Source organism: Psittacula echo (assembly GCF_963264785.1).
Source record: "Psittacula echo genome assembly, chromosome: 27".
NCBI lineage: Eukaryota > Metazoa > Chordata > Aves > Psittaciformes > Psittacidae > Psittacula > Psittacula echo.
Genome location: NC_137762.1, coordinates 2,442,700 through 2,717,206, shown reverse-complemented (window position 1 = coordinate 2,717,206; position 274,507 = coordinate 2,442,700). Strand labels below are relative to the sequence as shown.

Here is a 274,507-nt window from a genome sequence, read left to right as displayed (position 1 = left end):
CAAATTAGATTAAATAGTATGACGAGACTTATAAAAGAGTTATTAAAAAGATGCTTGAAATGATTGCTCTCCCTTTGAATCTCCTTGTCAGGCTGAAGGTTCAAAAGCTTTCTGTGAAGTGGTTTTTTTATCACTTCTTTTCCAACCCCCCCCCCCGTATTAAGCAGCAGTTTCCACATCATTGCTGGCTCTCCAAGATATTCTGTAAAGGGGAATTCACCCTCTTTTCTTCCAGCTCCCTCCCACTCCCTTCTTCCCTCTGCTGAGATCATTCAGGTGGAAGATTTTCCTGAAATAGCCTTTGTCTCTTGATGTTGGGCTCTTGCGTTGAACCCTCACCCAGGAGCTTCAATCCCCATGATGAGTCTGGGTCCTGCGTTAGGACGGTGTAAAGGCAGGAAAGCTGGGAACCTCCTCTCTTGTGTCCATGAAGAGCTGGACACAGGTTACAAGAGAAGATATCCCCTCCCTCCCACCTGAAATAACTTCTGCAAACTGGATTCTCCCCAGCCACATCCTTGTGACACTGGGACGGACCACCTTGGCCAAGGTACAACAATAGTGCAGGGCAGAGACATGGAACCCTGAGCAGCTGAATCAAAAAGGTTCTTGAAATTGTCTACGTGAGCAATAAGTGCAGGAGCTTGATCCAAAACGAGCGGCTTAAGGGTATCTGCTGCAGCTCATAGCTTGTTTCTGTTGACGTGTTTCCAACCGCCGTTTTCTCTGTCTGGGAACTTGAAAGAACCTGAGCAGAAGGGGGTTTTTTGTTTTGTTTTGTGCTGTGTGTGTTTTCCTCCTCACTGCAATCAGGAGAACTCACAATGATCATCTCCTGCAAGCCCTCCTATCGCTGAGCGTGAGTCACTGGCACCCGCAGGGCTTGGGGCGAGCTATCGGGAAGCTGATCCTTGGAGGTGCTTGGAGCGGGTGTTGCAAGGCAGCTTCCCACTGAAAGGGAGGTGACTGGGCGGTAGCAAGGGGGTGCTCTCACCTCGGGAGTGGAGATGTGGGAGCCTCCATGGTGCTGGAAAGGCAGTTTCACTGGGAGAATTGCACCCACACTCACGTCCAGAAGCAAGGAGCCCCTGTTTCACAAGTGATGCACAGCAGCAGGTAACCCCAATAATAACCCCCCTGGGGTTACGCTGGTATTTGAAAACAAATAAACTCTGTTGATTTGGCAGATGTGTGGAGATTTGCTTCCCTAATCCTGCAGATGTGAATTGGCACATGTGTGCCGTATCTTGTGGACGGGGGCCAGGCAGAGAGCCTGCCTTTGACTTCCAAAGAGCTATGCAAAGTCACACCTGGGAACCAGTGCACAGGCTGCAAAGGTTTTAATTAAAGCAAAGAGAAAGGCTTCGTGTTGAAGGCAGTCATTACCTCCCCAGCTCTCCTAGGAAAGCCTGTTGCTGCAGACAACGGTAATTAAGTGAAATATTACAAAGAAGTTGGAAGAGTAAAGCAAATGATGGTTTAGGCACCAAAACAAGGAAAATACTTGCAGAATCTCTCAGTCCCACACAGTTTCTTTGCTGGGCCTGTGTCGCTTATGCACTGTCCTTGTGTAGCTGCTCAGGGCTGCAGGTGGGCTGTGTTTGCTCCCTCAGACAGGAAGGCTTCCTGCAGGATGTCGTAGAATCCCAGAATGGTTTGTGTTGGAAGGGACCTTAAAGCTCCTCCAGCTCCAAACCCTGCCATGGGCAGGGACACCTTCCACTAGAGCAGCTTGCTCCAAGCCCCTCCAACGTGGTCTTGAACACTGCCAGGGATGGGGCAGCCACAGCTTCTCTGGGCACCCTGTGCCAGCGCCTCAGCACCCTCACAGGGAGGAGCTTCTTCCTTATATCCATCCTTAACCTCTCCTCTTTAAGTTTAAACCCATCACCCCTTCTCCTGATGATGTCCATCTCTACAGTCCCTGATGAAGGGTCCTTGTGTCAATCTTGGAGCCAGGATTTGCTGCACAGGGGTTGCCTGGAGGGCGAGGGCACTGCTGGGGTGGAAGTTGGGCTGGGGATGTGGAGCATGGGGAGGAGGAACGGGGCTGGCTGAGATGTTTGCAGCAGCTGTGCTGCCTGTGAGCACCACTGTTGGGTTCTGCTATATGGGCTTTTTCCAGCTCAGGCTGGAATAAAGATATTCAAAACTGTTAAGGTTAGTTGAGGTTAGGTTGTCATTAGCTGTATTAATTCCTTACAGCCCTACTGTGTCATTCAGTGCTTGCGCTGAAATCAAGGTGACTCAAAGTTTATTTTTAGCCTTCACTGGTTTTTGTCCTGTCTGCAGCATCCTCTGCAACAGCAGGGACTGACGAGCTGGGTTTTGTTCCCAGACTTGGGTTTTTCTTACTGTGGCTCTTTGATTCTCTGGGAGAAGGAAGCTTGGATGCTCCGGTGTTTTGGTGCATCCGGGTTTCAGCGAGGTTTTGCTACAGCCGTTGTGAGCGTCTCCCCTGAACCTGCTGGGGCTTGCTTGCTCTTCCCCATTTGCTGTGCTGAGTTATGTACAGCCAGGATATGAAGAGGTCAGGGAAGAGCAAGGCCTCTGACTCTTTGAAATGCAATAAGGTGTGAGTGGTTGTCTGAGCTGGGTTTCTTCCCCCCCTTTTCTCTTCTTTATTCTCCTTTTGCAATGGCAGCTGACTGAAATACCGGCATTGCTTGGTGAGTTGCTCTGCTCCACCTCACCAAAACCCATCCTCAGTCTATATCATCCTGATAAATGAGGGTTTATCATTTATGCGCTTCGGTTTGCTACATCATTGTAGGAAAGCAGATATTAAATACTTGGGGTTTGCCCGTGCTGGCAGAGGACGTGTTTGTCCTGGCAGAGAAGAACCCTCCCTTCCATGGAAGAAAAGCTCTTGGATTAACCCCAGTCCTATGTTAAGAAATGAACGGTGATTCATTTTTTTGTCACTTAATGGATAAACCCAATCTCCCCCCTTTTTCTTTGATTCTTCAATTTAATTTCAAGCTTTTCATTATTATTTTATCAATATTTTGAAACTTTTGCCCCAAAGTGAAACAAAATCCCCCTTCAGCTGAAGGTTGGGAGCATTTCATGCTACCGGTTCTGGTTCAGACTAAAAAGATGTAGGAACACATAAATTACAATCCAGTTTTATTGGACACATTCCAGAAAGAGAGAGGAAGGAAAACATAGCGTTGTATCACTATCATTGGAATATAAAAAGCTGCAATTTTCTTTTTAATGGTACTTTCACACAAATAAAAAGACGTGCTGGAAGGTGAGAGGGGTAAATGCCATCAGAAAGGGGAAATGCCATCAGTTTGAGGCACTGGTGTGCTCCTGCCCCCAGTTGCCTCATTTCCCATGTGATGGGCTGAAACCTGGCTGTACTCTTCAGTTTACCAAATGTCTTCCTTGTGGCAGAGAAACCCACACTTAGTGGAGGTGCTGAAATGCCCCTTGGAGCAGTGTGGGCATGGGCCTTTAGGTAGATTTTCAGCGTAATTTTCACTGTCTCAGGCTTTCACCTTAACTGCTGCTACCGGACAGTGGGGAACGCAGCAAGACTTTGGCTGTTGGATGATTCTGGCATTTTTTAAGCCATTCCAACAAAATCCTCCGGACAGCAACTCAATTTAACTGCAAACACACATCTGGCTTTTGGAGATCTCCCTGCCTCAGTTATTATTTAGAATGAAGAAATCCTATCATTTAGAAAACAAGCCCTTTTCCATACATTGTGGATCAGTCAGCGGTGGCTTCTCTGACTGAGATTATGTGTAAGGTGCCACTAAGGGCAAACTTTCACTTAAGAGAAAGGACAGGAATGGAAGAGTCGTTGGGGCTTCCTTTTGTACAAGCTCATTGCAAGTTAAATCCACATTCCTGTGAGTGGCACTTTTTAGATGGAGGTATCTCAGTCTGCTTTCCTAATGTTACTCTCTGAACCAGGCTCGTGTGCCTGACTTCACAGAGCTGCAATGCTCAGCACATCTGGAAGAAACGTGTTTTTCGAAGCTCATCTGGGAATGGGGAAAAGGAGGATTTTCCATCGCACTCGGCTGACTCAGAAGTGGCTCCTAAAGGGCTCTGTGCTCCCACAATAAGGGATGTTTTAAGAGGGGCCCCACGCTTGCAAGTCACTGCCTGGGATCTTTCAGTAACCTCCTGGGGTATTTCTACATAGCAGAAAAATAACCCACGTCTCTGATGAAGATGAGTTGCTTAACTTGAAGGACTGACCTTGGTTCATCCCAGCAGTGAAGGCAAAGCAGGCTGAACTGAAGCCAAGTTCCCAGCCCATCCCTGGGCTTCTGTGGGCCAGAACTGAGCTGAAACCCCAACTTACTGCATCTTCACTGCTATTTGATCTGTCTTAGCTGATGGCTGTCAGCTAGCCACAATGACAAACAAGCTGCTCAGCCTCATTAAAAACAAACAAACAAACAAGCAAAAAAGAGCCCCGATTCCCCATTCAGAAGATCACTTAGGCCCGTGGTTTCCTTTTAATCCTGTTTCAGGTGCTTTGAGACATCTGGTTCATGTGTGTGGTGCTGCTTTTCCTCAACTCTGATCCAAATGCAGAGGAACTACTGTGCAAGGAGCTGGGACAGGGTTGTGTGGAGGGGTGGCGGTGGGCAGGAGTGATACAGGAGTAATGCAGGAGCGATGTGGGAGTCATGCTTTTGGGAAAGGTCTGGAGCTGGTTTTACTCAGGCTCTGTAGCATTCTTCAGGCTTTGGCTCTTTATGCTCTTTTTGCTGGAGGAGGTTTTAGAGACGATTTTCACTCCTGGGTTGGAGCCTTTTGCACTTCCAGAACTGAAATTCCCTCCGCTGGTGCTCAGAGCGCTGCCGCCACCTCCTCCATAGCCAAGACCACTTACAATGCTGAGACCACTGCCTCCTCCGAATCCACCTCCAAGGCCACCACCACCCCCAAGTCCAAGTCCTGCTCCACTTCCAAAGCTGTAGCCTCCACCACCGCCTCCTCCAAGGCCAAAACCGCTTCCACCGCCTCCTCCAAGGCCAAAACCGCTTCCACCGCCTCCTCCACTTAGGCTCAGTCCACCAAATCCTCCTCCTAACCCAGCTCCACCAGCCATGCCAGAGCTGGAGCTGATGACGGCTGCAAGAATAAGCAATGAGAGGGTTGGACATGTGTTTGGCAGACACCCAGTTCTAGAAAACACCATCCTCAGGACCTCAACCCACAGGACTTGAACCCAACTTATCTCCTCTCTACAAGCCACTAATGCTGGTGGGAGGGCTCTGGATGTCTTAGATTGGGCAAAACCTCCCTATTCCGAAGGTTGTTCACAGTCTCTGTTCCCAAAGCAAGATAAGCACTGTGATACTTACAGTAGCTGATGGGGTTGAGTCCTTCTCCACTCAGCCTGTTGGGAGCAGATAAAGAGGAGGTAAGAGTAAAGAAGGGAGATAGGCAGGGGCAAAGCAACCATCACTATTACTCCTGCAGGAATTTTGTTCTCACCTGCTCTCCTCTCCCTCCAGCAGCTTCCTGTAGGTCGCAATCTCAATGTCCAGGGCCAGCTTGACGTTCATGAGCTCCTGGTACTCACGGAGCTGTCGGGCCATGTCAGCTTTAGCTTTCTGCAGAGCATCTTCCAGGTCAATCATCTTTGCCTTGGCATCTTTGAGGGCCAGCTCCCCACGCTCCTCGGAGTCTCCAATGGCTGTCTGCAGGGTGGCACACTGCAAGAGAAGGGATTGGGACTCCTAAATGCTGCTTTTCTTTTTGGGTAAGAGTCTCCCAAGGAAAAAAAAGCCAGTCTGGATGGGTGTTAGTGAGAAAAGTGATGACTGAGGTCATTCACCCATAGCTAACATTACTGGAGTTGAAATGCCAGCCTGGCAAGAAAGATTGAATAGATGTCATAGCATGGTACTCTTTTCAGGAGAGAATTCAACACATTTAATGAGATACATCATACTCTGTGGCTGCTAAAGTTCCCCATCAGCAAAGCAGAGCTGTGGTGCTAAGGGACCAGAGGATGGAGCTCTACAAGCTCCATTTGCCATTCCTACCTGGTTCCTTGTGTTCTCTATCTCTGACCGGATCCTCTGGATCAGCCGGTTGAGCTCAGAGATTTCCCCCTTAGTGTTGCGCAGGTCATCCCCGTGCTTCCCAGCCGTGGCCTGCAGCTCCTCGAACTGAGGTGCAGAGGGAAGAGTAAACCACTTGGACAAGATATGGCTCAAAGGGCCAAGGGACAGCAGCGATGTTCCCAAGAAATGCATCTGTGGCATCTGTGGGTCTGTTCACCTTGGTTTGGTACCAGGCCTCCGCCTCGGCACGACTCCGGTTAGCAATGTCTTCATACTGAGCTTTGACTTCAGCTATGATGCTGCTGAGGTCCAGGTCCCGGTTGTTGTCCATTGACAGGATGACAGCGGTGTCGGACACTTGTGCACTGAGCTGAGCCAGCTCCTGCAAGGAAGCACACGGGATCCCGGCCAGCTGCACTTACCTTTGCTATTGCCATGAATGGTGGCAGTCACTGTCCAAGGGTGACAAGAGGACAGAAACCAGGGGAGGAGGGTGTCTGTACCGCATCATAGAGGGCTCGGAGAAAACTGAGTTCATCATTCAGGGCATCCACCTTGGCCTCCAGCTCCACCTTATTCATATAAGCAGCATCCACATCCTGGAAAAGAGCAGCCATGGGGACATCTGCAGAACCTGGTACCTCTTCTGTAGCTCAGCCAAAAACTGGCCAAGCCAGGAGATGAGGCCTGGTCTTCCGCCGCTGCACTACTGCTGCCAGCCAAGCTCTACTTGGCACATCCCCCTGGCAAAGCATCAAGAAGACATCTCTTGGCCAAAAGAAGCTCTGTGTGTAACGTTGTGAGTGGATCAGGCAGGGGATGCGGCCCTTTGATTTTGGTACCCGCACTAGTGACTATCTTTGTTTTATGTGATCTGTTTTGCCCAGGCAGCTGTGTGTGTATGTTGTGGGACAGGAGTGGGACAAGAATTTACTTCCATCCTCCAAGCTCCTCCATTCCTTTCTCCCAAAACCACAATCCAAATGGCAGCTTTTAAAGGAAGAGGATGCAGCTCCATGAGATCTCCCATCCTTTAGGACATTCCCAGCCTGTGCAACGGTTAAGGTTAGATCAGCATCCATAACACCTCCTGTCTCACCCACCTTCTTCAGCACCACAAATTCGTTCTCTGCTGCTGTGCGTCGGTTGATTTCCTCTTCATACCTGCAGGGATAAAGGGAAAGACGTGATGGATCACACCTTGATAAGCAGAAAAGTTGTACAGGTCGGATGGAGGGTTGTCTGGGCTGGGAATGGTGTTTCTAAATCAACCTCCTGGAAACTGCCCTGCTCAAATTCACAAGAATCTGATTTCTCCAAGGGTTGGAAAGACATTTTGACATAGTGCAGATGGAACAAGGAGGGTAAAGCTGGTTTAGATGATTTTCCTTTGCAAGTGTCATCACATGTTGTGTCCTGGATGAGTTTTCCAATTGGAAAAATGTTGATGGACAGACAACCTTTCTGCTGCTGTTAAGGAAGACAACAGGGGTTCTGCAGGGAGAGAGACCTCACAGGAGTGGTATTCAGAGGGGGATTAGTTAGGTACTGTGTTATGGGCTAGAGCACAGACTGGAGATCCTTTTCTCCCCCTTTCCTATGGAAAGTTTGATGACTCTCTCAGGCTGACATTTGACCTTCAGAAAGCGAAATTTAAGTGAGATTAATCCTACTGCCTAATGCTCAGCTGAACCATTTGCATCCCATTTCACCCCAGCGTGCCTGGATGTGCTGCTAACAGGCACTCACTTGTTCTTGAAATCCTCCACAAGGTCTTGCATGTTCTTCAGCTCCCCGTCCATGCGTCCTCTCTCATTGAGCAGGGTGGCCAGCTGCCGTTTCAGGTTGTTGATGTAAGCCTCAAAGAGTGGGTCCAGGCTGCTTTTGCCTGAGCTGTTTTTTTGACCCTGATCCTGCAGGAGGGTCCACTTGGTCTCAAGCACTTTGTTCTGCTGCTCCAGGAAGCGAACCTGAGCATTGGGAAGCAGAAGAGGCTTAGCAGAAGATATCTGTGAGCATGCTGATGGCCAGGAATCAGTAACTGGGACTGATGCATGGCAACACTCAAGGAAATCCCACACTAAGAGTATTAAATCCAGCTATGAATATCCTCTAGATTATCTGGGGCTGTGTTAGCCCATCCAGTAGTTAAGCAAATCTTTGGTTAGAGTTAGGATTAGGGCTAGGGTTAAAAGTTACAGTCAAAGTTAGGGTGGGGGTTAGGGTTGGGATTCAGACTCAGTGGCCAGTTCTCTTTAGAGACAATTTAATTTGGCAAGCCAATGAGCAGTCATTAGAAAATGTGGGTTCAGCTCTTTCAGCACTTGCTTTCTTCAACATCCTTTGTTTTTTCTGTCTTTGTGAGAGATATTAATCTTCCTTCATTAAAGCTAAGATCTGAGTACTACAGGTTAAAAGACGAGTACATAATTGCCTTTTCTTTTTGCTCATATATAGTACATATTTACCCGAGTCAAAGCCAAGGAAGGACTTAAGTTGAGTCAATATAAAAAGGATTTTAGCTTGCAGGCAATAAAGCAATAAGGACTAACACATCTGCTGTGATTCCCCACAGAGGGAGCTGGGTTAAGCAGCTAGATCTGGACCTGAAACTGGCTTGTTCCTTTTGGCCAAATATATCTTATTTCTCAGGTAAAAACCCTGGATCTCATCCTCTTCTTACTAGTTTCTGGTCTAGTTTTCTGCCTTGTAACTGTTCAGAAGAACGTTCTTTTTGAGTACTTTAATGAAGACCTGCAGAATAGGAAACATGCAGCAGACTGTAGACCTATGAAGTTGTACTTTGGAAGCTCAAGACTGTCTCGCTCCCTCTCTATCACCATTCCACAGCACTTGATGAAGTCTCACCTTGTCGATGAAAGAAGCAAACTTGTTGTTGAGGGTCTTGATCTGCTCCCTCTCATCTTTTCGCACTTGATGGATGTTTGGGTCTATCTCCAGGTTCAGTGGCGCCAGGAGATTCTGGTTGACAGTCACTTCTTGGATTGTACCAATTCCAGGTGGGCCACCACCAAATCCCATTGGGTTCCTGCCACCACCCAGCCCTCCACTGAACCCCAGACCCCCTACTCCACCAAAGCCAAACCCTCCACCACCTCCGGGTCCACCACCAAAGCCAAGCCCACCAGCACCTCCACCAAAGCCATATCCACCACCTCCACCACCGAGACCAAGCCCAAGACTGCCACCAGCTCCACCACCACCAAGTGCATAGCCACCACCACCTCCCAGGCCAGAGCCACCACCAGCTCCACTCCCAAAAGCAGCTCGGAAGCTGCTTCCAACACCAATGGATATTCTCTTGCTACCACCAAGGTTGTAGAGGCTTCTGCTGCCAAAACCACCACCACCACCACCACTGCCACCTCCTCCAATGAGCCTTCCAAAACCACCTCCACCTCCTCCAGATCGTGCCACAGACATGGAGCTAAAGCCAGCCCTGTTGCTGCTTGGAATAATAGCTGAGGCAGTGCTGTAAGATCTGCCTCCACCTCCAGCTCTCATGTTGTAAGTTTGCCGGTTCATGGCAGCAGGAGATAACACTGGCACTGGTGTGAAGCAGTAGCGAATGCAGCTCTCTGATGGGAGGGATTGCAGGATGCCCTTTTTATCCCTGTGGGGATCTGGGCTTGGTTGCATGGAAGTCCAGTGATCAATTTGATGCCTTCATGGTTTTGACGTGCCAGGCAGCCAGCTGTCTCCATGAGACTTGTTAAACCCTGACTGCACTCAAACACACCTCTTGGAGCTGCTGTGAATCTGCTCAGCTAGAAGAGTTATCTAACTCCCTGAGTTCTGGCAGCGAGAGCTCCTGCTCCTTTAGTGCAAAACCTCTGTATGCTTGCGAAGATGGATTATTTCATTTCCTAACTGCAAAACAAAATAGGGAAAATAAAGAAAGGGTGAAAAAAGCAAAATAGCTACATGGATACCCCTGTGCTGCTTATAAAATGCAGTAGATCAGCTTAGTGGAAAGTCCTCTGAGTTAACTCGAGTGAAAGGCAGTGGCAATAAAATGGCTAAATCTGAACAAAAATATTTCACAGTGCTTTCACAGAGCGCAGGGGTGATGCTCGTGAAGCCTGACATCTCTTTCAGGGCTCTAATTTATCCAGTTTGCCATTCACGTCGTCATTCAGAGGCCATCGTTTTGAGCTGGCTAGTACAAAGAGCTCCTGATGCATGATTTTCTGCTGAGACACTATATTTAAATGTCACCTCAAATTTTGTCCATTTAGTATTTAGTCTATGGCAGGTTTCCTAGGCTTCCTTTCTAGAGATGTTGGCATCTCTAGAGGACGACTCCATCCCACCCAGAGGCTGCCATTGCAATGCCTCCAGCAATCTGATGATGTGGTCGATGTGTTTTCATCTTGATCTAAAAAGCATTTCCATCAAGGAGACAGATTTTCTGAGAAACACTCTGCCCAGCTTTGTGGCACACTGTTATTTGCATGTCAACACGAAGATGTAATCAGCCTTGAGTTTCTAGCTCTTTTACAGCTGTGATTTCTTTTAAAGACCTTTGAACATTTTTGTTCAAAATGTTGCCAAAAGCAAAGATTTAACCAGCATGAAAAACACTCCCACGAACTGTCCTTGTCTTACTTCCTGGAATCCTTGGGAAAAAGAACAAATTCAGTGGGGGGTGACGACATTTTCTACCATCTCAGACTTGGTGGAAATGCAATGCTTTGAGTATTTTATTAGTTGTATGTAAGAGCATAGTTTTCAGCATGTTGCTGTCCTGGTGGCATTGCCCATGCTGTCTGCATGATTGGAGCTTAAATCTATTTACAGGATAGGACTCTACATGCCCTTCAAAATACACTCATGTGCCCCAGTGCTGCAAAACCATGAAGTATGAGCTCAAATCCCGTTGGCATCTCTGGAAGAAAGATTAAGCAGGTGCTTCATGTTCTACCTAATGCAGAACACCAAATATCTGATTATCCTTGGAGAAATGCTGCCAGGCAGGCTTGAACTGGGAGAGTTGGGTCACTTCGATAGAATGTCCCATTGCAGTGTGAAATTCCCAGTTGGTACAGATTGGCTTGGTTCTCTTCTGAATCTGCCTGGGATGTCCCTTGAAATTCATGAGCATCTCTTGCCTTTATTATTTGCATGAAATTCAAAGCCCAGGTGCGATGGGAAAATGCAATTGTCTTCATGCTTTCTTGACCCCAGTAAAGGCAGATTGTCCTGAAGCTGACAAACAGGTTAGGATCAGATGTCAGAGCTGAATGAATGTAATGGGATTAAAGGTGGGGCTGCCAACAAGAAAGAGGGAATTGTCATTTTAGGCTCCCACACTCTTCTTCATTCAGCCCACTGTCCACCAGGAATGTGAGCAATGCAAAGGCTGGGTGGAAAATGCATTGCTCCTTTCCCAGGCTGGTTTATCGTGTGGAGGAGCTGAGGTTTGTGGGCTCCATATTCCAGAGGTAAATGTGGCTTCTTGCATCTGTTAGTTGGGATCGACTCTAACAGATTCTGTTCATCTATGGAGGGTCATGTCCAGAGCAACTCTGAGCAGGATTTGGCCTCCAAACTGCCCCAAAATACAAGCTGCTGACCTTTTTCTCTCCAAAAAGGCCTGATCTACATGAGCATCCTCAAGCAGGCAGCAGAAAACATGGGCTGAGAAGGGCAGGGATGATTAAAGGTTTTCTCCCAGAAATGCAAGAGCTGCTGGGCTGCTTTGGTACCCTGGGGAGCTGGCTGGTTTTGGTGTGCAGGTCTGTTCTGCAGGGATGTGATCAACATAAATTATGAGCTGTTGGGGCACTGGAAGCTTCTTGTTTGGGTGTTTCTGCTTGATATTTACATACAAATGAGATGACGTCCGAGTCACATTGAGACAGAAAAGATGAAGATAACCATTTTGAACAACATTCTCTTGAGGTGGGTGCATTTTGTCTTCTCAGCTGATTCATTTGGCTTTCACCACCACCCCCAGCCCAGACAGTGTTGCTAAGGGATGTCATTTATTAAAAAATAATTAGTGATCTACTACCTGCTCTTCCCCATCATCTCGCTTTCCATTAGAAGAGCACTGCAGACATGGGAAGCCTGAATCCACCCCGCTCAGCACAGCCTCTGTGCCGGGAGAGAAGTAGAGGCAGATGCTGAACCAGTGGTGGGCTCATCACCATCCTGTTGGCATGGACAGACCGAGCCTGGCTGCATGGTTTAAGTCATCCTCCAGCCATGGAGATGTTGAGGCAGGCAAGGCCATGAGTCAGCAGTGAAGCCCAGGAAGTGGAGTGAGATGTTGGGGAATAAATTACAACACCTGGTCCTCGGTGTAGTTTTCATGGGTTGAATTAACCTGCCCACACCCTGCGCTGGTTCCAGACTGGGTGAGGAGAGAAAGATTTCTCCAAAGGGCATTTCAGAACAAGGTTGTCTTTTCCTGTGCCCAGGCAAGCCATGGGAAGAAAGGAGCCAGCAGGGCCAGCTGGTTTTCCTGGCATCCAGCTGTGCATCCAGCTGTGCATCCAGCTGTGATGGATGTCGCAATGGCAAACCCTTCCAGCCATGTTATAGAGACCTTTCAGTGGGTCACTGTCCCTTGGAAACTGGAGACCCTCACAGAGAAAGGAGAGGGGGCAAACTGATCTCACCCAAATCCCAGTCTCCTAAAATGATGGCAGAGGGTTTTTCCCCTCCCTGCAAGGAATGTTGGAGGGGGACATCCAGGCATGTCCTACAGACTCTGCTCTTTGTCTAAGTCCTTGTGTTGCAGCGAAGATGGGGCATTTTGGACACTTCACTTTTCTCTTGCACTTGTTTTGGTGTTTCAGGGTTGGGGTGTGGGATTCTTTTCTCTTTGTTACTACCAGGGCTGGTTCTCACTGATTTCTTTTAACAAGGGCCTGTCTGCTTTTCTGTTCTGCCTCCAGAGATCCCAGACAAGTGTGAGAGATCCCAAGTGAGTTGCGCATCCCACGAGGGGTTAAACATCCTGGTTTACACTGCATTTCCAGACTTCCTTCTGGCCACACTGGTCTCTGGATGGAAGAAAGGTATGCAAAAGTGCAGGAGGAAGGAGAGCAGACAAAGTCTCAAAAAGTGACTTGGTAAAACTCCACTTCTTGCGAGCTACCAACCCCACCCGTTTGGAGAATCATGTTTGAGAACATATCCATGCTTTTGTAATATCAGGGAGGGAAAGAAAACCCACGAAGCAAAGCATGAATTATGCATGTAGTTTATTGAAGGTACAGCTGAAAGTCTGGAGTAAGCGAAGGGTAATCAACTCTGTTCACTTACACATGAAAAGCATTAAATGAGTCTATCTGGTACACACACAGGAAAAACAACGCATGCATTTTACTACAGAAACATAAGGTGCTCGTCGGTGTGTAATTAAAATCCACTCTACCAAACCTGGTGTAGCAACTTGGACCAATTTACATAAGCATTACCAACCCTCTCGTAAACAGGAAAAATTGGATTTTCTGGTGTCATTAAAGTTAAATAATAGCTGCAGCTCCATTGCAGACAATTAAAATGTGGCTTCTCTTTCTGAAGTTGGGATGACCAAAGTTGTCATCCTTTTGCAAGAGCTGCAATGCGGGGGGAAAGAAATCCCTGCTGAAAGCAGTCAAGCAGGGAAGACTGATTTAGGATGTGTGAAGACAGGCATGGACTGTCTGAAATGAAAACCTCACCTGGCTGAGACCACAGGGATGAGTTTTCCCCCAAGAAGAAGATGCAAGAGAAGGTGGGTTTTGATCATGCAAAGAGTTTTTGGCAGAGTGCTTATCCTAATGGTGTGTGCATGGGCAGCGCATGGTTGTGTGATCCCTACAGCTGTCAGGAGGAAGGGGAATACTGTTTCATTGCAGAAATGCTGACTAATTTAAAACACGATGTGTAGTTACCCTCCAGTCTCTACCGGGTTGTTCTGACCACACGCATGGCTGTGCTGTACCTGTTCCCGGCGCTGCACACCCCTGCCCCCGGAATGATGACGGCTCCCGGGCTGCACTGCTCCACGTTGGTGCACACCACGTTCCCCAGGTTGCCCATGCCGGCGGCACACTGCACCCCGTCCGCGCCAGGGATAACCTCTCGCCCCACGCAGCTGACCACGCTCCTGGCCCCAAAGCCAGCCCCTACCCTGGGCAGGCAATCCACGCTCCGGGTGCTAAAGCCGGCACCGGTGACGCCGAAGGAGGAGACCACCCCTAACCCTGGCCCGGCCCCTCCTGTCTTCACAGTGCATTTGCCTCCGATTCCAGATAGGGATCGACACTCCCCTACGGTGCCTCCACCGCTGACCACGGCTGCCGGAGAGAAACAGGCTTGGTCAATCCCTGAGCAGCTAAAACCCAGCCTATAAGGAAAGTCACAAGCTTCAAAGACTTGTAAGGGAATCAAGGGAGTGCTTCATTAGCTTACCTACGCTCACAGGGTTGCCGGTGCATATCCTGTTAAGAAAAGATATGTCTCAAAGATGTGTTTAGGGAAATATTCCTCAAATACACAAGCAAATAGAGGTGGTGCCCAGCCATTGATTCCTTAGAAACCCTGCAAGTACTTCAGGCTGGATGTGGTTCTGGACAGCCTGGTCTAGGTGATGTCCCTGCTCATCACAGTGGGGTTGGACTAGATGAGCTTGCAACCCAAACCATTCTATGGTTCTATGATTCAGCTTTTCTGTGCACCTGGGTGTGAGGTGCTGGTCCAATTGCTCACCAAATCACTGAAGGGTTGGATCCCCAAATCCTATAGAGATCTTAATATCCCATCCCCTTTTTGCACCACAAGCAGGGCATCTGACTGCAGCGTGTTTGGTGAACTGTGATAGAGCTGCCCTGGGTGTATGAAGAGGAAACAGGAGCAATGCTTTGCTCTACACCTATGGGAAGAAAGAGGGATGATGCTCCCCTCTGTGCACCCATGGGGAGCTGCTTCTACCCAGCATTTCTCATTGCCCCCCTCTCCTCCTACTGGGTTTTGCCAGCTATTGATACAGGGTGCAGACAGGGATGCTCCTACCTGCTCTCCTCTCCTTCCAGCAGTGTCCTGTAAGTGGCAATCTCAATGTCCAGGGCCAGCTTGACATTCAGCAGCTCCTGGTAGTCTCTCAGCAAGCATGCCATCTTGTCCTTGGCTTGCTGCAGTGCAGTCTGCAGGTCGATCAGCTTCTGCCGAGCATCTTTGAGGGCGCAGTCACCCCGCTGCTCAGCATCACAGATGGCCGTCTGCAGAGCTGCGATCTGTGGGCAGTAACAGGCAAGAGGATGGCCAGTGGGGATATTAAGAGGCATCTCCACAGAGCTGCTCATGTACCCCCTTTTTTTCTCAGCTAGGGACTGGCAGAGAGCCTAGGTTTAGGTTGGACACATGTTATGAACAAGCTATTTAGCAGTAGCAATGGCAGTGTTCAAGACTTGGTTGGACACATGTTATGAACAAGCTATTTAGCAGTAACAATGGCAGTGTTCAAGGCTAGGTTGGACACGTTATGAACAGCTACTAAGCAGTAGCAATGGCAGTGTTCAAAGCCAGGTTGGACAGTGCTTGGAGCAGCTTGGTTAGTGTGAGATGTCCCTGCCCATGGAACTAGATGAGCTTAAGTTCCTTTCCAACCCGAACCATTCAATGATTCTATGAAGGCGAGGGGATCTGTTGGCTGCACCTTGGTAGGAGGCATACAGCAATCACTGTTTCTGTTAGAGTCAAACCAACTGGGTTCTGCCTATTTACTAAGTGGGAAAGAAATCTACTTCTTTGTGTATCAACAGCAGAAGAGAACCTACAACCTGCAAATGCAGGCTTAAGCTGGGAGGGGGGAGCTCTTCGCAGTTCAGCAAGGTGAGGATGAAGCCCTTTGCACAGCCAGCTGCCCATGCAGCATTCAATGCTTTGTCCTACCTGTTTCTTCACGTTGTCCGACTCGCACTGCAGCTTCTGGATCATCCGGTTCAGCTCAGCTATCTCGCTCTGGTTGTTCCTCAGGTCGTCACAGAACTTGCCCCTGCTGCTGTGGAGCTCCTCCAGCTATTGCATGGGAAGAGGATGACGTTAGTGTGCCCACATCACCCCTTCCAGGGAAGGTGGCGACGCTTCGGAGCTGCGCTGACGTTGGTGTTCCTGGGAAGCACCCAGACATGACCTCAGCCCAGACGAGGCAACAGTCCCAGGTTGGTCCTGGGCATTTACCCTTGGGGAAGCAGATGTGGACATCCTGATGGGAGTGCACAGAGAAGACCTCTCTGAAGCAGCACTGCTGTGGTCTGGTTTTACAGGGAAGCCTCAAACCACAGTTTTAAGACTGGTGGGTTTTTTGGCTTGGCCTTCTTTAGCCAGCTACGGTGCATGAACACCGAGGGGTGGGTCTAAGTTGTGTCATGGAGGACAGAAATGGTCCTCAGAGTTTTCTTGGCCAAGAGATTTCATTGCCATCAGTGCTGGCAGGGTGAATACTCACTCTGGTTTGGTAGAAAGCCTCCACTTCAGCCTTGCTCTTCTGGGCAATCTCCTCATAGCAGCACTCAACGCTCTTGATGATGCCTTCCATGTCCAGGTCCCGGCTGTTGTCCATTTGCACAATGACAGAGGTGTCACACAGCTGGCAATCCAGCTGAGCTCTCTCCTGCAAGACCCACTGCATGTCAGTCCTCTTCCCTCAACCAGCCCAAGCCAGGCATGCAGGGACCCCTGGCAAAGGGGGCCTGCTGAGAAGGTGGAAGGTTGGGAAAGTTCTCCCATTAACACCCACCTGGGGTGCTGGGTTCTCTGAGTGGGTAACCGGTTTCTAGCAAGAGCTGGGACCTGTCTTGGTGGCACAATATGGGATTGCTGCATGCAATTCCCTAAGGAAGGGTGGGGAATCCTGGTGGGGCAACTCGCTTCATTACAATTTGGCATTTCTGGCTGTGTCAGCAGCTTTCTGGGGTGTGAAGCCTTCAGGGGTGGGTGCTTTGGGACCCTTTGCCTACAGGCTGCTGGGAGGTGTTTGCCTGGAAAGGGGCAAAGGCAAAGTGTCCCCTGTGTGTTTTGTTATAAACTTCCTATGTTTTAGACAAAAGTGTTAACTTTCACCAAAATGTTTTGGCTAATGTAGCTTAAAAAGTGAAGATTTGGGGTTTGAAGAGTGAGATGGTTCTGTGGTTCCCAGGGATGCTTTTGACTAGAATTTGAGGGGCTAATACAGGAGATAACCAAGGATGCTCCTTGCCTTCCAAAAGTGTGTTCAATGGTGTTGTTATCAAATATATATATATATATAAAAAAAGAGATACAGATTTGGGGGATGCAATTCCAGGATTTGCAGGAAAGGCCCCTTTCCCTGCTTTAGTTTTGGTGTGGGAGCTCAGGGGGCAGCAGGTGATGCCTCATCCTCAGGGCAGCACACAGGGAGCCAGGAGCTCTTACCTCAGCATAGATGCACTTCAGGAACTCCAGTTGCTGCCGCAGGAGGCCCACTCTCACCTCCAGCTCCTCCTTGGTCAGGTAGAGACAGTCCACGTCCTAGAAAGACACCATGTGTGCAGTGAAAAAGGGTGAAGAAACAAGGGCTTTTTGTTAGGTTTGGAGGAAATCTCACTATTCCCAGCCCTTAAACCATCTGGTTTTTGTTGCATGTGCTCACAACCTGACAGGGGTTCTCCAGGTTCACTGGGTTGCCTCTGTTGTGGGGCTACCTGATGAGGACTCAGACAGTGTCATGGTCAAGGTGTCCCCGTTTCTCCTCCTGGCCCCACACTCAGGTTTTGCCCATGCTCCTGTTGCTCTCTGATGGTCCCATTGGGGTTGTCCCTTGTGTCACTCACCTTCTTGAGGACCACAAACTCATTCTCCGCAGCCGTGCGCTTGTTGATCTCATCTTCATATCTGCAGGAGGAGGAGAAGAGAAGGATGGGATGACGAGCCCCATCCCCATCACCCAAGCAGCCAATACAGACCATGGGAAGCGTGGTTAAAACCAGAGCCTCTCCCTGTTGCTTTGTACCTCCCTTTTGATTTTCTCTTTGTTGCTGTTTCTTCCCCGCTGGGCTTTGCTCAGCAGTTTTAACCAGCCCATGCCAGCAGTGCTGGTGGCTGGAGTGACAGGGCAGTAAATCAGGCCAAACCACTACAAATGCAAAAGTCTGCACCTCAGCTGAAGGCTGGGACTGCTTCTTCTGGCCCTGCTGCTTTGTGTGATGTTTTTCTCATGCATGCTGTGAGTGTTCATGGGGAGAGTGGCCAAAATACCCCAGGGGAGGTCAGGAGCTTGAGCAACCTTTGAAACTCCCAGGTGCAATGGGGAGGAAAGTCCGTGCATAATGACCAAGTTAATTGGGACCTAGAAGAACTTTCACAACATGATTCTGGGAGTCTGACCTTCTTGGTGGTGGCTCAAAGGGAAAACACATCTGAGGTGCTTGACTGAAAGATCTCTGGAGAAAGGACTCCCCTTTCATCCTGTGCTGTGTACCACCAACCACCAAGTGTCCTGGCTTGTGGCTTAGCAGAGCACACAGGGAGCTATCAAGGAGTATCTGCAGCTTAGATTAAAAAGCCAAATCCCACATTCCCTCTGGGAAGAGAGAATGAACCCCAAAGGAGACGATGTGGATAAAGCGTGGGGTGGAGACAAATAGGCTGAGGGTTTTGTGGGAATGGGGACATGAGATCTGGGGGAGCCACAGGCCCTGATAATGAGGGAGGTTTGATATGGCAAACCACAGCGGTGTGCAGGAGCTTTAGGGAGAGCAAAAGCGGTTCCCTGTCCCTCTCCCTGAGGAAATACTGTGGTTGAAGAGCTCTCCTGTCAGTAGCATCTGAGGTGCAGCAGTGGGACCCCAGTACTGGAAAACAGCCCAGTACTGGTGAGCTCAGTCCTGCTCCCCCTTGCTGTGCCCCAGTTCTTACACCCATCCAATGCAATTGCATTGGCTCAGGAGCAGCAGCAAGCACCCGGGTCTGCAGCTTCTCCCTGTGTACTTACTTGCACTTGAACTCTTGAACCAGGTCCCTGAGGCAGCGCTCCTCGTTTTCCAGCCTCTCCCGCTCCCCCAGCACACACTCCAGCTGCTTCCTCAGGTTGCTGATGAAGTTCTCGAACACGGGCTCCAGGTTCCTCCTGGATGCTGGGAGGACATACTGCTGCAGCAGCTCCCACTTGGTGGTCAGCACCTTGTTCTGCTGCTCCAGGAGCCGGACCTGTGGAAGCGAGAGATGCAAGAGTCATGCAACAGCCTCATGTTTCAGGCAAAGTTGCTTTGGGTGTCTCCGCTTCCTAAAGGAAAAAGTAGAACTAAAATCAGCAATGCAAATGGTTAAGTGTTGGTTTCTCAGCAGCCTGAGTGAGACCAACATCTTTTGGTCCCACCCAGGACTCGTATCACAGGCTGAGCAACGCTGATCCATTTGCTCTGTGTTGAGGCCAATCATCTATTGATCAAAGCTCAGCTCAGCCAAACACCACCCTGTGACAAACGGCTGGTGGAGGATCCACTGCCTCCTCTGATGGGCTGAGTACAGTAATGATCCCTGAGCAGCACTAAAAGCTCTATCCAGGGTCTCATTTGAATGTATCTGATTTAAACTCTAATCATGGATATTTATCATGCCTTTCACTTCTAGATTAAAGAGCTCTCTAGTACCTGAGAACCTTTATGGATAATGAATTAGTCATTTTTCAAATGGGAGGAACAGCAGTTGCTCCTCTTACGTGGGTTTGGTTTTTCCAGCTGCAGAACAACTCTCAAGGAAGATCAAGATCAAGACAGAGCAAAGGTTTCTCTGCCATTTGAAAAATCATTTCCTATAACACATCTCCAAACTGCAACAAAACCCCTTGGGCCTAGCTAAGAAAACAACAATAGATTTTAGGAAACCACCAAATCATTTCGCTCACAGAGTAGAGAGACAGAGAGTTAAAATTGTTCTCATTTTAGCTAGAAGTCTTTTCATTTTAGATAAGCATCTATCCTTGTGTTCTCATTTTAGCTAGAAATCTACCCTTTTCTTCTCATTTTGGCTAGACATCCCTCCTTTTACATCTCCTTGATGAAGCACAAACTACTTTAAAAATACAAAAGTCCTTTGGAGGTTATAGAGGTGTGATAACAATGTCAGATTATACATTTGGAATGCAACTTTCTATTTTGCCTTATTACTTTTCCATGTCTCCATCCGTTCTTTCACAGGTTTTGATTTACGGTATTCCTGGAGCTGCTCCTGATTTAGCAATTTTAGCAGATTGGTGACCACCAGAAGGTAAAACACCGCTGTGGTTGCCTTGGTGCAAAGCTTAAATCCAAACCGTCTCCATGTCAGGACCACCATGGTCTATCAGGAATGTTTACAGCACCAGGAGAAGTATCTCCCGTCGTTGTCTCTCTAGAGACAATCCATCCCTCTAGAGACAAAGAGCCTGCGTAGAGGGAAGCGGGGTCTCACCTTGTCAATGAAGCAGGCGAACTGGTTGTTGAGGTTCTTGATCTGCTCTTTCTCATGGGTCCGCACTTGGCACTCCTCGGGGTCAACCCCGACGCACAGGGGCTTGAGGAGCTCCGGGTGGATGCTGACGCCCCGAATCCCTTCCGATCTCCCTCCGCCGAGGCCGACGCCAATGCCACTGCTGTAGCCTCCCATGGCCACGCCGTCCCCGAGACCTCTGTAGCTGCCCAGGCCCCCGTAGCTTCCGCAGTTACCAAACCCCACGACCGTGCCCATGCCAAAGCGGCCTCCGCCGTACGCGACGTTGCAACGTCCGACACCGGCGCCGCCGTAGACCCCGCTGCGGCAGCTCCCACCAAAGGAAATCCTTTGGCCTCTGCCCAGGTCGCAGACGCTGCGGCTGCTGAAGCCCCCGATCCCACATCGCCGTCCCACCGGCTGGCACACGGAGGCCGTGCTGCTGTTGGCCCTGCCGAGGCCGCAGACGGCGGATGCAGAGGAAAAGCCCCGTCTTCCCAGGAGAGAGCTGGAGGTGTAGCACTGTCGACTCATGGTGGCTGGGGGAGACGGGAGGTGGAACAGTAACGGCAAAGCAGAAGAGCAGGAGGAGCAGGGAGTGAAAGAAGGAGATCTCCTTTACCTCCTCTGAGGCAGAGCCCTTCTCCTTATATACATTTCAGGAGGTGCCTGAGATGCAAAAATTTAATTTATCCACTGGGTTTGGCCTGCCTGGCAGCAAGGAATGGCTTCCAACATTTTAAAGCCACAGCAAACACTTCTATCTCATACGAAATAATGTGGAAATTAAAATAAACTGCTTTGCTTGCAAGCTTCAGTTTCAGGACTTATATTTTACTTAATTAATCTGCTTCCTTATTGTGTAATTATAGTTTAGCAAAATAAGTCAAGGGGTTTTTATTCATAGCTTGTTTACGGTTCGGTTTCACCACAACGTTTAATTATGTTTCAGGACCTCCTGCAAAATGTCATGGCCATGCCGCCTCTTCCAGGGTCCCGCGCCAGCTCAGGGCTGGCTCTTGAGCAACGACTGATGGCGATAGGGGAGGAGGAAGGAGTATCTGCCCAAGCACAGGCTGTCGGGAGCGTTCTAGTAAGCATTTGTTTCTTCCTCTCACGGGTATGGCTCCGGCTCTCCTAGGTGCTGGCTTGTGTGCGGAGTGGGATGGGGACGGTGGTTTCTGTATCAATGGAGCATGAGCTAGATCTGAGATGAGCTCAGTCATGGAGGGGCTCATGAAGTTGAAGCACTGATCCAGCCGGGTCTCATGTGCCGCTTAGAACCGACAGTGTTGAGGATAAGGCATTTCTGGGAAGCGCTTTGTGGCAGACAGAGATTTATTGCTGTGTTATGTGCCCTGGGAAGGTGATAATTGTGCTCAGTGCCTGGGTGTGATGTGACCGGCGCACACGGTGCATTCACGCGAACGATAGCTGGAGATGCAACAAAGTGAAGTGTTATAGACAGGTTGAGAAATGTTAGCCGGAGTGAACCTTTTTCCTCGTATTCCTGTGACACACCTCTTTGACATGAAATGATTCTGGTAATGGCTGGTAATGAGAAGGTACTGGCCTGTCTTAATTAAAAATTCTTAAAAAGAGTTTTGAATTTGCTTGGAAACAAACAAAGTCCCTTTTTTGCCTTGAATTTGCTTGGAAACAAATAAAATCCCCTTTTTGCCGTAACAAAGGGGTCTAATGACAGAATCACAAGTGATTGCATAGCTCGCCCAAAAAAGTCTTTGCATCTTTGCTGGGGCAAAATGAACTGGTTCTGGGAGGATTCCTAGTCAATGCTATTGTAAGCTTGAAATACATTGACTTGAATTAAAAATGATGCAAAGGAATTGGGATGATTTAGAATAGTTTTGGAGTCTCTCCAGGTGAAGATCTTCCGCATTTTTTTTCTACAGGTCTCATAATAGGTTTAAATTAACTATAAGATATTTTCTGCAATTCTAATCACGTAGTAGTTCCGTTGTAGCTGCATTGGTGTGGGTATATTAGGATGCAGATCTTGCAATGAGATGTACTTTTGTTTGGGAGATTGAGATAGTTGGAGAAAGCAGACACGCTTTCGGGCACTGCATCCTTCATGTTGTTCTGCTCAAGGTAATCCAAGCAACGGGACTTCATGCTAGTAAGTGAAAGGGGGAAAACATATGGAAATGTACTTTATTTTGTGCTGAAGTGTTGGTGCAAATGTTGTGGAGGACAATTGAGTGTGCGCTCTGTAGCCAAACCTGGAGCACCGCCTGGCAGTAGGGCTAAAGCATCATTTAGCCTTTAGGTGGGTCTGTACAACGTGACGTCAACAAACTCTTTTAGGTGAGCATAACCACGAGGATGCTGTAAAGCAGGGAGGGGCCAGGCTGTCCATCACCAGCACAAGTGGCTGTGGTGCTGCTTTATGCTGGCTTGGTGCAGCTGTGGTGGGGCAGAGATGAGACACTGGCGGTGGTGACCAGGAGCAGCCACTGCTCCGAGCTCTGGTATCCAGCAGGAGCACAGGGACAGACTCAGCTCCTTCTCATGGCAAGGAAGACGCAGCCCTTCCTCCCTGAGGGTGGTGACATGCTGCGTTTTCCAGCTGTGAGAATCTGGATCTGGTTTGGGTCAGGTCCTTCCTATCCTCCATAGGAGGAGGATGACCACCAACCATAGGGTGCCTTGAGCTGCATGGGTGACGCACATTTGAGGGCTGTAGACCCTCCAAGCATCCCGTCTTGTTGGAAAGCAGGAAAAATGCCACTTGTGGGACAACAGTCCAAGTTCCTCCACCAGCTGAGAGCCCCGCGAGCCCTTCTTCTGGATGACATTCCATCAGGCTGTTTCCCTGAGCATTGAAAGCAACAAACCAGCGCTTCAACCTTTGGCTCCTCCTCACAGCCCTAAGAAGTGGCTTCTCCCAGGTGCCCAGCCTTGCACATCAGAGGGAGACAGTTCAGGGCAGCGCTTGTGGTTTCCATCTGCTGAGCTTTCACAAAGCCGGTTCACAGTCACATGGTGGAAGCCCTGAGCACTGGTTACATCAACTTCAAAGGAGGAAGCACTCTGATGTGATTTGGTCTTCTGAAGAGAAGGATTGCAATCGCTTTTATTTCATTGGCCACACACATGCACAGCACGCAAATGCCTCCTTTGCAGAGAACTTCTTCATGTCTCCATGCTTTGTCCTGCCTGATTGCAGGTCAGATAGTGCTTAAAGAGCCTAGAAAGGCTCTAACCTTCCTCTGTACAAGAAGGAGATGAAACCGCTGTTTTCAGGCTGAGGGGATTCATTAAAGCTTTAAAGGAGCAGCTTAACGCAGATTTACTGGGGAAACCCCTCAGGTCCTTGGCCCTAAATACACCTAGAACTGTGGTGGCTTTCATGAGATTCATGCCTTTGAGATTTACATGTACCCAGCTGCATTAGGCTAAATTAATTCTGCTTAAGCACCTTACCAAATTAGGACCTGTTAATCCATCCGTGCAGATAGGGAAAGCCCAGGGGGGGTTTCCAGCCTCCTGTTGTGATTCCGGCTGTAACAACCCAGCCATCTCTGTCTGCTTTCTCCCACTTGGAAAACCGCTGTTTAAGACCCTCTCCTGAGAACATGGGGTTGTGAGGGCTTGGCCGTGCTGGGCTCTCCCTCCTTCCCTCCCTGCAGGCTGGGCAGTTTCTGTGGCTCCTTGCGAAAGGGACCATGAACTCACCATTGAAATGGCTAATGAGGCCCCTGGGACATCTCCCTCTGGTTTCTTGGGTCCACCCGTCCAAGGGTGGCTGCTCCCAGTCTCTTAACTGCAGCTTGATTCTGCTCCCACATCAAAGCAGATGGTGGATTTGTGGGGATCAGGGTAGAGATGATGGTCTGGGCATTTTCTATCACCACTGGGCACACTGATTTCTTCCCAGTAACCTTTCTCCACAGTAGCTGTTCACCCTCGGTCTGACTTGTCCCTGGCCAGTGACGCTGCTTTGGGGCAAGAAGATGGACAAGATAATTCCAAAGGTTCCTTCCAGGCTGTTCCTATACCATCAGTGGTCACTACCTATATATATCATTTGCATTTGCAATGCTGCCAGGCTAAGACCTTGCCAAAGACTTTACCCTCCTTCTGCAGGCTTTCTGCTGGACCATAACAAACTGTGGGTGATCAATGTCAGTCAGGTCACAGGCACTGATGGGAAGATGTTGGAGTATCATGGCAGTAAGCTAAGCAGAAGAGAGTATCACTCCAAAGGCAATGTCTCATGCAAGGAACACGGAGAGCTACCTACTGGTCAGATCTGGGTGTCTGCCCTGCCCTGTGGTGCCTGCTCCACGCTTGGAGCCCTGACAGCAAATCCAGGTGCTTCATTCATGGCAACTTCGTCATATTCTGGTACATTCATAGTTCTGCTTTATCCTCTTACTTTGCAAGAGAGAAATACGTTTGGCACCAAATACCTCAAGTGTCCACCCCCTCCCTTTGTAAAGTTCTTCGTTTGCATAGGAATTTGTAAAGCACTTTTGCATCATCTGACCAACTTTGTGCTAATACTCGGGGCCTGATGGACTATTACGGCTCTGAGTAATGGGGTGGAATTGGTATGACAGTGCCACGATGAAAGCATAACAGCCAGGACTAAGCACTGGGAATTGCCACCCAGGGCATGAGGTTTGCACTGGAAGGGTTTTTCTAGGGAAAGGGGAGCAACCCTTGTAAAAAGCAGCCATGAGAACCGCATTGGATCTTGAGGCTGAAAGCTCTGCCGTCCTGTTTCACGGAACAGTTGTCTCTCGTCTCCTATGGTACAGACATTTTTAACCAGAGAGCAGGTTCCTTCGTGCACTAAGCCAACCAGGGACTGCAGAGATACCCTCCAGCAGCAGAGTTTGCAGAGAGAGTGTGGGAGGAGGGAAATTCAGCCACTGAATTTCAACTAGTTCCCATCGATAGATTTGTAAATCTCTGTCTGTGGGTGCATATGACTATATATAATAATGACCATAGAAAGTAGCTGTTCAGTGTCTGTGGTTAACGTAATGGAGGTAATTTTGCAAACTTGCAAACAGGTTTCTTAAAAACTAAAAGAGAGTGAAGTGGAGGCAATGCACAAACGTCGTGTGCAGTTTATTGGCAGCAGAGCAGCAAACACAGAGCTTTTATCAGCAGCACAATCTCTGGGTGCTGTGTTGAATTAAAAAGCATTGCTCCGCAGAGGGACAAGGAGAAATTTTCAGTAGAGAGCAAACCCTATCACTGGCCTTGTAAAAATGACCTAGCAGGTGAGATAACATTAAAGAGTAAGAACACTTCTAGCATGCGAGTCCTCTTACCTGAATTCAGTTACCCAAAAACTAGTCACCAAGTTGAAGCAAGGGGCACGGGCTGGATGAATAGTCAACGAGAGCTTGGTATCATCAAGCAAAAGCTTGTTTTCTGCAGTCATCAGTGCAGGAGAACCCAAAGATGAGCTTTGCAGGGCTATGGGGGCATGATCCAAGAACAGAGGTGGTATTTGTGCACAGTTACCAGCCTCAGCAAAATAGGACGAATACAACCAGGAGAGCTAACAATGCTGTGTTTATGAGCACCTATTCATTAAGCTTTCTAAATGGAAACCCAGATTAAGGAGATTACAGAAGGTTCAGCTTCTAGAGGACGTACATATTATACTAATGAATGGTTGGAGTCGATTTTGTGATTCATTTTACCACCAACACACGAAAGCCTTGCTGTGTCTCACCCCAGAGGTGGCAGCTTGGTGTATAAGCTCTGCGTTATGGCTGTCTCTACTGGGTTAACTGGAGATAAAGAGCAGTATTTGTCCTAGAGGAATTTATAACCAACTTCTACTCATCACAGCCCTAATCCTCAGAAACACCTGCCCCAAAGTTACCTAAAGCCCCAGTACTATCTGCTCTGGAGGGCAGCCAGATGAACATGGGGCACCACGGCCTTTATTTCCCCAACCCATCAAGCCCACAGGGTTGTAACTTCCATTTCCAGACATTAATTTAAATTGCTACCCAACCACATATTCAGGGAGATAAAGTCAAGCAATGGTAATGGTGTGTCTGGACAGGTAATCCCTTCTCCAAAGTTAAATGCCTTTCTGCCACAGCCATGTCCTTCAGCATGCGAGATTAATATGCCTTCAGAGATGCAAAGTCACACTTTCCTTTCATTGTGTTTCTGAGGTGGATTCCTTCACTTCTTGACCTAAATCTCCTGGTTTAGGGAACTCTCCCATACCCACAGATGTGGCCACATGGAGTTTGAAATCCAACTGAACCACTACCACCATCCATCGCACTGGTCTTGCGAACCTGCGCTACAAGAAAGCCCAGCACTGAGTAACTGGGAAAGAAATCCAGGAACAACATGGAGAAATGGAAAAGAGAAAACCTTCCAGTGAATCAGACACTCCTCATAGCTGTCCAACAGGACTCCCTGGCCATGCTCCATTGGAGGATAAAAGGAAATGTGTTATTAGGGAAATCTGCGACTTTCAGAAGAAAATGGGATCTTCAACACTCACAACTTCATTTGACAGCTACTCTTAACTCCACACCCGGGTGATCCCGAGTGAATCAGGCACCTGTCTTCCTCCTCTGCTCAGTGGGGATGCACACGCTGAGGAGATTCATCTGGGGAACTCCAATGTAATTTCTTGAAGCAACATCCAAGCATCAGTGTTTTGCCTTGTTATTCTCTTTGTTCTTGTTATTATGTGGTTGCTTTTTCTCCTTCAATATCCTATGGGGTAATCCACCTGCTGGGTGCTGCATATGATACCAGGGAGTGTTAAGCACCTGCCTCTCCTGTTCTCCATCCACAAATGGCTTGCATGTGGAAATCTCAGTGACCAAAAGCCAGCTTGGTGTTCAAGACATCCCAATAATTGCATGCTCAGCCTTCCAGCTCCTCCTTGGCTTCTCATAGGGAGCATTTCGTGGTTTTCCTCCCAGGTGTTTTTGCGAACGCCATCACCACGCTGCTCAGCATCACAAATACCCGTCTGCAGACAGGCTACCTGTCAAAGGTGGCTTTACTTTCCCTTTAATTACTGAGCATGACAACTGTGGCTTCATTGTCCTCATTTCAATCAAGGGCTGACAAACACCCTAGGCGCACTGTCCCCAAAACGTCATCCCCCTTTGAGTGACTTCTTTCAAGTTACTCCAAGAGGAGATGATAAAGAGAATCACTTGCTTGTGAGATTGCTACTGGGTTTGGCATAATTGCCTGTTGCTCTGCAGAGGTTTAGCACCTCCTTCCCAACCAAACCCTTCATCACTGTCACAAGCAGAGCACTGTAGGGCAAGCTCATGGTCTCCCCTCCAAAGGCAGAGGTCTCAGATGCTGAGTGTTCAGACCCTGTTTCTCAGCTATACTGAATCCTCTTTCCTTGACCCCAGAACCTTAAAGGTTAAAGGTTTTTTATGCTTTACCATTCCACTTTCCTGCTTCCATCACATAATAATTTATGTTGTTCAAAATAGCCCATTTTTAGACAGCTGGTAGAGGTCCTGTTTAATACACTGTCCTAGGTCAGCATCTGTGCTCATGCAGGGCTGGCACTTGCTCTTGTGCAATGGAATTCAGTAGCTGAGGGTCCTTCATTTGTGGTACAAAGCCTTGATGTCTGCTCTACCCTGAGCTTTGTTCCATGACAGGGTTTCTGGTGGTGTCCCATATCCCACCAGTTGCCCACATTCACCATGATGGAGGTGTTGCAATGCTTGTCCTAAAGGTTGCAAAAAGCTGTGGTCTGGAGCGATTCCCCCTCATTTGCATCACTTCTGGGGAAATGCAGAACTAATTGTATAATGTGAGTTTTCATCCTGCAGCTACAACCTGACCTGGAGTGATTCATCCCTGAAGAATACACCCAGACTCTTTTAATCCTGAAAAAGGATAAATCCACCTACTGAGCTGGACTGTGGCCAGAGAGCATTGGCTACAGAGAGAGGATTCCCTATATAGGTAGCACCTGAACCATGAAGAATACTAAAGGGTTTTTGTTCCAGTATGCCACTAGCACATAAGAGCTATCAGTCAATATGCTGGATAAGTAGCTCCAAAATCCAGCTCTCTACACTGAACTGAGCTGTGCTAATGATGAGTTAAAGATGCTAAAGATGAGGGTGTTTCCAGGAAAAAACCCATAACCTGCATTTCCCTATGGACAGAAAGGGAAGAATTTCTACCTCTTCAAACACACAGCTCAGCAATTCCAGCTCCTGCCTCAACAAATCCACCCTGCCCCATGGCTCTGTCGTGGCACCGTCCAGCTCCTCGGGACAGGACCAGCCTCATGCAGACACAGAGCAGTTCACACTCAACTAGCCAGTTGGTTTGCGTGGCTGGTGTAGGGCTGGGTTCCCTTCATTTCTTCTTAGCAGACTCACAGGTCCTGTTGTCCGTGGTTAGGAGTTTCCTTGAGCCACTTTGATGGCACAAGCCTAGAAAAAGTGAAGAAAGAGAGTTCAATCTGTTCTGGAGAGAGCAGACCTCCTGAAAAGGTTTTATTGGTTTGGAAGAGAAACCTTGAATCCCCAGAAGTGCTTAGGAAAAAACAGGTCAGAATCTACCCAGATGTTTGGTTTGGCCATCAAACAGAAAGATCCAACATTCACTTTGTTCTAGTGCCCCCGAATTGAAGCATCCAAAGAAAACCCAGGTTTCTATTAAAATCACCTTAAAAGGAAAGAAGTTGTACTAAGCAGGTGAGAAAAGTCCGTCATGATGTTGCTTGTACCCAAGAAGGTAAGGAATCCTTCATCCACACACTGAGCCTGGACCATAAGCCCGGAGTATCTTGCTCCTACCGTGATCCATCCTTTTTCAGGTGAGATCCCTGACTAAAACCTTTTCCCTCCCTCCTATTAATAATATTGACCACATCATAGGAAACAACTTGCTTTTGAATATGATGTGGATTGTGGAGCTGTCTGGCTGCAAGGAATGAGCGTCCACAGGAGGAACTAATTACTGGCTAATTTCTTACCTGTATTTATCCACAATCTGTTTTGTGGCAGCTCTTTGGGTATCGCTTCTTCCCACCTGCCCTGCAAAGTGTCTCCCTGCTTCCTCAGGCTGCAGATGCAGGGCTGAAAATACAGCATCACATGAAAATACATGTTTTCCCACCCGTGTAGTTACAAGACATCCCATTTGGTAGCATTCTCTGTGTGATAGAAGTAGTAATAATTAGTAACAAATATAGTAAACGGTGTGTTCATTAAAGAGCAGAAAGCAAAGTATCAGGAGGAGAGCAAGACCATCTCATTTGGTTCAGGGGGACAGGAGAAATAAACCCACTGTGCTTTCAGGGGTGCATAGCTTGAAAATTAGATAGCTGAAGGAAAATGGTGGGAGGAAGAGCAAATGATCCCTGATAATGATTCCCTAAGTAATGATTCCACTTCATAAGGCCACAAAAATGCAACTATCATCCTCCAGGGAATTCTGAGCTATTGGAACTTTCTTGTGAACACCTAGCATAAAAAGCAGAAATGACCCAAGTTGATATTCCCAACCACGTCTTCCTGATGTGGCTGGGGACTTCCCAGTTTGGCTCTGGAAGGAATTCACCTCAGAACAAGGCAAAATTCCTGCTCCTACCTTATCAGCAAAGCAGGCAGATTTCCTCCTGGGATTTTCTTATCTACATGTTTCGTAGTCCCAGATGATTCAGTCCCAGAACTGTCCCATTGCTGGGAGCGTTTATCTCTGTTGACGCTTTGGCTCTTTTCATCTTGCAGAAGGAGTGGGACCAGGATCACCATCACTGTGATCCACCCCTCTGCTGCTGTAAGCTCCAAACCTTCTGCACTCACCCAGGTCCCTGCAATCTCCAAGGTCTTTAAAGCCAAAACTATGGCAGGTGCTTCCATCTTGTCCTGTGTGTGGTCCACCACCAAGGTCTCCATAGTCCTGCACAGAGACCAAAGAGGGCTCTTGTTCCAGCAAAGCTGTTCAGATTTCTTGCTGTTGCTACTGATTCAAAGGCTGATGAGTTTGCTTTTGACTTTCCTGCTGCTTCTGAGCTAAAAAGGCATCAGACACCCATCGTCCAATGCTAGACGGCAGAGGTCCAGCATCTTTTGCTCATGCCAGGTAGAATCATAGAATAGTTTGCTTTGGAAAGGACCTTAAGATCATTTAGTTCCAGCCCCCTGCATGGGCAGGGATGCCTCAAACTAGAAAGAAAGGGGTAGAGCAAGAAGGCAAAGAGCCCGTCTAGTGGCAGACTTTGAAAATACCCCTTATATTGGGCATGGTGGATGAACTAAATGTCTTTGGAGCCTGCATAGTTTTGTTTGACTGGTAGTAAATGGCATCTGCTTTTGACATGAATAACCATTATAGTAACTATCACACACACAGAGGCAATAATGAGCAAGTGAAAAAGCCTAAATGACAATCTTGGCTCAGAGAACATTCCCTTGTTTAATGTGTTCCACTCTGGGTAATTACCAGCTCAGATATTTACGGTGAAGTGTGTTCTTTCAGCTGATTGCTGCAGTTGTGCCGATTGTTCTGCCTTGTACTGCAGGGACATGCTGTGGAGATGACTGACTTGGTGGTTATTTTCTCTTCCTGTAAGAATCCCACCTCTTCCTCCTCTTCCCACTTTCTTGTCCTGGTGTATTTAGTGCAGAGAGATCCTTTAGGAGAAGGTGAGTCACCCTTTCTACTCTTCAAATTAAGTTCAGGGTGAGTAGGTTAGTGGGATAAGGCTTTTGGGTTTTGAAGGTGAATTTATGGCAGCAGCATTCCACGCTGGACAGGATGCTTGAAATGGAAAGTGCTGGCTATAAAGGGTGGTGACATATTTGCAGGAGGTTGTAGAGCCACCCTGTCTTCATACTGCTGTTTTAGCAACACACCCAACACATGCTTGGTTTTTGGAGGGGGCACCCCTCTGATTTGCCCATCTGTCCCCATGGATGATGGAGGAGGCCTAGACCATGCACTTAGTCTAGATGGCTTTGCTTCTTCCCACTTCCATCTTCATCTCCTCAACCATGGCAGGCTTTGGCTTGGATTGTTGTGTTCAAATCATAGAATCAGCTAGGTTGGAAAAGACTTTTAACATTATGAAGTCCAGCTGCTGCCCCAGTATTGGTCAGCCAAAACATCAAAACAAAATCATTTCATGGGATAAATCTTCAAGATTTATTGGAAGGAAAGGAGGAAAAGGAAGGAAAGATAGCAGTCACTTCCAAGGAAATGTTCCTGAGCTTGTGACACAAGTTTGAAAACTCTTTGGGATGAACCTTTTCCGTTTGCGACAAGAGTCCTGTGATAAAAGCTATTGCCATAGAGAAAAAATAAATGCAGCCTTCATTTTCCAATTTGGTTTGCTAAAATTGTAGCTAAGAACATTCAGGTGTTGGCTCAAAATAAGGAGGAAAGGAGTTGCCCTTGGTTTGGAAGAGGTAATATCTTCCTTTCTTCCCTCTGTTATTCAGTCCAGTAAAAGGTAATCATTCTCCCACTGAAATTAGGCAGCCACTTCCTGCTTACTTGGCTGGGATGGGAGAAGTCACCCATACTAATATTAGGAAGCTATTTTAGACTCCAGCCTGCAGTTCACCCCTGGAGCAAGGGAATGAGGCACTGCAACCGACAGCCCAAGCTTGTGTCTTCTCTTATCTGGGGACAGCTGGGTGTCCCGACTTTAATGGTCAGGAGGGGAAAGCTCTGGAAAACCTGAGGCTTTCTGTGCTGTCACCCCTTTGAGGCTTAAAATGCCATGCAAAGCCAGTTCCTGTTTCACCGGGCCATGGAAGGAAAGCAAGCAAGGGCAAGACCAACTGGTTGAGTCAACCAGCAGTGGCTGGTGAGGACTAACCCCAGGTCCCAAAGCTGTGGCTTTCTCCACCTCCTGTCTTTCTTGGCAACAGCAAAACCCAATGAAAAATGGCCTCTGAAACAAAGCCGAGCCAAGTTCTGGCTATGGATTACAAAGGGGCTGCCATGCCTCCTCCTAGCCACGAGGAAGACCCAAACTTGGAGCCACAGTGGTTCCTGGGCTCACTACCTGGCTGTGGCATGAGTGACATCCTGAAACCACACAGGGAATTAGTGACGTTGAGGAAATTCACTGGAGCTGCCAAATGTCTCAGCAGGGACTTTAAGCATTGGGCCTCCCTTCTTTCCAAATCACATTTGCAAGTGGTGAATGTATTAAGCTCAGATGCAAAGTTACCCACCAAGGTGGGCTCCATCTCATCTAATTGCAGCCACTTGGAAGTTGTACAAACTGCAGAACTGGGTTTCCTCATTTGAGAGAGGGGCTCAGGTGGAGCACTAGCCACATCCCATAACCAGAGTGTGACACGCAGATGGTCAAAGTTAGATGAAACAGCTCCTACTCTTAGCATAGGAATGACATTCCGTGCCCTTCCCCAAAGGTGCTTATCTTCTTTCCTGCCTCAGTCTTTAATATTCACCTTTTTTAGGTTGCAATTAGACTTTTGCCCTGTGAGAGCAGGCAGATTAGTAGTGCCATGTGGCCTGTAATTCTTCATGTGCTGGAGACAGGAGGAAATTCCCTGTGATAATAGTGTCTGTGAATCCAGTGGATGATGGGCAGGGTGTATTCGTCTGAGTACATGCAGGCGTCTTGCATGGTGATGTCTCCATTTGCACTAATGCCCCTGCCCCAGGCTGCCTGCAGAGCCAGGAGAGACCTAATTGCTGCCGTCAGTGGAGTCTAGAGCTTGATGTGTTTCATGCTAAATTAGGCACCTGCATTTGGTCAGATGAATCAGCCCACGGAAATGTTGGTTTCTTTCCATGAAATGAGCCCCCAGCCAGCAGTTCACATGTGGAGCACTCCATGGGAGACTTCAAAACTGAGACAAAGTCAATGCCACCCTGGTATGGCCTATAGGTCTCATAACTTATCCCTTTGCCTTTTAAGTCATACAGGGTAAATGTCACACTTTGTCAGCCTTAATGCCACTGAAGCAAAGGGTTTATGTCTGAAGTACGTATGACTCTTGCAGAGTACAGCCGTGTTTAGCCCAGAAGGTCAGCATTGGCATCTTTATCCGTGTATATATATATATATATATTTTCAACTGCTGTGACATGGAAGGATCAGCGGTGAATGGAACTACAGGCTGGTAAACCTATGGTAGAGGACATCTTACAGTGCTCAGAATGATTTTGGAAGTTTCTGTCACTCTTTGGCATCAGTTGTTCCTTGGGCTATAAAATAGCTCATAGGTGATGTGACAAAAGGAGGTAACTAAAACAAAATGACATCACAGGGCATTCCTGAGTCCCACCATGCTCCAAACTGGCTAAAGGAATCAAAGGTCTGTTTGGTTCTTTCTTCCCATCCTTCTTTTTCACCTGTTTAGTGATTCCTTTAAATTCCATGTAGCGAAAAATTCCAAGACAAAACATACTTTCAATGCAGTTTATTGAAGGTGCAATGAAAAGCTGGGAAGTCTGAGCAGTCAGTGAAAGAAACCCTGTTGGTGTGAGTACAAGATATCAGCTCGGAAGATGTATGCACCAGTAACTTCCCTTGGAATTCTGGGGGTAGGGATGGGGGTTGAGCTCTTCTAAACATCAGCACACTTTGAACTAGCCACCCTGAGCATGCAGAAGCACATGAAGGTACTACGGATTCATCTGTAAGCAGATTCCACACAAAGCCTATGGCTGCAGCGTAAGGAGCGGGTGCTTTGAAAGCTGAAATTACTTTGATTAAAATTTAAGCTCAAATTTGCAGCTCAGGGTTTTCTTCTTTGACAGAAATCAAAAAGGAAGTGTGCTCTTTGCAGCGCATCCTGGTAAAGCTAAATCATCACTCTTCTCTGAAATGCTTTGGCAGAAGCTCGAACGAAAAGAGGTGTCTTGGAAGGAAGAAAATCATTAGTGAATCTGCTCATTATGGGGAAAGCCAGAGAGAAAAGGCAGTGCAAGAAGCAAACCCTTAAAGCTGTGATCCTCTAGACAGTATAAAGTCAGAGCAATAACACTGTTGAGTGCCTGCTGGAGAAGCTTTCTAGGGGGTATATAGTGCTGGGGACTCTGAACACATCACTTGGTGGGGTATATATCTAATATTAATAAATGTGGGAAAGGACTGGGTGATAAACATCACTGCTATCGGGCAGAGAAACTACCCTGCATCATCTCAGCACCTTTGAGTGCTGCTCTCCACCGTGACTCTGCCACTTCCCAGCCGATGGCCCTATGGCACAACACAGGGGTCTCTGACAACCGCGTAGTTCCCCACCACGCCATTGTTGCACCCCACAACCTCAGGGCTGTTTGCAACGACAACGGGAGAGCCCCCCAGCTGCCTGACAACGCAGCCCTGGTTTCCAAAGCCGATCACCCCACCAGCTTGGCATGGCCCCATGCGAGCATTCAAGCCCCCGTTTCCTGTGCTGATGACGGTGCGGGCTGGGTAACCCCCGCTCCGGGAGCTGAATCCCCCATTCTTGCAGTTGACAGCTCCAGCTTGGCAATACACCTCTGGGACACACTGCTTGGCCACCGAGCTAATGACTCTCTTGGGGTGGATCCCAGCGCTCCGGGAGCTGAATCCTCCATTCTGGGAGCTGTGTCGTCCAGATCGTCTTCCCAAGGAGCTGTAGCCGCATGCAGCCGCGTTTGCAGCCAGCATTCCACAGTCATCAGGGATGTTGTAGCCGCTGCTGACCACAGCTGCAAGATAGCCCATGGGAGGCGTTATTTAGGGACGAAAACTGGAAGACTCTCACAAGGCATGCTGTTTCAGGAGTGACAGAACCAACCAAACCTGATCTCCTCTACATTTGTCCAACATACCTGAGCCCTGCTCCTTCCAGCTCCTTCCCTGTGTCCCAACACATCCCCTCACACATCCTCCCAGTTCCCACGTTGCTCATCTGGCTGGTGGCATGCTCCTTCCCAGGTTCAATGCACATCAGTGCCTGGTGAATGCACCAGAACAGCTTGCTGTTGCCTCCAAGAGTAGAAAAAGGGTCGTGGATTCCACCTTCCCCCCCTCCTTCCAAAGGCTGATTTTTTGTAAATTCAGAGGTATTTGAGATTTCTGCAACTAAACTTTCAACATCAGCCTGGGCTGGGATGGAAAAGGGAGGTAGAGGGATTTGGGGCAGACGGGTAGTGCTACTCCATAAACTAACATGAGAAGCCCTCATGGCTGAAAACCTCCAGGTTACTTACACACGCTCACTGGGTTCCCCACACATATCCTGTTAGGGGAGAGAAGAGAAATACACGTTATCCTATTAACCAGTTGCATGTACATCTGGAAACCTTACGTTACTCATAACTTCCAGCCATAGACCCAGCCCACTTCATCCCATGTTGTAACACGTTTGACTATCCCTAGGACAGGCACTGCTTTTCCTGGCACAAAGGTGTCCTGCATGGCCTCCAGCCATTTCTCCAGCCCCATTTGCTGTGAGCCTGGGAGGATCCTGGAGCTGCAAAATTCACTTGGGAGGTGGAATCGTTCTGGCCTCTGGAATATAGGAGAAAAAGGACAAGGTCTCTGTCACTCACCTGCTCTCTTCACCCTCCAGTAGAGTCTTATACGTTGCAATCTCAATATCCAAGGCCAGCTTGACATTCAGCAGCTCCTGGTAATCCCGCAGCATGCAAGCCAGCTCATCCTTGGCCTTCTGGAGGGCATTCTGCAGCTCAACGTGCTTCTCCCGGGCATCTTTGAGGGCACAATCCCCACGCTGCTCAACATCACAAATGGAGGTTTGCAGGCAGGAGACCTGTCAGAAGGGAAGATAACAGTCTTCAAGGCTTTGTTTCCTAATTCTTGGACATTCTAGTTTTTAATCCACTTTTCTGATTGCAAACAGAGGGAAAACCCACCAGTGTCCCTTCTCACTATCCACTTTTCAACTATACACTTTCCAACTACAGCCTAGAGCAAGTCTTGTCTACTAAAGGCCAATCTTCCCCCATAATTTAATTGTCCTCTGAGACATTTCCCTTTCTGGAATCATCATTCCGGACCTCTCCTACCTGCTTCTTCACGTTCTCCAGTTCACACTGCAGCTTCTGTATCATGCGGGTTAGCTCTGAAATCTCACACTTATTGCTCTGCAGGTCGTCGCAATACTTGCCTCTCTTATCCTGCAGCTCCTGAAACTGGAACCAAGAAACAAGACAATCACCAGTTCTGACCTCTTAAGTTGCTAGGGAGACCCCAGGTTACTTCTTGCTCACCCTGGTTTGGTAGAAAGCATCAACTTCTTCTTTGCTCTTCTGAGCTATTTCTTGGTACCAGCATTCAACGTTTTTGATGATGCTTTCCATGTCCAGGTCTCGGTTGTTGTCCATTTTCACGATGACCGAAGTGTCGCATAGCTGTCGATCTACCTGAGCTCGTTCCTACAGGTTGGGGAATGGCTTAGGCATTAGCAATGCTCAGACTTTGTAGTGAAGGAAGGGCTGGGAGAAAGAGGCACACTGATGGATGGAACAAGTCAAGAAATGGCCCTCAGGTTGTCTCAGCAGAAAATCCTCCCTGCTGGATGAGTTGCCACATGTCAACGGCTGACCTGCATGCTGACCTGCAGCAATTCTGTCCACATAAAGGGCAAGGAATTTGAGTGACTTAACCCTTGGTATCCTGTCATCTTCAGCTTCTTTACTGATGTTAATGACAGGATTAAGCTGGGAGTTTCTTTAGCTCTAATCAGACAACTGCAATCCAGAGTAACTAGACAGACTCATCTCTGTTCTCAAGGGTAGAGTTAGGACAGGGACAATTCATACCCAGAGAAAGGGGGAACCACCCTATTTTCAGCATCATAATGTTAATGTTATATCAACCTTGTACTTCCTTGCTTTCAAGTATTCAGGGCTTGGAATGAGACATGTCCAGGAAGGGTTTCAAGCCGTGTAAATTTGGAGTACCTGAAGCATGAGACAGCACCACCAAACTTCTGGGGAGGACCAGAGAAAACTCACCTCCTCAAACACGCATTTCAACAACTCCAGCTGCCTTCTTAATAGATCCACCTTCACCTCCAGCTCTTCCTTGTTCAAAAAAATACAGTCTGCATCCTGAAAGACAGGAAACACGGTCCAGCCCTATCTCACTGCAAACGGTGGGGAAACACACAGAAAACAGACAGCACCAATAAAACAGAAACATGTTTCAACAAGGTTTCAAGAGCAGAAAGGTGTGAGAGGGTGAGTCAGGATGCTCTGGTGTCTCCTCAAGGAAAACAGACCCATTCCAACACGACTTACGGGGATTTGTTTATTTATTAGTGAGGACATGGCTACAAGCTCAGAATTGACTAATGAGAGTTTAAACATAATTTCTTCATATTGTCCAAATGATTTCTGCTATTCTGATGTCCGAGTATAAAGGAAATGAAGAGACAGTCAGAAAATAACCAGCGTCTTAGACACCAGGTATTCCAGTGTGACCTCTTCCACAAATGCACCTTCCCATTGTGCTTGGGAGAACAAAACTATTGCTGAAGTGCTGATGATGTAAGCTTTGAGGATACAGTGGTTTTGCTTTCTAGCTGCATTTGCCTCTTTTTTTGACCTTGTACTTCTTTACAGGCCTTCTCCTTCTGCTCATTATAAACACTTTTGCCAGGCATTTGCTAATAATGCACCATTTTGGCCAAGATTTACACCAAATAAACTAATTTCAGATATAACGATTCATGCATTTTGAGCTTCTCACCTTTTTGAGTGCCACAAACTCATTCTCCACAGTCGTGCGCCTGTTGATTTCCTCTTCATATCTGTTGAAAAAGGAGAAGAAAGGGGCTGAGGCAAACAGTATTATCAGACACACTGACATTAACCATCAGGTATCAATAATGACCTCCACTTGCTCAAAGGCTGCTATCAAGCACTATAAGATCAGTGTCTGGAGACCAAACATTAGACCATTCCAAGATCAGAAGCTCCTTCATGAACAACCACATTAACAATGCAAAGAGTCTGCAAGTGAGACAGAAGAATGTGACATTCCCAAAGGGGATGTGCCACATGTCTGGGAGATGTTGCCTGAGATGAACCAGAGGAGAAGTGAATGCCAACAGCTAGAGGAGACCTGAAGGTCCTTACTTGCACTTGAACTCCTCCACCAGCTGGCTCGTGGCACATTCTTCACTGCCCAGTTTTTGCTTCTCACAGAGCAAGCAGTCCAGGCGCTTCCTTAGGTCGCAGATGTAATTCTCAAAGTAGAGCTCCAGGTTTTTCCCTTTCTTTGGCAGGACGTATTGCTGCAGGAGGCCCCACTTTGTCTCCAGCACTTTGTTTTGCTGCTCCAGGAATCGGACCTGCAGGCCAAAACCAAGCAATTCTTCAAATCAAGAGATTAATGCAGCAACTTGGCACCTATAGTTTAACTGTCTGCTCTCACTCGGGGTGTAAGAATAGGATTTTGAGAAAGTGAGAGGTGAGATGCCAAGGTAATGATTAAATTATCTGCCTTTATTTAGAAATCTGAAAATCCCATGTCTACATTATCTAGCAATCTAAAAGCCAAATGTCTAAATCTGCCTTTCTCACTAATGAACAGATATAAAGCTCCTCTAAGTGGTGCCCCTTGTATTTTAGGATGAAATTGAGTCCTCAGTGAGTGGGACCTGGTTGTTTTTTCTACAAAGGGACCCTAAGGTGACAGCTCAGTCTTAGATATCTAATTTTTAGGTGCCTGAAACAAGATTAACCTCCTTTGCCTTCAGGAATGTTTTGGGAACAGTCACTCTATTTAAAGACAAAGGGAGAAAAAAGGCTGATACAGGGCAGAAAGATGAGCCCATCAGGGCTGTAACTTCTTGCTGAGCTAGAACTAGGCTGCAATGGGGAAATTCAGCCTTGTACTGAGGCTGTCCAGAGAGGAAACACCTGCAAGAAAGTTCAGTGCTCCCGTGGCTACAATACGAACACCATCAAATACTAGGACCGGTGTGTGGCTGAAATGAGCCCTTCCCCGGTACTGAGGATCTCAGTTTGAACCAACAAAACTATGGGAATCTGGACCCTTGCATGGACCTTGCTCAGTGGTTCATGGCATGAGCAGGTTTGCACTCACCTTGTCTATGAAGCAGGCAAATTGAGTGTTGAGGGTCTTGATCTGTTCCTTCTCCTGGCAGCGTATTTCATGTTCCAGTGGGTCGACACCAACACAGAGTGGCTTCAGAAGCCGCTCATCGATGCAGATACCTTGGATACCCTCAGCCTTGCGATCGGGGTACCCTCTCACAATGCTATATCCCCTGGGGCCACAAAGACCAACCCTGCCTCCAGCACTACCGTAGCCTACACCTCCGAAGCCGAACTCTCCAAAACATCCATTTCCGCAGCCCCCATTCACGTAGGAAATTCTCCTGTTTCCACCAAGGTTGCAGACACTCCTGCTGCTGTAGGCACCAGCTCCGCAGCGCACAGGCTGGCAGGCAGAGGCAGCATAGGTGCGACCACAGATCTCCGAAGCCGAACTAAAGCCTCTTCGTCCCAGGACAGATCTCACTGTAGGCGCCTGTCTGCTCATCGTGGCTTACTTGGAGGTGGAATATGGAAGTTTAGGGGAAGCTCTTCTTCAGGAGAGGAACAGAGATCCCGCTGGAGTGACACAGTGATGCTAACCCCTTATATATATTTGGGAAGCTGGCCTTGATAGGATCAGGACGTTAATTTAAAGCGCTTAAGGGTTTGGTTTGCCTGGCAGCAATAAATGCTCCTCAGAATGCAAAACAGCCCAGCAAATACTAACTACTGAGGAAATAAAAAGGAATCTGAAAGTGCTCTGTTTGCAAGTTGGCTTAGAATATATTATGGTTTGAAGTGTTCCCCTAACTTACTCTAATTATAGTTTAGCAGACATTTTTGAAGAAACTCTTTGTGATTTGTTTGCAGTGTGTCGTTTGGGGTTTTGCGTCTCATGGAGTTCTCTGTGTGATGGCAGGTTTTGCAGACTTGCACTTTGTGGGGGTAATTTTACAATCTTTGGGTGCGGAAGAATAACCAGAGACAAAAAAATCAAGCATGGAAAAAACACGGTGGAAGTTGTGTTGTGATGGATGGATTGTTTCTGTACGTGAAACACCATCACATTCACTGAGTTATGGGTCTAGATAGGACTCAAAACGCCCTCCCCAAAATCATTTCCCATGTAGTATTTCACACTGACCTTCTCCTAACTACCATGACACACCTCCAAAACATAGCAGGAACTGTGGCATATTTCAGTTTGCTTACCAGATCTATGTTCTGTCAGCGACATTTGCACTTGAGCAATGCTGCAGATTCTTAACCTGAAGTCCTGTTGACACAGTTCAATCTTTGGTCCTCACTATACTGGAGCTTCCACCAAGCTGGATGTTAGAGACCTTTTTGATCCATCTTCTAGTAGTGAACTACCAGGGAACTAAAAAGGAACAGTAGCACGTTCCAGCCTGGTGAGATGCACCTCGTTCAAGAAGTGACAGCTAAAAGCTGGATGGCTTTGCTAGACACGTCCTTGACACTCCATGGAGAGACATATCCAAGAGAAACAGCCCCTGGGTCCATGCTCAGGGGAACTGAGGTGATTCACTCTCCACAGGCATTGGTCTTCCTGCATCAACAGAGGAAGTCTTAATGAGTGGATTAGACTGGACACAGCTATGGCTTTGACTCACATTGGCAAGGTGAATCTCTCTCTCTTCTAATCACCAGCCCAAAGACACAAGACAGCAAACCTATCTGCGAACCATCTCGGGGCCTTCTCCAAACTGACAATAGGGCTCTTTCAGCTCTTTGAGAGTAAATTGTTTGGGAGAAAAAGAAACATTATAGTGAAAAAAACTAAATGCCCTCAGCCTTTCCTGACCAAAGGGAAGCGATGCTTGCAGAAGTCTCCACATTACATACAACAGGATAGTATCTGGGGACACCCAGTAGCTGTGTTCCCTCATCTGCATTAACCCCCTTCGAGTACATTTTCCAAGAGTTAGGATCAGGCAGTGCAAGCCCTAAAAACAATGCTAAACCTCCTGAAAACATTAACCCTTCTAACGTCAAGTTCTGAAAAAGAAGTCATGCACAGCGCAACCATAGGACGTGACTGCCGCAGAGATTCCCAAGGTTATTAATTGAAGTCTAATTGCAACTTATGTGAGTTTGAGGGGCTGGTGGTATGAATTAGTTGTGTAAACTAATACTTTTGCCCTATACAAATGGAGTAATTCAACATATTTACAGCATGACTTTCACATTACACCTTTGTTTATAGTATTTTAGGCTCATGGTTCGTACTGGGGGGCCAGCGCAACTGGCAATATCAGTTAAAACAAATATTAGAGGCTTCAAGCTAAAACTTGTAACTTCCCAGATCCTTTAAGCTCTAAACAAAGATTTATCACAAGTGAAATGCATGTTGGAATCCAAACAAGAAGATGAAAGGCAATTGTTATGGGCTGTATATAGGAAAACTGCGTCCTGGACCAGGAGTGAGACGGAAGGCTGGTGTGCCACCGCTCCCTTTCTGTACCCCATTAGACGTGTTGACTGTGTAGGAGACACCTGGAATACAACATAGACTGCAATTAAATGTCTGTGAACCAACCGTGCTGCTGCAGCCCCAGTCCTAAAATGCCTCACCAGAGCTCCTGAATTCCTATCAGGAAAGCGATTTTGGGCATACGTTGCCTGGTATCAGGTAAAATTTCTGTGTTAGCCAATTCCCTGTTGTTGCTCCTGAATCCCAGTGAGAAGGCAGCAAGGCAGAAGGTTCACTTAATGTCTTTTTGGTCTTTCCAAGGAACAACAAGTGTTTCACCTGTTGGTGCATAAGTGTCTCCAATATCAAGACAGTTTGTCATTGTGAGTATGGACATGAGAAATGGGAGAGCACCTGAAGCAAAAATTGACTCTTTTTGACACAAAAGAAAAAAGGAGGGGAAGGACTGAGGAAGCAAAAAAAAAAGGACAATATTTTTATGAGGGTTTGATGAGTCATTTTGACAACTTGCAATCTCTCCCTTTGTCAGCATTCTTCTCCCTCAATGTGCTGCTGAAAATGAAATTCATTACAAGAACATGTGAAGTTCACTAATTTGCGTGTTGCCTCTGGAAATGAATCTGAACTAGCTCTTAAAATAAGTTTTATGCGATAGTCTCAAAGAGCTGTGCTCCATCTCTGTAATTATCTGCAGCCAGAGAAAACTCATTGCATTCAGACAGGACAATGGCAATAACCTACCTGTGCTAAAACCATTCCATGGGCGGAAGATTGGGTCATAACATGTGTTTTTATGCACGTAGTTTCTTGAGCTGTGCAGACTCTTTTCCATGTCATTCATGAGATGTTAAAGAGTTGATTTGATTAGTGCAGCCTCGTTCCCTAGTAGCCTAAAGGCAAAGTTGTCCAAGTGAATTCAATCTGGTAATATATTTTTTCCTCTCATTAGCCTACATCTGCTCTACATTAGAAGTCAAGTTTGGGATTTTCAAAGGACGTTCCTCATAAAATTCATCAAACACCAGGCCTGGGTGCACCTTCCTGCCTCCTTCAGCCATCAAACTAGCCATGGATTCTAATTTCATCTTTGAGACTCCATCTATGGCTAATGGAAAGAGATAGGCATCTCCAGACGGTGATTCATTGCATCCTAAAATAGGCAGCTAAAGCGGGTGGGAGGAATCCACCTCTGGAGGTACCTGCCTCTCTTCTTATTGACTACCAGAGGCAGTCTAGACAACCAGACAACTAGACCAGGCGCCCCACTTCTCGATGGTTAAAGTTGGGTGAAATTAGTCCCACCCTTTGGGTGCCAAATTTCTTTTGCACCTTTGAAGTCTAAATGAGAGCACACAACATCACACGGCTCCGTCCCTGGTGTACACGTATGTCATATCTGCATGCGGTGATGAGCGCCTGTAGAGCCGAGGCTTGCAACAAAGCAAAGGGTTGGTTTGATCTTTCTCATGTTGATGTCTTCCTCCACCAGAACTGCACAGTGGAAATGACTGTGGGATGTATGGAAATCTGTGTCCCTGAATGGGATGGCACCACACTGCCTGCCCAAGCAAAAAGGTAGAAAAGGGGAAAAAAAATACTTCACTGTTATTAGGTTACAGCAACTTCCCTATAAATCCACAGGAGCTCTTATCCCTTCTGGCTGAAGCTGTTTTCTTGAGTGGAAGAGGCTGTCTCAGCCACACAGAAGGAAGGAATTGCCCCTGGAAGGCGGGTCAGGTCCTCCTGGGAAGCGTATTCAGCCAGCAGGAGATAAGCTTTTCCTTTTGCTATGCTAAAGCCCTAGTGCCCAAGCTCATGTTTGTGCAGCTTTGTGATGAGCTACTGCATTGCCGGTGTTCAGAGGGACTGGTCTCAGGTTTAAAGTAAAGCACTTGCTGGGTTAACTTATCAGATCTTGAAATGGTGGCAGGGGGAGTTTGGAGGTGAGAAAGCACCCCTAATTCTGTATCATTTCATGACTTATTCTTCTCTTGCATAAAAAGTGATAGGATTGTCTATTTTCAATGGGAACACCATAACCTTGATGAGATGCATAAACCCCTTTTTATTAATATTTATGGCTGCTCAACTGTTCCTTTCTTGTCAAATCTTTCTTGTGGCTTTCTTAATTAAAGATGAGGCCTGTTTTCTTCTGTGCTGCCCATATCTGATCAGGAAATAACTTCCTATCACAAGGGAATTAGGGAGTGGGAGAGAAAACTCTTTCAGGTCTGAATCAAGATAAGTGCTTCAGATAGGAATGACCTTCTCTTTGAATCTCCCCTTCTGTAGAACACATACCCGTCCAACGTGCATCTGTATAGTGCACTTCTTTGTTCTGCTTATTGGCTTTCATCAGTTTAATCACAAAACACTTTAGTCCTTTTTGGTTGATTTATGTAACTGATTTTTTGGCTTCTTCTTTTAATCTGCTCAAATATACAATAAAATATCCCCTTTGATCTGTTTTGACTAAACCAGTAGTTATAGGATTTCTAAAATGGTGCTGAGAAGCCACAGAGCACATTCCTGAGGTTTTTCCCTATAAATGGCCCCATTGCAGCAGATTTTGAAGAGGGATAAAATGTGTTTTGTCATCACACCTCTGTGGTAGACACGCTATGAACATGCAAAGAGACTGAGATAACTTCTCTATGAATCTTAAAGCACCCATTGACTAGCATTACGTAGGAGACAAAGTTGGTGCAAGTCAGCATGAATAAGCTGACTTTAAAAGACTTCATAATTGACATCAACCAAAGGCTAGATCTGTGTGACACTCTCTGGGCAGCCCTGTCACCTCTGCTTAGTTGTTAAGACTTCTAATCAGCAGATATGTCTTGTCCAGTTTAGGAATAAGGCATTTCTGCGTTCTTGGCAAACACTGAAAACCAAGTGGCAACACATTTGTTCCCTGTGCAATCCATTGGGAAAAAGGGGAAAAGAGGGAAAACGTTTAAAGCTCTTGAGTCACTGAGATAGAAGCGAGGGTGCTGCCACTGATGTGTAAGTCAGGACTCTAAGCAAGGACACTAATAGGAGTACAAGCGACATAATTACTCTATGCTGAGTACAAAAGGTGAAAGGTGGTTTTAGGAATTGAGATTTCCTTTATGACCTCCCTGCCTGCATATGGGTGACCAAACTGTTCCAAGACAGTGAACAAAGAGTCCTGCCCCTCCTCGCGTGTCTCACCACAACAGCTCCACTGACTTGCCTAAAGTTACGTCAGATAGACTTTGATGGAATGGTGAGTCCTAGAGAGCTCATTTCCAGACACACTTCCCAGAGCACTCTAGGGAAAGGATTCTGAATTACACACACCACTTGTTCCAGAGATAGCAAAGGCTTAATCAGGAGAAATAAAGAAGGCTGGTGGGAAGCAGGAATCGAGTCATAATAAGAAGTGCCCCAACACAACCACCAGCTCTTTAAAGGAATGTCATAAACCAAAAGGAATATGTTTTAAGTGTCCCTTTTTTGATGTGATCCCAGCCAAGTTTCTCTGATGTGGTTTCATGATGCTACAAGGTTCTTGTAACTTGTAGGCCTCTCCCTTGTGTGTAAGGTAGAACTCGGGAGTTTTCTACCACTAAAAGTGGAACAGGGCTTTCATTTTTCCTCTTTAGATCTTATATCATGGTTGTCCTGCCTGGCACAGCTGAAGTCTAGATCCAGGTGTTCTGGAGCAAGGAGATGAGGTTGAAATCCTCACCCTTGGCCAACACAACCCCTGTGGGTGGGCTGAGTTTACCCTGCTCTTTGCAGCTCTCACCACAGCTCCCTACAGTCCTATTGCAGAGTCCACTAGTGCCTGAAAGGGCTGAGCTCTGGCCCCTACCTCTGGTCCTAAATTCTTCACTCCTAGGGATGCAGCTGGGAGCACCAGGACTACAGTGCCTGTTACAGAGCTGGAAATGCTTCTGGAAGTGAGTCCTTTGTGGCAGGCACCAGCACCTTCAGGTAGGGATGCTTTACCAGTGCTACAGGTAAAGCATTGCATCTTCTGGGCTGTCTCTACCAGACCCACATCCCAGATGGGGTTGGCAGCCAGAGATGGTGGTGCAGGGGATGGTGATCACTGTCATGGGAAAACACAAGCTGGATCACTCCTGGGGATGATGCAGCCTTCCTCCTCCTTCTACAGACCAGAACTAGGCTATCTAATGCAGTAAGGGAAATAGAAAACCTCTGAGCTTACCTACACATTCTCACAGGGCTCCCAAAGCGTATGCTGCAGGGGAAGAAGGTCACAAGGTTATCCATCACATCACTTGCATTCCTAGTGTTTTCCAGCCTTCTTTGCTGAAGAGTCCCAGGGGCTGAACACTGCCCACACATGGTTGTACCCTCCAGTAGAGTCTTATACGTTGCAATCTCAATATCCAAGGCCAGCTTGACATTCAGCAGCTCCTGGTAATCCCGCAGCATGCAAGCCAGCTCATCCTTGGCCTTCTGGAGGGCATTCTGCAGCTCAGTGTGCTTCTCCTGGGTATCTTTAAGGGCACAATCCCCACACTGCTTAGCATCACAAATGGAGGTTTGCAGGCAGAAGGCCTGCCAGGGCCTTTTTTCCCCTTTCCCTCTTTCTTGCCATTCTTGCCTTTGAAAAAGGAATTCTCACTTCTTTTGAGAGTCCCAAATTGGGAAATATTCAGGTTGGTTTTAGGAAAGCCAAAATCATAGAATCGTAGAATGTATGTAAAAAAAAATGTAAAATCAAATGTAAATTCTGAAATACTGCAGAAAAGTTCCACATGTCCTTGTGTGGCCAGACTGGGTTTAAGTCTTGTTTTGAGGATACCAATACTTTGTTCTAATTGGAACTAATAATTAAGGTTTCCCATTACTTCCCGTTATAAACTATATAATGAATTAGATGGTCTGAAAATTATACCAGTTTCTATAGGTGCTGAATTACTGGTGAGTCATAATTCTATCCTACTTATTGGATGCTTTGAACATGTGTCAGAAGCACTGTGTCCTGCCAGAATTCATGCTGGAGCAATTTTAACCACTTTCCAAGCTAATCCAATGATCTAATTTGGTGCAATTAGTTTCTTGCAATAATCAAAACGACCCAACAGAAAACAGGCCAACAGATAACCCCCTCTTCCTTGCTCAGCACTGGTAACATCTTCTGTAGACCAATGGAACCAGTGTGAGCCAATGCTCCTTGATAAAGACGAAAGAAATGAATGCCATAGGGAGGTAGCAAACATGACTTGGGATCTCACATCTGGGACCGAATGAGTAAATCTGATCCATATTGCCTGCTTCTTCACATTTCTAGGTTAACCTGCCTTCTCTGGACCACAAAACTCAGCTCTTCAATCTCTTTCTGGTGAGACAGACATGAGATACTGCTCTCTAGAGAGCCTTTCCTCTCTTCTTGAGTCCAAGAAAGTCTGAAATGACCAGCTCAGACGTGGATGCTCAACTTTTAGGGTGAAAAAACCCAATGTGTCTGTATCTTCTTATTAAGTTTTTGGCTTTGACTGCATAGAACACATTGAAAAATGAGACTTCTGTGGAGAAGATGGTAAATAGCTTAGAAAAGAAGCAGCTCAGCCACAAACCTGTGAACTGTCAGCTTATGAATCATTTAGTTGGAAACTGTGGTGGGCTTGGCCTTGATGTGCAGACCGTGAATGCACCAGCAACCAGCATCCAAAAATACCTTCTTAACACAGCTGCTCTATGGCTACTCTCTGTTGCTCTCCTTTGTGTTTGAACTTGTAATTAAAACCCTTGGGATACCTCAAGGCAAATAAAAGAGATTTATTGGAATTGCTTGACAGACAGGGAAGAAAAGGCTGATAAGTTTAATAGAGCTGCTGAGAGCCTCACAATGCCTCAGAGGCGGAGCTGAGATTCCATCTCTGTCCTTGTGGCTTCTCTCCAACTTGTCTTTCAGAGCAGAAAGGGGAAGGGTTTTCATTTCAGATAATCTGAAAGGAATGGTTTTCCCCTGCTGTTGCGCTGAACCAATCCTTAACTCTGTCAGTAGGCTCAAAGCTTGGTCGATGTTTTCTTGGCAGTTAAACGTCTGGGTGTTTCAGATTCCGAAGAAATGGATCAATTTCTCAAGTGCCCATTTCTTTTATTGGTTTTGCAGGGATTTTTTCATCACCTTTTTATCTCTCCCTGGGCTCATTGGAGGGCTTTTCCCATCACCTTTCACAAGAAGGCTGATGAAAACCAAAACTGGTTACCAGAAACCTCACTGGCATCTTGCCTCCAAGAGCAGCTGATGCCAAAGGTTTTCTTGTACCTCATTATTTGCAAATGTTCTGCACTGGAACAGCTTGCCCTTAGCCCAGCAAGAGAGATAATTGATAGTATGAAGTAGCTGGAAAGACAACCAACTTAATTGCAGGTTCTTGACAGCACTATCAATTACACCTACACACAGAAGAGCAGGAATGATTGAAGTCCTGGGTGTCTCACTTGGCTGCTTAAATAAAGGCAGAGTCCATGACAATCCCAGCTGGAAGAGCAGGATTGGAACCCAGGAGGAGGGCACTTGGCCTGGAGCTGCTCTGACTCTGTCTTCGCTTTATGCTTCCTGTTTGTCTCTCCTTGGTCTCCCACCACATCCCCCTGATGCATCTGCACAGCCCCATGAGGAGGTTCCATGCTGCTTCTGAAGTGGGTGACCTCAGGGCACCCTGCATGGTCCTGCAGTTGGGCTCCTTTCCAGCAAACAAACTGAGCTCAGAGTTTTGGTTTCCTCGCTGTGGATGGAGCCCACAGCATCATGGATGGTTTCAAAAGTTTTCCTCCCATAGATACACTCTGATAAGCAAAACTTCTGCACTTGGGTTTTCACACCCCTGGACATGGAGGGAGGTTCATCCGTCCAGATCCACCTCACCTCTGAGTCTAGATGTCCCCTGGTGACCATGAGTCCCCAAAAGGCAGATGATGCCACCAGATGCAGCCCTTGAGCTGTTCTCAACTGCTCAGCTCAGGCTGTAGCTTGGAGGACCATGAGGTCAGCTCTGCCTTCCTCTCTCAGCTTCTTCTCATCTCTAACTTGCTACAGGAGATACAGCTTCTGTGTGTTGTTTGACAGTGCAGAGTGTCCAGGTTTAAAATACACCAGATCTTCTCCACACACTTCCATCTGATGGAACTCAGAGCATTCAAGTCTGAGTAATTGTGTTTGCTGCCTCTCCCTATCATAAGAAGAAGCGTTGTACGTGCATGTGGGCACCAGGGGAGTAGCTCCCGGGGTAATCACAGCTCATTAATTCACTTCTAATCACCAGGAATTTTGGAAGGAGGCCTAAAAATTGGAGGCTCCCAAGTTTTTATGGTACTACAATGCAGACCTGACTGATTTCACAGCTTCGTGCCAAAGTAAATCAGGAGAACTTCTTGTTCAGGCCACATCTGTACAGCAAAGAGGGCTCAAGCCCAGAACTCCACCAGTCAGATTGAAACTGGGAGCACTGGCGCAAAGACCAGCTCACCACCACTCGCTATGGCACGCCTGTTTTCACCCACTAGGTGGTGGTATCTAACGCATCTTGGGTTCTTGCTTGGGTTCTTGATGGTGACATGAGCCTGTTCACACCCAGTTCAACACCCAGAAACCTCTCTGGATGCCACCAGCAAGAGCTGGCTCACAGCTATAGAGGGCAATATTTAGAAGCCTTGACAGCATGTAACCAACAAGGCCCTCAGGCCTTGCAGGAAGGTGGGATTTCATATGGATTTGTGCTCTTGAGGTTGACTATGAGCCTGGGATGTTTTATAAAACATGTGTGCATCCAATAATGCAGCTCTGCCAGAAAAACAACACTGAGATAGAGAGTTACTCCCAGCTTTAAGGACAACTGGTCTACTTCATCTTCTTCACCATTTTGGTGTCCTCACCTCCCACCTGAAATCTTACTCATCATGTCAATACTCTAGGAGGCTCAAGCTGTGCCTAGGCACAGGGGGTCAGTAGACACCTTTCAGCGTTACATCCTGAGCATGTTTACAGTGTTGTGATAACTGATAAAACGTGCCCCAAGACATTAATCTGAAGGCCCCATCTTATGATCTTCTTCTTCTCAGCCCTTGAACCTCAGTCCACCAGGGAGGTACCGGCAGCGGCGGAGCCGGGACGGGGCAAGGGGAGCTTCTCCCCAGTGCAGAAGAATCGCTTGCTGACACTTTGGGAGCTGGAGAGCTGCTTTTGGGAACGCCTGAGTTGAACTAGAAAAATACATTCAGAATGATAACTACTGCTTGTTGAACCAAACTGCAAAGATCTCATGTTTTGGAGGTGAAGATGATAAACCCAAGGAGATAATCCAGCTGCTGCCATTGTATGACTGAAAAGATCCTTTGTGTCAAAATGAACAGTCTTTGAGAAAAATCTGGAAAGCCATTAAATCTGAGAAATGGGAGAAAGACTAAGGAGCCCAGATTCTGAACATGACAGAAAATCAGATGGAGATAAAAATAGTGACTCCTATTATTCAGATGAAGGTAGTGCATCTCATTCATCTGGTCAGTCACCAACACTAACATCTACAAGCCAAGAAAAAAAAGATCCCAAAACACAAACTTCAAACAGCCTTGTGCACTACCAAGCCACAAAGAAATTAGATTCCAAATATGCACCAAGCAAAAGAGGGACACGGTGGGGTTTTAAAACAGGAACAACCCCAGGTTCCAGTATAGGTTGGGGAACGACCTGTTAGAGAGCAGTGTAGGGAAGAGGGACCTGGGGGTCCTAGTGGAGGGCAGGATGACCATGAGCCAGCACTGTGCCCTTGTGGCCAAGAAGGCCAATGGCATCCTGGGGTGTATTAGAAGGGGGGTGGTCAGTAGGTCGAGAGAGGTCCTCCTTCCCCTCTACTCTGCCCTGGTGAGACCGCACCTGGAATATTGTGTCCAGTTCTGGGCCCCTCAGTTCAAGAAGGACAGGGACCTGCTGGAGAGAGTCCAGCGCAGGGCAACTAAGATGATTAAGGGAGTGGAGCATCTCCCTTACGAGGAAAGGCTGAGGGAGCTGGGTCTCTATAGTTTGGAGAAGAGGAGACTGAGGGGTGACCTTATTAGTGTATATAAATATATAAAGGGGGAGTGTCACGAAGATGGAGCCAGGCTCTTCTCGGTGGCAAACAATGATAGGACAAGGGGTAATGGGTATAAACTGGAACACAAGAGGTTCCACTTAAACTTGAGAAGAAACTTCTTCTCAGTGAGGGTGACGGAACACTGGAACAGGCTGCCCAGGGGGGTTGTGGAGTCTCCTTCTCTGGAGACATTCAAAACCCGCCTGGACACCTTCCTGTGTAACCTTATCTAGGTGTTCCTGCTCTGGCAGGGGGATTGGACTAGATGATCTTTTGAGGTCCCTTCCAATCTCTAGCATACTGTGATACTGTGAAATCAAAGTGTCCCCTCACACAGTCATTTTTGTGGCATTTTCCATCAGAAATGCAGATCTAACTGATATATGCAACTTTACATTGAGTCAGCGAGAAATCAGCAGTGAAGGTTTCACACAAACACTGCACCTCTTGTAGCCACTTTCCACAGTTTGCATGTGCTGTTGTGGAGGAAAGAAAGTCATCTGCTTGATCATCCCAGCTCAGATCTGGATGGTCCAAAGATCTGCAGCTTGGTTTTGGTCTTAACAGAGCCAAATACACAAGCTCTTTGCAGATGCTAGCAGGAGTTGGATCACAGAGCTGCCGAAGGAAATGAACCACAATAACTGAAGTATTTCCAGGCAACTGAAATCCTGGATGAGATTTTTTTCACTGCTGCTAAAACAGAAGATGGAAGGTGCCAGAACACTCATCTCGAGAAACTGGAGGTATCATTATAGCTTAGCTGACAAGCAGAACAGGTTTTGATATACCCATCCAAACCATTCCTTCACTAAATTAGCCCAGTGCTTCAGGCTATGTACTACCAGTGTGTAAACAGTACTTAAAACAACTCGGTGGAAATGCTGATCAAGCCCCTGTATGAGTTGGGGGTTTGCAATCTCTTTGTTAAGCTGGTCTCCCAGGCTCCTGTTGTAGTCAACCAAAACAATTGGTTTGTCTGATCTCCGTTGGGTGTTTCATCCCATATGAAGGTAGAGACACAAATCAGGTCTTTTGAGTCGCCTCCACAAGTGCCCATTTCTCTCAGTTGACTCTACCTCCATCCTTTCCAACCCTTTACTCTACAAAGTAGAGCAGTAAAAAACTCACAGACCTGATCACAGTGTTCATATTAATTCTTTACTTCTTCTAGAGATGAGACACTCTAGGCACCTTGTCTACAGAATTAATCAGTGCAGCTAAGGCCCAACACTACTTGGTAGTGTGCAGAATTCTACAGCTTCCACTTCTTACTGTGAGAGGAGAGGCTTTGTCTTGACGGAAAAGCCTTACCCAATGTCTCAGATAAGAAGTGGTGTGGTGACGATGCAGCTGATTTATCCCTTGGATCCTGAGGAACAGGGCTGGTTCAGTGAGTGAGGGTGAACCACTGGCCTCAGCTGCTGGAGGGCAGCTCTAACACGGCGTTTCACAAGCCCAGGTAGACTCACAGCACCCACACACTGAACCTGTGGGACATGAGCCAGAGCAGATGCAAACACAGGCTCATCTCAGCAGGGTTTGCTAACACCACATTTCACTGCTGCAGCTGACTGCTCCACAGCCTCCGTTTGATGGTAGTGATAACCTAGTTTGGGCTGAAACACAGTGTCTAGACCTCCTCACATGCAGGGCACTCACAACTGCTCCCAGACTATGCTCTGAAGGTTTGATTTAGACCCTTCTGCTCCTCATCAACCTTCTCCAGTTGTTTTCATGGCTCTACAGCCATTTGCAGACAGGTCTCCCCAGAGGATTTCCCACCAACCCGAGGATCTCCCTCCCCACTGGCTGTCACCCCCAGGACTCTTCATGGTTGGATTCCTTACCAATGCCTGTCAGATTTTCAACACCAGACATCAGATCAGTTCCTTCTTTTCTGTCTATATCAGAAGAAATGGGGTAGCCCTAAACCTCAGTGAGGATGCCACATCCCTGACAGTGTTCAAGGCCAGGTTGGATGAGGCTTGGAGCAACCTGCTCTAGCGGAAGGTGTCCCTGCCCATGGCAGGGGGTTGGGGCTGGATGAGCTTTAAGGTCCCTCCCAACCCAAACCATTCCATGATTCTATGACTTTAAGGAGGTTCTGTGAGAAATGTAGAAAACATCTTCCTTCCTCTGCACAGAAGTGATAATTGAATGAGTTGTTGCCCAAAAAAGGCTCACATGGGTACACACCACCCAAGTGTGATTGGGGATCACCTCGGGGAAAGATGGGACTAGAAGGAAGATAAGGAGACGTTGTTCATGGACTTTCTGCTCCTTTCTTTCTCTGCAAGTGCAATGAGAGCAAAATCTACATGGACAATTCTGCCCCCCGGTTATTTAATGAGTGACTCCTGGAGACAATGGTGGACCCAAGGTGTAGCCATGTGTCCTGGTTCAGTAGATGGAGCCCCCAAAATACATTCATTTGTAAGCAGCTTCTTCCACTGTATCACTGATATTTTCTTAATGTTGGGTCAGATCTCCATAAGCTGTTTTATCCAGTCAGACTTCTCCAATCATAGTCAACCAATGAGTTCTCCTCATCATAGACATCGGGGTCGCACCCTCCCATAGACCAATACACACACCACAAACAGGGTTTCAAGCTTTTAGTTGCCAAAGACAATGGTTCCAAAGAGATGAGCTCAAGGGCTCAGTTAGGACACTTGAGGAAACAAGAGCAACCATCACAATCATGCCACAGTGCATGGTTGGAGAATGGCTGTGGAAGGAGAGGAGAGCTTGGGATTATGTGTGACCCGTTCAGAGAAGCAGTGACTCAGTGGTGGAGAAGAAACCCTTGCCTCAAAGATGAGGTCAATGTCTTCTTCCATTCCACTTCTGGCAGATTTGGCACGCAAATATCAGTTGTGGGATGTATCTCCAGAAGAACCTGAGCCACTTCCAAAGACAGACCAATAAACCCGCCTTCGGGAAGGCCACCCTCCTTCGGGAGTGTGTTCCCCAGTCCCATCTCCACAGCTGCCCTCACAATAACCCCCTTCCCCTCCAGAGGTAGCACCATATGAAGAGCCATAACCTTCACTGTCAGAACCATAAACACCCCCCGAGCTGGATTCCCAACCTCCAGAGCCATACCCTCCACTGCCAGAACCACAGATACCTCCACAGCTCGACACCCCACCTCCTGATACAGAGCTTCCACCGCCGCCTGAGATGGAGCAATCACTGCCTGAGCTTCCACTTCCTCCATACACTGAGCCACCTCCTCCACAACAGATGGAACCACCACTGCTTGAGCTTCTTCCGATTCCATAACCTGAGCCTTCTTCTCCTCCACCAATGCAACCACCACTGCCAGAGCTGGATCCCCAACCTCCTCCAGAGCTTCCACCTCCTCCATAACCTGAGCCTCCTCCAGAGCTTCCTCCTCCTCCAGAGATGGAGCCTCTCCTGCCAGAGCTTCCCCCACTGCCAGAGCTCAGCCCCCCACCGTGGGGACTGCATCTGCCACTGCCAGAGCTGGATCCAAAACCTCCTGAGCTGGAGCTGCCAACACCTGAGCTTCCTCCTCCTCCATAACTTGGGCTTCCTCCTGAGATACCTCCTGATCCTGAGCTTCCTCCTGATTCAGAGATGGAGCCTCTTCTGCCTGAGCTTCCTCCTCCTCCATAACCAGAGCCACCTCCTGAGATACCTCCTGATCCAGAGCTACCGCCAGAGATGGAGCCTCCACTGCCAGAGCTGGATCCCCAACCTCCTCCAGAGCTTCCTCCTCCTCCAGAGATGGAGCCTCTCCTGCCAGAGCTTCCCCCACTGCCAGAGCTCAGCCCCCCACCGTGGGGACTGCATCTGCCACTGCCAGAGCTGGATCCAAAACCTCCTGAGCTGGAGCTGCCAACACCTGAGCTTCCTCCTCCTCCATAACTTGGGCTTCCTCCTGAGATACCTCCTGATCCAGAGCTTCCTCCTGATTCAGAGATGGAGCCTCTTCTGCCAGAGCTTCCTCCTCCTCCATAACCTGAGCCACCTCCTGAGATACCTCCTGATCCAGAGCTACCTCCAGAGATGGAGCCTCCAGTGCCAGAGCTGGATCCCCAACCTTCTCCAGAGCTCCCACCTCCTCCATACCCTGAGCCTCCTCCTGAGCTTCCTCCTCCTCCAGAGATGGATCCTCTCCTGCCAGAGCTTCCTCCTCCTCCATATCCAGAGCCACCTCCTGAGATACCTCCTGATCCAGAGCTACCGCCAGAGATGGAGCCTCCACTGCCAGAGCTGGATCCCCAACCTCCTCCAGAGCTTCCACCTCCTCCATACCCGGAGCCTCCTCCTGAGCTTCCTCCTCCTCCAGAGATGGATCCTCTCCTGCCAGAGCTTCCCCCACTGCCAGAGCTCAACCCTCCACCGTGGGGACTGCATCTGCCACTGCCAGAGCTGGATCCAAAACCTCCTGAGCTGGAGCTGCCAACACCTGAGCTTCCTCCTCCTCCATAACTTGGGCTTCCTCCTGAGATACCTCCTGATCCTGAGCTTCCTCCTGATTCAGAGATGGAGCCTCTTCTGCCAGAGCTTCCTCCTCCTCCATATCCTGAGCCACCTCCTGAGATACCTCCTGATCCAGAGCTACCTCCAGAGATGGAGCCACCACTGCCAGAACTGGATCCCCAACCTCCAGAGCTTCCTCCTCCTCCAGAGATGGATCCTCTCCTGCTGGAGCTGCTGCCACCACCAGAGCTCAGCCCCCCACCGTGGGGACTGCATCTGCCACTGCCAGAGCTGGATCCAAAACCTCCTGAGCTGGAGCTGCCAACACCTGAGCTTCCTCCTCCTCCATAACTTGGGCTTCCTTCTGAGATACCTCCTGATCCAGAGCTTCCTCCTGATTCAGAGATGGAGCCTCTTCTGCCTGAGCTTCCTCCTCCTCCATATCCTGAGCCACCTCCTGAGATACCTCCTGATCCAGAGCTACCTCCAGAGATGGAGCCTCCAGTGCCAGAGCTGGATCCCCAACCTCCTCCAGAGCTTCCACCTCCTCCATATCCTGAGCCTCCTCCTGAGCTTCCTCCTCCTCCAGAGATGGAGCCTCTCCTGCCAGAGCTTCCCCCACTGCCTGAGCTCAGCCCCCCACCGTGGGGACTGCATCTGCCACTGCCAGAGCTGGATCCCCAACCTCCAGAGCTTCCTCCTCCTCCAGAGATGGATCCTCTCCTGCCGGAGCTGCTGCCACCACCAGAGCTCAGCCCCCCCCCGTGGGGACTGCATCTGCCACTGCCAGAGCTGGATCCCCAACCTCCTGAGATGTCAGAGATGCCACCTCCATGACCTGAGCCTCCTCCTCCATGTCCGGAGCCTCCTCCACAGCTTCCTCCAACTCCATATCCTGAGTTTCCTCCTGAAACACTCCCAGATCCAGAGCTTCCTCCTCCACCATAAATGGAGCTTCCACTGCCATGGCTGGAGTCTCCATGAGCTGAGCTTCCTCCCCCTCCGGAGATTGAGCCTCTTCTGCCAGAGCTTCCTCCTCCTCCATAACTTGAGCTTACTCCAGAGCTTCCCTCTTCTCCACAGATGGAACCACCAGTTCCAGAGCTGGATCCTCCATACCCTGAGCCTCCTCCAGAGCTTCCTCCCCCTCCAGAGATGGATCCTCTCCTGCCAGAGCTGCTGCCACCACCAGAGCTCAGCCCCCCACCATGGGGACTACATCTGCCACTGCCAGAACTGGATCCCCAATCTCCAGAGCTGCCACCTCCAGAGGTGGAGCCTCTTCTGCTGGAGCTTTCTCCTCCTCCATAACTTGAGCCACCTCCACCAATGCAACCGCCACTGCCAGAGCTGGATCCAAAACCTCCTGAGCTGGAGCCTCCATGACCTGAGCTTCCTCCTCCTCCAGAGATGGATCCTCTCCTGCCAGAGCTTCCTCCTCCTCCATATCCAGAGCCACCTCCTGAGATAACTCCTGATCCAGAGCTACCTCCAGAGATGGAGCCTCCAGTGCCAGAGCTGGATCCCCAACCTCTTCCAGAGCTTCCTCCTCCTCCATATCCTGAGCCACCTCCTGAGATACCTCCTGATCCAGAGCTTCCTCCTGATTCAGAGATGGAGCCTCTTCTGCCAGAGCTTCCTCCTCCTCCATAACCTGAGCCACCTCCTGAGATACCTCCTGATCCAGAGCTTCCTCCTGATTCAGAGATGGAGCCTCTTCTGCCAGAGCTTCCTCCTCCTCCATAACCTGAGCCACCTCCTGAGATACCTCCTGATCCAGAGCTACCTCCAGAGATGGAGCCTCCACTGCCAGAGCTGGATCCCCAACCTCTTCCAGAGCTTCCACCTCCTCCATACCCGGAGCCTCCTCCTGAGCTTCCTCCTCCTCCAGAGATGGATCCTCTCCTGCCAGAGCTTCCCCCACTGCCTGAGCTCAGCCCCCCACCGTGGGGACTGCATCTGCCACTGCCAGAGCTGGATCCAAAACCTCCTGAGCTGGAGCTGCCAACACCTGAGCTTCCTCCTCCTCCATATCCTGAGCCACCTCCTGAGATACCTCCTGATCCAGAGCTTCCTCCTGATTCAGAGATGGAGCCTCTTCTGCCAGAGCTTCCTCCTCCTCCATAACCTGAGCCACCTCCTGAGATACCTCCTGATCCAGAGCTACCTCCACAGATGGAGCCTCCACTGCCAGAGCTGGATCCCCAACCTCCAGAGCTTCCTCCTCCTCCAGAGATGGATCCTCTCCTGCCGGAGCTGCTGCCACCACCAGAGCTCAGCCCCCCACCATGGGGACTGCATCTGCCACTGCCAGAGCTGGATCCCCAATCTCCAGAGCTGCCACCTCCAGAGGTGGAGCCTCTTCTGCCGGAGCTTTCTCCTCCTCCATAACTTGAGCCACCTCCACCAATGCAACCGCCACTGCCAGAGCTGGATCCAAAACCTCCTGAGCTGGAGCCTCCATGACCTGAGCTTCCTCCTCCTCCAGAGATGGATCCTCTCCTGCCAGAGCTTCCTCCTCCTCCATATCCTGAGCCACCTCCTGAGATACCTCCAGATCCAGAGCTACCTCCAGAGATGGAGCCTCCAGTGTCAGAGCTGGATCCCCAACCTCCTCCAGAGCTTCCACCTCCTCCATACCCGGAGCCTCCTCCTGAGCTTCCTCCTCCTCCAGAGATGGAGCCTCTCCTGCCAGAGCTTCCCCCACTGCCAGAGCTCAGCCCCCCACCGTGGGGACTGCATCTGCCACTGCCAGAGCTGGATCCAAAACCTCCTGAGCTGGAGCCTCCATGACCTGAGCTTCCTCCCCCTCCAGAGATGGATCCTCTCCTGCCAGAGCTTCCTCCTCCTCCATATCCAGAGCCACCTCCTGAGATACCTCCAGATCCAGAGCTACGTCCAGAGATGGAGCCTCCAGTGCCAGAGCTGGATCCCCAACCTCCTCCAGAGTTTCCTCCTCCTCCATATCCTGAGCCACCTCCTGAGATACCTCCAGATCCAGAGCTACCTCCAGAGATGGAGCCACCACTGCCAGAACTGGATCCCCAACCTCCAGAGCTTCCTCCTCCTCCAGAGATGGATCCTCTCCTGCCGGAGCTGCTGCCACCACCAGAGCTCAGCCCCCCACCATGGGGACTGCATCTGCCACTGCCAGAGCTGGATCCCCAACCTCCTGAGATGTCAGAGATGCCACCTCCATGACCTGAGTCTCCTCCTCCATGTCCGGAGCCTCCTCCACAGCTTCCTCCAACTCCATATCCTGAGTTTCCTCCTGAAACACTCCCAGATCCAGAGCTTCCTCCTCCACCATAAATGGAGCTTCCACTGCCATGGCTGGAGTCTCCATGAGCTGAGCTTCCTCCCCCTCCGGAGATTGAGCCTCTTCTGCCAGAGCTTCCTCCTCCTCCATAACTTGAGCTTACTCCAGAGCTTCCCTCTTCTCCACAGATGGAACCACCAGTTCCAGAGCTGGATCCTCCATACTCTGAGGCTCCTCCAGAGCTTCCTCCCCCTCCAGAGGTGGATCCTCTCCTGCCAGAGCTGCTGCCACCACCAGAGCTCAGCCCCCCACCATGGGGACTGCATCTGCCACTGCCAGAGCTGGATCCAAAACCTCCTGAGCTGGAGCCTCCATGACCTGAGCTTCCTCCTCCTCCAGAGATGGATCCTCTCCTGCCAGAGCTTCCTCCTCCTCCATATCCAGAGCCACCTCCTGAGATACCTCCTGATCCAGAGCTACCTCCAGAGATGGAGCCTCCAGTGCCAGAGCTGGATCCCCAACCTCCAGAGCTGCCACCTCCAGAGGTGGAGCCTCTTCTGCCAGAGCTTCCTCCTCCTCCATATCCTGAGCCACCTCCTGAGATACCTCCTGATCCAGAGCTACCTCCACAGATGGAGCCACCAGTGCCAGAGCTGGATCCCCAACCTCCAGAGCTTCCTCCTCCTCCAGAGATGGATCCTCTCCTGCCGGAGCTGCTGCCACCACCAGAGCTCAGCCCCCCACCATGGGGACTGCATCTGCCACTGCCAGAGCTGGATCCCCAATCTCCAGAGCTGCCACCTCCAGAGGTGGAGCCTCTTCTGCTGGAGCTTTCTCCTCCTCCATAACTTGAGCCACCTCCACCAATGCAACCGCCACTGCCAGAGCTGGATCCAAAACCTCCTGAGCTGGAGCCTCCATGACCTGAGCTTCCTCCTCCTCCAGAGATGGATCCTCTCCTGCCAGAGCTTCCTCCTCCTCCATATCCAGAGCCACCTCCTGAGATAACTCCTGATCCAGAGCTACCTCCAGAGATGGAGCCTCCACTGCCAGAGCTGGATCCCCAACCTCCTCCAGAGCTTCCACCTCCTCCATACCCTGAGCCTCCTCCAGAGCTTCCTCCTCCTCCAGAGATGGAGCCTCTCCTGCCAGAGCTTCCCCCACTGCCTGAGCTCAGCCCCCCACCGTGGGGACTGCATCTGCCACTGCCAGAGCTGGATCCAAAACCTCCTGAGCTGGAGCTGCCAACACCTGAGCTTCCTCCTCCTCCATAACTTGGGCTTCCTCCTGAGATACCTCCTGATCCAGAGCTTCCTCCTGATTCAGAGATGGAGCCTCTTCTGCCAGAGCTTCCTCCTCCTCCATATCCAGAGCCACCTCCTGAGATACCTCCTGATCCAGAGCTACCTCCAGAGATGGAGCCTCCAGTGCCAGAGCTGGATCCCCAACCTTCTCCAGAGCTCCCACCTCCTCCATAACCTGAGCCTCCTCCTGAGCTTCCTCCTCCTCCAGAGATGGATCCTCTCCTGCCAGAGCTTCCTCCTCCTCCATATCCAGAGCCACCTCCTGAGATACCTCCTGATCCAGAGCTACCGCCAGAGATGGAGCCTCCACTGCCAGAGCTGGATCCCCAACCTCTTCCAGAGCTCCCACCTCCTCCATACCCGGAGCCTCCTCCTGAGCTTCCTCCTCCTCCAGAGATGGAGCCTCTCCTGCCAGAGCTTCCCCCACTGCCAGAGCTCAGCCCCCCACCGTGGGGACTGCATCTGCCACTGCCAGAGCTGGATCCAAAACCTCCTGAGCTGGAGCTGCCAACACCTGAGCTTCCTCCTCCTCCATAACTTGGGCTTCCTCCTGAGATACCTCCTGATCCTGAGCTTCCTCCTGATTCAGAGATGGAGCCTCTTCTGCCAGAGCTTCCTCCTCCTCCATATCCTGAGCCACCTCCTGAGATACCTCCTGATCCAGAGCTACCTCCACAGATGGAGCCTCCAGTGCCAGAGCTGGATCCCCAACCTCCAGAGCTTCCTCCTCCTCCAGAGATGGAGCCTCTCCTGCCGGAGCTGCTGCCACCACCAGAGCTCAGCCCCCCACCGTGGGGACTGCATCTGCCACTGCCAGAGCTGGATCCCCAATCTCCAGAGCTGCCACCTCCAGAGGTGGAGCCTCTTCTGCCAGAGCTTCCTCCTCCTCCATAACTTGAGCCACCTCCTGAGATACCTCCTGATCCAGAGCTACCTCCACAGATGGAGCCACCACTGCCAGAGCTGGATCCCCAACCTCCAGAGCTTCCTCCTCCTCCAGAGATGGATCCTCTCCTGCCGGAGCTGCTGCCACCACCAGAGCTCAGCCCCCCACCATGGGGACTGCATCTGCCACTGCCAGAGCTGGATCCCCAATCTCCAGAGCTGCCACCTCCAGAGGTGGAGCCTCTTCTGCTGGAGCTTTCTCCTCCTCCATAACTTGAGCCACCTCCACCAATGCAACCGCCACTGCCAGAGCTGGATCCAAAACCTCCTGAGCTGGAGCCTCCATGACCTGAGCTTCCTCCTCCTCCAGAGATGGATCCTCTCCTGCCGGAGCTGCTGCCACCACCAGAGCTCAGCCCCCCACCATGGGGACTGCATCTGCCACTGCCAGAACTGGATCCCCAACCTCCAGAGCTGCTACCTCCAGATATGGAGCCTCCATGACCTGAGCTTCCTCCTCCGTAACTTGAGCCTCCTCCTGAGATACCTCCTCCTCTACAGATGGAGCCTCCACTGACAGAGCTTCCTCCTCCATATCCTGAGCCACCTCCTGAGCTTCCACCTCTAGAGATGCATCCTCCATGACCTGAGCTTCCTCCTGAAATACCTTCTGATCCAGAGCTTCCTCCTCCTCCACAGATGGAGCCTCCTTTTGAGCATCCTCCTCCACTTATGGACCCACCACTTCCAGAGCTTCCTCCTCCTCCACAGATGGAGCCCCCTTTTGAGCCTCCTCCTCCACTTATGGACCCACCACTTCCAGAGCTTCCTCCTCCTCCACAGATGGAGCCCCCTTTTGAGCCTCCTCCTCCACTTATAGACCCACCACTTCCAGAGCTTCCTCCTCCATATCCTGAACCTCCTTTTGAGCCTCCTCCTCCACATATGGACCCACCACTTCCAGAGCTTCCTCCTCCTCCACAGATGGAGCCCCCTTTTGAGCCTCCTCCTCCTCCGTATATGGATCCACCACTTCCAGAGCTTCCTCCTCCTCCTCCATACCCTGAACCTCCTTTTGAGCCTCCTCCTCCTCCATATATGGACCCACCACTTCCAGAGCTTCCTCCTCCTCCACAGATGGAGCCCCCTTTTGAGCCTCCTCCTCCCCCCTGTATGGATCCACCACTTCCAGAGCTTCCTCCTCCATACCCTGAACCTCCTTTTGAGCCTCCTCCTCCACTTATGGACCCACCACTTCCAGAGCTTCCTCCTTCTCCACAGATGGAGCCTCCTTTTGAGCCTCCTCCTCCTCCATATATGGACCCACCACTTCCAGAGCTTCCTCCTCCATACCCTGAACCTCCTTTTGAGCCTCCTCCTCCTCCATATATGGACCCACCACTTCCAGAGCTTCCTCCTCCTCCTCCATACCCTGAACCTCCTTTTGAGCCTCCTCCTCCTCCATATATGGACCCACCACTTCCAGAGCTTCCTCCTCCTCCACAGATGGAGCCCCCTTTTGAGCCTCCTCCTCCACTTATAGACCCACCACTTCCAGAGCTTCCTCCTCCTCCACAGATGGAGCCCCCTTTTGAGCCTCCTCCGTGTATGGATCCACCACTTCCAGAGCTTCCTCCTCCTCCTCCATACCCTGAACCTCCTTTTGAGCATCCTCCTCCTCCATATATGGACCCACCACTTCCAGAGCTTCCTTCTCCTCCTCCATACCCTGAACCTCCTTTTGAGCCTCCTCCTCCACATATGGACCCACCACTTCCAGAGCTTCCTCCTCCTCCACAGATGGAGCCCCCTTTTGAGCCTCCTCCTCCACTTATAGACCCACCACTTCCAGAGCTTCCTCCTCCTCCACAGATGGAGCCTCCTTTTGAGCCTCCTCCGTATATGGATCCACCACTTCCAGAGCTTCCTCCTCCATACCCTGAACCTCCTTTTGAGCCTCCTCCTCCACTTATAGACCCACCACTTCCAGAGCTTCCTCCTCCTCCACAGATGGAGCCTCCTTTTGAGCCTCCTCCTCCTCCGTATATGGATCCACCACTTCCAGAGCTTCCTCCTCCATACCCTGAACCTCCTTTTGAGCCTCCTCCTCCACTTATAGACCCACCACTTCCAGAGCTTCCTCCTCCTCCACAGATGGAGCCTCCTTTTGAGCCTCCTCCTCCACTTATAGACCCACCACTTCCAGAGCTGGGTCCCCATACTCCGGAACTTCCCCCTTTTTGTCCTCCAGGGATCGACCCCTTACTCGTGCTCGTGGTGGCACCTCCAGAGCTCACTCCCCCTTTCCCTCTTTTCAAGCCTGCAAATTTGACTCCATAGACTTCAGCAGCACTCGGGCTGTGGTCAATGACACCTGCAAGAAATGGAAATGAAGTTCTGCTTACTCTTCTTACTCACAACAGCCATAAGCACTGCTCATGTAAGTCGTTATGTATGGTCCATCCCTGGCAGTGTTCAAGGCCAGGTTGGATGGGGCTTGGAGCAAGTTGCTCCAGTGGAAGGTGTCTCTGTCTGTGACAGGGGTTGGAACTGGATGAGCTTTAAGATCTCTTCCAACCCAAACCATTCCATGAGTCTAAGAACACTCAGTGCAGCCCTTCCTTTAGGGAGGTTGAGGTACGGGTTCCCCTCTCGTTTAGCTGGCCTCTGTCTTCCACAAACTAGTGGGCTTTTTCCTTCACTTCTGACATGCAGTGAGCACATAGACCTATAGAATAACGACCTCTAGGATAACAGACCCATAGAATAATGAGGAGTTTCTCAGTTCCTACAAATCTGGTTGAAATTAGCCATTATGTTCCAAAGTCACTAGCTCAGGGTTGACATATTCATGCATATACACACGTATTCACACATACAAGAGGATCACACAAGAGCACCATTTGTTTCATTTCCCTAGAGAGCTAAAATAAGAACTAAACTAGGAACTGCAATAGGTTGTTCTGGTGGTAGGTGCTATATACCACAGACACCAAACAGGTAAAGGTGATCTTAAAAAGCAAGCAAAGCCTTGAGGTACTTACAGATGGTGGCAGGAGACCCTTCCTGTATCCTGTGAAGGAAAAGTGACATTGAGACAATGCACCCAATAAAGGACCAAGTCAGGGTAGTCTCTATCAGTGAGCCAATAAATGATAGAGCAATTCATCCTGGAGATCCAAGTGATAGGTCAAAGAATGGGACCCGCTGCTTAGTGTTGATGCTTCTCTCCAGGATGGATAGCTCCTACCTACCTGGTCTCCTCCTCCTCAAGGAGTGATCTGTACATGGCAATTTCAATATCCAAGGCCAGTTTTGCGTTCAGCAGCTCCTGATAATCATGAAGAAGACGAGCGAGGTCATAGCTGGCCTGCTGCAAGGCGTTTTCAAGCTCCTGGAGCTTCTCCTGGCCATCCCTGACGGCATTGCTCCCGCGCTGCTCAGCGTCTTTGATGCTCTCTTGGAGGCTGGCGTTCTGCAGGGGGCACAAACAGAATGTTCCCATTTCTCTCCCATGGGGTTTTCCAACCCTTCTGGCAGGACTTGGGAATCGAAAGACCTGCCTCAATGACAGAACCCAGGATAAATTAACCCAAATTGAATGCCAATGTAGGCAGCCAAAACCTGTGTCTGCTTCATTTAGAGGAGAAATCACCCTCTGTAGGTTTGCCTTCAAGGGACAGGCTGCGTTATCCTGCACTCAGTCCCCAGGTAGAAGTGATTTAGATAGTTAAGTCATGCTGGAAAACGTCAGCTTTACCCTTTTCCTTGCAATTTCAATTTCTGGTTGAAGCCTTTGGATCTGCCTGATGAGTTCCTGGATTTCCTTATAACTGGTGCTCAGTTGCTCACGTTGATTTATCCACATGTTCTGCAGGTCCTGGTACTGGTGTGCAGAGAAGAAAACAGACATTTTTGGTTTCTTTTCCATTGAGCAAGCTTGCCCCCATCTCTTGTTGATGTCCACTCACCCTGCCCCGGTACATGGCATCTACTTCAGCTTTGCTCCTCTGAGCAATTGTCTCATACTCCTGCCTGACTTCTTCAATGATGTCGTCCATGTTCAGTTCTCTGCTGTTGTCCATGGACAGAACGACATTGGTGTTGCCAACTACTGTTTGCAGCTGGGACAGCTCCTGAAAGGAAAACAAGATTTGGGATTTTAACAGTGTATGTGAGCCTTCCAGGTCATGTCATGAGGAAAGAAATAGCACCTTCCAGAAGAAACCCACTGGAACTTCCCTACCTGCATCTTCCAGGTCCTTTTGTCCCACCACCATTTTCATTTTCAAGTATCTCCTCACCCTTTGTGACACACCAGACCCCATCTCACTCACAGATTGAAAAGGACTTTATCAGGTCAAAGACACAGGTTGTGGTCAAAGAGAAGCTGTGGCTGCCCCATCCCTGGCAGTGTTCAAGGACAGGTTGGACACAGGGCCTTGGAGCAAGCTGCTCCAGTGAAAGGGGTCCCTGCCCATGGCAGGGGTTGGAACTGGATGGGCTTTAACATCCCTTCCAACACAAACCATTCCATGATGATCCACTCTCCACAAGAAAAAGTTCAGGTAAAATTTCTGGGAACCCTACAGAAGATCTGTGTCCTTCAAGACCTGAGGGTAGTTTTTTAACCCGAGAACCTTAATACTCACAGCTTCATGTAAGCATCTGAGGAACTCAAGCTCCTGCTTCAGGATTTCCACCCGAATGTCAAATTCCATTTTTCCCATGTAAGCACTGTCCAGTTCCTGTAAAAAAAGCCATTGGCATGTTTGTGTTTCTTTGGTCCAAAGTCTCCCCTGAAGTGCAGTTCTTGCAAGGTTTGGTACATTTCTATAAAGCCTTAATTCCTGGAGCCAAATAATGTTCCATTAACCTCAGGTCTCATTTGAAAAGTAAGTGGAACAAAAGGAAAGGGAGTGAATAGAGAAAGACCTGCACTCATCCTAAAAAGGACTGGTTCAGTCTCTAGTGGAGATGATTCCTCTCCAGTTTGGCAGTAAAAATCTCCAGTTTCAATGCCTTACCCTGAGTTAAAGGTTGGACTTGATGATCTTGAAGGTTTTTTCCAACCTAATTGACTCTGTGAATCTATGCCTTCAGTTAGAGGATAGTTAAAGTTAAGCAAAGACCTCGCTTTGGAAAACCAGAGCAATCATCGAGTTACTGCTTTATTTCTGAGGCTTTGATTCAGCTCCTTCACCTTTTTAAGCTCCACGAACTCCTCTTCTTTGGAGGCACGCTTGTTGATCTCATCCTCGAATCTGAATGGAAAAGGAAAAGACTGATCGTTGACTATCTCACTTTTTCCATTACGGGGATCAGAAACCAAAGGGAATCATCCATCAAGGAAATGTGTCAGCTCTTCATCTAACTGCAATTCCTGGCACCTGCAAAACTCTGTGCTGAATTAGCCAGAAAGCTGGGGTAGAGCCAGATTGGTTCTAACCCCCCTGTAATTCTGAACTCAGCATCCCATTTCTCAGAGCTGTGGACACATATTATCTTTGGATGATAATTTGATGACCCTTCTCAACTTGACTCAATTGACCCCACTTCTCAGCTCTGTCCCTCCCCACTGTCCAGGTTGACCGCAACCCAACAACTATCAGCAAGAGTAAGAGTCCTGGGTTACCCGTTGCTTAGGGGAGGAAGGACATGAAGGAGGTGGGAAGAGTAGGACAGATCTACAGGGTCGTTGATTTTCCTCTTGCTGGTCTGGGTTCTACCCTCACCAAGTCTGCTCTAGTCCTCCAGTGCCACAGTCCCTTAATGGGCCCACTGCAGAGCAGCGCTATAACCTCTTGGAGGTGCAAAGCCAAGCTGTGCCATCCCAGGGCATTGCCATGGTGAATTCCAGCCTGCTTTTTCCCACAGTTGTGATTATTCACCTCTTTTTATAATCCTCCACAAGCTGAAGCATATTGTAAGCTTCCGGATCCAGCTGCTCCCGCTGGCTCTGGAGCGTTTCCAGCTGCCTCTGCAGGTTGCTGATGTAAGACTGGAAGAAGGAGGTGATGTTTCTGCTCTCTTCTGGTCGGACACTTTGCTGCTGCAGCAGTTCCCATTTGGCTATCAGAGCCTGGTTCTGCCGCTCGAGACACTGGACCTGAGAGGTAAAGGAGAAGAACCTCTCAGGCACTGCAGGGCACTGGGGGAAACTCCAGCATCAGTGTTGGTCCCGATAGAAAACAAATCCCAATTAGAATTTCCAATGCAGTAACATCCAGAGGTTGACTCTACCAACACTGGTACCAACACAGCTTACAATGAAGGAGGGACACCTTTTATCCCAGTCTGTTGCATAAGAAGGGTTTGATTTTGCTGCTGCTTCTCAAAGCTGATACTGAAATCTTTGCAGTATTTTTCATCTCTTAAATGGACAATATTTAGGGGGATGCTTGGGGTGGAGGAAGACTTTGGCTGTTCCTGAAGACACCTCAGACACCGAATATATAAGAAGAATTAGCCTTCTCTCAGCAGATCACATAAAACCACACTCTTGCCTAAGAGAAAAAGAAAGACCTATAGCATGCAGAGCTGACATGTTTAGAGACCAGAGGGATGGCATCTCTTCAGTTGAGGCACTGAACAGGTTTTACCCTAGAAGCTGATTTCCCTTTCAATATGAAAAGAGTCAAAAGTGCTCCTATTTTCCAGGACTTAAAACTTCTGAGTGCAACCAACACCTTTTCTCTACGTAATACAAGAAGCCCTTAAGTCTTCACATGTAACACACAACACAAGCTTCCACCCTATGCAGAGACACATGTCATCACCTGACTAAAGGCACAGGTCAGTTTTGGAAGGGTGGAAGTGGTTTTGTGGCTGTTTTGTTCCTGTACCTATGAATAGCAATGAAGGAGAAGACCAGACTGTAGAAAGAGGTGAAAGCATTGTAGCAGATAAAGAAGAAAGATGTGGGGGTCACTGGCCTCCTGAAAGAGGCTGAACCTCCAAGCAAAGAGCCCATTTGGGTTGTGATTTGGAGAAATGCAACTTTTCTTTGCTTGAGGAAAATCAAAACCAGAACACATCAAGGATGTTCAAGTCCATCCCTCACCAACAATTCCCAGGCCCCAGAAGATTCCCAGCCTTGCAGAACACTTCTCCAGTGAGTCAATGAATGAGTTCATGTGTTGGTGACATCCTGGTACTTTGCTGTTGTTCTGCCACCAAAGACAACTCAGAGATACTTATCCCAGGGCTAAATGCGATCCATGTTTATAGCAAGCTATTAAAAACCTCACACCAGCACGAGGGAATCAAGCCAATGCTGGGGCTTTGAGGGGAGAAGATGCCATTAAACGTGTCCTATGACTCACATGGGCAGAGCAGGACCCGTTACAGTTCTCCCTTCCCAATTAATGATGCAAAAGAGAACAGTGACTCACCTTATCAATGAATGATGCAAACTTGTTGTTGAGATCCTTAATCTGCTCTTTCTCATCCGATCTCACTCTCTGGAACTCAGGGTCAACTTGTACTTCTATTGGCCTCAGCAGGTTGGTGTTGACACGGACCTCCTCAATGCCTCTGCTAACACCAGCCTGCCCCAAGCCCTGTCCAGCCCCTTCTTCACCAAAGGTGCTTCCACCAAGCACCTCCCTGCCTGCAACTCTTCCACACGTGCTACCAAGCTGTGCTTCACCCCCTTGAGAAGCTCCCACAAAATACCTTGTTCTACCAAAGCCCCTATCCAGATGTCCCCTACCACCAAACCCCAGGCACATCCCATCTCCTCTTCCTTCTCCTCCGTAGCCTCCGCTGGTAAAAACATTCCTAAAGCCACCAAGGTTGTGGAGACTCCTGCTGCTGTAACCATACCCGTAACCACGGTATCTTCCTTGTCCTCTATTGTCTTCGCAATGGCTCACGGTCCATGAGCTTCTCCCACCACCAAGCGTGCCACAGTGAGCAGAAGAAGAACTGAAATTGCCATCCCCAAACTGGGAGAAGCGCCAGCTCATCGTGTTGCCTGCAGGGTGTTAGGACGAGAGAGCAGCGGGGAAGGTGGTAAAACAGGAGGAGAAACAAGAGCAAAGGATCCTCAGCTCCTCTGCTGGAGGTGATGGAAGTTCTCCTTTATATGTTGTGGAGGAGTTCCTCTCCATTCCGTGGTAATTAGCAGGTCTGTTAATGCTATTGGGTTTGGTTCATCAGGCAGCAATTAATGGCTGCCTGAGGAGAGGTCAGAGTAAACAGCACACACCAACGGAGATGTTGTGAAATTCCCCAAATCCTGCTTGACTCATGAGCTTTGCTGGGATGAGATTTCCTTATCTCCTTCGCCTGCCCTCCATATTAATTACAGCTCGCACAGTTATCCATGCACATCACCGTGCCTTGTTCTCCTTCACACCTCCCCACCTCTTTTGGCCTCTCATTTCATGAGAACAAGGCCTTGATACTGTCCTCACATTGATGTGGGGGTGGCTGACCTTGCTTCACCGTGCCACCAGAACCTACTACCAGGAGGGAAGATCCCTTAGCTTCCCATTCCCACTTTTCTCTCATTCCCAGTATTTCCATCCAGGAGTAAGTATTGCTCCTGCAGGGAGAGGCAGGTGCTGTGATCTGCTCTTCTTGCTCATGGCATTGCCTTTGGTTCATAAAGCTGAAATAGTGCTTAGAAAACAGATAAAATGGGATCTCTCTATCTGGAGTTTTAAATGGAAAAGAGAAAGCTCTGAGAGAAACTTTAATCAATTGAATGAATCTTTGAAGTATGAAAGATGAGGTTGCTTTAGGGAACAAATGACCCATCACTTCCACAGACTAGGACTCTTCTGCTGTGGTTGCTCCTACTCTTCCATGTGGGAATAGACCATGAACTAAGCCTGCCTGTTTGTGGAGAGTTTTTTAAAGGCCGTACTACTGGAGAGCTGAGATGTTAAATCCAGAGCTGGGCTCCAAGCTTTTCTACCCAGGTTGTCCCTCTGAGCCTTATCCATCCCTCTTCATCTCTGTGCAAGACTCCGGCTTCCCAGTCTGAGCACACTCCGGTTCAAGACTCAATGGCCACGGACTCAATAGAAACCCTTTGTGAGCCAAATCCTGCTGCTGGCAGCACCACTGAGAGCCTTCAGCCTTGACTAACAGCTCAAGAAGACAACTGAGATCTGGTGCACTGTCTCCAGAACCACTGGTTTGACATGGCAAGTGCCTCCCCTTTGTCCTCTGCACCACATCAGGAAGAGCTGGAGATGCTCTTCCTGCCAAAGCTGCTGGATAAAGCCACACTGTGAATCCTTCAGTTACATAGAGGTTATGTGGTCAGGGCTTTGTAACCCTTGCTCTGGCTCCATTTGGGAAGTGCCTCATAAATCCCTTGGATGAAAGGTTTGTGGGGACCTCTATTAGACTGGTTGTTACTGGTCCAGCTGAAATATCTTGAGATGGGAAAGAGTTTGGATGCTCAGTGACCACAGGAAGGGCTTTTCCCAGAAGTAGGCACAGTGTTTTCCAGACAACCAGATGAGAAGTGCTGCTTTTCCCTCCCAAACTTGGTCTCTTCTAGCCTTACATCAAGAATGGCCACCTGGTACTCCAGATCATCCACTGGTGCTGCTTTCTTGTAATTAAACTTCATTTGTTACCTGTATTTTACTGAGAATTTCAACCAGATTTCCCACTGAATTCCCCCTTTTTATAGACCTATTGAAAAATCTGACTTGGATTGAGAATTCTGTGTCCTGCTGGAGAGTAGTTATGGTGAACATCAAAAATGTAATGTCCATCATAAGAGTGGGGGCAAATCTGGGAACAAACCCATTCCAACACATCTGGGTAAGGTTTGCCAAAGCATTAGGATATCACACAAAAACCCTTCCTGTTCTGTTTCAATTGGGCTCAGTAGTGTCTAGATGATGGTGCATATTAAGACAAAGCAACATAAATTGTCCTCCTTAGCTCCCATATTTCGGGTGAGCTGAAAGATTCCTTCAAGAGCTGCATCCACTCTCTGCAATGCTCTGTGTAGGACAAACTGTGTCTGAACAACACTGAGAGTCAATCTCCTGTGTGGCCTTGAAGCCATTATTAGGCTCAGGTAAAGTTTAGGAGGACAATATATGACTTCATGTCAGGAGGAGGTGAGACTTACTGGACGTGAGCCATGATTGTCCTTGATGTCTGAGCTAAATCATCTGTTTTCCTTGCCTTAGCTATCAACTCCCCAGCACAAGAGTTTCTCAAGGGCCACTGTTGGTCACCTCTGTGTTGAGTTTGTGTATAACTGCTTTGGGGGCAATTCATCCTCATCCTTCCTCTTCTTTTGAGAGGTTCATTCCAATGCATGCTGCATCAGGGCAATAGTTTAGATCATCTACATGGATCTTGGAAGGAAGTGTTATGACCTACGGGAGGGAACATCCACAGATCAAACAAGCTAGCCCCATGTGGAACAAGGTTAGATAGATGTCTATCCAAAATCATTGCCCTACATACATACATCAGCTCCCTGCACGAAGCAAACCAGGTGGCAATTCATGCAGGACCACTGCACTGTGGTCTGAAGAAGCTTGAGAAGGAGCCTGCAAACCCTGCGAGAGAAGAGCAGCCATCCCACCCCACGTGCCACATAATCTAGTGCATGACGTGTAGGCTGCTGTTGTGATGGTCGCTGGCACCAGCTCAGCCTTGGCACAACAAGAGCCACACCTGAACCTGCTGATCTGGCTCCAGAAACAGCAATGCACCCAGCGAGATGTTCACACGTCCTGTGGATGCAGCTGGAGCTTCCTGTGGTACCTTCCTCTTCCCTGCAATGAGCTGGCATTGCTTCTGGATGTGCCTGGGTATCTTCTGCCCTGATCCTTTAAAAGGAACAGCGAAACAGTCCCCAACATAGAATAAAAACTAAAAATATACAAAATAAAAGTCATGGAATTGTGGAATGATTTGAGTTGGAAGGGACCTTAAAGTTCACCCAGCTCCAATCCCTTCCACTGGAGCAGCTTGCTCCAAGCCCCTGTGTCCAACCTGGCCTTGAACACTGCCAGGGATGGGGCAGCCACAGCTTCTCTTCTCCAGGCTGAACCAGCCTAGCTCTCTCAGCCTGCCTCCATTAAATGTACCCCAGTCCTCTCCATCATCTTCGTGACCCTCTTCTGGAGACAATCCAACAGGTCCATGTCCTTCTTATGCTGGGGGTTCCAAATGACCTTAATGCCCTTCTTGTCTACATCACTGCTATCTGGGGGCTCTTCGTCAGTACCAAACATTTGTCATTCTCTAACAAAATCATACACTGAGCTTGATCTGTCTGCTTCCCCCAGAAACGCCTCAAAGGAACAAGATTAGTTGTATACACCTCATAATGAATGTGAGTACTGGAAGAACTAACATTCTTGTCATGGAGATGGGTCATCATGGAATATACCAGTTCATGGAGCAATTCCAGGACTGTTCAAGCACCCACATGGTCAACCTGGCTTTTTGTTGATGTGGGTTTTTAAGATGAATTTAAATAGCATCCCAACTTAGTCATGTAGATTTGACTGCCTGGGCTCCCTGTGTAGCTGTTGGAGCCAGCACTGAACATCCATGTGTTATTCCACCCATCCAGGACAGTCCATGAGGAAGGCAATGATGTTCCTCCCATCTGTAGAAGCCTCTGAGAGAGGTGAGATGAGTGTGCCTTTTGGGATGGTCTCATTTCTCTCTATGGACCATAAGTGAACCTGGAGCTCACTCAGCTCCTGCCTGTTGGGTGGTGAGGATAACATGAATTGATCACCCTCCATCAGACCCACGTGAATGTGCCAAGAATGAACATTTTCAAATCACAAAGACAATTCACAAACAGGCCCAAGCTGTTCTGGAGCACAACTGAAGCCAGAACACAACCCACATCTGTCTGTCAACCCATGTCATAAATGAGAATAACAAATCCTAGTGCTTAGGCTGATGCTCAAGGAAATGATTCCAGATTCCTGTAGGACCATTTTAATCCGATAAGCAGATAAATAAGTGCACTAATGCACTTACTACTCTTAAACAACTACTGCACACAGTGGACACAGAGCAGTGTAGTACAGTAGCACATTAATAAAGACAGTACTTCAATTTAATAGCTGTCCAGATTAACGAGATAGACTCGACTGTAGTAGCACACACAGGGTTGAAATGGCAGCTCTTGATCACCGGTTGCCTAAACACCTGAGTAAGTAGGGCCCTAAGTCACTTAGAAAATGGGATTGAGATCACACAGAGCACTAATAAAAATGCCTTTCATCCCACAGACTTTCATTTTCTCCCACCTTCCATCCCAGCGACTAACAACCACCTTTGTCTGTGGCCAGTGAAGGCAGCCACAGGTTCTGCTCCTACAACTCTGAGGTTCCCCAGCCTGGAGAGCACCTTGTCTGCAAGAGCACATTGTACTTATTACAGAGACACCTCAAACTGGGAGCTGGAATATGATCCCCTGGATGTGATCTGTGGTACACAGATATCAGATGGAGTTTCCCTCACCTATATCTGGAAGAGACTGAAGGTTGCAATTAGAGTACAGAAATTAAGCCCTATGAGGGCACGTTGAGAGTTACATGAGTTGTCAACTCTTTATGGTAAAACACTGAGTCTTCATAGCAAGGAATCTGTAATTAGAGGAGGTCTGGGAAGCCCCTGACATCATAGGATCATGGAATGATGGAATGGTTTGGGTTGGAAGGGACCTTAACGCTTCTCCAGCTCCAAACCAGCCCCAGGGACCCATTCCACTGGAGCAGCTTGCTCCAAGCCCCTGTGTCCAACCTGGCCTTGAACACTGCCAGGGATGGGGCAGCCACAGCTTCTCTGGGCACCCTGTGCCAGTGCCTCAGCACCCTCACAGGGAAGAGCTTCTGCCTAAGAGCTCATCTCAGTCTCTCCTCTGGCAGGTTAAAGCCGTTCCCCTTGGCCTGTCCCTTCAGGCCTCTGTCCAAAGCCCCTCTCCAGGTTTCCTGCAGCCCCTTTAGGCACTGGAGCTGCTCTAAGGTCTCCCTTTAAGGAGCCTTCTCTTCTTCAGGCTGACCCAGCCCAGGCTCTCTCAGCCTGGCTCCACATGTCTTTGAGGAAGCCAGGCTTAGACAGGATGAATTCTACCTGCTGTGGGGCAGGTCCCTACTTCTAGTGGTAGGTCACTTCCGACCTTTGCTTTGCCTGCCGGAAACACTTTGAATGGGGAGAGGGGTGAGCTGTGGTAAGGCTTGATTGTAGTCTCAGGTCTGGATCAGCAAGGATTCTTCTAATACGAAACAAAACATCACTTGACTTTGCCATCCCGTTAACAAATGACTAATGGCTATTTTAACAAATGGCTAATTATTCTGGGTTAACAGGAAGGTAAACAAGAGCATAACTTACTTGTAGCCACCTAGAGCATTAAATTATCTCCTCAGAAAGTACTAATCATGATACCTGTCAGTCTCTTATTTCCCCTGCAAGAATGTGAAAGTACCAATTTAACGCAATGTGTGAAAATAATGAAGTCATTTTTCTGTTGCTGTCATTGTTAACCACTGCAGTGAGTTGATGAAACAGAAGTCTATTGCTTTTCTTCCCTTTATTGGCTTAACCTAACACCTCTATCACACTCTGGTATCCCTGAGATTTCTTCAAGGCTGAGCAAGTCTTGGTTCCTCCACACACAGCAAAGCTGCAGCTGCAGCTTTGCCCTCGAGCTGGGGTGTGTGGGGCTGGATCGAGGCAGAGATGAAATCTCCAAAGGGTTTTAGGTGGAGAAGAGATAGGGCCTGCAGAGAAAACAAGGAGAGAAATGAGGATGAGGAGGAAACGGGGTTGAGCTCCAGGTTACGCGCACCAGGTGTCATAGAATCATAGAAAAGTTGGGGTTGGAAAGGTGTCATGAGAAAACGTGGCTGGTTTTCAATGTGCAGCTGCTTCCCAGCTGGAAAACAGTCAATGTATGCAGGATCCGTGGTAAAAAGGGAGGAAAAACATGAAGGCAGCTTCTTGCTGTACAGTGGGAATAAGTAAAGGGAGTTGTTGGAACTTCAGGTGACACCGCAATCAGTGCTCGCAGGATCCTCTCTATGGGTTTGGGACCATGGGGACTGCTTCCCTTGGTCAGAGAGCAGAGGCAGAGGACATCAGAGGGGTTTGGGAAACACCAAAGATGCCTTTAATTACTGAGAGCAATTTTAATAACATCCCTTGCTACGGGAAGCTGAAACAGCTGGAAATCATCTGGCAGATGCTCAGGATCTGGTAAACAAGGTGATTACCTGCAAAAGTGGGTCCAGCGCTGCCTCCTCAGTGTCATCACATCTGGCAGGTCCACCACACCCCGTCACGCTGCCTTATCACCTGAGCTGGCCTCTCAATTGACTTGGAGCCGATAATTAGCCCAATCAAGGTCAGATTTGGTGATCAATTGAGTAAATCACTCTTTTGAGCTATTGGAAGCTCGATTGCTGTCATTAGCTCTGCAGCAGGAATAACAGCATCCACGGGACAACAAAGCAAGCAGAGAAAAGGTAAAGCAACACAGAAAGCACCAGAACTTGGACTGTTCTCAGACCAGACCTGCCCAGCAAGGGGTCCTCACTACAAGAGGGACATTGAGGTGCTGGAGCAGGGCCAGAGAAGGGCAGCGGAGCTGGTGCAGGGCCTGGAGCACAGTGTGATGGGGAAGGGCTGAGGGACCTGGGGGGTTCAGTCTGGAGAAGAGAAGGCTCAGGGGGGACCTGATGGCTCCCTACAAGTGCCTGAGAGGAGGATGGAGCCAGGAGGGGCTGGGCTCTGCTCCCAAGGAACAAGGGATGGGACAAGAGGAACCGGCCTCAAGCTGCACCAGGGCAGGTTTAGATGGAGCTGAGGAACAATTCCTGCCCCAGAGGGTGCTCAGGCATTGGAACAGGCTGCCTAGGGCAGGGCTGCAGTCACCGTCCCTGCAAGTGTTCACACATTGTGGAGACGAGGCCTCAGTGCCATGGGTTAGTGGTGGCCTTGGCAGTGCTAGGAATGGTTGGACTGGATGAACTTATAGGTCTTTCCCACCATGAGTCCATGATTCAGGTGATGCCCAACTTTAAAGGCATTTCAGCAAATCCAGCCAGTTGGGTTCTTCACAAACCTGATGAAGAAAGACCTCCCCCTCTGGAGAATCCATCCCTGATGAAGAAAGACCACCACCTTCCCCCTCTGGAGAATCCATCCTGGAAGGAATCTTTCTTTCCCCACATAATGGAGAAGTTAATCTAAATTTCCTTTAACCCAACCTTACCACCCAGCAATGGGTTTAAGGACAGCATCTCTTACCCAAGAGGACTCTTCCATCAGAGGAGTTCTGCCACGGAGTATTGTTGGGTCTGGGCCAGCAGGTTTTGCATGGTAGGTTGGGCACAACTTGCTGACATGCAGCTTTGAGCTGGTGGTGCAACGTGCCTGGGGGGAGCAGCGTGCCATTGCCTCCCACCAGCACTCCCCACACCATGCACAGCACTGGCCGGGCTGGGGTTCAGGCTGTGGCATCAATAAGATATGGAAGAGTTGCCTGGGTAGGATGTGGCACTTGGATGCCTGTCTGATGGGCCAGGGATCTGTTAACGCTCTGGGTTACACCTCAGGGAAGAGCTGGGGATGGAAATAGAATCACAGAATCATGGAATGGTTTGGGTTGGGAGGGACCTTAAAGCTCATCCAGCTCCAACCCCTGCAATGGGCAGGGACACCTTCCACTGGAGCAGCTTGCTCCAAGCCCCTGTGTCCAACCTGGCCTTGAACACTGCCAGGGATGGGGCAGCCACAGCTTCTCCATGCAACCCATCCCAGTGTCCCAGCACCCTCACAGGGAAGAGCTTCTCCCTTATCTCCAACCTGAACTTCCCCTGTTCCAGTCTGAACCCATCACCCCTTGTCCCATCGCTCCAGTCCCTGATGAAGGTCCCTCTCCAGCATCCTTGTACCCCCTTCAGACACTGGAAGCTGCTCTGAGGTCTCCACACAGCTTCTCTGCTCCAGGTTGAACAGCCCCACATAGCTCGCTCAGAGGCTGCCCCATGCAGCTGCACAACATGGGGTTTGCTATAGCCACATGCAATAGGAGGCTGTGGGGTTCAGGTCAAGCTTCACAGAGCAACATTTGGTAGAATTTGCCTTAGGTGGGAGAGTGTCATTGAATCTCTTAAGGCTGGTTTGATCCCTCAAAACCTCTGGGTACCGTGGCTCATCTTGTGGTACAGGGATGAGGCATTTCTACCAGTGAACATGGGCAATGCTGACACCTTAGAGGAATTGTGATGAGCTGCCACTCACCAACGTTGTCCTTGAGCAAGGAAACTCTCCCAGGTCCACATTCAATATGCAGTTTGGGGAAGAAAAGTAACCTGCTGAGCACGCAGCTCTGTTGCACCCAGCGCTGCATCTCCGGCCCAGGTTAGCAGGAAGTGATCAGTGCTGCTGCATGGCCCAGGAGGGCTGTAACTGAAGCATTATCATCTTGGGGATTATCTCATCCATCAGCCACTTCCACCCTGGCCTGCAGCTGCACTTGGCTCACCAAGGCAGAGGGTGCCAGTCACAGCAGCAGGTTTGTACGCTGCAATGACTGGCACCGCTGGGAAGAGCCACACAAGCTGCAAGGAACCCTATGGCTCAGAAGGTCACAGGCTTCCTTCAGAGCAGCTTCCAGTGTCTGAAGGGGGCTACAAGGATGCTGGAGAGGGACCTGCATCAGGGACTGGAGCGATGGGACAAGGGGTGATGGGTTCAGACTGGAACAGGGGAAGTTCAGGTTGGAGATAAGGAAGAAGAGGGTGCTGGGACACTGGGATGGGCTGAATGGAGAAGATTTGGATGCCCCATCCCTGGCAGTGCTCAAGACCAGGTTGGACAGAGGGGCTTGGAGCAACCTGGGCTAGTAGAATGGGTCCCTGCCCATTGCAGAGGTTGGAACTGGATGAGCTTTAAGGTCCCTTCCAACTCAAACCAATCCATGATTCTGTGATCAGATGCTGCTTTCAATCCTTCCTATGCCAGCAGCAGCCAACAAGACACCCAAGTTTTAAATACAGTTATTTATTGTCACTGGGGACCTCAGCGATCTCTGCTGGGAGCTGTGCAGACAAAACCACTCTCACCCCATCACCAAAAGCCCTTTGGAGCACAGGCAGGTAACTTGCAGGGAGATCAGCTGCAAACACCTTGCATTAACAAGTAATTAACATCAATCTTTATACATCTAAAACCTTTCCTGAGCCCTCTCGTGGTGCTTGGGCTTTAAACCCATCCAGAGCAGCAGTCTGCTGGACACCTGGGTGTGAAAACAGCCACAGAGCCCTTGGCGTGACCAAAGGATGCCTTGAGCATGAAGCATCCCCTTGTATTTACCAGCGTTTTGGTGGCCTGGTGTGAGTAACCCTGATCAGCACAGCACCAGAGCCAAGCATGAGGTCATGGAATCATGGACTGGTTTGGGCTGGGAGGGACCTGAAAGCTCCTCCAGCTCCAATCCAGCTCCAGGGACACCTTCCACTGGAGCAGCTTGCTCCAAGCCCCATCCAACCTGCCCTTGAACACTGCCAGGGATGGGGCAGCCACAGCTTCTCTGGGCACCCTGTGCCAGCGCCTCAGCACCCTCAGGGTGAAGCAGGTCTCAAGCAGGCAGGTACGGCAGTACCAGAACTTCCCTTGCCCTTGTTTGGCTGCTTCACTTCAGACACGGCAGCAGCACAAAAAAGACTCTAAGGGGGGATCAGTGCTTCCTCTTTGCACATCCCAGGGAGCTGGGCTTGGTCAGAGAGGTGAAACGAAAGCCCTGCAAGGGTTTGGTTCCTGGCTGCCAGCCCAACCTCTGCTCCAGCAGGTTTCAAACACCTCTGGAGGCACAACAGGAAGAGAGAGAACTCATTCCAGGGCTTTCCAAGAGGGGTTTGTGTGGGAGGAGGGAGGGAGGCTGAGGTCTGAGCACCCCCAGGACCATGAAGCCTGAGACAAGCACCAGTTCCTGTTTCGATTGATTCTGGCCCCATCTCAAGCCCTTTAAAGATGAAGCAAGGCAGAGGAGCTGCAGCTCAGGCAGACCTGCCACAGACACGGTCATCGGCCAACACAACCCAGCACTTTTCCTTTCATCTCTCATGGGGCTGTGACTGCCCTGAGGAAGATTCTTCCTTTAGGTGCTGTTTCAATGCATGACCTGAAATCCCCATCTCAGCCTCATGGATAATACAAGGGGAAGTCAATTTGTCATTGAGGACAACAGCAGTTGTGGGTGACAATGGGGCAGTGTCTCTGGCCCAGGCTGTAACCCCTCCAGTGGCTCTTTGTGGCCGTGTCTACCTGATCTTCATCAGGGCTGTGCATCAAGCCCTGCTCCCCGGGCTACAGGAGATGGAGACTTGCTTCCACCCATAGTTCTAGTTAAAAGTGGATGTTTCCATGTCACATAGACTTTCATCCAGGCCTGATGGTCACCAGTAATAGAGCTGGTCAGGAAATGTGGATTGTGGGGCCGTGAGTGTAAACCTAAAGGAATTCCAGCCCACTCTTACGGTAAAACTCATGAGGTTGAGAGCAAGATGAAGAGCAGAGAAGCCCCAGTTGGAGTGGGGGGGAGGAAGAAGAGGAGGAAGGTTTGCTGTCAGCACAGACACGATGTGGTTGCTGCAAATCCTGCTCTACCTGTCCCAGCTTTAGCTGAGAAAGCCCTGGTTGAAACGTGGCCGAGAGGGAGCTGGAGGTGCACTCATCCCTAGTGCTCCCATCCATCCAGGTCACTGCCATGTGGGAGTAGATGCTCTGTTCAGAGACACGTAACACGGGAGCAGCGTGGGGTTTGAGCACTCACAGAGGAGCAGGGCTGGCACCAAAGAAGGAGAAGGCTGGGTTGAAAGGCCCTTGACTTGGCACATTCTTGAATCAAGGCTGAGGTGAATATTAGCTTGGATGAAGGGCCCAAAATCTAGCCCTAGATGATGTAAAGGTGATGTAAAGCCCTAAATGATGCTCTAGGACACAGACTTCTTTGGCTCCCAGGAAGATTCACCTTTGCTGGCACAAGGCATCCATGGAGACTGACAGCAGAACCTCCCATGATGAATCCAAGGGAAGAGCAGCCAGGATGTGAACAGGCAAGAAAAGAAGGACTTCAGCATCCAGAACAGCAGCACAGCTTGCAAAGCACATGGAGGAGCTCTACTTCGCTCCTTCACTAAGTTTCTTAGGTAGATTTAGGCATGGTTGTCAATGTGTTTGCTTAAAGCTCTTAGGTCTTTAATTGTTGAGTTTTAAAACTCCTTCCAAGCCCAGATGGTTGTGGTTGTGGCTGCTACCAGGAGATGCTAATTTCAGTCTCTCTCTTGAGGTCAGTGGGTTTTCTTGTGAGCTTTGAACTTAGACAAGTCAAGCTGGAGACGAATGAGCTGGGGGTGTTGCTGTTGCTGTTTGAAGTGTAAATAAGGGACTGAAGGATGCTGATTTCCACATTTAACCTCCTATAACTCCTCTGCACCTCAGTTCCATTGCCCTGAACATTTCCTTCAGGACCACGAAGGCTCCGGCTGCTCAGGAGATGTGTGCCATGTAAAGAGCAGTGTCCAGAATGCAGACAACCTCTCGGGAGACAACGTTCCATCCTCTCAGCAGAGTCTTACCACTGGTAACAGCAAATGTTTCCTACTCACCAGCTGCTCGACACAGCTACAGAGTGGGTGAGTCTGCTCCATATTTGCACAGTGATCAGCTAAAGGGAAGCAATCTTGGTAGCTCCCGAGGCCCTCCCATAAATAAACATGATTAGTAACAATTAAAACCCCATTACAGTTCTAATTACAGCCAATAGAATGCCACCCGGATTCATTCCCCAATAAGCTCATAAAATATTGCACCTATTATGTTGCTTTCTGTGTTCTAATGCAAAGAATATTGCACCACTCACACCCTGAACCAGGTTATGTGATAGACACCTACCTGCAGCTTCCAGCAGCATCCTGCACATGCAACCTCAATGTCCAGGGCTATCTTCACACTCAATGAGTCCTGCTATTCCTTCAGTGCACGGCCAAGCCCTTCTTTGGCTCCCAAAGGGCTCTGCAGAATTCACACAGTTTTGCTTTTGGCTTGGTGGAACTCAGAGTGTCTCATCAGTGAAACCCAACCGCCCTCCAAGCCATAGGGCATGTGGGGCTTGCACTGGACCCACACTTGGTGGCTGGGCAGATTCACCACCCCAACCTGCACCTTACAACCCCACGATGCCCAGACTCAGTGATGGAGACTCAGTGGTAAAACCAGGAGTAAGACATCTGCCACCTCACTGTGAACTCCAATCTCAGCAAGCCAAAACTGATGCGAGGACACAGGCAGGTTCCTCGAGCACCTAACCCTAGCCCAGGGAGGCTCCTGAGGCAGGTTTTCTATCAGCACAGATTGTGCTTTTGCTGTAGAAAACCAGAACTTACAAACCAACAAAACCCACAATAATTCAGTATTTTTTATCCTTTATGTCCAAAATGGCAACAGCTCTACCTAGAAACACTGAGGAAGTGTCATCACTTGGTCACACTGAGGCTGTTCCACAAAGAAATTCACTCATCTGAAGCCAAACAGGCCCCTTGCTGCAAATATGGATCTACTGGTCTGCAGGAGCAAGCAGCCACCCCAGTGCCACATGAAGCAGATGAAGGGCAGCCTGGCCATGGGCTGTTGTGATCCTCCATTCAAGCATGAGGCACTTGGGCTATTAATGTTACTGCCTTTTTCATGAGCGCAGCAGATGGGAGAGATAAACTCTGTGTTAGAGCCTGGAAAAACTCCAGGAAGAACTCAGGGAACTTCTAAAAAGCCTGTGGTTTCCTGCAGGATGCAGCCTGCATCTGTGGCCTCCCGGGGTTCAGCACACTGGAGATCTTCCACCTCTCTGCCATCCTCCCAAGGAAGTCATCTAGGGCTTTGCACCACCTTGGTCTGTCCTTGGAGTCCTTGCTTTGATGAGGAAGGAGGAGATGCCTTCTTGGTCTCTTCCATCCCAATCTATAAACTTGAGAACGAGAAGTGTCATTGTTTAGGCAAGCAAGAGCATGAGGCACATCACAGCCTGTTACCGACAGCGTATGAGGAAGCCAACCGAAATAATATGTGGGGGAAAAGAAGATCAGCATGAAAGCAACATTGGAATCATAGAATCCCAGACTAGTTTGGATTGGAAGGGGCCTTAAAGGTCATCCAGTTCCAAACCCCTGCCACAGACCTTCCACTAGACCCAGTTGCTCTAAGCCCTGTCCAACCTGGCCTTGAACACTGCCTGGGATGGGGCAATAGCTCAAGTAAGAACCACCATTTCTTCCTCGTTTCACTTTGATGGGCAGGCCTCTGTGAGATGGATCTTCTCCACTTCCATCCCTCCATCTGACCAGCACTGGGACTACACCAAGACAATGTGCAGGGCTCAGTGCAGCTGGGGTTGATTCACCCACCGGCCTGGCTCTCGCTCCTCCCAGCGCTGCAGGAGAGCCCAGCCAAGCGTTAATCAAATTAATCTGGTTGCAATGGGGTGTTATTTATGAGGTCTAATGACTAACCTGGAGCTGTAATAGCAGGTTCCAGGTTGTCTCATACTTTCACGCTGTTTTTCTTAATGAGTAATTTGTGTCCACGCAGCGTCTTCAGGTGCTGGTGTCCATGTAAGAGCCCGGCTTGTCAGGTAGATGGTGCTGCTTGCCCTTGTGCCAGCCAAAGCTGGAGGACAACCACTCTTCCCGCTGCAGACCTCTAGTTGGTGTCCTCCAACCATCACATCCCAGTGGCCACATTCAAACTGCCACCATCCAACTGCCACATCCCAACAGCCATGTTCAAACCAGTCCCAGTTCAGCTACCACATCCCAATGGCCACATCCTAATGGCCATGTCTAAACTACCCCAGTCTAACCACCACATCCCAAAGCCATGTTCAAACTGCCACATCCCAATGCCCGTGTTCAAACCACCACATCCCAAAAGCCACATTCAAACCACCACATCCCAATGGCCATGTTCAAACCACCCCAATCCAACCACCACATCTCAATGGCCATGTTCAAACCACCCCAGTCCAACCACCACATCCCAACAACCATGTTCAAACCACCACATCCCAACAGCCATGTTCAAACCATCACGTCTCAACAGCCCTGTTCAAACCAATACCAGTCCAGCTGTCACATCCTAATGGCCGTGTTGAAACCACATCACAACAGCCATGTTCAGACTACCCCAGTCCAGCTGCCACAAGTACTTTGTTCAGACCACCATGTTCAAACCATCATGTTCAGACCATCATGAACAAACTGCTCTCATTCATTGCCACTTCCCAACCACAATGGCATAGAACCATGGAATGATTTGGGTTGGAAGGGACCTTAAGCTCATCCAGTCCCAACCTGCTGCCATGGGCAGGGACACCTTCCACTGGAGCAGCTTGCTCCAAGCCCCTGTGTCCAACCTGGCCTTGAACACTGCCAAGGATGTGGCAGCCATAGCTTCTCTGGGCACCCTGTGCCAGCGCCTCAGCACCGTCACAAGGAAGAGCTTCTGCCTTATCTGCAACCTGAACTTCCCCTGTTCCAGTATGAGCCCATCACCCTTTGTCCTGATACAGTCCCTGATGAAGGTCCCTCTCCAGCATCCTTGTAGCCCCCTTCAGATACTGGAGTGTCCCCACTAGTGGCCCTGCCTGCCTTGCTCCTGTGGCACCCATCAGCTGAGGGCTGGACACTTCATCCTGCTCTGTGTGGAATGAGCACAGTCTGCCCACCTAATGGCCACCAGGTTGACATCACATGTCCCCTTCCAGTGCCACACTCCTCAGAGCCATGGCTTTCCCACCCCACAGAGTGATAGGGAGTATACTGTGGAGGAGCAGGAGGAGGGAGAAGAACCATCTTCCTCCTCCTCACTTCAGCTGGGCAGTTCATGGTGCTCAGTGATTTGAACCATGGGACAGAGCACCATTGCCATTCCTTATGGTGAAGGCACCACTGCCATCCCTTACAGAGAAGAGCAAAGGGTGTTTTCCCTCTCCTGGGACCATTAAGTGATGAGACAACACAAAGAGATCTTTTCATCTGTCTGCAGTTTATTGGTAATGAAGAACTCGAAGGAGAGGGGTGTTGGTAGGAAGCAGCCATGCAGCAGGGTTCACGCAACAGAAGGGCTGCAATAAGGCCATGCATACGTCAGGTGTGAAGAAGAAGGAAAGGGATCTATAAAACATTAAAGCTGCCAAATTACTCCACCAAGGCAAGGTGGACATCTCAGAGACCTGTTTCTCACTCCCAACTCTGACTATGAGGCATTATCACGTTTCTTCTGCTTACATGAGTGCCTGATAGAGCTGAAACAAGCATGTGGGTGACATGCAGGACACGCGGAGGCGCAAGGGACACGCGGTCATTGAAAAAGAGACCTTGAAAAGTGACAGGAAAGAGCCATTTTCGACATGCTCCTCCTCAGCCACAGCAGCAGCCGGGGGGCAGCAGCAAGAAGCGCAGCGAGGGATGCTCAGATGGGCGCTGGAACGCACAGGGGAGATCTTCCACCCCTGGAGCTGGTGGGGCTCCAAGAGGAGCTGGGTTCCACTGCAGACCCCCCCTTTTGGGCAGGGTGACTTCAGGAGGCTCTGAGCTACAGGGGGGACAGTTCATTTTGTTGCTGGACACCGGCGAGGGTGGCAGGGGCTGTGCTGCGGGCTGGAGGGAGGGGATGATGCTGCTTTCCTTGGTGGGACTGAGGGCAGGGCTCAGTATTTTACACCCGAGGATTTGACTGTTGTGGTGGTGACGCATCTCCGCACCGAGGAGGAGCCACCCCCAGGCATGAAGTTGCCACCTACAGGGTTGCAAATCCTCCCGCTTCCAGAAGAGAAGCCGCTGGTGAGGATCGCTCCTCCCAAGCCACAGTTGCCTCCGATGATGTTTGGTGCTCCGACCACACACACTCCTCCTCCCAAGCCATTGCTGGGGCCAAAGCCACAGGGTCTGCCTCCAACCACGGAGCCTTTGCCTACCACAGCTGCAAGACAAGGACAAGGCTCAGTGAACATCAAGTAACCCCTCATGAAACCCAGGTAAAAGCCATTCTGCAGAAGAGAAGATGGGCAGATACTTACAGACATTGACGTTGGATGGGTTATCGAAACAGAGCCTGTGTAGGAAAAGGAACACAAGTTGTAAATCTGGTCTAATAGACAGCAGCTCAGCTCCATACAACCTCTAAGTGCTCCTCTTATCTCATGTTGCATTTAATGTAACCAAAACCACTGAGGAACATTCCCTGTGGAGACCTCCTTGCTATTTTAGGCTTAAAAGCTTGAGGGAAAACTGGAAGATTCCAAGATTAAATGGGCTATGAGAGATGATGAAACCTCAACCTGTCCCAAAGAGTACCTCAGCCGGGACACCATGACAGGAGTTATTACCTGTTCTCCTCTCCCTCCAGCAGCTTCCTGTACATGGCAATCTCAACATCCAGGGCAATCTTGATGTTGAGAAGCTCCTGGTATTCCTTCAGCAAGCGAGCCAGCTCCTCCTTGTCTTTGCTCAGGGCACATTCCAGCTCTTCCAGTTTCCTCCTGGCATCCTTCAGGGCCATCTCACCCCGCTCCTCGGCCTCAGCTATTGCTGATTGCAGCTGATGGTTCTGAGAGAAAGAAGAGCAGTTTCCCAGTGCCCTTCTGCACAGCCTCCACTGGAGAAGCCTCAGGGCACAAACAGGATGAAAACAGGCAGGAACCATCAATCTGCTGCAAAGGACCTGAATTCCAATGAATTCCACATTTCCCTCACGCTGTCCCTGGTTCACCACGACGCTGAGGAGCCCCTACCTGCTTCTTGACGTTCTCAATCTCAGCCCGCAGCCTCTGCACGTTCCTGGTCAGCTCCTGGATCTCAATCTTGGTGTTGCGGAGGCTGTCCCCGTGCCTTCCAGCAGTGTTCTGCAGCTCTTCATACTGATGGCACAGAGATAAAGCAACCCATCAGTGACACTAAGAACTCAGCTGGTTCCTCTGCTCTGCATTCAACAGCAGAAACTCTTCCAGGTGCCTTTACTACATCCCAACTCACCCTGCTCTGGTACCAAGCCTCAGCTTCAGCTCTGCTGTTCTGGGCGATCTGCTCATACTGGCGCCTGACCTCCTCGATGATGCTGTCCAGGTCCAGGTGCCGGTTGTTGTCCATGGACACCACCACGGACAGGTCTCGGCTGATGGTCTGCATCTGAGCCAGCTCCTACAACCAAGATAGGAGTCAGCCTGAGCATCTGAGGAGGGCAGAGAGGAGCAGCAGCTCCAAGCAGCCTCTGCAGACCAAATCCAATGGACACCCAGTCCCACCCCAGTGTCTTTGGCCACCACATTCCAACTGCAACCAGCCAAGGGAGGGGAAAGCTATTACCTCCTCATAGATGCACCTCAGGAAGCTGATTTCATCAGTTAGAGCTCCCACCTTGGCTTCCAACTCTACTTTAGTCATGTATGCACAGTCCACATCCTAAAGGAAAGATCATGGAGATAGACATCAGATTCATTCTGCCCCACGACCATCCTGTTGCTTTCCCCCTCCAACATCTTTGCAGCCTCCTCTACTGTGTCTCTGTAACTCACCTTTTTGAGCACCACGAACTCATTCTCAGCAGCAGTACGCCTATTGATTTCTTCTTCATACCTATTGAAGAGGACAAGACCACATGAGCAACCTGCTCTAGTGGAAATTGCCCCTGCCCGTGGCAGAGGCTTGAAACTAGATGAGCTTTAAGGTCCCTTCCAACCCAAACCAGTCTATAAGTCTCTTGGACTCATCAGACAACCAGCAGAGCCCCTCTTCCCTCAGCCCCATTTCTCCAGAGCTCCTCAGCAATGGGAAGCCTGTGGGAATGCCCAAGCTCTGCTCTCCAGGGCACTTACTTGGTCTTGTACTCCTCCACATATTGACGCATGTTCTGCAGCTCCGACTCCAGCTGCCCCCTCTGTCCCAGGAGAGACTCCAGCCTCCTCCTCAGGTTCTGGATGTAGTTCTCAAAGATGACATCGAGGTTTTTCCTTGGGCCCATTGGTCCTTGCTGCTGGAGCAGCTCCCATTTGGTGGCCAGGACCTTGTTCTGTTGCTCCAGGAAGCGGACCTGAAAGCCCACCAAGGGATGTGTGAGATTCACATGGGGAGCATCACACAGCTCAAGCCTCCTCTTGCTGATGTGGGAAACCAAGGGAATCACTTCCCAAATCCCCACTATGACTATGGCTGGTTAAAAGCCATTTTCCAAGAGGAAGATTGCTCCATTCTTTCTGCTTTTTTTCAACTATCCTTGAATTTCTCCTCTTTTCTCCTTCATTTCTACTCTACTTTGGTTCTCCATGGGAACATCACATTCCAGTTTTACAGTTTTGCCATTGCCAATTGCAAATTCTGATCTGAAATTCATTTCCAGAAGCATCAGATCATCATTTTTACCTTCCAGTGAATGAAATCCCACATTAGGATCTCAATACTGGAAAACATTCCTCTTAGCAGGCAAGAGAGGAATTCAGTATTCATGTCATGCATTTAAACAACTCTGAAGCATGTTTGCAACCAATGTTCTCCCAATGCAGGAACTCTAAAGAGTACTCAACTGTACTTGAAGTGAAGTAAAGAACAGCCAGGAATGAACTCAAAGCTCTTCCTGACATTCAAAGTCCCTCAAGAAGAACAAATCCTTGAAAAGGATGGACTTAAAGGATAACTGAGTGTAGCACAACCGCTTTTGGCCTCAAAGAACACAAGAGAAAAGCAAAGCAAGAAGTTGGATCAACCAAACCCAGAGAAAGTCCTTTGCTTTCTCTGTGGATGGAAAGCTATTACATTGCCTTAGGAGGACTCAGTACAAACACCACCCGCCCTCCAGAGCTGCCCACACGGAGCTGTGAAGGACAGTATTCCCCTCTCCACAGCACAGGAAAGCTCCTCAGAGTCCCCATTCTCAAGCAAACACTGTTCCAGCCTCTCACCTTGTCAATGAAAGAGGCAAACTGATTGTTAAGAGTCTTGATCTGCTCCTTCTCCTGGCACTTCACTTGTTGGATCTGAGGGTCAATATCAACATGGACCGGCCGCAGGAGGGTTGGGTCAACCTGCACCGGTTGGATGCCTCCGGGGAACCCAGGACCACCTCTCACCGGACCACCAAAGCCACCTATTCCTCCACCAATGATACCTCCTCCAATGCCGCCAAATCCTCCTCCAAAGCCTCCACCAAAGCCACCAATTCTACATCCATATCCACCGCCAAAAGAGCCACCCATGGAAATCCTTCCGTTGCCACCCATGTTATGGAGGCTCCTGCTGCTAAAACCTGCACAACGTCCATTGCCTCCAAATCCCCTGGATGTGGAGAACGAGCTATAGCTGATCCTGCTTCTGCCCCCACATCCTCCAAAGCCACCACCGACGGCAGAGCAAGAGCTGAATCCCCTTTTGCTTCCGCCTCCAAAGCTTCTGCAGGTTGACTGCCGAGACATGGCCGGTTCTTCCAAGCGGAGTCGAGGAGAGCAGAAGGACCAAGGGAGCTGTGCTGCTGCGGGATGAGTGCGGAGAGAAGTGAGCACAGTCTTCTCTGGTTCCACAGCTCCAGGCATTCCCTTTTATCTGCTCCTGGAGGTGGGCTGGGTCTGCAAGGGCGTGAAGAGGAAACAAATTTACTGTCTTCATCAGCTTGGTGCGGTTAACAGATTTTTGCCAAATTGTTGACTCCACCCAGAAATACGCTTTGCAATGCAGAAGAGAATAAAAGAGCAAGAGCATTGGAACAGGTCTCAGTGAGTAAGTGGACTCTTATATCTTTATGGCATCAGGAAAACTCTGTTTTACGGGGATGTAGTCATGTTCTTCCCTCCTCCCACCTTTCTACCTGCTCTTAATGATTTTGCAGTTTGTCTGGAGCTGCATCTTTTGCCCTGACGCTTAGTGTCAGACCAGCTTTTTGGTGCAAACCAACCGGGATGAGGCTTTCACAACTCCCCCAAGCACACAAATCTCCTGCTTAAGTGGAAAATTGCCGATGGCTTTCCAAGAGGCAGTTTTCCTGCGCGGAGCAAAACCACCACACATTAACATTTAACAATGGTCAGCATTTCTATTTTATCCAGAAAGGAGGTGCTTGGTTCCTTTTCTAAGAGCATCACTTGGGATGGGAGTGCCTGCTTCCAGGGCACGTTCCTGCAAAATGTGTCTCCCAGAGTCTGAGCTACCCAAGTACCGAGACTCGGAGCACCAGAGTGGAATGAGCAGGAGAACCAGGATGTCCAAGCTCCTTCCTTGTGCGTTTCTGATGGCCACAGGGATTGCTGAACCTGCAGAGGACGGAAAGGACGCTTCGGGCGCTACACGTGGTAATGATGACTGAAGGCAAATAGCAGAGAACTGCAGGCAGAGGTGACAGGGGCTTCTTAAAATGATGTCTTTTTACTTGCTTTGGTAGGCAAACGATGCGGCTGAGTTCATCATATTGATCAGTTAGAAATAAGGTAGAACTCTTTAACACTTTCATGAGCAGTAACTGAGTTATCTCCTTAAGAGTAGAACTACTCTTTCTTATGTAGTAACGTTCAGGTATTGCTGTTTAATATTGCTTTGGGAGGAATGGCATCTTTGCCCCCAGCTTTGACCACAGCAAATTTAGGTGGGGCTGGAAGGGTGGTTCCCATATTCACTTCAGAAACCTGGGGGGTTAAGACAACAGCGGTGGCTTCAAATTAGAGAAGAACAATGTTGAATCTCCAGCACAAACGCTGTGGCTCTGAAGTGGGAGGTTTACCTGCAGGGCGTCTTGCAGAAATCTTCTGGGTCTCATTAATCAAATAGACGTGATAGATGCACTCATGAAACTTAACAAAAAAACCCAATATATACCTAGTGCTTCATTCCATAAATCACAAACAAAAGTCAAAGGAAAGAGATTTTAAAGCCTTCCACCCATTTCAGCTCCCCACTCTTACACTGCCTGTTGGCTTCCAAAGCACAATACTCATCCGAGGATGAATTTTAATCATCACTCATTAGACTTTGTGCACCTAAACGCTGTTTGCAAGTATCCCAAGGGGCCACACAGCAGCCTCAGACACTTCAGAGACTTTCAACACCAGCCCAGAGAACCACTTCCAAAAGCCACAAGAGGAACCAGAACCGAAATGCCGTCGGCTTTCACTTAGACCAAGGCTGCTGAACACCATAGCTCATGCACAGCATTGGGGTGGGGTAGGGTAGGAGAGAATGTGATCATTGAGGGGGACTCAGGTCATGGTTGGCCAAGGGTGAACCTACACCTAAGGGGGATATAAGCCAAGGGTTATCCAGATGTGTGCAGTGACAGTCTGCAGCTTGAACATGGGCAGTGATTTCTACAGCAGGGAACTGGGGAACCTTCCTTTCCTAAAGCAGCTGGAATTAGAACAGGGTGCCCAGAAAAGCCATTCCTGCCCCATCCCTGGCAGTGCTCAAGGCCAGGTTGGACGCAGGGGCTTGGAGCAACCTGCTCCAGTGGAAGGGGTCCCTGCCCATGGCAGGGGTTGGAGCTGGATGAGCTTTAAGGTCTCTCCCAACCCAACCCAACCCATTCCATGATTCTATGGTTCTATGGAATGAAGAGGGTCTTACATCCCCGTTGTTCTCCTCAAGACACAGAGTCAAGTTCTCCAGACCCTTCTGCAGCCCAGTGCACTTGCTCATGACGAGCACTCCCGGGGAGCTGCAGGGTGTAGAGTAGCTCCATTTTTGCTCACAGTAAACCAGGTCATCTCTTCCCATGGCTTCCCTTCAGATTGCCACACACACGGTAACTGCTTTTCTCAGCAGGCAACACGGCTTGGTTGGAACATCCCACATGGAGGCTCCACCGCGAGGGGAAAGATCTGTTAAGTCAGCCAAATGCCTGGCTGCTGACCACAGTGAGCACGTACAGATAAGACGCCCAGATTGAGTCACTCTGACGTCTTCAGACAAGATGGGAAGATTGCTCCAAACCTGGAGTCACTTCAGCCTGCTCCAGGTAAAACTCGACAGACGGCCTGGGCTCCCGCCGTGCCTTCAGATCTCTTTCGCAAGGAGCTGTGCACAGCACAATCATCTGCACCACGCAAAGTGTGAGCACTGCAGAAAGCATGGAGGGAGCCCAAGCCAGGCTGCAGCTTTGGCTCTCACACTGCAAAGAGCTGCAGGCAGCAGAGACGAGGGTGTTGCAACGATTCCTCACAACAATACCTACAACGCCGTGTTTCAGATTATAAAGCAGAGAAGAAACAGAGTCTTAAACTTAAGAACAAAAATAGGTGACTCTTGCCCCAAGCCAAACCCTAAAGTGCTCCTGGCTCAGCCCCAGCTTCTCAGAGGCATCGCCTTCTGTTTCGGCCAAACCCAGGCACGTTCCCAGCTCCAGCCACTTCTGGTGGGCTTCCAAGAGAGGAGAAGTGCCTCTTCCAAGAGTCCTCACACTGTTCCCCACTGCCTTGCCTGCACCTCTGCTGGGTCTGCAGCTTCCTGACCCACTGTGGGGGCCCCAGCAGCTCCCAGCGGGTGGTTGTGGGACTCCTGAAGCACCACTGAAAGCGGTGTCTGCCTCTTTGATCTCTTCTTGTGGTGGAGGAGCGGGAGCCCAGCGCAGATCAAACACACCGGCTCTCTTCTCCCGTTCCCCCTCCTCGAGCTACACCAGATCCCTCCCACTTGTCAAGAAGAGACACTGGGGGATGAATGGGCTATTGAGGGAGCTGATGGGAACCTGAGCTCACGTTGTTGGGTGAGTCACGTCTTTGGAGCTCTTCCTCCCCCTGCTGCTGGTCAGTGAAGTGGAGGGTGAGGTTGTGGTTCCCAAGCCCATGGAACCAGAGCTGTGCAGCAACCACAGCCCCTTGTTCACCAGCAGTAGGTGCTTGGCCAACGCTCCTACCCCTGCTCCCAGGCAGCTCCAAAACTGCTCCACCACTGCTGACCACAAGACTCCTTCCATTGCCACCTTCCCCTACCACAAAACAAAGTCCACTCGGAGGCAGGAAACTCAGATGAGCTGACAACAGTGTATTATTGATCTGATTCCTGTTCCCACCCTGCTGCTAATCTCCATCATCAATCAACATATTTGGGTTTCTATTGGTTTTGCCACCCTGCACTGGCTGCATTCCTGCACTGGTCCCATAACTTTGCAGTGGTGATTCCAGCACTGGTTCTTCCTGTGCTAGAGGTCTGGAATCCAAGAGGGAGATGGATGAAGCACCTTTCCCACAGCAGCAGCAGGGTTTGAACACACTGCTCTGGTAAGACACGACATGAGGAAAAGAGCCTTGAGGGGATTAGTCTGGATAAAGGCTGATCCCTAAATATTGGCTCATTGCTCCAGTGGGTGTTGGACCCCTCAGTGCTGGAGGTTTCCAGACAATACAGATGGGATATTCACTGTGGAAATGACTATATGGGATTCCAAGGATGCGGCTCTATCAGGACCTGCTCAAACCTTTAACAGCCTCTTTAATTCCTCCAGTTTGGGCTTCCATTGCCCCAGCCTGCTCACATTTACTGACATTCTGTGACCTGAGCACCCAGAACCTAGGTAAGGACTTGTGCTCCCAGGCACTGCAATGACTGACCAGAGTCAAGAGGCATCACACATGCTTAGACACTTGCCTGGCTCCATTCCCACACCCATTCCCTTCCCTCAATGCACAGACACAACACGTTGAGCAGAACAACCCAAACCTTCACAATGCAAGGACACAAAGGCATAGTGAATGTTCTTTGCAATTTATTGGGAATGGCAACATCCCGAGGAAGTAGGGTTGACCAGACAAGAGAGGAAGGGAGGTGGGCACAGCACATCTCGCTTCATGTCACAAGGCATTGAGGACAAGCTTTGTTCTCCTGAGAAAAAGTCCACATGTGACCAGGTGTGTCATGGACAGCAAGGACAAGGGGAATGGAAGCCACAGCTTGCCCCAAAGGCTGGTGAATGGAAGCGGTGGATGCACCACATGCAGAAGCACCCGGGGGACACGGCCATGGAGGAAGAGGAGCAGAGAGGAGCTTTATACACGCTTGCCCGCGGCAGCCAGCGCTGTGCAGCCCAGCAGCACAGGCAGAGGCCTCCGTCCTCCGGGCCGGGTGCCCAGCGGGGACCTTCCTTTGCCCGGGGGTCGCTCCAGCACGGGGCTCCCCGCAGGGCCCGGGCCGGGTGGAGGAGCCGGATGGCGCTGGCACACGCGAGGGACGCAGTCCGTGTGGCTGCCGGCCCCCGGGGCTGGCTGCGGGGAGGCTGGGCTGCTGCCGGGGGAGCGGGGGAGACGCCGCTTTCCTTTGCGAGCGCGGCGCGGGGCTCAGAACCTCACTCCTGACGACTTGACCGAGGTGGTGGTGACACATCTCCGCACGGAGGACGAGCCCCCCCCGGAGCTGAAGCTGCCCCCGCCGGTGCCGCACATCCTCCCGCTGCCGGAGGAGAAGCCGCCGCCGAGCATCCCTCCTCCCAGCCCGCAGCTGCCGCCGCCGAAGCTGCTTCCGGCTCCGCAGGCGCCGCCTCCTATTCCCATCCCTCCTCCCATTCCAATTCCCCCTCCCACGCCACAGCTGCCTCCTCCGAAGCCTCCTCCCATGCCGCTGCCTCCTCCGAAGCCGCCTCCCATTCCTCCTCTGCCGCCGGTGATGGTGGTCCTGCCTACCACCGCTGCAAGAGAAGCACAGGTTACACACACACGTCCATGGTATCTCCAAAGGACACGGGCAGGGAAACAGAGGCAAATACTTACAGACATTGACGTTGGACATGCCATCGTTGCACAGCCTGGGAGGGAGAACAGGACCAGTTATTCCTCTGGGAAATGCACGTTTCTTTAGCTGAGCGTTTCCCACTTTCTACCAGGTCGATATTCCCAATTTGTCTAAATTTCCCAGTTATTCTTTAAAGCAAATGAGCAAGTTTGAACTAAACATTCCCATGAGCAATACGTAGAACATACTTCAGACTAAGGATTAGAGCACCAGCGATACAGAATTCACCTTCAGATAAAGGTTTTAACACAGCCAAGAGTTTAGTCAGACACAAGTGAGAGATACCTGTTCTCCTCTCCCTCCAGCAGCTTCCTGTACATGGCAATCTCAACATCCAGGGCAATCTTGATGTTGAGAAGCTCCTGGTATTCCTTCAGCAAGCGAGCCAGCTCCTCCTTGTCTTTGCTCAGGGCACTTTCCAGCTCTTCCAGTTTCCTCCTGGCATCCTTCAGGGCCATCTCACCCCGCTCCTCAGCCTCAGCAATTGCTGCCTGAAGCTGCTGGTTCTGATTAAGCAAAGAGAGGAGCAGATTCTCAGTGCCCTTCTGCACAGCCTCCACTGGAGAAGCCTCAGGGCACAAACAGGATGAAAACAGGCAGGAACCATCAATCTGCTGCAAAGGACCTGAATTCCAATGAATTCCACATTTCCCTCACGCTGTCCCTGGTTCACCACGACGCTGAGGAGCCCCTACCTGCTTCTTGACGTTCTCAATCTCAGCCCGCAGCCTCTGCACGTTCCTGGTCAGCTCCTGGATCTCAATCTTGGTGTTGCGGAGGCTGTCCCCGTGCCTTCCAGCAGTGTTCTGCAGCTCTTCATACTGATGGCACAGAGATAAAGCAACCCATCAGTGACACCAAGAACTCAGCTGGTTCCTCTGCTCTGCATCCCACAGCAGAAACTCTTCCAGGAGCCTTTACTACATCCCAACTCACCCTGCTCTGGTACCAAGCCTCAGCTTCAGCTCTGCTACTCTGGGCGATCTGCTCATACTGGCGCCTGACCTCCTCAATGATGCTGTCCATATCCAAGTTCCTGCTGTTGTCCATGGACACCACCACGGACAGGTCCCGGCTGATGGTCTGCATCTGAGACAGTTCCTGCAACCATGACAGGCAGCCCAAGTGACTCTCAAGACCACATCCCCATGGACACCCAGTCCTACCTCAGTGTCTTTGGCCACCACACACCTTATTGCATCTCCAGCCAGCCCAGGGGAAGAGAGAGCTCTTACCTCCTCAAAGATGTATCTCAGGAAGTTCAGTTCATCGGTCAGAGCTCCCACCTTGGCTTCCAACTCTACTTTAGTCATGTAGGCATTGTCCACATCCTAAAGGAAAGACCACACAGGTAGACATCAGCTTCATCCCACCCCAGAAGAGCTGTTGACACCAATGCTTCTGTTGGGAGCTGTCTATCTTGTTGCTTCCCCCTTCCAACATCTTTGCAGCCTCCTCTCCTGTTGCCTCTGTAACTCACCTTCTTGAGCACCACGAACTCGTTCTCAGCAGCTGTACGCCTATTGATTTCTTCTTCATACCTGTAGAAGGGGACAGGGCCAGATGAATCTCTTGGCCTTGTTCATGGGTCAACCACAGAACCCCCCCTTCCCTCAGCCCCATTTCTCCAGAGCTCCTCAGCAATGGGAAGCCTGTGGGAATGCCCAAGCTCTGCTCTCCAGGGCACTTACTTGGTCTTGTACTCCTCCACATATTGCCGCATGTTCTGCAGCTCCGACTCCAGCTGCCCCCTCTGTCCCAGGAGAGACTCCAGCCTCCTCCTCAGGTTCTGGATGTAGTTCTCAAAGATGGCATCGAGGTTCTTCCTCGGCCCTGATGGTCCTTGCTGCTGGAGCAGCTCCCATTTGGTGGCCAGGACCTTGTTCTGTTGCTCCAGGAAGCGGACCTGAAAGCCCACCAAGGGATGTGTAAGGAACACTGCACAACTCCAAACTCCTGCTGATGCTGGAGGCTGAGGGAATCACTTCCCAAATCCCCAATTATGACTTATTTACACATTCAGCTCCTAAGGCCATGACAAACATCATTAAACTCTGAGTCATTTTGAACTCTGGGACAAAATGTTGTTGCCAATGGAAGCATCCCTATTTCCCATAGCATCCATTTGGACATTGCTGTCATCTCTGAGTTGTCAAGAAAACCAGTACATCTTTTATCTAACTATTCATCTACAGGGAATATTGCATTTCTTTGGCTCCTTTTTGGAATGAAAACAATCCAGGAGTGTTGGAAATCTGTTTGGGACTCTGAAGTTCATCGAATCAGATCCCCGAAAAGAAAGCTTCATCAGGAGAAGCCCAATAATGAGAACTCTTTGAACAGCTGAATGTGTGAGGATGACTTTACCCTGAATCACTAGAAATTAGGCTGAAGAGATGACAAGGCAAGAGAATCACACAATGTCCTACAGATGCTCCCTTTCATCCTCTATGAACGTGCAAACCTTGCCCATTGCTCCCTACTCCTTAGTAAGATGTTACCAACAACTTGCTGCTAAGGGAAACTCCAACAAGCCCTTGCTGGGAAGAAACAGAAGATCCATTTCCACACCTGAAGTCATTCAGAATTCCCACCTCTGACCAAGCCCCATCCTACGCTCTCACCTTGTCAATGAAGGAGGCAAACTGATTGTTAAGAGTCTTGATCTGCTCCTTCTCCTGGTTTTTCACTTGCTGGATTTGAGGGTCAATCTCAACATGGACCGGCCGCAGGAGGCTTGAGTCAACTTGCACCGGTTGGATGCCTCCAGGAAAGCCAGGGCCACCAAAGCCACCAATTCCTCCACCACCCATTCCTCCACCAAAACCACCCATTCCTCCACCACCAAAGCCACCCATTCCTCCACCACCTATTCCACCACCAAAGCCACCCATTCCTCCACCAAAGCCACCCATTCCTCCTCCACAAGGTCCACCAAAGCCGCCTATTCTGCCTCCGTATCCTCCACCACCGTAGCATCCACCCATAGCAATTCTTCTGCTGCCACCTATGTTGTGGAGGCTCCTGCTGCTATACCCTCCACATTGTCCACCTCCTCCACCTCCCCGGGATGAGGAGTATGAGCTGTAGCTGATCCTGCTTCTGCCGCCACCTCCTCCAAAGCCACCACCGATGGCAGAGCAAGAGCTGTAGCCCCTTCTGCTCCCGCCTCCAAAGCTTCTGCAGACAGACTGCCGAGACATGGCCAGTTCTTCCAAGTGGATTCAAAACCAAGAGGAGCAGAAGATCCAATGGAGCTGTGCTGCTGCGGGATGAGTGCGAAGAGAAGTGTGCCCAGTCTTCTCTAGCTCCACAGCTCCAGGCATTCCCTTTTATCCGCTCCTGGAGGTGGGCTGGGGCCGCATGGGCGTGAAGGTGGAACCCGATTTATTATGTTCATCAGCACGGGGCTGTTGACAGATTCCCTGTTGAGCTTTGCCATATTTGGGCCTGCCTAGAAACACACCCTGCAATAGAGAAGGGAATCAAAGAACAAGAACATTGGAACCGGTCGCAGTGACTAAGTGGACTCGCGTATCTTTATAACATCTTGACAATCACCCTGTACAATAACGCGCTTCTCTGCAGCCCCTTCTTGGGCTTCCAGCCTTTATTAGTCGTTCCCAATCCTTCCAGATACAGATCTTCCCAATCAAAGCTCCATGGAAAGCAGCAGTTTTGATGACATCCCAGCTATACTATTAGCTTTCACAATTCCTCACACACACCCTAAATCCCCTTTTTATATGTCAAGTTGCCTTTGGCATTTTAGAGGTTTCCCAATCGTGAATGGGAACTCATGACACCAAATTTTGAAGAGACTCAGCAGATTCTCCTGCTGCAAAAGGAAAACATCGCCTTGGTCGCACTCAGAATGGGAGTGTCTTCAACCCAGGGATTAAATTCCCTCCAAAGGTATCTCCCCAGGTCTGTGGCAACTCACCAGGACCTCGGATGATGCTGGGGTAAAGCGAACACAACAGCTTGGATCATTGTGTTCCTTCTCTAAGCTCTTCTGAGGGTGACAGGGCGTAATGACCTGTGCAGGAACAAGGGACATGGGGCAGCTGCTTCAGTGACTGGGGACGGACAGACAAGTCCTTTAGAAGTGGAGTGATGATGGTGAACACTTGATGATGAACACTTGGAGGTGGTGAGGGGATCCTGCAGCTCGGATCAGTGTTGTGACCTCTTCTTTACCTGGTTATCTACAAAGATGAGACAACAGAAGTGGGAAAACCTGGTGAGAAGCGGAGCTGTTACAACTTCTAAGGCACAGTATATCCTCTTGATTGCAAATATGGATGTGGGAAAGGAATGTATTGTGGAAACGGGTTTGTGGGATGCCTCTAAAATAAAGAATCCTGGTTTCTGATTGCATGTAATTGGTATTTTAAGTAATTGCCCATAAGGGTCCAGATTATGAGAGCAAATAAAAGCTGACAGTGATGGGCATGTTCTGAAGAACTGAGATTATAGGTGCTCGTTACAAGGAAACTGGGATTTGCAAATGTTACTTAAAAGGCACCTACAAGGTCTTACCTCTCTGGATACTGTCAATCAAGTATATGTATAGGTTTTCTCTAGATAATACCCAGCACATGTAATAAAAAGTGACAGAGAAAACAGACACTAGAGCCCTTTCAAAGACTTAAAACAGCAATGAACATGGATTTAGAATTATGAAAGCACAGCTAGATTTGGGTTGGAAGGGACCTTAAAGCTCATCCAGCTCCAACCGCCTGCCACAGGCAGGGACACCTTCCACTGGAGCAGCTTGCTCCAAGCCCCTGTGTCCAACCTGGCCTTGAACACTGCCAGGGATGGGGCAGCCACAGCTTCTCTGGGCACCCTGGGCCAGCGCCTCAGCACCCTCACAGGGAAGAGCTTCTGCCCAAGAGCTCATCTCAGTCTCCCCTCTGGAAGGTTATAAATGAAACACGTAAGTGCATTCCAAAGACCTGCGGACAGACGGATGAATACGTGCATCCATACACAATGTTCACAATCACACATGAGACTTTGCGCACCTAAACACTGTTTGCAAGTACCACGAGGGGCCACCCGGAAGCCTCAGACACTTCAGAGCCTTTCAACACCAGCCCAGAGAATCACTTCCAAAAGCCACAAGAGGAAGAGAAATGTTGTTGAATGCTGCTGAGACCAAGGCTGCACCACAGCTCATGCACAGCATTGGGGTAGGGTAGGGGAGAACATGACCCTTGAGGGGGACTCAAGTCATGGTTGGCCAAGGGTCCCCTTGAGGGGGACACAGGATAAGGATTATCCAGATGTGTGGCTGCAGCTGGAGCATGGGCAGTGATTTCTACAGCAGGGAGACACCTTCCTTTCCTAAAGCAGCTGGAATTAGAACAGGGTGCCCAGGGAAGCTGTGGCTGCCCCATCCCTGGCAGTGTTCAAGGCCAGGTTGGATGCAGGGGCTTGGAGCAACCTGCTCCAGTGGAAGGGGTCCCTGCCCATGGCAGGGGTTGGAGCTGGATGAGCTTTAAGGTCTCTCCCAACCCAACCCAACCCATTCCATGATTCTATGGTTCTATGGAATGAAGAGGGTCTTACATCCCCGTTGTTCTCCCCAGGACACAGAGTCAAGTTCTCCAGACCCTTCTGCAGCCCAGTGCACTTGCTCATGACGAGCACTCCCGGGGAGCTGCAGGGTGTAGAGTAGCTCCATTTTTGCTCACAGTAAACCAGGTCATCTCTTCCCATGGCTTCCCTTCAGATTGCCACACACACGGTAACTGCTTTTCTCAGCAGGCAACACGGCTTGGTTGGAACATCCCACATGGAGGCTCCACCGCGAGGGGAAAGATCTGTTAAGTCAGCCAAATGCCTGGCTGCTGACCACAGTGAGCACGTACAGATAAGACGCCCAGATTGAGTCACTCTGACGTCTTCAGACAAGATGGGAAGATTGCGCCAAACCTGGAGTCACTTCAGCCTGCTCCAGTAGACTGAACACCCAGTCGGGCTCCAGCCATGCCTTCACATCTCTTCACATCTTCACATCTCACAAGGGGTTGTACAGAGTAAAATCATCAACACAGACAAAGTGTGAGCACTGCAGAAAGCATGGAGGGAGCCCAAGCCAGGCTGCAGCTTTGGCTCTCACACTGCAAAGAGCTGCAGACAGCAGAGACGAGGGTGTTGCAATGATTCCTCACAACAATACCTACAACGCCGTGTTTCAGAGAAGGAACATATTCATAGAATCATAGAACCGGGGACTGGTTTGGGTTGAAGGGACCTTAAAGCTCATCCAGCTCCAACCCCTGCCATGAGCAGGGACCCCTTCCACTGGAGCAGGTTGCTCCAAGCCCCTGTGTCCAACCTGGTCTTGAGCACTGCCAGGGATGGGGCAGCCACAGCTTCTCTGGGCACCCTGTGCCAGCGCCTCAGCACCCTCACAGGGAAGAGCTTCTCCCTTATCTCCAACCTGAACTTCCCCTGTTCCAATCTGAACTCATCACCCCTTGTCCCATTGCTCCTGTCCGTGCTTCAGGTCCCTCTCCAGCATCCCTGTAGCCCCCTTCAGACACTGGAAGGCTGCTATGAGCTCTCCACACAGTTTCTTTTCTCCAGGCTGAACAGCCCTGATGTTCTCAGCCTGGCTTCATACTGAGGTGCTCCAGCCCCTGAGCATCCTCGTGGCCTCCTCTGGACCAGCAGCTCCCAGCGGGTGGTTGTGGGACTCCTGAAGCACCACTGAAAGCGGTTTCTGCCTCTTTGATCTCTTCTTGTGGTGGAGGAGCGGGAGCCCAGCGCAGATCAAACACACCGGCTCTCTTCTCCCGTTCCCCCTCCTCGAGCTACACCAGATCCCTCCCACTTGTCAAGAAGAGACACTGGGGGATGAATGGGCTATTGAGGGAGCTGATGGGAACCTGAGCTCACGTTGTTGGGTGAGTCACGTCTTTGGAGCTCTTCCTCCCCCTACTGCTGGTCAGTGAAGGGGAGGGTGAGGTTGTGGTTCCCAAGCCCATGGAACCAGAGCTGTGCAGCAACCACAGCCCCTTGTTCACCAGCGGTGGATGACCATGACCATCTCCTTTCCATAACACGCATCAGAATCTAACCATCCTGGAGACAATCAGAAGGGATGTCATGAGGATGCTTAATTGAGTGGGTTGCGACAATGAATTCCAGGACCTCACCTCTTGCCTCAGCTGAATTGCCACACATTGTGTGACCTGAGTGCCCAGAAACCATCATTCCAGGTATGGGCACTATAATGACCAACAAGAGTCAAGAGGCATCCATGCTTGGACACTTGCCCAGCTCCGTTCTCACACCCATCCCTTCCCTCAATGCACAGTCACAACACATCAACCCAACCCTCCCCAATATCAAGCACCACCTTGCCTAGAAGAGGCTTCCAATGCAACAAAACAAAGACATCATGAATGTTCTATGCAATTTATTGGGAACTAGGGCTGACCACAGACAGGAGAGGAAGGGAGGTGGGCACAGCACATCTTGCTCCATGTCACAAGGCATTGAGAACAAGCTTTGTTCTCCTGAGAAAAAGTCCATGTGTGTGTGAGAGCTGTGACAGGGTCAGCAAGGACAAGGGGAATGGAAGCCACAGCTTGCCTCAAAGGCTGGTGAATGGAAGCGGTGGATGCACCACATGCAGAAGCACCCGGGGGACACGGCCATGGAGGAAGAGGAGCAGAGAGGAGCTTTATACACGCTTGCCCGCGGCAGCCAGCGCTGTGCAGCCCAGCAGCACAGGCAGAGGCCTCCGTCCTCCGGGCCGGGTGCCCAGCGGGGACCTTCCTTTGCCCGGGGGTCGCTCCAGCACGGGGCTCCCCGCAGGGCCCGGGCCGGGTGGAGGAGCCGGATGGCGCTGGCACACGCGAGGGACGCAGTCCGTGTGGCTGCCGACCCCCGGGGCTGGCTGCGGGGAGGCTGGGCTGCTGCCGGGGGAGCGGGGGAGACGCCGCTTTCCTTTGCGAGCGCGGCGCGGGGCTCAGAACCTCACTCCTGACGACTTGACCGAGGTGGTGGTGACACATCTCCGCACGGAGGACGAGCCCCCCCCGGAGCTGAAGCTGCCCCCGCCGGTGCCGCACATCCTCCCGCTGCCGGAGGAGAAGCCGCCGCCGAGCATCCCTCCTCCCAGCCCGCAGCTGCCGCCGCCGAAGCTGCCTCCGGCTCCGCAGGCGCCGCCTCCTATTCCCATCCCTCCTCCCATTCCAATTCCCCCTCCCATGCCGCTGCCTCCTCCGAAGCCTCCTCCCATTCCTCCTCTGCCGCTGGTGATGGTGGTCCTGCCTATCACCGCTGCAAGAGAAGCACAGGTTACACACATGTTGTTCATGGGCAGGCTCTATCCCCAGAAGGAAAGGAGGGCAGGTACTTACAGACATTGACGTTGGACATGCCGTCGTTGCACAGCCTGGGAGGGAAAGAGGTAAAAGAGGCATTGTTAAAGGGAGAACTCTCTTTTCATCTTCGAACTGTTTTCCTGTTTCATCCTTAGCAGTAACGTTGGTGTCACTGCAGTGTTTAGAGAGGGAATGATTGGAAGCTTCCTCTTTACAATGAGGTTCTTCCAGATTTGAGGTTCATTTAACAGCGATGAAGTGGCAGCTCCATCCCCTGTGGTGAGCAGGATGTGGCTATGATTGGTGCTGACCACCAAAAGTGTTAACCAGTGCCACTGCCCCATCTACCCATTCTCACCCAAAGAGCTGGTCTGGTCTGACACCGTTAAAGTCAAAGCTCAAGGTGTCCAGCACAGACCCTAACTACAGATCCTAGGCACTGTCCTAACACCTTGGAGGCCATGGGTTTACCTGTTCTCCTCTCCCTCCAGCAGCTTCCTGTACATGGCAATCTCAACGTCCAGCGCGATCTTGATGTTGAGCAGCTCCTGGTACTCCTTCAGCAAGCGAGCCAGCTCTTCCTTGTCCTTCTGCAGAGCAGATTCCAGCTCCTCCAGTTTTATCCTGGCGTCCTTCAGGGCCATCTCACCCCTCTCCTCGGCCTCAGCAATTGCTGCCTGAAGCTGCTGGTTCTGAGGAAGGAAACAGGCACTTCCTCAGTTGGTTGTGATCAACCCTCAAATCCAAGTGGAGAAATCAAGGGAAAACAAAGAAAGGAAACATCTACATGAAGTGAACAAGGGGTGCCTGAAGAAGCCGTTTCTACCCCATGCATGGTCATTTGTGGTCCAACCTGATGCCGTCACCCACTATGATGCTGAGGAGCCCCTACCTGCTTCTTGACGTTCTCAATCTCAGCCCGCAGCCTCTGCACGTTCCTGGTCAGCTCCTGGATCTCAATCTTGGTGTTGCGGAGGCTGTCCCCGTGCCTTCCAGCAGTGCTCTGCAGCTGCTCGTACTGGTGGCACAGAAACAAAGCAACCCATCAGTGACACATGAATGATGCCTACACAAGGTTTGTCAGCAGTTTCACAGCTCTTGTGCTGCTACAAGGACCTATCACATTGGTCATGGATGCCCAGATTGATGTACAAGATGCTTCTGAGACTCAGTTCTGGGGTTTGAACTATGAAGTAGATCTTAGTGACACTAAGAAGCATCCCTTGGCTTACGAAGAGCTGCTTTGGACACACATTTTCTAGTTAAGGTACCTTTTTGGCCATCTTTATTGAGAGGCTTGTACTGTGCACCAAAGTGGGGTTGAAAACAGTAAGTCACATCCCTCAAGAGCAACACGGTTTCTCTTGAGGCTTCTTTGCATGAGCTCCAGCACCATGAGCTTGAGGAGATGTCTCCCATTGTCATCAATTACCTGCCAGCCCTCACCATCACCCAGGCTCCTGACCTGCTCCCATCTCACCTGGCTCTGGTACCAAGCCTCAGCTTCAGCTCTGCTGCTCTGGGCGATCTGCTCATACTGGCGCCTGACCTCCTCGATGATGCTGTCCAGGTCCAGGTGCCGGTTGTTGTCCATGGACACCACCACGGACAGGTCTCGGCTGATGGTCTGCATCTGAGCCAGCTCCTACAACCAAGATAGGAGTCAGCCTGAGCATCTGAGGAGGGCAGAGAGGAGCAGCAGCTCCAAGCAGCCTCTGCAGACCAAATCCAATGGACACCCAGTCCCACCCCAGTGTCTTTGGCCACCACATTCCAACTGCAGCCAGCTCATGGGTAGGGAAAGCTCTTACCTCCTCATAGATGCACCTCAGGAAGTTGATTTCATCGGTTAGAGCTCCCACCTTGGCTTCCAACTCTACTTTAGTCATGTAGGCACTGTCCACATCCTAAAGGAAAGATCATAGACAATAGTTTCATTTCCTCTTGGAAATCCTTTGGGATCATGGAAATTACAGCCTGTGCTGAGGATGAGAGCTGTGATGGTGTTACTCAGCCATGCAAATTCAAAACAAAGACTTCAAACATCAGCCCACGGATCCTACAGCTCCACAGGCTCAGGATGGAGCCCATCCAAGCACCACGAAACCCCATGTCCAAACCATCACTTTGTAGTGTGTGATTCACCTTCTTAAGCACCACAAACTCGTTCTCAGCACTGGTGCGCCGGTTGATCTCTTCCTCGTACCTACAGAGGGTAAAAACACAAGTTGAGTTTCCTGAATTCTCCTGCCCGAGGCCACACTAAACAAGGTGCAGGAAGAAACAGCAGAACAGACTGAACGCACCGTGCCCACAAGAGCCATAAGGAGGATCTGAGTGAAGAAAAGGGGCTGCCAAGCTGCTTGAGCTGCTCTCTGCCCCGGCACTTACTTGGTCTTGTACTCCTCCACGTACTGCTGCATGTTCTGCAGCTCTGACTCCAGCTGCCCCCTCTGTGCCAGGATGGAATCCAGCTGCCTCCTCAGGTTCTGGATGTAGTTCTCAAAGATGGCATCGAGGTTCTTCCTCGGCCCTGATGGTCCTTGCTGCTGGAGCAGCTCCCATTTGGTGGCCAGGACCTTGTTCTGTTGCTCCAGGAAGCGGACCTGAAAGCCAAGACATGGAGTATCCACCATCACATGGGGAGCAGCAGCTGAGGCACCTCTTTCACCACTTAAAATGATTCTCTTTCATGTGGTGATGGGACAACATGGACTAGGTTATACTCTGAATGTCTGTTATTGCCTAAACCACCACATTGGGGAAAGGAGGGAATTCACAAGTCATGTGCAAGTCAAAGGAGCTGGGTCAAAACGTTGGATTTCAAGTCTAGATAGAAAAGCCTGGATATTTGAAAACAAGGAGGGGAAACGTGGTATCACTGGAGGCTTCCATGGGAGGGTGTTTGGAAAGAGAATGTTACAGGAGGGAGAAGTTGTGCCTGAAACCTGCAGATGTTTGGAGGCTTTGAGCCTGCTTGCAAGAGCAGCCTATTAATGGAGCCTGGTGCAACAGGCTAGATTAAAGCCCTGAAGACACAGCTTTGATCTCCTATGGGAGAGAGATCCAGAGATTCTCATCTCTTCCCCAGCAGAGCTTCATAAAAAGCCTCTGCTCAAGCCTCTGAGCCCACTGGGATTCAGTTCTGCAGGATTCAGGGATCCTCCCAGCTTTAGTCCTTCATTAGACACGATCCCACCCTCTCACCTTGTCAATGAAGGAGGCAAACTGATTGTTAAGGGTCTTGATCTGCTCCTTCTCCTGGTTTTTCACTTGCTGGATTTGGGGATCGATCTCAACATGGACCGGCTGCAGGAGGCTTGAGTCAACCTGCACTGGCTGGATCCCAGGACCACCTCTACCAGGGCCACCATAGCCTGGCATGCCGAAGCCTGGGCCACCAAAGCCACCCATTCCTCCACCGCCCATTCCTCCACCATAACCACCCATTCCTCCACCATAGCCACCCATTCCTCCGCCACCACACATTCCTCCAAAGCCACCCATTCCTCCACCAAAGCTGCCCAGACTTCCTCCATAGCCTCCACCAAAGCCACCCATTCTGCCTCCATATCCTCCACCACCGTAGCATCCACCCATGGAGATCCTTCCACTGCCACCTATGTTGTGGAGGCTTCTGCTGCTAAACCCTCCACAACGGCCACCACCTCCATATCCCCTGGACATAGAGAATGAGCTGTAGCTGCTCCTGCTTCTACCGCCACCTCCTCCAAAGCCACCACCGATGGCAGAGCAAGAGCTGTAGCCCCTTCTGCTCCCTCCTCCAAAGCTTCTGCAGACAGACTGCCGAGACATGGCCGGTTCTTCCAAGCGGATTCAAAACCAAGAAGATGAGAAGATGAACGGAGTCACGCTGCAAGGAGGTGAGGGCAAGGAGAAAGGAAGTAGGTCCCTCTGACTGGAGGGCAGTGGGTGCTCTCTTTTATCTGTTCCTGGAGGTGGGCTGGGTTTGCATGGGCGTGAAGGAGGAGACAGGTCCTGTCTTCATCAGCGTGGCGTGGTTTACAGATTTCCATCTTCAATTTGCCCAACATTGACCCTACCCAGAAACACGCCCTGTAGTGCAGGGCAGAATTAGAGGAGATACAACTGTGTCTCCTGGATGGGAGCTCTCCATGACTAACGAGTCCTCCTCTCCTGCGGTGCCATAACAGTCTCCATAGGACACACCGGTCTCTCGCTTCACCTCTCATCCATTGTGGTTGTCTCTCTACTTGTGTTTATCTCCCCCCCAAGCCCCATGGCATCGCGCGCTGCAGCTCCATGCCAAGTTGGAGCCTGGCTTTCACAATTCCCAAAACACGCCTGTGTCACACCCTTCGTCTTCTCTTTACATGGAAAATTGCCTTTGGCTTCGAGAAGCAGTTTCTCAATCCAGAGCAGGGGGTTAGCAAATTGCATTTTGATGAGGCTCCGCGTCTTCCCGATAAATAAAACCTGACCAGAAAGGAGGAACTGGGAGCAATGGTTGGCACTGGGAGCAATGGTTGGCACTGGGAATTCATTCACTCTTGGACCAAACTTTTATTGAGAGTCCTGGAGTCCTCCTGCCAAGCCATTCCCAGCACCATGGGAAATCCCTTTAGGACTTTGCAAAGGCTTCAATGCCACGAGAAGAGCCAGAGAAGACAGCGGGAATCCCGCTGCTCCAGTGGGAAGCGTGGACGGACGCACGGCTCTGAGAGCAGACATTGAGGAGGAGGCATGCCAAAGCCAGAAGGAAGCCTTTAGCTATTTGAATGCAATTATGTAGGCAGAGGGTGGAGGAGAGCTCAACCCGTCTGTAGACACATGGAGATGAGGAGAACGGAGGGCACAAGCCCTTGCACTGGAGGACACGGGTGCTTTGGGGCTCCTGGCTCTCTTTGGGGGTGATATGCAGATGTCTCCTTGGCAAACACACACGTGTCTGTGCTGAGCCCTCAGGAGCATAGGCAGGTTTCCCTTTGTGAGCACAGTTGAAAGCAGGCACCAGGCTTTAGGACTTAGAGCACTTCAGGTTTGCTGCCATCCTGGGATAGCTCCTGAGCTGAACTGAACCAAGCCTTGGAGCCCTCCTGCACCCACCTGCTTGGCTGGGAAAGGCTGTTTATCAAAGGGAACTTTGTGTCCTGCTCTAAAACTGAGGAATTCCTTTCATTTATGAGTTTTCAACCATTTAAAGGCCTTCAGACAGGCTTCCAGTGCCTAAAGGGGATGCAGGAAACCTGGAGAGGGGCTTGGGACAAGGGCCTGTAGGGACAGGCCAAGGGGAATGGCTTTAACCTGCCAGAGGGGAGACTGAGATGAGCTCTTAGGCAGAAGCTCTTCCCTGTGAGGGTGCTGAGGCGCTGGCACAGGGTGCCCGGAGAAGCTGTGGCTGCCCCATCCCTGGCAGTGTTCAAGGCCAGGTTGGACACAGGGGCTTGGAGCAAGCTGCTCCAGTGGAAGGGGTCCCTGGGGCTGGTTTGGAGCTGGAGGAGCTTTAAGCTCCCTTCCAACCCAAAGCATTCCATGGTTCCATGGTCTTTATGTCTGTTGAGGCACCCAACTGCGCTGGCAGCTCTCTAGCAACATTCTCAGGAGTTCCCATCCGGCACCAGCAATTAAACACAGCTTGAAAATCCACACCAGCAACTCTGGTATCTTCTGATGTTTAAATACCTCTAAAAATACCACCCAGGCACCCAACTCCAGCAGTGCTGAGGGACCCGGAGCGTGTGGATAAACCGGCATCTCCATTGGAAAACAACCATCCCCACACCCCTGCTCATCCCATCAGCTTCCTCAGCACCACTGTGGGTCCATGAGCACACGGGGAAGCGGATCGGGGGATAAATAGGGATAAATACATATATATATAATAAGATGTCAGTGTGGGACCAAAGGGATGGGGTGGGCATGGGTTTGGTGGCTGCGCATCATGGTTTGTAGACAATAAATACACGCATGGACAATGGTCATGGTGGCTGAGGAGGTCCCATAGAGCTCACTGGTGTCCAACAAGACCCTTAAATGCTGCAGTTGCCTGCCCAGCCTGGGAGGTTCTGAAGCACAACCTCAAACAACACCCAACAAACGTCTGGTCCCCCCTTGGGGTGAAGGCCAGAGGGATCCATCCAGCTCCTCTCTCATCCAGAGGAGAGGCAAATCACTGGCAAGACCTCAGGGTGCAGGAGGGTGCTGTGGGGTTGTAGCTGCTGTAGGTACGACCATGGATGCGGACACACACATTGGACAACTCTTCTTGATTCCTTCAGTGTTACAAAGCATGAAGTTGTGTTTTTCAGGGGGAGATATTGGTGGTTTTTAACTCTTCTGGTGTTTTTTTAAGTGGGTTTTTTTGTAGGTTTTAACTTTTTTGGATGTTTTTTGTTGGTTTTTATCTTTCCCAGGGGTGGGAAGAGCTGATGAGGACGGTTCCATGGCCCTGGTTGGGAGGAGCAGGGTGAAGCCATTGCGACGCCGGAGTCCCGCGTGGTGAGATAACGTGCCTGTGTTCGTTGAGTCACGGCCGCATCTCCAGCCAAGTTTGGGAAATCAAAGTGGGATTTGGCTATCGACAGCATCACCCGGTGCAAACGCAAGAGGCAGCTTCAGGCTGCAGGGATCTCACACGGCGTCGTTGTACCCAGAGCCCCGTTGAAGGAAAATGACCTTTAAAGGACTTTTGTAACTCAAATTATTCTGTGATGCTATGAAAAGGGGCTGCAGGAAACCTGGAGAGGGGCTTGGGACAAGGGTCTACAGGGACAGGACAAGGGGAATGGCTTTAACCTGCCAGAGGGGAGACTGAGATGAGCTCTTAGGCAGAAGCTCTTCCCTGTGAGGGTGCTGAGGCGCTGGCACAGGGTGCCCAGAGAAGCTGTGGCTGCCCCATCCCTGGCAGTGTTCAAGGCCAGGTCAGACACAGGGGCTTGGAGCACCCTGCTCCAGTGGAATGGGTCCCTGGGGCTGGTTTGGAGCTGGAGGAGCTTTAAGGTCCCTTCAACTCAACCCAATCCATAGTTCTATGCAAATAAACAGGCAGGAACACAGGAAAAGCTGCTCAAGCCTTGGAAATGAGGTGGAAAAGGCTCATTTTGGCAGCCTTGATATTGATCAACGTGCACTGAACTTGAACCGTGGAAGGGAGAATTTGGGGGGGGGGGAAAGAGCAAAGCCAAGCATTAATTCCCACACTTCCCATAAGCTGCTTGCCATCCAAGTGCTTCCATTGTGCTTTAGAAGAAGCCTTTAAAACATGAGCAGATGAAACCAAACATTCCAGGTCACATTCTCCCTCTTCCAACACAAGGCAGAATCCTGGCCCATTCCCATCCAGCCCAGTAGGATTCCTCCACGTTGCGGGTGCAGCCATAGGACCAGGAAGCAAAGAGGGGATCGGTGTCTGGATTCGTTTGCAGCCATCCAGAAGCCTTTGGCCTCCTCCTCTCGCTGCCCTGCTCTCAGGAGCCCTTTGCTGGAGGTGAGTTTACACAGCGGCAGCAGCATTGGGGTGGCTCTGCAGGAAGGAGAAGTCTCTTCAGTCAACGCCATCTCAGGTCCCTTTACAACTCACTGGAACACTCAGCCATTGCCCAAACTCCATCCAAGTAGGGACTCGCCTTTGCTGGCAGCGTTGTGACATTCCGCAGTCTCCAGCGCTTACCGGCAGGGAACGGAGCTTGGGATAAATGGAGTGAGTCACCCGGATCGCGGAGCGAGTCTGCGGTTGACCAGGGATGTGACTCAAGGTCTCCTGAGCAAGAGGTCAAACCACACCAAGAGGTTTTGGGCTCTAAATGTGCAGATCATCACCTATATTCTATGCTTGTGCAGAGGCGGGTTGAGGTCTTGCTCTTCCCATGGTCTCAGTTACCTTTGGAGATGCTTTAATAGCACCCCATGGATCACTGGCCTGTCCAGACAGCAGCAAAAGCTGCAGGGCTGGCTCCAGCATCATGGACACTGAGGAATTAGCTTGGAATTGGCTGGAGAGGTGAGGATCACCCTTCCCTCTCCCACACCATCCCTTATAGGACACTCCAAAAGCATTTCAGGCTGTGCAAGCTCCATGGGCACCAGCCATGGGCACCATATGGGACCGCCCTGTAGGATAGGGAAGTCAGTGGTGTGCTTGGAGGCTGGGTTAAACTGGCTTGGGAATACCCAGAGGTGGCCAACATGAACCAGAAAAGGGCTTAAGGAGGGAAAGGGGAAGGGAACCATCTCCTGACACCAACTGAGTCCCAAAGTCTGCTCTGAGGGCAACAGCCTCTGTCCTGCAGGAGACCCAGCAGGAGGATGGAGAGGAGCATCCGGGTTCAACCAGGACATAGAATCAAAGAACCACTGGCAGGGACACCTTCCACTGGAGCAGCCTGCTCCAAGCCCCGTTCAATCTGGCCTTGATGGGATGGAGCATCCAAACCTTCTCCATTCAACCCATCCCAGTGTCCCAGCACCCTCATAGGGAAGAACTTCCTTAGATCCAACCTGAACGTCCCCTGTTCCAGTCTGAACCCACCACCCCTTGTCCCGTCTCTCCAGCCCCTGATGCAGGTCCCTCTCCAGCATCCTTGTAGCCCCCTTCTGACACTGGAAGCTGCTCTGAGGTCTCCACACAGCTTCTCTTCTCCAGCTACCCCAACCACCTTCACCCCTGCGAGACCCCCTTTGCCCTCCTGCCCGTGGTACAAGCTACCCATGGGTTTGGGGCTACACGCTCGCGTTGGCTCCTTTAAATGCACACCTCAAAGGGCAAGAGAAAAGCAGGTTTCACTGTCAGGGCTGAGCAGAAAAGGAGTCTTGTTGCAACACGAAACTCCTTGGTCAGAGAGAAAACCACACAGGGTGACTGCCTCTGGTGTTTATTGGGGTGGGCCACATGCCAGAGGAGAAAGGCTGAAACAAACAAGCACGATGGTTCCCATGAGCACAGAGAGAAGGCAAAATCCTGCTCAAAACCCAGCGTTTTCCAACAGCTCCTGAAGAACACGGAGGGAAAGCACCAGAATCTTGCTGAGGAAAAGCCAACCCCCAGTGTTCAGGTGGGAGCAATCCCTATGAGGAGTTCAAGCCCTGGGTGATGAGCAGCACCAGTTCCTATTGCACCACGTCTGGATCCAAAGCAAGATCTTGACACGAGTCAAGTCCGAGCAGCTCACGGGCCGGTTCCTCCACCCATCGCTGGCTGATGCCTCCTGACGCTTCACAGCCTTATCCCAATGGGGCTGGCGAACGGGTTCTGCCCCTCAGCACCCCAGGAGCAGCAGCTTCACGGTGTCTTGAGGGGAGCAATGAGATGCTTCCAAACCCCCCAAGAACCTGGTCATCAGCTGGATGTGTCCCACCGCCCCGTGCAGCTCCTGAGGGGAGTCGTGGTGGTGCTGTGCAGTGAAGGAGGTGGCCACCACCTTGGCAATGAAGGGAGGAGGGTGATGGTCATCGTGCAAGTTGCTTCCTTTCTCCTTTGGGTGCTGGGGATGGGGGTTTGGGGTAAGCTGCTTTCCTAGAGCTTCCGGTTGACGGACATGGAGCTGGTGCTCTTCTTCAGGATGGTGGTCCCAGGCCCCACCACCACTGAGTTAGCTCCTCCTCCCATAGAGCAGAATCCTGCCCCCCCTCCGCATCCGAATCCACCCCCAGCACTGAATCCCCCCCCGAAGCCAATGTTGCAGCTGCCTCTCCCACTTCCAGCGCCGAATCCCATTCCTCCTCCTCCTCCTAGGCACATTCCACTGCTGCCGAATCCACCTCCCACAGAGCTGCTGCCGCCTCCCACCACAGCTGCGGAGAGGAACAGAAGGCACGAGGTTACCTCTGATGCCACCAGGAGGGCTTGGAGCATCGATCCCAGCCCATTGCGCTCCCATGGGAATGCTACTTACAGATGCTCACGTTGCTCTGGCACTCTCCAGACATCCTGCAAGGAAAAGAGATGGAGCATCAGCTGCAGTGCAGCTCCATGGACCAGGCTCAGCACATCTGCCCATGGCTGATGGTTTCCTGCAGGAGATGGGGTGTGCCGTGCTCTTCCCATTGATTCAGTAGAATACAACCAAGCTCTGGCTGTGCCCCACTCACCTGCACTCTTCTCCCTCCAGCAGCTTTCTGTAGGTCGCGATCTCCACATCCAGGGCCAGCTTGACGTTCATGAGCTCCTGGTAATCCCGGAGCTGCCGGGCCAGGTCTGACTTGGCCTTCTGCAGGGCTGTCTCCAGGTCAGTCATCTTGGTCCTGGCATCCTTGAGGGCTACATCCCCGCGCTGCTCAGCATCCACGATGGAGCTCTGCAGGGTCTCACACTGCAGGGAGAGACGTGGATGTGAGAGAGGGACAGGGACATGGATGTGAGGATGAGAGGGGCAAGGACATGGATGTGAGGGTGAGAGGAGCAAGGACATGGATGTGAGGATGAGAGGGGCAAGGACATGGATGTGAGGATGAGAGGGGCAGGATATGGATGTGAGGGTGAGAGGGACAGGACATGGATGTGAGGATGAGAGGGGCAGGACATGGATGTGAGGATGAGAGGGGCAGGGACATGGATGTGAGGATGAGAGGGACAGGACATGGATGTGAGAGTGAGAGGGGCAAGGACATGGATGTGAGGATGAGAGGGGCAGGGACATGAATGTGAGGATGAGAGGGACAGGACACGGATGTGAGGATGAGAGGGGCAGGGACATGAATGTGAGGATGAGAGGGACAGGACATGGATGTGAGGATGAGAGGGGCAGGACATGGATGTGAGGGTGAGAGGGGCAGGGACATGGATGTGAGGATGAGAGGGGCAGGGACATGAATGTGAGGATGAGAGGGACAGGACACGGATGTGAGGGTGAGAGGGGCAGGGACATGGATGTGAGGACATGAGGAGCCTGGGAACTGGTTGGAGATGAAGGCCCAGATGCCTTGTGCTCAGCTGGGCACAGGCTCAGCAGGTTCCTCCCTGCTTGTGATGACTCTTTCAGCCTGTTTGCTTTCACGGCAGCTCTGCAGGGCAGGACCAGGAGCTCACACCCACTCAACCGAGTGCAACCCTGACCTGTTTCTTCACGCTCTCGATCTCGGCGCGGATCCTCTGGATGACACGGTTGAGCTCAGAGATCTCAGCCTTGGAGTCCTTCAGGCTGTCCCCGTGTTTGCCTGCGGTGGCCTGAAGCTCTTCGTACTGGGGGGGACATTGAGAAGAGCACATGAGGTCCACCATGAGGTCTACGATGTGAGCCCCAGGCTGGCCAAAGCAGCACCATTAAACCCCCATGGCCTGAGCAACCACCTCCTGGGACATGGGGATCGCAAGCAACGTGTGGCACATTCACCTTGGTCTGGTACCAGGACTCAGCCTCCATTCGGCTCCTGTTAGCAATCTCCTCGTACTGTGCTTTGACCTCTGCAATGATGCTGTCCAGGTCCAGGTTTCGGTTGTTGTCCATGGTGAGAACCACAGAGGTGTCGGAAACGGTCTTCTGCATCTCAGACAGCTCCTGCCATTCACACCAGACCTGGCTTTAGCCCGTCAATCCCTTATGGTGCCACAGCCCTGCTCCTCCCCAGCATCCCGCTCCAGTGCATCTGCACCACGTACCACGTCGTAGAGGTACTTCAAGAAGTTCATCTCATCTGCCAGAGAATCCAGCTTCGCCTGGAGTTCCACCTTGGTCATGTAGACTGTGTCCACGTCCTGCAGCGGAGATGGGAAGTGAAAACCTGCCCGATGCACAGAGGGAGCCCTTTGGTGCTGCTTTCCCTATGGCACACACGTCTCATGGTCCTGGGGGAAGCAAGACACCTCGTGGCCCAGGCTGTGTCTGGATGTGCAGAACTAAAGGACTTCACCTTTTTGAGGACCACGAAGTCGTTCTCGACTGCTGTCCTCTTGTTTATTTCCTCCTCGTACCTGTTGGTTGGGAGGAAGCAGATGGGATCTCGGGTGCTTTGGCCCTGCCCACTGCTGGCACCTGGATGCTCTTGACCTCAGACTTAAGGAACGCAGCAGGAATAGACCTGCCACGAGGAGATTGATGGCCTTCGCCTTCCTCCCAGCTCCTGTCACCTCCAATGCTTGCAAAGAGGAGCCCTACCCCTGCCCACACTGAGTCACTGCAGCTCCTTCCACAAGACCCAAGGACCTTCAGGTCCTCAGCATGGGCCGTTCCCAACTGCTCATTGCTGCAGGGTGTTGAGTGGTGGAGATGCTCCAAACCAGGCAAAGGTCAATCTGTAACCTCAATAGAGCAAAGGATCTGATTGATCATGGTGGGTCGCAGACCTGCTTCCACACCCTGCTCTGTAACCCTTTTGGTGGGGGGCATCTCCCCAGGCTTTGTTCTTGCTTTTCCAATACAGAAATAAAAGCAGGAAAATCTTCTTTGTCTTTCTTTGAACCCCGCAGCGTCCTCCCAAGGAAAGCTCTAAGCTTCCAACCATGAGGGATATTATGGAAGGAATCCCTGAGGAAATCCGGGAGGAAATTACAGCCGGATTTAGCAACTGATCTCATTAATTCATTAAACCATAATAGCGTGGATTCTGCAGTGAGGAGGACAAAGAGCAGAGGTCTCTGCTCGAGCGAGAAGCAGCAACAGACATTGAGAAATACCTGGAGAAACCTCCACCCATTGTCAAAACTGGGGTGGTGAAGGCTCCCCCAACCCTTTGATGTTTTCCAGCCATTGAAACCAGGGAGAAGTTGCCAATTCTGATTCTGACTGTTCCAAGCCAGGTTTTAGCTCTACCTCATCCCCACCAGACAGCCCAACCATGACCCTTGGGGACGTACTTGGTCTTGTAGTCTTCCACCATGTCCTGGAAGCTCTTCAGCTCTATCGTTAGCTGGCTCTTCTCACTGGACAGGGTGTCCAGCTGCCTCCTCAGCCCATTGATGTAGGTCTCAAAGTAGGGATCAAGGTTCCTGCTCCCTGTTCCTGGGCTGCCCTGCTCCTGCAGGAGCTTCCACTTCGTGTCCAGGACCCGGTTCTGCTGCTCAAGGAAGCGGACCTAAATGATTGCGGGATGGAAAAAAGGGTCAGACTGTTCCCAAAAGCATCTTTTTATCACCTTTTTCCCCCATGTTTTCCGTATTTTCTTCCCATTTAATGACTTTGACCCAGTGGGAGATGTCCCTGCCCATGGCCATGAACTAGATGATCCTAAGGTCCTTTCCAACACAAACCAAGCTATGATTCTATTCCCACTCAGCTCCACGCTCCCCCCCAAAGGTAGGACCACAGCTCCAGCCCATGGCTGAAGGTGGGTCACCTTCCCTCCCCTATCTCATAGTGTCTAAACACTATGAACGTCATCATTTTGGCATCTTCTCCTTCAAAACAGGTCAAAACACTCGAAGTCCTTCAGCCCACAATGGACAGAGTCCATCAGCAGAGACTCTTCTGAGGATGCTCTGCATGGTCCCAGCGCTTAGCACCAAGGATCCTATTCCTGGGGTCCTCCATATCTTGGGAAAGCCGCTTCTCCAGCCCCCAGCTCTGCCTGCAGGGGGTCTTTGGGGTGGTTGGAGCAAGGCCTGGCTGTTGCTGGTGCGGTTGGATGGGCACATCCCCATGGTGGGCCCCCAGCTCTCACCTTGTCGATGAAGGAAGCGAATTTGTTGTTGAGCTGCTTGATCTGCTCCCGCTCCTGCGCCCGCACTTTCTGGATCTCGGGGTCGATCTCGAGGTTGAGCGGGGCCAGCAGGCTCTGGTTGATGGTCACCTCCTTGATGCCGCCCGGCGGGCAGGTGGGGAAGCCTTGGGCCCCCATCCCGCTGTCGAACCCTCCAACGAAGCCACCAAAGCCACCACCAAAGCCTCCACCGAAGCCTCCTCCAGCCCCACCACCAAACACAGGCCCTGCCCCATAGCCGTAACCAAAGCCTCCTTGGCCACCAGCCCCGAACCCTCTGCAGACACCACCAAACCCTCCTACAGAGGCGCTCCTATTGCCCCCTAAGGCAAAGAGGCTCCTGCTGCTGAAGCCGCCGGCATTGCTGGGCCCCCGGCATCCTCCTCGCGATGCGGAGCTGAACGTGACCTTGTTCCTGCCTCCGAAGCAAGCGGAGCTGGAGCTGAACCCTTTGCCCAGGCCACAGGACTGGCGAGACATGGCGAGGGGTCCCCGAGGGCCAACCCGTGTGGAGCCAAGAGCACAGAGAGGAGGCGAAAGGAGGTGAGTTCTGCGGGTGCAGAGCCCGATCCCCCCTTTATATGTGCTGAGGGAGTTGGCCGCATGTCAGGGGAGTGGAGACGTGTCCTTGGGCTCTAATTCCAGCCATTGTTCTAGGGCTTGGAAAGGTTCCCTCCTCCCTTTGCCACCACTGTGACCTGCCTCAAAACACTCCCTCGAGAGCTAAGAAAACAACGCTCTTGTTGGTGTTGGAGCCTCCGAGCCACGCTCCCACGACAAAGCTGTCAACCCGTCACCAGCCTTCCTTGAGCCTCTCGAGGCAGTGACAAAGCACCTCAAACACCTTGACACGTCCCAGCCCGGAGGAGACCCTTGTTCCAGCAGGTCCCTTTGGGCTGAGCTGGTGGCAGGGGCTTGGTTCACCCAACCCTGACCCAAAAGGTGGTTTCCCAATCGTGCTGCTCGGGTTGGGGCACAACCAGGAAGCATTCGCCCCTGGCTGGGCTCTAAAATCGGGTTTGTGCCCCATAAAAAGGGCTTGGAAAGGCTTCAAAGAAGGTTTTAAATCACTGCAGAGCCCTCTGAGCCGGCAGGGACCTTCACTGCAGGGTCCAGAGGCCATCAGCAGCCTGAGCTCAGCCCCATGTCCCTGGGGGCAGATCCCGGTGCCTGGAAGCGTTCCCGGCATTGCTGGGATCATCCCTGAAGGGGCTCCAGCCACAAGCTCTCTCCCCAGCATCGGAGGAGCCACTTGGCAAGAGCACAGTGCTCCATTGCTCCCTTTAACTCCTATGTTAGCGATGGAGGTGTCTGGAGCATCCCCCTTCTCCCATCCTTGAAACCCCAAAGCACAAGCTGAGTCTGCAGCCATTAACCAGCACCATCGTTATCCCTATTGGAGATGCTCCAGGGAGAGGTTGGAGGAACCAGCCCTGTTTCCACGGGATTTGCCTTCTGCAGACATACAAATATGGGCCTGGTGCCTCTCTCCTCCTCCTGAACCTCAGGGGCATCCCTTGAGCTGCAGCATTCCCACTGCAGGGAAGCGGGAATCTCGAGGGAATTCCCGCCTGGAAACGCGTCTCCCACCCTGGGGGCTCGGGGATTCCCGGCTCATGGTGGGGACGTGGAAGCAGCTGGATCCCATCTGAGCTGGGAGGCGGAGGCTGCATTGCCCCAGCCTTACACAACCGGCGGGAGAACCGACGGAACCTGTCGGAGCAGAGCGCGGAGCTCCGGGAGTTCCCATCGGCTCCTGGCGCCCATCCCGGCTCCCTGGATCAGCTGCGGGGCCGGCAAAGGGCCCTGCTGCACCCAATGGGGTCCTGCTGCACCCAATGGGACCCTGTTGCACCCAATGGGGTCGTGCTGCACCCAGTGGGGCCCTGTTGCACCCAATGGGGTCCTGCTGCATCCAATGGGGTTTTGCTGCATCCAATGGTGTTCTGCTGCACCCAATGGGACCCTGTTGCACCCAATGGGGTCATGCTGCACCCAGTGGGGCCCTGTTGCACCCAATGGGGTCCTGCTGCACCCAATGGTGTCCTGTTGCACCCAATGGGGTCCTGCTGCACCCAATGGGGTCCTGCCTCACCGTGTGCAGTGGGAAAACCTCGCTGGGACACGGGGTCTCCTTCCCAAACCCTGTCCCATGGGATGAGCATCTCGGATGCTCCAGCACTCTCCAGGGTGGTTGGTGTACCAGGGGTAAAGCACCGGTGGTAGAGATGATCCCTGGGGATCCAGTGTTGGCCACCATCACCCATCAGCACTGGGATGGAATGCCATGGCCATGGCAAAGCCTTGGGAAGAGCATCCCAGAGCGGGATGCACACCATGGAGACAACCTCCCTCCCAGAGCCATGGGGTGGGGACTGGAGGCAGATCCCATGGGATGACCTGGCCCCACTTCAATGCCAGCCCCTTCTCTCCCGCCTCCCCCATGAGGAGAGGTGAAATCCCAGCGGCTCCTCTCTCCTGACGTGGATCAGGTGTTTCCCAATGTCCTCCTCTTGGAGAGCAGCTCATGGCTTGGGAATGCGGGCAACATCTCCCATTGGTTCACTCCCAGCTTTCAGGCTCCATCACTGAGGACATGGACACCCTGAGAAGATCCAGGAGCTCCCTACACACATCCCATGGGGAATCTCTTCTCCCTACGGATGAGCTTTAAGGTGCCTTCAACCCATTCCATGATTCCATGGGCCGCATGTGACCATCTCCACCATGCCTGGAGACTGGGATTTATCCTACTGGCAGCTGATGGTGCTCAGCACCTCTCACTGGAGTCACAGGGAAGCAGCCCCTTGCCTGCAGCCCCAGTTTGTACTGGGAGTAGTCCAGAGCCTGGGAAGCTTCTAGAAGCCATTGATGGGCACCATGGGCTGGCCCTGGGCTCCTGGTCCCACAGGCAAAGAAGGAGAGGAAGGAGTCTGAGAGCTCTTGGATGGGACAAAGAGGGGTGGGAAGAGGGAATGCGGACCCGGGATGTTCACAGCCCCCGGCATTCCCTGTGCCCATGGGAGAGGGGACCACTGGGATAGGCTGGGCCCGTGCCCAAGCACAGAACCCGGCACGGAGGCGGGAGGTGGCGCACTGAGAATTCCTGGGCAGGGAATTGCAGGGCTGGGAACCGGGGAGCAGAGGGAACGAGGAGGATCCCGGCGGGATCAAAGCGGGCGTTGCAGGAGCCGGGCGGCTCCCACGGCTGCCGCAGCCCCGGGCACCAGAGGGAGCAGCCCGGGAACCGGGATCAGGGTGACACGGGACATCCAGCTCTGGATCAGGGTGACACGGGACATCCAGCTCTGGATCAGGGTGACAAAGGACATCCAGCTGTGGATCAGGGTGACAAAGGACATCCAGCTGTGGATCAGGGTGACATGGAGGAGGAGGACTTCGGGTGTTGGGTGAGAAGCTCACACAAGGCGCTGCAGTCAGTGTTTGTCTGTCCATCCATCCATCATCCATCCATCCATTAATCATCCATCCATCATCCATCCATCATCTATCCATCCATCATCCATCCATCATCCATCCATCCATCATCCATCCATCATCCATCCATCCATCCATCCATCCATCATCCATCTCTCCATCATCCATCCATCCATTAGTGATCCATCTGTCCATCATCCATCCGTCCATTCATCCATTAATCATCCATCAATCCATCCATTAATCATCGATCCATTCATCATCCATCCATTCACCATCCATCAATCCATCCATCAATCCATCCATCCATCATCCCTCCATCCATCCATCAATTCATCATCCATCCATCCATCCATCCATCCATCCCTCCCTCCCTCCCTCCCTCCCTCCCTCCCTCCCTCCATCCATCCATGCATCCATCCCTCATCCATCCATCCATTAATCATCCATCCATCCGTCCATCCCTCCCTCCTCCATCCCTCCACCCCGTGGTCCCTCGGCTCCATAACTGCACAGCACCCTCTATAGGGCACCAAAGAGCCACGAGCTGAACCAGCCCCCCCAGCCCCATAGAACACCCCCAGCCCCTCCCCACCGGGGTCACCCACCCGGAGCCCCCCAGCACTGGGGGGACCCCCCGACACCCCCTTTGGGGGTTCCCCATGAGCAATGGACCCCCTCCCGGATGCCCTCGGTGCGGGGATGCTTCACCCCGGGCAGGGTCTTGGGGGTTCCCGTTGGGGTTTTGGGGTTCGGGAGGTCCCAGTCGGGGTTCGGGGGGGTTCGGAGGGGTTCGGGGGGGGTTCGGGTTTCGGCCCCCCCCCCCGCGCTGGGTGTGATGTGAAACTCCGAGGACGCTGCGCTTGGGGCGGCTCCGGCCCCGCCGCTAATGACGGGCGTTGGACGGGGCAGGTCCGGGCCTGCGGGACCCGCCCGGGGTGGGGCCAACCCCGCTATGGGGCAGGACCCCCGTAACAACCCCTTATGGGGCAGGGACCCCCATAACAACCCCGCTATGGGGCAGGGACCCTCTGAAAAAACCCCTATGGGGCAGGACCCCCGTGACACCCCCTACCCGACCCCCCGGGTTTTGGGGTTCCGCCCCCCTATTCACTATAAAGGTGACCCCGAAACTTGAGGGGCTGCGGGGAGCAATGGGGGGGTGTGGGCCAGGAGCCCCTCATGGTGCTGGATGTGGGGGGGTCTCACAGAGGCTGAAACGCGGCTTCAGGTCCCATCGCTTGGGAGGGGGGGGCACAAAGAAGCTCCCACCCTCCCCGATCCCCCGATATGGGTCAGAACCCCCAGACCCCATCACCCCACAAGGAACCGGGTGTCCGGATCCCTCACCCCTTCCCATCCAACCCCGGGACACCCCAAAAGGAGCCGGGACCCCCTCAAACGCTCGCATGGGGCCGGGTGAGTCCATGTGGGCTGAGCTGCGTCAGGTCTCAGCCTGCCCCGGCTCCCCCCACACCCCATAGCCCTGGGGGGGGGGACGGGGACACGAGGTTTGAACCTCCCCTCCCAGCCCATGGGACCCTCTTGGGGGGGGATCGCACAGAGCGGGGGGGTGATGGCAGAGACCCCCATGATCCCCCCCCCGGGTTCCTATGGGGAGGGTGACAGCGAACCCATGGGTGCCCCCCATAGACCCGCACCCGTTGGTGCGCGGATTTGGGGTGCCCCCTGCTGGGAGTACGCGGAACAGCACCAAATGGGGGGATGCATTAAAGGGAGGGGGCCCTCCAGCCCCCCCAACCCCTCCCCTTGTTCCGGCTCCACCCCCCCCCGGGCTCCTGACCCCCCCCACTTCTGCCTAAGACCCCCCCCAGCACCCCCTGTGCCTCAGTTTCCCCTTAGGGGGGTCCCGGGAGCCCCAATACCCCGATCTCCCCCCCTCCATCTCCGCTCCCATTCCTGCTCCTCTGCTGCCCCCCTGAGGCCCGCGAGCCCCAACACCGGGGGGGGGGCGGACACGGGACCCCCCCCCCAAAGCCGAACCCCGGGGCGGAGGAGGGGGGGGCTTGGGAATACGGAAGGGGTGAGGAAAGGGGGCGCAGGGCTGGGAATGGGGGCCGGGGACAGGGACCCCCATCTCGGAGCGCGTTAATGGGAGCGAAAGGCAGCAGACGCCAGAGGGCGCCCCCGGACCGGGAACGGAGACGGGAAGCGGGTCGGGAAGTGTTGGAGCGGCTGGAACTGAAGGGGGAAAGCCAGGAACCCATGGACACCGCTATGGGAACAGCGGGGGTGTCCATCATCCGTCATCCATTTATCACCCATCATCCATCATCCACCCATCATCCATCCATCCTTCCATCCATCCATTTGTCTATCCATCTGTCCATCCATCCATCATCCATCCATCGTCCATCCATCCATCATCCATCCATCCATCCATCCATCCATTATCCATCCATCATCCATCATCCGTCATCCATCATCCGTCATCCACCATCCATCCATCCTTACATACATCCATCCATTCATTATCCATCCATCCATCCATCCATCCTTCCATTCCATCCATCCATCCATCCATCCATCCATCCATCCATCCATCCATCCATCAATCATCCATCCTCCATCATGCATCCATCATCCATTCAGCCCCCCCAAGCCCCCAAATCCCCCCACCCCATCCCATGGGAGCAGGATCCAGCCTCTCTGCTGATAGGCATGTGTAACCCAGGGGCAAAGTCCCTGTTGGCTTTATCCCTCTTTCCAAATGGGATCCCATCCATGGAGCCCCCCAAGAAGAACACCTCAGGGACCCCCCATAGACCTTCCCCAACAGGAATCCCTCCTTCTCCCCACCAAGGGGGTGGAAAATCCCATTGAACACCCCCTCCATACAGCATTCCCAAGGCTGGATCCCAATGGAGGGGCTAGGACACCCAAGCTGGGCTGCTTCACTCCTCCCTGTGCCTCTGGATGAAGGGGGTACCGGGGGGGGGGGTTCCCCTCCTCTTGCTGTAACTCGAGGTCTCTGTGGCCCCACTTTTGACACACAGCCCCATGGATGGGACGCTCCCACGGCATTCCCAGAACATGGAAGTCAAAGGTTCCCACAGTTTTCCTCCCTGTGTTCAACCCTTGTACGAGACACCAGAGAATCTCCCATGGCTGAGCCTCGGGCGCCAGGTGGAGGAGGGATGGGCGGGAACACAGTCTGCATCCCGAAGGGAATCTGAGCTTGAAGGGACGCTGCCGGGTTTGGCCCGTAGACACCCCATAGGCACCCCACAGGAATCCCATAGACACCCCATAGACATCACACAGACATCCCATAGACACCCCATAAACATCACACAGACATCCCATAGACACCCCATAAACATCACACAGACATCCCATAGACACCCCATAAACATCACTCAGACATCCCATAGACACCCCATAGACATCCCATAAACATCACATAGACACCCCATAGACATCCCATAGACACTCCATAGACATCACACAAACACCCTATAGAAACCCCATAGAAACCCCATAGACTCCCCATGGCAGGGTGGGACAGGTCCTGGTACCCCAGGGTGGATCCTGGCACCTTGGGATGGATGGATGGATCCAGGATGGACACTGGCACCACAAGAGAGGTGCTGGCACCCAGGAACTGAACCTGGCACCCAGGGGTGGATGGATGGATGGATGGATGATGGATGGATGGATGCATCCAGGATGGATGGATGGATGGATGGATGGATGGATGCATGGATGCATGGATGCATGGACGATGGATGGATCCAGGATGGATCCAAGATGGGTCCTGGCACCTCAGGATAGATCCCAGCACTCCAGGATGGGTCCTGGCAGCCAGGTGGGAACCCTGGTATGTGGGACATCAGAAGGGGCCTGGTACCTTTAGATGGTCCCTGGCACCCTGGGGTGGATCCCAGCATCCAGGGTGGACCTTGGTCCCCAAGGGGGCTCCTGGCACCCTAGGATGGGTCCTGGCACCCCAGGAGAGACCCAACTACCCCTGGATGGATCCTCACACCCCAATAGAGATCCCAGCACCATGGATGGACCCCAGCATCCCAAAACAGACCCAGCCCCCAGCAGTGCCCCAGCACCAACCCAGCTCCCTCTTCACCTCCAAGGCTTTATTGCAGCATTCAAGGCCCTTGTTCCCACCCCACAGCTCCCATGGGGGCACCGGGGGGGGCAGGACGGATTTGGGGGGGTCCATGGGGAGGGGTCCATAGGCAGGGGTCCATGGGCAGGGGTCCATGGGGGTCCATGGTGTGTCCATGGGGGGGTCCTTGGGGGGGGGGAGTTCCATGATGTCCTTGGGGGGACTCCAGGGGGGGTCCATGGGAGAGGTCCATAGGGGTTTATGGGGGGTCCATGGGGATCCACAGGAGGGGTCCGTAGGGGTCTATGAGGGTCCATTGGGAGCGGTCCATGGGGTGGTCCATAGGGGTCTAGGGGGGTCCAAGGTGGTCCATAGAGAGGGTCCATAGGGATCTATGGTGGTCCATTTGGGGGTTCATGGGGTGATCCACAGGGGTCTATGGGGAGTCCATGGGGGTCCATGGGGGGGTCCATGAGGGGGTGTATGGGGGGGCTATGGGGGGCCCATGAGGGGTCCATGGGGGTTTATGGGGGGGTCCATAGGAGTCTATGAGGGGGTCCATATGAGTCCAAGGGGGGGTCCATGGGGGGGGTCCAGGGGGAGTCCGGGGGGTGTCCATGGGGGGGTCCATGGGGGGTCCGGGGGGGGTCAATAAGAGGGTCCATAGGGGTCCATAGGAGGGTCCATGGGGGGGTCCATAGGGGTCCATGGGAGGGTCCATGGGGGGGTCCATAGGGGTCCATGGGGGGGTCCTCATGCACTGAGCACATCCGAGCTCTCGGACACCAGTTTCCCATCGCGGGTCTCGATCTTCTTGATGACGATGGCGCGGGCGCGGGGGGGGGGGGGGTGGCACTGCGGGCATGGGGGGGGGCAGCGCCAGGGACAAGCCCGGGCCCCCCCCTGAGGAGCCCCCGAAGCCCCCCCCGAGGCTGCCTGCGGGGAGAGGGACCCCGTGAGCGAGGGAGGGATATGGGGGGGACATGGGGGGGGCACCGGAACATGGACCTTACCTGAGTATCCCAAGGGCTTGGTGTGGATGCTGAGGTTCTGCACCCCCACCTCCAGCCTGCGGACATGAGACACATGGAGGGGACATGGGACAAGTGGGGGGGGGACATGGGATACACGTGTGATGGGACATGACACCCTTATGTGATGGGGGGGATATGACAGCTACATGTGATGGACATGGGATGCTCATGGGATGCCCATAGGATGCAGGGTGTGGGATGTGGACTGGGGATGACCATGGGACATGGGATGCCCATGGGATGTGGGATATGGGATGCCCATGGACCCGGGATGCCCGCAGGATGCCCATGGGATGTAGGATACAGGCTGCCCATGAGACAGAAGATGCTCATAGAATGACCACAGGATGCAGGGTGTGGGATGAGGGATGCCCATGGGATGCAGATGCCAATGGGAAATTGGATGCCTGCAGGCTGCTTATGGGATGTAGGATATAGGCTGCCCATGGGACATGGGATGCGCATGGCATGCCCGTAAGATGCAGGATGCAGGGTGTGGGAGGTGGGATGCCCACAAGATGTGGATGCCAATGGGACATGGGATACCCATGGGATACTAATGGCATGTGGGATACCCACAGGATGCAGGGTGTGGGATGTGGATGCCCATGGGACACAGAACACCCATGGGATGTGGGATGCAGAGTGTTCAATGGGGGATACCCATGGTACATGAGATGTGCATGGGATGCCCATGGGATGCGGGATGCTCGTAGGATGCCCCTGGGATGCAGGATGCAGGTCCCTGGTGCCCTCACCTGCTCTCCTCTCCCTCCAGCAGCTTCCTGTAGGTTGCGATCTCAATGTCCAGGGCCAGTTTGACGTTCATGAGCTCCTGGTACTCGCGGAGCTGTCGGGCCATGTCCTGCTTGGCCTTCTGCAGAGCTGCCTCCAGCTCCTCCAGCTTCCCGCGTGCATCCTTCAGCGCCAGCTCCCCGCACTCCTCAGCCTCCGCGATGGCCGAGTCCAGGCTGGATCGCTGCGACACCGGCACTGGCTGGGACCCCTGCGCCCCACAGCCCCCTGCCCCACATCACCCTGTGCCCCACAGCCCCATGTCCCATAGCCCCATGCCCCAGCATTCCCCTGCTCCAGCATCCCCATGTCCCAGTGTCCACTGCACCCCACATCCCCCTGTCCCAGTATCCCCATGTCCCAGCATCTCCATGTCGCAGGGTCCCCCATGTCCAGCCTCTCCCTGACCCAGTATCCCTGTGTCCAAGTATCCCCCTGTCCCAGCATCCCAGATCCCCCATGGCCCCCAGCACACCCTTGCCCCCTATAATCCTCCATGTCCCAGTATCCCCCTGTCCCAGCATCCCAGATCCCCCATGGCCCCCAGCACACCCTTGCCCCCTATAATCCTCCATGTCCCAGTATCCCATACATCCCATGCCTCCCCATATCCTCTGTATTCCCCAGTATCCATATACCCCCTGTACTCCCAGTACCCCCCATACCACCCCAGTATCCCCATGTCCCCAGTATCCATATACCCCCAGTATCTCCATACCCCCCAGCATCCCCATACCCCCCAGCATCCCCCTGTATTCCCCATTCCCCCACTATCCATGTACCCCCCAGTATCTCCTGTATCCCCCATTCCCTGTGGCATCCCTAATGTCCATCAGCATCCCCTGTACCCCCCATATCCCCCATTCCCCCCAGCATCCCCCATGTCCCCAGCCTGAGCTCAGGGCTCCCATTGGATACTGGGGGGGGGCTGGTGTCTCCCTGCTCCGTGTCCCACGGCATTCCCAGACCTGGCTCCGCAGCGCCTCGAGCTCGGCCTGGCTGCGCTGGATGAGCCGGGTCAGCTCCTGGATGTGGCCACGGGTGCTGAGCAGGTCGGCCCCGCGCTGCCCGGCCGCCGTCCGCAGCTCCTCGTACTGCACCGGGGACACGGGAGCAGGGAGGCACCGAGTTGGGATCGTGGGAGCATGGAGGTGGGATGGGAGCATGGATTTTATGGGATCATGGGAGCATGGAAGCATGGAGTTATGGGATCATGGAGTTATGGGAGCATGGAATCATGAAGGCATGGAGTTGTGATGGGAGCACAGAGTTATGGGATCATGGGAGCATGAAGGCATGGGATCATGGGATTATGGGAGCATGGGATCATGGGGTTATGGTAGCACGGGGTTATGGTAGCACAGGGTTATGGAGGCATGGAGTTGTGATGGGAGCATGGAGTTATGGGGTCATGCGGCTATGGGAGCATGGGAGACATTGAGTCATGGGAGCATGGAGTTATGGGGTCATGGGAGACACGGGAGCATGGGACTGTGGAGGCATGGAGTTGTTATAGGATCATGGAGTTACGCGATCATGGGAGCATGGAGGTATGGGATCATGGGAGACATGGAGTTACGGGAGCATGGGATCACAGAGTCATGGAGTTGTGATGGGCTCACAGGATCAGGGGCTCACGGAACCATGGGACCACTCACACCTGGGCTCCCGGAGCCTTGCACCCATTGGACCCCAGCTGGGCCCCTCCGGGTCGGCCCCGGCTGTGCCCAGGGCTCACCTTGCCCTGGTACCGGGCCTCGGCCTCGGCGCGGCTGCGCGTGGCGATGTCCTCGTACTGCGCCTTCACCTCGGCGATGACCCCGGCCAGGTCCAGGCTGCGGCTGTTGTCCATGGACACCACCACGGCCGTGTCCGACACCTGGCGCTGCAGCTCCCGCAGCTCCTGTGGGGTGGGGGTGGGGGGTCAGGCAGGGACATTTGGGGGGGGGTGGGTTTCAGGGGGTCCCCCCCAGCTCTGGGTGAGCCCCAACCTCCTCATAGAGCTGCCTCAGGAAGTTGATCTCGTCGGTCAGGCTCTCCAGCCGCGCCTCCAGCTCCACCTTGCTCATGTAGGCTTCGTCCACGTCCTGCGGCCAGGGGCACCGTCACCCCATCCCTGTCACCCCTATCCCATCACCCTGGTCCCATCACCCCCATCCTGTCCCCCCCATCCTGTCCCCAGTGTCACCTTCTTGAGCAGGACAAACTCATTTTCCTTCTCGGTGCGGTGGTTGATCTCTTCTTCATACCTTGGGGAGGAGAAGAGGGCTTGGAGGTGGGGACATGGAGATATGGGATATGGAGATATAGGTTATGGGATATGGTGACATGGGATAATGGGGATATAGGGGCATGGGGATATGGGATACAGGGTCATGGGACCATGGGGATATGGGAACATGGGACCATGGGAATATGGGGATATGCGGTCATGGGACCATGGGGATATGGGGCCGTGGGGATATGGATATGGGACATGGGGATACGGGGATACAGGAACATATAGGTATGGAGATATGGAAAAGTGGGAACATGGGGACATAGGGATATATGGATAAGGGAGCTCAGGCACACCAGCCTATGTGGCCATGAGGCTCGTGTGTTTATGTCAACATGAGGAGCACACCTGGATTCAGGGACACAGCAGGGAGGGGGGAACGGGGGAGGAGGACGGGACGGAAGGCACCAGGATCACAGGGATGCGGGGACCTGGCCCCTATGAGCCCAGCGGGGCGCAGGATCCCGGAGCCACAGGAACCCCCCGTGGGGGCTCAGTGATGGGGATGCTCCATCCCCGCGGCTGGGTCAATGAGGACCATGGCCCCTATGGCCCGCAGGGCACTGACCGGCTCTTGCAGTCCCGCAGCAGCCCCTGCGCGCTGCCCAGCTCCGCCTCCAGGCGCTGCCGCTCCTGCCCCAGCGCCTCGAGCTGCCGGCGGAGGCTATCGCTGTAGCGCTGGAGCAGCGCGGCCGGGCCCGGCCCGCGGGGCCCCTGCGCCTGCCCCTGCAGCAGCGCCCACTTGGTCTCCAGGAGCTTGTTCTGCTGCTCCAGGAACCGCACCTGCGGGGGGGGCGGCGACAGGAACAGAGCGAAACGGGGGGGGGAAGAGGGGGAAAAGGAGGGTCAGAAACTGGGGTCCTGGGGGTGAATCTGGGGTCCTGGATGTGAATTCGGGGTCTGGGAGCAGAAACTGGGGTCTTGGGGGTGAATCTGGGGTCCTGGGTGAAGTTCTGGGCTCTTGGATGTGAATTCGGGGTCTGGGAACAGAAACTGGGGGTCTTGGGGGTGAGTCTGGGGTCCTGGGTGAAGTTCTGGGCTCTTGGATGTGGATCTGGGGTCCTGGATGTGAATTCAGGGTCTGGGAGGAAACTGGGGGTCTTGGGAGCAGAATCTGGGGTCCTGGGTGAAGCTCTGGGTTCTTGGATGTGAATTTGGGGTCCTGGGGGCAGAATCGGGGTCCTGGGTATGAATCTGGGGCTCTGGGGTCTGAAACTGGGGTCCTGGATGTGAATTTGGGTTTCTGGATAAATTCTGGGTTTCTGGGTGAAATTCTGGGTTCTTGGATGTGAATTTGGAGTCCTGGGGTCAGAATCTCGGGTCCCGAATGTGAAGTTGTGGCCCTGGGGGCAACTTCGGGGTCCTGGGTGCAGTTCTGGGGTGCTGGGTGCAGCCTGAGGGTGCCCCTAGGGGATCCCCCATCCCTCCATGGACACGGAGCTGATGGGTCCCAGCAGAGCAGCGGGCGCTGGGTGCTGGGGGTCCCCATTGCACCCCGGGGGAGGGGGGGGCAGGACCATGTCCTCAGCGGTGGGAGGGGATGAGGGTGTCCCCATAGATGGTGCCGGGAGGGGCAAGAGATCTCTGAGGGGTTCAGGAGGTCCCCAAGGGGGTCCCAATGTCCCTAAGGGGCTCAGGATGGATCTAAAGGGCTCAGGAGGTCCCCAAGGAGCTCAGGAGGTTCCCGAGGGTGTCTCAATGTCCCCAATGGGCTCAGGATGGATGCGAAGGGCTCAGGAAGTCCCTGAAGGGCTCAGGAGGTCCCAGAGGGATTCAGGAAGCTCCCGAGGGGCTCTGGACCCCCCCCCCCCCCCCGATGTCACCGGGGCGGGAGTGGATCCCGTCCCGTTCCCACCTTGTCAATGAAGGAGGCGAATTTGTTGTTGAGGTCCTTGATCTGCTCCTGCTCCTGGCGCCGAACCCGCTGGAGCCCCGGGTCCAGCTCCAGCTCCAGCGGCCGCAGGAGGCTGCGGTTCACCGTGACCGAGCCGATGCCGCCCCCGGCGCCCGGCGCCCCCCCCGGCAGGGCCCGGCCCGGTGCGGCCCCGGAGCGCAGCAGCAGCCCCGAGCAGGAGCGGGAGCTGAAGGAGCGGCCGGGAGCGGCCGAGCTGCTCCGCAGCGGCTTCCTGGGGATGGAGATGGACATGGAGAGAGGTGGGGATGGGGAACGGGCTGGGAATGGGCTTGGGAATGGGCAAAGAGGCTGGGAGGGAGATGGGAAAGGAGCTTGGGAGACAGGAAAGGAGGTTGGAAGAAGTTTGGAAGATGGGAAAGAGGCTACGGGGAGGCTGGAATGAGGTCGGGATACAGGAGAAGAGTTTGGGAAAAGGCTGGAATGAAGTCAGGAGCCGGCAAAAGTGCTACGGGGAGGCTGGAATGAGGTCGGGAAGCAGGAAAGGAGCTGCGAAGAGGTTGGAATGAGGTCGGGAGCCGGCAAAGAGGCTGGAATGAGGCAGGAATGGGGGCGGGGGCCGGGCCGCGGCCCCGGTTGCCCGGTCGGGCGGTGCTGGCAGGACAGGCAGGACGGGACGGGCAGGACCGGGTGCGGAGGTTGGTGGGGCCGGGGGGAGGAGGCTCCCGGTCTGCATCCAGGAGCGGGAGGAGGAGAATGGGATGAGGTGGGAGGGACTCGGGCCGGGAAAGCGGCACCTGCCTCGGGTTAACCCCTTCGGAGCGGCCGGGAGGCACCGAGACCCAGCCAGGAGCCACTGAACCCATCCAGGAGCAACCAGAACCCGACCAGAACCCATTGAACCCAACCAGAACCCATCCAGGAGTCATTGAACCCATCCAGGAGCAACCAGAACCCAACCAGAATCCACTGAACCCATCCAGAGCTCATCCAGGAGTCATTGAACCCATCCAGGAGCAACCAGAACCCGACCAGAGCCCATTGAACCCAACCAGAATCCATCCAGGAGTCATTGAACCCATCCAGGAGCAGCCAGGAGCACTGGAACCCATTGAACCCAACCAGAACCCAGTCAGAGCCCAACCAGGACCCACCCACAACCCAACCAGGACTCATTAAATCCATCCACAACCCAACCAGAACCCATTCAGGATCCATTCAACCCAACCAGGACCCAACTAGAACTCCATCAGGAGCCAAAGAGGACTCATTGAACCCAATGGGAACACAACCGGAACCCATCCACAACCCAGCCAGGACCCAGCAAACCCATCCAGAACCCATCCACAACCCAACCAAGACCCAACTAGAACTCAACCAGGACCCATTGAATCCAACCAGAACCCACCCAGGTCTGCTTGCAACGCTGCAGGCTTGGGGCAGAGTGTCTGGAAGCTGCTTATGGGAAAGGAGCTGGATGGATGGAGCTGAACATGAGCAGCTTGTGCCCAGGCAGCCAGGAAGCCCCCAGCATCCTGGCCTGGCTCAGCACCAGTGCGGCAGCAGGGCCAGGGCAGGGATTGTGCCCCTGCACTGGGCACTGGGGAGGCTGCACCTTGAATCCTGGGTTCAGCTCTGGGCCCCTCACTCCAAGAGAGACCTTGAGGGGCTGGAGCGGGGCCAGAGAAGGGCAATGGAGCTGGTGCAGAGCCTGGAGCCCAAGGGTGATGGGGAAGGGCTGAGGGACCTGGGGGGTTTAAGCTGGAGAAGAGAAGGCTCAGGGGGGACCTGATCGCATCCCCCCCCCTCCATCGCGGCTCCATCCCAGATCCCTTCTCAATCCCGCCCAGTTCCTGTTATCAAGGGGAATTCCCAGCCCGGCACATTCCAACCCCCCCAGGGCCAGGCTGGGGCAGGGCTGGGACCTGCAGGAACTCCCCCGGGCACCCCCCCCAAAGTGCTGGGACCTCCTGAATGCATCCCAAAGTCACCCCCACAGCTCCCCATTGCATCCCATTGCCTCCCACTGTCCCCCATTGCCACCCCACTGCCACCCATTGCTCACTGCTGCCCCCTATTGCCTCCCATTGGCTCCATCTCCCTCTCCATTTACCCCCATTGCCACCAGTTGCCCCCCCCCCCATGATACTGCCTCCCATTGCTCCCATGGTAGGAGGATGGGGGGTCCATAGGAGGATGGAGATGGATCCAGGGGAAGATGAGGATGAATCCGGGGGGTGCCGGGGGGTCCATAGGAGGATGAGGATGGATCCAGTGGAGATGGGGGGATCCATAGGAGGATGAGGATGGATCCGGGGCAGAATGAGAATGGATCCAGGGGAAGATGAGAATGGATCCAGGGGGTGCCGGGGGTCCGTAGGAGGATGAAGATTGATCCAGGGGGATGGGGGGAGGCATAAGAGAATGAAGATGGATCCAGTGGGGATGGGGGTCTATAGGAGGATGAGGATGGATCCGGAGCAGGATGAGGATGGATCCGGGGGGGATGGGGATGGATCCGGAGCAAGTTCGAGGCTCGTCCTGGCCCCTCCCGTGCTTATGGCCCCGCGGCACGATTGGAACGTGCGATAACGGAGGAGAGGCGCCGGGACTCCCCCGCGGCATTGGAGGGGGGTGAAAGGGGGGGGGGGCGCGTCTGCGGGCGGGGGCAAAGAGGAGCCGGGGGGGACACCCTGTGGGGTGTTGGGGGGGACCCCAAAGTGCTGCACCCCCCATGGAGACACCGCAGTGGGGATGGAGAGGGATGGGGCAGGGATGTCCAGCAGGAATGAGCTCGGGTGCTGGGATGTCCCAGCTCCATCCTTGAGGATGGGCTTGGGATGGGGAGGGGACAGTGGTGGCAGCAGTGGGGATGAGCCCCAGGTAATGGGATGTCCCCGGTCCTGTCCTTCAGGAGGAGCTTGGGATGGGAACGGGACAATGGTGGCACCCAGCAGGGATGAGTCCCAGGGGCTGGCACGTCCCAGCTCCATCCTCCAGGATGCTCCAGCTCCATCACCAGGGGTTCCCTGGGGTACCCTGGGAAAGGGGGACACATTCAATGGGATCCAGGGTGCCTCCAGCCTCTTCAGTCCCCTCCTGCAGCATCTGCTGGGCAAGGAGACCACGACCACTATGACCGCTGTGACCAGAAACCAGGGGAGATCCAGGCGGTGGGTCACCCCAAAGAAGTGACAATTCCATCCCCTGAGGGAGATGTTTCGTTGGTGGGACCTGTGGGAACATGGGATGGGGAAACTGAGGCATGGGGGGAGGATGGATGAAGAGTTCTGATCCATCACATGGGGTTCTGATCCATCACACAGGGTTCGGATCCATCACTCCCGGTTTGAATCCTTCACACCCGGTTCGGATCCATCACTCCCGGTTCGGATCCGTCGCATCCGGTTCTGGTCCCTCCGGTTCCCCCTCTCCCGATCCCGGCGCGGGCGGCGCCGCCAACCTCATAATCAGCCCCTCCTCTGCCAGCGGTGGGCGGGGCCCGCGCTCTCACGTGACCGCCTCATCCGGGTCCTTTGCCTTCTCTGCCTCTTCCCAACATGGCGGCCTCAGGTGAGCGCAGCGCGGCCGCGCCGGTTCCGCTCGCTCCCGCAGCCCCCCCCGCCCGGCTCCCGGAGGGGGGGGGCACCGGGGAGGGTCTCCGGTAACGGCGGAGGAAGGGGTGGGGGCAGCGGAGAACCGGGGACCCCCCTCACCCCCCCGCGGTGCCCTCGGGCCCGCCCGCTCCCATTGGCGGTGATTGACAGTGCGGGGGGGCGGGGTAAGGGGGGGGGGGAAAACCTGGGCATGCGGCACTGCGCAGGCGCGGCGGGGGGGGTGTGTGTGTGTGTGTGTGTGTGTGTGTGTGTGTGTGTGTGTGTGCCGGGAGACACGTGTGTGCGGGGCGCGCACGTGGTCGGTACCGGGTGGGGGTGTCCGGTACCGGGGGGGTCGGGTCTATTGTGTTAGGGGGGGGACATTGTATAGGGAGGGTTCCATTATATAGGGGGGGTGTCTATTATATGGGGGGGCTACTATATAGTGGGGGGTCGGTTATATATGGGAGTGTCTGATATATAGGGGGGGCTCGGTACCATGGAGCAGTTCCGGTACCGGAGGGGAGCGTTTCCGGTACCGATGTTGTGCTTCCGGTACCGGGGGGGGTGGATCGGCTCCAGGCCCCCCCCTCCCGTCCCCTTCAGTCTCCTTGTCCCCGGGGGGGGGGGCAGCTCTGCCCGTTCCAAAGCCATTTTCCACCTTTTTTATCCCAAATTCCCTTCCCGTCGCGCCTGCAGCTGCCCCTTGTCAGCGCCTGGCACCATTTGGAGCCTGCGGGAGCGGGGGAGTGCCCAAATTCCCCCTTTTCCAGCCCAAATCGCTGCGGTTCCTGAGTGTAATCATGGAATCGTGGAGTCATCCGGGCTGGGAAAGAGCTGATCAGGGAATCATGGAATGGGTTGGGATGAAGGGAGCTTAAAGCTCCTCCAGCTCCAACCCCTGCCATGGGCAGGAACCCCTTCCACTGGAGCAGGGTGCTCCAAGCCCCTGTGTCCAACCTGGCCTGGATGGGATGGAGCATCCAGACTTTCTCCATTGAACCCATCCCAGTGTCCCAACAGGGAAGAACTTCCCTAGATCCAAGCTGAACTTCCCCGTTCCAGTCTGAACCCATCACTCCAGTCCCTGATGCAGATCCTTCTCCAGCATCCTTGGAGCCCCCTTCAGCTGCTCCAGCCCCTGAGCATCCTCGTGGCCTCTGCATCCCCAGGGCCATCGTGAACCCCTGGATGCTTGCACAATTCCAGGGATGCAGATCCCATCTCTTCCCCCGGAGCCTGTTCCAATGCCTGAGCACCCTCTGGGGCAGGAATTGTTCCTCAGCTCCATCTAAAACCTGCCCTGGTGCAGCTTGAGGCTGCTTCCTCCTGGCCCATCCCTTGTTCCTTGGGAGCAGGGACCAGCCTCTTCCTGCCTCCATTCTCCTTCAAAGGTCCATGAGGTCCATTCCAACCTGGATCCTGGGATTCCTTTCCGGGAGCTGTGGAGCAATAAGGTCCCCCTTGAGCCCATTCCTCATGGGATTTGTGCTCCAGGCCCTTCTCCAGCTCCATTGTCCCTCAGTGTCCTGAGGGCCCTGGAGCTGAGCCCAGGATTCCCTCACCAGTGGGATTATCCCACCCTCATCCTGCTGGCCGCACTATTCCCAGTCCAGACCAGGATGCCCTTGGATACTGGGCACAAGCTGCATCATGTTGTCCCAGCCCCATTCCACATTCCCAGCTCTTTCCCAAAGCCTGGAGCGTTGCCTGGAATCCCAGAGCAGGAAATGGGGGCCTCTGAGCTCCAGGAGGGATTTGGGCACAGATCAGGATTGGATCCAGTGTCCTTTGGGAAGCGCAGAGGGGGAGCAGGACACACACACACTGCCCCCCAGCAAGGCCTCATCTCCAGTGGGAAAGCTTTTCCCAGTGGTTCTATCCAGGATCAGTGTTGTCTTTCCATGAGTTTCCCATTGGGAAGCACAGCTTGGGCCATGCCAAAGGGCTGATGGGATTTATGGATTCCACCTATGGATAGATTGGGAAGACTGGGTGGGAGCTGTTGGGGGCAGCTCCAGGGGCTGCAGTTCCCATGGGAAGTGGATGGAGATGGGAAAAGCCAACCAGAGCCGGCGATGGTCAGCTCCAGTGGCTTCAGTGGAGCAGGGTGACAGCTCCAAGGAGATCCCATTGGGATCAGCAGTGGGAAGGGGGAATGGGGCTGGGAACACATTGGGATTGGGGTCAGCCCTTGTCTCCATCCCTCCCAGAGGATATCAGGATGGAGATGTGGGAATTGTCAGGGATGGGGGTGGAATGGCTTCAAGTTATCTCAGCCAAGGGAGGTGGGAAGCGGGATGAGGACCTGGTGCTGTGCTCAATCCCACCTGGATCCATTGTGTCCCCATGATTCACCTGGAAAAGGGGTTGGTGATGAGTGCAGCAGTTCTTTCCATAGGGAATGCTGTGGGATTTGGGATGGCTTCAGCCTCCTCCTCCCCCCTGGATCATGGGGGTGCTGTTGACCCCCCCAACCAGGAGCAGGGCCAGGGGCTGGATCCGGCTCTTATCCCATTGGGAACGGGTGATAAACCGGGATAAGGGGTTGGTGCTGGTGGCTTGGGCCTTCCTCACATCCCGAGGGCAGGATGGCCTCCAGGGATGCTCAGTGCACTTCCTCCCCTTCCTTCCTTCCTCTTCCTTCCTCCCTCCTCTTCCTCCCCTTCCTTCTTTCCTCTTCCTCTTCCTTCCTCTTTGTCCTCCTTTTTCCTTCCTCTTCCTCCTCCTTCCTCCTTCTTCCTCCTTCCTCTTCCTCCCCTTCCTTCTTTCCTGTTCCTCCTCCATCCTCTTCCTCCTCCTTTTTCCTTCCTCTTCCTCCTCCTTCCTCCTTCTTCTTCTTCCTCCTTCCTTTTCCTCCCCTTCTTTCCTTTCTCCTTCCTCCTTCCTCTTCCTCCCCCTTCCTCTCTCCTCTTCTTCCTTTCCCCCCTCCTGCAGCCAAGAAGAAGAACAAGAAGGGGAAGACGCTGACGCTGACGGATTTCCTGGCTGAGGACGGGGGGGGCGGCGGCCCCACCTACATCCCCAAACCCGTCAGCTGGGCCGACGAGACCGACGACCTCGAGGGCGATGGTACCAGCCGGATAGCGGGATCACGGGATAGCGGGATCACGGGATAGCGGGATCACGGGATGCCCAGATACCGGGATAATGGGATAGAGGGATCATGGGATGCCCAGATAACCGGGATAATGGGACGGCGGGATGCCCAGATAGTGGGATACCTAGATGCCAGAATACCCAAATACTGGGATATCTGGATACCAGAATACCCAGATACTAGGATACCGGGATACCCATATACTGGAATACCCAGATACCATAATACCCAAATACCGGGATATCTGGAGACCAGAATACCCAGATATTGGGATACCTGGATACTGGGATACCCAGATACTGGAATACCTAGATACTGGAATAGCCAGACACCAGAATAACCAAATACCAGGATACCTGGATACCAGAATACCCAGATACTGGAATGGATAGATAACAGGATACCCAGACACTGGAATACCCAGATACCAGGATATCCAGATATTGGAATGTCCAGATACTGGGATAGCTAGATACCGGGATACCCAAATACCAGGATAACGGGATACCTGGATACTGGGATACCAAGATACCAGGGTAACGGGGTACCCAGATACCAGGATACTGGGATACCCAGATATGGGGATACCAGGATAAGCAGATACCCCATGGCACTGGGATACCCAGACCCTCTGGGCTTGAAGGGGGCAGGGGCAGGTCCAGGGTGGGCAGCATCAGTACCACAACCACCGGGATCACCTCCTGGGCAGCCCCTTTCCCTTGGGCCCCAGCGGCTCATCCCGGGAATGCCGGGGCTCCCGGCGTGCCGGGTGCTGAGCCCTCCATCCCCCCCTTGTATCCCAGTGTCCACCACTTGGCACAGCAACGACGACGACGTGTACCGGGCGCCGCCGATCGACCGCTCCATCCTGCCCACGGCGCCGCGGGCCGCGCGCGAGCCCAACATCGACCGCAGCCGCCTGCCCAAATCCCCCCCGTACACGGCATTCCTGGGAAACCTGCCCTACGACGTCACCGAGGAATCCATCAAGGACTTCTTCCGGGGGCTCAACGTGAGTCACGGGTCCCTCAAGGGGTCAGTGATGCTCCCCCGTCACCGTGCAGGGAGGTGATGGAGGGGGTCCTTCCCCTCTGCTGTGCCCCCTGGCAGTCCTGGTCCAGCAGCACCGGAGGGACCTGGAGCTGTTGGACCCTGGAGAAGAGGAGGCTCCTTAAGGAGCTCCAGTGCCTAAAGAGGCTCCAGGAAACCTGGAGAGGGGCTTTGGAGAAGGGATGCAGGGATGGGATGAGGAGTTTGGGTTTCCAGCTGGAAGAGGGAAGAGTTAGATGGGGTATGGGGAAGCTCCTCCTCATGACAGTGGTGGGATGCTGGGATGGAGAAGGTTTGGATGCTCCATCCCATCAAGGCCAGGTTGGACAGAGGGGCTTGGAGCAGGCTGCTCCAGTGGAAGGGGTCCCTGGAGCTGGATGAGCTTTAAGGTCCCTCCAACCCCTCCCATTCCCTGGTTCCATGAAGCAGGCAGGATTCGGGAACTATCCCGTTATCCCGTTACAGATCAGCGCCGTGCGCCTGCCCCGGGAACCCACCAACCCCGAGCGATTGAAGGGCTTCGGCTACGCGGAGTTCGAGGACATCGATTCCCTGTTCCAGGCTCTGAGCCTCAACGAGGAGGTGAGGCCCCGCTCCAGAGGGAATTCCGTGGGGATAAAAAGGCCATCAGGGCCCCGGTGTCACCCAATTCCCGGTCTCTCCTCACTCCTCTCCCATGGATCTGCCCTGTCCTTTGCAGTCCCTCGGGAACAGAAGGATACGAGTGGATGTTGCCGATCAAGCTCAGGATAAAGGTGAGGACCTGGTGCCTTTTCCCGGCAAGTCCCTGTTCCCGGCTCCGGGCTCGGCTCTGGGCGCTGGAGCTGGAATTCCCTTTGCCCGGCAGACCGGGATGATCGCTGCTTCGGCAGAGACCGGGATCGCTTCCGGGACTCGGAGAGGTTCGAGAGCGATTGGAGAGCACGGCCGGCAGCCACCGAGAGCTTCGAGGACTTCCCGCCCCGGCGTGGCGATGACAGCTTCGGAGACAGTGAGTGGGAAACCGGGATCTGCCCCGGCCGGAGACCAGGATCTGGCCTGGTTGGAGACCGGGATCTGGCCTGGTTGGAGACTGGGATCTGGCCTGGTCAGAGACCGGAATCTGGCCCGGTTGGAGACGGGGCCATCCGGGCTTCACTGTGGATCTGTGACCCCCCGGGCTGCTCCGTGTGGATCCATGCGAGTGCCCATCCCAGTCGATCCCACCAGAACCCCCTTCTCCCACCGCAGGGTATCGGGATCGCTACGACGACCGGTACCGCGATGGTCCCCGCCGGGACATGGACCGGGGCTTCGGGAGCAGGGATCGCTACGATGACCGCAGCAGGGACTACGACCGAGGTGGGGCTATTCCCAAGGGATCCCCGGGGCGGGGGTGGGGGCTGGCGTGGTGCTTCCCACCAGGATGAAGCCTCAGGACCCGCTCCCGGCACAGGCTACGACTCGCGGCTGGGCAGCAGGAGAGCCTTCGGCAGCGGCTACCGCCGGGATGAGGAATTCCGCAGCGAGCGCTATGAGGAGCGCGGGGAGCGCTGGGGAGCGCGGGATGACTACGGCCGGGATGACTTCCGGCGCGACGACAGAGGTGATGCCGGGAGCTGGGAGCGCTCAGGGTGGATTCGGGCTCATTTGGGATGGGATCTGGGCTTGCGTGGAGCAGGATCCAGGCTCACTTGGAGCAGGATCCAGGAGCGCTCAGGGCAGGATCTGAGCTCACTTAGAGCAGGATCCAGGAGCACTCTGGGCAGGATCTGGGCTCACTCAGGGTGGATACAGGCTCTTTTGGAGCAGGATTCGGGCTCACTTGTGATGGGATCTGGGCTCGCTCAGGGTGAATCCAGGCTCATTTGGGATGGGATCTGGGCTCCGTTGGAGTGGGATCTGGGCAAACTTGGAGCAGGATCCAGGAGCGCTCAGGGCAGGATCTGGGCTTGTGCAGGGTGGGATCGAGGTTCTTTTGGAGCAGGATCTGGGCTCTCCTGGAGTGGGATCCAGGCTCATTTGGGATGAGATCTGAGCTCCCTTGGGGCAGGATCCAGGCTCACTCATCTGGGATCACTCAGGACAGGATCTGGGATTGCTTAGGACGAGATCTGGGATCACTCAGGGTTGGATCTGGGATTGCTCAGGGCAGGATCTGGGATTGCTTAGGATGGGATCCACACTCACTTGGGTGGGATCTAGGCTCACTCAGGATAGGATCTAGGCTCCCTTGAAGAAGATCTGGGATCGCTCAGGGTCGGATGTGGGATCACTCAGGACAGGATCTGGGATTGCTTAGGACGGATCCATACTCACTTGAGGCAGGATCCGGGCTCCCTTGGGACAGGATCTGAGCCCCCCCCTCCCCTGTCTCCCCGCTCCCATCCCGGCTCCTTCGCAGGCCCCACGCAGCGGCCGAAGCTGAACCTGAAGCCTCGGAGCGCTCCGAAGGAGGAGGAGGCGCCGGGGGGGGCCCCTGCGGCCCAGTCCAGCCGCGCCGCCTTCATCTTCGGGGGGGCCAAGCCCGTGGACACGGCGGCGCGGGAGCGGGAGGTGGAGGAGCGCCTGCAGAAGGAGCAGGAGAAGCTCCAGCGCCAGCTCGAGGACGAGAAGAGGCTCGAGAGGCGCCCGCGGGAGAGGTGGGACCCCCCCACCATGGACACCAATGGGGGCTCACAGAGCCCCCCCCCCCCATTGGACACCAATGGGTGGTGCTCAACCTCCCCCATGGACACCAATGGGTGCTCCTCAACCCCCCCATGGACACCAATGGGTGCCCCCAAGACCCCCCATCATGGGAACAGCACAGGTGACCCCAGACCCCTCTATAGGGATATTATGGGTGTCTGCAGAACCTCCCCCCCCATGCAGACACCATGGGTGGTGCTTGATCGCCCTGCATGGGGACACCAATGGGTGCTCCAGGGCCCCCCCCACGGAGACACCACAGGTGGTGCTGGACCTGCCCCATGAGGGCATCATGGGCACCAATGGGTGCTCCTGGCCCCCCGTATGGACACCAATGGGTGCTCCTTGACCCCCCCATGGACACCAGTGGGTGCTTACGGACCCCCCCTGCCATGGACGCCAATGGGGACTCCTGGACCCCCCCCACGGACACCAGTGGGTGGTGCTTGACCTCCCCCATGGACACCAATGGGTGCTTGCAGACCCCCCCTGCCATGGACACCAATGGGTGCTCCCAGAACCCCCCTTCATGGGAACACCAATGGGTGCTCCTAGACACCCCCCCCCCCCCGGGGACACCCATGGGTGCCGCTGATGCCCTGACCCCCCCATTCGCTGCACAGGCACCCCAGCTGGCGCAGCGAGGACAACCAGGAGCGCTCGAGGACAGGCAGTGAATCCTCCCAGACCGGCCCCCCCGGCACCGCCGCGGGCACCGGCCCCACCGGCAGGAGTGAGTGCATGGGGAGGGCGGGGGGGGCGGTCCCACCACGTCACCGTCACCCATGACCCACGTGTGGGCCCCCCCACAGCCACGCGGAGGAGGGAGAGTGAGAAGTCCCTGGAGAACGAAGCATTGGCCAAAGAGGAGGAGGCGCCGTCGCCCCCCGGCCCCAAGGCCAAGGAGGAGAAGCAGCCGCTGAAGGTGATGCCCGCGCCCCCCCCCAAGGAGAACGCGTGGGTCAAGCGGAGCAGCCACCCCCCGGCACGGTCTCAGAGCTCCGACTCGGAGCAGCATTCCCCAACCAGGTGGGTGCCGCGGCCCCGGCTCCGGTTCAGCCCCAGGAGCAAGGTCTTGATGTTCTCCATCATCCCCCATTGATGTTCTCCATCATCCCCCACTGATGTTCTCATTTATCTCCCACTGATGTTCTCCATCATCCCCCACTGAGGTTCTCATTTATCTCCCACTGATGTTCTCCATCATCCCCCATTGATGTTCTCCATCATCCCCCACTGATGTTCTCATTTATCTCCCACTGATGTTCTCCATCATCCCCCATTGAGGTTCTCATTTATCTCCCACTGATGTTCTCCATCATCCCCCATTGATGGTCTCCATCATCCCCCATTGATGGTCTCCATCATCCCCCACTGATGTTCTCCATAATCCCCCATTGATGTTCTCCATCACCCCCCACTGACGCTCTCCATCGCTCCCCCAGCAGCACCCAGACAGCCCCAGGCCTGCCCAGGGAGGACGGACCCCCCCCGAGGAACCCCCATAGGAAAGGTGGGTGTGTCCCCCCCCCCCATTCCCTTGCACCCCTCATGGGGGGGTCGTGGCCTCACTGCAGCCCCCCCATGGCCTCTGTCCCCCCGCCAGGAGATGAGAACAAGCCCGATGGAGGCTCCAAGGCCCGAAGCGGCAGCTCTGGGCGCAGCACCGGCGATGCCGAGAGGTGGGGGACACCGGGAGGGCTGGATTGGGAATGGGGGCGGGGGCCTGGTCAGCCTGAACCCCCCCCCCCCCCAGCACTGGGGGTGCTGACCCTGCCCTTGGGGGGGGCCGGGTGTGCAGGAAGGAGAGCAGAAGGGAGCACGACCCGCGACCTGAGCCAAAGAAACTGGAGGAGAGCCCCCCCTCGGTGAGCTCCGGACGACGGGATAACACAGCATGGGAGACCGGGATACTGGGATAACGCAGCATGGGAGACCGGGATACTGGGATAACACAGCATGGGAGACCGGGATAACGCAGCATGGGAGACCGGGATACTGGGATAACGCAGCATGGGAGACCGGGATACTGGGATAACACAGCATGGGAGACCGGGATAACGCAGCATGGGAGACCGGGATACTGGGATAACGCAGCATGGGAGACCGGGATACTGGGATAACACAGCATGGGAGACTGGGATAACGCAGCATGGGAGACCAGGATACGGGAAAACACAGCATGGGATACTGGGATAACCCAGCATGGGAGACTGGGATACCGGGATAACACAGCATGGGAGACTGGGATACTGGGATAACCCAGCATGGGAGACCAGGTTACTGGGATAATGTGGCATGGGAGACTGGAATAACCCAGCATGGGAGACCAGGATACTGGGATAACCCAGCATGGGAGACCCTGACACCAGGATAACCCAGCATGGGAGACTGGGACATTGGGATACCCTCATATGGGATACTTTGATACCTCTGCATGGGATACAGGGATACCCCTACATGGGACACTGGGATACCTCAACATGGAATACTGGGATACCCCAACATGGGACACTGGGATACCCCTGTGTGGGATACTGGGATATCCCCTCATGGGATACCAGGATTCCCCCACATGGGACACTGGGATACTGCAACAGGGCATATTGGGACACCCTAACACTGGGACCCTGGGATACCCCAACACTGGCTCCCACTGCCATGGGATACCCCAAAGCTGGGACACCAGGATCCTGGGACACTCCAACACCCTGACATGGGATGCCCTGACCTGGGACACCCTGACATGGGCCATTGGGATGCCCTGATACTGGGATACCCCAACACTGGGACACCCGGACAGCGGGGGGGGGGGGGGGAGTTGGTTTTTGCCTCTTTTGGGTGCTTTTTCCTCCCCTCAGTAATGGATCTGAGGCTTTAGGGGGTTGTGACACTGACACCACCTCCTCTTCCTCTCCTCCATCCTCTTCCTCCCTCCCTACTTCCTTCTCCTCTTCCTCTTTCCCTCCCTCCTCCCCTCCAATTCCTTCCCCCCCCTTCTCCCTCCTCTTCCTTTTCCCCTCCCTCCTCTTCCCTCCCCTCCTCCCCTCCCTTTCCCCCCCCTTCTCCCTCCTCTTCCTCCCCCCCCCACAGTTCAGCCACGCCACCAAGTTCTCAGCTCTCTCAGTGGATGGGGAGGACGATGGCGATGACGAAGGCACCGATTGAAGCCCCCCCTTGGCCTGGAGCAGCAGCACCCACCAACACCTCCCACCCCCCCCCCAGAACCCCCCCCACCCCGGACCCCCCCAGAGCCACCAAACACCCCCCCCCCCGGGGCCGCGGGACGGAGCCGGGAGGAAGAGCAGGGCTGTGGCCTTCCTCCCCCCCCAGCAGCACCTGCAGGTAGGGCCGGGGCCTCCAGCATCCTCATCCTCCTGCCCCCCCCCGCACCAGGAATGACCCGGAATGATCCCAGATTCCTCTCACTGGCCCCTGGAGGGGGGGGGGGCTGAGTGGGGGCTCCCCCAAACTCCCCCTCTCCGTGTCCATGGAAAACTTGTTGGGATTGGGATAGTGATCCCTGGAACAGCTCCGGGGGGGGGGGGGGAGGGGGGTGTTGCTGGAGCAGGGAGGGGGATCCGGGAGCTGGGGGGGGGTGATCCTGGGGTGCTCCTGGCCACCCCCCCACCCCCATCCCACTCCAGACTGGGTGGTTTTGGTGTTTCCTCCAATAAAAGTGGTCTCTGAACACACGGAAAAGGCCAAATCCTTCGTGTTCCCATTGGGAATGATGGGAATGGGCCCCCAGCTGGGGGATATGGGGGGACTGGGCTGGGGAGGGGGGAAACACCCACCCAGAGCGCTCTTCCTCCTCCATCCATCCCCGTGTGTTGGTCCTCTTCATCTTCTTCCTCTTTTCAGCATCACCCTCTTCATCCTTCCTCCTCTGTCCTCTTCCATCTGCTTCCTCTTCCTCCATCTCCATCTTCCACCCATCCCCTCCATCCTCCTCCTCTTCCCGCTCCTTTTCCTCGTTCACCTCTGCTCTTCCTCCCCCATCCATCCCCTCCTATTGGTCCTCTTCCTCCATCTTCCTCTACCCAGCATCATCCTCTTCATCCTTCCTCCTCCATCCATCCTCTTCCTCTTCCCCTTCCTCCTTCACAGATCCTCTTCTTCCTCTCCATCCACTTCCTCCATCCCTCTTCCCGTATCCAACCTCCTCTTCATCCTCTTCCATCTCCATCCATCCTCCTCCTCCTCCTCCCTTTAATGTCCCCCCGGGATCCCATGTCCCTCCCCACCACCACATCAGAGCCTCCATTGTCCCCCCCCAGCGCCTGTCCCATTGGGAATCCCGGCTCCACAGGACCCCCCGGGGGGGGGCACCCCAAACCCTCCCCTTTAACCGTGTCCCCCCCCCCCGCGCTGTCCCGGGGGGGGAACCGGTTTCTTCACTTATTTTATTAAAGGAAAAACCCCAAATCCCGAGGGGGGGGGGGGGGGGGCGGGGCCAATGGGGGCGTCCCAGAGCCCCCTTTACGCCCGCCGGGGGGGGTGGGGGGGTGGTTCCATCATCACCCCCCCCCCCCCCAATTGGGGGATCCGGTAACCGGGGCCGTGACCCCGGTTGGGGAGGGGGGGGCCGATTTTAGGGCTGTTTCCACTGTTTTCCCACCCGGGATAAAGGGGAACTGAGGACACGGCCCCCCCCCCTCGGGTGCCCCCCCCGTGGCCCCCCTTTGGTGCCGCCCCCCCCTCCCCCCGCACGGAAGCGGCTCCGTGTCCCCCTTTTCCCGATCTGTCCCCCTTTTCCCACGCTGACCCCCCCATTCCCGCTCTGTTTTCCCAACGCTGTCCCTCTTTTTCCCACGTTGTTCCCCACTTTTCCCACACCAACCCCTCCATTTCCCCCCCGTGTCCCCTTTTCCCACACTGACCCCCACTTTTCCCACACTGGTTCCCCCTTTTCCTACCCTGCACCCCCATTCCCACACTGATCCCCATTTCCCACACTAAACCCCCTTTCCCCACGTTGTTCCCCCTCTTCCCAAACTGTTTCCGCTCACGTCCCCACTTCCCACAATATCCCCCCTTTTCCCACACTGTCCCCCATTTTCCCACTCTGAACCCCCCTTTCCCCCCCAAACCCTCCTATTCCCACGCTGTTCCCCCATTCCCGCTCCGGTTTCCCTTTTCCCACGCTGTCCCCCTCTTTTTCCCACCTTGTTCCCCCCTTTTCCCACGCTGACCCCCCCATTCCCATGCTCTCCCCCGCCCCCCCCCCCCAAATGGGTCCGTCCCGGGGGGGGTTCGGGCCGTTCCCCGCCCCCCGCCCGGGGCCCCATTTCCTGGGTTGGTCCCGGCCCCACTTCCTGCGGTGGGAACATGGGGGGGGGCATGGGGGGGACACGGACATGGGGGTCAAGGGGGTCAAGGCCCCGCTGGGGCCGCAGAGGCTGAGCTGCAGAGGTGGGACCCTGGGACCCCCCCCCGGGACCTCGCAATGGGACCTTCCCATGGGAGCCCGTAATGGAACCTCCCAAGGGAGCACCCCCCGCAGGGGGCGATGAGGGGCTGGGGGGGGTCTGAGGAGGGTCCTGGGGGTGCTATGGGATGCTATGGGGTGCTATAGAGTGCTCTGGACTGTGCTATGGGGTGCATTGGGGGGGGTGCTTTGGGAGTTCCAGTTGAGGAACCCATACTGCAGGTGGAGGTCATCCATGGCGAGGGCAGAGCTGCGGGGGGAGCCGGTCAGAGCTCCAAGGGCACCAACAGACCCCAATGAGCACAACAGACCCCAATGGGCACAGAGACCCCCCATGGGCACAACAGACCCCAGTGAGCACGGAGACCCCATGGACACACAGGGACCCCCTATGGGCACCAATAGATCCCATGGGCACAAAGACCCCCCACCATGGGCACACACAGAGATGCCCCCATGGGCACAACAGACGCCCCATGGGCACAAGAGACCCCATGGACACACAGAGACCCCCCCATGGGCACCAATAGAACCCTTGGGCACAACAGACCCCAATGGGCACAGAGATCCCTCCATGGGCACCAACAGACCCCAATGTGCACAGAGACCCCCGTGGGCACCCGCACCCCCACAGCACCCATTCCATCAGTGCTGCACCCCGGCCCCCCAGCCCGGCTCCGCATAGCAGGGACCCCCACATCCACCCCCCCCAACACCCCCATCCCCACAACCGCCCCCCCATGCCCAGTGCCCCCCATAGCGGGGTCTCCCCGTTCCCAGGCCCTCACCGGCTCCGCTCCCGCCATGGGGCTCCCCGCTCCGGCCTCTCTGCTCACATCCGGGCCCCCGCGCTTCCGCCTCCGCTTCCTCCCGCCCCCCCTTGCTCAGCTCGACCAATCGCTGCCCGGCAAGCTCTGACTGACGGCTCGCTGAGCCAATCGAAAGCCGAAAGAGAGGTGGGGCGGGGAGAGGAGCGAGCCGGAGCGTGAGCGCGCCCCCTGGGGCACGGGCGGGGAACAGCGCCCCGGCAACCCCAAGCCACGCCCTTCCCCAAGCCACGCCCTTATCGGTGAAGCCACGCCCCCTCCTCCCGGTGCCGCCACTCCGCGGCGGGAGAGCGCGCGCAGCGCGGGAACAGGGAGAGGTACCGGGGAGGCGGGAATCGGTCTGATGGGGGCACCGGAACGGGGGGAGATGGCGGGGACCGGGGGGGGGCGGATCCGGAAAGTGGGGAGATGGGGAGCACCGGGGGGGGGATCCGGGCTGAGGGACAATGGGGGGGCACCAAGCACGATGGTGGCTTGGGAGTGACCGGGTCATCATGGGGGGGGAACGACACCCTAGTGAGACCCCTATGGTGTGGGGTGATGCCCCCCCATCCCCAGGTCCCCGTTGGGTGCTGATGCCCCCCCCCCATCTCGAGGTCCCCATTGGGTGCTGATGCCCCCCCCCATCCCCAGGTCCCCATTGGGTGCTGATGCCCCCCCCATCCCAATGTCTGGATGCGAGCGGGCGATGCTGCTGGCGCTGCAGGAGGAGCTGCAGAGATTCAAGTTCCTGCTGGGGGGGTCTTGCCTTCGTTGGCCTGGCGACCTGGTTCAGGAACAGCACGGCGGCCAACCCCAGGCCGCTTGGGCCATCAGCTCACGGACACCAGTGTGGTGGACGGCAAACGGTGTTTATTGGTAACACGGCATTATATAGCTTAGATTTACAACGTCACTTCCATCTGCTTACATCATAGGCTAAACGCTATTGGCTATCTGGAGAGGGGTCCTGTCTTTCCGTACAGCGCGACATCTTCCGACCGCCAAGCCCTAACTACCCACAGGGGGCACATTCCCGCCGGGATGCTCGCTCCCGCCTCCCGCCCCGAGCTCTGCTCCATCCTGCTCCAGCGCTTCCCATCCCGGGCCTTGGGCATCACCGTGGGGCTCCTGCACCAACTGGGCCGCCATGACCTGCTCCAGCGCTTCCAGCTCCCGCAGGATGAGGACGGCACCGCTGGGATGCAGGAGGATGCTCCAGCTCCATCGCCTCCTCGTCGCTTGACGGAGCGGGATCTGATGCGGATAGCGCAGAAGCTGGGCCGGGAATGGCAGGAGGTCGGGATCGTGTGCCTGGGGCTGCAGAAGAGCCGCCTGGAGCAGATCCACAAGGATCATCCCCACAGCCTCGTGCTCCAGAGCTTCGAGATCCTGCGGGAATGGAGCCGGCGCCACAAGGCTGAGGCCACGGCGCAGCAGCTCCGCGCCAGCCTGCGCTGCGCCAACATGGACCCTGATGTGTTCGACCTGCTCCAGGACTGAGGAATGAGGAATGCATCCCTCTGTTGTATCCTGGAGCACACATCCAATGATGCCAGCACCATGGCAGTCCTTCATCCGGCTCCATCACTCCATCTGGATGCATCCCTCTGTTGTATCCTGGAGCACACATCCAATGATGCCAGCACCATGGCAGTCCTTCATCTGGCTCCATCACTCCATCTGGATGCATCCCTCTGTTGTATCCTGGAGCACACATCCAATGATGCCAGCACCATGGCAGTCCTTCATCCGGCTCCATCACTCCATCTGGATGCATCCCTCTGTTGTATCCTGGAGCACACCTCCAATGGTGCCAGCACCATGGCAGTCCTTCATCCGGCTCCATCACTCCATCTGGATGCATCCCTCCGTTGTATCCTGGAGCACACCTCCAATGGTGCCAGCACCATGGCAGTCCTTCATCCGGCTCCATCACTCCATCTGGATGCATCCCTCCGTTTTATCCTGGAGCACACCTCCAATGGTGCCAGCACCATGGCAGTCCTTCATCCGGCTCCATCACTCCATCTGGATGCATCCCTCCGTTTTATCCTGGAGCACACCTCCAATGGTGCCAGCGCCACTGGGATGCTTGGAGCAGCTTTATCAGGAGGGAAGCGTTTTGCTCAGCAGCACCGGCGCCAAAGCGATCGCGGGTCCCATCTTGATCTTTGCCTCCCCACTGGAGCCCTCAGTATGAGCAAGTTCTGATGCGCCAGGGACTGGACAACGGGGTTGCTGTCATCCAGCATCATCTCAAGGGCTGCATCCAAAGGGAACAGAGCTGGGATGAGCCCCCTGGACCTGCACCCTGGCATCCCCCCAAAGGACCATGCTTGCTCCTCACCTCCACAGATCCACAGCAGCATCACAGGGTTGATGCCCCTGTAGGGCCGCGCAGCCACCCCTGGGGACAGAGCATCCTTAGCCCCTCTGCCCCCATCAGGGCATGGGGCTGAGCACAGCGCCCATCAGTATGGGCAGGGGTAGGAGAGGGAGGCAAGGCCATGGGGCAGGCCGGGAGGCAGCAGCGGGGACTGGGGCCAGGCGATGGGGACCCTGCTCACCGATGAACCTGACGGCCGCCTCTCGCACCAGGGCCTGAGCATCGTCCAGGTACTCCAGGCTCTGGTACAGGCACTCCTTAGCCCTGCTCCTGCTCTGCAGCGCCTGGAGGGAGCCATGGGTAGAAGGGATCAAGAGGGATGCAGGGAAGGGAGAGGCATCTGGGGACAAGATGGAGCCGCAGAGCCCACAGCCCAGAGCCGGGTGATGGACCCAACCCTCAACCAGCCGGGGCGCTGGGCCCTGGGGTTGTCCTCACCAAGCACTCTCCAATCCTCCAGAGCTGCTCTGTCTCCAGGAGGTGCTGGAGCTCCCTCCAGCCCAGGAGCTCTGCTGCAGCAAAGAGGGCTTCCTTGGAGGCCTGCAGGAAGGCAGAAGCTGAGAGAGGGACCCGGACCTCGCATCCCCCTCCTGGCTTCACTCCAGCCCTTTGGAAGCTGGGATGCAGCCTCCATCCATCCAAGGCACAGCCCTGGGGGGCACAGATCAAGGCTCAATCCCTGGCTTTCAACACATGCAGGGGCAGCTGAGAAGCCCAAAGGGATGCACGCGTTCAGGCTTTCGTTGCCATGGTGCTGAGCCCTGCTGGACCAGCCAGGGCAAGGGATGGGGACATCCATGTCCATGCATCCACGGCCCTGCTGGCTCTGCAGGGCCCCTTCCCATGGGCTGCGCTGGCGCAGGGCTGATGCCCTATGAGGTGCCAGCATCCCCTTCCGAGCCCTGTACCTCAGCCACACCGTGCACCTGGTCCCTCGTGTGGAGGAAGAGCGGGAGCAGGAAGAGGCGGGCGCTGCTCCTCATCCTCTGTTTGTCCCTGCTCACCACTGACTCCAGCAGGCTCCGGAAGAGGCGGATGCTGAGCTCCCGCAGCTCGGGGCACTCCTGATGGGAAGCAGCAGGGAGTGACAATGGAGCAGGGCATCCCCATGGGAAGCTCCGGGATCAAATGGGCTGGGATGCAAGGGCCAGAAAGCATCGCAGAGAGTGCAGCCCCTGCATTGCAGGGTGCCCATCACAGGGCTCAGCCTCTCCCAGCAGCCTTACTTCATGCAAGATGGGCAGGAGGTGCTGAGGCAGTTGCATGGCCATGGGGCTGGCCTCCCTCCTCAGCAGCTGACACAGCACGTTCCTGACCACCTGCAGCGCCTTCAGCTTGAGCTCCTTGTTGCCATGCTGGATCACGAAGAGGATGCACGGAAGCAAGGCCTTCATCTTCTGTGCCTGCAGGAGGATGCAGGATCCTTGTGCCAATGGGAATGTGGCAGCTCCGGGCACATTGATGGGGATGAGGGGAGAGCAGGAAAGCGAAGCCCTTGGTGCCCTGCTCAGCCACCATGGCTTGGTGAGGCCTCATCCTGCCCTTGGACCCACTGCAAGCGGTGCTCCCCATGGCAATGCCCTGCTCACCATGGCGGGTGTCTCGGACAGCATGATGAGGGTGCTGAGCAGCAGGGAGACCATCGGCAGGCTTGGGTGGCTCTGGTGCCTCTCAGCTTGGGACTCATCCTGCTTTGGCTGGAACCCGCTGGAGGCCATGGGCTGAAGCAGACACAGCAATGACATGCAGTCAGGGCCTGCGGGGCTCGGTGAAGGTGACCACGGTCCTGCTTGGGAACTCACATCTGCAAGGATGGAGAAGTCCTCTGCGTCCTGAGGCTTCAGGAGCAGCTCCATGAAGATCTTGTCCAGGCTCAAGGAGAGCATCAGGTCCCACATGGCCATGCCAGCGCTGCAGACCAGGGTGCTGAGTCAGGATGCGTAGTCCTGCGCATCCGTGCCCCTCGCTTGGGATGCCCTGGGCAGGAGGGAGAGGATGGGGATGCTCCCCATGGGGTAGGGAGGAGCCTGGTGATGGAGCTCAGGGCAGCTTGAGGTGGGGATCCCTGATCCTCATGGGAATCCTGCAGCATTCCTTGCTCCGGGTCCTGGTCCCCATGGAGCACAAACCTGTCTTGTGGTGCAGAGAACTTCAACAGGCTGACGGCCACGAGCAGGGGGCGATAGGCGCTCAGCACCACAAGCAGCGACACCACACTCTGCTGGGCTGACTCCGTCTCGATGGCTTCCAGGTTTTCGTGGATGGAGCTCATGATCCTCGACACCTGCAGGAGACCCTGGATGCTCCAGACATGTCCTGGCTTTGGGAGGCAGGGACAAGGCCTGGCAGGGATGCAGGGCAAAGCATCCCTGGACCACTCACATCCACCAGCCAGAAGCCGGGATCTTTCATGACCACATCCAGAACATCTTTTGCCCCCTGGTTCTCGCAGGCGTTGGAGCCCCTCAGCCCCTTGATGGCCATGTCGACAAGGTCTGTCCTCTCCGCAGGATGGAGGTAGTTTGCAAACAGCTTTGGACGGGAGGAAGGAAAGGAGCGAAGAGGTCACTGAGCGCACTGGAGCGCAGCCCTCGCATCGCCTGTGCTGGGGAAGAGCAGGATCCGGCCCAACCAGGGCCACCCCAGCCCTGCTGCTTGTGGGTGCCTTCCTACCAGGAGGAAGTCCTTGGTGCTGGGTGAGTGCAGCAGGGAGCTGCTGTCGGGTCTGCAGCTGAGCTTCACTTTCTCACCCTCTGTGCGGAACCTGCCTGGATAGGAGCGGAGGGGTCAGGAAAACGCAGGAGCTTCCAAACCCACCCCAAAACCTGCCCAGAGAGGGCAGGACTTGGGAGCTGAGGAGACTTCTGCAGGCGTCAGGAGCAGCTTCTTGCTATGGGCACTGGAGGGACAAGCCTGGGGTGATGTTCGCAGAGATCTGCTCCTCACTGACAAGGGAAAGCAGGGCTCGGGGGTAGCTGTGGCGCTGGGTACCACAGAGCAGCAGCATTTGAGATGGTGAAAGGAGGAGGATGCACAGCAGAGGATGGGTCCTGGGTGTGAGCAGAGCCCATGGCTAGGGGCTACAGGGAAGAAGCTGAAGGGGCAAAGGGGGCCAGGAAGAGAAGTGACCCCATCCAGGGGGATGAAGCCCACAGAACTTCTCTTACTTGTCTGATTGTGGACAAACTCGTACAAGCAGATGAGTGTATCCAAGGCGTGGCAGCCTATCACTGCATTGGAGGCCTGCAGCACCATGACCCGGCCCAGCAGCTGCCCCAAGATGGGGATGGGGAAGTCTCCATAGCAGATAGGGCCATAGGTGCTCCTTCCACAGTGGTGCCAGTCCTGGATGGGGAAGGAAAGGCAGCAGAGGGGTGACCGGTGCCCAAGCCCTGGAGCCAAGGACGTGCTCAGGGCTTTGGGGGATGCAGAGCAGAGGCCGGGGTGCGGGGATGGGGGGGATGCTCTGCCTGCTCCCTACCTCCAGGGTGGTGGTTTTGGACAGGCGACTGGTGAGGGTCAAGATCCTGCCCATAGCCCTCTCCCGCACATCGTTGTTGTCTGAGTAGGTGAAGTCCAGCAGCATCTGGGGGCAGAGACCCAGCCTTGAGCCAAGCAATGGGCACCCAAGGTGGGCACCCTCCCTGCAGGAGTGGGACCACACGCTCCTGGTGAGGACCAGCCCCTGCTGCGCCCATGGAGCTCAGGCCAGACCTGCAGGATGCTCTGCAGCTCCTCACTGAGCCTCAAGGTCTGGAAGCAGAGCACAATGCTCAGCAGCATCTTGTCCATGGACCACAGCGTCTGCAAGGACACAGGGTCATAGACTCAGGCTTGGAACTGCATGAGCTTAAGGTCCTTTCAACCCAACCTGTTCCATGATCCTATGATAATCACAGCACAGGGCAGCCAAGGAGCAGCCCAGGGGAGCTGTGGCCTCCTGTGGCTCTCCTGGCCCTTACACAGATATAGAGCAGAGGGCAGGAGTGCATCAGTTCGGCATCCGGAGGGAGGAAGAACACGCTTCTGAAGCAGGCTTCCAGGAGGCTTTTCTCTTGGCCCGCCAGAACCGCCTCCGCTGAACTGCGAGGACAGAGGGGGCAGGATGGGTGCTGGTGCTGGGAGCAGCACCTCAAGGCGGTCCCCAGGAGGGATGCGCAGGTACCTGAGCTCGGTGATGGCCTCCATGGCAAGGTGCCGCACCGCCGTGCTCAGCTGCGTCATGGGCTCCTGCTCCAGCAGCATCTGCAGAGCACAATGGGGATGAGGGACCCAGTGCCACCAGCACCCTCCCTGGGGGGTGCTGCACCTCACCCTGATGTTCTCTATCAGCTGGTAGCTCTGGCAGAAGGCATCCAGTCTGTGCTGCAGGCCGTGGAGCCGGGCGGTTTTGAACACGCTGCAGATGCTGGCAAGGAAATCGGTCTTGAGGTACGGGCCCTGGCAATGAGGGGGAAACAGAGACACAAATGGGAAGCATGAGAGGGGACCGGAGCGTGGGGATGCAGCACCCGACAGCGGGTCCCTCGCAGGGGATGCTGTTACCTTTCCGCGGCTGTTGACAAAGGCTTTGATGCAGTCGATGCTTTTCCGCTCGAGCTGGTACACGGGTAACCAGTGGGGAGCTGAGGCAGGAGGAGAAGGAGAGCAGGGCAGGATGCTGAGAGGCTCTGGTCCTTTTGGTCAATGAGAAAATGAACATGAGGCATCAGTGTGAGCTCGCAGCCCAGAAAGCCAACCGTATCCTGGGCTGCATCAAGAGGAGCATGGCCAGCAGATCATTGAAGGAGGTGATCCTGCCCCTCTACTCTGCTCTCGTGAGACCTCACTTGGAGCATTGTGTGCAGTTCTGGTGTCCTCAACATAAAAAGGACATGGAGCTGTTGGAACAAGTCCAGAGGAGGCCACGAGGATGAGCAGGGACTGGAGCACCTCCTGTATGGAGACAGGCTGAGAAAGTTGGGGCTGTTCAGCCTGGAGAAGAGAAGCTGCGTGGAGACCTCAGAGCAGCTTCCAGTGTCTGAAGGGGGCTATAGGGATGCTGGGGATGGACTCTTCATCAGGGACTGTAGTGACAGGACAAGGGGTAACGGGTTCAAACTGAAACAGGGGAAGTTTAGATTGGATCTAAGGAAGAAATTCTTTACTGTGAGGGTGCTGAGGCACTGGAATGGGTTGCCCAGGGAAGCTGTGAATGCTCCATCCCTGGCAGTGTTCAAGGCCAGGTTGAGCAGAGCCTTGGGTGCCATGGTTTAGTGGGAGGTGTCCCTGCCCATGGCAGGGGAGTTGGAACTGGATGAGCTTAAGGTTCTTTCCAATGCAAACCATTCCATGATTCCATAGGGGAGCGCTGCCCCCTTCCCTGCTGCCCTGGCACATCCCTCCCTGCGTGCATCACTGCTGCCCCAGCCCCACAGGGCCCCTCACTCACCTGCTTGCACCGGCTGGACCATGGGCATCCCATGGGATCTGTTCTGGGGACTCTCATCCTGCTGCCAGGCCAGCCTGGGGTTGTGGGGGGAGGTCTCTGCCATCCTATGGGCAAGGCAAAAGGGGCGAGAGCAGGGAAGGGAGAAGGCGCTGTGGTGCCTGCTCCTGCCCTGTCCCAACACTGTTGTGCCGGGCACATGCGACGTGCTTTGAGGTAGGGATGTCACAAAGGGCTGGAAACGGCTGCCGCGTAGCCGAGCGTCTTCCGCTGGTTGCTTAGCAGCCGTTTCCACGAGGAGATTCCGGGCTTTCCAAGAGGAAAGCGATGCGTCTGCGTCTGGATCTGGTTACTTGCCACCAGAGGGGGGAGGCAGCGCATCGGGCAGCAGCGCATCCTCTCACTGCCAGAGAACGGACTCCAGCATTGGCACAGCACTGCAGCCTTTAGTAGGGACTTAAAGCCCTCCTTTCCCTATATTAGGGTGGGACAGAGCAATTAAACACTATTAAATGCAATTAAACGCTAGTAGCTGATCTCCATTGCAACCAAGCCCCCTGACAAAGCTGCCCAAGCTTTATGGAACGCCTTTAGCACAGTTGGTGGCTTCAGCTCATGGAGCTGGTCCCTGCATCCCGTGATTCCTGAGTTACCTAATTGCTCTCTCTCTGTTCCATGATTCCCATCAAAGGTCTGAGAGAGAACTGAGGGAAGCAACTTCCTTCACTGCGAAGGAGCCCACAGGAAAGCAAGGCTGAAAACTGCCTTTGGGAGAGCAAGGAGCTCACGGGGCTCATCCGGCTGCTTACAAGGGGGCCTTAAATTAACTCTTAACCAAAGTTTAACAGATTTAACCATTTAAAGCCTCCAATCATTCACCCAAATGAGCAGATTTACGTTTTCCCTGAAGCAAACCCCATGCGGTTGCTTTAAGAGATAGGACTTGTAACCTGAAACGGCTCCGCACCCACCCAGGGCTTCTTAACCCAGTTTGGCATGGGTTGTGGACAAACATTCCCTCCCTTACACAACAGCCTGGCAGCTCCTCCTCCATGCGCACTATGGGAATGGTTTGAGCAGGCTTCAAGATCAGCTCCAGAGGTACGGGTACTGCACGGATTCATGGAACTGAACGCTTCCAAGAGAAACCCATTGAGTGCAGAGCGCAGCTTCGGTGCTCCTAAACCCCGGAAGAGTGAGGGGTTGCTCCGTGCGGATGTTCTGCCCTGCACTGGCAATGAGGGAGGCCTCCATCCTCTTCCTCCGCGCCTGCCTTGTGCTGCTGATTTTGCCCATCTACATCCTGGACTTTGTGGGCCTGTGGCAGCCGTTCTGCAAGGGGGTTTTCTTCCCTTTCTTCTTAGACAAGTTCAGTGCAGCTTACGAGAAGAAAGCAAAGGGGCAGAAGCAGGAGCTGTTCCGCAGCCTCCCTGACTTCAAGAGCCCCTCTGGAGACCTGAACCTGCTGGAGATTGGGACCGGCTGCGGCACCAACTTCCAGTTCTATCTGCCGGGATGCAAGATCACCTGCACCGACATCAACCCCAGCTTCCAGCAGAGCCTCCTGAGGAACATGGGCAAGAACCAACACCTCTGCTACGAGCGGTTCCTCGTAGCTGCAGGGGAAGACCTGCACCAGGTACCCAGTGGCTCCATGGATGCCGTCGTCTGCACCCTGGTCCTCTGCTCCGTGCAGAACGCGAGCAGCATCCTGAAGGAAGCGCTGCGGGTGCTCCGGCCGGTGGGTAGCTCCATAGGGAGCATTGTTACTTCCTTCAGCATCTGTCCCAGAGGCACCGTGCTAAGAGAAAAGGGGGAAAAATCAGGGAAAAAGGAGGTTTTGAGCTGGTTGGCCTGTGCTTAAAAGCAAAATCCTAAAAAGCGAGGTCTAGTGATGAGAGCCACTGCTAATTTTGCACGTAATGACAGTGATTACAGGATGTGAGTTAAAGCAGAACCGGTTCCTGCAATGGCGTCCCATCCACACCACGTTCTGGGGTAGGGAAGCTCCCCGAACAAGACTGAAGGCCTGCATTGTGAATAAGCTGCTTTAGCCATGATTGAGTATTATTGAGTGAATAAGTCTATTATTGATTTAGTTTTAGTTATTTTATTTTTTATTTATTCTATTTATTTTATTTAATTATGCATCTTTTTAGTGCATTATTTATTATTCATTTATTTAGTGAATAAGTGTATTATTTACTGAATAAGTGTATTATTTATTTAGTGCATTTTTTATTTATTTTTTTAAATTATTTTATTTTATTATGCATCTTTTTAGTGTATTACTTCCTTATGATTCGTTTATTTAGTGAATAAGTGTGCTCTTTAGTGAATAAGCTGCTTGAGAAGCGGGCGGCGCCACCCGCATGTCCACTGAAACTCCTTTATTTCCCTGTAGCATAACCCAGCTGAAGCCCTTGGATAAGCTGGGTTTTGGGGTCTATTTCAGCCTTTAAACAGGCATTTTCAAGGCATTCCTTTGTGTTGTCAAAACTTGGAGGGTTTGAGTGGGATTCCTGTGTTTCCCTTAGTTTCCTTGTGAAAAACAGACTGGAACCGAACTGAACTGGAAGTGAGCCAGAGAGACAAGAAACCACTGCGATAGCAGAGATCAAACGGGCGCGTTTTGAATCTCTGGGGTTTCCCTGCTTACAGGGATCCCCATGAACACTGCACAGGCACAAAACAGGCAGGGAAGGGGTGGGAGAAGAGGGAATGAGATGAAGAGGAGGTGACATCTTCCTCTTAAGGTGACTTTGTTTTCCCTAGGGAGGCGCTTTCTACTTCCTAGAGCACGTGGCCGCCGACCGTTCCACCTGGCAGCTCTTCTGGCAGCAGGTCCTGTATCCTACTTGGAAACTCATCTTTGGTGGATGCTGCCTAACGAAGGAGACGTGGAAGGCTCTTGAAGAGGCCAGCTTCTCAGAGCTGCACCTCCAGCACACCACCGTCATGATGCCCTGGACTCCCATTCATCCTCACATTATCGGCTATGCTGTCAAGTAGCTCAGCACCCTGCCAGACCTCTGCACCCACAGGAAGCCCTATAATCAACACAGCATCGGCTAATCCCAGCATTGTAGGCAACATGTAGGCAACACATAGGCAACACAGTGAAAGTCCTGGTTTCGATAATTTAGGAGCTCGAGAGGTTTAAAGCCTTATTCCAATAAAGGGAGATCCTTACTGTGTTCACAGCTCTCACTTTGCCTCAAGTATCCACCTCTTTTATACCTTCCCCCTCCCAAAGGCCTCCTCCTCCTTTCTCCTTTGGCTTGGGTACTCTGAGGATCCCAGCAGGAAGGCGCCAGGGCAGAATAAACCGGTGTTAACTGCACCCTGGGGCTGCTCAACTCCCGGTAACTGATTCCTTCAGTTGGGAAGCATCCAAGCGCCACCAGGATCAGCCGCTTTCCGTCTCCCCCTGCTCCCTGCAGCCAATCCAGACCCAAGCACTGATTGAGCGCAGGCAGGTGCTGGAGGGGAATGGGAGCGGCGGCAGCGCTCGCTGCTTGCCCTAAGAAGGTACCGGAGCCGTTTGGGTGCGTGCCCCGGGACCGGCTCCGGCACCTCCCAGCATCAAACGCGTTCCATGATGTGCGTTCATGACTGAGCGGCACCGTCGCCATAGTGACCGTTGTTAGTACCCCCGCCTCCATGGGGTGCATCCCCAGTAGAGGATGCGGTGGGAGCTGCGTGCGGTCGCGCTGGTCCTGGTCCTTGTGCTGCTGCCGCCGGGGATGGTCGGTGCCGTGCCCGTGGTGATGGCCCCCGGGGATGCACCAGATGGTACCGCATTTGCAGTGGAACAGCGGGTGTAGGGAGCAGGGTGGCAGGGCCTCAGAGGGAGGGGAAGAGGGAGGGGTTGTGGTGGCTCCCTATGGACACAAGGGGAAAACCTCGTTTGTGCCTAAATAGGTGAATTCATGCAGCAGGGGTGACTGGAAGCTGCTTACCCTCAGTGCACACAGTACTTACATACACAAGAAATCACAGTCATAGGAGGGTTTAGGTGGGAGGGGACCTTCAGAGCTCATCCAGTTCCAACTCCCTGCAATGGGCAGGGACATCTCCATGTAGACCAGGCTGCCATGAGCAGGAGCATCTTCATCTAGATCAGGTTGCCATGAGCAGGAACATCATCTAGACCAGGTTGCCATGAGCAGGAACATCTTCATCTAGACCAGGCTGCCATGAGCAGGGACATCTTCATCTAGACCAGGTTACCATAAGCAGGAACATCTTCATCTAGACCAGGTTGCCATGAGCAGGAACATCTTCATCTAGACCAGGTTGCCACGAGCAGGAGCATCTTCATCTAGACCAGGTTGCCGTGAGCAGGAACATCTTCATCTAGACCAGGCTGCCCATACATGAATAACCATGGAAATACAAGTGTTCAATACAACCTAAGGAAACAGCCCCAACATCTCCAGCAGCTGGGCTCCAGCTGCAAACATCTGCAGTCCTGCAGCAGTAACTGTAGATTAAACACCAGCCACAATGAACTGAATAAACCCACAAAAACCACCCCAAAGCATCACCAAACCCAAGCCCTGAGGATGCAGTGAGTGCGCTGAAGGCTGGTTTTCAGCTTGACCAATGTAACTGCCTCCATTCTGCTTTGCAGCCTGCGGACAACGGCCGCTCCTGGAAGGCAGCTCGGGATCCCGGATCGTAGGTGGACACGATGCTCCAGTCGGAGCATGGCCATGGCTCGTGAGCCTCCAGCTTTACCGCGGTGGCGGCCGATACTCACATGTTTGTGGAGGAGTTTTAGTCAATAGGAATTCGGTGCTGACCGCCGGGCACTGCGTTACAGGGAGGAGGTAGGAGTGCTGTTGGCACCTCTTCTTAGTGACTGGGAGGAGGGCATCATAGCAGAGCAGCAAAGCATCACCTGAACAAAAGGCAAACCAAAGATGTTCTGAGTCCTCAGCGCAGAGCCAATGTGCGAAGCCCTATCTGAAGGGGGGCTATAGGGATGCTGGGGATGGACTCTTCATCAGGGACTGTAGGGACAGGACAAGGGGTAACGGGTTCAAACTGAAACAGGGGAAGTTTAGACTGGATCTAAGGAAGAAATTCTTTACTGTGAGGGTGCTGAGGCACTGGAATGGGTTGCCCAGGGAGGTTGTGAATGCTCCATCCCTGGTGGTGTTCAAGGCCAGGTTGGATGAGGCCTTGGGTGACCTGGTTTAGTGTGAGGTGTCCCTGCCCATGGCAGGGGGTTGGAACTGGACGAGCTTAAGGTCCTTTCCAACCCAAACCATTCCATGAGTCTATGATGCAGCGCTATACAGGGGACTGGTTGTGGCTCCAAGGACTAAAGACTGTTCCTTTGCCATCTCTGCTGCGGTGATGGCTGCAGCCCAGCACAGGATGCAGAGTTACATCTCTATAAGTCAAGACCAAGAAGTCTTGGATACTCACCTCTGGCTGGGTCCAGGCCAACCTTTGGTGTTTCCAATGAAGGGCTGTTTACTTTAGATGGGGCAGTTTTGTTAGGCTGGGGGCTTTTTTTGTCATGGAGCTCTCATGTTTCTGCTTAATAGATTTTGATAAACTAGTAAAACAAAAAGAAAATTATTAAATAGTTAATCATTTAATTAAATAGTTAATAATGAAATTAGTTGATTTAATTAAAGAGATAATAATTTAATTATTTATTTAATTAGATAGTTAATCTAATGACTATGATTAAAATTTGTTTTAAACAAATTTTTTAAACAAAACACAAATATTTAAAGAAAGGGACGCAATATTTAGATTGGAAACTCCACAATTCCTTGGTTTTCGCTCTATTTCCCCATTTCCTGTTAACCAACATTTTGGCACCCTCAGAACAGGCTTTTTGACTGTACTTGGAGCAGCTTTGCTGCACTTCAGCCCTCACCCCCTTATCTTTGCCGTAACCCTTAACACAGTCGCACAACCCACACGCTCGTTCGGGCAGCTCCATTCTGTGTTGACTTAACCATGACCTGAAGGAAGCTGAGCTGTAACAAAACGCCTGAACTTTGGAAATGTCATCATTTATCCGGACTTGGCTGGATCAATTCCTTGGTTCTTGCATTAAAGCACTTCCATAATCATTAACCGAGAGAGGGGCTATAATTCCATTCGCTCTCTTGCACTTTAGAGCATGCTGGAAGTTAAGCTGAGTTCTGGAGCCTGCACTTTGCTTGTCACAGATTCAATTCCCACTTGATATCAGTAGATTCTTTCCAACGTACTTGAATAGGAACCCAGTGTGAAGGACTCTGGCCCTATGCCTAAGTTTAATATGAATATTCATACAGTCACATGAATAATATATTCACATATTTAAAATATTCATATAATTAATCTATATTAAATATTCATATGTTCACATATATATATTTAATACAAATATTCATTATTTGTAACTTCTAGTGAATGAGTTTGCCCAATCTGAGTGCAAGCACGGTCTTTGTAAGCATCGTGGCTCCAAACCTACCTCCTTTCTGCCACATAAATCCCTGGTTTTACCTTTTCCAAAGGAAAAGCTCCCAGGTGGCCTCTGCTGAGATGGGGTGGGAAGTAAAATCTGAGCATCTGCTTAAACCATTGAGCTGAATTTGCCTTAAGAGCCGTAACCAGCAATAGGAAACTGAGTGTCTGAGGTACACAGAAGGGTGCTCAGCCAAATTCGTTGCAGGTCATAGTTACTGCAGGGTTTTCAGTGTATATTCCTAAAGGTGCATGAGCCAACAGTAAATTAATCAAAGTGACACCAAGGAATGGATTTACTGGACCTTAATTGCCAAAACTACATTAATTCCCCCTTTAGGGACCCATATAGCTGGCGGGCTGTTTTGGGGGTGCACAACCTTCAGCAGCCCAGTGCGCACACCACCAGGAGACCCATCAGAAGCATCGTTGTGCACCCAGGCTTCAAGAGAGACACGTTTGAAAACGACATCGCCTTGCTGGAACTCAGCTCCGCCGTGCGCTACGGCAGCGCCATTCAGCCCATCTGCCTCCCGCCCGCACACCGGTACCCACAGAGCCACAGCGGAACCCAATGCTTCATCAGCGGCTGGGGGCGCAAGAAAGAGCAAGGTAACGAGGTGCTTTGGGGTGCTGAGTGAGTCCTGAGCTACGCAGCTCATAGCAGGGGCCAGGCCCTCAAGCTTGACCTCAGGCTTGGTCAGGTTCTGGGCTTATCGCACATCACCAAGGGTTGGTTTCCATTTTGAGCAGATTCGATCCACCAAAGGCACACATTCCTTCACCCTTCTTCCAAGTGTAACAGAGAATCATGGAATGGTTTGGGTTGGAAAGAACCTTAAGGTCATCCAGTTCCAACCCCCCTGCCATGGGCAGGGACACCTCACACTAAACCAGGTCACCCAAGGCTCTGTCCAACCTGGCCTTGAACACCACCAGGGATGGAGCATTCACAACCTCCCTGGGCAACCCATTCCAGTGCCTCAGCACCCTCACAGTAAAGAATTTCTTCCTTAGATCCAATCTAAACTTCCCGTTTCAGTTTGAACCCGTTACCCCTTGTCCTGTCACTGCAGTCCCTGATGAAGAGTCCATCCCCAGCATCCCTATAGCCCCCTTCAGACACTGGAAGCTGCTCTGAGGTCTCCACGCAGCCTTCTCTTCTCCAGGCTGAACAGCCCCAACTTTCCCAGCCTATCTTCATACGGGAGGTGCTCCAGTCCCTGCTCATCCTCGTGGCCTCCTCCGGACTTGTTCCAACAGTTCCATGTCCTTTTTATGTTGAGGACACCAGAACTGCACACAATGCTCCAAGTGAGGTCTCACAAGAGCAGAGTAGAGGGGCAGGATCACCTCCTTCGACCTGCTGAAACACACCTGAATACAGAAAAGGGAACTCGCCTGACTTCAGATTCAGATCCACAGATTCTCAGTGCTGTCTGCTAGAAAGAGCTTTCTTATTGCACACCAACAACCCTGAAGCATCTGAGCAAGGCGAGGGAGCAGAGGGGTCAGCACAAACACTGCATCACCTCTGAAGCCTGCACATCTTTAACCCACTGAAGTCTGTCTCTGTTAGAAGCAGGCACAATCTCTGTTACACATCTAAGCACACACTGAAATGAGCTTAAGCCTGAACAGGGCAGGGGAAGCACAGTAGGAATTGCCATAGCATGAATATTTCACCTTTTTATGTGTTCTTTTCCATTGAAGGTAAAACTTCAGCTGTGTTACAAGAAGCACAAGTGGAAATCATTCCTTCTAATGTCTGTAACAGTTCTGATGCCTATGGAGGGCTGGTTAATGACAACATGATCTGTGCTGGCTCTCTATGGGGAGGCACCGATACCTGCCAGGTAAGAAGGACCATTACACCCAAGCTGCCACTATGGAAACCACCAAGCCAGAGCGTCAGGGGCATGGTGATGACCAGCCTTTGTAGCATCATTCATTAAAATGGCACAAATACAAAGCAGGAAACATGTCAAAGTGCAAAAGAAGCATCAGGAATGAAAGCAGGAGATGGTGATTCCTAAGCTGACACACATCTCAAACCCACATTCAGTGACAGATAACAAAGTGAAAAGATAAAGGACACAAGCAGATTTATACAACTTGTTTAGGGAAAAAAGCCTTAGAAGGAAAAGGTGCTGAAAGAAAACCAACCAAACTCTAGTTAAGGACATTGAAACTAATGCAGGAGTGGTGTTCTGGTCATGGTGGTGTCACCCAGCATCACCAAATCTGGTCTGCATTGTGCTATCCATGTACTAGCATTGTTATTACTCTCCAGTTAACTTAGCTGATGTATTACTGACCTTATTCTGCATTGTTTCCTGGAAGGGAGTATCTTTACTAGTGGGGTTTCTGTTTATTTTTAGGGAGACAGCGGAGGACCTTTGGCTTGCTATCACCCCCCTACCAACAGATACTACCTCATGGGGATCGCCAGCTTTGGAGCTGGCTGTGGCCGACCACGATTCCCTGGGATCTACGTCCGTTTGTCTCAGTACAGGAGATGGCTACAAGTTGAACTTGAGCTGAATAACAAGGCTGTGAGCCCCACGAGCGTTCCACTCCCCGTCCTTCTGAGCCTGACACCCACAGTACTTGCATGGAGTCTCTGAAGGGACAAACCACTGGGTCGTAGCTGTAGAGGTTTGGTCTGCCTGGTAAACCCTTGAGAAGAGAACTAGCCCCTGCTTCAGAATAAACCTGAGAGCCAAGGGACATACACTGGGCTTTTCAAGCCACGTCTGCGCTTGTATTAGTGCTTTCCTTTCTGCTTTTGATGTCCCTACTACCAGTAGAGGGATAGGTCAGCCTTAACACTGATAATGAAGCTGAATATACCAGTAGAGGGATCGCCTTAACCTGATAATGAAACTGAATATAGAAATGTTACCAACTGATAATACTTCTTACCCTTTTTCTACACTTTTCCAGCCATCAAAACTTAAGTATTAGTGATGACCACCATGCGTTTTGTAGATGGCAGCTGCCCCCTCTGCTGGGTGAATGCTGGCAGAGCAGAACCGTGCCTAACAGCGGCTCAGCTGAAAAACAGAACAGGGGAGAAAGAACATGCAGAAAGAGAAAAGGTTTCTCCACGCGTTAGTTTTAGTGATCACTAACACTTATGCACAAGTAACTTCGTTCTCCAAGTGCTGAGTGCCACAGCTCTGGGTGCTGGTGCTGCTTGGCCACTGAAGGACCCGACGGCACCCAATGCATGCATGCTTGCTCAGTGCTGCGCTCATGAAGAATCAATCGGGATCATCAGGGATTAGGTTTTGGCGACTTTATTTACCAAGGTCAAAATCTGCAACCATCTAATTGCTTCAACAAATATGTACAATTCATAGAAAGCATGTAATGGACTTCTGCTTGGAAATAACCAGCACGGTAGTAGGTACTATAGCTCTTCCTCTCAGGATACAGATTCTACTCTCTTACAATCTAGACTGTGAAGTAAATCCAAACTAAGTACTTCATAAGTGATGACTCGAAGAGCAAACTCACGTCACTGTTTAATACTTCCATGATGAAAAATAAGCTGCTCTTTCCAAAAACCACTTATTTTGAGAGGATAAAAAGGTACTAACATGATGTCTGGCAGCACGACATGTTTTTACTTGCTGAATACAGAAAGAATGGACCACCATTCTGTTACAGTCTTAACACTTGATAGCTTTAATTATTCTTGTTATCCTGTATTACAAAAGAAGGTAAAGGAACAACAGCACACGGTGAGGATCACAAACCATACACAGGAGTTCCCAAATTGGTTGCAGTACTGCAGGTCAAACCCTCTTCAACATACGCCAAGCAGCGCACACAGACCTGATGGGGGACAGAGCGAGAGGGTCCAGTTCCCAGAGGTGCCAAGCACATCCCATGGCTTCCTTCTTCCTGAAATCCCACTAACGGAACCAGGAGGCACCGAACAGCTTCTTTTGGAGCAGTTCCCTACAAACACCTCCACCCTGGCTCACTCTTTCTGCTGTGCAATGAAAGCACCCCCTTTTTGACATGATCATGAACAGAAATGGGTTCTCCAGTTTGGCCTAAAGCAAGCATCCGTAACAATCCCCCAGTTACAAACTGCAGAGAAAAAGGTGTTGTTACAGCTCACTAACGCCACGATTGTGGAATGCTGCCTTCCTCATCCCCCTTGCAAAGAGCTCTGCTTGCCAAGAAGTCCATTGATTCAAAGATGAGGCAAATAAAACATACTGACTGACCGTATGAGAAGCAGTACACAGCTGAGGAGCGAGCAGACCTCTGGACTGCATTCAGCTCGGCGCTAGCACAACACACACACACGGAGCTCTAACACCTTTTGAATAGCATAGTCCATAGTGCAACTCCCGCTGACATAACTGGAAGCAGGATTCGATCCTAACTATGGAAAACAGTGTAGTTATTATTCATGCAATAAGCACTGCATACACATCTCACAGGATCACAGGAGAGGGAGGTGGGACGGCACCTCGGGAGGTCACTGGCTCCCACCCCCTGCTCGAGCCGGCGGCCCAGGACCTCGTCCAGGCACCTTTTGGGTATCTCCAAGAATGGAGATTCCACACCCAAAAGAGTCCTGATCATGTCAAGCATTTCGTTGCCACCTGAAAGCGATGAAAATCCAACTGGAATCTCCGACAGCGACCAGATCGAATGTGCAGATATCAGCGACTGTGGGGAATCAAAAGCCCTGATCTCTTGGGATTTTTTTCCTCTTTTTTTTCCCAATATTCCCTAGGATCCCTTTTTTTCTTTTTTGTTTTTTTTTGCAATTGGCCTACAGACATACAAAATTAATTCTAATATCTCCTACACCAAAGAGGATCGCCTTTGACTTTGTACTATCCATAAAAATATATGCTCGAAAATCTGCTTCTTCACAAAATATTTCATTTGCTTACTAAAATGAAATATAGAAACTGTCAAAATACGTATATAAACTCAATTTCAGCATCTGTAAAGATCACAATTTAGCTACAAAATATACCACCCATCTACCTGTTTGCAATAGAGTATTTGCTTACAAAGATACCGTTACTTTGCAAAATATCACCTACCTTACAAAATCAGCCCAGCAATGTTGCACTGCTTTCAGCCTAGAAACCCTATATTAGAACCTCAGTAACCCTTTGGTATATATACCTTCTACTTTTGTGTTTTACCATTTGGTTTCAATGTTCCAAAGCACTGTAGAGCCTCCAGACAGAAGCAGCAACGCAGGTTTCATTGTGTTTATAGGCAGCACATGGTTGTTTCTCAATTCTAGGTGTTTCCCGTGCCCAGCAACTAAGAGCAACCTATTGTGGAATCATTCTTCAGAAGCAATTCTTCACCAGTACTTGTTCTTCCACGCTGCACTAGGGAATAACTGGATGTGTTGAGTTCTCTTAAGGAAAGCCAACACCTTTCACGTGCCTTGGACACCGTCGGGCCTCGGCCTCTGGCCGCTTTCTGCAGCTCCTGCCCAAATTGATCAACACAGCAAACGTTGAAAAGAAAAACCCCAACTTTTGTAACTCAGCTGAGAAAGAGGAAACGTGATTTATACCTCGAGCAAAGCAGGAGCTCCTGGTTAGCATCTGTGCCTGTAACGAACAACTGCCAGGTTAAACCAAACCTATTTACATACAAAGAACTGAAAGCAAAAGAACTGGGAAAGAATAAAAGAGTAAGAAATCAAAACATAAACTGGTTATAAATGTTCCTACTAATGTCCACTATGGCAAGGACTCCACATCATCTGCGTTTTAACTGTAACCAACTGTTGCCTCTGTTACAAGAGGTATGGGAAGAAACTCTAACCACCTGCCCTGTAAAACGGGACCGTCCTTTACTGTCGGTGCAATCGTGACTTTACAACGTTTCCAGTTGTGCCAGCAGGAATTTTGGGTGAGGTTTTCCTGTTTCCTTTCTTGCGCTTTGTCACCAAATAAAATCTCGAGAGTCTTTAAGTTGTGAAATCTAGGTAGAAAAGTTTCAATTTTTGACCTTTCGTCTAGAGTTTAAAAAAATCCTGTATAAAAAAAGAATTTCTCCTCTGAAATGTAAAGAGTCCAAAGTTTTACCTCCTTTTCTTACACGCTTTTATGACAGTAAAGATCTTTCAAAGTTTTTAACTCTTCAATGAGAGTTTTGTTCTGGTTTTCCAGGACCGCAACTCGATTTTCCAGGCATTTAACGTACTCCTTCTTCTTTCTACGGCATTCGCGAGCAGCTTCTCTGGAACACACAAGCAGAAGGGATTGCTGAGTTTAGAGTTGAGATGTTTCTGCTTCCTGCATGTGATGATGCTGAGCACTATGAGAGGAGGGAGCTGGCAGTGCCACTGTGAACAGCATGAGCTGGATAGAGGATGATGTATCCTGGGCTGCATCAGAAGGGACGTGATCAGCAGGTTCAAGGAGGTGATCCTGCCCCTCTACTCTGCTCTCGTGAGACCTCACTTGGAGCATTGTGTGCAGTTCTGGTGTCCTCAACATAAAAAGGACATGGAACTGTTGGAACAAGTCCAGAGGAGGCCAGGAGGATGAGCAGGGGCTGAAGCACCTCCTGTGTGAAGATAGGCTGAGAAAATTGGGGCTGTTGAGCCTGGAGAAGAGAAGACTGCGTGGAGACCTCAGAGCAGCTTCCAGTGTCTGAAGGGGGCTATAGGGATGCTGGGGATGGACTCTTCATCAGGGACTGCAGTGACAGGACAAGGGGTAACGGGTTCAAACTGAAACAGGGGAAGTTTAGATTGGATCTAAGGAAGAAATTCTTTACTGTGAGGGTGGTGAGGCACTGGAATGGGTTGCCCAGGGAAGCTGTGAATGCTCCATCCCTCGCAGTGTTCAAGGCCAGGCTGGACAGAGCCTTGGGTGACCTGGTTTAGTGTGAGGTGTCCCTGCCCATGGCAGGGGGGTTGGACCTGGATAATCTTAAGGTCCTTTCCAACCCAAACTATTCTATGATTCTATCTATAGGTAGACAGCATAAAATCGGTACCACATGTGGCAGCCAACCTCCAGGGAAAACCCAATTTGTTTTCTCCAAGCTGTGTAGGTCAGAACATGGGGCATGTTTTGGCCTGAATTCCCTACTTTTCAGTGGAAAATTCCCTCTTCAGTGGTGGCCCAATCAGTAACATTAGTATGCAAGGTGCAGTTTGTTCTTTGAGGATGCATTGCAGCACATGAAACATCCAACCACAGCAGCCCACGTGCAGTTCCATACCTGTTCTTCATCAGCCGTATCTCTCGTTTCAGCTGTGGATCATCCGTCTTACTTGTCTGCGACGTCAGGGTGACAGGAGATGTCATAACCACGGTCTGGGGAAGGGACGTGGTGGTCGGGGTGGTGCGGATCTGGTAGGTCTGCATGTCCCCTGAGGCAGCTGTTGTGAGAACAGCACAAGACATCAGAACGTGGCAGGGCCAGACTTGCGTTAGTGCTAATGTCACGCCACTTCCAGAAGCTGTACTCACTCTGCACTACCACCTGGTTGCTGGGGACAAGGATCTGTTGACCATCTGATGTCTGTGCGTACTGCAGTATCGTCGTCCCAGGCTGAGCACCACCAGCGTTGGCCATCGTCAGTGTCTGCAGGCCCTGCACGCCATCAGCGCCTGGGCTTGCCAGCTGCAAGCCATTGGCAGCAATGGCAACTTAAAGGAAAAGGAACACGCTCAACAATCTTTGTACAGTGTGAAATAGAAAGGCAGGTCAGCCTGGAGAAGAGAGGGCTCCATAAGGGGAGACATTAGAGCAGCTCCAGTGCCTTAAGGGGCTACAAGAAACCTGGAAAGGGGCTTTGGACAAGGGCCTGTAGGGACAGGACAAGGGGAATGGCTTTAACCTGCCAGAGGAGAGACTGAGATGAGCTCTTAGGCAGAAGCTCTTCCCTGTGAGGGTGCTGAGGCGCTGGCCCAGGGTGCCCAGAGAAGCTGTGGCTGCCCCATCCCTAGCAGTGTTCAAGGCCAGGTTGGATGGGGCCTGGGGGAACCTGCTCTATTGGAAGGTGTCCCTGCCTGTGGCAGGGGTTGGAACTGGCTGAGCATCCAGCTCAGAGAACAGGGATGGAGAGGACGTGCTCCAGTTGCCAGAGCAGGCTGCTGCTTGGTGATAAAATCAAAGGAACAAATTGCTACCTTACTGATAGCACAGGAACAGCGTTTGGTGTGGCCTTATGATATATACAATGGTATCGTCCTTTATCTTAGGGTCTGGACTAGCTCTAACACTAGAACACTGCCATGTATTTCATAACAACATCCTCTGAACGTCTTAATGTGCAAAAACGAAGATAAAGCCCTGAGTTTATCTGGAGCCTTGAGATACCAGTCTGTTTCCATTCACAGGACTGTTACTAACTGTTAAACAAATAACCAAACCTTTGAGTTTCATCTTGCTCAAATATATACCAAAAAGAGAATCTGTATTTTGAAGCAAGCTGAATAAAATGTGTCCAGTTAGGCACATATTTCGTGTAACTTACTGTACTGTCCAGTGCTTGTCTGGTAGATGGGTGTGGGAATGGACATAGACGTAACAGTAGAGACACCAGGACTCTCCTCATCTCCTTTTCTGTCCCGTGTATCTTCAGAAGAAAGATCCTTCAGAATTTTCCTATGAAAGAGAAGTTTCTCAGTTCTAAACCTAGGAAAAAAAAAAATCACTGCACAGTCACAAACCTGCCCCATTTACAGCAGATTTCAGTCACCTCCAGAAAGCTGGGTGCTGAAAACCAGCACTGCTGCTGCATCATGGCACTGGAGGGAAAGCTGCACCAGAGTTTCCACCATAAACCTTTTCCACGGATACATAAGTGGGCTGTGGAGAGGTATTTTCTGATTTACAACTTGGTCTTTATTTCTCTCAAGAATAAGCTTTGTGTATCCAGTTAAACCCAGTTTGCTCTGTCTGGTGTCAGAATAAGCTAAAAAGGATAGATTACTATAGACAAGTTTAATCTCCTGCTCTTTCAGTACACAGTAACTTTACTTTTTCCTGCATTTAATGCAGCTCTTGCAGAGCTCCTCACACAACCTGTGTCCCGTGTACCAAGACCCTATGAAAACAGACGCATCTCTCTTTAAAAGAGCCACCAAGGGAAGTGTGAATTTTACGTGTTTTACCCCAGGCCAAATCATGATCTAGTGGCAGTTCCATGAAGAGAAAAGCAGAACTGAGAACTCCTGATCCCAAACCTGCAGAGTAACCAGCTCTCCTTCAGAAGCTCTGCTTACAGCTCCTGGTTTCCTATCCTGAGGAGCCACAATTGCTCTCTTCCCCACTGTTTTTGACTGCAGGCAAAATAATCAGATCCCTCTGAAATCATTTGTCTTGATGCAGAGTTCAACAGGAGACCAAACCATCAGAAAGCACTAAGAAGAGCAAACAAAACATTCAAGAACTGAAAAGCAGTGGCAGAAGCAGGATTGGGGAGCATCTCCCAAATGTCTACTGCATGCAACAGGTCCAGTGCCTGTTGCAAGAGAAAGAAAACAACTCTGGCATTGAGAGAATATAGGAAGGTATCGAAAGAAGTTGCTATTTTGGTCTCAAAGTACAGAAGCTACTCCTTGTAGTACTTACCGGTACGAGGGACGACGAGCTAAGATGCCTCGAGCTTTCTGTGATGAGCCTATGCTATCTGATGAATCCTGAGAATCTTCACTCTCAGACAAAGAAGAGACCTAAAAAATACATGAAATGGGGTTATCTGGTACACTGCAACTGAAACCCTCGCATGAGGTTACACACTGTACTTGTGTATGAGCTAAAGCTGCTTGAAAACTACACAACTGCAGCTGATTACAAAAAGAGAAACCAAAAAAGGGGATTGCTAGTTTCAGTGTTTTCAACTATTTGTAGCAATTATCACAGACTGTTAGTGAGGCCCTAATGAAACAAATCCCCTCACTTCCCCCAAAAAAAGAAAGCTCCCAAACTCTTTTATCCCATTAAAAGCTGGAAAATGCCCACTATTTGAAGGCAGCAGTTTTAGCTGGATCAAACTGTGGGATTAATCAGTCCACAACGCTGCAAAGACCAGAGTGAAGAAACAGGAATGGTTTCTTTCCATACACATCAAACAAGCCAAACTATCTTATCAGCTGATGAATAGGTGAGCAGCTCCCACACATCAGTTTGGCTGAGGCGCTGGTGGGAAAGGAAAGAACAGCATTTATGTACGGAGACAAACATATAAAGTACCTGAAACCTTTGTGTAGACAGAAAAGCAGTGTATTTTGCTGCTCGGAATGGAAGAGTCAACTGAAAAGACTATTTAAGGCAGCAGGGAGTAGAAGTGCAAAGTGTTATCTATGGTTTTCTCTTTATTCCACTGTGTCCTCAGCCAGCTGGCAAGAGCTCTCTTTTCTCTGATGCTTCTTATTAAATACAAGCCAACAAAACATTTACTTGTACTTCTGTGTGTGTCAGCAACAAGTCAGAAAGAATGCAAACAGCTCTGGGAAAAGCAACCCTCAGCTGCTGCTACAGAGGCAAGAGCAAGCTCCCATCAGCGTTTCAGTAAAGCTCCTCCTGTGCTATTTTTCCTCCCCACCTTTGAGCAACAAGGTCAAAGTGTTCATAAACTACAGGGAAAGACAGGAAAGAGCTCAGTCAGTGGGGACCCTGCCACTAGAATACAATGACAGGAGAGGGGTGAATGGAGACACAAGGAACCACAGCCTACTACAGCGGACATTTGGCTGTTCTCAGCAAAGTGGAAGGTGTTTTCCATGCTCTGACGTTACGGGAACAATGATGGGTGAAAATGCATTACAGGTTGACTTTCCATGGGTTATCACTTTAATGTTGTACGAAGAGATAAGCACAGTACAAAAGGATCAGGGACGAATTAATGCCTTTTAGCCCAGTTCTTGCAGGCATTTGGCTGAGCAGTGCAGTTACTGCACAGTTTAACTCCAATGCTGGGCTGTCCTGAGGGCTCTCTGCAGCCAAGAACTGAATGAAGCAGTAACAGGCTCGACTGTGAACTCCTCAAGGCACACGAGCAAGAGAAACAAGCAGAATCTTCAGTACCACAGAAAGGGAGTTAAAGTGTACAGGAGGTGAGCAAGCACTAGCTCATGCACCACCATTCAGGTCCCCCTTTTCCTAACCCACCGTTTAATTCACTGGGTTATTCCACACTCTCCTCGCTTGGGTATTATAACACACGGGTTGCATGTGTGTTAAGAGCACCAAGTACGGCATTGTGGGTTTGTTTTGGGGTTTTTTTACGAAGGGAGGCAATGTCAAATAGCTTCATTTCCACTCCAAAGGCAATTTTAGCATCACAAGTCATTTCAGGCCTAAATAAATCATTAAGAACAACATAACCCCTAAATTCTGTCACTTGCCTACTCACTGTCTCTTACAGTAGAGCCAGCCAGGCTGCACTGTGGCAGAGCCAGCCAGGGCAGACAAGCCTTTACAAGTCCTCCCACCTCAGAAAACAGGATTCTTGGTTATTTAACAGACATTCTGTACCTACCTGCACTGTTTGCACCTGAGGTGAGTGGATTACAGAAGAGGACTGAGCTGTCTGAATGACTCCCTGGACCTGGACTTGCTCTCCAGGAAGCTGAACGACTGTCAGGGGTGCAGGACCTCTTAGAGACATCTACAACAAAGCAAAGAATCATTAACACAAGCATTTGTGCCACAGGACTCACAAAGTGCATCTACATGTAGGAAAACCAGGGGAGAACATGCATTAGCAGAAGCTTCTTTCAAGGCTAATTAAGTCATAAAGATATGCTTTAAAGATGTACATTTCTGAGATAGGTATCTGCGTACAAAAAAGGCTGTTTCATTAGTTACATGTTTGCCTTAGGGGGGAATCAAATACACAGCATTATGTGCAGATGATTCAAATGCTGCAACTTTTAATATGTGCAGTTGTAAATGAACCACAGCTTAGACAAGCAGGAACAAAAGTGCCTAATAAGTAGCCTTCATTCTCATGAAAGTTAATGGGAATTCCGGGCACTAAAACCTAAATGGAGGTGAAATGACCCACAGGACTGAGGGTTTAGGACAGGCCAGACTTAAAACACTCCAGTGATGCAGAAGGCAGCCTGAATAATGCACAGATTTGGTGTTCTTGGAGTTACTGTTTTTCAGGCAAGCAGTACGAGGCCATGGTTCAAAGATTTCACACTGAAGAAATCACAAGAGTGGAGCATAGTAAAAGCTCACCCGGCTACTTAGAAAGTTCAAGGCACAAGGGCTGTAACTAAAGGAAGATAAAAGGCAACTGGAGGAGATAAGGTGTGCAGGCTCTGGACAAGGAAGAACAAAGAGCAGAGCTTTGCAAATCACAACAACAGCATCTGCTCTTTCATGGTTTAAAACTATCCATTTCAATAAATGCTGCGGCTGAGATCTAGGTTTAACTGGCAAAAAAGCTGAGCCTTACTGCTACCCCCTATAGAAAATGCTTCTTCCATTCCAGATTTGCATTTCTCATGTTGAACTTTGCACCTAAAAACTGATTCAAGTTCATACACGTAGATGCATAAATGAACAACCCTTTTCCTCACCAACTGTCTTCTCTACTTTTATCAATCTGAAATAGAGGACAAGATGAAGGGATCACTACAATTCACACTGCAAACTATCCATTTAGTATTACTTTTTGTACCATACATTGTCACACATTGGCACCTTTATATAGAAGCAGAGCAGAAAACCAGCCTTGGAGCAAAGAACAGGATGCTTGCTGATATTCTACCCTGTCTTTGCCTCAGGAAGTACGTAAATTCTGCATCAAAATCCAAACTGCCTCCGCAAGGTGACCAGGGGATGAGCTGAAAAGTGTTCTTCAGGGCTGGGAGCAGAGTGCCTGTACAGAGATGCTCTTTCCAATGCAGAAAGTGGAATCAGGAGGAATTCAGGTTAAAGCTTTGAAAGGGATGTTACTTTTAAGTCACATTTCCGACTTCGTAAGATTCATTGCATTAAATGTATTCATGTTGGGATAAAATCCAAGTGTTTCCATGGTGCTGAGCACCCCGGTCTGCCATTACTACAAAAGGAGCTATAAATACTTCTTCAGAAAGAACTGAAAATCAGATCCTTGATTCATCACTGAGCAGCTCCCTTATGTGGGGTCAACAACACTTTCAAGGGATGCACAATTCATTTTGTACAAGCACGCTTCATTCTGGCCTTTTGAATACAAGCCATTTTATTCATTTGGGGTCATCCACCAACAGCCACATCCATTTATCTCAACTTTCTTTTGTTCTTTCTTCTCTGCGCGTTTCTAGAAGTCAAGAATCACTACATAAAAAATGGCTCTTAGCTACCTCAAATGTTTGCTGAGATTTGGCCCAGGCTTTACCTGTTGAGCAATATGAGAGAGCTGAGCTGCCTGTAGTGTTGTACCTTGTACAGCTGACGTTTGTGAGGGCGACACTGAACTGTTACTGCTGCTCTTGTGCACCTCTTCCATAATCAACTGCAAGAAAAGCAAGGGGTTAAATTCAGTTCATGAGAAATGTGAACACCAGATTGGTGCCCAGCTCCCAGGGTTACTTTATAGACTCTCTGTGCATAAAGCTTTGAGTCATATTGGGGCATTTTTTGTCACTTCCCCTGTGGCACCCAGAGCATCTCATGTTCTCCTGGAGCATGAGGGGAAGGAAGCAGTGGGTCCTTTCCATACACTCGCCCTGAGGCCTCAGAGCAGCACAAATCCCTCCTTGGAACAGGGAACTGTGTTCCCCTGACCACCACCTGCATCCAAGCCTCTGTCAGCACCAGGGCAGCCATCTGCTGTCACATGTATTGACTGAATTTCCTGTTTTCTTCCTAAAAATAAAGTCAAGTCATGAGGTTTAGGAAGCCAACAAAGACAAAGCATTGCTACTAAAGACTCCCTTGCTCTAGGAAAAAGAGTTCTCCAAAATATGTTATCTAAGCTACCAGCCAAACCTATCTGAAACCATCTGAAGGTCTGCAAAGCCAGACCAGGCATTCCAATCAAAGCAGAGAGCACACAGGTTTGAGTTTTAAACCCTGCAGAAGTCAATGGGTCTCCATGCAATCCAGTCACACTTCTGTCATTTCAATGACTCTATATTTACCTGTTCAACATCTTGGCATCATCCCCCCTCTGATATTGGGGGATTCAGGGATGTTGAATGCATGCTTTGGGCTGGTGGAGGGGGTGGACCAACCTAGAGCATTACGAGACGATGGGTGAGTGTTCAGTGTTTGTCACAGGAGGTTTGAAGCTGTTGAAGGGACAGTTGCTATGAGACTGGAAATTACAGCTCTTTCTGTGGAAATGTGAGTCATTGCTTTTTCCTTACTGAGATCAACCATAGCTCTCGCAGCCTGACGTTGACTCGGGAGGTAAAAAGTCAATGGACACCAAGACCAGAACCTTGTTCTTGCAATCCTCACCCATCTCCCACTCCAGGAAGTTACTAAACCAGAACTCTGCGGAGGGAAAACTGATGGTTGGGTGACACATGAAGCCGTATCCCTTATAGCATGGAACAAACATCCTCCAGCACGATACAGCTTCCCAACATACTTATGTCCATGCACATCGACCAGTTTGTCCATAGCAAAAATGAAGGCTTCACTCTGCAATAAGAGCTCACAGGAGCCAGGCAGTGCTTCAGCTGTTCCCAGCTTCCGGAATCCCTCAGCTTACTCAAAACTATCCCGACTGCCTTGGCTAAGATTATCAGGTTGCTGCTGGTGCTAATGCAACAGCATGTTCCCCTCTGCACGGTCAGGAGCATGAATCAGAGCCCAGGATCCCGCCTGACACCCAGCTCCACGGGGAGTGGAGCAATGTGATTCCAACAGTTGCTTTTTCCAGCTGCTGCTGCTGCAGAGCTCACCTGAACATCAGGAAATCTGACTGGGGCTTTTAATTTGTTCATTCGTTTGTTAAGGAAAGAGAATTGAGACCTAAAGTAATTCCACACAATCCCAGGCTGGTTTGGGTTGAAGGGAGCTTAAAGCTCCTCCAGCTCCAACCCCTGCCACGGGCAGGGACCCCTTCCACTAGAGCAGCTTGCTCCAAGCCCCTGTGTCCAACCTGGCCTTGAACACTGCCAGGGATGGGGCAGCCACAGCTTCTCCCGGCACCCTGTGGCAGCGCCTCAGCACCCTCACAGGGAAGAGCTTCTGCCTAAGAGCTCATCTCAGTCTCCCCTCTGGCAGGTTCAAGCCATTCCCCTTGTCCTGTCCCTACAGACCCTTGTCCAAAGCCCCTCTCCAGGTTTCCTGCAGCCCCTTAAGGCACTGGAGCTGCTCTAAGGTCTCCCTTTAAGGAGCCTTCTCTTCTCCAGGCTGACCCAGTCCAGCTCTCTCCGTCTGTCATTTAAATATACTGAAGCTATAAAGGATAAAGAAGAGAATCAACAACAAGCATGAAGAATGGACACGACTCCACATCCCCTCTAAGCTGCTTTAGCTTCTTATAAAGGACAATCTACCTTTTGTATGCCTGCAAAGGGAGGCCTGGCAAGTGTCACAAGTAAACAGGGCACTGTCAAAGTGAAATCCAGTCAACAGCAGAAATGAACATACATTTCCAGTGCGACAGAAACACCCCATTCATTTCTGTAGTGCTAAACCACAAGCTGCCTTCCCCTCTCTCTTCCACTGGTTTGCTCTGCCTTCTTGTCCCAGGAATGACTCAAAACAGCAGCAAATCAACCGCAAGAAACAATGAAACCAACAGATATGAAACCACCCAAAGGAAACAAAGCAGGGGCAAAGCACAAAGGGTTTTGCTGCTCTGTCTCTCCGAGGTGTGAAGTCCTGCTTACAGGAATCAAAGGTAAAGCATCTCCCATGGTAAATTTGACGCTCAAGTTTCCTTCATCTTTGCTTCCTCTGCAATGTGTGGCTAAACATTAACCCAACATCTATTTGATTCAGTCAAAGGGTATTAATAAGGTATTAAGGGTTAGCAAGTGATTGTAACAAGGTGTCAATGACAACTGCATCTCATCCTCCAGCGAGTAAAGGAGGTGCAATGCACGCTCTGGCCTTGTGTGTCTGCCACACAAGAAGATTCAACACGCCTCTACCCTGTTAAAATAACCCCTTTACCTGGAAAACCATGGATTTCCCATTGGAATGGCTGCCTGTGAACACCCTCCACCAGACAGTGCCAGTGGAGAACTTCAACCTGCAAGTTCTCAGCACCAAAGATGGGAACTGCAGTGAGGTTTCATCATTTTACGCAGTTACAACCACTTTCAACACCAGCACATGTTTAGCTGAAACCAGCTGCATAGTTTTGGGGTGAAGGAAGAGTTTTCCATGTCACAGAGCACAGGCAAGGGGGAATTCATAAAAGCAGTACCCGATGATTTATTAGCCAGGGAATAACTGCGGTTCCAACCTGCAGGAAAAACACTGCATGAGCAGATAGGTACGGATGGTGCTTTTCAGAATAAAATCAGTGTTCCAAAGTACCTCAACTGAAATGAAAGGGGCTACAGGGATGCTGGGGAGGGACTCTTCATTAGGAACTGTAGTGATAGGACAAGGGGTAACGGATTCAAACTGAAACAGGGGAAGTTTAGATTGGATCTAAGGAAGAAATTCTTCACTGGGAGGGTGCTGAGGCACTGGAATGGGTTGCTCAGGGAGGTTGTGAATGCTCCATCCCTGGCAGTGTTCAAGGCCAGGCTGGACAGAGCCTTGGGTGACCTGGTTTAGCAGGAGGTGTCCCTGCCCATGGCAGGGGGGCTGGAACTTGAGGTCCTTTCCAATCCAAACCATTCCATGAGTCTATGAAAGGATTCTGCAAGAGCAGCATTAGGAAGTGTGGTCTGAAGGACTCTGAATCACCTCTCTCCAGCCAAAGAAACACTGGAGCTTCAAATACATCTTCCCTTTAAGCAGGAATAGGCACGTTGCATTTCATTGTGGGCAAGCTGAAGTTCACATGCACCCTCCTAATGCAATGCTCCTCCGGTTGAACCACCCCTCAAGGACCACAAAGCCAAAGCTAAAGGGCTGAGGAAGCTCCATTTAAAGAGAAGAAACCAAAGAAGCCCCTGCCCTCCTGCCCTGCCTGGTGCGCTCCTGTCACAGGAGGCAAAGAACAAGCGAATGGGATCTAAAAGGAAGGCAAAGAGAAGCGAGCTGCGGTGCGAGAGCACCAAAGGAAGGCACCAAGTCCTCTTCTGCCCTTTCAACCTAGCAGAGGAAAGGCCTCAATGGTGTTTGAGTGCTGAAACACAGCAAGAGGCAACTGAGGTTTGGGGTTTCTTTTTAGGACTTTATAAAGTCTTAAAGTATTATAAATATTATAGCTATTATTTTTTCATATAATTAATATATTTTATAATTTATATCATCATATATTATATATTATTAAATATTATAGGATATATATTTATAAAGTCTTAAAGTTTTATAAATATTATATTTATTACTCTTCATATAATTTTTCTATTTTATAATTTATGTTATTAATATATTAAATACTGTTAAATATTATAGAATATATTTATAAACGCTTAAATTATTATAAATATTTATTATACTTTATATAATTTCTATGTTTTATAATCTATATTATATATTATTAAATATTATCAAATGTAGATATTTATAAAGTCTTAAAGTATTATAACTATTATCTTTATGATATTTTATATAATTTCTATGTTTTATAATTTATATTATATATTATTATAAAACATAGATATTTATAAAGTCTTAAAGTATTATCAAAGACTACCGGACACAGAATTTTATCCTTAAATACAGTCAAATTCTGACACGCACAAATCGAGCGCGATTTAGAGCATTCAGGGGAAATCTGGGCACCTAAAAGCCCATTTGCTTCATTTTGCAATGCAGGCAGTTGGGGAAAGTTTCTCCCATGTGGGAACCTGCCGGAATTCCCGTTTTCTTCCAGGAATCGGTGCCAGACCAAGGCAAAAACCAGCGCATCCTCCCCGCGCACGGCAGACAGCAGGCGCGCAGACCTGGCTCAATGCACCCGGTGACTGCTCTGGGTCTCGTTCACTCCTTAAGACCTCAGGAGCGCTCTCCATGGGTTCCCTTCTACTCCCCCTCACGCCAGCCTTCCACAGGGCAATGAAGCTTGGCGAGTGCTCCCATCACACGCAGCCTCAGCAATAAAAGCCCGCAGGGTGTAATGCATGCACATAAGGGATCTTGGTGTCTGTCAAAGGGAGACAGCAGCACAGTTTACATCTAACAGCCTTCCATCGACCCGATATCCATCGCTTTGAGTGCCGGAAGAGAGGCACGGTCCCCGGTTAGAATTAACGATAAGGGACACCCATTATCCCTTACGGGACCGAGAAGGAGCCGCTCCGCTCCCTACCGGTCGCTCTCGGTCTCTGACCAGGAGCCCCCCGGTGCCCCTCACTGACAGCTCCGCGCCAGGCCCTGCCCGCTGACCCCCTCCGGAACCCCCGCGGGCCCGGAGGCTCCTCCGCGCCGCCGACCCAGCCCCGAGGGCCAAGGGAAGCGGCAGCCGGGACGGAGGCCGCAGAGGAGCCTCGGGTCCGGGCCTGTGGCGGGGCTCGGCCCGGCCTGAGGAGAGCGGTGCGGCCTGGCCGGGCCTGCCCGAGGCCCGGGGCGGAGGGGGGGGAAAGGGGCGGGCGGGCCGAGGGGAAGGGGGCGGCCTCCCCCGCCCGCCCGCGCCCCGGCGGAGCCCGCTCTTACCTCAGAGCCCCGCCGGGCCCCGCCGGTGGCCGCGCGTCGGGAGAGGAGGAACCGGAGCCGCCGCCGCGCCCGTCCCCGCCTCAGGAAAGCGGCGCCGGCGGCATCGTAAACACGGCGGGGCCGCGCGGGACGCTCGCGGTGGGCGGGCTGCGACCATAGAGTCCCCGCGGAGGCCTCGCCTAGAAATCCCCACCATAGAGTTCCCCCAGCATAGAGCCCCGCAGGCGGAGGCTAGAGCGTCTACTCGCGGCACCGCCTCCGCACGGCGCTTTCCAGCCACGGGTATCATAGAGAGGCGGCGATAGAGCGTAGCTACCGGCCCCAGGAGCGCGAGGACGCCCCTGGCGGGCCGCGCAGGCCTGGGCCCATCCCGGGGAAAGCGGAGCTTTTCCTGGCTCCGCGGCCGGGAAAACCGCATCATTCCCCCTCTATCCGGTCTCTCGGTCCCCTCCAGGAGCTGTATTCCTAGGGAGGAATTTCCGGCATCGCACAGCGGCCGCTTCGGCCTCCATAAGGGACCGGTAACGAGGCGTGAAGGCCCGCCCGGCCTCAGTGTGGCCTGGGAGCACTCAAGGTAGAGCCGTAGGGACCGGTTTGGATCGGGAATGAGCACAGGATCATCCAGTTCCAACCCCAGCATGAGGGGAAACCGGCCCCAGGCTATAAAGCATCTCCTGTCCTCACCCAAGATTGCATTAGAAAGAGTTTGGTTAAAGCTTTACCGCACTTCTCTGTGTTCTTTGCAGGTACCAACATTTGTTTCCTTGTTTTACTGAGGCCAGGGTTTACCAAGCATTTAAACATGAACGGAGGGATGATGGATTTTAACACAACTCAATGATGGTTTCTGCTTCCACAGGCTCCAGGTTCTTATGCACAGCTTCCCCTACACAAAGTGTCTTAAACTCGCTCTATCTAACACTGTGATACCAGAGAAGGTGCCTGGGCCGGAGCCGTGACAACTGGAACAAGAATCTGCTGCCATATGTGATCACTCCTAAATGTGTTTATGTAAGGATGTATTGGCTGGTTTAAGTGGCTGGGTTGATCATAGAATCATGGAATGGTTTGGGTTGGAAAGGACCTTAAGCTCATCCAGTTCCAACCCCCTGCCATGGGCAGGGACACCTCACACTAAACCAGGTCACCCAAGGCTCTGCTCAACCTGGCCTTGAACACTGCCAGGGATGGAGCATTCACAAACTCCCTGGGCAACCCATTCCAGTGCCTCAGCACCCTCATAGTAAAGAATTTCTTCCTTAGATCCAATCTAAACTTCCCCTGTTTCAGTTTGAACCCGTTACCCCTTGTCCTGTCACTACAGTCCCTGATGAAGAGTCCATCCCCAGCATCCCTATAGACCCCCTTCAGATACATCTCACAATCTCCCTTCATACAAGTGCCATAAAGCACTTCCCACAATACTTAGAGCTTGTCCCCTTCCTTAACCCATGGTTGCCTCCTTACAGTAACAATCCTCAAAGAGAAAGAGCAGATGAAGCACTAAGCAAGCAGATCAGGCATCAATATTTATTAACACAAGACAAAGGAAACACAATCAATGCGTTAATGGAACACTGTCCAGCCAGGTGTTAAAAACATAGAGCTAATCTAATCTGAAATAAATAAAACCTTTATACATAATTACATAACGCTGCAGCCTGAATCTGACAATGGCAGAGAGCTTGACAGAAATGAAAGCAAAACTCCATCTAGGGCTAAAATGCATCTCATTTTTAGAACCTTATCTGTAGGACAGTTAGCGTGACACATCGGAATTACATTGATTTAGAGCAGAAATGCAGTGCAAATTCTAACAAGACAGGGCTTGCAGTTACTTGTACCCACATCTTTTGCTTAGGGAACATTCGTGAACAGCAAGACATACAAAATCCTTTAGTTCAAAGCATTAGGAATTCCTAGGTTTAGAAGTTTCACTGCAGCTGTTAGCACGGAATCGGATGGGCCATGGCAGGGAATACTTTTGCCTTCTGCACAAGCTGCAAAGTCAAACTGGTGTGGAGAGTCTGCTGCTTGGGATTCCAGGCTTGAGTCAGCACTTAGGGGAAAGCATCCAGCTCTGAACCCAGTGGCCCTGCCAAGTGACTGAGTTTGTTCTCTAAAGCACCACGGCTGCATCTTGTGACAGCTTTGCCCTGACAACCAAATGATCACTTACCAGTTTGGAAGAACAAACTGAGCCCAGCCTCAAAGAGGCTTGCAATGAGAAATAGTTAGCACTTAGTGCTGTACAGTTGGTTACCTCACAGGGATGTTGTAAGGATTAGATAAGATCCTCCTTTACAGAGGAAGAAACGGAAGGAGTGAGTGAAATGACCTGTGGAAGGCCTTGTGGTAAGTCATTAGCAGAGCTGGAGCTGGAATGCGTGGTTTCCAGAATCGCAGCTCTGTACTTCCTCCTCTCCAGGACATTGCTCTTCACTGGGCCAAACATGGACAGAAGCAAAGTCCAAGCTGGCCAGCTGCTGTGTATCACTTACTGGAGATCAGGGATGGAATGTGCTCTCCTTCAAGGGGCAGGACTGTAAACTTGCAGTTCTCCAAGGCAGAGAAACGGAACATGCCAGAAGAAAAGGTTAAGAGCACCCAGTTAACTTGCAAGAGAAATCCCCAAACCAAGAGAAGCCATTAATACCTATGCCAATGAAAACAAGTTAAAAAAACCCCAAAATAATCCAGCATGTCTTTAAAAAGCCATTTTGGAAAGTCAGTCTGCCCCATCCCAGGGAACTTTGACTGAATTAATACATGCATTTTTCTTACAGCTGAAATATCATGAGGAAAAATAAAAGACAATCCTAAAACTGCACTTAAAATCCACTTCAGTGGACAACGGATTCATGGAAACAAGTCACCAAATGCTTCAGGTTGAGGAAGACAAAGGTCAAGGCCATCAGAAACGGGCAACGAGGAAATGAAGCTGCACTGCAAAACACAGACAAAGAGTGATGGTCATGGAACAACAAGACTTCGCTGGCTAAAAAGGGAGAACCACTTTTGTGCACTTCACACCCTAAACTGCAGCACCAACTGCACTGGTCCCAGGGCCACCTCCCTCCCCATGAAAACAGCATCTCCCACGTTGCCTGACCGCTGTGGTGGATACAGACATGGTTCAAGGAGGTAAAGTGAAGTGTCTGCAAGCAACTCAAGTCTACACCTGCCATAATAACTTCCAGTGTCTGAGCCTATTCTCCCACCAAAGAGGTTTCAGGAATAGCATTTGGAACACTCCTGCCTTCAGCGAAGAACTAACAGCGCATCAGGAGGTCTGTTTTGCTTACAGATACACTGACTTCTGCTCCAGCTGCCACAGGGTCTTCAGAGTTCAGCCTATAAACTGATGACAAACTGCCTCCAAACTTCAAATGAGGTCATTTGGAACATCTTCACAAGTTCACTTACACGGGAGACCACTTCTGACTCAAAAAACCCTTGTTGCAGTATCCACTATCAGCTCCCATTGCTTCCAGAACGTGATTTCCTTAACATACGCAGGAATTTAATTGTTCTTAGAAGATGATGAAGTATTAAATACAAAAAAGGTGATTTTTGAGTCAAAGCTTAAACACCTCAGCCCACTGTGCAATTGCTTCCTCACTGGAAGAGCTCACACGCACTACTCTAAGGCTTCTGTTTCTTGACATTTAGGAATGTGGAAAGTGTTTGAAGGCTGGGATATTAACTTGCACTACAGTTATTTAACAATGTCTTTACCAGAATTCCTCTGTCTCATTTCTGGGGCCTCCTCCTGGAAGAGATAAAAATGAATTCAACTTCAGCCCCAGCATCATCTCATTCTTTCTAGTGACTGCCTTGAGGAAACCCAGGTTGTTGCCCCCACATTAAAGCCTATTTACAGTATTTCTTGCTCTTTCCAGAGGGAACTACATGGAGTAGTGGCTGAACTGCACAAACACCCAGTTTAACTGTGTCAGTCTAATGGACTTTTTCTTCCTTTCTAACACATGGTGATGCAGGATGAGGCAGAGGTGGTCCCTCGGGTGCATCCTTTCTGTTAAGCATTTAAGACTTGCACTGCGATTTCAACCCAATTCCACATTACTGTTTCAATTCAGCCTCTTTTAGGAAGATGTGTCTTGGAATCAAAGGTTTCTGCATGCTATGACATGCGTCTGGCCAGCAATAAAAGACTACACGCTGAAATAAGGAAGCTTGTGAAAGGGGTGTTTAGCTCACATTAGTTGTCTAACCAAATGGAATTCTAAGGACCACAAAAGTTACTCGTCCTTAAAAATGTCTACCTTCAGCCGTCATCATTATCCAAGTTAATTTTCTAAGTGAATTATGTATAATAATATTTACATATTTAAAATATAGGCAAAAATCCTCTTTAAATTCAAGAAATATCTATAGGAATAAGTAACTCTTCGATTCCGGACATTATTGGTTTGGTCATGGCACAATTTTAAGCAGGTTGTGTGATCCCATGGGATGAACAGCTCCAGTCCAGATGCAAAGGACATTATAGAGCAGGGAACTGCAGAACTCTGATGACCCTTTTCTTAATAGTTTATTATCTTAACTAAATAAACCCTCCCCTTATAGAATCCTAAACCAGTATTAGATAAAAATACAAATATGTACAACAGATGAAAAAAGTAACACTACTGTAAAGGCCTTAAGGGATTTTGTAGCTCACACACTTTGCATTTGCTATAAAGCTAATATTGCAGTAAACTGTTATAGAAGTTCTCCATTGTCTACCACATCTCCTTCTGCCCCTTGGTAGTTAAATGGGGTCTCAACAGCACAGGATGAGATGAAGGGAATGTGGCAGCAATCTCAAACTTGATATCAAGTATTAGTAATTTTCACCAGCTTCAGTTCTCAAGCCACCTCCTGTCATTTAGTGGTCCCACAAAGTCGCTGAACATCACTTCCCCCCCCATACACATCACATGTTATATGCTACATATATGGGGTCTAACTGATCAGCTAGGAAGCTGTCGCGGAGATGCATTCGTTGTTTCTCTCCTCTGGAATTGATAGGGATAACTCCAGGATCCACCACCACCACCACTCCCACAATCAGGTAATGTTCTTCCAGGACCACGTTTGTAACCAGAGGGACTAAATCCAGGGCTTCCTGTTCACAGCCACACAGCTCCACGACAACCACGAGCAAGTTGGTCCATGTGAATACAGCACTGAAAGTCAGAGAGAAGAACAAACAGACAGAAAACCCAGTTACACTCACAAAGATTCAACATTCTGTATCCTCAGATGGAGTTTAGCATCTGCTTTGGGCTGCATTTCCAAGCCATCTAACTCCAAGACGATCTAGCCCTGACGTGTGGAAGCTCAGTTAAATCTATCTCAGTACTGCTTAGTGCGACATAAGAACTAAATGCTGCTTTCCTTAACTCAAATATAAATGGGTTTTTACAGCACAAAGCAGGAAATGATCATTTCTATTTTGAATTAAGGCCTGTGAGGAAACACTGAGTCAGTCATTCCCAGTATTACTCTGGCCTGCAGAAAGGAAGCGAGGTTCATGATTGCTGATGACAGAAAATACCTCAATTTGCCTGTTGTTTTTCTATTAAACCCTGTGTCTTTGCTTGACCATTGCTACATTTCAGCTAGCTCAGGATGAATCCAGTTTTCATGGCTGTTTTACCATTCAGCAATGCTTCTGTGTGTCCGAGATACCGAAGTCTCAATGTCAATCGGATGGTAGCGCAGCCCCCTCAGCTCCAAAGTCTCATCCAGTGCTCCAACAACATACAGTGCATCGTGGCGCTCTAGAGAGGAGAGGTGGGACATGGAGTGTGTTGTACTATGGAAACAGGGAACGGCAGATAATACATGGCATCATCAAAGATAAATCAAGTGTCCCTTGGATCCAGATCATGCAGATCAAGGCCTGGCTGGATGGGGCTTGGAGCAACCTGGTCTAGTGGAAAGTGGAACTAGATCTCTAAGGTCCCTTCCAAGCCAAACCATTCCATCTACACAGTGTGAATGGAAACTCATCATCTGCATTTCAAAGCTGCAGCTGAATCTGTGCCATACCTCCACTGGCAGCTGTGAGCTCTGTGCGACGAACAAACCCAAGGTAACCGGTCCGAGCCCAAAGTGTCTGAGCAGCATCACCAAAACTCAGCCGAGTGTTGAAATGATCAGCTTGAAGGGTTTCATTGTCGTAGATAGTGTAGTAGCCACTGGCTGTGTGTGGACTATTGACCCAAATCTGTGCAGGAAGTGGAAAACCAGTCAGACCTTACTCACTGCAAAGCTAGCGCATCACTGGGTATTGCAATGAGGCAGGCAGTAAACTGTAACAAGAAGATTCTCTTTTTATCTGAGGTCTTCCAGATCCAAAAATGGTTTGTATTTAGCTCAAGCCCCCAAATACCCTGGAGAATCTTAAAAATGCATCTTGCAGATTGAGTCTCGTAAGCTGAGGATTGAGCAAATAAACTGTGGGGTTTTGTAACACACGAAGGCCAAAAATGGATAATAAGCTACTAAGATCAAATATACTGGTGTGTAATCAAGGTAAAGACAGCAAAATGTAAATGAGATTATTTGGAAGCCAGTTATTCAAGGTGTAGAGTGGAATCAGCCTGCCTTTCTAGTAAGCTTTCTTGCCTTGACACCCGACAGTAAAATCACTCCCCCAAACTCTGCACAGCACTAATTCAGCTCACAAAGACCTGCACGAAGGATCACTGTCAGCAGCAGCCTGCGTAACTGCAAAGGGAGAATGCAGCTCAAGAAGCAGGGGACAGCAGAAGCCGCCCAAATGATGATAACCTGCACTTACCTCCCCAAGGTGAGAATCTCCAAGGGGCCCTTTTGTCTCGGGATTGACAATGACCACTTTGACTCCAGGTAAGATCTAAAGAGCACCAGAAGGAATATGTGATCCGTGTGGGAATCACCTTCATGCACAACTGAAACACAAAGGCTGTTCCTTTACCTCCGGAAAGGTGTGATCTCACCCACAGCACTGACAACCAGGTATCAAACATGCGAGGACATGCACGCTGAGGATGGGGTGGAAGCTAATGGCATGAATGGATTTTGTGACTCAATAGCCCCAAAAGGTAAGGCATTCTAGGCTTGCAAATCTTGCTAGACCTCGATTTTGTAGAATTCAGTGTTAAAACCTACTGGAAATATCTTTTTATTAATCCATTCAAAGAAGGGAGTAAGAGCTACAGTAACTCAATACAGGAAGTCTCTGAAATGCTCATTTCAAGGACAGGACAGCAGTCACTTTGGTGGGGTTCCTTTTACCAACTCTTTGATTTGTTTCACCAAAGCATGCTCCTGAATCAATGGATGCTTCATCATAAACCAAACTAACTTTCCCAAGGAACGCTGTAACCAGTTATCACCTCTTCTCATGCCATGCCACCTTTCCTAGCCACACATCCACATCAGAGTGGGGGTACAAGAAACGTGTGGTCAGCAGATGCTGCGTGCCAGGCCTCTAGGTACTATCGTATCTAGGTAGTATATTCTATAGTCTATGATCATGAAATTACCTTCCCAGATTCTGAAAGCAGCAGGCTTTGAGGAGCTCCCCTTTCCACCAGACGTACTCTGAAGGTAAAAAAGACATTGTCAGGGGGGTGGAAAAAGAGCTGCAGTGTCCTGAGAAGTGATCGCTCGGGACCACCACATCGCTTTCCATAGCATTATTAAGTAAATCACTGTACCTGTCATGTCTCAAGGACTTCAGATCGACGTAAACCGTGGTGGGATCAGGTCCAGATGTTCCCTGAAGAGTGAACATTGAAGCATTAATGCACCTACAGAGGCAGGGGAACTCCTGCCTGGGCTCATGAACGTTTCCAGGGGGTTCTTACTGGCAGCAAACCCCATATTCCCAATTTCCCCACCTCTGCAGCTGCACTAAAGGAAACCCTCCACCAAACAGGCTGTTTGCTCTGGGAGTGGAACACCAGCGTGAGATGCACCTCTGGGGAGGGGGGAGCTGCTATGGATACAGCCCAAGTGCTCTCAGCTCTCAGCCCTGGGGCTGAGTCATTGTTTCAGTGGAAATACACAGTTCTGCAATGTCACCTTCAGTTGCTTTGAGCATCTGTGATATAACCTGGCAGCTGAAAAGAAGCTGTTTAAATCTTGTGCCAGCTGCTCTCTACCAAGCAGATGTTGGGCTCCATAAGGCACGTGCAGCTTGAGAAGCTGGCTGATATGGGATACAACCGGATCTGGGAATACGACAGCAGACACAACACATGCACTTGTGTTACCTGTAAGCAGATGGCAACGTTGACTCTTGACCCGAAGGTGGTGCTTACAGCACGTGAGGACAGGCCAATGTCTTTGAAGAGTTTGGAGAAGGACTGAGTGAGGGAAATGCGTGGCCGTTCCTCTGCTACCACCACACAGGTCCGGACACAGGACAGGTTAATGCCACGTGCCTGGAACAGACATGAAGGAGTGCACAGGTCTGTGCGTGCTACACTGCACCAGGCCTGTCCCCTCACATAAAATCATAGAACCATAGAATAGTTAGGGTTGGAAAGGACCTTAAGCTCATCCAGTTCCAATCCCCTGCCATGGGCAGGGACACCTCACACTAAACCAGGTCACCCAAGGCTCTGTCCAACCTGGCCTTGATCACCACCAGGGATGGAGCATTCACAACCTCCCTGGGCAACCCATTCCAGTGCCTCAGCACCCTCACAGTAAAGAATTTCTTCCTTAGATCCAATCTAAACTTCCCGTTTCAGTTTGAACCCGTTACCCCTTGTCCTGTCACTACAGTCCCTGATGAAGAGTCCATCCCCAGCATCCCTATAGCCCCCTTCAGACACTGGAAGCTGCTCTGAGGTCTCCACGCAGCCTTCTCTTCTCCAGGCTGAACAGCCCCAACTTTCTCAGCCTGGCTCCATACAGGAGGTGCTCCAGCCCCTGCTCATCCTCGTGGCCTCCTCTGGACTTGTTCCAACAGTTCCATGTCCTTTTTATGTTGAGGACACCAGAACTGCACACAATGCTCCAAGTGAGGTCTCACGAGAGCAGAGTAGAGGGGCAGGATCACCTCCTTCGACCTGCTGGTCACGCTCCTCTTGATGCAGCCCAGGATACGGTTGGTTTCTGGGCTGCGAGCGCACACTGCAGCTGGCTCATGTTCATTTTCTCATCAACCAACACCCCCAAGTCCTTCTCCACAGGGCTGCTCTGGATCTCTTCTCTAAATGATTCGCATTTGCTTTCTGTCCCTGGAGATGACTTGAGGAAATGCAGGAAAACCCTGTCCTTGTGTTCGAGTTCTTTCCTCTTTTCAGCTTCTACTTGTAACTATGAGATATGTGTCTGAACAGAGCCTAGAAATACTGCTACAACAAAAGATGCATTATAACAGCACTTCTTCCTCTGTTAGAGAGCATAGCATCATGTGCTGCTGCAGTGCTTGTCAGCTAAGATTATATCTCTTCACTATTTATATAGATGGAAACCAAACCAAGTGAGAAGAAAGTCATTTACTGGGATTACATTGAACCTTCAACAAAACTGGGGCCAGAATCCATTCTTATTCTGGACACGATCACAAATGCACTAAACAGTGTTCACCCATGGATCAAACACGTCCCTTGTGCTGTTTAACTGGTGATACACCCCACAGCAGACACCTTCCTGCCCTCAACAGAACAAGACTGATCCTCAGTCTCATAGATGCAGTGCGCTATTTCAGTAAACCTCATGCAAAAAAGGCACCTCAAGTGTTTTATGGAGCTATTTTGTTTTCCCTTCCTCTCATCTCCAAGGAGCAAACACCTCTATTTAGCAAGTCCCCTGACATGTGTGCTTTGCATCATGTGCTGCTCTGAGCCTTCACTGCAGACTCTTACATAAGCAGCTCTTCCGCATAGCATCCTGCTGCTGGCATCCTCTCTTAAGGTTTGCCCAGCAGTCTCTGACACTCATTGGCAACGTGCTACCTGCACTGCAATACATACCCTGATCCATCCCGATCCTTTTCCTTTCCTGAGGCTGCAAAAGCAAAATGCTTTTGGTTTTTGAGCAAGCTGTGGGCTGGAGACTCAAAGACAACAGTTTTCCTCTTGCACAACAATCACTTCGCTTTGCTTGATTTCTGTAACAGCATTCAAGGAACAGTTCTTACCTTTAACATTTCAACTTGGTTTCCAAGTCCCTTTGTGCACAGTTCCATGACTGAATAGGAACAGAAAGTGTCCCTTATTTTATACTGGCTGACAGTAGATAACCAGAGGAAAAGATTGGATTCCAGCTCCATAGGAGGAATTAGAATTGACTGGTGTCCAGAGTACACACTGTGAGGAACATTAAGGAAGAAAACACTTTTGATGCCATTTCCCATTTATAACCAGCCAGGAGTCAACCCTTCCCTTTTCCCCTCCAAAGTTGTACCTGCAAAGGCACCAGAGCACAAACCCCAGTCCACAATAGGGGTCAAGACAAATTGCAATCTGCCGGGAGGAGTAGAGCTCACACTGCAGCTTGATGGCCCTGCAAAGGCCACTCACTGCTGCGTGGGACATCTGCAACACAGAGACAGAGAAACCATGCTCAAATTGAAGGGCATCAACCCAGGACTTCATCAAGACAGGCAGGCAAGAATAGAGATGGGTTTGACTTCCTAACACTGCCCCATGAATGATGGGTTCCACATCTTTATCTTCAATAGCAGGTGCAGAAACCTCTGAGCCCCAGTAAACCAGGACCAGCCATAACAGCAGCCATTGCTTAAAAAGCTTTAGGCATCTCAGACTCCAGTCACAGCCAGTCACTAATGACAGTTTAAGGCTTTAATGGTTTAGGTTCTTATCCTCCTTTCTATCAACTGCGTTCCTGTTCTGCTCCTGGCAGGGGAAAGCAGAAGCTCACACCCCTCTCCTCACCTTGCTCACTGCTCTCCTAGTGGGAGGCAGCAGCAGAACTGATGCCCACTATAGAGACCTCCCTTCCTACGTTGCCAAAGTGATTTTTGAGCGCAAAGTCCCACTGCGTTGCCTGCACTGAATCCATAGCTTTACTGCAAGAAAAGCTTTACTGGGCTTCAAGCTACAAGAGCCAGCTCTGGTGGAGGTCAGAGGGGGAGGTGGTTCAAAAGATCAGCCAAAGACAAGACACCAAACCCCCCATCTCCTAAACCCCTTTTACTGTACCTTTACTCCTGTAAGCATCCCTGTTGTGGAAACACTAAAATCGAGGTATGCTAACATTTCAGGCGTAGGTGGCTTATAGAGCTGAGACAGCCGCTTCCTGGGCAAGTCATCTGTAAAGGCAAGGCACAGACGTGGTTCATTTTGGTTACTGAGCTGGTATGTGAAAGGAGAACACAGCTTTCAAACAGCCAGGGATGGATGAGAAAGCTTTCTATTAATTCCTTTTAGACTGAACGCATGACGAGACTCGTGCCACGGCTCCCATGTAGGAAATGATTGTCAGGAAAAGGGAGAAAAGACTCACTCTCGTCTCCAGTACAGTTATTTCCCATGCATAGCTCAACAAATGCAGCAGAGATGTCAGTAAATAAGGGCAGACCTAGCCTAGATCTCGGGCAGGTTTCCTAAACATCCAAATCCTTAAGAGCCATCCTGTTTGTACCTGAAATAGGGGAGAGTCCCCACGGTGGTCAACCCCCTATGCAACGTTAAAGAAGCCTTTTAGCCCACGAGCCCACCTGTGTCAATGATGGTTGGCCAGGTTTTCACGTCCACAGCAGCAGCTGCCTCCCTGGATTTCAGGAGCCTCATTAAGGTCTGGGTTGTGAGGATACAGGCGGCTTTGCTGACCTGAAACCAGAAACACTCACTAGGAAACAAAGGAAGGAGAAACCACACATCCCAGCGGCACTGCCCGTGGGAGATTTTATGTTCAGAGGCCCTTTTGCCACCTGTAGCCAGTTTCCCTCTGCAAACCTCCATTGATTCCCTTCACTGAAACCCCTAAACGCAGCCTAAAATGCAAACAGCCACGTCAGGAGCTTTAGGGCAAGGGAGAACATCTGCCTTCCTCTCCCATGGTCCTTTCCTGGTTACTGGGCTTGGGAAGTAACTAACAGCAGGATTTGCACTTGCCCAGCAGTAAGGAGCATCAATGGGACATTTTCAGTGGCAGCATCACGTTAGGATCCCTCAGAAAGCACTCGTTGTACAGCAATTCAACTTGCCACAAAGGGAGAGGTGGGTCTCTTGCGCTTTACCAAGGGGAACACTGGCCTTCAGCTAGAAGATGCGCTTCAATCACTGCTGTCGTGTCAAGAGCATGGGAGCCCGGGGGGCTGTGTTAACCACCAGAGGCCGAGGCAGCGGTGCTGCAGCCCCGCTCTCAGCTCCCACCCCGTTACTCACTTCCACGATCATTCGCACAGTGGGCAGCGTAGCAGTGAGGCTCTGAGCATGAGGTGGTCTCACGGTCACGGGGATGCAGCCAGCGTACAAACAGCCATAGAAGGCGGTGATTAGCTCAATGCCTGCAAGGACACAATAGGCTGTAGTGGGGGACACTGAGGGGTGCACGCCCTGGGGGCACCAGGTGAGTACTTTTACTGCAAGCACCCGCTGCTATCTCTCCTTAGAAGGTGGCACAAGCACCAGTCACTTCCACAGCATGGATGTGCAACGTAAGCAGTCCAAACACTAAGGGCAGCACAACAGGGAAGCTAAGAAAGCTTGGGAGAGGGGACTGGGAAAGGAGAGACCACACAGAAAACCACATCTGCCTTACAGGAGAGCAACATCCCAAGTGTCAAATGACTCAAGAGTCAGAACACAAAGAACCGTGTGGCAGGGCAAGGAGTACACACACCAGAGAGCACCTCTCACCAGCAGTGAGCATCTTGCACACCCCAAGTGCTGAAGCTGCGTGCTGCTGGCCAGACTGCACTTCCATCGTTCCCAACCTGCTGCTGTCGAAAGCCCCAGAGGAAGCACTCAGTTCCTGGAGCTGGAGGCAATGGCACCAGATGCCACCCGGCCATTCCTCATAGCAAAGTACATGGTTTCTGGATGAAACGCTGCTAAAAGGGGCCATGTGCCTTCAGGAAACCAAGATCTGAGCAGACCAGGAGCTGAGGAGTCCCTGGTAGCACAGCTTCCCAGCCCATGCAGCACGGTCACAAGTGTCTATGAACCTCGTGGTGAACGTATTGTACCAGAGGGTCTTTGATAACCCCAGAAGCCTTTGATGACACAGCAAGTTCTAGCCAGGCACAAACTGGCTTTTCCAAAGACAGCCCAAACCAGACCAGGGAGTTCATGCAGTCCCTACGGTATTGCTGTTCCAGTGACCTCTCCTGTAATTCCAGTTCTCAGTGCGATCTCAAGTAAAGGCCACGCTGCAGCCATCAGTAAACCTCGCTTACCAGGAGGATACAGAAGCACGACATTGTCTCCTGCATTGAGGTGTCCTTTGTCGCACAGAACCGATGCGATTCTCTCCGCCTTTTTGTGCAGCTGGAGGCACGTGGCTGTGCACACAGTGGTTCCCTTGAAAGGAGACAAAAGTGCTCTAAACAGGGCCTGGCACAACACAAGTGTCAGTGCAGGAAAACCCCTCCAAACCTGCTTGCTAGTGTCAGTCTATAGCTCCAAGTTATCCCTACCTACAGGCTGCTGGCATCCAATGAGCCATTTATTCACTACCATGGAAAAAAGAGATGGAGTTAGAGCTGCTCTAGAAAATTCTACCTCCCAGGCAGTCAGTTCAGGTCTTCCTGCACCAGAACCTTGTCAGAACGTGTTCAAGAAGGATACACCATTAAAGGATACAGGAACCAGTGGGACCTACAAACAGGCTCAGTTTTAAAAGCAAGCACTGAACCAGGACAGTCACTGAGCTGACGTGACCTGGAGGTTCAAAGGTTATAAATCTATGGGCAAAATCTGGTCCAGAGACTAAGCAGAAGACACTGGATGGGCAAAAGGGTTTGAACCAGTCTTGAGCTTGTGCTGAACCCCAACAGCTCAGCACCGACTGTACCTTGGCATTTAACAAAAGGAAGAGTGGGTGGTCAGGAGTTGCTTGAGCTCTCCACTGCAACACCTCTGTCAGGAACTGGTGCTGAAACAAAGAGGCAGCAATTTAACATCAGTGCTTCTGTTTCAGAGGTGGTGTTTAAGTGCTTCCCATTGAGCTGCAGGGTAAATTCCCTCCCATTCTCTAGCTGTAAGAAAGCCTGATTTACCTTTTTAACTAAGTCGTTGTCTTCCAGTTGACCAAGATCTCTTCCAGAGGCTTGAGCAATGCGCTTCCCAGCAACCAGGTTCCCCACCATCACAGAGGCAGGGCCAACGCCTGTTGGTAAAGAACAGCCACCTGAAATGGGGACTTGCCATGCAAATGGGAATGAACTGGCCTAGAACTGCAATCTGCAGGGACAAAGGTACCAAGATGCCCTGCAGGATCCCACTGCTCCTGGACACGGATGCCAGCAGCATCCCTGAGGTAATCCAACCTCACTGATAGAGTTCAGAAGGCTCCTATTCACCGGCAGAGAGAATCCCAAGGCGTTCAAAGGTAGGAACCAGAATTCCTAGACTGACACATGCGAAGAGGCCTCAAGCAGACACCAACCACAGGCCCCAAGCTCTGGTCCTCAGCATGGAGGATGCTCAGAGGCATCACCCAGCTCTGCAGGTAAACTTCAGTTTACAGCATCAACGTTACCTGGTTGTTTCTGCCTGGGCTTCGGCAAGTTGGTCACGCACGTGTGCGGGCACATGAGGATGTTGCAGGGATGCAGGGAGCCCTCCAGAAAGTGCTGTTTAGTTTGTGAGATGTGGATCCCTCCCAAGGGAGTTTTTGGCAACGTGTTGGCTGGCACAAGAGCAAGGCAATACACACCCACTTGGTGAATGCTGTCAATTGCCTAGAGGAAGGAAAGGTGGTCACTGGGATTCCTGGTACTACACTGGCTGCCCTGACATCTGCAAGACAAATCCCTGCATTTATAAGGTGCTGGAGGAGTGAGTCAGTCACTAGCATTTCAGTTCCCCTCTGTAACATCAGCGAGCCCTATGGTTAGAGTTAAGTGCTTGCAGCATCCCTGCCTTTCGTCATTTCATAGACAAGAAATCCAGTTTTAAGCTTTTCATGGCCCAAATCCCCAAATACACACAGTTGCTTGATGAATCTCACGATTTGGAGCTCAGGGCTTTACCCATCTATCTCCTCTGAGCCATCACACTGCTGCTTTCTGGCTGCTTCAGCATTCAGGCATCTAATGCATTATTCAGCCCACCAGGTACTCCCCTGATTTCTCTCCCAGTGTGCATACTTCACAACCTGAACCATCATTCTCAACACTGACACACACGCAATGCAGGCAGCTCTCACTGTGTGTATTTGCTACTCATTCTCCTTATGACTCCCCTTGTTCAGCTGCTTTCCTGTCTCCCTGCTGAAAATGCATCTCCAAAGATAAGGATGGCTTTAAAGCCTAACTTTGAGCATCACCATGACCAATGCTAAAGCAGAACTCCTAAGCTCAAACACTGGCTCTGCTTTGCAGTGCTGAGAGGCAAATGTGCTGCTCTACGCTCATTGTGGCAGCCTAATGCTGACCACTTTGTGGTCAGACCTTCAGGACTGACCAGAACAGCTTGTGTGGAGCAGATGTACCCAAGCTTGTGCCAACAAGGAGCAATGAGCCTGTGCTCCTTCCATCTGGGGCCTGCTGATGGCCCCGGATCTGCTCACACACTGCAAGGCTGCACAAACCCTGCCCATCCACCCGTGTACATGGATCAACCTGCAGCACTCGACTCATCCACTGAAAACTGTCCTCTTCAGATGCATCCGGCCTCTGCTCTGCAACCACCACGATCCTCTCATCGTAGAAGACAGATACGGAGAAGACAGCAATCCTGGGGGATAAGGGAGAGCTGCACTGGCACAAGTTCCAGTTGTGCTCCTCAGGAATATGAAGCCAAATACAAAACTCATTGAGAAAAACCCCATGGGGCAAATACAGAGGAAAAACCCCCAAAACTAACATTAAACAACTAAAACTGAGTAAAAAAGGAAAGACTTTGTGAATTAAGGGATTCATTCCACCTTCTGCTGATATTTCTACATAGCACAGTTCCATGTCCTCCCAACCTGCTCTCACATCGCTGTTCCAACATGGGAGGAATCCCCAGTGCCATTAAAGCTTTAAAAGCATCTACACGATACAGGGGCTTAAAACCTCCCAAGACACAAGCTCCAACCCTGCCTGAGGATCTGGGGAATTATACCCTAAACTGCTCCACAAAATGAAGTGTCTTTGGACTGATGAAACCCTTCCTTCCTGCAGAGCATCAGCCAGCAGCTGACGACTACAGAGGCTAAGGGGTAAGTTCTACAGAGCACTGAATTCTCTATGTGCCTGACTCGATCTTGTTACCTGATTCCTTCCCCATATGTCCAAAGACCTGATGAAAAGCCAGACAAGAGTGGGGAAACCAGACCCGTGTTGGGCAGGACCAGGCCAAGTAAAGCAAATCTTCCCTGGTTTAGACAGTAACTGAGCTACCCAAAGCCACCACTTACTTGAAGAGACATCAAAGATCACCCTAAAGACCCTGCTTCATGCAGAAGCTTACGGGGAGGGGCAAGGTTTGCTGTGCTGACCTTCCTCTGTAAACCGTCTTTATTGACTCGACTGCCAATCCCGTTGCGACGATGTCGTCGGCGTTGTGCCTGCGGCCACTGACTGTCAGCAACCCATCCATCTTCCCAACCACAAACACCAAACTGCCCTGCAAGACCAGAAGGTATCTGTGAGGAACTTAAACAAGTGGATATTCTAATGTCTTTGCTGACTTCCATATTTCGTAACTACAGCTGGATGTGATTTGGATGTACAAAACATGCTTTCTTTCTCTTTAAATTGCATCATGTAGGACCAAACCAGAAGCATTGCAGCCATAGACCTCTGCACACAAATGCTTTTCCTTCAAACACTGAAGGCTACCAACGTGAACAAGAGTACAGCAATGTGAGCTCACAAAGTGTATTACATACAGGTCCAACAAATCCCAGCAAGCCGGAGCGGACAAATGGCACATCACCCACTGGAGAGCCGGCTGAGTTCACAGGGATAACCTGCAACAGAAGGGAGGACACTGGAGACAAAGGATAGGAGAGCACTCTGCACATCAAGAACTGCGCTGTATGAGCGTGAAGTGATGAGGGAATCCCTGGTACAGGCATTGTTTTAGCACTGCTGGAGACCTTTCTGAAAGGGAAACACTGAATGTACCGGACTGTGAGGAGATTTGCAGTATCTTGCTAAAGAGCAACATTAACACCTAAGGTACAAACCCAAGAGATTATACAAGGCTTTGGAACAAATCCAGAGGAGGTCACGAGGATGAGCAGGGACTGGAGCACCTCCTGTATGGAGACAGGCTGAGAAAGTTGGGGCTGTTCAGCCTGGAGAAGAGAAGGCTGCGTGGAGACCTCAGAGCAGCTTTCAGTATCTGAAGGGGGCTATAGGGATGCTGGGGATGGACTCTTCATCAGGGACTGCAGTGACAGGACAAGGGGTAACGGGTTCAAACTGAAACACGGGAAGTTTAGACTGGATATAAGGAAGAAATTCTTTACTGTGAGGGTGCTGAGGCACTGGAATGGGTTGCCCAGGGAAGCTGTGAATGCTCCATCCCTGGCAGTGTTCAAGGCCAGGCTGAGCAGAGCCTTGGGTGACCTGGTTTAGTGTGAGGTGTCCCTGCCCATGGCAGGGGATTGGAACTGGATGAGCTTAAGGTCCTTTCCAACCCTATTCTATGATTCTATGAATTCTACACAGAAAACAGGGAAAGAAAGATGCATTCTGCTATACACACCTCAAATGTATTCTTTGTCACCCCTGCCAGCCCGTAATACATCATTCCTCCTGCTCTGGAGCTAACACAGATTTCACCAATCTCATCTGTTTTGCAGAGCTGAGGTGGTCCATCAGGTTTCACGATACACATCATTCCTAGGACGAATCACACAAGGTTACTTAGGCCCCAAGGTCTGACACATTTGACTGTGACAGACGCCACAGCCCAACCTCCCTGAACGTGGGACTTCAAAACCATTGCAGCCCATCCACTCTGAAAGGTCTTAGAGGAGATCCCTGCACGTTTTTACCTCCTGGCATCACGTGGCCAACATCCTGGACAGTGAGAGCAGAGTTTTTGTCTTCGGTGTTGACACGAATCACACCAAAGCTCAGCCCGTTCATGGACAGGATGGCCCTGCCAGGCAGAGGTGCCCCGGGGACGCCAGGCCTTTGAAGGACACAAAACCAATGCACTCCGTCAGGCACAGAGGCTGTGATTAGGCTCAGAGGAAGCTTTCACAGCAACACAAACACACAGATTTCAGTGTGCACTTCTCTGCATAACGAATTTAAACCTGTGAGATGGCAGCAGAGGAAGAGCCACATTCACCAACACATAAGGAACCCCATTCTTGGGCAAGTGCAATTCTTCTTCGGGCTCTTCAGCTGACCCCATGTTAAACACCAGTGCCCAGGCCAGATGACGGCGGGGCTCTTTATCACAGAAGGCAGCAATGGACAGAAACAGGCTATGAAAATGAGTGTCCAAAGCGGCATCAAATTGAATCTCAGGTCCAGGAATACCACCCCAGCTTCGTAAATGGAGAGCAGGAAAATGCATGCACACTCCTTGCAGGCATTGCTGAGCTGTCACACATCTCAGAGGGGAAAAAAAACACTTGTACCTTAGAAGATAATGTTTAACATCTTAGCTACTGGAACACCTCAGCATAAACAGTGGCAGTGGGTCTTAGTACACGCTAACTGTGACCAACTGTGACTGAACTCCAGCCTGCAGTGCTGTGCACCCATTACCTCCGTATCGCAATGGTCATCGCTTCTGGAGACGTGGCGCACGGGCAAATTGCCTCTGGCTTAAGCCCATGGCTCTGAAACAAGCTCAGGAAGGCATCACATGAGGAAACAGACCCTGGAAAGACAGAAACCACGCTGCTATGACTTCGCATGGTTTGAGTTGATGCCCATCTACAAGGAGGAGGATGTGGGGAGCTACAGGCCTGTCAGCCCGACCTCAGTGCTGGGGAAGGTTATGGAGCTGATCACGCTGAGTGCCATCACTGGGCACATACAGGACAACCACAGGATCAGGCCCTTCAGAAGGGGTTGATGAAAGGCAGGTCCTGCTTGACTGATCTGATCTCCTTCTAGGACAAGGTGACCCACTCAATGGATGAGGGGAAGGCTGTGGATGTTGGCTACCCAGACTTCAGTAAAGCCTTTAACACCATCACCCATGGCATTCTGCTGCAAAAACCGGCTTGGATGGGGACACCCTTTACTTACAGGAGTTAAGCTTGAGCCTGTGAGACAAGGAGCTGGGAAATCCCTCCTGGGAAGAGCAGGATGTGGATACTCACAAGGATTTGCACCATCGGTTACAATCAGCATGCGCAGAGAACTCAAAGTGACGTCTCTTTGGTCTCGATGGGCCATCATGGCCCAGTGCAAGTCTCGACACTTGACTAAAGCAACTTTTGCTGCGAATCAAGACAAAAAACCCATGTAAGGACAAAGCAAAGCTTTCCATGAGTCACTGTCATATGAATATGCACTCCAGCACTCCCAAATGAGCCTGCAGTGACAGCAAGTCCCAACCTACAACAGCATCTGCTGTGGCATTTTGCCCATTTGCCCACCACCTGAGCCAGGGTCTGTCACTATCAGAGCCCCTCCTCCAGAGTGCATAAATCACCGTCACCATCTGAATGTCCTCAGTGAGGCCTGGGCACCAACAGATCTTGCTGTGCTCAACTATTTTCTTGGTGTTATAAAAGCACTGGCTTCAAGGACACAGGTTACAAGGTCCCCCTCAAGTCTGCTGACGTTCACATGGCATTAGGACTTTGTGCATGTTTAGAAAGGAATTAAGAGGTTTGGTCCTTGAGATTTGCCATGGAAGAACAAGACAACAGCATCTAAAGCACGCGAGGTGTTAAATGTTCCTTGCCCACTTATCCTGAGAGCTTCAAGCTGGAGCTGTGTTAACACACAGTTACCTTTGTGAGCATGAACTCTCTGCACCCACGAGAGCGGGCAGGTTTTCATCACAGAATAGGGCACACTGATCGTGTGCAGCTTGTTCATTACATTCTGCAAAGTAGAAAGAAAGACTTTCAGGAAGGGGCTCGTAAACCCTGTTCTCAAGCAGAAACAGGGGTCACCTTCCATCTACATCAACCCCTACCCCACCACGAACTGATGTAACTGAGGATGTTCCTACTCTTCCTCCAGAGAATTGCAGGGTTAAATGGTTGACTCAATAGGTGAAGGGTCCTCAACCATCCCCTCAGACGTTGCCATCATTAAGAGCTATGAAATGCTTCAGAAAGTGCTTCCAGGCTCAACTCACCGTGAGAATCCCGTGCCACAAGCCTGCATCCTTCTTAAAATCCAGAACATTCACTATGGTTTCACCTGAAAAAACAAAGTTGAGGCTTTGAAGTGAAATCTGAATCTGTCATTTGAACCTGTCCAGAGCCTTGTTTGTCTGATTATACATATTCCAAGTCAGAGCTCCTTCTTATGCAAAGGAACACAAGCGAGCATCAATGCAAGAGGACACATCCCAGAACGTTGCAAGAAAATCAAACGCCAGCGTGTACTGTACGTCAGTAGAACAGAGAGGATCTTAACCTCATCATGCATGAGCAACAGCAGGGGAAGAGAGTGGAGAGCATCATTCAAGCACTGACTCCCAGAAGCAATTGAAACTGAAGTGATGGCTTCCAAAAGGCAAACTCTGCTTTTAATACAATGACACAGCTCTAACAATAAAGTTTCACTCATGGATCTATAAATAAGCTTAATTTACAAGGCAGACCTGACTAAACCCATATCCTGCAGCAGAACTCTCTGTAATCCCACCAGCAAGTTCCATTCCCCATTTCTGGTTTAGCCAAAAAGCCTCACGTAACCTGTACAGAATGCACAAGAGGTGCTTTGGTATTTACACACACTATCAAGAACAAAAGGTTGGAAAGAGCCTTTAATGGGTGTGCAGTGCAGCGAGAGGGGAACTCAAGGAAGAATGCTCCATTTTTGAGTCATTTGCTTCCCTTTTGAGGCATCAGAAGGGACTTGTTCACTTTCGAGATGGGATGCAAATGCCGCTTTTTATTCCTTTTCACTATGGCAGTTTGCATAAGGGGAAAAGCTTATAAATAGGCTTTTCTTTTGAGGGAGAAATAATCTGCACTTGTGCCTTTTATAACCTCCCTTTACTAAAGCAGATGCTGTTGTGCACAGCCAGGTGTTAAAATACAGAGGCAAACACTTCATGCTACTGAACATTCCTGTGACGCTCCTGCGGCATCACCCACCTTCAGAGTAGTTGCAGGCCTGAGACAGGGCTTGACAGTGAGACAGCATGGCAATGCGGGACACTGTAACACCCATAACACTGCCCTCTTTGCTGGTCTTGTACTGCAGAAGAGACAAAACAGCCACGTTTGTCATTTCAGAATAGGCACATTCTGTTACTCCTCAAATCACTGCAATTCCTCGAAGGTGCCTTATTGAGGTGTGCGAAGGAAAACAAGCGTTGATAGGAAGAAGAGGGAACTCAAGATGCTGCAGAAATCTGTGTTAGGAAGTGCTCAGAGAGCTCAGTTGTCTCAATTAGAGCTTTCTGGAGCAAGACCAGCGCTCTCCAACTCATTCTGAGCAGTGCTCAAGGCCCCAGAGGTATCTGAACCTCAAATAAGCTTCACAGTGCCCACTGAAAGACTTGATTCAGTGGCTCGAAACTGGGAAGTTTAAGGTAGTGAGGGGAAAGGATTCTCTCCCTGGTGATCAGAGCATTAAATCCCGCTCACGGGAACTACTTTCTATTCCCCATTCAACACTCACCTCAATATATGCTGGCTCAGTTCCTGCGGCAGAGATGTTGGGCTGCCAGTCCTTAGGAGATTTGGAGAGATACTTTGAATCTGTCACAACCCATTTGAGTCTGGGCCAACCTAGGAGCCAAAATCAAGTGGCACATCAATATCAGTGTATTTACTGAGGGCTTTCTATGCTGCAAAACACACTGGGCCCCCATCATTTGTGCAAGTTCAGTTACACAAGCAGAATACCAAGCCAGAAGGTTCATTTCGTCTCTCATCAGGGAGTCCAGTGGGCAGCAAGGTACGTCCTCAGCTGAGGGAAGATCCCTGCCGTATTGCTAAACATAGCTTGTTGTATTGCTAATAAAACTGCTTCTGAACCTGCCAAATGCCACTGAAGGGATCTGAGGACAACCCTGCCTTGTAAAGGTGGATTCATTGTGAGCTCCAGAGCGACAAAGCAATTCTGTCAAACGCACGGATCAATCTGGGTCGATCCATATGCATAAACCCACAATAGTTCAGTGATGCTGTCAGGAAAGCTGCTCCCTTTGACTCCCAGGAATGCATTCAAGACTTCTGACCGCTGCCTTCAGACAGCTCAGAAGTTCAATCCGAAGCAAGGACACAACTGATCTCACCTTTAAACTGCACAATTTCTCCATTCTGGGTTTTTGGAAGCCCTTTCAGACAAACTTCGGTGGTGAGGGCCAAGGCAATGCCACAGCTTCCCAGCAGAAAACCGATCTGCTGACCACCAGCATCCTGAGGGAAGAGAGGGAAGAAGTCATTGCTGTTTCCAGATGAGCAAAGTCAACTTTCCCCTCACCAAACGCCAAGGTTTGGTAATGCCCTGCTCACTGGATGGAACATTATGGATCCCATGAGGAGCTAAAAGAAGAACAAACCCACGTCCACAAAACCTCTTTCCTTTGGTTTGCCCTTCTCTGCCTACGTCCAATGGCTGGCAATGGTTTGAAACGGAAATGACGACCGCTGCGTGGCAGTGATGAATACAGCTGCTGCTGAGCTTAGATAAGAACCCATTGGAACACGATAAACACCCAGCACAAAGGCCTGCTGGGTGAAAACAGAGACATACCCACCAGGCAGGAAAAGCCCATAGCGAAATGCTAACCCACCACTAAAATGCAGAAGAGCTCCTGCATCTTCCGCACACCAAATGCGCTCTTCTGAGCTTCTTTTACTCAGCGCTGAAATGATTATGTAACTGGGGACAGACTGCAGAGAGATTTGGTGTTTCTCACATGGAGCTCTTTACACAGCAAATATTGCATTGGCAACACTAAAATGCATTGGATGCGAAACCCACCAAACCCAAGTGCTCATGCCCAGCATTCAGGCATCAAGCACACCCCACTCCTTTTCAGTAATGGAAGCCCAGATGCTCCAAAGAGGAATCATGAGACAAAAAATAGCAAACCCTATCATTACACTGAAATAAAGAGACCTCTCTTTACCCAGGAACTCATTTCTAATGCACAGGGATAACACCGCTGATGAGGCTGCTCACGAAGATGCTAATACTGGGAGAAGCTTTAACTTTGTGTTGGTTGCTATAGCAGTTGTCACAGCGCAGACAAATGAAAGCAAAGCTCCCACGGTATCACCAGACTAGGGACCATTTCATTAACACCTCTTTTGCCATGTGTTTGCCATTATCCTGTAGCCTTTGTGTTCTCTTATGAAATTCTATAGTTTAAGGCAGTAATATGGCAATATTGATAGAATTCTGGTTAAGGGTAAAGAAAACACTTTGTTGAGCAAAGAATTTGCCTTATGTCTTCAGAAACAGCACCTTCAGTCTCCAGCAGAGTCAAAAGACTGGCAGATGCCAAGTATGGGTGGAAATGAGACCCCCTTCATATGGATCAGAGGGTATGTTCACAATATTATCTGTACATTATATACACATGACAATATACATCTGCACATCAGGTACATCATGACAATATACATCTGTGCATCATGTACATCATGATGATATACATCTGTGCATCATGTACATCATGATGATATACATCTGTGCATCATGTACATCATGACAATATACATCTGTGCATCATGTACATCATGACAATATACATCTGCACATCATGTACATCATGATGATATACATCTGTGCATCATGTACATCATGACAATATAAATCTGTGCATCATGTACATCATGGCAACATACATCTGCACATCATGTACATCATGATAATATACATCTGTATATTATCACAGTATTATCTGTACCATATAAATTATGTGCAATAACAGAACGGAGACAACAGCATTGAGCTGGATCGACCCTTTCCAGCTGCCCAGCACAGCTCTCTGGTCAATATGCTTTTCCATTCCTAAACAGCTATTCCAGGTTCCCAAAGGTCTTGCTCATTGTGTTGGTACCGAGCTGCTAAGGCAGCAGCTTGGGGCTGTGAAACACTTTCAGAGGCTGATGGTCTGACTTGGCCTTCACCCCACATCAGCCCATCACTGCTCTAAGGTCCATCAACGTTACCTTTCTGGTAAGAGGTACCTCTATAGGCACGGGTATGACTTCTGCTAGGAGACAGCCGTAAAACGCCACCATGAACATGACGGGGTCGTTGTTGGGATAAACCAGAGCTACCTGCAACGCACAAAACGACGGCGTTAGCTGAAACACAGGGGGAAACGTTCACCTCTGCAGTGCCCGAAGTCACAAAACCTCGTGTTCTTTCACATCCTACCCCAGCATTTCCCACGGGGCACCTTCAACCACTCTTTGCTCCACAGAAAGCATGGTACGTGCAGGACCTCCTCCTGCAGTGATGGCAGCACTCCCCGTGTGCCCATGCAGTGAGGATGCACACAGAGCAAACTCACAGGGATCTAAACCTCGGTATTTCTCCCAGAGGGGCAACGCTCTTCCTTAGGTCTATTTCAAGGTCCAGAGCCAAGAAGTTGCTTACAGAGGAACCAGCAGGGCTGAACACTCACAAACGTTTCCTTCCCAAATAGCCTGTCCCTGGGGTAAGTCTTGCTATTAAAAGAACACGATTACAGTGCCCGGGGTAAGTTACAGCCCCCCCAAACCCTCTTGTTGCTCCAGAGGGGGAACCAGACAGTCCCACACCCCTTACCCTGTCTCCAGGTTTTAACACGGGCTCGTTCTTGGTCCCCAGTTTATTAAGCAGGGTGTAGGCCAGCTTGAGGCTCCTGCTCCACAGTTTGCCTGGAACACAAAGAGGGGAGAGACTTGCACAAGCCTAAATCAACTCAGCACACAAGAGCATGCACATCAATGCTTGACTGCTATGACCATCGACAGCCACATCCCAAAGTTAAACTGCTTTGTCTCCAAAGCTCCCAACAACCAGCAAAGGATTTGCAACCACTCTTAGCCCATCAGCCCTGGGTTCCATCCCCTCTTTTGGAGCAGGTCAGCAACGGAAGGCAGGGCTCAACTCACCGTACGTGAGGGTATAAACGGGTTTCCCGGTAACATCCAGGGCTGTCAGGCAGGGACATTTGGCTTGGGTGGTCCCCCAGCGCTGCAGGGCTGCTTCTAAGGCAGGAGGCCAGTTACAAACAACTCCCAGGGGTTCTCCCTTCACCGGTGTCATCTGGCGGCCCTCCGGCTTGGGCTGGTTTGGGTCAGGCTGGGGAACTGCAGGAGATGCAAGAACGGTCGCAGTTTATCTCCGTCCCTTTGTTAGCAGGCAGGGAAGCTGGAAAGATGCACTGAAACCAGGCGCTTTCCTTCCTGATCTTTAGGTTTAACCACCCCATCTCAGTTCATTTCCTCGCTCAAAACACCATGACCATGGCCTTCTGATGTGCCACTACAGGTGTTCAACACAACAGTGAGGAATGTAACCCAAAAGAATGCTACAACCTTAAGGTTGTAATGAAGGCACCAGTAAAGACCATGGGGAATTCATTGCTGAAGCAAACGAACCAGTTTTAAAAGCAGATTTAAGGGTTTCTCTATGAAGTTTTATTGTATGAAGCTGAGCATTGAGCAGCCCCCCGGATGCAATGCTCAGCAGTGCATTACATAGCTTCAGGCATTGCTCTTGTCTCAGACCTCATGAAGGCTGCAAGCACAGAACCAGAGGCGACCTCAGAACCAATGGCATTAATAACTCCAGCACTGGGATAACAAAAGCTGAATAAAGCCATTATTTGGGGCTGTTACCTTCCACGATTTCTTCAAAATCATCCACGAAGAATTCCTTCAGGGGGGGTCTTTTGGGTCTTTTCAAGGTGTTGAGCAACTGCTGGATTTTTGTGGAGACCCTGCTGCTCACAGGAACACCTGGAGGGAAAGAGCCTGACTGCTAAAGGTGCTCATCACATCTGGTGACATAGACTCATGGAATGGTTTGGGTTGGAAAGGACCTTAAGCTCATCCAGTTCCAACCCCCTGCCATGGGCAGGGACACCTCACACTAAACCAGGCCACCCAAGGCTCTGCTCAACCTGGCCTTGAACACTGCCAGGGATGGAGCATTCACAACCTCCCTGGGCAACCCATTCCAGTGCCTCAGCACCCTCACAGTAAAGAATTTCTTCCTTAGATCCAATCTAAACTTCCCCTGTTTCAGTTTGAACCCGTTACCCCTTGTCCTGTCACTGCAGTCCCTGATGAACAGTCCCTCCTCAGCATCCCTATAGCCCCCTTCAGACACTGGAAGCTGCTCTGAGGTCTCCACGCAGCTTCTCTTCTCCAGGCTGAACAGCCCCAACTTTCTCAGCCTGGCTCCATATGGGAGGTGCTCCAGTCCCTCCTCTGGGCTTGTTCCAACAGTTCCATGTCCTTTTTATGCTTATCCTCCTTCCTTCCACCACAGGATACTTCTCTAGGTGCACCCACCCATTCAACCACTGGCTTCCATTAGTAAAGGTTGTACCAGTGCAGGATGGCATCAGGAAGCGTTACATTGGTTCTGTACGAACTCGGTGCTCATAAATGCCAGTAACAGAAATGCATTTTAAAGCATTTTCTCCCTTGCAAAGCCGATTTCCATCTGTGCCTGGCCCAGCACCCTTGCTGCAAGCCCTGCCTGTGGTGTGGATCAGCTGCATTGCAAGGCTGCCAGCAGAGGGGGGACATAGCAAGAGCAGAAGCATTAATGCCACCCCTCACAGCACAAAGGTTTATGGCAACCAGCTCACAGTGAGTATAATCAGCTCTGTGGGAGCTAAGAACTGCATTATTTCACTCATCTTACCTTGATTTTGGGGGCTGCAGGGATAAAAGCTTTTAAAACCAAGGAGCCTACCTATGGATTTGTCATTTTTACCTTTAAACATGGTAGACTGTTCCCTCTCCCATGGTTTTCCCCACTTCATCACAGCAGGTGATGGGTGTGTGCTGCATCACGGGAATGGGTTAATGCCAGTGTCATAACTGCAGCACAGGAATGTGTGCATGCAATGGCACAACCACTTCAAACCTGTGAAGTGCTTCAATGAGATAAACTTGAGTTGGGACAATAAATCCTGTGACTTAGGATAACAGAATGGGCTGGGCTGCAAAGGACCTTGAGATCATCCAGTTCCAACCCCCTGCCATGGGCAGGGACACCTCACACTAAACCAGGTCACCCAACCTGGCTTTGAACACTGCCAGGGATGGGGCAGCCACAGCTTCTCGGGGCACCCTGGGCCAGCGCCTCAGCACCCTCACAGGGAAGAGCTTCCTTATCTCCAACCTGAACTTCCCTGTTCCAGTCTGACCCCTTCACTCCTTGTTCCATCGCTCCAGCCCCTGATGCAGGTCCCTCTGCAGCATCCTTGTAGCCCCTTTCAGACACTGGAAGCTTCCTTAAGAGCATTCTCACTCCTGGGTGCCCTGCAAGCCTCCGTACCATCAGCAGTATCCATGAGACTAGAGCGGTTGGATCCCTTGTGCATGCCTTTCACGATTCCTGCAGGAGGAAGGTCGATGGCTGCTGGGCGTGCTGAGGAAGAGGAGGTAGTTGCTGTGACGTCTGGGGGAACTGAGAGGTTTTCTATAGGAAGGGAGGAAATTGAGATGCCAGTTAACAAACACCTTCATTCCCAGATGGAACAGGCAAAGCGTTAGTTACCTGTTACCAACAACCTGAACAGGTTGAATGGGAGCTCTTATTAAAACTAAACACCCTGCTCCCTATGTCAGATAGCTCTTGGAGGTGCACATTATCTGTTCTGGCAAACAAAGGCACAAGGTGAGTGGCTTTGTGTCAGGAACACGGCTCAGCAAAGGAGAATTCCCGTTCTTGCTGTCTACCCTTCAAACCAAGCTCCGTCTCTTGCCATTCAGTGCCATGAAACCAAGCCGGGGCTCTGAAACACCCAAAGCCCCAGAACAAAACCCTGCATCACCTTACGCAGGCATCCCTCTTGCTCGAATGAGGCTATTGAACTCCATCGGTCAGTAAGGGCTTTGTAAAGCAGAGCACGCGGCGGGCTACTGCCCAAAGCACATCAGCAAAACATCATGTGGGGCTCAAACCCCTTCCAGTTCGGTGCCTAAAGAGCACGAGCCAGCAGTTAAATCAGAGTGAGTGAACACAGAGAGCTGGGCCTTACTTCTGCTTTAAGCTGCAAGACACTGCTCTGCTCTTCAGATGTGTTTGTAGCTTTGGAATTGCAACTGCATCCTTCAGTAATTCCTCATGGATTTGCTCTTAAATAAGTGATTTTTGCTTACATGGGATTGCTTTCTACAACACAGGAGGTTCAATCACCTGATAGGGCAAGAATGGTCTGTTCTAGCTCAGTGGAACCAGCAATTGTTGCTTATAAAGGATAAAACCCAACAACTTGGAAACTATGCTCAGACCCAGGGAGTCTGAAGGAGTCAGATCCCAAATCATTCCCACTTAAAGGTTTTGGATGCTGATTCTCTGTGGGTCTTTCTAAGGAGAACATAAAGCCCTGTTTCTGCACGCCTTTGGAGATGTGGTGCTCAGGGATGTGCCTCACACGCTGAGCTTCTCAGATCGCTATGAATGACCTGGATTTCACACAAGCTCAAACATCTGCAGGGCTTTTTAGAGATGCATAAAACTGCATAGGAGAGCTCCTGTTCATTTAAATTAGGTGTTAACACAGGATGAACGTGGCATCCATCTGGCAAATGTAACTCCAGCATGGGTTTAAAGCTTCTCTTTTGCATCAAGTATTCATTGGAGCAGTTATTCTGGAGGGAAAAGCTGCATTACCTCAACTCATTACAAGAGGGAACGTGGCTTTCTGGATGCTCCAATTAAAAGCAGCCTTCCTGCTTCAAAGACACATCCATGACATTGACTGCGTTTTATGGGCAATTTCCCCCCTTTCAGAAGACAAACTGCACCCCAGCAAACAAAGAGACAACAATAACAGCAGTAAAACATAACTGAAGTGAGTTATAAACCACCAGCACTTCTATGCACTGCTTGCCCCAACCCAGTCAAGCAAAAGCAGAGAGCACACAACATAGAGACATGTCCTCAGATGCAGTAATACCCTCATCAGCAGGTAAAAAATGAGAGGAGACAAACGGACACAGAACAAAACCAAACTCTGCCATTTCATACAGAAGCATCAGCAGCAAGGAGCACCTCAGAGCCTCAAAAGACTGAGCCTGGGGTATCCAGATCTGTCGCTTTTGCTCCGGCGTCTCAATACCTGGATGCTCTGATTCCTTCTTGGACTACTCATGAGAGATCTGAGCTACATCTTGGCTCTGCTAAAACCATTTCTTCATGGTACGCTCACTGCATGGCTGGCTTTGGTTCTTTTCTCTTTTCTACCCCAAACAATAAACCTTACAGCAAAATGAGAACGTTAAAACACAGCATTTCCCCCACTCGGTACGGGATTCATCAGGACACAGATGCCGAATGCTACTTGCATACAGCAGCTCTGTACACACAGTAGCTTCCAACAGCTGTAGACATAAGCAACACAGCATACAGAGATAAAGTTGTGCCTCCTGATTCTCCCAGTGCTGTCAGCGCAGCCTGGAGTCTTTTCTACTTCCACAAGCTCCTGCTCCCAACTTCCCCATTTGCAACCAACTCAGCATCCTGAAATTCCTAAGGACAAAAACCATTGTGAAGGTACGACTCCAATAATCCTGGCAAGCGCCATCAAATCTGACTGAGCTCTGGATCCGAATTCCCCTTATGCAATGGACAACTCCAGCTTTACAAATACAATCTGAACTCGAAGCAGTTGTTCTGTTGGTACCCATCTCCTACCTATTCGAGTATTGGCAAATACATCAGCTAGTGACCCACTGGTCCCTTTGCCTTCTCCATGGGAAAGTGTAGAAGATGCTGATGAAGATGTGGATGACCCCTGAATAGATCGGTTGATCCAAGACTCAGCATTCTGTAAGCTCTGATGCAATGCAGCAGAAAGAGCAGCTTGGCGCCTTAGCGAGCCCTCATCCTCGGATGCGGAAGACGTGTCTGTGTGGAAGCAGAAAAGAAAATCTAGCTGCTTAGGGAAAAGCACATCACATGGAACATGCTCTCTGTCCAATCCACAGAGCAATGGCTTCTTGGAACACGAAGACCCCCCTTGCCACAGGCTGTGTCAAACAAGGTTACAGTGGCCAAACGAGAAGTTAAAGCAGCAGACATCTCCCGGGTGAACACATTTACCCCTAGTGTTTGCCCCCTGTTTAAAGCACACAACAGATTCACCTCCTCAAAGCATCCTTCCCCTGGGTTCCCTTTGCCCTTCATTCATTTCCCATTATTCTATAACATCAGACACTGCCTTGCCTGACTTTGGTGACTCCGAAAGCAAAGTGAGGGGTCAGGATCGGTCCAAACTGGAAGTTCACAGGAACAAAGCCGAACGCAGGCACTGGGAACCCAGCGTGCCAGGGCCACGTTCAGCAAACGCTTTTGTCTGATGTTCTAAATGGGTCCCTTTCAATAGCAGAAAACAAGCCCCAAAAACCCAACCCCAAACCAAACCGGAGCAAACTCCACTGAGGAACTGCATCCTGTGCTTCCCGGAGAACAGATGCCTCCTCTGTCCTAAAGCTGTGAGCTCCTTATTCATTTATCATGAGGAAAGCACTCACTGCTTGGGGTCTGAACCTGTTACATGCAAACATTCAGTCGGGCTTTGGCCTGACTCTTGCGTGTGCTTCAAAGGCACTGCCTGTCTATACTCTTACATTGTTAAACTATGTTCCACCTCCTTGTAGAATGCAGACAGGAGCTGAAGGAAAGGCTGATTCCAGACACACTCTAAACGCTAATCTTTACAGGTGGAGGGACCAGAGCTCAATGTGCTGTTGTCCTGGACAAATGAGTACAAAGCACACCAGGAACATGCATCAGCCCCCAGGAGAAAGGAAAACCAAAGCATGAGGAGAAGGAGGAGGTACAGGAGTGAGTGAAGGGGCGGGCCCAGCAGAGCAGTTTCAGCGAGGTATGAATTCACAATGGGATATGAATTCATCCTGTGAGATGACTTTGTCAATCCAAATGGCTGCGATGCTTCTGCACAATGAGACACAACATAGAAGTCACTGCTGAGGATTACACATACTCATGTTTAAGCCAGTGCATACAGCTGCTTGAAAACAGAGAGTTATTAACATCCCATGCACCATTCCAACACCACGTTATCTGAGGAATTCTGCTGCAGCCATTACATGGGACGGGTTAGGAAGGAAAAGTCCTGCAAGGCGTGGAATCCCACAGGACCCCCTCCAAGGTCCTTGCCCCGAGATGCCCATCGCTGCCAATCCTTTACCTGTAGGTTAAATATCCAACCTCAACAGCATCAAAACGGGAATTAAGCAATGGAAATAGGTGTGAGGGAAGCAAAAGAAGCAGCCTCAGTCCAGGAATCCCGCTTCAGCTCCTGCCAATTGATTCTCTGGATGCTCCCAGAAGAGGAGGCATTTTCACAGCCCCAACAAACAGCAAGCAGCTGCTCAGATGTAGTAAAGGAACTACACAGATGGGCTGAAGGGGTTGGGTGATTTGCTTTGGAAACTGCTCCCGGTGCACAGCTCACCCTCCACACTGCAAGAGCCTAACCTGGAGGGGTGCAGGCATCAGCTGGAGACTGCACAAAGGTGGAGCGCCTCTTCGTCGGCATGGGCAGGGCCATCTTCTGCTCTTTGTGCTTTGCCAGCGCTGCCTGGACCGCTTCCGTGTGGATATCTGCGAAACAGGAGGTCACACACTCAGCTTTGCAAGAGCAGAGGAGGCAGAAAACCACACCAGGCTCACACGCGTGCACCCACTGCTGCCTGCTCATGCAATCCCCCCTTTCACCGTACCTGAGCACACAACTGCATTTCGCCATCTCAGGAGTAACATTTCCCCTTCAAAAGAGGGAAACTGAGGTTTCTGACGTTAGCAAGCTGGCAGCAAGGCCCGCGGTTTTAGTCTGGAATCCTCTGGATTAGGCAATGTATTCTTGTGTCTCTAGCATCTTTCATAGAAACCTCAACCCAACCAACTGGTACCCTAAAATAAGCTTTAAAGACGTATATAAGCTACCAGTGTACACAGCCCCAGGTGCAACCCTGCTCTATAAACGGACAGGTTCTGAGCCAGTTGTGTGATACAGGAAACCCCTTATGTTCAAAACCCTGCATGGAGGCAGATTTCATAGAATCATGGAATGGTTTGGGTTGGAAAGGACCTTAAGCTCATCCAGTTCCAACCCCCTGCCATGGGCAGGGACACCTCACACTAAACCAGGGCACCCAAGGCTCTGTCCAACCTGGCCTTGAACACTGCCAGGGATGAAGCATTCACAACCTCCCTGGGCAACCCATTCCAGTGCCTCAGCACCCTCTCAGTAAAGAATTTCTTCCTTAGATCCAATCTAAACTTCCCCCGTTTCAGTTTGAACCCGTTACCCCTTGTCCTGTCACTGCAGTCCCTGATGAAGAGTCCATCCCCAGCATCCCTATAGCCCCCCTTCAGACACTGGAAGCTGCTCTGAGGTCTCCACGCAGCTTCTCTTCTCCAGGCTGAACAGCCCCAACTTTCTCAGCCTGGCTCCATACAGGAGGTGCTCCAGTCCCCTGATCATCCTCGTGGCCTCCTCTGGACTTGTTCCAACAGCTCCATGTCCTTTTTATGTTGAGGACATGGTGATTTCCTGTAAATCTTAAAAGGTACCAAATGCACCTGTAAATACGAACTGACTGCAAACTGCAACAGGCTAGGGCATGAGGCTTCCATCCCTCTGTGCACATCCAGAAGGAAGACACTTTACACGTGATGGGAAGACTATTTATTAAAAGAATACTACAACAAAGGAGAGCCCATCTTTATTAATTTCTCATATTAATGTATTTTAATTATGCTTTTCCAAACCCCAGGAAATTGGGCTCTTCTAATGCCTTCTGCAACGATAGCAGTGGAGAAGGTGGAGCTGAGATACTGCACTTGCCCCCACTGAGCAGAAAACTTCCATCTCGTTAAAGCAAAAGGAAAAGCAAAGCCAGATGGAACCAACAAACAGGTGCTGCCACCTTCTCCTTTCCTGAAGTGGAGCAGGGACCTGCAGGGTGCTAGACAGGCACTGCTGCTGCTCTTTGGAAGCTAACGTGTTCTCACCCATGAAGAAAGCCAGCTCCCATCCTCCGAGCTCCCAGAGCAGATATGCACAGCAATCACCAGCTCCAGGAACAGAGGATTACCTCTCACTTCCCTGTATCTGGTTACCTACAGCCATGGTTCAAATAAGCTTTCCATTCTGTCAAGGACCTGCATTGAAGAGCTGCATTCAAGGCAGAAAATCACGGTGGCAAAGAGTTACCTGCTGCTTCTATTCACGTGCTGCTTGATTCAGCAGCTGCAGGTGCACAAGTCTGATGTTTCTTCACACACAGCCACCATCAGTGGACAAATAACAGGCTCGATTCCTTGGGAGGACACAGCACGTTCGTCCCCATGAACAGGGATCCCAGGGGATCCTTTGCCCTTACCCGATCGATAACGTTCATCTCTGGCTCCCCCCGAGCGAGCTCGGTGAAACTTGGATGCTGAGGATGCGGATGGTGCTGAGGCTGGTGCGGCAGACGGAACAGGCATCTGAGGTTTGGGTTCTTTCTGTAACGCTGGCTCAGCACCTGGAAAACAGTCACAGCTCTCCGAGAGCAGGGAACAGAAGCAGCTTTCGGTGACCAAACTTTCCTCTTATCATAGAATTACAGGATTTCCCCCGTTTTTGGTAGTAAAGTGGATCTAATTAGTACATTAATACATTTGCCCAATTATACCCTTATCAGTTGATAAACCTGCCCCTTCTTTAACCTTAGTCTTCAGCTTTTTCCCAGCTTTCTTCTTTTTAAGGCGTGATAAGGCACTTGAAGGAAGAGACATCCTACAGCAAACCTGAAGCAGGTCACATAACCCAGCTATCAATGAGAAAGGAGGTGAAGTCACCCCTAAAGAACCCATCACAAAATACAAAAGCAAAGGTGATGTGATTCAGATAGATCCTGATAAATTAAACAGGGGGTAAAGGCAGGCGGGTCCTACACTTCCACACATCCAACAGAGCCGTTTGCAGTGGTTTGTGATTTGGGATCTGTATGGTTTCCTCTCTGTTTTGCCACGTTTCCAATGGGAATAGGTCTTCACTACACCCCCATCACTGCATGAAGACAGAAGAGAATGAGCAAGGTATGAAAACTGCTTTTGGAGATGACAGTCATTTACATCAGTCCCCTTGCAGGCACCTTTGCTGCGGGCACAGTGAGTAAAGAGGTCTTAATATCCCATTATCCCAAATGAAGTTTGAGTTGAGAAGAGCCCTCAGAAAAAGATGGTGAGCAGCTGGGTTCATTCCTCAACGTTCCAGTGACCACTGATGAGAAAACCCTGGCTACATGGAGCTAAATAGATGATCTGATGAGAAATTCCCACTTTCCATCGTTCAGGGACACTGGGAATCGTTGCCTCTGCACTTCCAATCCTAAAATGAATCTGTGCAGCAGTGGGAACTCCTTCAAAACTCAACCCAAGAGCTCATTGAGCTGTAGTTACCTGCAGGCTGCCACCTCCAGCCATGCGAAAAGAAGAGCACTTGGTTCATCTAAATACGCGCCGCTTCCGCATCCGCACAAACTCCCATAGGATTGGAGAACTGAAGAGGAAGCCACAAATCCCGGGCTCCAATTCCAGCTACGCCACTTTCGTAGTGTGTGGTTTTAGGTAAACAGCTTAAGGCAAGTGCCTCGAGCTCGGGGAACTCACAGGACCAGCAAATCAAACCCAACCAGTTGCAGGCATCTTCAACCATCGTCCTGCAGCTCCCAACATCCAGAAGAGCAGAGCATTAATGGAATGTTACAGCAAAGTAACCCAGCAATAAATGCTTTGGAAAAAACCAGGAATACAGGGGAACGTGCTCATGGAAGAAGCTCTCCTAACCCCCGGCTTCACTATTTGGCCTGGGAGCATCTCTTCCTCCAATCTGCAGTGGTTCCATTTGCAATACCAACGCTCAATGGAGGCAAGGTACCAAACTGATGTATGAGCTCTTCTTTAAGCTATCGTGCCAAAACAGGAGAACCTTTATTTCTAGTGAAAAAGAAGATATCCTGCTAGCCAGGAACACAAAGCACGTTATTGCCCATTTTCACTGGTATTTTTTGGATATCACGCCACAGAGCTCTGTAGTCACACATCGAAACACAACCATCACCTGTACAGAGATGCCAGCAACATAAAAGGTAGAACAGCAAAGGATAAGAGACTTCATAGAATCCCAGACTGGTTTGGGTTGGAAGGGACCTTAAAGATCCTCCAGTCCCAACCCCTGCACGGGCAGGGACCCCTTCCACTGGAGCCGCTTGTTCCAAGCCCCTGTGTCCAACCTGGCCTTGAACACTGCCAGGGATGGGGCAGCCACATCCTGTGGTGTAGGTGCAGGATGCGGTAATCAGAAGACCTGGACTTCAGAGCAAGGCTTTCAATTCAGAATCTCTTTACCCTCATGCAAAAGAACCAGTGTCTGTGTCTCCTTCCTGTTATGCTGGAACGGGTTTCATTGATAACCAGTTGAACATCTCTGTAGCACGTATCTGCCTTCATCAAAACCAAGGGAGCTTCACTTGAATGCAAAGACAACCTCGCAGACTGAGCTTGATGCCTTCTGATCAGGAATATTTACAAATTCAAGTACCCACTAGATGTCAGCAGCAGATTTACCACTATTTGAAATGAATTATTCCATTCCTGTTCAGTTCTCCTGTAAGTCTTGCAACAGCATCTCGTCTGCTCCGCAGCGCAACGCAAGGCAAACATGACATCTCATTTAGAAAGGGATCAAACGTGTCTGTAAGTGACATGACACACCAAGAACGAGGTCTTTGTTGGAACAGTTTGCTCTGACACAATAACATGCTCCAGAAGCCTAACAAAGCACGCACAGATGAAGGGAGAAGCGTACAGCTACACTACATCACCAACGGTTAGACAACAAAGCAACACAAGTCAGCTCAACCTGGCAGGTGATAGGTGACTTATTTGGCATTCTCTTTATAATAACCCTGCTGTAACTGCAGTTTCTCTGCTGGCAGGATCTGGATCTAGAGAGACACGAAAACCCTCAGATTCCCTTTGGAAGGATGCTATGGATCTTGGAATAGTTTAGCTGTTAAGCGGAACTGACTGCTCCAGGATCTTGTGCTTTGTTGAAGAGGTTCAGTGATTCAGAGATTCAGATTGATTCCTTAATACAAAGAGGTTTAGATTAAAGGAATCACCACAAGCATCACGTATGAGCGACAGGGATAGCCGCTGACGTTAATAACAGGCACAGGAGGTGCTGGATTCATCTGAGGGAAGCAGAGCAGCAGGCAAACCTGTTATTCTGCTGGTTTGCATACAGGCCTGAACAGAAGTGCTGCTGTTGGACCAGCTGCTCCTCGTACCAGGATGGGTTTCTTCAAGCCACAGGTAAAGAGCATGTAAATAACAAACTGGAGGATCTCAGGTTCACAGGTCAGCCTGAACAGCACCTCCAGAGCACAGGACACAGCCTTGCTCAGCAGCAAGTGGCTGCTGCTGCCTTCTCGCACTGGGAAAGCTGGAAACTCACCAGATTCAGGACATTCAGAGACCTCTGCAGGAGTTACCTGGATCTTAGCTCTGCCTTGTACAGGGCATGAAGTGGGAATTCAGGCGCTCCATTGATTCAGTCCTGGGTGTATCTCAAAGATGGAAGAATTCCTTCTCTAGAGCCAAGCGATTGGCTTTATCCGCACTTGGGATACCCCTCCCAATGAATAAGGAAGACAGTAATCCCCCACCTGTGGTAGCTGAGTCCGACCTTGTAAAGGGGTGAAACTCCCTACCCCACACAGCTGGAGCACGAGTGGTTAATTCACAGGCTCAGACAAAGCTGGTTTACCCCTGCCTCACAGCCCACATCCACTCCCAGCTGAAAGAGCAGGATGCTGAAAGCCAGACTGGACAGCAGAGCTCTTGCTGCTCCTCGCTGGCATCCCACATCTCACCACCATGAGAACAGGGACCAGGAGCGAGCGCACCCCAGCAGCCACGCTGAAGGTTCTCGCAGTGATTCCGTGCTCCATGGACCTTATTCCCTTTGCAAGCAGCACAGGAAGCGAACGCAGCATCTTCAACAGCACCAAAACGTTCTCTGTCACAGGCTCTGTGCAAGGGCTGCTCCTTTGGCAAAGGTGTTCCTGCATCTGCATGGCTGGAGGTACAAAGCTGTAAATGCTTTTCCAGATGTGGAGCAGGAGCTGCTTCCCTAGGCAGAGGCTTGCCTGCAACCTGCAGCACAAACCAGCTCCAAGAGGTGGTTTCAAACAGCACTTTTCAAACCAGGCACAAAATCCCATTGTGCTGCCTTTTTCCATAGGGAAAGAAAACGTTTGGTCCTCACAGATGTCAGTGATGCTCCAACAGAAACAACACCCCGAAGCAGCCAGCCCCAGTCTGTTCCAGAAGGCTTTAGGGTTAAACCTCTTGCAGTTACACGTACCAGGAAGACATTGGGGATGGGATGCCAGCAGTTTGCTCTCACAGGCACTTAGTGGTGTAACATGGGTTGAGCCTGCCTGCTTTGGTTCAGCAGCAGTGAAACCAGCAGCATTCCTTAACATCCCAGCCTGGGAAGCTGCTTGAAACACTTCCTTCCAAGGCAGCAATGCCGGTATCACAGCTCATCACCTGAGCTCCATGTGCAGAAATGGATGCTGCACCAGGAAAACTTGTATCTTTAGGTAATTAACATTGCTGCCTTCACTCCCCAATAATGAGGCAAGCTCCCAGAGGCAATGTGAATGGAGCCTGCACTCAGCAATCAGCATCTCCCCAATTACAACGCTGACATGCCCTGACACGTCCCCGCAGCTGCCTTCGCCTCATTTCACATCTGAAATGGAGACAGGCCATTAACGAACATCAGGAAGGTGCTTGGAGAACTGGAACGCACCAAATGCCAGCAGTGGATTTACTTTCCCCCTGTTGCGGGCTAAATTAATTGTCTTCTCGTTAACCAAGTGACCTGATGCCGAATTCCTCGCGCATGACTGACACATGGTTTACAACGGGAGATTCCCAGATCTAGGGGCAATGGGATGCAAGACACATAACTAAAGCCGGAGGGCTGAGCCAGCACAGCGGTCCAAATCCTGCCTTAATTGGTGCCCCCCGAGCAGGCTGTGGCTCTTCCTGAGCTCCTGCTCATGCTGCAGCTTTCAGAGGCACCACAATTCGAACAGCAGGGCCACAGACAGTCCCAGTGCTTGCCTTCCTCCTACTTAAACACCATTTCCTGCAGCAAAGCCAACGTGTGCGCAGGGACAGGCACGAGGGGCACCAGATCCCATTGTCAGATGAGAAGCAACTCACAGAGGTCCTGTCTCCACCACAAAAGCAAGTCTGGAGCCCAGGCAGCGCTTGGCTATATGGAAGGAGCCCACATTCCCTCCTAAGGCTCAGGATCTCCATTGGTGCACACTCACACGCTGGACTGACAGTAAAACCTGCTTAACAAATCCTTACTTCTAAAGGCCATAAGAAGGGGTTATTCACGGGCCTTGCTTTTTGGTGCCCTCAAATAACAGAAACTGCTGCAATACAAAGGCAGCGACCGAGCCTTCACAGGCTCCTACCACATCCTGCTTCAGGGGGAAGTCCTCAGAGAGCTGTTCTTAACAAAACTTCACATTTGAAGGCTAAAAACCAGTTTCTGCTGCCTTGCTACCTTCAGGGTGTTAAACAGAATACACCACTCTTGGGTGTGCAAGGCACCCACTATAGGGATAAGCCTTGGACAAGAGAACAGGCACCAGCTTCAGTTGACTACCCAAGCAAAACGAAGCTGAGCACCAACTGGGATGAAGGAGAGCAGGAATGCAGCCATCAAGTGCTTTGGAGTGGCAGAATCCTTTTATGTTCCTCAAGCAACTGGAATAAGAGGTGCTGTCCTTTCAGCAGGACCTTCCCCAGGGATGCAGTGCTGACGGTCAAGAGATGCACTTTCAGCCTTCACTCTTTCAAACCTCTTTGGCAGTCGCTCAGTCTCAGTAAAGTACAGTAAATCCAGTCACGACTGCCTTTCATCCCCATTCATCCCCAAACGAAGAGCCAGGCACCTTAGTTTTTAATGGGTAAGCATCTCAGCATATCAGTAGTGCAGTTGTTTCGGGTAAGCATCCCCATAGTAATTACTGGGTCTACTTTCAGCATGTCCTTCCATTTACAATTATCCTGCAAACAACATCTTTGTTTCCATCAGTTGCTTTTGGTTCAAAGTGGATGAATTCAGTTACCCTGGTCAAATAATCCCCCAAATAAGGAAAATCCTTATGGTCCTCCATCAAGGAATTAAGAGGCTGGAAGCAGGATGTGCTCCAGCCCAGCTCTGCAGCTTAAAGAAGCTTCAAGAATGATTCTCCAGGACCTCACACTTTAGGAATGATTCAAAGCCCCCGAGCTCTCAGCTGACAAGGGAGTAGGATGTGATTTATATACGTGGGAGATAAAGGGAGGGCACACAAGGGCTTGAAACACACCGCGCTCTGCAGAGACCCCCCAAACAGCTCTGCAACTGCCACGAACCCCTGACGTCCAATCTAAACACGGGAAGTAGAGGCAAAATGCTGCCCATGACTTCACAGCATCCATGCAACCTCCACAGTGGGATGAGCAGACAGCAAAGGAAACAGAATAGTTCACAGATCCTGCTAATGCCAAGGCTACACAGACTTCTTATGCCAGCTGGAACAAGCACCTACCTTGGCTTTGCGGCACATATGGAGCCAGAAGCTTTGCTCTCTTCTTCTCATACCCCTTTTGTGTGATGTCCCCTAAAACCAAGGAAAGAAAACGCCATTAAGCCATGTCCTCATTTTTCAGGTTGAGGTTTGTCTGCTTTTCCTTTCAGTTCCACCTAAATACAGCAATGCAGCTGCTGAAGAAAACCTGAAACCAAAGAAATGCGAGTGCATTACGATTTCCAAGCCTCCGTGCTACAGAACACCGTGCTTTCCCTTGGGATCAGGGACAGACACTATTTAAATGCAGTAATTTGAATCAGAGCAGCTATCTAAACGGAATATCAAAGCAATGAAATCCTAAAAAGGGAGTGCATGAAAATACTCTGGAACCACAAAGCCAGTTTATGCTAACAAAAGGGAGTCATTCCCAAACCAGAAAGCAAAGGGGAAGCGCAGATCCAGAGCCTGGTCCTAAACCAACCAAACTGAGATCAGCTTTCAGCAAATAAAGGCAGCCCACTGCCTGTTGAAGGCACCTCTGAATACCAAGGCAAGGACGAACAGAGGCAGCTTCTAGACTGCTGCCCAGCAGCACAACCTATGATCCAGAGCATCACACTTTGAATCATGTCTGCTTGATACGCAGTGAATACTGAAGGGGTTGTGGGTTTATTAACCTGGCAGGAGCTGTAATCCTGCTCTTTGCCTGCTGGGAGAAGCATGTGGCAGATGCTCCATAGAAGCAAAAACTCCAGAAGAGGAAAAGAGGCGTTAGGAAACTCTTCCCTTCCTTACAAACCTGATGCGATCCTGGAGATAGACCATCTGCCTCCTGCCTTTCCTCACTTTACATCAGACCCACAACAAAGACTGAAACCTGAAGGGATGACATTCAAAAGCCCTGCAGTGATTTCTGCAGCCTTACCTGCACTTGCAACCCTTAGATCGGAAGCGATCAAATACACGTACCACACATGAACTAGTTGGTATTGCTTACCAATGAAGCCCACATCTGTGTTACAAGAAACTAGTGATCACAAACAGCATGCATGCTTTGCTATGAGCCTGATCACTGCAAGGCAAAGGGGCGTTAGACACTGAGCAGCACAGGCCACTGTACCTGCTGCAGCCGTACAGCATCCTTCTGCCAGGCACATCCAGCCTGATCCAGAGGGCCACATCAGGAACGGTGATTAAAGGGTTTAGGCTCTAAGGCTCTGAATAAACCCAGTTTCTCTGCTAAAACACTGCACCTCACCAGCCCCTTTGGTTATAGAGGTGATTCTGCAGCACTGAAATGCTTGGAAAGGGAATGGAGCTCACTCCCTCATGCTGGACAGGCAGATGTGAGCATCACTTGAACTGCCAGGCTGAGCTTCCAAGCTGAAACAGACGGGTACCTGCGCTGCTCAGCGGAGGGAGGACACCTGCACACAACGTTTTATCTCACTCCTTTAACACCAAGCTTGAGTCAGGCCCCAGCAAGCCCAAACAAATCCAGCAGCTGAAAATGAGACTGTCCACGAAGCACTGAAATGCCAAGCGAAGCACGAACGTTAATGCTTGATTGCAATACACAGCTCAGGAGAAAGGTATGCTGCCCGTGGAAGGAAAGCACTCCTACAGAAAGAGAGCTCCACGAGGGCCCAGCGCCAGCAGGGTAACATCCTGAGCTACCAAATCCATCCGCTTCCCTTAGCTTTGCCTCTCCATCCTCAGAGGCAGCTTCAATGCCCCCCATGTGTTCCTTTGGGTGGCAGGAGGGCAAATGCCACTGCAAGGAAAACCCAACCTGCACAAGCACGGGCAGGGATTGTGCCTCGTGAGCCGGCCACAGGTTTGTTTGCAGCTTGTTATTTGGTGATTAATTTCTCCCCCACCCTCAGTGGGACTCCTGACATCGGTGGTTACACACCACACACAATAAAACACTTGCCACAAAGCTGCTGGAATTACTAAGGAACACCAGGACGTTATGAACAAACCCCAGCACTTTCAATTGAAGTGCTATGGCATCCTATTGCTCTACACACTGGGAAGCAAGGAATTGTCTCTGATCACTCATTCTACTAAAGCAAACCCATCCTCATGGGAGTGCAGGCATCCTGGTCCACAGGCTTACAACTGAGAGCTTAAAGCTTAAGGGAGATAGGACTGAGAACCAAAAAGGTAACAGAAGGCTCTCACTAAGAAAGTGTGTGTGTAGGTATGGGTGACTCTACAATTAGGATCTGATTACTACAACCACAAGAGTTACACCCAAAAATGACACCTCCAGTCCTGGAAGTGAGTGTCCCTTTAATACACTGCATGAGTGGGGTGAATTTAGTGGGTAAAGCCTCTTCTCTCTGGTCAGGTATAGTCCAAATCAAAGCAAAGAATCACCATGGGAGAGGTTTTCTCACCTCCTATCCCTTCCCTGCTAATCTCCAGGAAATGGAAAAGCCTAGATCCGAACATAAATGCCGACTTCCTCACCACGTACCATAAATCACAGCAACAGGAAGAGCACCAAGACAATGGGACTGGCAACCTCCAGAACCATTCACTCCTACTACATAAACCCGGTAAATCCTCAACCCCACTTCCATAACTGGATGCCTTGTGACACTGGGTGTGCTGAGTTGTTCCAGGTACCTGAAAAACCAACCCCAGAACCACAACCCCTCTGCGCACAGACACGAGATGCAGCATTGCAATGAAAGCATCTGCAAAGCAAATGAGAGCTGCAAACGCAGCTTGAAAATGGTGCTTTCGTTTGCTCATCCCTAGGAAAGAAATGATAAACGCCAAGCACTGCTGAGTTCTTCTGGCCCTCTCCCAGCTACAACTGTTTCTGTTCCCTTATAGTCTATATTTATCTATACTGTAGTGATGGTTGTGCCCTGCTAAGGAAGTGGGATCCACCTCAGAAGAAAGCAAAGCTTCAGCATCACTTCAGTCAAGAGCCTTTTGCCACAATGACTCTTGTCTGTCACGAGTTTTCCTCCTATCTCCCAATGTGTTCTCAGGCATCTTCAGGGGGTTGGGTTTGTGTTTTTAAAGCCAAGCTGCTGAGGACCAGGCTCCCCTTCCTTCCTGCCAGCTCCATGGCAATGACAGCAACCAGCAGCTCAGGTGCAGCAGCATCTTCAGCTTCCACAGACCCCCGGTGCATCAGAGCAGACTGTGTGTTAACAGAGCTCATCATCACCACTGCCACCCTGCTCATCAGCTCCCTACCATTTGCTCACTGTTACCCACTCATAGTTCTTCCATCCCAAACGCAAAGCTCCGCTGCCAACAGAGCTTAACTCACCTCAACGTATGAGAAACACTCCCTTGCAGAGCCACCAGCTCTGTTTTCCTCCCCATTTGATGGACCAGGCTCCCAGAACATGCTCCTGGCACCAGCGCTGCACTGCTTCAGGCATTCCTCACCTTGCTGTGCATCACCCATACCATTCCCCTCCGCTTTCAACCCTCTTCCCCCTATTTCATCTGTTCTCTCAGTAGAACCATAGAACAGTTTGGGTTGGAAAGGACCTTAAGCTCATCCAGTTCCAACCCCCTGCCATGAGCAGGGACACCTCCCACTAAACCAGGTCACCCAAGGCTCTGTCCAGCCTGGCCTTGAACACTGCGAGGGATGGAGCATTCACAGCTTCCCTGGGCAACCCATTCCAGTGCCTCAGCACCCTCACAGTAAAGAATTTCTTCCTTAGATCCAATCTAAACTTCCCCTGTTTCAGTTTGAACCCGTTACCCCTTGTCCTGTCACTGCAGTCCCTGATGAAGAGTCCATCCCCAGCATCCCTATAGCCCCCTTCAGACACTGGAAGCTGCTCTGAGGTCTCCACGCAGCCTTCTCTTCTCCAGGCTGAACAGCCCCATCTTTCCCAGCCTGTCTCCATACAGGAGGTGCTCCAGACCCTGCTCATCCTCGTGGCCTCCTCTGGACTTGTTCCAACAGCTCTGTGTCCTTTTTATGTACAGCCTGAAAAGAAGCATTTCAAGACATCCCCAAGACACAGCCGGTCTTGCGAACAGACAAGTGTGGATTCAGCGTAGGAAACAACTCCAGATTGATGGTTTGCAGAGACAAGTTCAACTGGGGAGCGACTTTTCCTCCCTTGGAATGCCCTGACCCCAACCCTGACTGCAGACACCTCTGAGATGAAATCCAGGAGCTCTGCATACATTTGAGAACCAGAATTCCCTAGGGAAAAAGCCCAAAGTGGATTCTGAGATTGCTTTCTCATAGGATTCCTTGAGAGGAAATGAGAACCGATCCTCACCACGCAAATCCCATCCGGATGTTCTGACCATGGGGAGTGCAAGCGATGACAACAACCAGAGGGGTACGGGCTTACCCTGAGCAGGAGGAAGCCTGGGGAGCTGCAGCCCTCAGCCTGGAGGTCCCACCTACATCCACATCAGGGTAGGGAGAAACTGGAGGCTCCAGGCTCACCGCCCTGTGACGCCAGGCTGCTTTTCAGCAATTAGAAATGATGATCTCCTTCCAAGCCGTGGTGCTCAATCAGTGCAAGGTGGTAACACCAGCTAATCCTGCTACGCTCAGACAATGCTCCTCTTTCAACATCCCTGCTCCCCTTCCCTCCCGCTGGAAGGAGAACACTGAATCATTTACTGTCTAACAAAACCATCATTACTACAGAGGAGAAATTCAGGGAAACGATCACGTAGCGCACAGCATCTCCCCAGCAAAGCCTCCGAACACTTGACTGGATCAGGCAAAAAGGGTCAAATTTGGAAGCTTTGGCTTGCGTTTGGGAAACAAAGGTTTGGATGCTTAAAAGAAGAAACACAAAGTGGGTGTTTCTAGGAGTCTATCCTGATAGAGAATGGTGGAATTGGTTCTGGGACATCCACACACAGCTTCTCTATTTAACAGGAATAGGATTATAACAAAGAGAAGGAAATCAACTCTGTTGTCCCCACTGCATCTGTTTTTCAGGTCTCACCCCTATAATAGAATCATGGAATGGTTTGGGTTGGAAAGGACCTTAAGCTCATCCAGTTCCAACCCCCTGCCATGGGCAGGGACACCTCACACTAAACCAGGTCACCCAAGGCTCTGTCCAACCTGGCCTTGATCACCACCAGGGATGGAGCATTCACAACCTCCCTGGGCAACCCATTCCAGTGCCTCAGCACCCTCACAGTAAAGAATTTCTTCCTTAGATCCAATCTAAACTTCCCCTGTTTCAGTTTGAACCCGTTACCCCTTGTCCTGTCACTACAGTCCCTGATGAACAGTCCATCCCCAGCATCCCTATAGCCCCCTTCAGACACTGGAAGCTGCTCTGAGGTCTCCATGCAGCCTTCTCTTCTCCAGGCTGAACAGCCCCAACTTTCTCAGCCTGGCTCCATACAGGAGGTGCTCCAGCCCCTGCTCATCCTCATGGCATCCTCTGGACTTGTTCCAACAGCTCCATGTCCTTTTTTATGTTGAGGACACCAGAACTGCACACAATGCTCCAAGTGAGGGCTCCCGAGAGCAGAGTAGAGGGGCAGGATCACCTCCTTCAATGACTTATAATGACCAATGACAATAATGACTTGGCCTTTCTCACTCACTCCCCTATTTCACCTCAAGGCACATGGCAGGCATCATCTCCCCCTACTTTTATCACCTCGAACTGCGGAAGGAATACAGCAGAAAGCCTCGTTTTACAGGGGTTGGTTTTGGCTTTCCTGCCCTTGCCCAGAAGCAGGCACCAAACTGTTGATAAGGAAACGCAACTGGAAGTCCCCGAAGTTCTTTTGTCGCATGCCACTTCCAGATAGGGTCTGTGAGTGGGCCTGAAGTGTTCGGTGGCACGTTTGAGAGGTCCAAAATGGGGAAGGAATGCACTTTAACACTTAGGACTGGCTCAGCTATGGCCTAGGCAGGAAATAGGCATCAAACCAATCAGCGCAGCACAGCACATAGCTAAGAACTGTTTTTGCCACTCATTTATGTACCTGCAGGTCAATGCCACCTTTCTTCTATTTCCTGCATGGTTGACAACTTCCAGGCATCCTGCACTCCCCCCTGATGGTTTTAGGGAGGCTTAAAGCTTCAGCAACCCCAAAGATAACACTGGAATCCTTTAGCAAAGGCTGGGTGCTCAAACAGACTCTACCGGTTAAATGGTCTCGCGCTCCTCACACTCCTTGCCTGTAACATAGCACAAAAGCTATGTTTGAAACAAGTTTAGACAATTGCCTCTTTCTGTCTGAGGCCAAACGATGATGCAGCTTCAAAGATTCCCTCCTCCTTCCTTCTGCTGAAGCTGTCTGTCAGGTTTCCTCCTTGAAGACAACACCAAAGCCTGCCCCGTGGTGTCCTCCAGAACCAAGTCACTGATTCCTTGAAACAAAGCCTTCCTCGCTCTGTACATAGAACAGAACAGGTCTGCACTTTGCAGTTTCCCTTTGACAGCACCCTTCCGTTCCCATGAAGAACATGAAAAAGCACCCAGCAAGTCTCACAAAGCTGTGTTTGTTAAGCACCAGCATTATCCTGCTCCAGTTTCAGGACTAAAAGCTTCGCAGACAGATCAGCTCCAGATTAATTCCTGTACACACAACAAGCCTGCTTGGCCCCAGCACTGCGGGGACTCTGTTCCACACTTCCAAACCCCTTTTCGAAAGGCTTATAAATGTTGCCTGACCAACCTAAAACTGTTGTAATCTCAACGTGAATTGTTTCAGAAGAACACGAGTCAAAGCTGGGTTTTGCTCTGTGTCATTTAAGGTCACAGCATCACAAATCACTGCGTGCCTTAAACCTCGGGACATATTTTGTTGTTTCGCCTTTAAACGATCAACCCAACTCTTGAAACCATACTGAAAACCCCTTTACACCAGTACTTGAGAGCTGCAGATGATCCACTGTCCCCCAGTCACCTGTGTGGGCCCATGCATTACGAGTTAATAACCTTAGGTGCCAACCGGGTGAGCTAAGGACAGATTCAGTCTTCTTCGTGTGCGCGGGCAAGGGGTGACCAATGACAAGGAGATGTCACCAGATCAATTGTAGCTGAAGACCCCCCCTTCCCCACAAGACAAGGGACACACACGGGAGCACTGTAAAGAAAAGAGCCTCTTGTCCATGGACCATGGTTGGTTCTTCTCTTTATAGCAGAGAGGACGTTCTCACACGTGACTGTGCGTGGTTCACACCCCATCAATGTGACCCCGGTGTTCTCAGCTTCTTCAAAGCACTTCCCCAGCTGAGCTGCTCAAATGAGCATGGAGCCACGCTTCAAGCCATAGCTGGGGTTCATCCGCATGGAAGAGCTGAAAGGCCAGAAGCACTTTGCCTTTCAGATGCTCACCCAGGATAACAGGATGCGTGACACACTTGTGCGTCAGCAGCTCAACTCATGCTGTCGGTGAGTAACATCCACCTTTACAACAGGTAGAATGTCCAAACCCCCTTCAAACCTTGAAATACATCACTAAATTCTGCTGATAACCCTGCTAAACACAGGCTCTGCTTGCTGCTTCTAATACCTGCAAAATACAACCACTGAACACCAACTTTATATGTGATATTGCTAAGTGCAAGCGTATAAATTTTACATGTTGTCCAGAAAACCAGCACATGCACATAAATAGCTTAATCCCTTACAAAAATAATAAATCTTGCATGAAACCCCATTGGGGGGGGGGGGAATCTTTTAAATAGCAACAGCTTGTCATAGGGAAAAAAAAAGGCATTTTCCATCCTGAATGCTCCAAAGGGCACAATCCCAAGGCTTTGTCACCAACAGGGTTTTACAAAATCTATGCAAGAGAAGCATTTGCATCTATTTTTAATAAGGAGTCAATGAGAAGAATGTGAATGTAGACGTACGAGCACTGATCAGCGTTTATGCTAGTCCTGCATCAGAGCAATGCATTGGAATAATACATACACATAATACCCACAGTCTGTGCTGAGTAAAGCAGGACACCTCACAACGCATTTACAGCCTCCAGATGAAGTGATTCTGCCCTGAATAACAGCAGAAAATCACAGTTCTTCACTCCTCAGACCAAGCACACAAACCTACCGCTCTCCCACTGGACTGAACACAGAAGTTTCCCAGGATATGACTAAACTCCGTGCAAGAGAAACAGCCCCGTGACTCAGCACTTGCTCGGTAGGCAGGTAAATCACCGCCTTCCTTAAGGTAGAGACTGATTTATCAGTGCGGTGAGTGCTGATAAGCTTCCATCCAGCCCAGCTCCGAGACCCTGCACACAGCGAGCCCGTCCTCTATGAGACAGGCTAGCCCAGGCAGATAGTTTCCCAAATCCAGGCTGGTTTTAGTGCAGGGATCAAAACAAAACCAGAGCCATGCAGGCACCCAAAGAGAACCCCATTTCCTGCTGCAGAGGGCTTCAGCACACGGAGACAGCCACCCACAACTCCAAAGGCAAACAGTGTTTTCCCTTGGGATTCGTATCACTTATCCCTTCCTGGCTCTCGGATGCCAAAACTTGGTAATTCTCTTGAAACTTTGATTTTCCTAACCTAAGGCTTTGATTTTCCTAACCTAAGCCAACTGCTCCTTGCTGGTAACTCCTCCAAACCTGACACCACGGCAATACCTTTGGCAAACCATCCAGAAGAGCAGTTTGGATGCGCAGCCCGTTCCAGTCCAACTGTACCTGAAGTCACTTTGTGCAATTAAATCCTAGGTTCTTGAATTAGATGCAAGAATGGGAGAAGAAAGAGTTAAGAGCAATTATTCCCTTATCTATTGATCAAGCAAACTGCTCACACAAAGGATTCAGGCATGGAAATGCAACCCTGACCTTCCCTTAAACGGAGTGTTAACAGCACTAACCTAGTTGGCACCTCACACAGCACAGTAGCACAGTAATTATGTATTTCCAGATGGGAAAATGCTATTCCAAATCATAGTGGCATGAGCGCAACAATTATCCATGATGAAACAAAGGAAGGGATCTTGCTGAAAGCGCTGGCGCTTCAAAGATTGCTCCTCAAATGAAAGTAAAAGAGAAATAAAACCAATTGCAAGAATGAGACATCGATCGTGCCGTGCTTTCCCTCATGCCTCCTACCCTGCTTTTCCCAAAGAGGTAACACCAAGTGTGTCTTCATATGGATGTCACTCCTATTCCAGAGCCAAAAACAGAACACAAAGTGATGCCTGCTCAAAATGCACTGTTTTTCCCAAAGCCCTGAAATCCGAAGCACAAATCACAGTCATCTGAGAGCAGTACCCAGCACTTCCTCTAGGGCAGTTACTATTAAACAGTCACCATAACAGGATTCCATTACTCCAATTAAAGCAATACAATTGTTAATCTCTTACCCAGCCTCAAATCAGTGCGCACCACTTCTGGTTTCACCAGCGGGAGCTCCCACCAAACGCCACAAGGTCCTGACAAAGGGACCGCAGGCAGCCTCCATGAGCAGCTACATGAGCTTCGCTACTCATTTCTTTCAGCCTGGCCAGTGGGAACCAAAGCACTTTGCTAAATAACCTTAAACCTACACATGTGCATTCCCAACACAGTTCCACAACCCCAGACTGTGTCCAGGGCGAAGGGATGATGCCCCATGGAGCAATCGTTGCTGTGTAGAGGAGCACAGGCTCCTCTATGCAGAGCCCAGGCTATCTTTTCTGCACTGAGAGTACAACCCATTCAAGTTGGTTACAAGCTTGGCAAACCAGGTTTAAATAGAACGGGCAGAAGAAGAAAGCACTGTGCAGCATGGCACAAGCAGCAGGCTTCAGTACAGGCTGTGTTAAGCTCTCAGTTATGTTTACATCAGCAACCACGGCTTCTTGAGGAATTCCAGTGCTAAGGAAACCACGTTGGCACGTCACCAGCAAGCCTAAGAAACCCCACTATTGTGTCAGCTGCAATGCTCTTTACAGGCAAGATCATGCGAGGAATGACTTCTGAGCAGGGCTCTTTCAGCATGTGAAAGGAGAGGCAGCATCTGCTTCAGAAGCGCTTTGTTCCGAGGCTGGAGAGCAGGATGTGGCCAAGATCCTGATGGGAAAGCCTTTAAGCTGCGTGGCAGACCAAAATAATGGGCAAAACGTCCTGCTAGCAGCAAACACGAGACCCTCCCAGCACTGCTCAGCTGCGTGCTGGGAATCCACCCTAGTTACTGAATGCAGCCACTCAAGGGAAAGCAGGCACCTCTCCCAGCAAATCAGTGCCTCCCAATCGTGCCCACTAATAGCTCTTTGAAGAGGATGACATCCAGCTCGTGGTACCAAGCAGGCCTTGCACTCTCTGCCTTCAAGCAGAAACTCCGTGCTATCCTCAGTAAGAGAAGGAATGGTCAATCTGTTTGCTGGCTTCGTTATGCAGGATATTACAATACCAGACAGCCCCTTCTGATCCTTCCAAACCACATGGATTCTTCTTGCCTTGTATCAGTCCATCCCCAGGACAAAAATCCTTCCAACACTGACACCAGTGGACCTTGTAAACAAACAGGCTCAAGAGAAAGAAAGGTTTTATTCAAGAAGCTGCCTCCAAACCCACAATTACAACTTGTAGCGCATTCTCCTACTGCGGCCTCTCCAAGGGTGCAGTCTCTCCCCTTTCCAACTCAAATAAACTGAGTTCTCAAATGTCTTCGTGTGCAGAAATCAGCATTACTTAAGAGCACCCAGTCAGCAACTTGACCAAACAACTGCAAACAAAAGGAACAAAAGAGCTTGCAGAAAAGATATTGCAGGTACAGATGTGATTTAGTTTGAGAACTTCAGTCTCTGACAGCAAATTGAGACCGGGATGCTTTACAATACGCTTCCAAAGCACTGTGTGCTTATTACAGACCTTGTCACTGCATCCTTGGTAAAAAGCTGCTCCTGAGATCATGTTTTCTCTTCCAGCATCCACATAAGCAAGCTTTACAGGAGGAAATGCCTCTTTTTAATTTTCCATTAGTGCAAAATAAAGCAGAAGGGACCAGCGGAGCAATCACAACAAATGACTCCAAACTACCTCGCTGGAGAGCCTCAGTGAGTGGGGAACTGAGGCTCCCAGCAACACACAAACAGGATGCCACAAAGCTTTGGGCAATCACTGCTCCGTCTGCACAGTAACTGCAATCTCTGCAGTGGTTTAGAGGGGCTGAGCAAACATCAGCATCATCTGAATTCCTCCCTGGTCCTGGTCTACCTGGGCCTGTAAAGCTGCTGTAGGACTCAGCACCCTGCTGCTCTCCCTCCCAAAGGCAGCAGACTCCTGTCACCAGGGCAATGGCCACTTCTGGCATGGGCTGATGGACACACAGAAGCAATTCCTCTTGGAAAAGCAAAGCTACCACCAGGAGACAGATTAAAGCCCAATAATCTCAGTGACAGCAGCCTCGGGAAGAACAGATGGGACAGCTTCCAGCAGCACTGTCTCCACTGTAGAGGACTGCGAAATAGGGACTGGCCCTACCACAATGCATCTGACATTTGCAATATTAATGAGTCAGGCTTCTAACTACACACAGGGGCTGAATAGCAATGGAAGAGGAAATGGGTTTTTCAGCTGCCACCTGGAACACAGGCACAGCAAGCAAATACTGCTCCGCTGGCTAAGCAAACACCTCCACAGCATCACTGCGCACATGGGTCTATGGGATTCTGACACTTCTGCACTGTTCCCAGGTCGGGCTGGGACATTTGATGCAGTGGAAATAAACTCACTGTGGTTTATCTATAATAAAAAAGGCAGAAAAATACACACGTTCCTCTTTCAGCAGGTGAATTCAGCACTAAAGCAGCAGCGGCCAGACCTAGCGGCAATTCCGTTGAACAGCAAAGAACTGCCCAAGCAAACACCAGCCAAATGGAAAGAGACATTAACTGGTGAATACAAGCGGCCCCTGCCAGAGGCCAGGATGCCACCTGCCCTTTCCCTTTGTTGTTCCCATCTTGAATCACCAACACCAGATTTCAGGAGGCTCAAAGTCCCTGCTCACGGGGCTGCCGGCCGAACAGCACCAACTCCAGCACCAGCCTGATGCTAGGGCACACAGCAGAACAACCATGAGCTTGGGTACCGAAGGCAGCTGCAGAGAGTGAGAAAACAGCAACCAACCTCGAAGCTGGTTCCAAACGTTCTTCAGACCAAATGATCTCATGCACTGAAAGGCAACGTACCTGCACCACATCTGCCCTTGTGTCCTGCGCTCTGCACTTGAACAAGAGAAGCAGCTTGATGCCTACAGGTAAAACTTGCTGGTGTATTTGCACTACCAAGCTGAAATCTCTCCAAGATCAAATCTACCCTGATAATGGGTCCAAAATGATAAAGTATCATTTAAATAGACTTCTAAACACCTAACAGCAGTGCATTAAACCTGTTTCAGCCCTAACCAAGTGAACATTGAACGCTTCCTTGTCCCCAAAACACCCACATTGGCTCTGTGAAAGCAACGCAGGGCTAGAGCCGAGAGCAGTGATTTCTGTCACAGCACAAACACTTCGAGCTTCACAAGTCCAGCATCAGAGCCTGGGTATGGGTGAAGCAGAGAGAGAACAAGCAGTGGTGGAGGCTTTCTGAAACCTGTGACTGCTCACAGCACAGCTGAGCACATCCATGTCCTTCGCTCTAGAGTGATAATACAGACCGGTCTTTACAGGCAAGTAGAAGTATTCCTTGGATTTGGTACAGTATTTGCTTGACTCTAGCTGGGAAACAAGGAGGAACTGCTGGATGCATTTCATGGTTGACGGTAAAGTTACTCACTGAACAGCGTGAGCTCCTTCGAAGTATTCCAGCCATAAATCAGAATACAGAAAACCATTTCCCGCATGGTAAGTGAATCAGAATGCTCTCAAGTTGTCCTCACACACACCACCAGAGGGAAGAAAGCCTGACAAATCTGCTAAAAGCTTCAAGAAGCCTAAATGAAATATTAATGCTCCGAAAATGATGAGACCAGCACAAGTCCCTTTTGCCACTCCAGTTCTGCACAGCCCAGAGCAAGAGATGAAAGATTCCTTTCAAACACTGATGCCCAGACAGAACTATGAATAAAGCAGAAAAACCCCAAGGTTGGGAAGTGCAAACTGGCCAGAAGAGCAACAACCATCAAAATGCATTCCCAGTAAAGCAGTAACAGGAGTTAATGGTTATAATGCCAGCGAATGAAAGCAGAGACGCAACGTTATCACCGCTGCACCGCACTGGGCAAGAAAACCTGTGCTGAAGATAAAGTTGGAATCACCCCCTCCAAAGTCCCACTTTTGATGTGTTCAGGAGGCTCAGCTCCAAGTGAGGTCCCTGGAGAGACAGGACAGGCTCTTCCTCAAGGAGGGATGCACCCATAATGCTGCCTTCCAGTCGTTTAGGGATGGTTGGGTTGGTGCTTTGCCGAGATGCTCCCTTACCTTTCAGTCACCTCACGGAGAACTCTCCCCATCACCTCCAATGTGAGGATGTTTGGTTGGTCAGGCCTTAATAGCAACCTGGAATGACTTGCCAGGAGCTCCCCAAACCCTTTTAATTGACCGATGACATCCCTTCATTTCAATGAGAGTGAGATCATATTTTCATGCTTCATTCTGCAACACAGTGAAAGCAAAGGTGACTGCAGCTGCTCTCAGCAACAGCCACTCTCCCTCCAAGGTGCAAGCAGAATGACTTCAAATAACAAGCTAATCTTTATTGCTTTATTTCTCATTAGCACTTAACTCTAACATTAGTAGCCTGTGTTTATGGCTATGTAAAAACCCAGGTAAACCCTCCAGCTTACTCACTGCAAAGAAGCCTGAAGTGCTCATTTCTCTGCAGGCACCATCTCAGATCATCCAACACTAAAACACCCAGAAAGACAAAACTTCACCCCAGCATCACCCGGAAAAGCAAGCTGGAAATTGCAGAGGGGGTTACCTTGGACTCCTTGGGGTCATTTGTGGGGACACAGAGGTCTCTGATTCCACATCACGCCTGCTGTAATAAACCATGAGGAAGCCACAAACAATTGCAGGCGCACGGGGCAACTGCAGATGCTTGCAAAGCTGCTGCTTCAGCCCCACACCATGACCTTGACAAAGTGATTCCATAGCCATGGCCTAATTCCACCTCTGTTTCGGCTGGTAAGGAGAAGGCAGGCACTTTCCAACCCTCTCCCTTTAGCTCAGTAAGCGCAGGAGCCCCATCTCTTCCAAAACCTGGAAATCCTACAGCATACTGTGGTCTGCCCATCCAAAGAGCATCCAAACTGCAGTCTCGCTCCTCTGGCTTACAATCCACTGCAGTACCTGTGCTCTCTACTGTCTGGCTCCAGCATGATTCATTATCCTTCTCCAGTCTAGTCTGCATCATTCCAGGTACTAGTTTATATCCTCCTTGGTCACACAGTGTTAACAGGAGATCCTCCACCCCAGCACGTGCCAACTTGCCCAGCTTACCACTGAAGAGGGGAGAACTTCACATTCCCTTTCGCTTCTGCTGTAGATGACAAGATAAAAAGCAGTTGTACGTGAACCATCTGTTACTGTGCCTAATGGAGCCAAAATCACCAGGTATCAACCATTTCAGAGAACACTCCAATATTTATAAACCCAGCATCAATGTCATTATGAACACGGAGATGCCTGGGTCTGCTTGGTAAAATATCGTGTTCACAGCCCGCTTTGCTTTCAACTCCAGCAATAATGGCCCTTCTATAGCAATGTGAAGCACCCCAGCCAGGGCTACACAATTTAAGGGGATGGAGCGGAGTAGGACCTGTTGACAGCACTGATTTCAGCCAATCTAGTGCGCCAAGAAAGAGGAACTAAAGGGTTATAGAGAGCTTGCAGTCAGCAAAAGCTCTGGAAAAGGAGGAGTGCCGACAACAGGCGCTGGTTTGGACTGTGGCCCTGTGATTTGTAAGGGGAGACTGGCCTGCTGACTCCCTATGGTTCATTGCCATGCAATGTAAGTCTCCTAAGAGAAATGATGATGTTTGGGAAATAAAGCAACCGCTTCTCCTCATTACCCCTTGTACAATGGGATCGTTTCAGCCCTCCTCAGCGCGATACCTGCAGCAAATCTGCTGTGCAGAGGCAGGACTGACTATTTAAAAGCTCTAAAAGAGGGGAAAACCCCAACCTAGTGCAGAAATGCAGCCTGCCAGGGTCAAGCACTCTACACAGACAGCACTGTGTCTGTAGCTTAGGAGCTATAAATCACTCCAAGATCGTTTCCTGCAGACAGAAGGGACCTGGCAGAGCAGCTCGGATCTGACAGTGCCCATTTCTAACCTGCTGCATTTAAAATTGAGGTTTATTTTGCTCCTGGAGTTTGTGCCTCCCTTTTATTCCAGCACAGGGCAAGCTGAGGAGGAGGAATTCATCCCATGGAGAAACCAGTCATCCCAGAGGCACGGCAGCAGAGCCGGACCGCCGGAGACATCTCCTTCCTGGTGATCAGCACGGAGTCGCACACGGGCTCGGGGCACGTCCATCAGAGACCGGTTTGGCGAGTGTGCTCGCACAGAAGATCCTTTGCTCGTGGTTTGGTTTCAACAGATGGGTTAAGCGCTGTAGTGACGGACCCAAGGAAGCCAGCACAAGATCTCAGCGTTCAAACACAAGCACCAGGGCCCCGCGAGCTAATGCAGACTGACATGCAAAAGTGTGCGATCATTTCCATGCGGCTGCCTTCATCTTCTTTACATATGAGGCCAAGGAAGCCCCTGGGGCTGTACTAGTGCCTAAATGGGCGCAGGTTTCCTTTAGTCTCTAACAAAGGCTTGAAGCACTTGGCGAGCTGCCCGAGCCTTTCAGATGTGCCTCCATCCCCAGATAAGGCAGCGCAGCTTGGAACGCGCACCCTGCACAATGAGAGCTGAAGGACAGCACAGGAAACCCAAGTCAGCTTTTCCCCTCCATGAGGTAACTCCCTGGAACAACCAGCAGAGTCTTTCCCATTTAGGTAGCTATCAGTAGGTACCACTCAAAGCTCACACATTAACTGGTTTAGGGAGTTAGGAGGAGAGATGCTGCCTGCAGTTGCTTGGGGCAGAATGGGCTGAAGGAGCAGAAATCCACCTATGAGCCAGCTTCAAACAATCCCTTTGAGAGGTGGAAACCATCCAACAACTGCCAGCTTGCTCCAATGGGGAGGCCTTTTGTCACACTGCACCCACAGCAAAGCCAAGGTGCTCTTGATAGCAGAAGGACAGAGGAGAACCAGCTCTTCCGTCTCCCGCATCTCTCCACTTCCATTCTCCCTTTCCTGGACCGTTCGCAGGGCACCCTCTCGTGATGTCAAGTATTCCCCCACAATCTGCTCAGTGTATTAAGCCTGTCAGCTCCTCGATCTACATCCCTGAACCAGCACAACCCAGAGGTGGTCTCTTTGCATGGCAGAGCACCAGAAAACAGCCCACACGCTCCAGGCTGTATCGTTGCCAGATCTTCCCTAAACTGAAGCCAGATTCGACCCTAACAGAAGACTATTTACTCCTTCCCCAGTTCTCCACGCCAAGTCTTCCCTTTTAGCCTTCTGTCCAGCTCAGCTGTGTCTGTGCTGGAAGAGGAGCGTGCCTGCAGGGCTGCACAACACCTCCATGCCCTTCGCACCGCTTTATGGCTCACGGGAGGGTGTTCTGTCATCTCAAACACGAGGACATCAACAGTCATTCTTTTCCTAAGAGAAGGGGCCAGGTTACAGCATCCTGTGTGACATGGAGAACCCAGGCACCATCATTCACCTTACCCCACATCCTCCCGCTCTTGTTGCTTCGCTGAATCCACTTACATCTCTAGAAGGTGAACAAGGAAAAGCATCACCTTTGCTGCAGACTCCATGTGGATGGATGAGAGGGAACCTCTCATCAGCGCCTGAAGAGCTGCCCGCACATGAACCTTTGTTTCTATTTGCCTTTCTCCATCAGGTTCAACACAAGATATTGCCTCCCCATCCCACACTGCAACCCTTTCAGACCACGAAGGATGACTGCAGGTAAGCTGCGCCAGACAAATCTCTACAGCTCTTTTTAAGCCAGAGGAGCGCATTTCCTAGGCCACAGTCAAAGCCCGGAGGAGAGCAGTCAGTACAAAAGAACAATGCAGAGCAAATGGGACGTGCTTGGATGAGAACCAAGAAACAAGCCCTAACCTCTTAAAAAGCCCTTGGAATTAGTGACAGCCGCACTCAGCAGAGCAGGCTTCAGTCCCCCTTTACAGGAGCTGCAAGAGAAGAGTTGGAATCAGAGGGAGGAAGGAGAAAGGTCCAGATTCTCTTAAGTCCCATCTGAAAAAGAGCTTCATTCAGGTTAAATATCAGCTTATCCACCACGAAAGAGGGAGGAAACAGGCACACGCTGATAGGCAAGTAATTACCTAGCGAGACACATGCCAGTAATCTTAATGCATCAAGTGTGATTTTAATAGCTCCAAATGCTTTTCTCTCTGGCTTCCACGCTAGAAGCAGCCACTACTAAGAGCGTTTTCCCAAAGCTCTGTCTGATGAGCAAGGCTCTGACACACAAAAGCCCAAGGGTCACCGCATCTTCCTGTTTGCTGCTCCAGCCAGGCACTTCTGAAAGGTCCCTTGCAAAAGGAATTGCCTTGAAAACCTTCCAAGGAAACATTAACTCCAGGGCTTTGGATTTCTGTGGGATTTGGGGGAAAGATGAGAGCAAATCAACCATGTTTCAGCACTGGCATCCGTGCCTCTGGTCAAACTACAGCAACAGCCCCACGTCTCCCATACCAATGATGAGGGGCCCCCACATGGTTTTTACAGGCTGCAGTTTGAAAACAGGACTTAACAAGTAATGAGTATCAAAGAGAGGAAGAACTGCACAGGAGAGCAATGTTTGCTCAAGGTTTCTAGGTGTGGCTGAAGCCATAATGGGATTATTTAGACCTGAGTCATTTGCTTTGTCTTCATCCAGGATTCTCTGTCTTTGGGGCTCAATCATGGATCTTCTGAATTAGAATCATAGAACCATAGAATAGTTTGGGTTGGAAAGGACCTTAAGCTCATCCAGTTCCAACCCCCCTGCCATGGGCAGGGACACCTCACACTAAACCAGGGCACCCAAGGCTCTGTCCAACCTGGCCTTGATCACCACCAGGGATGGAGCATTCACAGCCTCCCTGGGCAACCCATTCCAGTGCCTCAGCACCCTCACAGTAAAGAATTTCTGCCTTAGATCCAATCTAAACTTCCCCTGTTTCAGTTTGAACCCGTTACCCCTTGTCCTGTCACTGCAGTCCCTGATGAAGAGTCCCTCCCCAGCATCCCTATAGCCCCCTTCAGACACTGGAAGCTGCTATGAGGTCTCCACGCAGCCTTCTCTTCTCCAGGCTGAACAGCCCCAACTTTCTCAGCCTGGCTCCATACAGGAGGTGCTCCAGCCCCTGATCATCCTCCTGGCCTCCTCTGGACTTGTTCCAACAGTTCCATGTCCTTTTTATGTTGAGGACACCAGAACTGCACACAATGCTCCAAGTGAGGTCTCACGAGAGCAGAGTAGAGGGGCAGGATCACCTCCTTCGACCTGCTGGTCACGCTCCTCTTGATGCAGCCCAGGATACGGTTGCTTTCTGGGCTGCGAGCGCACACTGCAGCCGGCTCATGTTCATTCTCCCATCGACCAGCACCCCCAAGTCCTTCTCCACAGGGCTGCTCTGAATCTCTTCTCTGCCCAACCTGTAGCTGTGCCTGGGATTGCTCTGACCCAGGTATAGGACCTTGCACTTGGATTTCAGGATATTTCACAAAACACTTGGGAATTGCGAGCAGATAGGAGGAATTCCACAAATCCACGTGGTTCAGACTGCGTTCAACCGAAGCTTCCCATCACCATCGCAGCTACACGGGAGATTACCTTCACATGTGGAAGAACACACAAACTCCCTGCATGCTGCACAGGCTCCAGGTGGGAGCCATCAAAGCCCCTCCTTTTAAGTGATAATGGACCCTCCTCTATGGAGCAGATCTGATGTGCACCAGCTCAGCTCGCCCCGTGGCTTCCTGCCTGGGAGCTGGCAATCACAGTACTTCCCCCTTTGCGCTGCAGCAGCTTCCATCAGTATGGAGCTACAATGAGAATTGTTCTTTCTTTTAATCCCTAAGGGATCATTTCCAGTTTCTGCCCTAAGAATAACCCAGGTCTTGGTCTCAAAAGAGCATTTACGTGAGGGCTTTACTATTACGAGATCTCCTTTTGGCTGGGACAAGCTTCAGCCTTGCGGTGTTCAGGCCTTTTTTCAGGACTGCCACCAAGCTTAGAGCTGTATCAAAATCATGTCTAATTTGATGACCTACAAACGCCTTCACTGCTCATGAGCTGAAGGAAATGGGTCAGTATTTAAGAAACAAGCTTATATTCCTACCGGCGCAATCAATATCCCAATGCTTCCTCATCCATCTCCTGATGGTTCAATCAAGCCCTCTCCACCTTGCCAAAGCTCACCCCTTTACACAGAGCCAAGGTGCCTGCGCTCTCCAAGATGGGAAGAAGAAGGTGCTGAGAGGTGAGAGCACCAAAGGCTTTGCTATGAAACCAGGGCTGCAGCTCTCCAGGACACACCACAGGCACATAAATGCTTCCCTCCACCTCAGAGTCAAGCTGAAGCCAGCTCTTCAGCAGCACCCTTCTCCTTTGCCAGACACAAAGAGCCCTGCAAGAAGCCCTGCGTTTGGCCAGCCAAATACCATCAGCACTCTGCTAGAACCACCCCTATGGGACATGGAACCATCTTCTATGGAATGCCACAAACGGAGCACTTTTAATAGGGGTTTTCTGTTTACAGTCAGTCAAGGGGGAAAAGAATCAAAGGAAAAAGCCTGGTTTAATAAGCTGCAGCTCTGTTTATTCCTCTCCCAAAGCCACAGAGGATCAAGGACCTTTTATCTCCAGCTCGGATCACCTGACTCTGCTTCTCCTCTCCATCATAATCCCAGCCTGGAATGTGCCCTGTCACCTCCCAGCTCCTCGCAGCACCTCTCCTATTCACCACAGTGACAATGCACATGGGGAGCAGGAACATCAGCACAAACCCACACCAGGCTCACAGCTTGTCCTCCTGACAGCAAGGCAGAGGTGGGACCCTTCCCAACTCACTTGGCTCATACCTCTTTATAGGCAGGAATTCCAAAGCCTCCTTCCCCTCCTTCGGGTTTCTTTTGCTGGTCAGCTTATCCACAATCACTGCTTCCAGAGAGGCACCCAAAGCTTCCACAGGGGGTAATTACAGTGATGGTGATGATGGAGAGCCAACCACTAAGCAAAGCAAGCAGCCTTTATCAGGCCATCCCCACTGCCATACACGCTTTGCTGCTGGTGTCAGTGAGCAAATTACAGCCTTTCCAGAGGAGGTGCTTCAGATTAGGATGCTTCTCCATGTCAGAGATTAATCAGCACTCCAAATGAAGACTTGGTGCATTACAGGTGGGACAGGAGGCAACACAAACCCTTCTCTAACACATCCTCACCTGACTGCCCTTTCTGGAAGGGTGGGAAGGAAATCACACTCTGGGACAGGACCTGAAGCCACCCACACCTTCCAGCTCTCAATCTGGTGCTTTATCTGCTGCATCATTCCCACTTTAGGTCACATCCTGCCAATTTAGAGCCAAGGAAATGCCCCATCGTAAGCTGGCCTGGATGCTCCACACAGCACTTCTCAAGTCGCGGTGGCCCTCATGGTCACCCCTTCCCACTCCCAGCAGCACAGCTCCGCAGCAACGGCTCATATGGAAAATCATGAGTGGGAAAAGGCTTATTCTTAGCTTCCTGTAATGGAATTCAGCAGCTCGGAAGGAGGAGCTGGAAGTATCACATGATGCTCAACTCCCAAGAGAACAGAAGGCTTTGTCTGCACTAGGGAGATGCGTGTGGCTGCAGTGCCAGGAGAGGCAGGGATAAAGCTGGACATCCTCCAGCAAATTACCTGTGCTCCCAGAGAAATCCATCACAAACTCGTTTTGGAGGAACACCAATGTTGCTGTTCCCAAGGAAGTTTTCTTCATGCAGAGTAAGCTAAAATCTACCAAGACGCCAACACCTCTTCTTTGCCAATAAAAAGAGGGTTTAGTTTCCCAACTCCTTTAGGACGAAGGTGACAGGAACAATACCCCTTCTTCAGAAGGAAAGACAGGAAAAACATCCCAAACAATCCTTTTCCACTGCTGCACTTTAGACCTGATGTTTGACATTAGTCCTGATCCCAGAGGCAAAATGGGAGTGCTTTATTCACTAAGTCAACGAGCTCCCACGGCTACAGCCATCCTAAATGGAATGCATTATTCCTGCATTAAAACATATGTTTTTCAAGGCAGCTAGCCATGAGAGAGATTACAGAAGACCTAATTTTATCAGGCAGGGATACAATCCTCCTGGTTGTTTTTGCTCCCTAGGGACATGGAGCTGGGCAATGCAGGTTGCCTGACTGCTGCAGAACAACTCCGAGAGGCTCAGATGCTGATCACTGAGGCAGTAACTCACATCCTGGGTCCACAAGATGCACTGATGTATGCGCTGTGGGCTTCATCCCCATGGAATTCAAAGTCCAGAAGACCTGGTCTGGATCAGCAGTTCTCAAGTCAACATAAACTCGAAAAGGTTTCTGTTGGCAGAGCAAGCTCTTTGTTTTCACCATTCTTTCAATCTTTAAGGTATTTAAAGTTACTGAAAAGTTCAGTTTTAAGCTCAAGTTACACTAAATAAACCAAGGTGCTTGCTCACATGAGCAGCAAGGAAAGTTGAGTCCCTATCCACTGCCTGTCTCTGGTATAAAGATAAGCTCTGCTGCCTGTGCTTATCCTAAGCAGCGTTTGAGAAACAATCAGCTTTGAAGCTGGAAACAAAATGCAAGTTGATAGAAATAAGCTTTTACTGCAAAAAGCATCCAAGGTGGGAGGAACAACCCGGCCCTGGCAAACGTACTCCGGAATGAGAATTCCAGGTGTGAGGCTTTTCCCAAGACTTCGCATCAAAATGCAATGGGAATATTGGTGGAGCAGATGGAATGCTGCTGCCTGCAGAGCATCCGTTAGCTATAAATCCCTGCTTCCTCACACATGGTGCAAATGGAAGAGTCTTCCATTGTAATTAATCGAACGAGACATCCTGGCCTGGAGACTCTGCCCTGATTCCATAAGCTCCAAGGAAGATTTTGGATTGGGTCGCCCTCAGCAGAGAAACGCTTCAGTTCTTCTATTAAGCCACATCCAAAAAGCAACCGAGCAACTCAGTGAGAGATGCAGGAAATGCCTTTATAAAAGAGACACAGTTTAATGAAAGCCATTGGAAGCAGTTATCTGAACACTGCATTTGAAACAACTGAAAACAGGATCTGCCTGCACCTCTGGGACTTGTCATCATGAGTTCACTCCCTGCTTTCTGAAACTTGCCACTGAATAAACATGATAAATGCAATGAATAGAAAACTTCGTGACCAACACTACTCAGATAGAGGCAACCAGGAAGGAACCCATCACCCTTTCCACCACAGTCCCCATGAACCAGAAACATGAGGGTGCACACTTTCCTATGGAGCTCTAGTTGGATGCGTGATTGAAAGAGCAGCAAGCTGGCTCCACACAGCTACGGCTCCATCCATCACATTTACTACTGAATATTTCATGCTAGAGAATTTAAAATAGAAACCTGAAGATCAGTTATGTAGGACACCACAAAGAGCAGCTTCAGCACAGATGTGCCAGGCTAACCGGTCTGATTAACGTTTCCAGCCCAAGTATCCAGCTGAAACTGCAAACAGCACCCAGAGAAGCACTAGAAATCATAAAGGACAAACCTGGCATCACTGCTACCATGTCCCCTCCACCCAGCTGAGGAGAACTGGTTCCAACTCCAGCAAAGCTTCAGAGAAGCGATCAGGGAGGAGGTGAAGGACTCTCTTTAAAGCCTCTCATTCTCTCCTCTCCCCAAGGCAAAGGGGCAGAGCTGCAGCTTTTAATAATGGCCCCAAACTTGTCCCTTATATACTTAGGAAATGAGGAGCAACACAGAACATGCCCATTCTTTAACCCTCCTCGTTGTTCCTTATTATACCAGCCTGGATGCTCCAAAACCTCTCCTTTCCTTCATGTTTACAGGTTTCAGCCTTGCACCAACAGCAAAATCCACTCCCCTCTACTCCTCTACAGTCCCTACTCCCTCTCTCTGAACCATTAATGCCTTAAATCCCCCTGCTATGACTATCTGCATAGTAGAAACCTGTGACCACCTTACGGCCCTTGTCCGATGCACTGGTGACAGATCTGGTCCTCTTGATCACCGCTCGAGCTGTGCTTCCTTTTCCTGTTGCACAGCACCCATGTGCTACCACGCCTGCAGCACAGGTTGTAAGGCTGTAGAAAACACGATATCCTCCAAAGTGAAAGCTCTCATCAGAGCCTTTGTAAAGCCAAACAAGGCAGGAAGGATCACCTCCGAATGCGCGTACGCAGCTCCCTGTGACAGGCTCCAAAAGGGGGTTTATGCATTTCAAAGCACGGCCTCAGAACTGCACCTTTGTTGGGTGCATAGAGAAGGAGCGTGCGGAAGCCACACAGAGTTCTCAGCAGATGTATCCTGGGCTGCATCAAGAGGAGCGTGACCAGCAGGTCGAAGGAGGTGATCCTGCCCCTCTACTCTGCTCTCGGGAGACCTCACTTGGAGCATTGTGTGCAGTTCTGGTGTCCTCAACATAAAAAGGACATGGAACTGTTGGAACAAGTCCAGAGGAGGCCACGAGGATGATCAGGGGCTGGAGCACCTCCTGTATGGAGACAGGCTGAGAAAGTTGGGGCTGTTCAGCCTGGAGAAGAGAAGCTGCGTGGAGACCTCAGAGCAGCTTCCAGTATCTGAAGAGGGCTATAGGGATGCTGGGGATGGACTCTTCATCAGGGACTGCAGTGACAGGACAAGGGGTAACGGGTTCAAACTGAAACAGGGGAAGTTTAGACTGGATCTAAGGAAGAAATTCTTTACTGTGAGGGTGGTGAGGCACTGGAATGGGTTGCCCAGGGAGGCTGTGAATGCTCCATCCCTGGTGGTGATCAAGGCTGGGTTGAATGAGGCCTTGGGTGCCATGGTTTAGTGTGAGGTGTCCCTGCCCATGGCAGGGGGTTGGAACTGGATGAGCTTAAGGTCCTTTCCAACCCAAACCATTCCCTGAGTCTATGATTCTATGTGGTATCCATCAGCTGCCTGCAAATTAAGGAAGCAGCGTAAAAGCTTCCCCATTATTCGTTTTGCCTAAGCAAGACTTGTGGCTGAGATGCTGCCTAAACGCACAGAAGCCACCTGTAAGTCCTGCCGGCTATAAGATGATCAGATCCAACTGGCTTCTGTTTATGAGCTCTCCTTCAGCCTTTTCCTTGCTGGAGCCTCAGCTCCCCTCTGAGCAGTGGGGAAGAAACTGAAGTGAAACCTTTCTGCTCACTCAGCAAAACCCAGAGCCGGGCCTTAGGTGGGCAATCACTTCCTTTGACTCTAATCTATTGACATTCTGTGCTGCAGCTCCTTAACCCATAGGGAAGATCCTCACCTACATCGACAAGCGCCTGGCAAGGAAAGAATGAGAACTGAAACACGCAGCTGCTGAGAGAACACAGAAACACCACGATTCCATAGGAGATTCTCAAGCCAAACAACATCAAGGCTCTACCCACTTGCTCGAGTCAACGCGTTCCCTTCCAGTCAGGTTCTAGCCTATCTGGCTGCCCCTCAGGCCTGGGTTTCAGCTGTTTTGCTGATCCTACGCTTTCCACATGCACCACCATCCTTGCTCTTCCTTCAGCCTCTGAAAATCCTTTCCAGAGCCTCGGGAGGAGGCAAGGAGCTTTAAAAGGAACACACACAGGGCCATGCAGCCACTGACAGAAACACCCCCTGAAATCCCAAAGCAGCCAGCCCAATGTGTTTAACTAGAGGAGTGAACAGACACCAGCTCCTTCTGCACACACTGATGGGATAACCCTGCCACATCACCCAGGAGCCACTGAAACAATACTCCAGGCCTCAACTATGAGGCAAATTCCTCTTTGTGACTAGGCAGGGCTTTCCCCACCCCTTACCTCGTACTTCCATAGACGTCCCAGCCTGAAGTTCGCTCCACAGACATCCCTGCGCCCGCTAAAAGCATCAGGCAAAGCAAACTGTAGTCAACCAAGAACCAGCAGCTAAATAAGCTCTTTCTGAGCGTGCTTCACCCTCTCAGAGACAAGATGGCTTGGGATACGCATCCTGCTTCCACAGCAAAGCTCTCAGCACCCCACCATCGATGCTGTACCAAGAGAACAAACTCTGCCACACCAGCAGCAGAGCAGTCTCATAACGTGCACTAAAACAGATGCAGTGAAGGTGCTTAATGAGGTTCAAAATAGCCTTTGAACCCGGCTATTCCAGAGTTTCTCAGCTCCATTAATGTCACTGTGATGAGGTTAAGAAAGGAGCTGCCTGAGAAAACCCTAAGAGCACGCAGAGATCAACAAGCTGGGTGCTGGGGTGCTTTAACACCAGTATCTACAGGTGAATATGGGACAAAGAGAGACATTTACCTTGTTCTGCAAGCTCCTCGGCATCACATTGTGGGTGCAGAGTCACCTGGACACACGGCTGCAGCTCAACCCCAAAGGCACGGAGCTGAGCTCCCATACACAAAGAAATGTAAAACGGGGGGGGAAGTCTTCTTTAAAGTTAATATCCCTGGCAGTCGTGCTCATGAGCAAGAAGCAGATGCAAATACAACCCCAGCCCTTCCCATCATTAGGGATGCAGGATGTGGGTGGTACTGACTGATGAAGAAAAGCATCAGAAAGAAAGAAAACACAAGTGAGAAAAGAGGGAGAACCTGAGTAATGACGAGCAGGTTCCAGATTCTCAGCTCCATGATCCAATTCACTGCTCAGCTTCAGCCCTTGTTCTTTTAACACCTTCACTTAGAGGCTTCCAACAACACGGGTCCCTTCCGCAAGGGAATGGGACGTCTCCATAACGTGCAATGGGTAAGATTTGGTTATGACACACTTCCCACTGATAGAAGGCAATGGGAATTCTTATCTACACTTAGAAATAACAGAGTTAGGCTCAAACCAGTCACTGAGGCCAAATAAAGACACACAACAGAAGACTGAAATAATGCAGTTTCTGTTCACTAATAAATAGTTACCAGCTCTTGAAACACATCCCACTGCTCCGCTCAGACACTTTACACGCACCCAGGAGCAGGACTACTGTTCCTTCCACGCTGACCACAGGGCTCCGTAAGGAATAACCCAGGAATGGCAGAGGTATAATTTGTCCTGCTGCTCTGTTTGCACAGACTGCTCCCGAAGGAAGTCTCACCACTGCAAACTCCAGTTCCTATTTTAAGCAGACATTAAACTAATCCCGCTCCATTCTGCATCCTACTTGCTGACACAGCACCTTTCCCAAGCAGAACGCCAGATAACATTTGAATACTGGATTTCCCCCATATTGTTAGGAATTCTCTACACCGCGGTGGGGAATGGTAACAGAGCCCTGCACAGCAGAACTCACTGCTGGGATCAGCACCCAAGTTGTCTGTGCCCTCAGTCTGCAGCCTTCTGCATCTGAAGGCATCTTCCAAACCCTATCCCGACCATGGGATCATGCATTGAGGTCTGAGCACTGTCCCTGCTACCTGCATGAGCTCCCTGCAGCTGCAGCTCCTCTCCTGTTCCAAAAGCAAGGCGTTTGCACCCAGAAACCCTGACAGAAGCATTTACACAGTAAACAGTTAAGCCTAGAGACAAATAAAGCTGCAATGAAAGGGCAGGGAATAAAGGATCAAGTGTTGTTATCGGAGCAACAACGAAGCAGTTCAGTGTGAGGCATTGCTGCTGGTCCTAATGAAATGCTCCTATTCAGTGTTGTTTACTACGAACAGGCCCTGGTTCCAGCCAGTGGCACAATGCACACACACGCCTTCAAATCTGGAAGCTTAAGCCTCAAACTAGGGCGTATGTTTCAAGACCTATACAATGACGTTCCCTCGCTGACTCATTCGGCTCCTTTACAGGTCAGACCTCAGTTATCTCAGCACCAAGATACCATGAAATACTTTTCCAAGCGGCTGGGGCCACAGCCACGCAAAGTTCTATGGGATCATGGTGGGGGTTGATAGAAAAAGTGATCTGAAGTTCAGCAGCCATCCAGTGTCTGAAGAGGGCTATAGGGATGCTGGGGATGGACTCTTCATCAGGGACTGTAGTGACAGGACAAGGGGTAACGGGTTCAAACTGAAACAGGGGAAGTTTAGATTGGATCTAAGGAAGAAATTCTTTACTGAGAGGGTGCTGAGGCACTGGAATGGGTTGCCCAGGGAGGCTGTGAATGCTCCATCCCTGGTGGTGTTCAAGGCCAGGTTGGACAGAGCCTTGGGTGACCTGGTTTAGTGTGAGGTGTCCCTGCCCATGGCAGGGGGTTGGAACTGGATGAGCTTAAGGTCCTTTCCAACCCAAACCATTCCATGATTTGCACAAACGAACCTATAATATGCATATTAAGAAACCCGAGGATTAAATCCACAAAGGTGGCAGTGGATTAAATGTGCAGAGAATTCCTTACAGAACACAGAACACTTCACTCTTTAGCACTGAAGTTGAAGCTATTTGAGCAGCTTGTGAAAGATCAGCACCATATCACAGTTATTTTAGCAAAAAGATCTATTTTTGGTATGGAGTTTACAGGGTCAAACTCTAACGGGCTTTCAATATCACCATAAATTCCAAGCAAACGCTTAAAACCATCAGCAAATAGTAAAGAGCACCCAAAAAAAATCACTTTACATTGCATTCCGAGCAACGGGAATGTTCTTCAGCTCTTTGTTATCCTGGAGTACTCAGAACAGAACAGCAGATAACGTTATCCCTTCGGTTAAATGCTTACAGAAAACACATCTGAAAACGCCTGACAAAGGGAAATAGAAGAGGAAATAAAAGCTAATGCTAAAAGTTTGACTACAAACGAGTTAAGAAAGCACCACCAAGGCCTTCTCATAAACCACATCCAAGCATCAATGTGCACAGCGGGGGGCTGCCAGCACCCAGCTCGGAATGAATCCCCACTATTGGCTTCAAAACAGTCAACAGCCTCTGTACCCGCTGCAAGTGCTGGGGCAAAGAGAGGATAAAGACGGATGTGACCACGGCTTGATTCTCCTTCAGTTTTATTACTCAATGGGAGATCACTGCGAGCCCTCCCATGATGATGGCACCAAGCCCCATGCCCTGACTGAGGGTAAATCAAAGCGATGCAAAACAGCGCTACCTGCTCTGCAACCTTCCCCCTCTGCCTCGGATTCCTCCCTGCGGCTCCGCAGGGGGAGTTTATAACAACGCGATACCGAGAGCCGCAGTTTGAGCACGGAGAAACAAAGCCGGACCCATGCGAAAGAGGAAACAACACAAAACCCCCACCGGAACACGCATGCTCCGTCCCGGTGATGGCCCCGCAACAGAACTTAGGCACAAAGTGGAAACGGCACCGGCTACGTCTTCATTACGTGCCCCAAGTTCCTTCGGTCCCCCCCAGCCCAGCACCACCGCCTGCCCCCACAGTCCCGTCCCCCCCGCTCCGCACCCTTAAGCTCAGAAACTACAGGAAAGGGGCCACAAGAAGCAAAGCCCCACCGAGGGGGTCCCCCCCCGCCGAGCACAGGGTCCCAGCACTCGATTCCCCCCCCAGCCACAGCCCAGGCCCGCTGGCAGGGTCCTTCCGGCCCCGCACCGCCGGCCCCCGAGCCCCATTCCCGGCCTCCTCACACGGAGCCTCCCCACCCCGAGCCCCTCACACACCCCAGGCCTCCTCTCCCTCAAGCCCACCTCAACCCTCACCCCCTCCCGCTGCCTCTCGGCCTCCACACACGGAGGCTCCCCCCGCCCGTGCCGAGGGACACCGTGGCGGCCGGGCCGGCGCCCCGAGGCCAGGGCAGGAACGGGCGCGCTCCCGGCGCTCCTCACCTTCGGAGAGCTCCAGCTCCAGCTCCGCCAGCTGCTCGCGGACCTCGCGGGGCAGCGACGAGACCCCCGCGGCCGCCGGCTCGGCCATGGCGGGCGGAGGGGACGCGGGGCAAAGGCAAGGCCCAGGCGCCGGCTCGGCTCCGGCTCAGCGCCGGGGGCTCCGGACCGCGGGCACAGCGGGAGCCGCCGCCACCTCCGCCATGCTGAGCCCCAGCGTCACGTGACGGGGCGGCGCGCCCGCCGCGCCTCAACCTCGCCTCACCGCCGAGCGCCCCCCCGCGGCCCGGCCCCCTCGCCGCAGCTCCCGGCCCGACCGGAGCCGCGACCGGAGGCCGCGGTTCGCCTCCCCGGGCCTTAACGAGCGCGCCCGGGCGGGCCCAGGGCAGCGGGGCCGCGGTCCCCCCCACGCTCCCCTCAGCGGAGGCCGCCGCTTCCCGCGCTCCGCTCGGTAACAGCCGCATCCCCTCAGGTGCCTCCGAGGGCCGGGCCGCGGGGCCCGCGGTCCTCTCCGGCCCTCCCGCTCCTTCGGCAGCGACCCCGCGCAGGCCTCGGCAACGAACGTGGAGCAACGACCGCGACAGCGCCTTGTGTCTGCTGTCTGAGGGGGAAGTTTACCTCAGACTCGGCTTCGCAGAGGCAAATCCCGGCGCACAGCAGGGGCTTGGTATCATCACCCTCATTTATGGCTTCCCCACACATACAACATGCCCAGGCCCCCCCATGGCCTTTAGAATGGGCAATATGGGGATAAAGCCCCAAAGTTCGGTCCCCACTGTGCTAAAGTGCCTACACCCTGGATAAAGCCAAGCTGAGGTAACCAAAGGAAAACCCATTTCAACCTGAGCACAGCAAAACACATGGAATTAACAAGAGTTAGGTGGGATTTTGGTTTTTTTTTGGTGTGGTTTTTTTGGGTTTTTTTTTTTCCTTTTAAATCAGCTTTATTTTTCTAACTGTTATTTCAATTTCCCATAGCACCTTGGCAATGTCAAAAACAAATACAAATACATGTAGTATCATTGGAACATTTAAAGCATGAACCTACTTCACACACGTTCTGGTTCGGACAGGTTTGACAACAGGAAGATGCCGGAACGGACAAAGTAGAGAAGCCAGATCCGTTGCTTTGCTTTTCTCCTTTCACTGAAGCCCTACCACTTTGAAGAGAGGGATCATAAATGCCAAGGGGCAGCTGGATTCATCCGGGAGGAAGGAGAAGGCTGCGGTAACATGAGCTCAATATATTATCTGAATATCTTGTATTCTATAAAAATTAGAACAAAAACCACCATTTCTGCACAGTCTTTACATTTGAAATTGCTTTTTTTTGTTGTTGTTTTTTATCTTTTTTTTTTTTTTTTTTTTTTTGAAACTGTATCCATAACTGAAGCTCCATAAAAATAAACCTCTGGTTCTTAAATATAAAACTTTAAAGTTGTTACAGGTTAGGTTGCAGATGGATTTTCTCTTTTTCAGCAAGAAGCTGCTTTAACTCCATTTCAAGTCCTCCCAACTGTACATTAAAACAGACTCAATTCACTTCTTGAAGTGCCCCTGCTAAAGGCACTTAAAGAGCCAACTAAAACGCTACAAGAAACCCAGGTTAGGTACCATCCTAAAGGAAGCTCAGACTAGATGTAGTATATACACACACAAAGAAGAGAGTGAGAAATCACTTGGATTAATGGCAACAATCTTAATGTTTCAAGAAGGAAATATCAAAATTAGAAACAAACAAACAAACAAACTTCTATTGCATATCTGTAGTAATCAAGGATTTACAAAAAAAGCAAGTTTTCCCCCCGAAGTGCATTTCTGTTGCATCGTCTGTAATACAATGGCGCATTTTACAAGTTTAAAATATCATCATCTGTACATAGCAGATATTCTACCCCAGGTGAACATTCACTCGGGTTAACAGTAAAAATAGCAGACATTTTCAAGACAATTAAGCTGATATTGACAAAGTAGTAAGGCCATAGCTATTTAACTACAGTAAAGCATCGATTAAGTCACTCATTTGCTACTGATCTGCCACAGTATCATCTTTCTCTTCTGGTTAATAGAGTGGGTTACTTTTTTTTTGCCTTTTTTTTATTCTTTTTTCTCTTTTTAACCTACTGCTAAAACTGCACCATCATACTGTGCCAGGCTAACTCTTTTTTTATGGTTTTTAAAAGACAAAACAAAGATAGCAGGAATGTAAGATACTAGAAACCTAACTTAATTTTAGAAACCAAAGGAAATAAACCCCAAACTTTTTTGCACTTGCAATTTTCCTACCACATGCAAACAATTAAACTTCTCTTTTCACTCCCCAGCAGAAGGACAAGAGTGGCCCAATCCCTTCCATGCACAACAATCTGGAAAAGAACGTAACTTGGGGAAGTGTACTTCTCTAGCTAACAAAAGCCAACAATGCTGAAACCAAGCCACAGCTCCTAACCTGAAACTTAGGTGGGATTTGCACCTTCTGGTACTTTTACACCCAAGAAGGAACCACAGAGAGCTGTCACTTGTCACACCAAGCGCACACCGAACGTGGCTGTTGACCAAGGGACCTCTGCTGAGGATATGATCCAGCTCTAAGGACACGAGGAGCTGTGCTGGCAGTCAGTGTGGCTCCCAAAGGATGGCTCCGTCCCCATATCCCCCAGTCTGTCACAACAGGCAGACAGAGGCAGAAAGACACAAGGACTTGCCCGTGTCCCCGGCGGGGAGGAGAACGTAGCAGCTAGCCCGTCTAGGTTATATGTTTGCCATGCAATACAAGTACTGCAGGAGAACTTGCAAATTAAACTATGGTTTTCACAGCCTTTATATTTACTTATTCCCCACACACACACACATAAAAGAATAGAAAGGAAAGAAAACAAAACCACAGTTATCAATGGCACTGGGGGAGGAAGGGAAACGCTAAAGTTAAATCCTTGCACGCAGGTATCAAATAAATAATCGTGAATGTCCTCATCAAAGTTTGACTATGCTGGAAAAAGCCAACAAGTTTACAGACTTATCTGCATACACTGTACAAGAGCCATAATCTGCTGCTGGAAAATGCACACCCAGGACATACGAAGCATCCTTTCCATGGTCAAGCTTTTCCAATCACCTCACAAAACCAAGACTGAACTGCAGTTTGGGATTTTTCCCCCCCCATATCTAATAAATGAAGAAGTTACATTTCACAATCCTTAACAACTCAGATACTTTCAGCACTACACAGTTATTCTATGCACTACCCTGGAAGCGGATGCCTGCATGGATCAGGATTAGCTTCACTGCCCTCACCACAGAGGCTGGGGATGAAGATCTCCACAAGCCTCTTCCCAAAGAGGAGCTCCTCACAGCAGCAAACAGCTCACAGCAGCCGCTCGTATCCCAACACTTCCTCCACTTTGCCATGACAGTGCACATCTATCCTAAATATCTGTGCCTATCATACAGCTTTGTTTTTCCAGTTGGACTGCAGTAATTCTTTAGAGCCTTTAAAATGATGCAAAATTGATGCTGAATTCATTACATTTCAGAACTTGGAACACTTGTAAGTATTTCAACTCCTCTGTCATTCCAACAGATGTAGCATTATCGAGATAAATGGCAAAGGGTTCTTAAGCATCCCTAAACTGTAGACATGATCAAGGATTTCTTTTACTAAATCAAAACAACCCCTCCCAAGCCCAGTACAGGTAGTTTCAAAGTGAATAATGATTTTGGGGTTCATATATATATATGTGTGTATATATATAACATGCGTAGAAATGAACAGTTAATTGCATAAATACATTATATTGTGTTATGAATCAAATCAAAGCAATTGCCAAGCTGAATAATAAGTTAGAGAAATGACAACTCTGGCTTTATATATATATTTATAAAAATAGATATGAGTGTTCTCAAAGCAGTTGATAGAGAATGCCTACGGAGTAAGAAGTCGCCAAGGATTATCTGGCTAAGAAATCAGAAGATGAAAAGTCTTCACAGTTATCTGAACTGCCACTTACATTCATTCTAATGGCAACACTAATATATTACTAAGATGTTTACGGTATATATCACAATTGAGTTTTCCAGTGTTCACAACTTACGACTTTAAATTTGTACACTTGCTATTCACTAAAAGAAAAAAGAAAAAACTAGAGAAAACCCAAAAAGGTGTGATTCTTACTGCTGGAAGCTACTTTTCCCTAACACTTTATACAGAACTTTGAACCCTGGCATGCTGATTTTGGCCGATTAATGCACTGAATTTTCCTTATTTCAGTCATTATGGTAATCACCTTGAAACTTAACCACTTACTACACAATAGTGTTGTAAATTTAGTCAGCATACAACTAGGCAAGACACTACCTTCCAAGCAGCTTCTCCGAGCATGAGGGGGTTTTGTTTAATTCTTTACCTTTAGTTCCACTTGAAACAGTTAAAAAGTCAGTTGCTACTACATCAGCTGTAAACAGTGAGTTCCCAGTACATATAAACCCTGATTTCTATCATACAGCATCCAATACCCTACTCCAGAACACAAATCATAGAATGGTTTGGAAGGGACCTTAAAGATTATCTAGTTCCAACCTCCTTTCACAGGGAGGCTGTCAGTACATACACCGACATGCCTGTCAGTGTATAGAAAACCCAGCCACGTCTCCGATCTGCTAGCCAAAGAGACAGCAGTCTAACCCTTGCAGGACAGGCAGAGCTCTGTGCCCAGTTCCCACCTGCAAGGCAGAATTCCACATCTGCAACTGGAATCCCAGGCTCTTCGCTCGTGAAGTACTGTGTAGCCACCCATGAATCCTACACTGGACCTGCCTCAGGAAAACATACCAAGAGAAATGCACAAAAGTCTGTAATGAAGAGATTAGAGAAAGTAACAAGCAAGGGAAAAAAATAAAACCAACCCCAAACCTAAGAAACTGCCTTCAAAAGGAGGTGAAGAAAAAGGGCCAATGAAAAATTCCATCATGCTCCCTGTTAGGCTCCTTCTGAAGACAAGTTTTGTTGTCCACGTGCTCTGATCTACAATCCAGCATCCTGAAAATGATAGTTTAAAAAGCTTGCTGAATGAATTATTAGTAAGGTCAAGAGCCTCTACTTCAAGCTGGAAACACAAGGTTTACTACAGTAGTACATTCAGTTTGTATCATCAGTGACTAAGCCATGACAACGGTATCTGGCTGCAGTCACTCCACTCACACCGACCAAGCACCTCGGCGGCAGATGTGCTCTGCAATGCAAGGCCATCAAGGGCAGACACATCAGCCCAAAAGCCAAATGTTAAATAGGTTAAAAAAAAGTTCTAATTGTACAGAAATGCTAAATTTCTCAAAAATAATATTCTCTTATCCTTTTCCTCCTCCACTGAGGGACAGGTTATTTTCTCCATTCGTATCCTTTCGCTTTGTCAAAATGCTACTTTCACAAGCCCAAAACTGATTTCAAGCAGGAAACCCTCTGCAAATTAAAAACAAAAAAAAATACAAAAATTATAATCTCTATATTTATATCGATTGGAATCCTCCAGCATTTGTGAAATCACTTTGAGAGATGAATTTCGGGACCCTCCCCAACTTCTCCGCACAAGCCACGCTCCAGTTCAGTATTCCCCTTCATGAATACTCCTTTCTCACAGTCTCCTTTTGCTGCTTATTTGTCCACAGCTCAAATGAAACAGAGAAATCATTGGCTGTCCAAGTGTTACTTTGGTGAGCGGGGTGGCACGTACTGCTCCTTGCCGACACGCCGAGGTGCTCCCTGAGGCGATGATCTGCGTCCAAACTGGCGCCTCTGTTCCCTGATTTTCCCAGCAGCTCCCCTGGGAGGCCCATTGCCTCGGAAGCCAGAATAATCCTTCACCCGACCTTCAACCTTGTCGGGAACCTTCTCCGAAGCCTTCTCAGGTGTACCATTGTCTTCAGTTTTGGCAGGGGGAACGATGTTGGTGCGATGCTCCCGAAGAGGCTGAACAGGAACTGGAGGAGGCTCCTTTGGGGGCTTCTGGCAAACTTCAGCATAACTTAGCTTGCGTGGCTCCTTTGGGACCAAGGGAGAAGAGCAAGGTTTATGTACCAGAACAACCATGCTGTGCTCTTCCACACCATCCCAAGCACAACAGCAAGAACATGTGCAAGGAACCACTACACCACAAGCTGTGGCAAATTCCACATAAGGCCTAGGCACTACAGCACATCCAAGAGAGGAAGGTCCCCAAGTCGCCCCCCCACTCCCTGCTCTGGGCCTCACCTGCATCAACAAAGCAGGAGCTGCACTTGCATTAGCAGAAGGTGAAGTGGTATTTGTCCTTGGTGGCTTTGCAGCACTGGTAGGAGACACAGACACGGGTGGAGAAACGTGGCTTGTGACTTCTTTCTGAGCAGCCACTTCTTCTGGCTTGCTCTCTGGCTGAACCGTGCTGTTACATCAAGAACAATTTAACATTAAAACCTATTAACACAGAAATTAATGTGTGAGAAAGCATTTCTTCCTTTGGAGTCACAACTATGGGGGTTTTAGGGCCATTACCACCATTTGTTACTTCCATCTAGTGGCCTCTAGAGAAAGCTGCCTCCCTCAGAGGGAGAAGAAACACCACCATTCTTTGCTAAGCACATGCAAACCATAATATTCTTAAGTAATCGCCATACCTTAAGACGACAGCTTCAGTCTGACTTGGTGAGCTCACACTTGTCACAGGCTGTTGGACAGTGCTGTGCATCTCTTCTTCCTGAGCAGGAGCTGGAGAGCTGGGCAGAAAATCTTTGCTTTCCTGCACAGAAAGCGTAAATTGCAAAGGATGGACAGCTTACAATGTGCTTAAACTGCTCCTCAATATGCCAGTTCAAGACATCTAAGAAGAGCACTATTTCCAAAGGCTGCTCAAGTCCTGGTTATAAGAATTTTACTTCTTTTACAGCATCATCTCTAAAGCAAGCACTCTTTACAGGGGAAAAGCAAACAGGTTAACTATTAGATTAATAAGCATAGTACAATGCTTGGGCTTAAAGCATGTGGAGCTCTAAAACTGACTCTTTAAGCAGGGGAGAAGGGAGAGGCAGCACATGCGTCTCACTGTGCACGTGCCAGAGAGGAGCAGGTACCTTTTCTTTGCAGACTCCTTTAACGATGTCGGACATCCTGCTCTCCAGCACAGGCTCTCCCGGTATTTTTGCTGTGCTGCCAGGCAAAGGTGGGAAATTTGATGCTAGCAAATCAAACTTTGGTGTCTGAGTCTTTGTTTCTGCTGAAGGCTGAGGTCTCTAGAGAAGGAAAATACCCGTTAACAGGGCTGGAACACGGAGCGTTAAGAACACGGAGTGTCAGAGCATTTCCTCACTGGAAACCCACACTGTGATCTGGGAACTTAAGGACTACACCATTCCCACAGTAAACGCAAAGCCAGCAGACTGCACTGTGTGCAACTCCTTGCGATAAGGGAAGCAGAACTTACTGAAACCCGGTCGTCTTCTCGCCTCCTCCGACCTCTGAAAACGTTCCTCCTTTAAAGGGAAAGCAGAGTCAGTAAGTGCATTCATCCAGCTGAAGTGCACACTCATCTGCACAAAGGGGAGCCTGTGGCAGGGAATTTACAGCAGCCTACTGATGTTTCTCAAGATACAGTTCTGGGATGTTCTCCATCTTCAGGAGGAGTCAAAGCTCTTACACTCCTGGAACATAGCCAATACAGTAAACAAGTTCCCTTTTCTCTCCCCATGGAGGAGGTACCCTACAGCACTGTATCTGAACAAGTGACAATTAGACTGTACCATTACAGAAAAGTATCCCATAATGTTATAGAAATCATCTGATTTCTCACATATCTGGCTTGGCCACTTATTTTTAAGTGTCTAAACCCTGATTTAACAGAAGATAAAACCAGTTAACCTTAAAATGTTTAGGAGCATTAAATTCCCCAAATGAGGATTTGCTTCTTATTTATAGCAACACACGTACCACCTGCTTTAATTCAGGGGATAAACCAGGCAGTTATACTGAAATAAAGACACCTCACTGCCTCACTGCCAGGGGTTTGTCAGAATAACAGCTGTATAGTCAAGCAGGAAGCACCCGTGTGCCCAGTTAAGTGTCTATCACACCTGGTTTATTTAAACACCAGTTTTCCCATTAGTCTTCATAGAAATACATATTGTGCCAATGGCTGGTGATCCTTGGCTAATAAAAGTCATTTGAACCCCCAGCACCATGCCCCAGCTGCCTTATGGTGTTACAGCAAAAAGCAGCACCTCCAGTTCTTTACCTGCCCCTGCCAATGCCATAATCGCCATTCTGCTCCACCTGTGCGGTAGGAGAATCCTTCTGGGAGTAACCTTGGTCTTGGTGGCCAGTTAACGTACTGTTATGTCGCTCCATAACAAAACTCCTTGAGCTGGCTCTGTTCAGTGGTCCGTCCCCCATTGGCATGGTACCGATGGCAGCTGGACCCTCTGCAGCGTGCTCCGAGCTGCTGGATGATCGGAAGTGGGGCTTCACGCTGCGGGACACAGAGCAGCACCTCAGTCACCCAGGGTTTAAACAACAAGACACCGAACCACCACCACCACCACCACCAACTACAGGGAATTCACAGCTGACAAAGGGGTCAGTAAACACCGGTCTTCCTTACCTCCATCTATTCCTTTTATTAACTGTTTTGTTGCAACCTCCTTTCCTTTCAAGTGTTGCCACTTGAAGAAAACACTGAAATCGCTGCCCAATAGATTTCAAAGAGGGGGACACCCAAAAAACCTCAACCAACAACAACAAACCCCCAACCAAAGGGCAAGGAGTGGCAGAAGAGCTGCAAGAACCCAAAGAGGGATTCTTCCTTTGTCTGGGCCTGCAGCATGAGGCATTGGCAGTGACACGGAGAAATAAGTCAATGCTGAGGAACAAACTGATCCAGCCACAAGCGACAAAACTGAACTGGAATAAGAATTGCTGGTCTGCAGTGCTGAGCAAAGATTAATTCCAGCAGCATTAAGTACCAGGTTTAAGGCCCCAGTAAGGTTAAGTTTTCCATCACCAGAAACCACGGGGAGGAGGTAAGGGAACTGAATTCTTTCATTTGGTTCAACTTGTTCTCAAACTGGAAGATCCTCAAGACACTTTTCAGCCCTCAGATCTCATAATCTTACCCGTCACTGAGAAGGCCACAGTCTTGTCTGGGCAGAAGAGCAAAGCAGAAAAGGCGAGAAAAGATAAGGAAGGAAAAAAAGCAAAGAGAAGGAGAGATGACGTGAGAGAGCAAAAGGAAGGAAAAGCATGAGGTGCAGGCTGCCCAGACAGCCAACTGTCAGACCTGTTCTCTCTTAGCGCGATACTTGATCATCACTGGGCCAAACCGTGGAGGCTGCTACCTTCCCTGTCTCCTGTCTGCACAGAAATCCTGCTGAAGTGTATCTGCTGTCACAATAGGAAGATTTATCAGCACAAAACCAGAGCTTTGTACTAGCAAAAGCTGAGCAAGACTGGCAGGAACGATAAGACAACCAAGACAGACCAGCAGAACCTGTACACGCTTGACCCTAAAGCCCTAACCTCACGACTCAGGTTTTACAAATGACAGCCTTAATGTAACCAGAAGAGTTCTAAAAGCTTAAGGATTACACAGATGTGATCTACAAGGCAGCAGCGAACATATGGGCATTTCAAGATATTAATACTTGGGTGTGTACAACTCTTGTGTTGTTTCAGCAGCCGTAACTTCTGACAGGATCCCTATACAATGAGAGTTTGAAGTTTGGGCACAATTTAAGGCAAAAAAACCCCTACAAAAGCTAAATACCTTTATAAAAAGACCTTAACTGGGAGCAGAGCAGCTGTAACTGAATCAGCTGCCCTGTCTCCCTAGTGGAATCGTGCTCCCAGTTTCACAGCCTGCATTAAGACTCTGCTGAGTCACTGCAGAGCAGATACTGAAGTTCACCTTCTGCCAACAGCCACAGACCTTTAACTTCATCACAAGCCCTCTTACGTACTGGCAGTTGTCAACTGATTTCTCAAAGGATATAAAAAGCAGTTCCCATTCCCACAGGATACAGTGAAAGAGCTCGCAAACAAAACAATTTCCACCCACACAAACAGATTACAACTCCATTGTATTTACAGAGTACACTTTCAGCACATACAAAGCTGTTTCCTCCCCCCACAGTGTTTATATCTGAGCTGAGTCCTTACAGTTAACAGGAAAGATGGGGATAAAGCAAATAAATTACAGGACCAGACTCAGCATCAAGAAGTTTTAGCATACAGCAGTCAGGGCATGCAACTCTCAGCTGCATAAACTCAATGGCTCCCTGCAAGACTCATCACACAAACAAAGCTTACTCTTGTGCTGCAGTTTATAATCTGTGTATAATAAACATAATTACAAGTGTTACCTTAAGAGGAAGTTAGTTATTTGTCTGCAGGAATTCCTCTGAGGCTTTTACAGGAGTTACCTTTGCTCTCTCCAGCAAATGCATCCCCTATTTTAGGATCTTAAGCTGCCACCTTGATTTTATCTTATAAATCCAATTGGAAGATGTCATACATATTTGATAAAGTGACCCAATCCCATCAGAAGTCATTGCATTTTACAAGTGCAAGGAACACTTTAGCATCTCAATACTGGCAGTTCTCAGAGAGCAAACAGAGCTGTCTTACCGATTTCTATGGAATGGGCGACCTATACTCAACGAAGCAGCATTTGTTTTATATGATCCTGGTGTATTAAAGCCATTCACAAATCCACCGTTAGGAAAGGGGGCCTGCAACACACACACAACAACTCAGCGGCTCAACTAAAAGGAAAATGTTTGCAGTTTCATGAGATCAGCTTCAGCAGTTATTCATCTAGTCTGTACTTTACATGGGCTACTGCATCTAGCATGCTGTGAAGTGAAAACCCTACCAGGTTAACAGTCTGCACATCAGAGTCCTCCTGCTTTGTAGCTTTTCCAGTAACACCAGCTAAGGGATAATGGAATTTCACACCAGAATTCATTGAAGTGAGTGGCAGTCCATGGAGAGCCCTGCAACCTCTCTGACAGCATTGCTTTAGCAGGTCCATCCCTGGCAGTGTTCAAGGCCAGGCTGGACAGGGCTTCAAGCAACTTGAGCTAGTGGAAGGTGTCCCTGCCCACGGGAAGGGGTTGGAACCGGATGATATTAAGGTCCTTTCCAACCCAAACCAGTACATGATTCTATGATGTAATATGAAGTATCCTAAAACAGAGGGATCTGACTCGAAAACCTGTGCATTCTACAGCTGAGAAGCCTACTAACTCTTTTGATCTGTTCACCAAATGATTCCTGATGTTCTGGGTTAGCTGCCCACGTTTTCATTCGCCGTTACTCACCAGTGGTGTTTCAAAGTAAGGTGCAGGATTTGGAGACCAAGTCTGAGGCACGATGCTGTAAATTGAGTACTGCTGAGGACTATATACAGGCTGCATAAACAGTGGTGAGGCAAACTGTGCTTGTGTTTGAACTGGCTGAGTGTAGACACTGGAATCCACTACCCGGTAACCATTCTTAGCAAAAAACGTGTTGATGGCTTTTATCCTTGCCTGCAAGATAGCAAATCACATCACATGGTGGTTGGGAGAAAAGGAGAAGCAGAGCATGAAATCCTTCTGGCCTACTGAAATTGTAACAGAGGATGCTAAGAGGAAGTAGGTTGATTACTGCTTATGAACACTGATAAAATCAATACAGATTACACTCTCACAGTGTGCTAAAGGGAAGGACACACTTTGGGTAGAGAATCTGTCAAGTTTAAGACAAGCACTCCTTCTATAGCAGTTAATTGTCCGGGCTCCAATTCTGACAGATCCTCTCACAGTACAAACAGATCACTTCAGCCTTAGTTGTAGAGCAGTGAACTCAGGGTAGAGATTCGTGATGGCAAGGGACCTGAGCTCTGCAGACCCAGATTCTAGGCAGCGTGGAGAAAGGAAGATGATACAGGAATGTATTTCACACCTCATGGGAAGCAGCACTGGGAATAACCAGCAGCCACACGACTGTCATTTCTCAGAGCTATCCATGACCTCATTCAAGTTCACAGCCAACAGAGCAAGTAGTATGAACCATCGCACTAATTCCTCAGTGTCGTAACACCCCCCATGCACATTATCATCCAAACACAAACAATACACAATGCAATTCAAACAGAATCCTCTCATAATGCAGCCTTACCATTACTGGCTTGCCCTGAAAGGTTTTCACTTCTTCCCTTAGGTATTTAAATGCCTGCAGATATAAAAGAGATTAGACACCTTGATAAAATCATACTTTTCCAAGGATACTGCCTGATTAACACAAGCCTGTGGCAATGTACTACCCCGTTAGCCCAGCTAAATTCATTAGCACTTCAAATTCAGGATACTGGATGTGAGTGATGGTCACAGAGCACTGAGGCAAGAGGCAGACAAGGGAGTTATAACCCCACAGGCTCCCAACTTTCTTCTCTATTAACTAGAATTTGCCAGTAACCTCTTAAAATAACACAAGGGGGATCAGCAAATACGCATTTATTTCGGGCACAGGAAGCACACATGCAATTCTCCTGAATAGGAGAGGTATTAATAACAAAACTGAGATGTCATTAAGAGCTGAAGGCAGCCTTACCTGTTGGGCATCTGTATCCGACTGGAATGTAACGTACCAGTTGTTGTTGTGAGCAAACTCACAGCTGATCACTTTGGGGCAGTTCTCATTTTTAAACAGAGCTTTAACCTCCTAAGGGAGAGAAGTCAGGCAGTTAAGGGGAGCCAGCTCTAAGGTGTAAATAGAGCACTGAACCAACAGCAGTTTACACTCCAGCTCCTCAGCTGCAGGTATCCCTTAACCAGGGATGTTCTTTCATTCCCTCAAGGTCTGTTTCTGAACCCAACACCACCAGTCCAGCCTATTGAGCACTCCCAAATATAAAGTAGCAGGCCCATGTGGAAAGAAACCCGAGCTCAGTGTAGAACTGGTGATACTTCTATACGAAAGAGGTGGCCCAAATGTGGCTTTAGCTCAGGAGAGACATCTAGTCAAGAACGATTCTAGCAAGTATTTCTAAGTCAAGGCAACCTGACAGCTTTGCAATAATCAGGCTTTAAAGAGAGGGCAAAGCAGCTGTTCAGCATTTGAATTGAAAGAACTGATTAAAAATGCTGGTAGACAAACACCCTGTGTTACAACTTGAGAAAACAAAGAACTAAATCATTCTGTTTGCCAAATATCAGTAGGAATTTTATTATCCTCCCTTCTCTGAACATAATGAGCTCAGCTCACACCGGGTCACAATGAATGAGAAATGTTTAGTAACACTTCTTGCTGCCAAAACAACCGTCTGACTTCAAGGGAAGTTACTGCTGTGACAAAAATTCAGCCTGAATTCCAATCTATGCCCTGGACTGGTTTTGTTTCGGGATCTGAAAAGAACCCAGTCCAAACTTCCTTCCCAAAAAGCCCAGCTAGCTCAGGTTTGGGGCAGAGGGAAGTTTACTGGAGAGCATTTTAATGCATAAGTAAAGAAGGGGAAGGGACAACAATGCCAGCAAGTTTTTAGTTTGGCTCTTCTGATAATACAGCCAGGCAGAAAAGATAACTTACGTGATTGACAAGAAAAATATCAGTGTTTAATCAAATGAAATGCCAGTTGACCTTTGAAGCAACACTTCCTGTTGCTGTCTGAAGCACTGCTGAAGGTACCTTCCAAACCCATCAACAGGGTTTCTATTTATTTACCTCTATAGGTGTTGTTTCAGGGATCTCCCGGAGAATGATAATACACCGCTTGTGGTTAGGTCTTACTTTCTCCCCTCTCTCATCCACTTGTACCATAGGAGAAGCTAAAATTAAAACAGAAACTTGGCTTAATACTGGACATCGTGCACTGCAAAACACCTCAGCAGAAACAGACTCCACTACCAAACTTGTCACAAAGAGCTGCTCAAGAACCCAGATACCTGGAATTCAGAGTAAAGGACTGTTTGATCTGCTACGTCCTGTTAGATCTTCAGCACAGTTCAGCTGTTTGTCTGATGCTGCTTCCATCTACGGCTTAACTATCTAAAAAGCTCAGTCCTAAGTTCAATTCACTCCCAGCTCAAACTCAAGTCAGAAGATATAAAACCACTCCTAGACAAAGCCCTGACAGGGAAAGTTCAAGTGGGAAAATCAAGTCAGAATAAAGACTTTAAAAGTTCACTTACAACTGTTTCCTGAAGCCATGTGCAGAACATCCTGTGACAGGGCGCATGGCACAGGAATTCTAACCAGCTTTTCCTAATAAACCTTTTCTAGTTTTATCACCTCTAGTAAACTTCTGCACCGAATCAGAAGACCAGGTTTACTCCCAGAGTAAGACTTTCCCTGCTTGCAATACCTTTGTGTAGCCTCTTACTGGGCCAGATTTAAACAGCTTACTATAAAGCAAAAGGAGAATTCAGGAGCGTGGAACAGCCACTGACCCAAATATATGCTCAGAGACTAACACATTTCTCTAAAGCAAGGAAGGATTCTTTGTTCTATGGACACCAAACAGCCACACTTACATCTCAAAACTTCAAGGATGAGGTCCATATCAGTTGTCAGCTTCTTTATACCTTCCATGTTGGCAATTGTCCATATTGGAACGAACTGGTCGCTATCCATTTGAGACATCAGGTAGAGATCCTTTGAAAGATTCTCCCTAAAAAGACAAAAGTCCACTATTTGATGAAAATGCTGAACTTCCCTTACAGAAGACTCAAACCAACAGGGTAAGTGCAGGCCTAAACATTCACCAGTACCATCCACAGGTAACTCCAGCCAGAATGCATCCAGGAAGGAAATCCTGGCAGATCAACACAAAGCAGAGCAAGGTAATTCAAAAACTGAATGGAAGTTACAGTGCTCTGCATGTTGGTCTTCAAGAAAGATCTTGCCAGAGACCTCTTTTGGTAACACACAGCTCAATCATCTCGGCACCCGACAACTGTGAGCTGTAAGCACAAATCCTACTCAATTCCCATTACAGGACAAGGATGGATGGATGGGACTGAACAGCTAAAAGGTATCACAGGGTTTTTACAGCAAATCTTGTGTTACATCACAACCACCTCTCAGTCACTGTTAGCACTTTATGAAGGTAGATATCAAGCCAAAAAAAAACCTGCTAATGATTTTAATACAGGGTTTATACAAAGCTACGTTAACTGCACTGTACCGTGAGAAGCAGAATTCAAGTTGCTTTTTCAAACATTCTCTAATGTCTTCTGTGGACACAGTGGAGCTGCCTTCACCTAGAAGTGACCACATTGACCATCAGTTCCAGTTTCATGCTAAGAACACAATACAAGAACGTGTTTCAATGTACAATAAAAGGAGGAATCCTTTTGGGTAAGACCAAGAGGAAAAGATCATCTGAGACATGCTTACAGAGCACCACACTACATCTTCTCAAATGACTTGGATCCCAGTTTTCACCTACTTGGCCAAGTGCTATGGATCTTCTTGAACACACATAGCTCCTACCCAGTCATATCATATTGCAGCAGACTTCAGAGGATTACATGTACTGACAGAGGTATTGAACTCAAATACTCACCAGACACTTCGTAGATTTGGTATCCAAGATCTTCCGTCGCCAGGACAATTCCATTTGCAGATGCTTCATCAACTCCTGTCCCATTTCTTGCGGCCTCACAAGACGGGGAATACATCACTTCATATTGCTTGCAGCTATCGTCTGCAATCTCTATGTTACCTGGCAGAGGAACAACCAGTGGCAGAAAACCTAGTGTGAGTTCCTAAACCCAAAGCACTGAAGTAGCTTACATCAATGCATTACACGATTCCTATTTACATAAAGAACCCAGAAGCATCTAGTGGCTGTTATAACACACGCTGAAATCAGCCAATCTCTTCAGGACACCTCAGCTTAGCCCTTACCACAGCTGCTCGAGATAAAAACAAGCACAGCTTCAGTGTGTTCAGGCAAAGGAGGTTGCTCCAAGAAAACCAACTCCTCTGCTGGATCTTTTCCACACTAACAATGAATTCACTAAAACACACTTTGGAGAAGAGATACTATTCAACTACTTGCATTAGGAATTGCTTAAAAGCAAGAACGCTGTATCTGGAAGGAGTTTCTGTCACAAACTCGGAATTCTCTCTTCACTTCTGCTGACTTACCAGAAACTTTTGACAGGGCCACACAAACTGAACCCTCACTTCTTTATCCCTAACTTTTCCTATGCCTTTTTCATGGGAATCTTCTGCTTCCTGCTTAACAGAGCTCTGCTGTACTTGGAGTACATCAGCTACACAATTGGCTTCAGATCAAGTCTAAGCCAAATCAGAAGAGTTAAACCATTTGAATATTTAGTTCTGGACAACCACGTGGGAAGTATGGAAAACAGGGACTGAAATAAGATCAGACTAAACTGAAAGGTGGTAACACAGATGCTTTGCAGTTCCTACTCCAGCACAATGCTCCTGTCTAACAGTTCTTGGCACCACCTCAGTGATTTACCAGGATCATAGGTGCCCTCAGATCTTATTTTCCCCGTTCACAGGGTCAAGTGTATACTAAAGTGCAGCAACGGTTAACAAGCCATGAAACCATTTCTACACATTTAGCATCCTGTCTCCCTCTTAGCGCGTTACTCAGTCATCACTGGGCCCCTTGGATCCTGGTACCTACCCAGGTATTCTGTGCTAGCACAGCTCTGGACACCTTCTTGACGCTAAACCAGGGGTGGTTTAGGGATTCTGGTCACGCCTATTATCTCTATAAACTACCTACTGCTTTCTCATGTTTATTCCATACTTGTCACTACATCAGCACTAACAACTTCAAAGACAAGAGCCAGAGGTTGCTTCCCAGTGCAGAACTCCTACAGGGAACCCTCAGTGCGACCCAGCACAGGGCAGCGCTGGTGTCTAAACCCAGGGCTGTGCCATCTCACCCTCTGCAGGAGTCCCCTGCGCAGCTGCGGTTTCTTGCCACGAGTGCTCTGTGCCATTCGTTGGTGGCACAGCCTCCCCACTCCCCTGGGGCACTTCTTGCCACACTTTGGCGTTAGGGTTTAAGCCAGCGCCCTTCGATGTTACCTGCTGGAGAGACCAGAACACTTTCATTAGGAGAAATAACCCCAAGCTGCTTCAGAAGTCAAGGCAGACAATACAGGTGAATTTAGTGATTTTGTTCTCTCTAGTTCCACATCTCAAGGGTCTAACCAGCTATTAAGCACCTATGTGATTTTTTTTTTCATTAATCAAAACAGGAAAATCCTTGGTATTTTCCAAGTATTTCATTTCTACCTCCATGAGAAGTGTTGCCTTCAACCTCTCTTTATTGACATCCGACAAGAGCAGCAGAGGCAGCAGCTAGCCGTCAAGGACTCTGGGAACTCACAAGCTTTTAAAGACTTGACTGTCATAATGCTCCAGTCCCTTTCACCAGAGAGGGAAATTTTCCCTCCTCCAGACCCCTTCCTAGAAAGGATGGTAAAAAAACATATGTCAAGGAGAAGAAACTAACGGCTTAGTGACATCTATACTAACCAAGCATCGCCTGTGCTATGCCAGCATTCCTCATGAACTTACCTGAGTACTACCCCACTTCCCCATGAGTTTACCTACATCTTACACACATCAGTAGATTTACTAATAATTACTCAACATTTCCACACTAATAATTTCCTTCAACTTGTAGCCAAGGACACTGAGGTGTTTGAAGTGTTGGGATTCACACACAGCATCCCAGGCTGCTGAGGGGGATTGTCTCACTTTGAGACCGGGCAACAAAGTCCATAGTTAGAGGGGAAACAATGAGCCAGACACGAGAAACTGCTGGATTCCAACCTGGAATCTGACACAGATAAATATTCCCATGGCAAAACAGGGTGCCTTCCCAAGAGCTGCTCAGAAGCTCAAGCGCCTTTGGGTAAGGAATCCAGCAACAACACAGAAGATAAGCACTGTGATGGCTTTTGCTCTACCACGAGAAAACAAACTCCTTCCACATAAACAAGAAACTCTGCTTTTGCAAGAATTCCAAACACCCCACAAGCAATGGCGTTTGCTCCAAACAGGTTCCTTCAGGCATCAGAGGGCAGCCCCACTGCACTCACACCACTGGCTTGACTTTAAAAGGCGAAAGCCATTAATCCCAGTTCCTATCACACAAATTCAAATATAAGGAAGTTTGATATTTAAGAGACCAGCCTCTGAATTCTGAAAATAAGGAGTGGTTTACTATAGGCCTCAAACATAAAGCAAAAGGATAAGGAAGCAGTTGCAATAGCTTTATAGATAATTCCTCTACCAAGGTCACACCTAGTGCCAAAGCTGTTTGCTACACGGACAAGCCCAGATTCAGCAACAAAAAGCCTCCAAACACCACCAGAGAGGTTCAAGACAATCATGAGAAAAGGCAAAACAAAGAGCACAGTTTTTGCAAGGCCCTCTCTGGGATTCAAAACCCCCCAGGCACAACTGATTGAATCCACACAGCAATGGAGCTTTCCCACTTTCATTAATCTTGGCAGAAGAATATCACTGGAAACAGAAAGAAGTGGCTCAGTGTGAGAGGACACATGGACATCTCCCTTCTACTTCAGAGTAACCGTTCTCCAGCAAAACAACCTTAGAACAAAGTGACCTGTTGCACCCGCTTGCCTCAGAACCAAGAACCAGCACATCCCATTTCCTTGAGTTTACTTTTCATCAAAGCAAGAAGGACGAGAGACAACCAGGAGATGATTCATTATTCTATTAAAACAAACTTACTCACTGCCTTATGCCTTTGAGGTCAGGATGTAGCTCATGCAAAGTAATTTTAAGGAATAAGTTTGATAAAGTGAAACTTCAAACACTTGAGGGAGCTCACTACACTTGCGGAGGGGATCAGAAGGAAGAAGCAACTCTGAGTATGAGAGATGATGTTACACCCTTCAGCAAACACCAGAAGACACACGTGGTGACATGGAAGTTCAGAAATCACAGATCCAAGTGAAAAGCGCTAAGGAACTAAACTGATTGCAGGCTGATACAGTGATGAATGGAGCCACGAATACAATGGAACACACCTGGAACAGAGCGTGGGCTGCCTCCTCTTTGTTCTAGAAACACTTCATGACATGTACTGCGATTCGGCAAGCCCCAGCCCTGATGTCATGCACGCTAACAGCAAGACACCGTGCACTAAAGGATCTGGATTGGATCTAAGGAAGAAATTCTTTACTGTGAGGGTGCTGAGGCACTGGAATGGGTTGCCCAGGGAGGTTGTGAATGCTCCATCCCTGGCGGTGTTCAAGGCCAGGTTGGATGAGGCCTTGGGTGCCATGGTTTAGTGTGAGGTGTCCCTGCCCATGGCAGGGGGGTTGGAACTGGATGAGCTTAAGGTCCTTTCCAACCCCGTTCTACGATTCTGTTCTATGATCTTAAGGTCCTTCCCAACCCTAACTATTCTATGATCCTATGACTCCGAGAGGAGAAGAAGTCCCTCATTTCCATAAGCCTGTTGAAAGTACAGCGCGCTGTGCCCCAGGAGCAGCTCCGCTCCGTGAGCGGCTCTTCTGAAGAGGAGGCCAAAATCTCAATTCTTGCTTATTTAACTGAGGCCAGCAAACACTGAGCCCATTTGATTGGCTGCAGGACAACCCTCCCAGCGGCTATCGGGAACTTTCATGATGAGGTTAAAGCTTTCCAGAGTTACAAAGGTTAGGAACTGGTGCCCACGAGCTGACAAAGCTGTCCTCCACAGCAGAGCGGCCCTCCAGCTCACGCTCCTTTTGGCAAACGGGGATCAAAGATTCTCCTTCAGCAAGTCCTCCAAACCAACTATAAAGCATCTATCTTGTTGTGAAAGGATGGCAAAGAATCAGTTTCTCCCTGGAAGTCTAAATTACATTTAACAGATTCAATTAAGGCAACAAAAATGGAAACATGGAGTTTCTTTTAAAGCAGTCTATTTAAATAGCAAATTATCCTGCACTGAGCTTGTGACAGATTTCCCAGAGCAAACTTGATTCTCTAACAGGGAATCCAAGGGAAAAATCTAGAAGAGAAGTTAATAAAACTCATAAGGCGAGCATCTAAGCATTTTCCAGAAGTGGAAATGTAGGCAGAGGGGAAAAAAAAACCCCTAAGGATCAGTAAATCCATGGCAAAGAGAAGCCTTGTGCTGGCTGGGGGATGTGACAGGTAGGGAAATGTGTGTCCAAGGTGGACTCGGACATGTGCCAGTTACCTGTCACCTTCCCAGAGCTTATCCAGGCTGCGAGGCAAATCAGGAGAAAGCTGGTGTGGGACCAAAAGCAACAAGAACAACTCCTTTGGAACTGCCCACAGGATCTCAGGTAACAGCAGTTCAGCCCTCGGAAGGTCCCAGGTAATTCTCAAAACACACATTAACTTTAATGGTTACAAGAGAGTTACTTCCACTGAATGCAGCATGGTTTTGTCATTAGCATCCCACGACTGGGAGTGTCTCCCTTCCCCTTTGGTCAAGCAAACACAGCTCTGCTGTAGGAAGATGGTACCTGTGTCACTGGTGTCCATCCCTCCTCTATGAACAGGGCCAGCTTGTGGGGGCTGTGGTCACTTAGAGGGAAGCTGGAAGCCTCAGCTACCAGAAAACAGAGCCAGCAACACCCAGTGCCTCCCACGGGCCTGGTTTTCCAGCTAGGAAACATCACTGGCAGCAATCAGAGCACTGTTTCACCCACCTGAAATGCAAAGATTTCAATTTGCCCGATAAATTACTAACATACTGAATTAGGAACAGGTACCAACTGACCACAGCCCTAAGCAGGCCCAGCCAGCCATTATCAATTCCATTCTTCACAACGCATTTCATAATATTCCCAATGCACCTGAATTATGGATTGTTAACAGCACCGTTGCTCCTGGTTGGAAGTGAGAAACAAGACCTACGCCAAGCGTTAATGCACAAAGAACAGTGTGAGCCTCCCACCAGCACCTTACTGCAGCAAGTGTTTTCTGCCAAGGGATACTAAAGGAAAAGCGAACTCCCCCATGGAGGAATCGATTCACGATCACCACGTGCGCACTCAAGTGTAAAAGACAACACTGACAGCTAAAGGGAGGCAGAGAATCCTCCTTCAGGACTTCCAACACGGTCCCATTCTGTACCTTATTTTCCAGGCAATCCCAATGATCCCAAGATAAAAGCTGCATCTGCTTCAAAGCACCTGGGTAAGAACTCACATTCCCTGCCCTTGCAGTGACAACACACCTTCAGAAAGTGTGAATTCTGCTCAAGAACTCATAATTGAACCTTCCCAATTCTTCCTGACTGGAGATCACAGACACTAACGCACCACATTGTCAGTGGGAGAGAAAGAAGACCAAGCAAAGCAACCAAAGTCAAGGTTCTGCTTTAAACCGGCTCACTGAACGCGCAGACCTGCGCTGCTTGATTTGCTCCAGCTCCCTTTGAGCCCCAGCCAGCACCCAACCGCTCGTGCCACCGCTGCGGTTCGAGCACCCGCTGCTCGCAGGGCCACCTCAGCTGAGGTCAGCTGCAGCTCCCATAGCTCCAACAGTTCCTCTTGAAGATGAAGACAGAAACCCAAATCCTGTCATTCCGTGCTCATTATGTGCTTTTCCCCCTCTCAGTATGAATTAAGTAGCATGCAGATCATTCTGAATACGGTCAGAACTGAGGCAATCAGCTGCAGAAAGAGGCGGTCTTTCCCAAACCTTTTCATTTAGAGGTTCCTAACCACGGGATGTCTGTCGGCATTCACGTGAAAGACCCACCACCACCACCCATACAATACAATCCACTGCCCTCCCTCAGTTGTTCCTTACTTCACCCAGCAGCCGTTTGCTCTGTACACTTCTGGGCCAAAACTTACTGCAAAGTTCAAAGCAGCAACGCAATTCCCTGGCTTTGGCCAGCGAACCGTGGAACCGCCTCACAGAACCCCTTGAAACGCCGATGAGGCAGCGGCAGCGGACCCCAACCCGCTGCTCGAACCGCCGCCGGCATGGACACACGGATCCGTCCGCCACCCCCCCACCCCAGGCGCCCTCCCCGGGTCACCTCCACGGCTGGGGACGGCCCGACCGCGCTGCTCGCAGTCAAATCAGACCCAACAAGGCCGCTCCACCGGCCGAGCCCGCGCCCCGCCGCCAACCCCTCCACCCTATCCCATCCCAGGGGTTTAAAGAACGCGGACGCCGCGCCCGGGCCACGCTACCGCTTCCCAACGCGCCCAGGCCAAAGCGGCGGCGCGGAGCCCCGCGGGCCGGCCGCGCGTTACGGAGGGAGCGGGCCCGCCGCTCCGCTCCCCGGCCCGCAGGAGGCCCCGCGAGTCCCGCCCGCCGCCGGGCCCGCGTCACCTTCACGGCAGGCCGCGGTGCGGCGGCTCCCGAGGAAGGTCACCGCGGTGCCTTTCACCGCTCCCTCCGCCGAGCCCCGGCACCGGAGGAACCTTCCAGAAGGCCGAACCCTCCCCCCTCACCCCCCGCCTCGCCGGGCCCGCGGCCGCCGCGGCCGGATTTGCTGTGTCAGCCCCGTCCCCTCCCCCCGGCGCGGCGCGGAGCAGCGTGCGCGGCCTTCCCGCCACATGGCCCGGCCCCGCGCGGCCCCGCCGCGCCTCACCTCCACGAACAGCAGCATCGTGCTGCCCGCGCCCAGGCCGGCGGGGCCGCGATCCGCGCCGCGATCCGCGCTGCCCAGCGGCGCCGACCGGGACACCCGGGCTCCGCCTCCCGCTGCCGCCGCCAGCGCCCGGCCCCCCTCCGCCGCCCGCCGCCTCTTCCGGAGCACGGCGAGCGCTTCCGGGCCACGGGCGGTGCCGGACCAGACCACTCCCTTTGCGCGGGAGGAACCACGCCGCCAGGGGGCGCCGCGACTTGCAGCGCTCGGCCGGGGGGAGCCGGCGCCCCCCCGCGGGCGCGAGTGGACTGCCCCGCCCCGCCGGCGCCCTCCTGCGGACGGCGATGGGAGTGCCCGCGGTCGGGGTTTGGTTTCTGCGTTACAGACCCCAAAACACACTTTTCTGCCTCAAAAGGAAGGCGGACCCCCACCTCAGCGGGGCCCTCAGTGCCCGCACCCATGGCACCAGCAGGATTTTCCCTGGTTTTCCCTTGTTTTTCCCCAGTCCCACGGGATCACCACTGGACCTGTCACCACTCCCTAATGTCATCTCACCCTGCGCTGCCCTCACCCTGCCTGTATCGAGAGCCACAGGCACCCAGGAGCACCAGCAGGGAACCTAGGGGCAGGGATGGATGAGGCCGGGCCGCTGCCAGCACAGCCGGGATGGGACCGTTGCCCTCCGGCAGCCCCCAGGCCACGTGTCCATATATTGGGAAGGGACGAGGGCAGCTGCCAGGGCTTCCACTGCCAGGAAGGGAGATGCTGGGAACTGGAGGGAAGCCTTGGCTCCCTTGTCACAACACAATGGGTACATGCCAGACAGCGCCAAAGCCGAAAGGACAGAAATCAGCCGCAGTGTGTCTGTAGAGCTGGGCTGTAACAGTGGTCCATGGGCATGGGAAGGACAGAGCTGAGCCCACTGGACTCTGAATTGTGCATTCAGTCAATCTATCACCCTATGGAGGTGACATCCCTGTGGTCAGAGCATTGGACAGATGGAGGAAGTCCAAGATCTCACCTACAGATCTCCCTGAACCCAATAATCCTGCATGTTCCTCAGCCCCACAGGGTGGGGTAGCAGTGGAATGTGATGCCAGCAAGGGGATTCCCACCAGGAAAACCCACTTTGAAACAGTCCTGCTTTAAAGAACCAGGAGAAATATCCACAAAATATATTAGAGCACATTAAGGGGAAGTTTGGGGGATCTTCCATGATCAGAAAGTATTCAGATAAAGAATTCCTACATTCTGTGTTGGATTTTGGTGGAGGATACAGCTTTCAGCCCTCAGGGTCCTCATCAGGGGGATATGGCCATGGGTTGGCTCTAGACCCATGGCCCCTGCTGCCTTCCAGAATTCCCAGCAGGCTTTGGCAGGCCTGGAATCACAGCAACGTGATTGTGTGCATGATGTTACCGAGCAGAATGAATTGATGCACACGCTGAAATGAGATGTCAAATCATGAGGACACAAAAAGTCCCTCTTTTTGTGGTAGTCATTTGCCAGACTTGGTGGAATCAGACTAGAGAGGGATTTTTGTTGTAGGTCAAATTATCTCACATGACAGGATGCCAGTAAAACCTGGGATTTCCTTCCACGTAACTTTCCTCTGCTCTATTTACTCTTGGTTCAGGGCCACCTCCTGAATTCATTGGTTCCCCAGCAGAAGACAACAGTCCAGGGGCACACTGCACCTCCTGGGCACCTTATCTGCTACTCTAGAGCAGTAACACCCCCCCCAGCAGTGAGGATGGGGCAGGAGGAAGATGAGGACTGTGACCAGTCCATCGACAACAGTGAGGAAAGCTTTTCCCAGCCATCAGAGCCAAAGGGATGCTTTTCAGCACCCGCTGATTTCGCAAGAGGAAACTCCACCTGGAGGTAGCGCTGAGGGCACAGCACCAGGAATTTGTCCTTAAGAGGCCAGAAGTTGAACGTTATAACCAACAGGCAGGCTAACGAATGCAAAGGAGCAACACCTATTGTAGGCAGAAGCCTGGAGCGGTGATGCTGGCAAGGAGATTAATTACTCCTGGGTGTGAGCTGGAACCACACACTCAGCAATGCCGAGGTTTAGGTTACTCCCTGGCAGAGTGGGAAATGCTGCTCTATCCCTGACTGCACTGAGGCAAGGACTGAGTTTCCCTTTTTGTACTTTTACCTCTGTTTTCCCTCACTGTCTGCAGAAGAGGCCCAGCTCCAGTTTTCTGTCCTGGCTCTTCAGCTGTGGGAGAAGAGGCCAACATTCGTGCTTTACTCACTCTGCTGCTGAAGAGCCGAGAGCAGGCACTGCAGAGGTTCAACTCAAATGGACTTTGAGTTGGGAAATCGAGGAGCGACAGCAACGCAAATGGCGCCGTTGCAAAGCTGACTTTCTGCAGAAGAGGCACAGCTCAAGTTTTTTGTCCTGGCTCTTCGGCTGTGGGAGCAGAGGCCAACATTCGTGCTCTACTCACTCTGCTGCTGGACACCTGAGAGCGGGCGCCTCAGATGTTGGGATTCAAATGGACTTTTCATTGGGAAATCGAGGAGTGACAGCAATGAGGATGGCACCGTTGCAAAGCTGACTTTCTGCAGAAGAGGTCTAGCTCCAGTTTTCTGTCCTGGCTCTTTGGCTGTGGGAGCTGAGGCCAAACATTCGTGCTCTACTCACTCTGCTGCTGGACAGCCGAGAGCAGGCACCGCAGATGTTCAACTCAAATGGACTTTTGTTTTGGAAATCGAGGAGTGACAGCAATGCGGGTGGCACCGTTGCAAAGCTGTCATTGCCTTCCATCACAGCTGAATACAAACACCACATGAGAGAGGCAAGAAGGAAACACATTCTCCCTACTTCTGATGAAGTCCCTGCACAGCAAAAGCACTACCTCTCTGTCAGACTGAGCATCAGCCTGTCCAAGGGGAGCTGACTCCAGTCCTTGGGAGAGGGATGATATTCTGGACCCCATTAACCACAATACACTCTTCTTGTGCCTGCAAGCCCTCAGCTCAAATTAGAGCCCCAGTGTTTTGCCGAAAGGTCCTAAATTTGGTCCACTTGCTACCACCATTATCAGCCAGGAAGAACTATTTCTAAACACTGGATAAATATTGAGCTGGCAGCACTATCTCTGCCTCAGCTCTTGCGTGCTCAGCTTCCAGACGGCCAGGGTGCCTCCAGCAGTTGTCCTGGAGCCTTTGGGATTACAGGGTGTTCCCAACATGGAGCTCTGCAGGCCCTGGCTGGCCTCCTTGGTGGCTTGGTAAGTATGTCGGAAAAGGCTGGTCTCAGCAGGCCTGCTGGAAACATCTGGCTTTCATTCTTCTTTAAAGCCAGGACACTCATTTGAACACCAAACCACTTTCCTTTCATCTCTCCAGAGAACTAAGCCTGTGGCAGTGCTGACTTTCTGCCTGCCATTACCCTGTATTATCCTGCAGGAAGAAAGAGGTCACAGAAGAGTTAGGACCATGCTCTGTGCAGGAGGAGAAAACTCAGGAGAGGGCAGCAGCTCACAACTGACACTTTCCTGCCCTTCTCCCACCCAAGAGCTCTTTTCATTCCAGTTCAAGGCATGTATTTTCTGCCAACATGTCTCAAAGGGACTCAGAGGCCAGTTCAGACCTGATTTCCCCTCTTAATTCACTGGGCTGAGAACTCAAGCACTTAAGGAATAGATAGACATGGCATGCTGAGTAGGAAAAGGCTTTGTGCTGGAGGGAGAAGCTGTGTCTATTTAGGAATCCCTTAGCTGAGGATGCTAAAGGCTTTGTGGAGAGGTTGGCACACTGGGAAGAAGCTTGGCAGGATCAGGCACACAAGCAGAAGCAGAGGAGTTCTCTCAACAACTCCTGACTGATAATACCAGTAAACACCAACTCTAGCAAGGAGCTGATGTTTTGAACTCTAAATGTGTTACTATGCAGCAGAAAAGGCCTGAAGCAGGAATGTTGGATGTTGGAAAGATCAGCTGTGCCATCACATGATCCCATGACGCCTGTAACCACAGTAAAGTTTTATCGAAAGCCAGCGAGACTTTTGGCTCTTTTTCTAGTCCTGAGCTCAGCAGGGATTGCGCAGTTGCATTTCCACAAACCTGCATCGATG

At 50.9% G+C, this 274,507-nt stretch overlaps 16 protein-coding genes across 41 annotated transcripts; 4 read left to right on the top strand and 12 right to left on the bottom strand.

Annotated features, from left to right (window-relative positions):
• Nucleotides 1-4,687: 4,687 nt before the first annotated feature.
• Nucleotides 4,688-9,593, bottom strand: LOC308230517 (keratin, type II cytoskeletal 75-like; the record flags this gene model as incomplete). The annotated part of the gene is made up of 9 exons (XM_080635246.1): nucleotides 4,688-5,106; nucleotides 5,340-5,374; nucleotides 5,473-5,693; nucleotides 6,027-6,152; nucleotides 6,265-6,429; nucleotides 6,551-6,646; nucleotides 7,151-7,211; nucleotides 7,797-8,017; nucleotides 8,916-9,593. 9 exons carry the CDS (start codon nucleotides 9,591-9,593, stop codon nucleotides 4,688-4,690), a joined length of 2,022 nt encoding a protein of 673 aa, XP_080491372.1.
• A 4,374-nt stretch (nucleotides 9,594-13,967) lies between these two features.
• Nucleotides 13,968-21,026, bottom strand: LOC308230518 (keratin, type II cytoskeletal 4-like; the record flags this gene model as incomplete). The annotated part of the gene is made up of 9 exons (XM_080635247.1): nucleotides 13,968-14,362; nucleotides 14,478-14,506; nucleotides 15,078-15,298; nucleotides 15,957-16,082; nucleotides 16,513-16,677; nucleotides 17,460-17,555; nucleotides 17,858-17,918; nucleotides 19,018-19,232; nucleotides 20,475-21,026. The coding sequence occupies 9 exons, from the start codon at nucleotides 21,024-21,026 to the stop codon at nucleotides 13,968-13,970; spliced, it is 1,860 nt and encodes a 619-aa protein (XP_080491373.1).
• Nucleotides 21,027-34,692: 13,666 nt separating this feature from the next.
• Nucleotides 34,693-40,002, bottom strand: LOC308230519 (keratin, type II cytoskeletal 4-like; the record flags this gene model as incomplete). Its single annotated transcript, XM_080635248.1, has 9 exons — nucleotides 34,693-35,171; nucleotides 35,676-35,704; nucleotides 36,018-36,238; nucleotides 36,495-36,620; nucleotides 36,699-36,863; nucleotides 37,446-37,541; nucleotides 38,182-38,242; nucleotides 38,571-38,785; nucleotides 39,544-40,002. 9 exons carry the CDS (start codon nucleotides 40,000-40,002, stop codon nucleotides 34,693-34,695), a joined length of 1,851 nt encoding a protein of 616 aa, XP_080491374.1.
• Nucleotides 40,003-62,904: 22,902 nt separating this feature from the next.
• On the bottom strand, nucleotides 62,905-68,905 carry LOC308230620 (keratin, type II cytoskeletal 8-like; the record flags this gene model as incomplete). The annotated part of the gene is made up of 10 exons (XM_080635418.1): nucleotides 62,905-63,047; nucleotides 63,202-63,309; nucleotides 63,980-64,008; nucleotides 64,190-64,410; nucleotides 64,696-64,821; nucleotides 64,907-65,071; nucleotides 65,588-65,683; nucleotides 66,103-66,199; nucleotides 66,827-67,044; nucleotides 68,330-68,905. The coding sequence occupies 10 exons, from the start codon at nucleotides 68,903-68,905 to the stop codon at nucleotides 62,905-62,907; spliced, it is 1,779 nt and encodes a 592-aa protein (XP_080491544.1).
• A 15,755-nt stretch (nucleotides 68,906-84,660) lies between these two features.
• On the bottom strand, nucleotides 84,661-88,413 carry LOC308230523 (keratin, type II cytoskeletal 4-like; the record flags this gene model as incomplete). The annotated part of the gene is made up of 9 exons (XM_080635252.1): nucleotides 84,661-84,932; nucleotides 85,030-85,064; nucleotides 85,339-85,559; nucleotides 85,744-85,869; nucleotides 85,985-86,149; nucleotides 86,315-86,410; nucleotides 86,524-86,584; nucleotides 86,824-87,038; nucleotides 87,904-88,413. The coding sequence occupies 9 exons, from the start codon at nucleotides 88,411-88,413 to the stop codon at nucleotides 84,661-84,663; spliced, it is 1,701 nt and encodes a 566-aa protein (XP_080491378.1).
• A 4,839-nt stretch (nucleotides 88,414-93,252) lies between these two features.
• LOC308230520 (keratin, type II cytoskeletal 6C-like) lies at nucleotides 93,253-96,906 on the bottom strand (the record flags this gene model as incomplete). The annotated part of the gene is made up of 9 exons (XM_080635249.1): nucleotides 93,253-93,599; nucleotides 93,682-93,716; nucleotides 93,989-94,209; nucleotides 94,399-94,524; nucleotides 94,640-94,804; nucleotides 94,939-95,034; nucleotides 95,184-95,244; nucleotides 95,395-95,609; nucleotides 96,328-96,906. 9 exons carry the CDS (start codon nucleotides 96,904-96,906, stop codon nucleotides 93,253-93,255), a joined length of 1,845 nt encoding a protein of 614 aa, XP_080491375.1.
• A 4,787-nt stretch (nucleotides 96,907-101,693) lies between these two features.
• Nucleotides 101,694-105,867, bottom strand: LOC308230521 (keratin, type II cytoskeletal cochleal-like; the record flags this gene model as incomplete). Its single annotated transcript, XM_080635250.1, has 9 exons — nucleotides 101,694-102,007; nucleotides 102,088-102,122; nucleotides 102,523-102,743; nucleotides 102,944-103,069; nucleotides 103,532-103,696; nucleotides 103,863-103,958; nucleotides 104,197-104,257; nucleotides 104,443-104,657; nucleotides 105,259-105,867. The coding sequence occupies 9 exons, from the start codon at nucleotides 105,865-105,867 to the stop codon at nucleotides 101,694-101,696; spliced, it is 1,842 nt and encodes a 613-aa protein (XP_080491376.1).
• Nucleotides 105,868-111,544: 5,677 nt separating this feature from the next.
• On the bottom strand, nucleotides 111,545-129,440 carry LOC308230619 (uncharacterized protein; the record flags this gene model as incomplete). The annotated part of the gene is made up of 20 exons (XM_080635417.1): nucleotides 111,545-111,822; nucleotides 111,924-111,958; nucleotides 112,120-112,340; nucleotides 113,084-113,209; nucleotides 113,361-113,525; nucleotides 113,627-113,722; nucleotides 113,878-113,938; nucleotides 114,821-115,038; nucleotides 115,624-116,212; nucleotides 117,253-117,375; nucleotides 118,733-118,998; nucleotides 119,776-120,020; nucleotides 123,949-124,256; nucleotides 124,980-125,200; nucleotides 125,985-126,110; nucleotides 126,755-126,919; nucleotides 127,008-127,103; nucleotides 127,205-127,265; nucleotides 127,863-128,077; nucleotides 129,150-129,440. 20 exons carry the CDS (start codon nucleotides 129,438-129,440, stop codon nucleotides 111,545-111,547), a joined length of 3,906 nt encoding a protein of 1,301 aa, XP_080491543.1.
• A 3,232-nt stretch (nucleotides 129,441-132,672) lies between these two features.
• Nucleotides 132,673-143,253, top strand: EIF4B (eukaryotic translation initiation factor 4B). 2 transcript variants are annotated; one of them, XM_080635392.1, is made up of 15 exons: nucleotides 132,673-132,719; nucleotides 135,680-135,814; nucleotides 136,646-136,854; nucleotides 137,358-137,474; nucleotides 137,593-137,647; nucleotides 137,740-137,883; nucleotides 138,123-138,233; nucleotides 138,328-138,477; nucleotides 139,276-139,513; nucleotides 140,186-140,295; nucleotides 140,375-140,591; nucleotides 141,011-141,075; nucleotides 141,169-141,244; nucleotides 141,364-141,430; nucleotides 142,656-143,253. In XM_080635392.1, exons 1-15 carry the CDS (start codon nucleotides 132,707-132,709, stop codon nucleotides 142,728-142,730), a joined length of 1,782 nt encoding a protein of 593 aa, XP_080491518.1. In that variant the 5' UTR covers nucleotides 132,673-132,706; the 3' UTR covers nucleotides 142,731-143,253. The 2 variants fall into 2 exon arrangements, with proteins under 2 accessions (XP_080491518.1, XP_080491517.1); XM_080635391.1 differs by having other exon boundaries at nucleotides 141,008-141,075.
• A 3,590-nt stretch (nucleotides 143,254-146,843) lies between these two features.
• On the top strand, nucleotides 146,844-147,302 carry LOC308230672 (uncharacterized protein; the record flags this gene model as incomplete). The annotated part of the gene is made up of 1 exon (XM_080635508.1): nucleotides 146,844-147,302. One exon carries the CDS (start codon nucleotides 146,844-146,846, stop codon nucleotides 147,300-147,302), a length of 459 nt encoding a protein of 152 aa, XP_080491634.1.
• Nucleotides 147,303-147,925: 623 nt separating this feature from the next.
• On the bottom strand, nucleotides 147,926-154,764 carry LOC308230667 (uncharacterized protein). Of its 5 annotated transcripts, none has more exons than XM_080635483.1 (18): nucleotides 154,644-154,764; nucleotides 153,620-153,723; nucleotides 152,734-152,864; nucleotides 152,503-152,628; nucleotides 152,354-152,433; nucleotides 152,151-152,271; nucleotides 151,903-151,992; nucleotides 151,670-151,774; nucleotides 151,356-151,533; nucleotides 150,862-150,956; nucleotides 150,571-150,720; nucleotides 150,318-150,484; nucleotides 149,778-150,099; nucleotides 149,415-149,591; nucleotides 149,097-149,252; nucleotides 148,627-148,728; nucleotides 148,370-148,472; nucleotides 147,926-148,209 (listed from the first exon to the last, which is right to left on the bottom strand). In XM_080635483.1, the coding sequence occupies exons 2-18, from the start codon at nucleotides 153,720-153,722 to the stop codon at nucleotides 147,929-147,931; spliced, it is 2,487 nt and encodes an 828-aa protein (XP_080491609.1). In that variant the 5' UTR covers nucleotide 153,723; nucleotides 154,644-154,764; the 3' UTR covers nucleotides 147,926-147,928. The 5 variants fall into 5 exon arrangements, with proteins under 5 accessions (XP_080491609.1, XP_080491613.1, XP_080491612.1 ...); XM_080635487.1 differs by lacking the exon at nucleotides 154,644-154,764 and having other exon boundaries at nucleotides 147,926-148,065; nucleotides 148,150-148,209; nucleotides 153,620-153,744; XM_080635486.1 differs by lacking the exon at nucleotides 154,644-154,764 and having other exon boundaries at nucleotides 149,778-149,909; nucleotides 149,991-150,099; nucleotides 153,620-153,744.
• A 68-nt stretch (nucleotides 154,765-154,832) lies between these two features.
• On the top strand, nucleotides 154,833-156,628 carry TMT1A (thiol methyltransferase 1A; the record flags this gene model as incomplete). The annotated part of the gene is made up of 2 exons (XM_080635509.1): nucleotides 154,833-155,357; nucleotides 156,392-156,628. 2 exons carry the CDS (start codon nucleotides 154,833-154,835, stop codon nucleotides 156,626-156,628), a joined length of 762 nt encoding a protein of 253 aa, XP_080491635.1.
• Nucleotides 156,629-156,638: 10 nt separating this feature from the next.
• Nucleotides 156,639-179,041, bottom strand: ATF1 (activating transcription factor 1). 15 transcript variants are annotated; one of them, XM_080635500.1, is made up of 15 exons: nucleotides 178,799-179,041; nucleotides 173,457-173,573; nucleotides 171,603-171,731; nucleotides 169,694-169,794; nucleotides 168,594-168,754; nucleotides 167,584-167,763; nucleotides 167,333-167,492; nucleotides 166,199-166,339; nucleotides 165,669-165,705; nucleotides 163,022-165,580; nucleotides 161,783-161,945; nucleotides 159,056-159,188; nucleotides 158,382-158,522; nucleotides 157,601-157,985; nucleotides 156,642-157,500 (listed from the first exon to the last, which is right to left on the bottom strand). In XM_080635500.1, the coding sequence occupies exons 2-9, from the start codon at nucleotides 173,565-173,567 to the stop codon at nucleotides 165,693-165,695; spliced, it is 996 nt and encodes a 331-aa protein (XP_080491626.1). In that variant the 5' UTR covers nucleotides 173,568-173,573; nucleotides 178,799-179,041; the 3' UTR covers nucleotides 156,642-157,500; nucleotides 157,601-157,985; nucleotides 158,382-158,522; nucleotides 159,056-159,188; nucleotides 161,783-161,945; nucleotides 163,022-165,580; nucleotides 165,669-165,692. The 15 variants fall into 15 exon arrangements, with proteins under 15 accessions (XP_080491632.1, XP_080491626.1, XP_080491620.1 ...); XM_080635504.1 differs by having other exon boundaries at nucleotides 156,644-157,500; nucleotides 166,186-166,339; XM_080635506.1 differs by having other exon boundaries at nucleotides 156,639-157,500; nucleotides 163,022-165,705; nucleotides 168,594-168,724.
• Nucleotides 157,303-162,886, top strand: TMPRSS12 (transmembrane serine protease 12; the record flags this gene model as incomplete). The annotated part of the gene is made up of 5 exons (XM_080635416.1): nucleotides 157,303-157,411; nucleotides 158,253-158,451; nucleotides 160,383-160,708; nucleotides 161,738-161,952; nucleotides 162,478-162,886. 5 exons carry the CDS (start codon nucleotides 157,303-157,305, stop codon nucleotides 162,721-162,723), a joined length of 1,095 nt encoding a protein of 364 aa, XP_080491542.1. The 3' UTR covers nucleotides 162,724-162,886.
• A 1,296-nt stretch (nucleotides 179,042-180,337) lies between the features above and the next one.
• Nucleotides 180,338-248,029, bottom strand: DIP2B (disco interacting protein 2 homolog B). Of its 3 annotated transcripts, XM_080635256.1 has the most exons (38): nucleotides 247,829-248,029; nucleotides 218,939-219,010; nucleotides 212,645-212,788; nucleotides 210,735-210,860; nucleotides 208,926-209,138; nucleotides 206,562-206,705; nucleotides 204,887-205,006; nucleotides 204,158-204,355; nucleotides 203,829-203,920; nucleotides 203,225-203,335; nucleotides 201,337-201,460; nucleotides 200,718-200,827; nucleotides 200,189-200,291; nucleotides 199,219-199,283; nucleotides 198,866-198,959; nucleotides 198,227-198,346; nucleotides 197,664-197,778; nucleotides 196,937-197,076; nucleotides 196,645-196,781; nucleotides 195,821-195,901; nucleotides 195,428-195,555; nucleotides 194,565-194,679; nucleotides 193,481-193,682; nucleotides 192,999-193,108; nucleotides 192,794-192,874; nucleotides 192,177-192,300; nucleotides 191,164-191,285; nucleotides 190,494-190,605; nucleotides 189,976-190,085; nucleotides 189,218-189,348; nucleotides 188,952-189,120; nucleotides 187,072-187,242; nucleotides 186,514-186,575; nucleotides 186,340-186,397; nucleotides 185,613-185,687; nucleotides 184,859-185,036; nucleotides 184,464-184,587; nucleotides 180,338-183,990 (listed from the first exon to the last, which is right to left on the bottom strand). In XM_080635256.1, exons 1-38 carry the CDS (start codon nucleotides 247,914-247,916, stop codon nucleotides 183,738-183,740), a joined length of 4,722 nt encoding a protein of 1,573 aa, XP_080491382.1. In that variant the 5' UTR covers nucleotides 247,917-248,029; the 3' UTR covers nucleotides 180,338-183,737. The 3 variants fall into 3 exon arrangements, with proteins under 3 accessions (XP_080491382.1, XP_080491383.1, XP_080491384.1); XM_080635257.1 differs by lacking the exons at nucleotides 180,338-183,990; nucleotides 184,464-184,587 and having other exon boundaries at nucleotides 184,876-185,036; nucleotides 185,613-185,742; XM_080635258.1 differs by lacking the exons at nucleotides 180,338-183,990; nucleotides 184,464-184,587; nucleotides 184,859-185,036; ... (1 more) ...; nucleotides 186,340-186,397; nucleotides 186,514-186,575 and adding an exon at nucleotides 188,785-188,818 and having other exon boundaries at nucleotides 187,142-187,242.
• A 1,475-nt stretch (nucleotides 248,030-249,504) lies between these two features.
• On the bottom strand, nucleotides 249,505-270,558 carry LARP4 (La ribonucleoprotein 4). Of its 5 annotated transcripts, none has more exons than XM_080635611.1 (17): nucleotides 270,421-270,558; nucleotides 265,107-265,280; nucleotides 264,752-264,899; nucleotides 263,389-263,547; nucleotides 263,008-263,083; nucleotides 262,355-262,491; nucleotides 261,546-261,649; nucleotides 260,436-260,546; nucleotides 260,004-260,057; nucleotides 259,163-259,372; nucleotides 258,468-258,571; nucleotides 256,081-256,314; nucleotides 255,274-255,322; nucleotides 254,924-255,082; nucleotides 254,471-254,592; nucleotides 254,070-254,238; nucleotides 249,505-253,859 (listed from the first exon to the last, which is right to left on the bottom strand). In XM_080635611.1, exons 2-17 carry the CDS (start codon nucleotides 265,110-265,112, stop codon nucleotides 253,524-253,526), a joined length of 2,178 nt encoding a protein of 725 aa, XP_080491737.1. In that variant the 5' UTR covers nucleotides 265,113-265,280; nucleotides 270,421-270,558; the 3' UTR covers nucleotides 249,505-253,523. The 5 variants fall into 5 exon arrangements, with proteins under 5 accessions (XP_080491737.1, XP_080491738.1, XP_080491736.1 ...); XM_080635612.1 differs by having other exon boundaries at nucleotides 264,752-264,896; XM_080635610.1 differs by lacking the exon at nucleotides 265,107-265,280 and having other exon boundaries at nucleotides 264,752-264,896; nucleotides 270,421-270,553.
• Between the last annotated feature and the right edge of the window lie 3,949 nt (nucleotides 270,559-274,507).

Coding starts and splice junctions, on each gene's coding strand:
- EIF4B (XM_080635391.1), top strand. Junction 139,514..140,185: donor GAGAGGCGCCCGCGGGAGAG/GTGGGACCCCCC, acceptor TTCGCTGCACAG/GCACCCCAGCTGGCGCAGCG. Junction 141,431..142,655: donor TGGAGGAGAGCCCCCCCTCG/GTGAGCTCCGGA, acceptor CCCCCCCCACAG/TTCAGCCACGCCACCAAGTT.
- LOC308230667 (XM_080635483.1), bottom strand. CDS start 153,722: ATGGCAGAGACCTCCCCCCACAACCCCAGGCTGGCCTGGCAGCAGGAT. Junction 151,775..151,902: donor AGCTGCAGAGCATCCTGCAG/GTCTGGCCTGAG, acceptor CTCTGCCCCCAG/ATGCTGCTGGACTTCACCTA. Junction 150,721..150,861: donor GCACCAAGGACTTCCTCCTG/GTAGGAAGGCAC, acceptor TCCCGTCCAAAG/CTGTTTGCAAACTACCTCCA.
- DIP2B (XM_080635256.1), bottom strand. CDS start 247,916: ATGGCCGAGCCGGCGGCCGCGGGGGTCTCGTCGCTGCCCCGCGAGGTC. Junction 200,828..201,336: donor AGAAATTGTGCAGTTTAAAG/GTGAGATCAGTT, acceptor TTTGGCTCCTAG/GTTGGCCCAGACTCAAATGG. Junction 185,688..186,339: donor TGCTTTCAGAATCTGGGAAG/GTAATTTCATGA, acceptor GGTGCTCTTTAG/ATCTTACCTGGAGTCAAAGT.
- LARP4 (XM_080635609.1), bottom strand. Junction 261,650..262,354: donor CATCCTTGAAGTTTTGAGAT/GTAAGTGTGGCT, acceptor TTTTAATTTTAG/CTTCTCCTATGGTACAAGTG. Junction 256,315..258,467: donor CGCCCATTCCATAGAAATCG/GTAAGACAGCTC, acceptor TGTGTCCCGCAG/CGTGAAGCCCCACTTCCGAT.
- ATF1 (XM_080635492.1), bottom strand. CDS start 173,567: ATGGAAGAGGTGCACAAGAGCAGCAGTAACAGTTCAGTGTCGCCCTCA. Junction 169,795..171,602: donor CTCAGGTGCAAACAGTGCAG/GTAGGTACAGAA, acceptor TGTATTTTTTAG/GTCTCTTCTTTGTCTGAGAG. Junction 167,493..167,583: donor CAACCAGGTGGTAGTGCAGA/GTGAGTACAGCT, acceptor TTCTCACAACAG/CTGCCTCAGGGGACATGCAG.